The following is a 249948-nucleotide window of genomic DNA, read 5'->3' on the forward strand; positions in this document are numbered from 1 at the left end:
GGCACTGAGGTGCAGGTGCACCGCCTCGCCCCCTCACGCCCCCAAACCCACACGGCCTGTGCCCCTCGCTGCGGTGAGCTGGCTGTCTAGAACCGCTCAGCCCGCAGCTGTTTGGACGACAGGCCAGAGAGAGGCCTAAGCGCCGCACGCCTTCCTTTGAAAAGGCCGCAGGGACAGCAGGAAACAGAGCCTTGCTCGCTCCCCACCAGGGTCCTCCCTTGTTCTGGCCAAGGGCGTCCTACCTTCACAGTGCTGCTCGGGAGGTTTTGCTGGGTATCCAGCTATCTGCGACTTCCCACTTGTCCTTTGTAAGGTTTCTTTGAAGTAGTAGGCGCCAGAGAAAGAAAGACGAGCAGAGCTGAAAGGGATAAGTAAAGAGGCTTTATTGGAGCACTCCCAGGTGGGGGTAACGAGTCCCCGAGAGAGGGACCCGGGCGAGCCTCAGGGGACCCACGGAGTGGTACCAGAGAGGCCGCCCCGCCCAGCAGTCTGAGTGGGTTTATATAGGTTCTTAGGGCTGGGGGATGGGAGCTTCTTGGGCCAGGAGATGTCGGTGTGAGGAGTGAGGAATTTCTTTGTTTCAGCTCTGGGGCGGGTATTGAGGGATAGGAGGGGCTTCTTCTTTTCTCATTAGGGCACGGAGGGGTACCTGCCACCAGCCTTACATCCTTCTCATTCTCCACCCACCCTTCAAGGCCTGCCTGGAGCCGTCCCCTCCATGACGGCCCCTGGGTCCCTCCAGCCCACGTCAGCTCCCAGGCCCCCGCCAGCACAGAGCACTGACCGTCTGCAGCCTGTGTTTCGTTGGGCACTTTTTTACTCTCCGTCTCGGCTTCACTCTGTTTTGCCCTCTAAAAGTTCCTTAGGCATTCTTTTCTCTTTCTAGCAAGATGATCGACTCCTTGAGGGCAGTCCTGTGGGATCTGCTCAGGGCTTCAGTGGCCGGCAGGGAAGCTGGCCTCCATGCCAACTGCCTGTGTGGGTGACAGTGCTGATGACCTAGCACGAATAGCTACTGAACAAATCTGTCACCCGCTGGAGACAACAACGACATTTGCTCCCACAGCTGATGACAGGGTGATGGCAGACATCCCAGTGGGATGGAAGAAGAGACTTCTCCATGGGCAGTGAAGGGGTTAGGCCTGGTGCTTAGGACCCTCAGGGGACCAAGGGAACGTGGAGACGGCTCAGGCAGCCCGGCACTGGGGGTAAGGGGACCAAGGAGGGCAGGCCTGCTTGGGAAGGGTATAGACTTGGGAACTGGGCTAGGAGACAGGCCCAAGAGGCTTCCTATGTCAGACCTGGGCTTTGGAGTCACTGCTTTGCATATAGGACCATGGGGACCCATCATCCGTCCTCATCCCTGCCAGCTCAGCTCAGAGGACAGAGATGAGGAAGGAAGTGGCAGGGTTTGGGGTATGGGGAGGGAAGGAAGGAAGGTGGTCCCAACCAGGGCCTGGAGCTGGGGTCCACAGCCAGGCCCTGGCATGGCTAGAAAGAGGGCACAGCCCAGGAGGCTAGTTAATACAGGCTGAATTGAACTGAATAATGACGGCTTAATAGATCATCCTTAAATTTTTCCTACATCTTGTAGCGGGACAGAACAGAGTAGAGGTGGGGAGAGGAACTCAGATGTGACTTTAGTCGGGGCTCAGGTTAAGCCGGGCTTGTTCTTCTTCTTTGGTAATATTGGTTTGACTCAAGAGCAGCAGGGGCGGCTCCCGGCGGGCGATGGGAGCAGGGTTCCCACCACAGACAAGCCAGACACTGTCCGGAGGGGCCTCCACGGGGGCCTGGCCGGCCAGCTGCTCCCCCCTCCACTCCGGCTCCCCCCTCCACTCCCGCTCCCCCGGGGCCTCTGTGGTGTGCCCACCTCTTTTCCGTGAGACCTTGTGTTCCTCCAACCACAGGAGGTAGAGATGGATTCCCAGAATAGAAACCATCTGGCTGCTCCCGAAACACTTTTTCTTCCTCTGTGCACTGCTGGCTCGTGCTCATGTCTCTAGCAGGGCTTAGATCCCCCTTGGGAAGGTTTTCTCTGAGTTCCCAGAGCTCCAGGGCCCGAGGCCATCCTGTCACGCTGTCCACCCTGTTCTCTTCACAGCGCTCCTCATTATCTGGACTCAGCGAGGCCGTCTGTCTCCCTGCTGCCCGCCTGCCTCTCCTCCCTGGGAGGAAAGCTCCATGTGGGCAGGCTGGGGGTGCTCTTGCCCTCGCTGTCCCCTCAGCTTCTAGAATGTGGCCAACACAGACCGGTGCTCGATGAGTATTTGTTGAATGGATGAATGGGTGGATGACAGCAGATGGAAAAGCCCCAGGGCTTGAGTAGAATGGCTGTCATGGCAAACCTCCCGGACTCTCGTCCCAGGACCCCCCTGGAGGAGCTGCCGGCTAGGGAGAGGGCTTGCTGGTCCCTGGTAGAAAACGCACTGCTGGCCCCCGACAGTCAGCGTGCTAAGAGACTTGTGTTTTGGGGTGCGACTCCAGTCGTATTTGAGCCTGAACCCCTGAGGCAGGGGAAAGGACCACAGGTGTGTAGTCCTGCTTCCCTAACCAGGCACGGCCTGCCTCCAGGGGCCGGACAGCGGAGAGGGGCTCTGAGGGCAGGGGACGGGAAGCATGGCCCCCAGCCTCTGACACAGTGGGACGTGCTGTGCTGCACACAGTGGGCCTACAGGTGTCCCTGCCTTGGGGGACAGTGGCCAGTCTAGTGATGGGCGGGGTGGTCCTGCGTTAGGTGTGAATAGGCAGGGCTGTCCCACTCCCCGCCCGCGCTGGGGGGAGGCCCGGCCCTTTCCAGCACTGCAGGAGCAGCTGCAGCCCTATTTCTTCTCTAGCCAACGGCACCGTCACTGCCACCCCCAACTCAGAGCCCCCACCGCGGCCAGCACAGCAGAGAGGGCGCCTTGAGCTCCCTGCCCCCGGGCCCACAGGCTCCACCACCTCAAAGGTCAGGAAACGTGGGTCATGGAGGCAGGGCTTGGCCAGGGAAGCTCAGGCGAGAACTTACAAAGTTCACCCTGAAGGGGGGATTTTAGAAGAGGCCAGTGATACCTTTATCTCTCTTCTAAGGGGTTCCTTCCCTCTTTCTATACTTGCTAGGGAGTCTGAATCTTTTATTTTTAAGAGAACAAATTCTCTGAGTCTGGGGAAGAGGAGCCCCAAGCCGCCCACTGGGCAGGCTGGGCACACTGGGGCTGGAGCCCTGCTCAGGCAAACGTGTCTGCTGGGCAAAGCCGGGGAGGGTCCCGCGCGGGAAAGAGAGGGTGGGGGCAGACGCCCTTCACCCACCCGTGTCTTCTGGCCTGCCCAGCCTGAGCCAGGCTGCACACCCCCAGTAGAGGGTGCATCGCACTTCCTGGCACCCCCAAAAGCATTTGAGTCTGGGCCTCAGGGACCATCTGGGGCTTGGTGTCTGGGCCTGGCAAGAGGACAGTGCACCATGGCTTGGTCACTGCACCCCTGCCTGTCAGGCTGGGGATTGGCGAGTGCCTGTAGGCTCCCACACTGCTGTCCCCACACAACACGGAGCCCCCGTGGGCATTTCCTCTGCATGGACCCACTGTCCTCGAAGCCTGCCCCCATGTCACCCCAGCTCCCCACCCCACTCACTTCCCAGTCCTTGCCCCCGTCCCCTACATCTGTGACAGGGTTCTTGCCAACTAGACCCCATCCTGCTTTCTGATCGGGGCTCCATTCCCCATGGCTCCCTTTCCTGCTTGGGCCTGGGATATCTCGCCCAGTGTCTGTCCTCTTCCCTTCACAGCCGCAACCACCTACCCTGTCTTCTGAGGTCCCTCCCCTGCCCTCAGCAACGGCTGCTGATGGGAGCTCTGGTGCCCCACTTCCTTGTCACCTCCCAGTCAAGCGTGGAGTCCCTGTCCCCTTTAAATGCTTCTCAGCTAGGAACAGGAAAGGGGGTAACATAGAACATAAGGGCGTTCGAGAGGTTCGTGAAATCTCACGAGGCAACTGCTAAGCATTCTCCTCTGACCAGCCAGAAAGGTCGAGGGCCGGGGGCCTCCCCTCTGGTTGGGTTCCTCTTGGGTCTTCAGGCTCTGTCTGTCTTTACTTTGGATTTTCTTGAGTCTCCCGAAGGTCACCTGGGATCTGGTTTGTCCTGAATATCGCATGTGGATTCACAAGCTGCAGGAAGTCCATGGGGCTGGACGGGGCCAAAAATCCGACAACTTGAGCAGCACACTAGGATCCCACTGAGAGTGGAGCCACCTGTCCCACATGGTGGACGCTGAGGCGGAGAGCTGGGGAGGCATGGAGGCAGGGACAGGGTGCACGCTCTGGTCACCCAGCCTCCCTGGCAGCCCCAGGACTCCCGCAGGTCAGGAAAGACCCACAGTGGGTGACAAGAGGAGGGGCTTTCCAGGCAGGAATACCCACACTAAAGGCCGTCGAAGGAGGGGCCCCCTTGGGACTCCCCTGCCTGATGCTCTGGTTCGTAGGTGTCCCTGAGTGAGGATAATGGAAGCCGAGCTGGGCTATTTGGCTTCCATTCCAAAAGATTTTAGGAATGCTATTTTTGTAAGGATCAGGGATTGGGTTTTCTGAGGTGCAATATCATTGCTCTTCTGGTTTCTGAAGATATGTAGGCTTAGGAGGTTAGAGCAAGGAAAGTTGAGGGGCTGGGGGGCTAAGTGTTATCTCAAAATAGCCCCCAAAGCAGAAACCCGTCCACAGCACTCTGGACCTGGCAGGGAGGAAGGCAGAGGAGTAGCAGCACCCACTTGGGGACCCTATTAGCAGAATGGGCGGCACAGAGAGGGCACGAACTGCTTCCCAAGAGACCGGGTTGGGAGCGGGAGGGGGACGACAGCGCTGTCCCTGGTTGACAAGTGTGGGGGTGTGGAGAAGCTGGCGGCAGGGCTCTGAGTCCACTCACAAGAGCAGAGATGGGTGGTTTGGGGGCATCTTCATGGACTAGGGTGACATCTACCACCACGGTGGGCCAGCCACTTTCCATGTCAAAGGCCATCTGGGAGCAACGGAGCACATCCAGGAAGACAACACCAGAGAGAGTGGGCCTGACATTACAGCTAAGGTTGGAATATGGGAGCACTGTGGTTTGTTCTAGAAAGAATGACAGAGGCAGTGGAGGAGGTTGCTGAATTTTAGTTTCCTTGACCTGTCCTGTTTCCCGCGTGCTGTAGGCAGGACCTAGAAGGGCTGGTTGTCTGGCTATGGAGGCACCAGCGTGGAGGGTCACTCTAGAGTGACCATGAGGATGCGCCACACGGAGCTACAGCCTGCTAGGGGGACAGCAGGAGCAGCGTTCCCGCCAAGAGAAGGAGCCACGAGCCTGCACCCAAGAGACAGGAGCTGGTCACACCTGGAGCCTGGCCTCCTCCCACTACTGAGTGGGACTGAGCTTTAAACCAGACTGGGCATTCGGGCAATGTTCTTTTAAGCTATAGACCAAACAAAGAAACGTCGTTTTGTCTGCCCAGTCGCCGTGTTGGTAAAAGTTGCAGTCCTGCTCCAGCAGCTGCAGCTGTTATGGGGGATGCAGCACTTCCAGCTCCAAGAGGCTTCCTTGGCTGCCAGCATCTCCTGGTCCTTTCCAGGCTATTCACGGGGTCATTAGTGTTGAGAAGCAGGCAGCAAAGTGCTGCTACTGGCCGATCCCACAAACTGGGCCCTTTTTGACCCAGCACCTTCTGCTTATGTCCCATAAGCCAGCACTGCCGCACAGGCCATCGCTGCCCGCAGTCGCTGGTGGTGGCCTGGGAGGAGGAAGGGCCTGCAGTGCCCTGACATAGCTGCCTCCCCTGGCCAGCTTCTCCCCAGCTTCCTCCCCCTTCCCCAAGGGCCCCTCACGTTGAGGGCGGAGTGGTGGCTTCACCAGCCTTCCTGCGGGCACCCAGAGCATTGATTGGCTTCTTACCAGGAATTCAGTGGTGAACAAGGTAGATGGCCTCTGCCCGCTCAAGGGGGTGGCGTGAGCGAGCTTTGGGGTCGGGGCCCACAGGCTGCTGGGAAATGTGGAGGAAAGGAGTGGATCGCAGCCTGGAGGGGCACCGGCAGGGGGGCTTCCAGGAGGTAGAATCATCGAAACTAAGCACTGAAGGGTGGATGGGAGCAAGCCCAGTGAAGGGGCCCAGGAGGGCAGCAAATGGCATGGGGGAGCCGGGGCAGCGCTGCCGGGCTGCTGAGTGGCAGCAGGAGGAGTGGGCAGAGGCAGATCTGGTGCCGGCTGGAGAGAGGCCTGGGCCTGCCGGTGACAACAGGCCGGGCAGAGGCACAGGGCGGTAAGGAGACACTGCGGTTATAAAGCAGGGATGGCGGAGGCCTGAGCTCAGGAAATGGTGACAGACACAGGCAGACCTGGGACACCGATCCTACTAGGCTTGAAGACTGGCGAAGGGGTAGACAGACGCAGGTGGTGAGAGAGACAGACAGACAGACAGACAGAGAGGGAACGTGAGCCCAGAAACCAGGTGCTCGTGGCAGCCCTCGAGGAGGGGAGGGACAAGGGGGAGGAACTGATTCTCGGTTGGGGTGGAGAGGTTGGGTTCAAGGGCCCTGGAGTCCACTGAGGAAGAGGTGGAAGACGTGGGCATCTGGTCCAAAAGCCCAGTGGAGTCCTGGCCTGAAGATCCAGCCTCCTGGTTATGCCACACGTGCAGAGGCCATTGCCAGGGACAAAGCCGTCCTGCCACTGGCAACCAGGAAAACAGGTGAAGGACAAGGGATGTGCAAAATGAGTCTCTACTTTCCTTCCAGCCCTGGCAGCTCAGCCTGGGGTGGGCATCTGGAGCCCTTCCCCTGGTATACCCTGTCCCACCCCACCCCGGCCCCCTGAGCCCCTGCACCCTCCTGCCTCCCAGCCCCACTGCGGCCCTGGCTGCATGTGGGGAGACTCCACACGGGAGGTTTTGAGGGCAGCACGGAGGGAGGTGGTAGAATCTTGGAGCTTTGCAGACTCTTCCCTGTTGGAGGAATGCAAAATGGGTGAGCAGTGCCTGGACCGAGATCGTTTTCCATATGAGTTCAGCCACCCGCAGCGTGAATCCAGAAATCTCTGTCACTGGGTTCCTGCAGAGCTTTATTTCACCAAATGTGCTCCCGTGAGGCTGCCTGGGAAGTTCTGTCTTCCAGAAAATGAGGGACCCTCGAATCACTGGGAGGGGCAGTTAGAGTTTCAGGAGTCCAGCCCCAAGTGTCCCCGATGCCAAGTGAGGAGAGGGGCATGGCTGAGCCAGGCTTTTGAGTGGCTGCTGTCCTTGGTCTGTCCTGAGACACCCCTGGCCTGTCCTGAGACAGACACCACACGACCTGTCCTCAGATCCTCCTTGCCCGTCCTGAGGCACTGCGAGGCCTGGCCCGAGGTAAAGTAACTGCACCAGACCAATCTTGCTCAACTTTTATGTAACAAAGCTGTGAGTTGTTTTTCAGTTGCCGTGGACCCCCAGGGTGAAGCTCTCGTACCCTGAGCGTGCCCAGATGAGCCAAGTGTCCAGCCACGGGAGGAACCCAAGTGCTCACACCAAGGAGTGGGAACTGAAGGAAGGAGTGGACAGCGCATGGCAGGTGCAAGGTCTGTCAGATCTGGCCCTGGACCAGCCCGGGGCAGGCTCCCATCAGATCGCGCCTCCCGGTACCACCGTGTTGCAAGACCCAACCACATCCCGCCTCGTTACCCTGTGCTTATAAACCCAGCCCTAAACTCTTGTCCAGAGACACACTGCTTTGGGAACTCCCCCAGTGTGCCACTTCCTTGTGCCAAGTAATAAAAACCCCTTGCTATCACCAAATGTGTCTACTGACTTGGTATCCGGCAAGTGAATGGCCCCTCCATCTGGGAGGTAAAAATACCACATGGCCTGTCCTGGGAGCATGTGCCACAGGGTTTGTTTTTAAGTAAATTGCCTTTTTTCTTAAACCAACTCTAGGGGCTTTGGGAACCAACCACGCAGGACCCTGGGGAATGTGCAGTGCAAGGACCCCAGCTGCGCCACAGAGGTCACCCAGGGTGGGCAGGGCCTCCCGGGGCTGGGCACAGGCGGAGCCAGGACAGCAGCCCAGGACAGAAAAGAAAGAAGGATGCACCAGGCAGAAGCCAGAAGGCTTGAGGGGCCAGGGAGGGGCTGTTTTAGTTTCCTCACCTATATGATCAGGGTAATAGTCACTCATTTATTCATGCATTCATTCACTGAACAAATATTTTGTGATGCAAATCATGCACCCAAGGCCTTGAGAATACATCTATGAACAAGACAGTTAAGACCTGCCTTTCTAGACCTGATGTTCTGCTGAGAGGGCGGGGGACAAAATAAATGCACCACAAATTAACATCACACCCAAGAGCTGTGGGTGCAGCAAAGGAAACAAAACCAAAGGACAGAGGTGGCAGTTCCTGCTCCCGTGGGGGTCAGGCAGGCCTCCACACAGCCTAGTGGGGCTGTGCTGGACCGCGAGGACAAGGAGCCCCGTGGGCACAGGCCAGCGCAGTCCAGGCAGAGGAGCAGCAAACACTGGCCTGGCTGCCTGGGCTGCTGTGGCCCTTGGGAGGCTGGGGGGGGCGGTGACAGAGTGAGACTTTGGTACAGCCTCCGGTGCCTAGGCGCTCTCGGAGCTGGGAGCAACACTTCTATTAGGAAGGACCTGGGGTGCTCACACGCAGGCGGTAGCAGGCGGCAGTGGGGCGGAGAGGAAGGGGGAGGTGGTGCAGGGAAGTCAGGGCTCCTGTCTGGTAGCTGCACTTTTCTCTGTGAAACAGGAGGTACGGTCTCTGCCGAGAGGACAGAGGGCTCTGAGGACAAGACCTGAGGGCTAAGTAGAGCTAACAAGGAGCCCACAGGCCTGCTGCAGGCAGGATGTGTGATGTGCCCAGCAGCTCAGGGACAGGGGCCCTGGAGGCGCCTCCATAGGTAGCTGCACTACTGATTGGTGAGTGTGGGGCTGTGGCCAAGAGGGTGGAGGATGGGGCAGGCCCAGCATCCCAAGGCACAGAGGACCAATGTGAGGTCAGGAGCTTTAGTCAAGAGAAAGAGGAGGGACCCAGGTGTGGGGGTGGACATGGGTCACTCTTTGGTGGAGCAGAATAAGTGTTGGCAGAGGAGGTTCCCACGGAAGCCTAGCCCGAGAAGAGATTCACCCTGCAACAGCACTCACCCTAACATCACTGCTATGCTTCAGATGCTTGTCCCCTCCGACACTCATGTTGAAACTGAATCCCCAATATGGCAGTATTGGGAGCTGAAGCCTTTAAGAGGTGATTGACCTGTAATCCCAGCACTCTGGGAGGCCGAGGTGGGAGGATCGCCTGAGCTCAGGAGTTCGAGACCAGCCTGAGCAAGAGTGAGACCTCGTCTCTACTAAAAATAGAAATAAATTAGCTGGACAACTAAAAATATATGTAGAAAAAATGAGCTGGGCATGGTGGCGCATGCCTGTAGTCCCAGCTACTCGGGAGGCTGAGGCAGGAGGATCACTTCAGCCCAGGAGTTTGAGGTTGCTGTGAGCTAGGCAGAGGCCACGGCACTCTAGCCCGGGTGACAGAGTGAGACTCTGTCTCAAAAAAAAAAAAAAAAAACAGAGGTGATTGAGTCAGGAGGGCTCAGCCCTCATGAATGGATTAATCCATTTCTGGATTAATGGGTTACTAGATTAATGGGTTATCACCAGAGCGGGACCGGTGGCTTTGTAAGAAGAGGAAGAGAGACCTGAGCTAGCACATGAGCATGCTCAGCCCCTGGCCGTGTGATGCCTGTGCCACCTCAGGACTCCGCAGAGTCCCCACCAGCAAGAAGGCCCTCATCAGATGCAGCCCCTCAACCTTGGACTTCTCAGCCTCCAGAACTATAAGAAATAAGTTCCTTTTCTTTCTAAATTACCCAGTTGCAGGTATTGTTATGAGCAACAGAAAACAGACTCAGTCAATTACCAACCCCAGGTTTTGTTGCATTGTGGGCACCGAGACCCCTCCTGGAGCCCCATAACCATGCATGTAAGCACAGTCCCTGCTAGCACCTAAAAAGGAAATTGGGGAGAAATTAAATTTTTAATTTGTTTAAACTGTCATAAAATGAGAGTCATTGAAAGATTTTTCTGAGTAACCAGAAATTGTCACAAAGCACTTGCGTCGTGCCGGGGAAGAGGAAGGTGGGAAGATTCCCTAGTGTTCCTGCCACGCTACCACGGGCCCCGTCCCCACCAGTGGGCAGCAGCAGCCCACCCCTCCGCACCAGTTCTCAGCCAGACTGAATGAGACGGCTTGGCGGGCCCACGGAGACAGCCCCTGAGCATGCTCTTTGCCCAGAGACACTAGCTATCCCCAGCCGGCGCAGGGGTGAAGGCCCGGCCCTGGCGGCCTCCCCATCTGCCTACTGAGTCCGGGTAGAGGGGCCCAGCCCAGGGAGCAGGAGGAGGCATAGCATCTCATCACCAGGAGCTGGGGGAGGTAAAAAGGCAGTGGGAGGCCAGGGAGCCTGTGTGAGCCCAACCAGTGGACCTAGAGTCACCCACCAGAGCCCCTGCTGCATCCAGCTGCCCTCATCCGTAATTCACCGAGGCCCTGATGCCAGCCGAGGCTATGGAGGGCTGCTGGGGAGGGCAGGGAAGGAGTGCTGGGAAGGCCAGAATGGGGCCTAGAGTGGCCGGGTGGGCCAGGGTGGGTGGGCTGGCTCCTGGATGGATGGTCTTGGGTTCTGCAGAGCTGGGACGCCACCTCAGGGCTACTGGACATCACGCCTTCTAGGGTCCCTCATTGCCCTGCACAGTTCTTTCCACATGGATTATAGGGTGAAGGCCCTTAGCCCCTGTCCAGCCACATCAGTGGCGACTCAGCAGGGGAGAATGGCAGCCCCAGTGGATGGTAGCTGAGGGCCCTGGAAAGCCCTGGGTCCTCCAGCCCTGGTGCCTCCCTGCAAGATGGGGCTAGCTTGTCTCTCCTAGGGTCTTTAGGAGGGAAAAAATGGGATAACACATTTCAGATTCTGAACATGATGCCAGACACATAGCAAGTGCTCAGTAAAAACTGAGCAAGGACGGGAGGACTCAGTCCAGCAAACACAGATGGCCTGAACCTACCCCCTGCCCAGGCTCCCCACCACGCCCCACGCCCTGGTCCCACCACACTGCCCACCTCTCTGCAAACACCCCTGGCCCTTTGTGGTCTCCGGGCTTAGCCTCAAGTCTGTGGGGCCGAAATGCCCTTACCCCTGCTTCATGTCTCCCTCCCACCCTCCTCTCCTCCGTCTGAGGCCCATAGCTACCTCCCTGTGTTCCTCCCTTTCTCCGAACTCAGCCACAGGCTGCCACCCGCCCCTTGCGTCCTCAGCCAGGCACACCTGTGTTGTTGAAAGCAGTTCTCTAACACCCAGGAGAACTGGGTGAGGATGCTGAGTCCCAGCCCTGGAAGGAAGGGGAGAGTCTCAGCGGCCCATTTGAAGGCCACAGTCTGCTCTGCGTCCCCAGGTTCCCAGCTCCTGAGACTCTCCGGTCTCCCCTACAGGCCCTCAGGTTTTAGCCCAGGAAGCATTCAGAGAGTTTCCTGGAGGAATTATAAAGAGGAAAGCAAAGAAGTGGAGAGGGTTTACCAAGCACAGTCTGGCCAGCCGCTAAGGGCGCGAGACCCAGCCCACAGGTAGTGTTGTCCCCTCCCGCACCCCCAGCCCTGGTCAAGTCGAACATTATTCGACACTCCTCCCATGGCGAGACAGCACTGTGGCGCTCCCAGCATCTGGTTGTGTTCCTCGGGGCCTGGCATCGTGCTACAGAGGCCGTGCTCACATGGGAGTGTTTTCTGGGCCACAGGCAGGAAGGCAAACCGCAGCAGTGCACCCCTGGCTGCCCTGCACAGGGCTGGCGGGCGTCCCCTGCCAGTGATGTGCTGCCTTCTTGGGGCAACTGCTGGATCTGGAGCCAAAGGAAGTTCCTCTGTGGGCCCAGGGAGGCCACTGCTCAAGTCCAAGGACAGGACAGCCAGAACAACTGCCACCTGTGGATTTCAGGAAGTGCCTCCAAGGGACGAGCAGCCTCCTCTTCCTGCCCCGTCCTCCTCCCCACTGGAAGGCAGACAGGAGCGATGGCTGCCATCTTGGACCATGAGGTGGAAGCCACGTTGTGAGAATGTCACGACACCACCAGAACCAGCCCTGGGTGTCCTACATCAAGGTGAGAGAGAAACTTGCATCTTACTTGAGCCACTGTGATTTTTGTGCAGCAAACCCGATCCTGCCCCACAGCGCTATGATCCCTCCCTGCTCGTCTCCCTCCCCTCCCCCACGCTGATGAAGAGAGGAGGAGGGATGCAGAATCCACTAGAGGGGACTGGGAAGGGCCAGCATGCCAAGGAAAAAGGCAACAGAGGTGGCGAGGGCAGCGGGGCGAGGACAGAGCCTGGGGAGGACTGTCAGCACAGGGGTGGGGGGCAGAAGCTCCCTGGGGGCAGGGACAGCAGAACATGACAGCCATGGTGTGGGCTTCCCCACAGCCCCCACGGCCACCCAGCTCCCCTGGAGGACTCAGGCCCTCCCTTCCCTTCCCAGCAGGCTCTGGGGCCACTTGCCCATCAAGGCCCAATCCCCTCCCTGACCAGGCAGCTGGTCGGGGTTGGGGTGCTGGTCTGGTGACAGGGGGATCCCTGGAGGCTGAGGCAGGGCTAGGAAGTGTCTGTCCAGACCTGCATTTTGTCCCAAATCAAGACGACAGGTCTAGAAGTGAACACAGCTCCTGCCTCGCCCTGAGCCCCTGTGCTAGCCACCTGCTCGCTTCTCAGACGTGGGCTCCTCCCTGTCCCCGCAGGATTCAGTTCAGTCAACACCGTCTGAGCTCCGACTGTGTGCGCTGTATGCACGAGGGGTCAGGTGCTGAGGACATAAACTCAGACAAGGCTCTGTCCGCAATGCCCTGTCAGGCTGACCCGGCACGGCACAGCCAGTTCTCCGGGGGAAACCTTCGTATGAGGTGTTTCGTGGTCTAAGACGTCCGCCAGGGTCGATTGCAAGCTATAAACGTACAGTCCCTCGAGTCAGCACGGCCCTCGGTGAGCTCGCAGGCCTGGCTCCAGCCACCACTGCCCCGGGCTTCCCATCTCCCGCCCCGGGCGCCTGTCCCATCACGGGCCGTGGCCCTGTACCGCACAGTTGCTGGCCTTACCCTGCCTGGGCCCTGGGTTTGGGTCCAGGGCTGCCAGCCTGTGTGCTGTCCATGGCAGGTAGGCTGTGGCCCCCAGGTAGAGAAGAACCAGAGGACGGTGGTTACAAGAGCACACTGGCCCCACATCTCCAGGTGCTCATTTTCCTTGACTTACCTGACCACCGCCCCACCCTTCCCAGGCCTTTTCCTACTCTCTGATGGCTTCTCCTCACCTTCAAGTTCCCCTCCTCCTCCTCAGAAGCTGCCATCCCCGGCATTTGGAGCCCAGGGCCCCTGCCAGCCCTGAAGCGCTCACCCACGGTCCCCCTCCCAGGCCCCTGGCCGTTCGTCCCTGCTGCCCGCCCCCTGCCTGTCCCAGAGGAGGCCTCCATAGACGCTGGCTGAATGCCACTTTAGGGAGGCTGCGGTTCTCTGGTGGCTGTCACAACTGCAGTCTCTGGCTGGCTGTCACAACTGCAGTCTTCAGGAACAGGAGGGGCAGCCCCCTCAGCCCCGCCTGGTCTCCCTGCCCAGCCCCAGCATCCTGGCATCGTCTGCTCCACCTCCAGGCAGCTCAGAGCCAGGCCTGCCATCTGCCTGGCAGCCTGGGGCACCGAGCCTTTATGGCCCCCGGGTAGGACATGGATCTGGGCCCCCAGCCTCAGGTGCCAAGATGCCAACCCTGCAGGGGAGTTGTTTAATGACCTTCGTGAGCAATAATTACACCCCAGGGCCCGCTCTTAATAACCACGTATTCTCCCTGTCAGTGTGCCTTAATTGAAAATGAGTAGGCGATACATGTTGCTGTGAAGTTGGCTGGCAAGCCCTTAACGTGATATTAATTGTAGTAATTAGTAGTCACTTTGTGTTGTAGTCATCTATAAATAGGGGGTCCATTAGTTTAGCAAAAGAGCACGATTTAAAATGCAAATAAAAGCCCAATTAGACAGATAAATCACTTGTCTTTCCCAGCAAATTATCATCTTCCAGGAGGAAAGCAGCCGCTTCGAGGAGACGCCGGTCAGTTCAGGGGAGCACAACTCTTCACAGCTCCTGTGGGGCCTGTCTCTTTAAACGGGTTGGCCCCTGGCTCCCTCAGGATGCAGGCCCTCTTGGCGGTCCCCAGTACTCTCACTTTACTGGCACAACTGGAGGCCAGGCCCCCAAGCAGCTCCTCCCCCTTCTCCTCATTGGTCCCCTCTAGTGACACAAGGACACGTTTTAAAGGAACAGCAGCACAGTGCATAGCTAGGCCCTGGGAGAATGGGTGGGAGGTCGGAGGGGTCCACTCTTTGAATTTGGCTCTTCACAGTCCAGCCAGAGAGAACCCACCAGTGCCAAGTGTTGTCCTGTGACCCAAACGAGTTAAAAAATAGACCCACAACGTGGTTCCGGGGGCGGACAACTTACTCTCCACTGCCCAGGCCCTTGCACAAAAGCTACTGAGCCCCTGTGGTGGTTGCAAGACTCTCCCTCTCTCTCCCTCTCTCTCTCTCCCTCTCACACACACACACACACACACACACACACACACACACACACACACACACACACAGAATTTCTCACGGGCTTTGGGCAAACATGTGAGGTGGAGATGACAGGAAGTGGAATGTGGCAACTAGGGAGGGGTTAGGAAGGCTGGGCTTCAAGGCCAGAGGGGACATTTCTAGAGCAGCCTTCCTCGTTAGCTTCACTGTCACCCAACACTTTCTCCCAGGTCCCCTTTCAAACCTCACCATTAGGGATGCTGTCGAGATGCGCCTGGGGACGTGGGCATGAGTCCTCCCTGCTCAGCTGGTTGAGCTGCCAGAGACCTGGTGTCCAGGGCCAGCTCTGGGCCTTCCCTCCCCGAGCCCACTACTCCCTCCTGGCTGGCGGAGGCTGGCTCTCAGCATCTGCATTTCACCGAGAGCCAAAACTGTAAGATAAAACTGCCGATCCTGAACACAGGTAAGAAGAGCACCTGTCCATGCTGGCAGTTTCTCCCTTGAACAAGAAATGAGGGGAACACAGGAAATTTAAGAGTCTTATCCTTTACTGTATTAGCCTTTCTTTCATGGTTCAACGCTTGCAACAGGTGGTAGTATTTGCTATTTTTAATGTCCTGTTTGACAAAATAAAATATTGGCAACAAACACTGTTTGTCCTGAAAATGATTTTTGGAAATTGTGCCAGGGTATGAAATTCAAATGTCTGTAGCTGCTGAGCTAAAAGTCTGAGTCAGGGGCCTGAGGGTGGGTGAGTCACAGATGTGTGTGGGGAGTGTGAGTGAGTCTGTGTGAATGTGTGTGAGTGCACACACATGGTGGCGGCCCGTGAAATAGGGACAGTTATCGCTGGAGATTTCCCTCTCTGAAATAGCACGAGAAGACAGCTAGATCGTGGACAAGGAAGTGGAAGGAGGCCCAGGTGCTGTCCCATTCAATCTCCCTCTATTACAGGTAAGGACACAGGCCCAGGCAGGGGAAATGGCCCAAGCCACACAGCAAGTTAGTGGTCTAGGCTCCGGCCATCACACACTGAGGGCACCTCCTGCCATCCCCAGCTGCCCCTTGCCTGTGTGTCGGTCCCTGAGGCAAGCGCCGGATTACACGCAGTAGGACAATGGGGCTGCCTTGGCCTGCTGAGTCTCCAGTTGCTCCACCATGTCCTCACTCCCACGAAAACAGAAGACAGCCCTGCTGACTAGCAGACCAAGAAGTTCCCAAAGGAACAAAGACTACTCAGAACAGCACACAGACAAGGCAACTGCAGGGCCACAAATGACTGGCCAGCCTCTTTGAGTGACCAATGCTTCTCCACCAGTGACAACTCTGGCCACACTAATCCTCCCACCTCCTAGACAAAAATTAAGTTCCCTGTCGCCAAACTGCCCCCTTTCTTGGAAGCACTCCACCCCACGCCAGCTGCTTCCTCCCCGCCTTCTCAAAATCACTCAGCACGGACCCAAACCCTCGAAGGTCCCTGCCATAACCCTCCTTTGTGAGATCCTTGGGAGGCTGGCGGGGTGCGCTCCTCCTTGCTGCAGCAAGCTAAGTAAACCTGGCAGGTGCAGTCCTAGTGGTTTGGGGGTTGGGGCTTCAAACATTCAACAAATACTTGAACCACTGTGTTCCACGCAATGTGGTGATGAAGGAAAGCAACAGTGATCAAAACAGTGTGGTCTACCTTACAGGTCAACGGTAGACATACCGACCAAAGCAATGGAACTGACAGTCCAAAAATAAAACCATGTGTCTATGGTTGGCTGGTTTTCCGCCGACTATTCAATGCGGAAAGCATAGTCTTCAAAAAGTGGAGCTAGGACAACTGGTTAGCCACATGCAAAAGAATGCAGTTGGACCCTTACCTCACATCATCTACAAAAGTTAACTCAAAATGGATCGAAGACCTAAATGAAAGAGCTAAAACTATAAAAATCTTAAAAGAAAACATAGGTGGATATTTTCCTGACCTCAGATTTGGCAATGGATTCTTAGAGAAGACACCAAAAGCACAAGCAACAACAGAAAAAAATAGATAAATTAGGCCGGGCACAGTGGCTCACGCCTGTAATCCTAGCACTTGGGAGGCCGAGACGGGAGGATCTCTTGAGCACAGGAGTTGAGACCAGTCTGAGCAAGAGCAAGACCCCATCTCTACTACAAAAATAGAAAGAAATTAGCTGGACAACTAAAAATATATAGAAAAAATTAGCCGGGCATGCTGGCGCGTGCCTGTTGTCCCAGCTACTTGGGAGGCTGAGGCAGGAGGATTGCGTGAGCCCAGGAGTTTGAGGTTGCTGTGAGCTAGGCAGATGCCACACCACTCTAGTCCTGGCAACAGAGTGAGACTCTGTCTCAAAAAAACAAAAAAAGATAAATTAGACCCTGAAAATTTAAAACTTGTGTTCTTCAAAGAACACTATCAAGAAAGTGAAAAAGAGAACTCACAGAATCGGAAAAAACATTTGTAAATTATATATCTGATAAGGAACTTGTATCTAGAGTAAAAAACTCTTACAACCCAATAATACAAAGGCAAAAAAAAAAAAAACAATTTAAAAATGGGCAAAAGATCTGAATAGACATTTTTCCAAGGAAGATACACAAATGGCCAATAAGCACACGAAAAGGTGCTTGACATCATTAGTTACCAGGGAAATGCAAATCCAAACCACAAGGAGATACCACTTCACACTCACTACGATGGCTAGAATTAAAAAGTCGTATAACAAGTGTTGGTGAGGATGTGGAAGGATTCAAACCCTCATACACTTCTGGTGGGAATGTTAAGTGATACGGCCACTTCGGAAAGTAGTCTGGCAGTTCCTCTACCGATTAAAAGTTAGAGTTACCAGATGAGGCAGCAATTCCACTCCTAGGTGTATACCCAAAAGAAATGAAAACACACGCCTGCGCGAAAACTTATGCATGGATGTTTACAGCAGCATTTGTCATGATAGCCAAAGGGTGGAAACAAGCCCAATCCTAGCGTCTAACTGATGAATTAACAAAATGTGCTATGTCTATACTGCACAGCATTCACATGCAAGTCCTATGTGGACATGTGTTTTCATTTCTCTTGGATAAATTACTAGGAGTGGAATTTTTGGGTCATATGGTGAATTTATGTTTAACTTTTTAAGAAATGGCTCCCTGCTTTCCAGAGTCGTACCATTTTACATTCTCTGGGGAAATTTAAGCTGAGACCCAACAGATGAGAAGGAGCCAGCCAAGCAATGAATGGGGAGAAGTTCCTGGCGGGGCAGACGGGGAGCAGTAGCTTGTATGAAGGCCGAGGCCCAGACAGGGTAAAAGCTTAAGTAGCTGACACTGAGTCCGTTAGAAGAAATTGGTAAGACGTTTTAATACGGAGCCACCTGCAAGAATATGAAAATGAGTCGGTGGAAGAGAACGAGGCCCCAAGGGAAGGACAGTCTGTGTGCTGGGCTGCGTGTGATGGTGAGCGTGAGAGACTAGGAGCGTATACGACAGAAACGGAGGTTGGCATGCAGGGCACAGCGGGACGAGACAGCACTGACTTCAGGGTGAGGCTAGCCTGGGTTCGAATTCTAGTTCCGCTTCTGGGATGTTGGGCCAGTTTCTTATCCTCTCTGAGCCTCAGTCTCCCCAGCTGCAAAGTAGGAACCAACTTCACCCTGTCATAGGAGGCTCTGAGGACTAGCACTAGTGGATGTCATATCAAGACTCTGGCTCGAAGGCCAGTCACAGCAGTCCAACGCAGCTGACGTGAGCAGTGAGGGCCGTGGGAGCCGGGCTCACGGGGCAGGAATGGCGGCAGGTTGGAGCAGGGAGAAGGGGGAGGTGGTGAGGTGGTGTCTGTGGAGAGAGCCCACTGGCCCCACGACAGATTGTCAGAAGAGAGGCCCTGTTGCTGGGAGGACCTAGGGGCTAGACTTGAATGTCCTCAGGAGCAGCCCCTTGGGCTCCTTGCCGCCACAGACCTTAGGAGGGGCCCTCTCCTTCCTCATCTGACTTGTTCCGAGCACAGGACAGAGCCTTTCCTGATCCTCTACCTCCCTGTAACTCCAGCTGTGGCTTTAACAAGTCCTTGAAGGTTTGGGGATAATCTACGTCATGCCCACCCCAAAGGGCCTCTTCTGAAGCCAGCCCCCTGCACTGTGCCCAGCCTTGCCCTCTGCTTCTTCCCACGTGGCCCTGTGCCTCTTGCCCCAGCCTCTCCATACCTTGATACTGGGGACTGATCCCCACACCCAGAAAGCAAGGGCTCCCCTTCCCACAGAGTCTGCTGGTGTCCCCCAGTGTCCACTCTCCTCCATGAACTCCTGATTTGAAGCTAGGTTCACACTCAACCAGACTATTTCCCAGCCTGGCTTGCAGTTGGATGTGATCATATGACCAAGTCTAGCTAATAGGGTATAAATGGAAGTATCATTTCCAAGAATTGTCTTTAAGGGAAGGAAGTGTGGCTTCATCATTCATCATTCCTCTCTCTTGACAGTTGGAAAGCAGATGTGATGGCTGGAGCTCCAGCAGTGACCTTGGATCATGGAGTAGCATGTGACCTTGGAATGGAAGCCATACACAATGGAGCAACAAGACAGAAGAGGCCTGGCATTGCCCCTCCAAGGAGGCACCATTCACATTGTATTATTCTACGGTGTGTTCCCAGAGGTGCCAGTCACAGAATATAATGGGAAGGGCACCCCTGAAGTTTGCAAAGCAACAGCCCTGGAGCCTGGGCCGTGACACCAGTGCTGTATCAGCCTCACTGCCTACCTCTGGACATCGTGCAAGTGAGAGAAAAACATACATTCATTATGAACAGCTGCTGTTTGAGGATTTTCTGTTATTTGCAGATAAATCTAATCCTAGGACCCCTGGTCTAAAGCCTGGTCCCAAGGCCTTCTTTTCTTTGGCTGGATCCCTTTGTGCCAAAAGGATGAGTGACAGTTGACTACCTTCAGGAGAAACCCCACCCAACCCCTGACAGTGGCCCCACAAGAAAACCCACAAAAGTGTCATAGCCACGATTTCCCAAAGTCCAAGCTATTCTGCCTTAAGTCTCACTGGGCTCTGCTTGTATTTGATTATCTATTGCCAACCACCCCCAAAATTAGTGGTTTTCACACAACAATTTCTCTCTCATGGGTTTTCTGGGCTTAACTAGGCATTTCTAACTTGGGGTCTCCCGTGCAATTGCAGTCAGGCGGTGGCTTGGGCAGGAGCCATCTGAAGGCTCCAGCAGGTGGGACTCCAGTGTGGCTTCCTCACACAGCTGCCGGGAGCTCAGCTAGGGCCGTGGCAGGAGCTCTGCCTGGGCTTCTCACAGCGTGAGACCAGAGTTCAAGAAGCCGCGGCCCAGGTGTGAGCATTCCAGGAGAGCCAGGTGGAAGCTGCACGGCTTCTAGTGCCCCAGCCTTCGAAGTCACACAGTATAACTTCTGTCATGTGGCTGGGGCCAGCGCAGGTTCAGAAGCTGGGGACTACACAGGGCATGAGGCCCAGGAGGCATGGCCCACTGGGACCCCTGCTGTCACAGAGAGGAGTCTGGGGCTTGGAGAGCAGCAGGACCAGAGACAGATTTGGGAGTTTTGACTATTTTCACTCACACCACTTAACCAATTCTCTGACACTCCAGACACCAAGCGGATGTCCTACAATTCATTTCAATTCTGACACTAACTACCTGGAGTTAATGCAGACCCCACGGGCGGAGGGCTCAGTCCCACAAGACTGCCCCCACCTCAGCCACCAGTTAGTTGCAAGTCCTAGATCACCAGCTGTACTTCTGACCAACCGGCTATAAATCGAGGGTTCCCACAGTGCCTTCCTCAGTTCGATAATTTGCTGGAATGTCTCACAGAGCTCAGGAAAGCACTTTGTTCACTATTACTGTTACTATTACTATACAAAGGGTATACTCAGGAACAGCCAATGGAAGAGATGCGCAGGGCAGGGGTGGGGCTTCCATGCCCTGTCAGGTGCACCACCCACCTGGCACCTCCCCATGTCCCACCACTTAGAAGCTCCCCAAGTCCCACCATTTGGGGGTGTAAGGGGGTTCCATCAGGTAGGCATGGTGGATTAAATCATTGGCCAATGGTGATTGAATTCAATCTCCAGCCTCTTCTCCCCAGAGTTTGGGGAAATGGGGCTGGAAGTTTCCACTCTAATTCTGCCCTGCTCTTTCTGGTGACCAGGCCCATCCTGGGGATACCCAGGGGTCCCCGCCCCAGTCATCTCGTTAGCTCACGAAAGATACTTTTCACTTTGGAGATTCCAAGGGTTTTAGGAGCTGTGTGCCAGGAACCAGGGACAGAGACTAAACATTTACTTTTATTATCACAAGAGTCATCAGTATTTAGGGGCTAATCACACCCCCAGGAATGGATGAGTTCTGTGTACACGTGTGAGCACTTGAGTGTGTGTGTGCATGCGTGTGTGCTGTGTGGGGTACGTGCAGAGTGCATGTGTGTGTGCTGTGTAGGGTATGTGCAGAGTGCATGTGTGTGTGCTGTGTGGGGTACGTGCAGAGTATGTGCGTGTGTGTGTGCTGTCTGGGGTATGTGCAGGGTGTGTATGTGGGGGGGGTACGTGCAGGGTGTGTATGTGTGGGGGGGGTACGTGCAGGGTGTGTATGTGTGTGTGCAGTGTGGGGTACGTGCAGAGTGCGTGTGTGTGTGTGCTGTGTGGGGTACGTGCAGAGTGCGTGTGCGTGCATGTGTGCAGTGTGGGGTACATGCAGAGTGCGTGTGCGTGCGTGTGTGCAGTGTGGGGTACATGCAGAGTGCGTGCATGTGTGTGTGTGTGTGTGTGTGTGCTGTGTGGGGTACGTGCAGACTGCCTGTGCGTGCGTGTGTGCTGTGTGGGGTACATGCAGAGTGCGTGTGCGTGCGTGTGTGCTGTGTGGGGTACGTGCAGAGTGCGTGTGTGTGCGTGCATGCGTGCAGTGTGGGGTACGTGCAGAGTGCGTGTGTGTGCGTGCATGCGTGCAGTGTGGGGTACGTGCAGAGTGCGTGTGTGTGCATGTGTGCTGTGTGGGGTACGTGCAGAGTGCGTGGGTGGTGCAGGTGCTGCACACGGAGGAGCTGGGGTTGGCAGAGCAGCAGTGGCATTCCAGGGTGGGGTGTGGCTTTAAATTAGAGTCTTCAAGCGTTTGTTTCCCTTCTCTGCTGCCTCCCACTTTCCTCCTTCTGTGTCTCTGCCTCCTTCAGACCCCGGAGGGCCACTTTCAGGCAGGGAGGCAGTTATCAGAGACCACCTCTGAGAGAAGCCAGGAGGGGGTCCAGGGCAGCACCACCATGCTCCCCGTCCCCTGATGGCCGCAGGTCCCTGCGGGGGCCCAGCAGTGACGTGGGCAGGGCTTGCCAAGGCCCCTGCCTCGCTTGTAGCTCCCCCGCAGGATCATGGAGCTATTCTTGTCACATCTGTGCCCATGCCAGGAGGCCCCCGTGGAGGATATGGGGACACTGTCCACCTTCCCAGGACCTGGCATCCAATCTGCAAAGGTCACTCACCACAAGCCATCAGTCCTGGGTTCCACTCCTGCCATGTGACAGTAGGGAGGTCCCTTGCATTCCCTGAACCAAATAAAAAGGCTGAATTAGATCTCTTAGGATTCCATCCCAGAGTCCCATGACCCAGCCTCTCTCTCTCCCCCACCCCCGCCCCCGCATCTCGCCCCCGTGTCCCCCCTGCCCTTCCACAGGTGAAGCCTGAGAGGGCCTGGTGGGGTCAGGAAGGCTCCTAACCTCCAGACCTCCAGAGGTCAGCTCAGCCCCCTGCCTGGGTTCCAGCATCCCTGTCTGAGCCAGGGGCCCTCGTCTGTCAGGCAGGGCCAGCGGCAGGGGCGGGAGCGGAGGGGGAGTTAATCTTCCCTGGAATATTAATGGCCCCGTCAGGAGTGCTGGGGACGAGCTGAGCAGCAATCTGCCTTTATTAACGAGGCGGGCACCGGCTGGAGGGCAGGGCCCCGGAGAGGAGGAGCTGCTGCCGCAGAGGCAGCCGGGAGGAGCCACCTCCTGGCCGGGAGTGCAGGGCAGCAGGCAGACAGCAGAGAGGGCGCCTGGGCGCCCCGTCCCCACCCTCAGACACTCCCCCCCAACCTGCTCCCCTCACCTCTTCTGCCCCATCTGTGCTGGGGGAGGGAGGCGCTCCCCCCCTCCGCCCCGTGTCGATGCAGGCGTGGGGGTGTGGGCGGGTGTGCAGGGCGCGTGCGGGGGTGTGTGCGTGGGGCCTGCAGGCGTGCCCCGAGCCCACCTGGGCACTGGCCCACGCACCATCCCCTGGTCCCCAAGGGTGCCCCGTGCTTGGGAAGAAGAGTGGGCTGACTCCGTGGGCCACTGGCTCCTCTAAGACTAAGACAGTGCGGCCGAGGGAGCATCATTTAGCCTTCGGGCCACTTAATTATTTACGCCACCACCAGCACAGGGTTACGAAGCTGAGATTAACCACTGGCTGGGAGCAATACATATTTCCCCCTTTTTGCCTTTTTTATTCACCAAATTAAATCAATTTATTAAAGTTGCTCACAATCGATTTGTTCTAATTCCCCAATAGTGAGGAAGAGAAATGTGGCCTCAGGGCCCAGAGCCGAATTTCACTCTTTGAAATGAACCCTCACCAGCCAGAGGGGCCCCAGTCAGCCTGGCACCTGCCACCCCCTCCGGCCCCTCACACTGAGCTGCCCTGCCCCCGAAGATGGGGACACACTCACACCCAGCTGCATCCCTGAACCCTGGGGTCCCTCTGTCTGCCCCAAACACCTCAAACTGAAACTAAACCCTGGCCCACCTGCGGCCCCAGGGCAAGCCATCCACACCCGAGTGGGCTGCACTTTCCAAGGCTGAGCCCAAACAGGGAAAGGGGCAGACGCCTCTGATGCCTCTGTCAGAATACTGGATCATCAGGGCAATAAGAGCAGCAGCTAACATTTACTGAGAGTTTCCCATATGTCGGGCACTGTATGAACTCACTGGATGGTATGGAGACCATGATAATCTCAATTTTTCAATGGAGACACTAAGGCTGGAGAGGTTAAGTGACTTGCCCAAGGTCACACCGGCAGTAAGTGGCTGTGGCACACATAGTAAATGAACTATCCAAGAGCCATCATCAAGCCTCCTTTTTTCTTTCCTTTACTCTATGGCTGGAAAGCTGAATGCTCGCCTTCCTAGCTTCCTTTGCTGCTAGGAGTAGCCCTGTGACACAATTTTGGCCAATGGGAACAGGTTCCTTTCCAAATGAAGACAAAGCCTAGCTAAGCAAAAACCCTTTGCCGTTCCTGTTTCCCATTCCTTCTTCCTTCTGATTATTTAAGGGGAACACAGATGTGATGACCAGAGGTGCAGTAGCCACCTTGCGACCATGAGGAAGCTATCCATAAATATGATGGAACCCAGGTCCCCAGTGATGCCTTCGAGCAACTCTATCACCTTCTCCCAAACTCCTTATTGGATGAGCCAAATAAACCCCTCCCTTGTTTTAGGGGCTTTGCCACATTTCCTGCTGCTCACTGCCTGATGCACTCCTAGCTGATGAGATTCAAACACAAGCAGTTCTGCTCCAGAGCCCCTGATCTCAGCAATCTTGTCCTTCCTGTCACTGAGTTTGTAGAGGACAAATTTAGGGGCTCTTTGTGACATGCTTTCTTTTTTATAAGATTATTTTTTAGAGTAGTTTTAGGTTCACATCAAAATTGAGAGGAAGATAAGCAGATTTCCCACATACCCTCTGCCCTCACACATGCACAGCCTCCCCCACTATCAACAGCCCCCAGCAGAGTGGTACATTTGTTACAACTGATGACCTACAATGACACATCATTATCACCCAAAGCCTATAGATCACATAAGGGTCCACTCTTGGTGTTGTACATTGTGTGGGTTTGGGCAAATGTATAAGGACGTGTATCCACCATTGCAGTATTACATGGAGTATTTTTACCTTCCTGAAAATCTGCTGTACTCTGCCTATTCATCCCTCCCTCTCATCCCCCAAATCCTTGGCAACCACTGATCTTTTTATTGTCTCCATAGGTTTGTCATATTTTTGGAATCATACAGTGTGTAGCCTTTTCAGATTAGCTTCTTTCACTTAGTAATATGCATTTACGTTTCCTCCATGTCTTTTTATGGCTTGATAGCGCATTTCTTTTTAGCACTGAATAATATTCCATTGTCTGGATGTGCCACAGCTATTTCTCCATTTGTTTACTGAAGGATATCCTTGGCTGCTTCCAAGTTTGTGCAATTATGAATAAAGCTGCTATAAGCATGGTGTGCAGGCTTTTGTGTGGACATACGCTTTCGACTCCTTTGGATAAACACCAAGGAGCACAATTGCTGGATAGTACGGTAAGAGTATGTTTAGTTTTAGAAGAAACTACCGAGCTGTCTTCCAAAGGGGCGGCACCATTTGCATTCCCACCAGCAATGAATGAGAGTGCCTGCTGCTCCACACCCTCACCAGCACATGGACGCACCCTCTTTCTGGTCCCTCTCATCCCCAACTGAAGGGCTGCTTGTCCCACATAACTTGGCAGCTGCCTGATCGCAGCTCATTGGCTTTCAAGTGAACACCAGACCAAGAGCTGAGTCAATCAGATTCTTTCTTAAGAATGTGACCCAAGCCTGGACTTCGTCTCATGTGGAGGGCATTTGGTGCACTGCCCAGATTCCCTTAGCAATGACAGACATATTCCCCCAGCTGCTGAAAATGCTGCGACACAAGACACTCCCAGCTGTCAGCCCCTCCAGGATTGCTTCAGCTGGAGAGAGCTGCCTTGCCCAAGGCCATTCCCCAGTTCCCGGGCAGCCCACATCCAATGACCAAAGGCCTGGTCCTCTCCCTGTCCCAGGTCCAGAGCTTTCTGTGAGATCATCTGAGGACATTTTGGGGATGTCCCAACTCAGCTTCCTCCTCTGTCCCCTCCTGCATCCTTCCCTTTCCTCCCACAGGCGTTGAGCCTGAGAACATTCCCTAACAAACATCCTGCACAGTAAACTCCAGCTCAGAGTCTGCTTCCCAGGGAACCCAACCCCGGCACAAGAGCTGCAAGGACCTGAGACATGAAGAGACTCCTGTCATCCATGAGCAGAGAAGAGAGGCAGAGACCTGGCGTGTAGTGAGAGGCAGGCGTGAGCGACCACAGGGCCCCAGGAGAGGAAGTGAGATAGAGCACGCGTCCATGCTGGTTTCCGAAAGTCTACTGGCTCCTGGGTCAGCTCCTTGCACAGCCCTGAGCTTCCGTGAGACACCCCTGATTCCTCGTAGTACCCTCCCCTTTGTTGAGCCAGCTTAAGTGGATTTCTATTTATTGTCCTAAAACTATCTTTAAGCAATACATACTTCTACCTGCATTTGATGGAAGAGAAAACTAAAGCCCAGAGGAGAAGTACCCTCCCTAGGGTCACAGCAGGTTAGTGAAAGAGCCAACTCTGTATCCTTTCTTCACGTAGCAAATAGCTACTGTGGCTCTACTATGTGCCATGAATTGTGCTACTTGGGGGCTGTGACTGTTAGCAAGACAAACCCAACCCCTGCTACCATTGCACCCTCCATCCAGCGAGAGAGAAAGACAAGGGAACCGTCACAGTACAGCAAGATAAGTGCTGTGGAGTCACTTAGGAGGACGCTTAGCCCAGGCTTGGGAGCTCACAGAAACTTCCTGGAGGAGGTGACATTTAAGTCAAGGCCTGTAGGAGAGCAGAGCCCTCCAGGAAGAGGGAACAGAATATGAAAATGCTCACAATGGGAAGGGAATGGTGTGCGGGATTCACATGGTGGTTTTTTTCTACTTAACATATTTTCCTTGGGGGAACCACAGCTTTCCTGGCCCCGTGTTGCTTCTGAGAGGTGGCCAGTCACTGGGCCTATACCCCTCAACAGAAGGCTAGGTGCCTGCCTAGTCTGGCCCACTCAGAATCTCTCTCCAGGATCTGAATGTTCAGTGGAGACCCTCGGGAATAGCAGGGTAAGTGCCGAGGTGTCATGTGGCTGTGCTCTGGAGAGACTGCCCAGGCCACTCGGGTCCCAGAGCTGCCCTGGCTCCTGCCGACCTGCAGCCCCGTTGTCTTGCATCCGTCTACTCTGTGACCTGCCTCACTATCTCTTCAGTAAATCCCCTGTTCTCGTTTCACTTTTTCAGAGTAAACTTTTGGTGTCTGTGACCAAATAATCCTGATTCAGAAATTGGTGCCAGGAGTGGGATTCATGCAAAACCCTTGGGGATGTGTGAGCTACTTGGAATTGGTTTTCACAACTCTACGGGGAAAAATCGGTAGGACTCTGGTTCATATTATTGGGTGGGAAAGTGGTTGCCAATGGTATGCAGCGGCAAACAACTAATCATGTTATGCCCTCTGGTCACCTGGGACCACATGCCAACCAGAAGTGAAAGCTGCCATGGACCAATTTATAAAGGATGGGAATGCTGGGACCATAGGCTGGATGGTTGTTCCTAACACTGATAATTTAAGGCAAGAAAATGACAGGCTCAAATTAAAATATTTGCCTCGAGGCACAGAGTAAAATTCAGGGCCATTGTATGACCATGCCGAAGAATCTTTTATTGCATATGGCCATGGAGTTGAAATTGCTGAAGACTGAACTTAGAGATTGATATCGAAGCTACTGAATTACAATGTCAGTTGAATTCACAACCTCACCGGGTCCCTTCTGTGAAATGGAGGGAATTGGTCAGGAAACATTAGTATCCTATGGGAATGGCCATAGCTGGGAGGATTATGAGGACTCAAAGGACCCTAAGCCCCCAAGTACCTCACTCCACCACCCTTGAGCTCCCCTGAGCCCCACCCTCACTGTTGCTCCCAGAATATTCAGGATGTGCATACAACATGGTGCAGGTGATAGCACTCAGAATCAGGGTGGGGAAGAGAAGAGTTATGCCCAGAAAGAACTGCAGAAATCCACTCATTTGCATTCCCAAGGCGCGAGGACTACGTGTGGAAGTGGATCTGAGGGTGCCTGGTCGAGGTGGGAGGGATGGACGTGTGGGCTCAGCCGCATTTATTGATATGGGCGCAGTCACCAGACGCTTTGCACCCGGGCTGTTCTCTCAGGCAGTTGGCAGAAGTTCTGACACTTTGCAGAAGTCAGTAATGCAAACCTGGACCATATGATGATCCACACTAATTGGCAAAAAGGGACCAGAAAATCTTTGGCATAATTAGGAGAATGAAGTCAAAATAGCTAGAGACAGGAATGCTGAAGAGATCTCTCAATTCTCATCAGTTCCAGGAGGCTCTCCCTTCCTCCTTCCCTTAAGGATGCTATCAGTCAAAAAGGATAATAATCTTGTTGTTTTTGTTATCAGAAGATTAGTAATGTATTTCAGATATACAAAAGGTATAAAGAATAATGAAACAAACACCCATGAGCCTCTTATCCAACTTAAGATACGAAATGCGTTAGTTTGAGTCCTCCAGGAAGCAGACACCAAACTGGGATTTGAAAACGTTTGTGAAGAAAGGGGGAGGGAGGCAGAGGCATGGGCAGAGCCTCAGGGCACCACAGGCCTGGCCTCTGGGAAAGACAGGGAGAAGGAAGGAAGGCTGGGTCAGGAGAGCCTCAGACCGCAGGGCAGTTCTGAGAAAGTTTCAGCAAGGCCGATGGGAAGTTGTTGAGCCACCGTCACCCGTAAGAGGAGCCCTGCACCTGACAGGACCAGGCCTGCCTGGCATCCCTGCCAGGCACAGGTGGGCTGGGTGCAGCCTGGGCAATTGTGGCGTTGGCACAAACACGGTGGAGAACTCAGAGTGCGGCCGCTGAAGTCACCGGTCAATTATGTCCACTACAAAAGGCAAAGTGAGAGGCACGTTGTCACAGCCATGCACGAAACATGGCCAGTACCAATAAAACCCCCTACTGACCCCTCCCAATCTGTAAAATGGGCTCAGCTACCCACTCTCTAGGGTCAGAAATGATGGCAGAAGGGCTGCTGTTGCAATGGGACTTCTAATCTTAGAATGGGTGGGAGGACTTCTCATGGCCCAGCCCAGGAGAAGTAATTATGTGAAAATAGTGGGCGTGGTCACTTGGTCATCCCCTAAAGCACGGGGAGTGAGGGGAACCGTCCAGGAGGCAGAGATCCCTGGGTACAAGCAATTGATCAAGACACCCCTTGGGATGAAATGAGCAAGCAGCCCACTGAGGTCTTACTTGGCTCTAGAACCAAAATCTTCTAGGTTTGGCGACTAAGGGGCTCACTTGAATACCTGTAACTGGGATGGAATTCTCAGTCCAGGGGTGGTTCAGACCCAGAGCTTCTCAAGTGCGGGAGCAGACAGTGCCTTTGAACTAGGGCCCGTTACAACAGCACACACGAGGCACAATGACTCTTCTGTCCCACTTCCTGCAAAGGTACCTCTGCCCTTCCTCTGAGTGACTGTGCACTGCAGAGGTGGACGGTTAGATGATTATCTGAGCAACTCTAACTCCTGGGGGCAGGAGTGTCCCTGTGTTCCACAGGGCAGAGAGGCACTTCCAGAGCTATGGGGTAACTGTGTTCCCACTTGAATTCAGCCTACAGTAGGTCAGTGGGACTTCAGCCCCCTGCAGCAGTTACCTCTAAAGTTCCTGGGAGGAAACAGAGGCCTTTGCAGGTGACAGAAAACCCACATCTGTTTCCTGACCAGAAGGGTAAGGCCTATGACAACAGGAAGGGCCAAGAGGAGTGGCTCTACCTATAAATACAGCAAACCAAAAGCAACACTGCAACCCAAGGAGAATGCGAAGCTGAGCGTCACCATCAAACCCCGGGAAGGTGTAGCTGGGACAGTTCTGACCACATCCCATTCTGTCCCACGGACTGGCCAGCGTGGAAACAGCCAGACCCTAGCCAGCAACAGTGGTACACTGTACTCTTCATCGGGTGGTGCTCCCCTTGCAGCTGCTGTTCCACATGTGGTCTCTTTGGTAGAGCAAATTAATTCAGCCTGGGTGCCTGGTGTTCAGATGGTGATCTGGAGAATGGAATGTACTCAGAATGTCTGACAAATGGAGAGCACCAGCAGCCGGCAGGGAGCGGGGTAGGTGTTGCTGCCCTGCCTCAGGGAGCGCTGGCTTTCCGTCTCCTCCCACAGCCCTGGCCATCCCCCCATCCCCAGGGACATCACGCTGCCAATGGGCTTGAGCGCTGCATTGATAGCAAAACACTAATAGGGTCCGACAAGAAGGAAGTCACGGGTGTCCTAGATGTCTCGGCAAGATGCACATGTGACAGAGATGGGGACATAATTCGGGGCCTGACATCTCAGAGACTATCTTTAGGTCCAGTTGTTGGAGACACGTTGGAACGTTCTCTTCAAAGTGAAGGAGGATTTAAAAGGAGGCACAATGTTTGGTGGACCCCTTTGATTTTGAAAGCACCCTCAAGATCAAATCTTTTTACCAACCTGAAAGAGTTTCCTAAGCAACCTGACAACAACCAGCTTTGAGTGGGGCCCCAGGCAAGGGGAGACTCTGCAGGGATCCTGGGCTGTGGCCCAGACCCCTGTGTCCTCAGCCCTTAGCAGTGGTGCTTAGGGTGTCCAGGGCAGGGCACAATGCCAGGTGGCTTTCACCTGGCAAGTGCAGTCTCCAGAGCTTTTGAATAAGTAACTCTTCTTTGAGAAAATACGTTCTTGCTGCGGGCTGTAGGCAGACTGAATGGCTGACCCTGAGTCACCAAGCAATCGACAGCCTTAGATGTCCCTCATGAATTGGATGCCACCGTCAGTCCCCCTGGCCCTGCACGGGGTGTGCCCAGCAGTGCTCTCTCTCCAGTAACCCTGTGTACAACCCTGTGTCGGGGCCTTTCTGCCCCACATGGTGCGACCCTCGATACAGGAGCAGAGACCAGCAGTATCAGGATGGAATATTTCAGTTGCGAGTAACAGGAAATACTGGCTTAAACAGTAGAAGGGATTTATTGGCTCACATACTTTTTAAAAATACAGTTAATGTGCTCCAGGTTAGGCTGGATCCAGCAACCCGGGGATGTCACTAGAAACCCTGTTCCTGTCTCTCTTTGTCTTCCACGGTGTCAGCATTTCCTAATGTTGCCCTCTCTGCCCCCCCACAAGACGCCTCGGATGCCAGCAGCCCCAGAGCCACGTGCACACGGAACCCCCTTCCAGCCTGCGGCAGTGAGCACAGCTCTGCGGTAACCCTTGGGAAGGCAAAAGGGCTCCTTTCCCCGCACCCCCCACCTCCAGCACCAATGTCCTTGTGGCTCACTGGCCAGGATTGGTCACGTGCCCAGTTGTGGAGCACTTCCTGTGGCTGGGGAGCTTCACTGATTGGCTGCAGATATCTAGGCCCCGCCCCTGTGGCTGAGGGGAGCCAATCCTATCCGAGTAGCGTGACCAAGCATGGGGGAGGAGCGTGGCCCCCCGGCTTCCCCCAGGGGGAAGGGCAGGTGGGGGAATCCCATGTGTCCCTCCCCACGTAACTGCAGGATCGTAGTCCCATATTTTGGCTTGAATCTTATAAGCTCTCAGAGTCCAGCCGTGTTGATGCGAGTTGTCCTTGCTGGGTGTGAGGACGGGCAGAGCCGTGGCTGCCGTGGAGGCCGTGGGGAGACCTGAGTGCTCCGCTCCTCTCTGACCCTCCCGCGGCCCCGGGGCAAACACGGTCCCCACCGTGAGGACCGGCGGTCCTGGCCCGGGCTGCGGGCACCTCCTCCGCCCAGTAAGGCTGGGGACCGACCAGGCCTCACGTCCTCACAAAATACAGGCCCCTCTCGTGCTCTTTGGGTGGCGACTTTTCACTGTTGGTCCTTGAAAAGTCACACCATTTTTCAGACAACGATTCCTCCCCTCACCTTTTTTGTAATAAAAACATTTTCACCCTAAAACCTGTTAATTAAATAAAGTCATCCCTCACTATCTGCCGGGGATTGGTTCCACAACCTTCGGATGTCCACGTCCCTGCTATAAAATGGCGTAGTATTTGCATATAACCTACGCACACCCTCCTGTATACTTTAAATCATCTCTAGGTTACTTATAATTCCCAATACAACGTAAACGCTATGTAAATAGTTGCTATTGCTGTATTGTTTAGGGAATAATGACAAGACAAAAGTCTGGGCGTGTTCAGTACAGACGCGGTCGTCGCGGCCTCTGCATTTTCAGTGGCGATTGGGAGGCCGGGTGCAGCCCGCATTTGGACGGAGACACGCTTGCCACTTGTTTACTGGGCTCTGCGGTGTGTGGGCAGAATCATCACGTGGAAGACACCTGAATTGCGTGCCAGGTGTGGGGGGACCAAGCTGCTTTGCTTTATCAGGCACTGAGCAGGAGGCAGGAGCAGCGACATCTTCCACAGCTCCTCCGGCTGTCGCCTGCACGGCCACACCTGTTTGGAAGTGCTCTCTGTTAAGCCTTTATTTTGCCCTGAAGTTATTCTCCTCTGTTATAAGTCTATTTTTCAGTGCAAGAAAACCGTGAGCCCCCAAAGGCCACAGCCTGTAAGCAGCCCCAGCCCTCCACAACCCCTAACCCGTTGGCTCCTCCTTTGCGGGAGAGAAAGCTTCATCGCATTACGGTCTAGTTACAAATGATGGTGCTTAATTTCAGACTGCTGTTTATTACTTACATAAACCTGATTTCCTTGTTCAATTGCTGTTTTTCTATCTGTGAGGAATTGGCTGTCTTGGCATGGGATAAAAACCACAGTAATTTTTTCATTAAAATTAATGAAAATATTTCTTCGTGTAATGGCTTTTCATTTAGGGGCAGGGTTCTCAGGAATTAATGGAAGTCCTTGAATGAGGGATAGGTGCACTTATGCTGGCCTTCCTGAGCTCTGCCTCTGCCTCTTCCCGAAGCTACCAAGGGCTCCACGCCTGCCCTTGGGAAGGCAGGTACTGTCCCCAGGGGCTCCTTGGGTCCTCACATTTACCCCTGATGTCACGAGAGTGTCAGTCATCCCACCTCACCCACCCCACATGGCCTCCAGTGGAGAAGTAAGTGGGCCAGGGTGGGATGAGTTCTCTTCGGCCCAGTCCACCCTCAGGGGGTCTCCAAGATGGCACTGGATTGCCACAGCCCCCTGCAGGAGACTGGACCCACAGCCTGTCCTGCCCAGAGGCAGCCCCGGGGCTTTCTGAGCAGTCCCTCTATATCACAGCACCCTCCCTGCCTGCCTCAGGATTAGAGACCGCAGAGAGAGTCTATCCCAAACCAACTGTGTTTAGGACGAAGCCCTGGCAGCTGGGATGTGAGTGGGCAAGGAGAGGACAGGCCTGCAGGTTGAGAGAGACTGTGAGGGTGCTCACATGAGTTACAGCAGCGGTGGCAGGATGGCAGGAAGTGAGGGACAGCAGGACTGCAGGGGTGGTCCTGAGAGGACTAGGCTGGGAGGAGGGATCGAGCACCATGAAACGGGCAGCAGGCTACGGGGGTGGGGAGATGGGTTTGGCTTTGGATGTGTGGCACACAGCACGTGGGGTGTGTGGGCTGCCAGGCAGAGACGTCCAGGGGGCGCGGGACAGAGCACGAGCTGCAGAGTCCAGAGGGAGGTCTGGGCAGAGACAGAGAGACCTGGGAGCCCGGGGCAAACCGAAGCGAGGGGAATGGAGCCAACGGCGCAGGGCTTGCTGGAGAGGACAGGTCTATTCTACATGTTCTAGTGTTTTCCTTTCACTAGCTTATTCCTTTGGAGTTTAAATGTGCCTCTATCCCAGAGTTCCTTTTATTTAAATTCAATGTCCATGAGGAATGACATCCTAAGCCCTTGTATTAATCAAGTTATAAGTCATAGAAACTGCACTCACACTAAATGAAGAAAAATAAAAAGAGGGGTAGGTTTATTGGCTCCAGTCAATGAAAAGCCTGAGCTTCAGGTACGGCTGGATCTGGGTGCTCAAGCGTTGTCTTCAGGACGGCCTTGATGCTCCTCTGGGCTGGCTCCACTCGCAGGGGTCAGGGATTTCCCTGACTGCCCCAGGGGTTCGTCTACTAGCTCGAAAAAGAGGGCATCTCTCCCACACCCTGATGCTGATGGATCTGTGAGGCTGAGGTCACGCATCTGCCTGGAGCCAGGCGTGAGTAGCCCCACTCAGTCCCATGGACTAGGAATAAGAGGAGGTCTCTGAGTACAAACTGGGGAGCTGGGGTGCCCCTGAGACCTGGACTGGGGCCACACATGGCTGATCAGAAAGAAGAGCCAGGTCCCGGGGGCTGATAGAAGAGCTGCTGTGCTGTCCCCGGGCTCCTTACCCCGGACTGCTACAGCAGAGAGAAATACACTTTCGCCTTGTTTAATTCGTTGATGGTTTGTTTCTCTGTTACACCCAGTCAAACCTAATCCTACTGAATTCTCGCTCTAATCCTGTGACTCCCAACGTGGGCACGATAAGAAGGCCATGGGGGCAGCGGGGCAGTGGGGCTTTCCTGAGAAGGAGTAGTGGCGCTCCAGAGCCCGGAGCCAGGCCCCAGGGACTCAGCTTCCCCCACCTGCCCACCTCCCCTCACACATACCCTCAGTCACCTCCTGTGACTGGAGGGGACCCCAGAAGGCATCACTCCCTTGGCAAACAGACACTGTGCACCTACTCCGTCACGCCGCCGAGACACAGAAATAATAGGACGTGGCTCCTCCAGAAGTCCTCAGTGTGAGGACAGGCAGGGAGGGCCACAGTGGACAGGGTACAAAGGGAAAACCCGACAGTTGAGTCTTCAAGGATGAGCAGGATTCTGCCAGACAGAAAAGAGTGTTCTAGCCTGGCAGAAGAGCAGCATTCGGGGAACACGGGAACAAGGCAGAAGGGCCATCGGGGCCCTGAGTCCCCCACACTCACCGAAGACGCTTGGCTCCCGCTCTGCAAGCAGTGGAGCCACCAGGGGTTCTCCAGAAGGGAACCTGGGTCAGATTTAGGATCCCAGTTTGGCAGATGAGGAAACTGGAAGCTAAAGACAGGAAGTGACTGGCCTGGGGTCTAGTTCTTCACTTATCGGAGGTTCCCAGGACACACGAGCGGGGGCGTGCAGGGTTCTCCTGCTGCCTGCTGGCCCCATGCTGCCCCTCCTCCAGGTGCCTGCCCAGCCTGGGTAGAAATGTGCAGTAACGCCCCCACCTCGCTGGGGCTAAAGGAGGTCACCAGAGGAGCCAAGAGCCTAGGAGGGAAGTGGCAGCCTCTGGGGGCAGTGCCACCTGGGGGAAGGGCCTGACCCAGAGGCCAGTGTTGGTTCCCACTCTGCTTGGGTGTCAGGGTAACAGGGACAAGCTGTGGAACCGGCTCTGTCAGCTCCTCCTTGGTGGCAGATCTTGGCCCGGGACATGAGGGTAAATAAACCCAGCCGCTGCCCTCAGGGAGCTCACAGCCCGAGGACAAGGCGATCTGTAGACGATGCAGACAGAAGGAGCTCAGCTGCCACAGCCATTTCTCTGTACAAATATATGGTCACATCAACCGTTAACCCCTGCGGTTGGTACCTGAAAGCCGCATCTGCTCATGGGGTCCCTCGGCGGCTTCTCACAGTCCCTGCACCATCTGCTCTTGCCTCTCTCCCCACAAGGTCCAAACCCGATCTAAGGCTGAAGAGGGGACAGACCCCATCCCGTTGCTTCTGCTGTTCCCACGCTCTCCCCGTCTTCCCTCCCCACAGAGAAACCCAAGGAGGCCTTACAGGATGGATGGGAGGCGTTTGGGCGGGCGGCAGGCAGTGCAGGAGCAGCTGGGTGGGCCGGCAAAGGCCCAGCAGTGTGGCTGGAGCTGGGGTGTGTCCCCGGAGGCGATGGGAACACTGGGAACCAGGGAGAGACCGGAGGAGTGGCAGAGCCTGCTCCATGCTACAGGGACTTAAATGTAGGATGAGATAGGAAGCCATTGACTGTTCTTCGGGTAAGGGACACTGGCCCCCGGCAGGCCACAGCTGCCCACCACAGCTCCTCCAACCCTAGGCAGCACCCGCAGCTCAGATCTGCCCAGCGCAAAGCTCTCCTGGCTGCCCTGTCTCCAAGCCCAGTGACAGCTTGTCCAGGAGCTGCGAAAGTGTGGGTGTGGGTGGGGACGGCTATTCACCTACAGAGACAGGAGATGGGGCGGGGCACACAGTTGATTGTGAGTGTGCATAGATGACAGAGCCTTCTCTCCCTCCCCTCCCTGCATCCTAAGAAGAGAGTCCTTGCCCCTTTTGCCCCCACAACACCCTGTACAGGCCCCTGTCATTGCTCTAATGTTACTGTCTGGCAACCCTCTAAGGTCTGTCTCCCCTGAAGGACTGCAGTTCCCTGGAGGGCAGTGACAGATCATTGTCATATCGCCAGAAAGTGCAGCACCTGGCACATAGTAGGTGCTCAAGAAATGCCTCTTGAATGGATGAGTGTGCTTAGGAGGGCACAGGAGTGCGTCCGTGGGTCTGTACCTGTGTGTGTGTGTGTGTGCGTGTGCGTGTGTGCGTGTGTGCAATGCCAGCGTGGTCTGGCCCGCATCTTCCCTCACCCGGGGAAGTTCCTAGCAAGGCGGGGCCGGGGGGTGGAAAGGGGCCTGGTTTTCTTTGCTGCTCATTTGCATGACAGGTGTTGGCAGTTTATCTAGCTGTGATAATGGAGGGGATGGGGGGTGCTAATTCCTTCTCACTTTATTGAATCCACCAATCCTTCACAGCCTCGGGGCCCTGAGAGGGGGTGATTAAAAGACACTTCAGCACGCTGGTTATTGTCAATTAACAGACTCCAATATAAACAATTAATAAAGCAGCAGTGGGAGGCAAGGGGGGGATCCAACCCCAGCCTGGGCCAGCCCCGGGCCGCGGGTCCAGCGCACAGACGGCCTGCCGGGCGAGTGGTTAGGGGTGATGGATGTCTGAGGCGGGACAGAGAGGCAGGGAGGAGAAGGGGGCTGCAAGTCCTCCCCGCTGGTGCCAATGAGGACACACCGGGGGGTGAGGACCTGCCCATGGCCCCAGGGACCACCTGGACAGTGCTCTTTGGACATACGGTCCGGGCCTTTCTCCCCCACCTGCCTCAAGGCACTGCCTTCCCCTGCAGGATATGTGCCGCAGCTCGGGCAACCTTCAGGGTCACAGTGTGCGCTTCCAAAAGTACCCACTGAGCCCACCAGCGCCAGGTGTCCCGCAGAGGATCTCATGGACTCCTCAAGCCGACCTTGGGGCAGGTATGATTATAGGTGGGAAAACACACCTCCAGGGGCTAAGGAGCTTGCTTAAGTAGCCAAAATCGCTCTCTAAGGAGTTAGTGGTGCTGCCTGACTTGACTGTGCGTCTGGGCACTGAAGGCCATACGTGCCATAGGCCAAGAGTCCCCAGATCTGTGCTGTAAGGGCGGGGCAGCCATGGTTAAGCTTTGCCGACCCCACAGCCTGCATCGTAACGCCCCAACCTGCCGACGCGGTGCACAAGCAGCCGTAGACAATACGTAAATGAACGTGCGGCTGTGTCCCAAGAAAGCTTTATTTACCGATGCTGAAATTTGCATTTCATATAATTTCATGTCGCAAAATATTATCTTATTTTGCTTCTTTGTCACTCATTTAAAAATGCAAAATGCATTCTTAGCTCAAGGACTATGCAAAAACAGGGGGTGGTGGCCAGATTTGACCCCTGGGCCGCAGTCAGCCAATCTCTGATCTAGGCTTCAGGACTCGGGGACGCCCTGGGCATTCCGAAGGGAACTTCCCTGGGACATGACTCCTCAGGAGAGCGAGGACAGGGAATCGGAAGTCCCCCCATCCAGCTCTGCTGGTAGGGAGGGTGGGAGGGCAAAAAATGGGTGTTAGACCCTGTTTCACCAGAGAACCAAACGGCCACAAAGCCTGGCCCGAACGGGACAGAGCGCCAGGCGGAGAGGCAGGTGTGGGTGGAGGCGAGTGCAGAGGGACAGACACGGCGGCATCGGCAGGCTGTCCCTCTGCCCACTGGAGTGGGGGCAGGGCACCGGCCGTCCAAAACAGCACTAAGCCTTGGCATTTGGACCTGCGATCGTTTCCTGCTCTTACATGGGATCGTGCCTGTGTCTGATGTTCTGGCACTTAAGGGTAAATGAAAGAACAGACTCAGAGGGAGATGAGATGTCTTTCTCTCCCTACCCCCATCCACCTCTTTCACTCAATTAACAAACATTTTTTTAAGCACCTGCTAAAAGTGGCTTATTTTTCAGTTTGAAACAAAGCCTCCCAGTCTTGCAGCTGTCTTTGGAAATGTACGGGAGAAGGGAAGTGTTGTGTTTGGGGTTGCCAAGGAGGTTCCTGAGGCCCCTGGAAAGTGAGAGTAACTGGAGGACATCCCATGTCAACAGAGCCAGGTAGGTTATATCTCTCTCTCTTTTTTTTTTTTTTTTTTTTTTTTTGAGACAGAGTCTCACTCTGTTGTCCAGGCTAGAGTGCTGTGGCATCAGCCTAGCTCACAGCAACCTCAAACTCCTGGGCTCAAGTGATCCTTCTGCCTCAGCCTCCCGAGTAGCTGGAACTACAGGCATGCGCCACCATGCCCGGCTAATTTTTTCTATATATTTTTAGTTGTCCAGCTAATTTCTTTCTGTTTTTCTTTTAGTAGAGACGGGGTCTTGCTCTTGCTCAGGCTGGTCTCGAACTCCTGAGCTCAAACGATCTGCCCGCCTCGGCCTCCCAGAGTGCTAGGATTACAGGCGTGAGCCACCGTGCCTGGCCCAGGTACGTTATCTCTTGAGGGGATTCCTGCGTGTTGCCAAAGCAAGTGATTTAGCAAAGCCAATAGTATGTATGTTAGAGGGAGCAGGAAGGTTTCCTGGCAGGCTTTGTGTAAAAGGCAATAACGGTTGGTGTGAAAGCTGAGACGTGAACTTGCAGTCTGGTCCCTGCTGGAGGCTCCATAGCTGTCCCTGCCTGCTCCTGCCTCTGCCTCCGCAGGGCACCCCTCAGGCCAGGGGCAGGCAGCAGAACCAGACCTCCAGGGTCATGTTGAGAGCAGCGGGGACCGGCCACCCACAGCCAGCGCTGATGTCAGGCCAGGGAGCAGGGCTCGCGCCTTGCCTTTTCTCGCCCGGCGCCTGCAGCCCATCAGCAGTCCCGCTGGCTCACCTTCAGCTGTGGCCGCTGTGGTTCGGAGCTGCCTTTCCGATGGCGGGTGATGTCGAGCTGTTGCGAGTCATTTCACGTACTTGCCGGTCATCTGGGTGTCTTCTTTTAAGAAATGTGTATTCAGGTCTTTTGCTCAGCAAAACCACAGTGAGATATTACCTCACCCTTGCTAGAATGGACAAGAGATAGCAGTGCTGGGAGGATGTGCAGAAAAGGGGAACCTTACCCACGGCCAGTGGGGCGTAAATCAGTGCAGCCATTATGGGGAACAGGATGGAGCGTCCTCAAAATATTAGAAATGAACTATCATGATCCAGCAATCCCACTGCTGGGTACATATCCAAAGAAAATAAATAAAATCAGTGTGTCAAAGAGATTCCTGCACTCCCACGCTCACTGCCGCACTGTTCACAGCAGCCACGAAACCGACTCAGCCTGAGCGTCCTTCAACAGAGGGGACATAGCAAATGTGGCGCGTGTACACAACGGAGCACTATTGGCCATAAAGAGGAACAAAGTCCTGTCATTGCAACCACGTGGATGAACCTGGAAAACATCATGTTAGGTGAAGCAAGGCGGGCACGGGGCACAGGTACCGCGTGACCTCACTCCGTCGTTCCCACGGAGGCAGGGAGTGGAATGGGGTCACAGAGGCGGGTTGGCAGGGGGAGGCAGGGGGGGGTCAAAGGACATATAATCACAGTTAGATGAGACGGGGAACGTCTAGAATGGGAAAATATATAAAGACGAGAAGTAGGTAAGTGATTGCCTGGGGCTGGGGTGGCAGGAAGGGGGGAGGAGAAATTGCGAGCGACTCCTAGTGGTTACGGAGTTTCCTTCCTGGGTGATAAAAACACTCTAAAATTGACTGTGGGTAGTTGCTCAACTCGAAGGACTTACTAAAAACTATTGGATTGTATACTTTAAATGGGAGAATTGTATGATATGTGAGTTATAACTCACAAAAGCCATTTTTTAAAAATGTGCCCCAAATCTGACTGCTGCCACCCTGGCTGGAGCCTGGAGGAATGCGATGCAGTCACCCCTCCCTGGTCCCCCTGCCCCCACTTCCACCCTACGGGCTGTCCGCCAGAAAGGGACCCCCCAAGACCATCAATCAGACCTTGTCCCTCCTCTGGTGTCCATGGCCCCAAGGCTTCCTGTCTCCCTAGAATGTGTCCGAAACTTTAGCCTGGCCAGACAGTCTGCACACTCACTGCCGCCCCTCTGCCCACTCACGCCACCCACCACACCGGCCCTCTCGCCTTCACTCCACCGGCTACTCCTCCCTCCCTCCCCTCCTGCACCTTCCCTGACCTTCTCTTCATGGGTCTTCCCCAAATTTACACCCCCTTTAGTAGCACTGGGGGTCTATGGATCCCCCAAGTCCCTGGACAGAATCTGGGGGGGGGGTCTGTGAATGTGGATGGGGAAAAAAATCACATCTTTATTTTCCCTCCTCTTTGGTTGAACTTTAGCACTTCCTCTCCTTGTGCATGTTAGCAACAAACCACAGTGGCAGTCACGGAACCTGTGACTTTGTCACCCATAGAAAGTACAGATAGTTTCAAATCACATTATAATTGCAGCAGAAAACTTGAAATCTCACTTATCCTGAACCCTACTTCAGGATGATGGTAGTTTTATTAGACCCACTGCTCAAACTTATTATTTAGTACATTAATAAAAGCACACATTTTGCTTCATCACAATTTTTTGTTAATATTTTGATAACTGCATTTTAATATAATTGGTTTCCTTTGAATATTGTCAATTTTGTTTTGCAGATTTAAAAATGTTATTCCGAGAAGGCGTCCATAGGCTTCCTCAGACGCCAGAGGGCTCCGTGGCACAGCGGCAGGGAGGATCCCTGTTCTAACAGGTGAACTGTGAGAGAGGCCCATGAAGGAGGAGCTGGAGAAGTGAGGCGGGAGGAAGGCGGGAGGGAGGAGCCAGTGCAGAGGGAACACAGAGGGTCAGAGCAGAGCCTGAGTCCAGCCACCCTGGGCTTGAACCCGGCTCTTCCACGTACCCAGTGTGGAGCCTTGGGTGCCTCCTGTAACCTCCCAGAGCCTCAGTTTCTTTATCTGTAAGATGGACACAACATACCTGCCTCATTCAGTTACTGTGAAGATAAAACAGTATGCTTGGTTCATGGCCTGAGGCACAGTGGGTGCTCCATCAATTACACATCTTTTGGTCAAAGTCATGGGCTTTTGCCCATGGTCTGGCCCTCGGCTCTCCCTCTGCAGAGTCTGGGGATTCGAAGGCCCCACCCACTCTGGGCAGGCTGGCTAGGGCTGGACCACAGGCAGGGACAAGCCATTAGGAAGGGGCACCTGAGGGCCTGGGGCACGCCTGGCCCCATGTCCACGGTCCAGCCAGCTGCCCTGCCGGCTGGGTTTCCCTGTTTCTGCCCTGAGCCCGATCCTGTTAGGTCCAGAGCCGAGAGGGAGATGCATGAAGCCTCAGGTGTAGCCAAATGCATTTTATTTGGGCGTCTGGGTGCGGATGGGTGGAGGCCGAAAAGAGCATCCCCGTGAGGGAGGGGAGAGGGTTTATAGAGGGTTTTCTGCGGGGAGTGAGCAGCTGAGCCGGAACAGCCTCTGTGACAAATTCTTTTCAAACACTGGTTTCTGGGACCCCCGTGTTGGTCTCATCCTGCAAGTTCCCCTCTCGCACTCCATTCCCTCATCTCCCCAGGGCTCTGGGAAAGGCTGCTGTCTAGTGCACCCCTAGGAAGGGGAGAGGGGTGAGTTTTATAGGAGGTTGGGGTGGAAGTTTGGGGAGGGTGAATTTTTTCTGAGCAGAAACTGGTTCGGCAGCCGGCTGTGGTCGGAGTTAGCGTCACAACCTGACTCTCCGGGCTCTGCGGCTGTTGTGTCACAGGCCTTAGGATCACTGTCTGCGTTTTCCATCAACCACATTCCGTCCTATACACACCCTCGGGTTCCCACCCTGAGCAGGCCCAGCACATCCCGGGGCTCAGCTTGCCGCCCCTCCTGCTCAGGGAGTCGCAGGCTGGTGTCTCTGGTCCCCAGCACCTCTTGCCGAAGACCCTGACTCCCAGCCTTTTGCCCATCACAACACACTCAGAAAATGACAACCACTTGTCACAGAGGACAATGAAGCCCAGGCGACCAGCCTCGCCGGCATGCTGAGGGCAGAAGACGCACCTCTTGGTGCCTCCTTGTTCTCACACAGGCGAGAATGCTCCGGTCTCAGGGCCCTGGCGGGGAACGTGCCCACCTGCCGGTCACCGCCACTTCCTCCCATGCTGGCACGATTCCAGCCTTCTCCGTGCCCGCCGGGGGTCTGAGGTGGTGGAAAGAGCCCAGCTTTGGAGTCTGTTTCCTCACCTATAAATATGACAGTACGCTGGCTTCCTTGGGCGGGCGTGAGGACAGCAGGGTTGTCTGTGTGTCCCTGGGCGGAGCAGGTATGCTGCGACTGGGGCCCTGTGAGGACTGGTGGCCCTGCCCCGCGCTGCCTGGGTTTCCTGCCCGCTGGGAAGAGAAATGCCTGCTGTTCCGGGGTGGGGTGTCCATCCAGCCAGGGCCCACCCTCCTGGACCGCAGGGGACGCAGCCCACACCCCACCTCATCCCCACCGCCTCACAGCCCCCCAGGGAGCTGAGGCAGGTGTGACCATGCCCATTTCACAGAGTGAGAATTCGAGGCTCCAAGAGGTGAGGTGACAGCAGCAGGCCGTTCACTGTGTGCCGAGCTGCAGTCCTCCACGCCGGACCCAGCAATGCGGTGTGGTGTCCACTTGAGCAGACTCACGTCAATTCGGGAGTGCTAGTGGGACCATATTTCCACACCCAGTGAGGGGGGCGGTGTGAATTTGGGGTCGAATCCTCTGCAGGGATGCAGGCTTCGTTCACTGAGTCCCTACCAAGGGTCAGGCATGTGGTTCTGTGACTTGCTAACCCCCACACTGAGGACAGGCACAGTCGTCCCATGCAGAGATGAGGAGCCTGGGCCAGGCATGCGGGCACCAGGAGCCATGCCAGGTCCCCGTGACGGGGAAGTGTGTGGGAGAAGGGAGCAGGGACAAAGAGGAGGCGTGAGAGTAAGGAGAGTGCTGTCTTGAAGAAATGCAAGTTTGGAGAGGCTGGAGGGGTGGGGGGAGACGAGGGTGGGGCTGACTCAGAAGATGCTGTAGCCAGGAAGAGCAAGGGACAGCCACAGGGGAGCCATGCAGTAACAAAGTGCTGGGCAAAAAAATGTTGGTAGAGGAAGAAGGAAGCTGGCAGCCGGGAGCTCAGGTGGCTGCAGCGTGCCCATCTGTACCTCTGGAGCAAAGCCAGGTGAGGAGGGGACCCCTGGGGACCAGGATGATGCTAGGCCATGGGCCCCACCCACTCACTGTCCCTGCCCCACCGGGACCATCCTCCATGCATCTCTTGACATACATGGAGTCCAGAAAAGGACCCTGCAACAATCAGATGCAGTGGGTCCAGGTGAGCTGCTGCCCAGGCCGAAGCTTCTCTGGGCTGTTGCTGGAGCTGGGTAGCCGGGAGAGTACGGGGCAAGTAGGCATCTTGTCGCTGTTGGTGGCTGAGCGTTGTATGTGCTTATACATGTGTGTGTGCAGATGTGTATTCAGTGTGGGGTGTGTGTGCATAAGATGTGTGTTCATGCACGAGCCTGCACTGTGTGCACATGTATCTTGTGTATGCATGTGTATGTGTTGCATATGTGCGTATGCAAGTAAAGTGTGTGGATGCACGTGTGTGTGTGTGTGTTTACTGAAAAGCTCTGCAGGGAGAAATCAGATCAAGTAATGGGGAGATCCCCACTGCCGCCACGGCCCCCCCACTGCTGCGTGGCCCCACTGAGGCTGGCTGCTGCAAGGATACACAGGGAACAAAAGGCCTGGGGATCCCTCCTCTCCCAAAGGTGCCACCACCAGCAGGGGAGGAAGGGAGGAAGCAACACCTTATTTAAATGCAAATGACTGAAATACAACTTTCTTTATTAAAATGCAAATTGCACTTCAGTGTCTGACACCTCCTGAGTGCCAAAGCCACAGAACACAACCAGGGATCAAAGCCGAAGGACCCCCGTGCACCCAGTGTGATGAGGGGCCCATTTCCTGGGTGTATAAAGCAATGGGGGCAGAGGATGGGCCCCAGGTGGGCTTGGCACGCTGAGCCAGGTGCCTGTCCTGCCTCCGGGGCTCCTGGGAGAAGGAAGCAGCCGCTGATGCAGGAAATGGGGCGGGAAGTCTAGGCTGTCACCCCCACCGGGACCAGACTAGAGCTTCACAGGTCATCACCTGCGGGCTCTCTGCCTGACTGGGTCAACATGCTGCACGGTTTCCTGATGACACGGGGCTCCCAGGTCAGCCTGGAGCCTTCAGGTGGCAGACAGCAAGAACTGCTTGTGAGGTTGCCAACATTAAACCAGAACCTGACAGAGCATTGGGTTAACCTGAAGCCGCCCCCAGTTCCAAGATCAGGCCCCAAGGTAGGCCTTACTTCCTCAGCCAGGGCCCTCAGGAGCAGGGCTGCCAGGGTACCAGGAACAGCAGTGCAGGTTGGGTGACCTGGCAAGGGGTCAAGTCCTCTGGAAAAAAGGATGTCTTTCTTTCTTCACACAAAGACACACTTGACTTATGCCTTTTTCTAATTCATCCACCCACAGAGGGCGCCTTTTCCTAATTTGCACAAAGACATTGTTGAGGCTGGGGGCCCCTAAGACCCCTGACTCCTCTTTTTTCTGCTTGACTCCTCCCTTTTAGACCTTACCTCTTTGCTCCTTGGTCCCCCAGGTCTCAACACTGTTTCCTCCACCCCTTCCTTTCTTCCTGTCTTCCAGCCATTATCCTACCCGTATCTGCACCTCTTCCTCTGTGGATCCTTCTGGCTTGTCCCCCTAGAATCAGTGGGCACTGGGTCCTTACCCACTAGAGTCCAAGGCAGGTACAGGCAGCACAGGAAGGGTGGGCCAGGCCCCTGCTGGCTCAGGGTGGTGCTGTCACATCCAGAGCGCCCAGGGCGTGGGGGAAGGTCCCGGCTCCTTCCATCTGCCAAGCTCCTAATATAGGCAGCAGCAGCCGAGGGGGCGAGGCAGCGGGAAGCAGAAGGCAACTTGGAGTTGGAGGGTGACAGGCCTGCTTCCTCCATATAAATAGTCCCGTCTGTCGCCCCGGGGGTGGTGGCTTCCTGGGGCACTTCTGCTGTCATCAGCTTCCCAGGAGAGCTTTGCCAGTGCCCAGCGGGGGCCTGGGATGCAGGCCCGGCAGGCTGGTGGATGCACTGGGGGCTACCCCGATGCGCCCCCTCCCGGCCACCCTCCTGCCGCCGGGACACAGACACCCCCACCCCAGGCTGTGTAGGCCTGGGCTTGAGCCCGGCTTGAGCCCCTCTGAGGTACCTCCAAAGGGACCCTTCCTGGACACCACCCACAAATCAGCCAGGCGCTGTCCTAGCTAGAGGACACGGGAGCCTCATGTAGCTCCCACCTCTCCACGAGACGGGTCCTTGTGTGAGCAATGATGACGATTTGGAGAGCGACGTGCTCGGCTCCCGGCTCTTGCCACACTGGTCTCACCTCCTCAGCCTGGCCCTGCCTAGGTGTCGGGGACCGGCCCCGCGCCCTCCAGGAGCAGAGCACCAGCCTTGCCCCTTCACACCCCTCCCGGCACACCTGGCCCCGGCTCCAGCTTCTGTCTGGTATTTCTGAGTATGGCTGTGGGCTCCTCAGGAAGGTGGAAGACGCAGAGCTGTCCCCAGGGCTGGGGCTGTGTCTCCCCTCGCAGGCTGGGCCTTCCCCGGGGACTCTGCACTTGCCCTGCTCCTCACCTTCTCAGAGGGAGCTCAAACCGGACCTGCGTTGTGGGAAGGACACATGCAACCGTCCTTGTCACTCACCCGCCTCCACTTCCAGTTCTGCTGGAAGAGCCCCTCCTGCCCAGCCTGCCGCACGCACAGGGCGCAGGGCGTAGGGCGCAGGGCGCAGGGCGCAGGGCCCAGGGCGCAGGGCATAGGGCCCAGGGCGCAGGGCACAGGGTGCAGGGCGCAGGGCGCAGGGCGTAGGGCGTAGGGTGCAGGGCGCAGGGTGCAGGGCGTAGGGCGTAGGGCGCAGGGCCCAGGGCGCAGGGCGCAGGGCGCAGGGCCCAGGGCGCAGGCGCTAACTAGTGGGCCTGGGACGGGCCCCAGTGCTGCCCGCGTCCCCTCCACCCCTTCCACTCAGCGCCCACCCACTCGACTTCCAGGCGCCACAGCCCCAGAGTGCGATGACAGGAGCCTGCACTGCCCTCCCACGCGCGACCAGCTGGGAGGGTAACCGTGGGGCCTGTTCTGGCGTCTCCAGCACTGCAGGGCTGAGCTCCACGCTGCCTCCCTCCCGCCTCCCCTCGCTGCCGTTCCTGCCATCACCACCTAGCGTGGATGCAGCGGGGCTGGAAGCCTTATCTCAAGGCCTGCCCGGGGAGCCCCAGCGGAGAGTTCCCGCAGCTGTGAGCTAGCTCTCTGCAGGACCCAGTGACTCGGAGGCAGGACCCGGGGAGGGAGGTCTTCCTTCAGCCGCTCGATGGCTCCAGGGCGTGGCTTTCTGCAGACACTTTGTTATCAGGCTCTGCAGAGCCTCTGCTGCCTATGGTGCTGTGACAGGAGCCGCCTCCTCTCAAGTTCTTGGTCCACATGTCAGGACCTCTTATCAGTCCTTCTGAAAGAGGCTGTGGCAGCATGTGGGTGACAGCAAAATCATGCCCAGTTCTTGGGGAGGTGGGGTCAGAACACTGGAAGATTACTAACGTGCACTGGATGTTTACTGTGCAATATTTTGTTTATTCTCATAACAGCCCTATACACGGGGCTGCCACGTACAGTCAAGCAGGTTGTTTACTGCACAAGGGCATCTGGCCAACAGGACAGCCCATGTTGTTCTTTACAGCGAGCTAGCACATATCTGTGCCCTTGAAGGGGGAGGGGCTTTTCTTCCTACAAAGGCATAGTACTGGCCAGCCACAGCCCTGCTCATGAGGCATATTATTATCTACATTTTAGTGTGGAAACTGAGGCACAGAAAGCTTAAGTAATTTGCCCAGGATTTCTCAGCAGGTAGGAATTGAGCTGACCTCTGAATCTAAGAGCTTTGGCTTCAGACACTGCCGCACACTGCCTTGGCAGGGCTGAGCCCATCGGGAGAGCTGGAAGCCCAGGGCCAGTGAGTCCTAGACACAGGGGACTCCGGAGAAGCAGGGGAAGACAGTCACCTCCCCCTGCTGACCAGGGGTCCGGGGCCCCAAGCCTGAGCCACCTGCCCCAGGAGGATGCAGCTGCAGCTGGGAGGAAGGAGACAAGCCCTGTGATCCTGAGCAAGTCACTTGGCCTCACAGAGCCTCGGTTTCCCCATCTGTAAAATGGATTCAACAGGCCTGCTTCACCGTCCAGGATTAAAGCAGCTGTGTGAAGATTTCAAAGGCAAGGAGGTGTTCTGGAATGCCTAAAATCACGCCTAGAATTGCCTGAGTCAAAGCTTAATACATACTTGTCATCCGCTTAACACAGCTACAATTTCCCTGGTCCGTCCACGGAGACCCCTGCCTTTCCTGCCTGGGAGCCAGTCCTTCCGCGGGCTGCCTGCCTTCTCCAGACGGAACAGCGGAGCCGAACGCCAGGGCGCTCCCTGCTAATGACTCAGCCTCCATAACGAGTCAAACATCTGGCTGACAAAGGGCACGGCGCGCTCCCGAAGCAGCTCCTTCTGCACAAATATGTTCTTAATATTCAATTAGTATGTATCCACCACGAGCAACAATTACGCCATTGACTCTCAATGAAGTGCCTGGTTAATTAATTAACACGGTCTTTAACATGCTGGCAGTGTTTCTCCAAGAGCGCGATGGTTCAAACAATAGCGCAGCGACGCCCGACGAGCCGGGGCTGCCGGGGGTGCCCGGGTGTCCCGGGCTCCAGATGTGATTCCGGAGCGAGCACATGCCACACGAGCCATCTTCTGGAGTCAAAGAACTACCCTGGGCTTTGGGGCAAGTCGCTTGGGCCCTCCAGCAGGTTTCCTCCTCGGTAGGGCTGGGCCAGCTGACCGCCAAGGTCCCGTCCAGTCCCACACGCATGGGTTCTGTAAGTGACATTCGCGTCTGTATCCACGTCCCCCACAGGCTGCCGCACCCCGACTCGGCTCAGCACACCCCTCCCCTCACCCCGCCCCCTTCTCAGCCTCATTTCCCCCCCTGCTCCTTCCTGCAGGTGCCCCCAGCTCGGGTCTGACCCCTGCTTCTGTGTCTGGTCTCACCCCTCTCCCCGTCTCCTCCACCCCCTCATTTGCAGCCTGCGGGTCCTGACCGTCCCCCCTTTCCCTTCTGCCGCCTTCAGAGCCCGCTGAGGACGCAGAGTGTGCACAGCCACGCTGCCTGGGGCGCCCTGGCAAGTCCACTCCCTCGCCGTGTGACCCTGGGCAGGCGAGTCAGCCGCGCCCTGTGCCTCAGCTCCCTACTCCAGAGCAGGGTCGGCCCTGCGGGAAGCAATCACAGCCTCCGCGTGGTAGCCGGGTGGCTGAACTGCCGTGACAGAGCCACGGCGGGACGGCTCAGACTCCGGAGGGCTGATTTCCCACTCACGCAGCAGCCCGGGGCAGCCTACACCTGCAGGTGGGCCCCTGCCACGCAGTGACCGAAGGGGCCAGCCAGGGTGGGGAACCTGCGGCCTTCAGGCCACATGTGACCCCCTAGGTCCTTAAGTGTGGCCTTCTGACCGAATCCAAATTTTACAGAACAAATCCTAGATTTCTTTTAAAAATAAAAGTACAAAAGACAAACAAAAATGCATTAATCTTTAATAAAAATGAAAGGATTTTATTAAAATAGAAGGCAAGTTCAACTTGCCCCACCTTCTCTGGGGACCCTGCCATGGTCCTCATGGTCCCGCTGGGTCTGCACAGCCAGAGTCCTGCTGGGGAAGGGTGAGGAGGAAACTCAGCCACTCTCTGCAAGCCCTGGCGGGATGGGCCCGCATTGCCCCCTCCCAGCCTCCACTGGTGACAAGGGGGTTACACAGACACACCCCGCTGCAAAGGAGGCCAGGAGATGTGGCCGAGTTGTGTGCCCAGGGAGGAGGACAGAGGGGACAGCAATGGACGGGAGCAGCCTCTGCCACATGCCCTCAGAGGGGCCTTAGGAAGACCAAAGGAGCTAACAAATATCGGGCACTGGGCACCTGGCAAGCAGTGACATCACCTAAGCCATTGCTACCCTTATCTGTGTGCCCACGCCAGGTTCTGTGGATACCAAGGTTAACGAGACACATCCCTGTGTGCAAGGAACCCGCGGAGGAGGGCGCTAGAGGACAGAGATGTATAACCTGCCTACCATAGTCCCTCAGGCACGATGCCCTGGGACACGTGGGGACGTGAGGGGCCAGGAGGGGACTGTGGGCTGAGTCTTGAGGAACAGTGGCAGCTAACCAGGTGGGGAGGGGACTCCAGGGCCTGGCTTTGCAGGGGCCTGGCAAGGAATCCAGTGTGGCTACAGCCAGGCCTGTGCTGCAGCCAAATTGCTCTAATTCAATTTCTCCCGGATGTACCGTTACTTGCCCATGGAGGGAAAGAAGCCATTTTTGACTCTGTTAAATATTTATTTGAGTTCCCCTAATTGTTTCAAAATGTTGGGAAGCAAAAGGGTTCGGCCCTTTGAGAAGCTGGGCTGTGACAGAAACTGTTGGCTGCCCACCTAACAGAGGAGATCCCTTTGGAGGGGGAGGCTCAGGGAGGGCCACACGTGATTGTCAAACAGGTCACGGCAAGCCCATTGCTCCCTTTTTTCAGTGATTGGTTTAAAGGTGTTCATATGACCCACTTAGGGCCAATAAATCATAAAAAGAAGACTGCTGGAAGGATTCTGGGAGAGACTTTAATCCTTAAAAGATAAAAAGAGTGCCATATGCTAGGAAAGGAGCCCTCTTTTCCTGCTTTTGGATATTGTGATGTGAGCAAGTGATGTGGCAGCCACTTTGTGATCATGAGGGAAAACATGGCTAATGTGCTGAGAATAGTGGAGTGGAGGAAGGAGCAAAAATGAGGCTCAAGATAACATACTGAGCTGCTGGACCTGCCCTGGAGAAACCCAACCTCCTGACGTCTTGTTAAGCAAATCTGTGACCCGAAACAAACTATTTCAACTTCCTCCTCTGTAAAATGAATAATAGCACCCACCTCACAGGGTTGTATATGCCTGCACATATATCTGGCAATGTTGGTGTTAAATAAATAGAAAAAATAATAAAAACTCCCATTGGTTAAGCCACTTGGAGTTGGCCTTTCTGTTACTTGCAGCCAAAAGCATCGTAGCTGATACTCAGGTGGCTAAGAATGAGCACCTTCAGCAGGTGCAGGGCTGAAAGGCAGCAGAGAGGAGTGTGGACCAGGGGTGGGGGGATATGAAGACCCTGGAAGGATCTGGAGCCTGCAGGAGAGTGTCGTGATGTGCTGGTCTCTAACATACCCCGAGAGGGGACTGTGGGTTCTGCAAGGTCCGGATGGGCAGGGCACACCCGCCCCTCATGTCCACCCGCTGCCTTCCAGCAGTCATGGCTCGAAGGGCCAGACAGATGCCTGCCGCAAAGGGCTACCGGGCCCTGGAGGGGAGTCGGGCGGACGGCTTTTCAGGTTTCCAGGGATGGGAGGAAGATGCGGCTGTGTGTGCCTCAATCTCACCTCCAAACCATTTAAGGGCCAGTTCTGGTTTTAAAATTATTTTTGTTATTTTTATTGTGTTTATTTATTTATTTTTGAGACAAGGTCTCTTTCTGTTGCCCAGGCTGGAGTGCAGTGGCATCACCACAGCTCACTGCAACCTCAAACTCCTGGGCTCAAGCAATCCTCCTGCCTCAGTCTTCCAAGTAGCTGGGACTACAGGCATGCGCCACCACACCTGGCTAATTTTTTCAAATTGTTTTTTGTAGAGATAGGGCTCTCACTGTGTTGCCCACGCTGGTCTTGAACTCCTGGCCTCAAGCTATCCTCCCACCTCAGCCTCCCAAAGTGCTGGGATTACAAGTGTGAGCCACCAGCCCCACTAAGAGCCACTTCTCTAACTAGACATGCCCTCCCCTATTTCTGTAGGGAAGATCTGTGCCTTCCCCCTTGGTAAAAACTCACTTCCTCCAGGAAGCTGACCTTGATTAGCAGTGCCACAGTGGATTGTGTCTTCTCTGCTTAACCAGCTCTGAAGTATTTGCATCTGTAGTATTGCCTGGGGACCTGTTCTCTGTGTGTCCTGTTTCTCCCGTCAGAATGGGAGCTCCCAGGGGCAAGACTGCCTCCCGCTCAGACAAGCGTCCTCCGAAAACAGAGGCTGTCTCTTCCGACAGACCTGCCTGAGCATGGCCCCCATTTAGGTGGGGTTCCGTGAGGGCAGAGCCAGGGAGATCTTGTGCCGCGACCTCAGCTACCAAAAGTACATATGGTACTGTCCCCATATGGTTCCCCAAATCAGATCATGTCATCATGGGCCCAGCTGATCCACTCTGGCTCCATCTACACGGCCAGGCCTTTCTGAATAATTTCCCGCTTACCTGGGTCATGTGAGGGGAGTGGCCCCAGGCTCTGAGCAAAATCCTGCATCTCCCAGAGCCCTGCTGAGAGACTCGGAGGGTTCCCCCACACCTTGGGACTGAACGGTGTCTCCAGCCACCAGGAGCAGGAACCGTTTCCTAGTGGCACTCCTGGCTGGGACCGAGGCACACGCACCCTCCGTCCAGTGAGAGCCTCTCCGTTGCCCCCTTCTCCTCCAGGGCACCCCTCTTCCGCGATCAGGCCCCCCCTTCTCCTGGACTGTGCTCCTCCCTGACCCAACCAGGCCACAGTTGAGCACACGGGCCACCTGAAGGCGGTGGTGGGCGTCATAGGTGGCTGAGTGTCCTGTGAGCGAGGCCAGCTGTCACCGAGGCTGAGAGAATCCCTGACTTTCTTGGACTTTGACTCTTCTGCCTTCCACAGATTCTGGGAACCAAACCGTTCCCTCACCAGGGCCAGTTCCACGACGTGCGACTTTGTGCTTGGTTTAATGCTCTGCTGTCTCCGTCTTGAAATTCTTCTTAATGTTTCAGCCAGGGTCCCCACTGGGCCCACTAATTATGTAGCCAGCCCTGCTCCTCGTCCAGGCTGCCGGGGCTGGGGTCTCTGTTCTTGCCACCACAGACCTGAGCTCATGTGTGTCCTTCGCCTGGTGCCAGCAGGTGCAGCTCTCGGGCACGAACACACCTGGATACCTCCTGCCCTCATCCCCGGCACCTCTCCCCACTGCCACCTCCTGGGCTCAGATGACCCCTCGGCCTTATGGCAGTAACTCCTGACCCTGGTGTCCTGGCTTCCGGGCCACTCCCTCCTCTGTGCATCAGCTACCCAGATCTTTTTAAATTACGTGTCCTTTCGTGTCCCTCACCTGCTTTCACCACTTCAGGTGGCTTAAGTGATAAAGTCCAGGGCTCTGTGGCCCAGGACAGGCACAAAGCACTTCCTGTGTGTGTGACAGACCAGGCCCTGCCTGTGCATCTAGAAACCACCCCAAGCCGTGCCCTCCCCCCTAACACCCACCACTCTGCAGTTTCCAGAAAGAACCTGTTTTGTGCTCAGTGTTTCTGCTCACTTTCTGCCACCGGGTGCCCTTCTCCACCTTCAGCTTGCCGGCTCCTGTCACCTGCAGAACTCAGGCACCCCCCCCCCCCCCGTGGGCCCACAGCCTCTCAGAGCAGGGGCTGGTGGCTCACTGTCGCGGTCTGCCCCGTCTCCTCAGCGGCCAGCACGATGCTGCCTGGGGCAGCAGGGGCATGCCGACTCCCGGGGACACCAAAGTCACTTCCCTCCCTGGACCACAGCTCCGGTTCATTCACCTGGCAGCGCGTGCAGCATTGACTCTGTGCCGGGCTCTGAGCAGGCACCACGCGGCCACCACCCGCCACACAACAGGCCGCCCTCCGGAGCGGGGGCGCGGGGACGGCCAGTACGGAACGCATGAGTACAGAGGAGCGTCCCGTGGTGAGAAGTGCTAAGGAGACGAGCCGGGGCACGTCAGGGACACGGGGACGATGGGGTGCCGCTTCCCGCTGGGTCGTCAGGAGGGCCTCTCTGAGAAGGGGCCGTTGGGCAGAGGCTGGAGGAAGCGAGGAAGGAGCCCCGGTCCGGGCAGCGTGTTCCAAACAGAGGGAGCGGCCAGGGCGAAGCGGGGGGTGCCGGGCGGGCCAGGGAGGCGGGAAGGCCAGTGCTCTGGAGGCAGAAGGCGGCGAGGGCAGGGAGGCTGCAGCAGCTGCTGTGTGCTCTGCCAGGCTCCTGCCCAGCTCCTCCTCTGGGGCTGAGAGCTGCAGCCGAGTGGCTCTCCGGCAGCTGCTCATCCAAGCCACACACCTTCCCGGGGCAGCCCACGCCCCAGGACTGCTCAGTGAGGGGTGAAGGCCCAACTCCCTGGCCTAAGTGGGACAACTCTCAGTGCCACCCCAGTTCCGGAGCTCCTGTGGGTGGGCTGAGGCCATTGTTGGGGCTGCGTCAAAGCCCAAGTCCCCCTGTGCCCAGTCGAGCCTCCTCACTCCTCTCCAGGTAGGGAGAACTGGCCCCATCGTAACCGGGGCTGTTACTATTGCCCAGGTGAGAGAGGATGATGGCTAGGACCAGGCTGGCAGCAGTGGAGGAGGTGAGATTTCGTGAAGGTTGGGACGACAGGATTTGCTAAGAGGGGGAGGCAGGGTGTGCCACATGGTCCCTAGATTCCCCTCCAGCCCCAGACTCACTGCACCCACAGGGTTCATGACAGCCTCCCTGAGTGAGGGCCCCACTCTTCCCAGCCCACCCCCTGCTTCAGGAGGGAGAGGGTTGGGCCCGACTGACCCCAGCTTCTTCTCCAAGCTTCACCTGCTGCAGAGACACAGTCAGGTGGTGAGCTGTCACTGCTCCGGGTTCAAGGTCACCAGCCTCAGCCAGCCTCACCCTGCCCTAAAGCCCACCCGCCTTTCTCTGGCTTCTCTCACGCTACAATGAACAGGTCCATCCAGCCACACTCCCGCCTCTGCCCTTGACCTCTCCCCCACCTTCCCCCACCGTCAGCAGAGCACCTTCCTCCTCCTACCCAGAGCCAGAGAAGCCAAGAGGGGAGCCCCCTCGGCTTCCCAGCTCCCACCCCATGCCTGTAGTAGGTGGTCTGCGCCCTGCTCCACACCTTCTCAGCCCTCCTGAGGTTTCAACTGCAGACTGAAGCACGCCCTCGGGGCCCCCCACTCTCTGCTGGGCAGGAGGGCAGGGGCTGGATGCACGCAGCCTGCAGACGCAGCAGACGGAAGGCGTGGGGGTCATTACCCCAGGGGCAGCCCTCATCCCACGGGAGGTGGGAGTTGGTAGATAGACGGTGCCCCCAAGCTGCCCCATAGGATTGAGCCCCAGTTGCCCACAGTGGCAACCAACCCACTAAGACCACGCCCAGCTGGCTTGTCCTTTCTTTCTCTCATTTGTATTTCCTGAGGTTGCCTCCTAAATAAACTTGTCTCCTAGTTAAACTTGGAGTTTAACTTGTACAGAGCCTCGTCTCACGGTCTGCTTTTGGAGAGCCCAAACCAGGGCCAGCCCTCTTGTCACAAGGGAGGAGGCGCCCTCCCCCCCCCCCCCCCCCCCCCCCCCCCCCCCCCGAGCCTGGGCACGCTGGCCACCGCCCTGCAGCCTGGCTCCTCCCACAGTCTGGAGGACCTGCCCGATCCAGCCGCGCTCTCCTCTGTGTCTTTATTTTGTTTATTTTGCTATTTTTTTCTAGTTTTGTAGTTTCTCAGATGGAATTTGGGTTGATATGTCAATACCTTTCTTTTCTTCCATATAAATTTCTCTTTAAGTACTTACTGCTTTAGCTGCATCTCACAAATTTTGGTTTGTTGTAATTTTATTTTATTTTATTTTATTTTTTATTTTTTGAGACAGGGTCTTGCTCTGTTGGCCAGAGCCCACTCCTCCAGATCATTCCGATTGGAATGGGCTCAAGTCTCTCCCACCAGGGGGGAAAGTAAACATCCTTCAGCTCCACTTCCTTCTGGCTTCTGGACCGCTGCCTATGCCATAAACACTCCTCTGGTTTCCCTCCGCCCTCTTGGGAGCCTCTTCTCAGTCTCCCCTGCCAGATCCTCCTCCCCAGGGGGCTCCTCGGGCAGATCCCTCCACCTTGGCATGGAGTGCTTTCCTCCTGGGGTCTATCCTTGCTGGAGCTTCAGTGCATCCACTTCTGTATCATGTCCACCTCAGACCCCTCCCCCAAGCAAACACCCAGATGTCCAACCACCTGCCTTTCACCTCTGCTCAGGTGCCCAAAGATACCACAAGATCAGCACATCCAACACCTCCCACTACAGCCTCACCTGCTCCTCCGAGTTCCCCATCATGGCAGACGCACCAGTCTCCCCCCAGTGAAGGCACAAGTCACAAACCACTGTGGCATTGTCCTTGACTCCTCTCTTTCTCACCCCAATGTCCAATCTACACTAAATCCTCTAGATTTCGCCTCCTAAATCTTTTCTGAATCTGTCCATGTGTCCCTATCTTATCACCACCTCGCCTCATCCAGCCATCTTCACTCAAGATAGCATCCTAACAAGGGTTATCAGATAACATAAAAGATGTACAGTTAAATTTGAATTTCAGATAAACAATGACTTTTTTAACTATAAGTATTTTACAAATGTTGCATGAGACATACTTATACTAAACAATTATTCTAATTATTCATGGTTTACCTGAAATTCAAATCTAACTGGACATCTATTTTTAATATTCTTTTCTAGTTAGAATTCCATGAAATAATTGAAATATTTCAAGGATCATGCTGTATTTTTGTCTGCTAACACCAGCATTCCTATTTTTAACTGATCTCCCTGCATCGCCATTCTGTGACCTTATAACCTTGTTCAAACAAAATTTGCTAAGTAGACCTTGAAGTTAAGTATGCATATTGTATCATTAGATCCACTACTTTAAAAAAGTATACAAGGAGATACAGTAAAAAACTCAATAAGTAAATTAAAATGGAATACAAAATTAGTCAAATAATCCAAAAGAAAGCAGAAAGGAAGAAACGGGAATGAATAATAGAGGGAAGAAATAGAAACCAAATAATAAAATGAAAGCTCTAAATCCAAACATATCATTAATTACATTAAATGTAAATGACCTAAACATATCAATTAAAAATTAGAAATTATCAGAATGGACAAAAAACAAACAAGACCCAACAATATGCTGTCTATAAGAAACCCACTTTAAGTATAATGATATAGCTAGGTTAATAATTTAAAAAATGCCTTGCAAATAGTAATCAAAAGAGAGATAAAATGACCATTTTAGTATCAAAGAAGTTATATTTCAGAGTTAGAAAAAGTACCAGGGATAAAGAGGGACACTTTACAATGATAAAATGGTCAATTCACTAAGAAGACATAACACTCTTACATGAGCATGCACCTAACCACAGAGCTTCAAAATACCTGAATGAAAAACTGATAGAATTGAACACAAAAAAAGACAAAATCCATAATTACAGTTGGAAACTTCAACACTCTCTTTCAGCAATTGAGAGTAAACATGCTCAAATCAGCAAGGATACAGAAGTATGGAACAAAACTATGAACAAACTGGATCTAATTAACATTTACAGAACACTCCTCCCATCACCAGCAGAATACACGAGCCTTTCAAGTGCACTTAGGACATTCACCATACCCTATGTCATAAAACAAATGTCAACAAATTAAAAAAATTAAAGTCATACAAAGTATAATCTCTGACCATAATGGAATTAAATAAAAAGTCAATAATGAAAAAAAGACTGGTAAATCTCTACACACTAGAAATAAAACAACACACTGATAAATTATCCATGGTTCAAAGAGGATGTCTCAAGGAATATTAGAAGATATTTGAACTGAACAAAAATAAAATTATAGCCGAGCATGGCTCAGCCGGTAATCCTAGCACTCTGGGAGGCCCAGTTGGAAGGATTGCTTGAGCTCAGGAATTCGAGACCAGCCTAAGCAAGAGTGAGATCCTTTTCTTCACTAAAAAACAGAAAAATCAGCTGGTGTGAAGGCTTGTGCCTGTAGTCCCAGCTACGTGGGAGGCTGAGACAAGAGGATCACTTGAGCCCAGGAGTTTGAGGTTGCAGTGAGTTATGTTGACGCCACTGCACTCTAACCTGGCCAACAGAGCAAGACCCTGTCTCAAAAAATAAAAAATAAAATAAAATAAAATTACAACAAACCAAAATTTGTGAGATGCAGCTAAAGCAGTAAGTACTTAAAGAGAAATTTATATGGAAGAAAAGAAAGGTATCGACATATCAACCCAAATTCCATCTCGAGAAACTACAAAACTAGAAAAAAATAGCAAAATAAACCCAAAGCAAGAAGAAGGAAGGAAGGAATTAATAAAAGAACAGAAAGCAATGAAATTGGAAACTGGAAAAACCATAAGGAAAATCAATGAAACTGAAATCTGTTTCTTTGAAAAAATCGATAAGATGGATAGACCTCTAGCCAAATTGACAAAGGAAAACAGAGAGAAGACACAAATTGCCAGCATTTGAAAGAAAGAGGGTGTATCACTACACTGATGTCGGCTCTGACATTAGAAGGATAATGGGAGAATGCTATTACTAACTCTGTACACACAAATTCAACAACTTAGCTGAAATGGACCAACAAATTCCTCGAAAGCCACAAACTACTAAAACTCACCCAAAAAGAAACAGATAACCTAAAGAGTACTATATCTATTATATAGGAATTTCTAATATTAAAGAAATTAAATTTGTAATTTTAAACCTTCCAAAAAAGAAATCTCCCAGCCCATATAGCTTCACTGGCAAATTTAGCCAAATATTTATAGAAGAAATAATGCCAATCTCTTCCAGAATACAGAAGAAGGAATGTTTCCCAATTTATTTTATAAAGCCAACATTACCCTGATACCTAAACCAGACATAAACAGTACAAGAAAAGATAACTGCAGACCAATATCCCTCATGAACATACATAGGAAAATCCTCAGCAAAAAATATTGGCATATAGAATTTAGTGATATATAAATGAATAATACACCAGTACTAAGTGGGGTTTATTGCAGGAATATAAGGTTGATTCAATGTTTGAAATTCAATCAGTGTAATACACCATATTAATATACTAAGGAAGAAAAACCACATGATCATATCGATGGAGGCAGAAAAAGCTCTTGACAAACTTCAACATTCGTTCATAATAACAGCTCTCAGCAAATGAAGCATAGAAAAGAACTTCCTTAATCTGATAAAGGGCATCTACCAAAAAAAAAAAAAACTCCTACAACTCACACCATACTTAACAGGGAAGGACTGAATGCTTTTCTCTAAGATCAGGAGCAAGACAGGGAAGTCCTAGCCAGTGCACTGGGGCAAGAAAACGAAACAAGAGGCATACAGATGGGAAAGGAAGATGTAAAATTGTCCTTCTTCGCAGACAACGTGTTGTCTATGTAGAAAATCTGAGCTGGGCACCATGGCTCAGGCCTGTAATCCCAGCAACTTTGATGGCTGAGGCAGGAGGATCACTTGAGCCCAGGAGTTTGAGGCTACAGTGAACTGTGATCAGCCACTGTACTCTAGCCTGGGTGATAGAGCAAGACCCCCTCTCTAATTAAAGAAAGAAAGAAAGGAAGGAAGGAAGGAAGGAAGGAAGGAAGGAAGGAAGGAAGGAAGGAAGGAAGGAAGGAAGGAAGGAAGGAAGGAAGGAAGAGAAAGAAAGAAAGAAAGAAAGAAAGAAAGAAAGAAAGAAAGAAAGAAAGAAAGAAAGAAAGAAAGAAAGAAAGAAAGAAAGAAAGAAAGAGAAAAGAAAATATGGAATCTACCCAAATAGCTCCTAGAACTAATAAATGAGTTGAGCAAAGTTACAGAATATAAAGTCAACACACAAAAAACAGTCCTATTTCCATACACTAGCAATGAACACTTGGAAACCAAAATTTTAAAAAACAACACCATTTACAATAGTTTCCCCAAATGATATACGTAGGTATTACCATAACAAAACGTGCAAGATCTGTATAGGGAAAACTACAAACGCTGATGTAAGAAATCCAAGACCTAAATAAAATTCTCATACACTGCTGGTGAGAATGCCAATTGGTACAGCCACGCTGGAAAACAGTTTGGCAGTTTCTTATAAAGTTAAATATACAAGTGTCATACGACTCAGCAATCCCACTTCTAGATATTTACCCTATAAAAATGAAAACGCATGTTCACAGGAAAAACTGTAGATGAATGTCTGTAGCAGCTATGTTCATAACCACCAAAAACTGCAAACAATTCAAATGTTCTCCAAGAAGTGAATGGATAAACAAACTGGTCCCTCCATGCTATGGGATTCTACCCAGCAATAAAAAGGCACTATCGATACATGCAACAACTTGGATAAATCTCAAAGGCATTGAGCTGAGTGACAGAAGCCAATCTCAGAAGGTCATATACTGTATAATTCCATTCATGTGACATTCTGGAAAAGGCAAAACTATAGCAATGCAGAACAGACAGCAGTTAGCAGTTGCCAGGGATGGGGGAGGATTACAAAGGGTCAACATAAGGCAGTTTGGGGGCTAATGGAATTGTTCAGTGTCCTCATTGTGGTTACATGAAACTGTACATATGTTAAAACTCATAGAACTGTCAGCACCCCCCAAAGCCAATTTTACTGTTAATTTTACTGTTAATTTTTTAAAACAATTTTTAGGCCGAGTGTGATGTCTCACACCTGTAATCCTAGCACTTTGGGAGGCCGAGGCGGGAGAATTGCCTGAGCCCAGGAGTTCCAGGCTGCAGTGAGCTATGAACGATCACACCACTGAATTCCAGCCTGGGCAATACAGCAAGACCCTGTCTCCAAAAAAATAAAATAAAATACATAAAAAATTAAAAAACAATTTTTAAAAATTTGACTGCGTCACTTTCCTGCTGAAAACCTTAATAGTTTCCCAGTGGCCTTGGGCAGGAGGCGAAGTCTTCATCAGCAGGGTCTCCAGCCCGCGGGCCTCCTCTCCAGGCAGCGGCCCTTCGCTCTGCCCCCAGACACGGCCTTTTCCTGCTTCCCTGAAGGTTCTCTCCTGCCTCAGGGCCTTGGCCCGTTCTAAGCCTTTCCCTTCTGCTCCTTGCAGCCAGCTATGTGAGAGTTTGGGGGAGAGAGTATGCGAAGAGGTGCCCTGGACCTGTTTTCCCCAGAAGCAGGGGGCAGCTCTCCACGGCGCCCACCCCATCCAACTCTCCCCTCCTCCACTCCAACTGCCCCTGAACTTGCCACGGTCCCCAGTACCATGCGCTAATAACCCACATTCTAAAGTAAACCTCAGAACACACCCCTCGCCGGTGGTCTTCAAATTTGTGTGTCTCAAAACCACCAGGGGGTGGGGGTGCCGATGAGTGTACATACAGATCCCCCCCCCAGAGCTGCCCACGCAGGAGGTCTTGGGGCCACCTGCCCGGGCATCTGCATTTCAGCATGACCCCAGCGGCCTCAGTGGTGGGGAAGCCGGCCTTGCGACCACCACTGCGGGGGGCGAGGGGGAAGCGCCCATCCCCCCTTCCCTTCCCACCCCGACCCCTGTGGCAGTTGGCCCGTGGCCCAGACGCCTCAGAACGACACCGCTCTGCGCAGCGAGCGCGAGGCCGAGCCCCTCTTTAGAAGCAATTTGAAAACCTTTCCTTTATTCCTTTGTGCGGAAAAAGGAAAACAGGGCTGATTTCTTTTTGTTTGTTTTTTGGATTTTTTTGTTTTTTTTTGAGACAGAGTCTCGCTTTGTTACCCAGGCTAGAGTGAGTGCCATGGCATCAGCCTAGCTCACAGCAACCTCAAACTCCTGGGCTCAAGCGATCCTACTGCCTCAGCCTCCCAAGTAGCTGGGACTACAGGCATGCGCCACCATGCCCGGCTAATTTTTTCTATATATATTTTTAGTTGTCCAGATAATTTCTTTCTATTTTTAGTAGATACGGGGTCTCGCTCAGGCTGGTCTCGAACTCCTGACCTCCAGCGATCCACCCGCCTCGGCCTCCCAGAGTGCTAGGATTACAGGCGTGAGCCACCGCACCCGGCCGAGGGCTGATTTCTTTTCACATAATTCACTAGGGCTTGGGAGCGCACGGGAAATGGTAGGTCTGAGCGCACGAGGCAATTTGCTGAATTCCAGCGTGGGTGGTGCCAGCCCGATTGTTTGCGGGTCGGCCTGGCCAGCGCGGGCCGGAGAGGGCAACGCAGGCGAGCGGGGGAGGGCCCACCGCGAGCCGGCTGGGTGCGGGGCCGGGCTGGGCCGGGCAGGCGTGTCTGTCCAGGCCGTGGGCAGTCAGGATAGGGCCCGAGTGAAGGTTGGTGGTGGCGAGACTGCAGGGCTCGCAGGGACACCTCCCCACAAGGCCGCGCCTCCTCCTCCTTGCTGTCCCCCACCCCTCCTCAGCTGTAAGGACCTCCCACCCCGGCAGAGATCTCACAGCTGCCCTCCCCCAGCCCCCAGCGGCCTCCAGCGCCAGGGCTGGGCAGGGCCGCGGGGGATGCCTGCCAGAGCTGCTGGGTGGGCGCGGGACAGGACGGAAAGGCCCGGTTGAAGATTCCCACCGCCCACAGCGCTGTTTCCAGAAGGCCCCTGAAGCTTCCCGGAAGGGTCCAGTCATTGCAACAGAGAGCCAAGGCACCAAGGGGTGGGTGTGCGGGATGGAGGACGAGGCTGCCAGGCCTGGGGGCAGTTCTTGGGGAGACCACCCCAGACTCTACCCTCGGTCCCTGTGTCCCAGCCCTTGTACCCTCCAAACATAGCCAGCACCCCAGCCTTGCCTTTCGCACATCTCCACGGTCCCCACCCTGTCGAGGCAGCTTTCCTGCTGGTGCCTGGCTTCCTCACCTGCCCTCTACACCCAGCTTCCCTCAGAAGCCACAGGCTTGTCAGGCCTTGTCACTCTCCTGCTCAGACCCCTCCCCTGCTGCTCACCTCCTGTGAGTGAAACAGGGCACAGGAGACTGCACCCTCACAGCCACCCCTGCCCCCGCGAGCACTGCACTTCCACTTCCTCGGCCTCTTTGCTGCTCCTCAAACAGGCCAGCCTCCCTCCTGCCTCAGGGCCTTTGCACAGGCTGTCCCTCTGCCTGGATGCCCCAGACAGTCACACGGCTCCTTGCTTGTTTCAGGGCTCTGCTCAAATGTCACCTTCTCCTGACCACCCCATACAAGAAGCATAACCCCCTTCCTGCCATCACCCCACTCACTGTCTCCCTTCCCTGTCTGCAGGATTGTCTGTCATCTAAGCCTTGTCTGAGGCCAGCTCCATGAGGACAGGATCTTTGCTATGGTCACTGCTGTGTCCCCAGCACCTGCAGCACCTAGAGCAGTGCCTGACACACAGTAGGCGCTTGGTCCATATTCATTAGATGAACACGGGATCCGCCTCCCACGGCACTCTTTCACCCTCCTCATTCTCAAGCCCCACGCTCAGCAAGGAGGGGGTTGGATCTGGAACAGGGCAGGTGAGGAGGGAGCGGGAGCATGAGCCACTGCCACCAGACGCAAGCCTGGGGCCCAGGCCGGGCTCCTGCCCCAGATCACGTCTCATCTCCTCGGCAGTGGGATTACCCTGGCCTGTGGCTCTCCCCTGGGGTTGCCCTGTAGGGCAGCCGCCTGGCGCCTGGTGGGTGAAACAAGAAGAATCATCATGGCACCCACTACTGTGCCAAAGCTCGGCCATGTCACCTCACGGAGCCTCACGGTAACCCTGTAAAGTTGGTACCCTGTCCCTATTTTATAAGTGAGGAAACTGACGCCCAAGAAGGTAATGGCATGCCCAAGAGCACACAGGGAGCGGGATTCCTACCCAGGACGCTGAACCCGGGTGCCTGTTTCCCTGACGCCACATCCCCGAGTTCCAGTCGGCCCGCAGACCTGTGCACCTTCAGGCCCTGTGAGTCAGGAACTGCCTAGTTTCTGTCCCCCACTGCCCCTTCCACTCCCACCCCCAGCCCCAGCCAAGTGGCCCCTACATTAGCGCACAAGCCGTGATTGCTTGTGAGGGACAGGGAAGGAACTTTGCTGGTTATCCTGCCGAGTGCTGCCCACGCATCACCTCCGTGAGCCTCTCCGTGACCCCATTACACGGATGAGTGGACTAAGGCCAGACAGGTTAAGTCATGTGTCCCAGCCCGCTCCGCTAGTGCGTGGCAGAATGGGGCTTCCAGACAGCCCCGATCCCCTGAGGTCAGCTGCTGGGTTCCTGGGGCTTCCCTGCCCTCCCCCACAAACCCGATGCCCCTGCCCGGGAAGCTGCCCCCGCCGCCCCTTGGTGGGCAAGACAGAGAGAGAAAGGCGGGGGAGGCCGCGTGTTTATTAATTTTCTGCCTCAGTGGGTCTGCAGCCCCGGCCGGAGCCTGCGGAGTTGCCATCCAGTCTATTAAATAATTCTATCTGGGAAGAACCTGGCATGCGAGGGACCGTGCTGATGGGCCTTTAAAATTTAATTGCCGTGCTAAATGAGATTAGACGTGGGGAGGCGGGCGGAGTGAGCCCAGATGAAGGGATGGCTGTGTTTGAGGGGGCTGCGGGCGTAGAAGACAAAATTCTGTCAGCCCCTCTCAGCCCCGGCCTCCCACACCTCCCCGCACCTGGCACAGCCTTGGCTCCCTGTGGCCTCCCTCCTGGCCCCTTCGTGCCCGGCTGCAGACGCCTTGCGTCCGCTCACCAGACTGGACAGCTTCTCCCGAGCGCTGCCTGCATGGCCGCCTCCCAGCCTCTGCTCGCAGGTCTCCCAACTTGGGGTGCTTTGCAGGGATGATTTTCTGAGAAATGGGTGACTTTATTTTTCAGCACAGAAGCCTAGAGGCTTGACTGAGGAAGGAGAAAGGGGCTGGGGAGAGAGGGGAGGGTGGCCGGTGGGCAGAGGCCCTGGTCCGTGCGGGTAGCGGGGGTCCTGGGGTGCATGAGGGTCTAAGGGCTGCTTTGAGGGAAAGCCACATGGAAGGTGGACACATCCGGGTCTCCGTGACGGGAGGTGGACCAGGGGCAGAGGGTGCAGAGAAGGGGAGGGGACAGCACCCTGTCCTTGACAGCTACACAGCTCCAAACCTCTGAGTGCCTCCATTCCCCAAGCATTTGTTGAGGGCCTGCCGTGTGCCAGGCACGGTGCTAGGGGCCACAGACACATCAGTGAACAAGACAGACGAGGTCCCTGTCCTTGTGAAGCTGACATTCAGGTGCGGAGAAACAAAATACTCCAGAGAACAAGAAGTAAGCAAGATAATCGTGGAAAACGTGAGGTGCTACGCAGAAAAGAGAACCCAGGTGATGGAGTGGTGGGTGGTGATGGGGGGTGGCTACGGTGGAGGAGGTGGGCCGGGGAGCTGTCTGGGGAGGTGACACCTGAGCTGAGACCTGGTGCAAAGCTTTGCAGGAAGGAACTTAGTGGGAGCAAATATAGGAATACAGGACTTAGTAGGTGTGAGAGCCCTGAGGTAGCGTGTGCTTGGAGGGTGGGAGAGGCCGGCCTAAGACCAGGGTTGCTGCTGAAGGGTGGGGAGAGGAGCGAATGAGATATGGTTGGCATTTTGACCCGCGGCTCAACCAGGGTCATCCCCAGGGCCTGTCCGGAGAGGGGGCCTTGGACCTCACCAGTCAGGCCAGATGGGCTTGCGCTTGGTGCTGAGGTCAGAGAGTTGACAGGGCAGCCGCATGTGATAGAAGTGAGGCCAGCAGGCATTGTCGTGGCCCCATAAATAGCCCTGGAAGACTAGCAGGCCCCAGAAGGGAATTCTAGAAGGCGAGAGGGTCAGGGGCCAGGGCAGCAGCGCACCTCCTGGGCCTCTGTCGGACCCGCAGGGCAGGAGCTGACACATTTCCCACCCAGACGGAGACCAGCTCCTGGTACTGGGCCCCCGCCCTGGCCGAGGACCTCCCCATCCTGGGTACCTTTCTCTGGCCTGGGGCTGCTGCCCCGCAGCATTTCTGCCTACCCATGGCCTCCTGTGTCAGGCACTGCGCACGCACAGCCTTCTCTGCAGGCCGCCCAGCTCCCCCATCACCCCCGCTGCCTCTTCCCCAGACCTCCCTCCTGGGGAAGCACCAGCCATCCCCGCTCCTCCCCGGCCGCGGCCAAGGGCTGGGGGCCAGGGCCAGGCATGGGTACCGCTGCCAGGGCCAGGGGCCACGCTCCTGGCTGCGGACTGTGTGTAAAGGGGAAGCAGGGGCTGTAGACCCAAAACCCACCCCCTCGCCGCACCCTGCTTAGGAAGGGCCTGGGATTGGTAGCCGTGGTCACTTTGCCATGGAGATGTCCCAGTGTTTTCAATGGCAAAGCTCTTTTCTCAAATGGAATCTAAGTAGAATCACAATGTGTAAACCAGATAAAAGTCATATTCTGTGTTTGATGTATTCACATGTGTGCCATATTCTTATTATAACAAGAGGGAGCAATTATAATAAGATTAGATAAGATGAGAACAAGGCTGTTTTGTTGCATATGAGACAGAAATAAGGGATTATCAGTGACAGTTTCCACCCTGCATCAGCTCAGCCTCCAACTTGTTTCTGCACGGTGTTTGTGTTGTGTGCTATTACTTATTCAAACAGATAAGTAATTGCAAGTTAAAAGAGGGTTTTTCATTTATTATATGATCCCTCATTGCAATGCTCTTCAATTAAATACAGATGTAGGAGAATCTTTAGCCCCAGGTCCACTCAAAGCAACCTTTCTAGTGATTTCAAGTAGGATAAAAGTTGTATAACACTATTGCCAGGCCGTATTTGTTTTAAAATACTGTTTTATCAGTTTATTATAACCATGGCATTGAAAATGAACTTTGAGTCAAATATTTGTTGACTCTGAAGTGCCTCCAGAGTACCCCGGGGGGTCTGCAGACATGGCTTGGAAGCCACCAGCTTCGTGACCGCATCTCACTTGCCATCTTTCCGCTTGGGGCCAGGGGCCCTGCCCTTCAGCCTCTGCTTGAATACCCAGAGTGACGGGGAACTCACCATCTCATGAGGCCACCTGGTCCACTGCATTATCGAGCAGCTCTAATTGTTAAACTTCTCTTCCTCTCTGAACCTGTTTCCTACTGGGATGGATGTAATAATATGATATTTATCAAGCTGGACTCTGTGAAGATCGAATAAGGTGACAGATGCAAATCCCCAGGACACTGAGTTGGCACATCCTACGTATTCAGCAGTGTGTAGTGCCTCGTGCCCTCCCTTGCCCTCCAAAACCCCTCATTTTAGAGTGGTGGACAGCTCTATGCCTGCAGGGACAAGGGCACAGAGTGAGCTGTGCTTTGTGTGGGGGGGATGGGACAGGGCATGTTCTTCCAGGAGGTCCCCAAGGGAAGCCTGTCTGGGGCGGCAGTGCATGGGAGTAAAGAGGGCCTGTGCCCCCGGTGAGCTTCATCAACTCCACACCCCCACACCCCGTCCCTATTCCTAGCCCACCCCCACCCCGACTGGCCTCAGAGCCTCATCTGTCTTCCCTCCTGTCACCTGAGCTGGAGCCTGTGGCGGAGGCAAGGGGATTAAATTCCAGGGCCGGCGGCACCCCCACCCAGGAGCTGGCACTTCATTACCCGCCTGCCCAGCTGTCTGCGGCCATCGATTGGCCCTGGCCCGAGTGACCTCCGATCGATGGGCAGCATGTTATTTACTGGATTCTGTCCTGAGCCAGCGGGGAAGAGAGAAAGGGGCCCGGCCAGAGCGTCCGCAGCCCAGGGCGTGTCTCTGAGGGCCTTGTTCCCGAGGCAGAGAGGTTGCACCACCAGCAAACCCTGGGTGGGAAGGAAAGCAAAGTAGGTGGCAGGGGGCACTGTGCCGGGCGGGAGTCAGGGGTCCTGGGCTCAGCCCAGTGTGGTCGGCGGCATGGCCTTGGCTGAGGTCTCTGGGCTTCCCTCTCCTGGCCTCATTGTCCTCTGTGAAAGGGTGGGGCCATCGGTTATGAAGATGAGTCGGGGGCGGGGAGGGCCAGGGCCCTGTCTGGGGGACCCGCACTCCTGCTCCCGCAGGTTCCCCGGCCGGCACGTGAGTCCAGGGCTGCCCAGAGAGTAGCTGCTCTGCGCAGGGCCAGCCCTCACCACTGCAGGATGGAGCTGGTGGGCACATGTCCCAGCCTCCTCCCTCTGGTGGCCTCCCGGGTCCCCTGCAGGTGGAGACCCGGTGCCCACAGCTGCACCCGCCTCACCTTCACGGCTCCTCCTACCTGTCCCCTGCCCTGCTCCTGCTGCTGGGGCTCCCCTCTCAAACACACAGCCTGTCCTGCCTCAGGCTCCGCTTTGGGGGAACCCACAGCAGCTCGTGTGAAGGACAAGATTTGGATGGGAAATCTCCCATTTTCAGGGGACCCAACAGAACCAGTCTGAGAACTGGTTTTGCCACACAAGCCCTGGGTTTGCAACTAGGTGACGTCAAGTCCCTGACGGGTCAAGCATTCTGTTCATGTCACTTCCTCAACATTTGCTGAGCATGCGTGTATTCCCTGCACAGGTGGGCTGTGAGGAGGCCCAGAGCAACTCAGAGATGGCCCCGCTGGTGTGCACTCCTCCAAGAAGGGGTCCACAGCGCCTGGGGAGGGGCTCCAAGCCGAAGATGCTGACCGCAGGGGTGGGTGGAGGAGGTTGCAGTGGAGATGGGCCTTGGCAGAAGCAGAAGGTATGGAGAGGCGGGCACAGGATTGCTGGAGGTATCCTGCTCCGGCCCCCATGGATGGTCAGCCTGGTGAGGACCACATGATGCCCAAGGCCTGCGCTGATTAGACCAGGACGGACACCTGACTGAGGGCCACCAATCGCTAGTGACAGAGGCTGCCTTGGCCTGTGGCTTGGCCTGGAATCTGCGGAGGAGCTTGGCCTGTCCAGAGTGCTGTGGATGGGGCAGTCATGGTGGATCTGTGGAGCAGGGGCAGAGGAAGTGCCAGGAGCAGGCGCGGGGAGAATCAGGGCCATGTGAGGTCAAAGCCGGGAGGCATGAACAGATAGAAGCCAGCTGGCGGGGACAGGAGTGGAGCATCCTCAGGTGGGGGGACCCTCCCCCGCCGTGTCCCTGGGGGTTGGAGATATGGAAGCTCGGTATACAGAATGGGGGAGGAGGCCAGAGAAGCAGGCTGGGGCCAGATTACAGGAAATGCTCTGGTCAGACAGGTGTGTGCCCTAGACAGACGTGGCCCAGTGCGCAGGACGGACTGCAGCAGCAGAGGGATGTCACGGGCCTCCACCGGGACAGGGGTGAGGGAGAGGCGGGCCCAGCGCCGCCGCTCTGGGGACCATATGGCCTGGGCAGAAGCACAGCACGGATATGGGGACAGAGAGAACGGAGCCTGCTGTTTCCGACTCAGGCAACCAGGAGAACCGTGGAGCTACTTACTGACCTAGGAAGAGAAGCTGTTTTTGGTTGGATGGGTTTGGGCTGCGGTTTGAAGGTAAAACTGGACCAGGCAGCTGGAAGTGCTGGTCCGGAGCCCAGGAGAGAAGCTGCTGGTTCAAACCAACTTAGGAGGCGTCAGTGTCACGGGGCCACAGGGGAAGACGAGCTCTCCAAGAGAAGACCATAGCTAGTTGCCCCCCAGACTTCTCCTTACGTGAGAAACGAAACGCCGTCAGTGAAGCCTTCCTTGCTTGCAGCTGCACACGTTTCCGGAGGACTCAGCCTGCGAGGGTGGTCCCTGGGGCGTTAGACAGCAAGAGGGCAGAGCACCGGCAAGAGCGCCCAAGATGGGGGGCGGCGACGTGGGCAGAGGCCTGGGGAGCCCCGCATTAACGCGCTGAGGCAGGCTCCGCCAGCAGGAGCACTGCACAGGCTGCCCGAGGGCAGGCGCCGGGCCAGAGGCCAGAGGGCACTGGTGACTCCTTAAAGCTACCCAGGTGGGGGCTGAAGGTGGCATGCGGAGGAGGCAAGGAGGGTGGGAGGTGAGGAAGTGGAGGCCAGGACTGTGGAGTCCTGGCTCCCAAAGCGGGGGGGGTCAGAGAGAGGTGAGAGTGTGCTTATCTGACACGGAGACCTCGCTGAATTTCTTCCTGGCGCTGCCCCCGCGCTGGGTTGGCTTGGCATCCTGCTGACGTGCTGGTAACTCAGCTGTCCCCACTGTAGAGGCAGGGAGGCCAGTCTCTGTGCCGAGGCTGCAGGACACAGGGTCTAGGCAGCGCAGGGCCTCCTGCCTCCTGCCCCAGCTGAGGATGGAGGCCCCAGTGACCCAGAGTGATGAAAGGCCTGGCTCCTGTCCCGGCCAAGAATTTCTCCTCCTCCCCTGCCCCTGCCAGCTCACAGCAGCCCAGCCGGCTGCAAACTAGAACGGATAGTCCTGGGGGAAGGGGCCTTGGGAGGAGGGGCAGGCCCTGTGCTGGCCGTAGTGTGAGGCCTGGGGGGGGCGGGACATACAGTCTCAGTGAATGGCCCCCTTCCCCGACTCCAGCCAGAGTGTCTCGCAGGCCTCTCTGCCAGAGGTCAGAGGAGGGAGCCATGCCAAGGGCATCTGGATCTGACCACATTGGGAACTTGTGGACACGGGCCGCCTAGAGTTGGCGGGGGAGGCGTACGTCAGTGCCTGAGCGTCTTTGTCTGGGGTCAACAGCTCAAATCATTGTTCAGATGTTTATGGTTTCAACCTCTCACACGGGTTTCTGGGATCTCCCTGCTGTTTTGGGGATTCCTCATGCCAGCAACCTGGACAATCTCCTGTCAGCCACATTTAGCTGTGTTGTAAGGACACCTCCTCCTGGGAGCCCCCGGGGTTGCTCTCCTGCCTTGTAGCAGGTCCTTCACCTTTCTCCTGCCCTGTACAGACCCGAATTAACTCACCCAGCTGCAAGTACCTGTTCGCTTGTGCCCACCTCACATGTGCTAGACCAGTTGTTAGGCAGACTTTTTGGTGTTAGGATCGCTTGACACTCTTAAAAATTGTTGAGGATCCCAAAAAGTGTTGGTTTATATGGGGTTATTGATATTTGCCATATTAAAAATTAAAACTAAGAATAAATATTCATTTCTTAGCTCACTTGAAATAAAAATAATAAACTCAGTTCATGTTAATTTAAGTTTTATGAACATAACTTTTTTAAAACAAAAGAGAAGAGAAAAATGTATTGCTTTACACTTTTGCAAATCTCTTAAATGTCTGACTTTGTAGAAGACAACTAGACTCTCTTATCTGCTTCTACGTTAAATCTCCTGCAATATGTTATACTGGTTGAAGCAGATAGAGAAAATCTGGCTTCCCCCAGATGTGGAGTTGGAAAAGGGAGGAGAATTCTAATAGCCTTTTCAGTTATTGGGCATTCTTTGATACTACACCAAACCTGAACAAGTGGTATATTCTTGAGGGTCACTTGCAGCCTGGAATCTAAAACCTCATCAACAAACTTTTCATCTTCTGTTATATTAAAACCCATTGGCTTATTTGCATTCTGAATGGATCTTTTACCTAAGCATGAGTTTGTAACCTCACGAGTGTATTGGCCACTTGGAAATAAAAGTCTTTTAAGGCCGGGCGCAGTGGCTCACGCCTATAATCCTAGCACTCTGGGAAGCCGAGGTGGGAGGATCGCTCCAGGTCAGGAGTTCGAGACCAGCCTGAGCAAGAGCAAGACCCCGTCTCTACTAAAAATAGAAAGAAATTAGCTGGACAACTAAAAATATATAGAAAAAATGAGCCGGGCATGGTGGCGCATGCCTGTAGTCCCAGCTACTTGGGAGGCTGAGGCAGGAGGATCGCTTGAGCCCAGGAGTTTGAGGTTGCTGTGAGCTAGGCTGACGCCACGGCACTCACGCTAGCCCGGGCAATAGAGTGAGACTCTGTCTCCAAAAAAAAAAAAAAAGGAAAGAAAAAAGAAAAAAAAGTCTTTTCAGTGTTAGGAAGCCATTAAGCTCATAGTAGCAAATAAAAGTTTTCCAAAATTCAAATTTTTGCTTGAAATATCAAATTTTGTTGTTGGCAACAAATATTGCCAGTTGTTTTCCTTGAAGCAACATGCTCACTTCATTCATTTTCGAGAAAATATATGCCGAGTAACCAGGACTGAATAACTATCGTGGGTCTACAGTTGTTCAGGTAAAAACGGTGTCCGTGGGGGGGGGGGGTGGCAATTTCATCTCACAGCTCAAACAATCGCATAAATGCTGTTCTTTGAGACAAGCATCGCTCTTCAGAAACGTGCTTCCCATTTCGCCACATGTAATATTAAAAAGACATCTACTCAAGGATAGAGATTTAATAAAGTTCATCATTTCGATCGGCTCATCAAGGGCATTCCTTGTAAAACTGGCTTCTCTTTCCCCCCTGCAGGTGTGTGGTGGTTGAAGACCGTGACTGCTAGAGCAGTTGGTGCCGCCGCCCAGAGTCCTGCCAGGCCACCGGCACTTTTAAGCACGCAGCTTTTGTACCATTAGTTGCAACTATCGACTCGGTGAAAATGGCAAATAATGTCTTGGTGCCATTATGAAAACATCTGTGACCTCGAGGCATCCCCCAGAGGATCTTGGGAACTCCCAGGGGTCCTCAGGTCACACCTTGGGGGCTGAGCCCCTGAAGCCGCGGGCCAGGCGCGTAACCTTCCTGTGCCCGCGGAGCAGAGCGCCCGGCGGGCGGGCAGAGCACCAGCCGGCACTGCCAGCGCCCTCGCGGCCACCCTGCGGCCTTTGTTACCACAGCCGTTCCGCACGTGGGGGCTGAAGCGCAAAGCGGTGCCTCACTCTACAGCTTCGCGCTGCAGACAGAGGGAGAAATGGCTGCACAAGTCCAGTCAGCGCTTCCAGTCCCACTAAGCTCGTCCGTGCAGGCCAGGCTGCCACGTGCCCCTGAGGCGGTCAGCAGGGCTCCTCCTCCCGATGGGTGGCCAGAGACAGGGGGTCCGGGGCTCGCCCGGGACGGAGCCCAGGGCTGCAGCAGCAGTTGGAGAACAGCCCCGGCGCTCCTGGTGGCAGGGCCCAGCCTGGCCCTGAGTGCCCGGTGGCTGGACAGCCCCAGCCACTCCCCCCACCCAGAAATGCCTGCTCTCTGTGCTGCTTCTCCCCATCCTGGGACTTGGGCCCTGCGGACAGGTCCCCTTCTGGTTGGGCTGTGTGACCTCCGGGCGGTGACCTCCCCTCTCTGGGCCGTCTCCTCATCTGGACCGCGGGGTGGTGGGTGGCGGTACAGCTTCCCTGACCTCCGTGGCGCCCCCCGCCTTGCCTGCGTCGGGCCCTCCGTGCCGTCCATGAGGCGCCCCCAGACCTGCCGAGCATCACAATCGCCCCCGGGAAGCGGCTGAGCAGCTGACAGATCGGTCAACACATAAGCCTCTCCTCTGTTTGCCAAGGCCCCTTGAGGCCCCGCGCTCATTTCTTCCCCTCTCCCAGAATCGCAGAAAGGTAAATAACCACCCAGAGTTGCTCCGGGAGGTAAACAGGCTGGAGTTTGCTCTTCTAATTGCCACCCACCCTCGGCCCCCAGAGGCTGCTCCCGGGGGCTGACAGGTGCATCTGGCATTCATTTCCCTCGGTTTCTCTATGTGCCCTGCCCAGCCACACCCTCACCCGAGTGCTGTCAGCGCGGGAGGGGGGCTCGAGGTCTGCAGTGCTGGGAAAGCCTTCTGCACGCGCTGCCCGGAGTGCCAGAGTCAGAACCGTGCCAAGAAGGTTCCAGAGGCCTAGAAGGGCAGGGCCCAAGGCTCAGGAGTGGGCAGGCCCAGGGACAGGGGGATTGCAAAATTGGGGACAGATGTGACCTGGAGCCAGCCAGGACCTGGGGACCCTCTGCCAAAGAGTGGCTCACACAGGAGCCACACCCTAAATGTTGTTACCCCCTGGATCTCAGCCTGTTCTCTGGTAGCGTGCCACCGAGCCACTTCCCAAGCCTGCCCCAAGTCCCTCTGCCTGGCTCCAAAACTCCTCCTGGTTCTGCCCCCAATCTCTGTCCCACCCCACCCACCAGTGTCCTCACTCCTCCTTGTTCCCACCTCCCGGTCCCCATCCCCACTTCACCCCAAGGAGCCCCTATTGCACCTTCCCCACTTCTGGGTCCCTCCACGGTGTGTCTAGCAGCAGAAGCACCAGCTGTGAGAGAGACAGGGTCACACCGCAACTTGTCCCTGTGCCCACATACACCCTGCCCACCCTGCAGGTGAGGAAACCAGCGCTGGTGAGTCTCTGAGCCCGACTGAACTCCAGGCCTTTGTTGTGACCTCGGGCAGGACATAGGTGCAGAGCTGCAGGACACTTTGGAGGTAGCCAGATCTGGATTCCACCCCCGTCTGAACTGTGTGATCTCAGAACTGTCTGTTAACATCTCTGAGCCTCAGTTTCCTCATCTGTAAAAGAGGGCCAGACAAGCCCTGCCTCAGAGAGATGCAAGGAGAGCTCCTGTCACCTGGTGGGTATTTAGGAAGCAGTAGCTCTAACTATTACTATTATTACTACTACTGCTACTAAAGTTATTGTTGCTGCCAGTCTAATGGCTGTCCCAAATCCAAGGATGGTTTTTCCTGACAAGCAGCCCCTCTGATGGGCCCCGGACCGCAGAATAAGAGCTTTTAGCCAATGCTCAGACCCCTGCATCTTGGTTGGGAGAGGAGGGAGGAGGGAAAACGGACAGCTGGGGTGGGAGGCAAGAGGCTGAGAGGGCGGCAGGCGTGCGAGTGAGGATGGCCTAAGAAGATTAAGATTTGGCATGTCAATGTCACTGGACATCGGCGAGAGGACAGGATGCTGGGTCAATACCTGCTGCAAGGCTGGATAAGAAAACTTGCCTCCAAATCCCCGAGCCCCAGGAGGGGGACTCTAGAGGCCTGCGGGGTGTATCTGGGGCCAGGGGTGGCAGCATGGAGCCAGGGCACAAGCACAGATCGGAGAGGTGGTCAGCCCCGGGTGGCAGTCCCCCCATGTGGAAGGTTCTGCCTTGGACAGGAGGGGCCCCTGCCCACATTATGGGCAGGTGTCAGAGGGTTCACCACAGTGTGGGCCAAAAGTTTGTTGTTAAAACTAGGTTTGACTGTATTGCAGACTGTCATTGGACAATGGCCAAAAAAAAGGTAGACGTTTATTTGTCTCTCACGTGAGTCTGAGCTAAGCAATCCAGGGCATTTCTGCTCCATGAAGAGTTTAAGGAGTCGGGGTCCTTCCAGCTCACTGCTCCACCATCCCTGGGTATGTCCCCTTCTCCATGGTCCGGGACAGCAGCCATGACAGCTCTGTTCAGGCAACAGGAAGGAGGAGGGAAGATGAAGAAGGTGCCAAGGGCACACCGTTGTCTTTTTTTTTTTTTTTTTTTTTTGAGACAGAGTCTCACTCTGTCACCTGGGCTAGAGTGCTGCGGCGTCAGCCTAGCTCACAGCAACCTCAAACTCCTGGGCTCAAGTGATCCACCCGCCTTGGCCTCCCAGAGTGCTAGGATTCTAGGCATCAGCCACCACGCCTGGCCAACACTAGTTGTCTTTTATGGAAGGTTTTTAGAAGTTGCCGCATGGTAATTCTATTTACACTCTACAGACCAGAACTTAACCACATGACCACACGGAGCTGCAAGGAAGGCTGGCAGGTGTAGTCCTCACCTGGGCAGCCAGGCGCTCAAGCAGGCGTCCTGCCACTACGGAGGAAGCGGAGCAGGGATGTCGGCGAACGTGCGTTGTACAAAAGATGTGCAGTGAAGAGTCCCTAGGCAGAGATTCTCTGGGAGGGGCACAAGAAACTTTCTGGGGTGGTGGTAATGTTCTGTATCTGCATGGGGGTGGGATTACACAGGTTATGCATTTTTCAGAGCTCATAGAATGATCCATTTAAGACTGATACATTTCACTTTGTGTAAATATTATCTCCGAACATCTCTAAACAGACTACAAAAAGGAACTGTACACAAATGCTGAACTCTCGTTAATGATGTGCTCGGTGAAGTGTTCAGGGGTGAAGTGTACTGATGTCTGCAACTTACTTTGAAATGCATCAAAAAATAAGATGAATAGGTGGATGAAGAGCTGTGTGATAAAGTAAATCTAGTGAAGTGTCTGTTGTAGCATCTGGGCGATGGACAAATGGGTGTGTTCTCCGTCCAGCTCTTTCAACCTTTCCGCATGTTTGAAAATTGTCATAACAAAATGTTTGGAGGAAATGTCTCCCTCGCCGCCTCCCATCCTCCAGCCTCCCAAGTCCTCCCGCCAACTTCCTGTGTACCCCTCTGGCAACGCTCTGGACATGTCAAAGTATACACAGCCGTCATTGTCTCACCCAACTCGAGCCTGGTTCACGTGTGGTTTCTCTACTGTCGAGAGAAATCTCCCAATTGGAATCTCGCTGGTTGCTGCTGCCCCAGGCAATCAAAGGAGGCACCTGCTCTGGAGCCTCCCCTCAAGCCCTCAAACGCCCCTCTGCCCATGGGCCCTGACCCTCACCCATTGGATCTGATCCTGCGCCCTCCACAAGCCTTCCTGCCTCCTGGGCCCTATGAGGCTGGCTGCTTCCTGCCCTGCCCTAGGCCTCAGGAGAATGGGCTGGGCGGGCTCCTCTGGGCCCCCAGTCCACGGGCTTCCTCGCCACCCCTTCTAGCCCACCGTCCTGTGACCCACTCCACAGAGGAGAGCCAGGGCTCTGACCGGGTCTGGGAGTGGGTCCTCAGGGAGGGAAGGACTTGGCAGATCTTGCAAGGTGAGCAGGGCTTGGCGGGTGGAGATGGGGACAGCATTCCAAGCTGAGTGAATGGAGAGCCAAAGGCTGGGAAGCAGGAGAGGGCGGAGTCCCTTGGAAATGGTGACTGGGCTGGTGTGGCCAGCCACCCGGTGTCTGCAGGGCAGGGGCTACCATGGGAGGCCAGGCTTATGGGGAGAGTCAGAGTTGGGCTTGAAGAGGACAGAGGAGGCCTCAGGGTCCCCGGCCTCCGTGTCTCCCTCCCCAGTACCCAGGTGTGGGGGATGCCCGCGCTAGGAGGGACAGACATTTGAAATTTTGAAAGGCGTTGCCAAATTCCCCTCTGTGGGGGGTTGTGGCAGCTTCATACTCCCTCTGGCGAGGTTCAGTGGAGAGGCCTGCTTTGTTCACGGCGCTTTTGAACACGGTACCCAGGCGTGGCGCCCGCAGACCCAACCGGGTATTGATTTTCCCCCATGGAGTCTGCAGAGAAGCTTCGCTCAATCCTCAGGCTGCGGAGGGCACGGCTGGCCCAGTCCCTCTGCCTCCCCCTCCCTTCCTGTGCCTTCCTCCTGCCACTCAGCTCCCCCACCCCTCACAGGCCCACAGCGCCTTCCTTCAAGATCCCACCCAGGGACCACCTCCTCCAGGAAGCCCACCTGAGCCCCCAGGTCTCCATCTGGCACACTTAGTCCTGTCTTGTTGCAACTTGACTTACTGGTGGGGCCCCCTTAGCTAGGAGCTCTTTGTGCACAGAGCAAGGGGGGCCTCTTCCTGCTGCTGGGTGGCTCGTCTTTCCTAATCAGGCCCTAAGTTCACTGACAACTACTAAGCCATCAGCGCAGGTTTGCATCCTGCTGGTAAAACACTCAGACCTGTGCTTCCTTTAAAAGAGGACACAGCTGTCACAGCCAAGATGTAGAGCCCTTGGGTGGGACAAGCAGCTGGAGTTCAGTTGCTAGGTGCCAGGTGTGAGGAGAGGGGTGGCAAATCCAGAACTCACAACCCACAGACATGACTGGCCTAGAAGGACTGGCGGTGTATTCCTACCCCGTGTTTCCTTATTGTGAGGAGAAGGAAGACACAGGGAGTCGGAGCTCTGCCCCGAGGGTCTGGGGTTGTTACCAGGGCATGGCTCAGCCTATCCTGACAACTGTAGACACGCTGGCCAGACAGGAGGGCAGCCACTGTGTCCCCTTGTGCAGATGAGGAGACTCGGGTGCAGAGACGCCGGCAGTGCGTCCGGCCTGCAGCGCTCACTAGTCAGTCATCTGGCAAGTATTTATCGAGCACGTGCTACGCTGGACATGTGCTGGGCACGGAGAATACAGTGATGAGCAAGGGCCGACGGCCCTGCCCTCTGTGTGGCGTTCACAGCCTAGTGGGGGACAGATGCATATAATATTTTCATAGCACTTATGAAGAAAAAGCAAAGTCAAGGGCCAGAGGCCTGAGAGTGTTTGCTACTTCCCATGGGGTGGTCAAGGGAGACCTCTCTGAGGAGGTGAGCTTTGGGCAGAGACTAGAAGGAAGTGAAAGGGTGAACCACATGAGTATCTGGTGACAGTGCTCCGGGCAGAAGTGACAGCAAGTGCAAAGTCCCTGAGGGAGGAATCTGCTTGTATCCTGAACGCTGAAGCTGGCACTGAGACCTGGGCCTGCCTCTCTCTCCTTCCCTCTCTCTGTCTCTCCAGCAGCCAGGAAGAAGGACTATGTGGGGATGTTGGGCCAGGCTCACGGGAATGACGCAGGCAGGCTGCCCTGGGGCGTGCAGCCCCACACCCCTGTGCCAGCCCTGGCCACCCTCCCTGGTTACCAGGTAGCTGCATAGCTGCTGCCTGCCAAGAATGCAGAGCACCACCTTATTTGCATGCCAAGTCCCCTGATGTGTTGACTCACAGCCAAACACCATAATGCCCAACTACCTGGATAGAACTGGGCTCTCCAGCCTGGACCCCGTGGGCCGTGAACTGGACCGGGGCAGGCCTTGCTTCTGCTCACCCCGAGGCAGCCACCTTAGTGCCCTGGGGTGGGAGGCAGGAGGAGACTCTGAAGGTAGATGCTCCTCCCCTCCCCGACCCCCTGGGAACCGCTGTTAATGAGGGCTCTGCAGTGAGTTGGAGTATGGCCTAGGGCCAAGCAGAGGGTAACAGGAGGGCAGGCCCCAGGGGCTCCTAAAACGATGCCCCGCGAAGGCCAGCTGCCCGAGGAAGACCTTTCCCAGGCAGGCCACCAGGGCTAGGTTAGCCCCGAGGCTGTGGAGCCAGGCTGCCTGGGTTGGATCCCGGCCCTGTCGCCCACTAGCTGCCCACCGTGGGCAAGCGGATTCCCTACAGGTGCCTCTGCCTTGTAAGATGGCCACAATAATCACAGGTGAGTGTAAAGATTAAATGAGCTAAGATCTGCAAGGTGCTTAGCCCATGACAAGTGCTATAAAAGTATTTTTTAAATAAAAAGGAAGTGCTTAGTAAAGTGTACTTTAAAATCATTCTCTTCCATGTAATTGTATTTAAATGTTCAGTAGGAAAAGGGTTTGCCCCCGTTAAGAATAATCTGGAAAGAAACTGCTTCTGTCAGCAGAAAGTCAGTGATTAGGAAACAAAGCAGGAGTTGCCAAAGATTTAATTAGTTCCTTTAGCACTTAAGGCCCATCTCGGAAGCCTGTGCAGGTGGGGACAGTGACCAGCCTGGCAAGGGCCAGCCTCTGTGGTTTGGGGCTCCAGCCAGCACTGCCCCCCCAGCCCAGCCTGGGCGTGGCCCAGCGGGCAGCACGGTGCTCCCCTTGCCAGGTGGGCTGAGCTGCATGTGGTCCAGAGGGTCAGCATGCAGGCATCTGACCCTCAACAGCCACGGGCAGAGGGACTTGGGGACCAAGGCCTGGAACAGGTGGATGGAATGAAATATAAGGACATGGGAGAATGAAAAGTCCAGTGATAGTAAGAGCAGTTTAAAGTCAGCAAGCCACTTGGGCCAGCCCTCCACTGTCTATTCTGACTTTCTGGACAGATGCTGTCTTTCTTTTTCCATCTTTTTGTTACTAACATGCACATTCAATTTGCCCTTAAAAGGAAAAAGAGTTTGACTGGCAGAGAGCTGGTCATGGGCCTGGCCCTGTCGGGTTCTGTGCCCACACTGGTGGTCTCAGTCTTCCCTTGGGGGCAAAACAAACACACATAGTATTTATTGAGCACTTAATAGGTGTCTTATGATGTACATTCTTCACTCCTCACAACTGCTACAGCATGCTGAGACCACATTCCCATTTCACAGATAGGAAAACTGAAGCTCAGGAAGGTAAATGACTGTTCCGCTAACCTGCTCACTCAGGGATCTCCTCCCACCAAGCAGGCTTTCCTCAGGAGGGATTCTCAGGGGTGCAGACTGTGGATAGGGTCCTGGTTGCCCCTTCCCTCCTTCCATCTTTCTACCTGCCCCCTCCCTCCCTCAGAGCCTGGGTGTCCCCCTGCAGGGCTGCAGCCAGGTAACAAACTCCCTTACAGCCAGGCAGGTATGGAAGTTAATCCCCACCAAGTGCCAGAGCGCAGTGGGGTTCAGAAATGCTTCCTTGAGGGAAATCAAGGAAGACCTTCAGAAAGGAGAGACGTGCCACATTCCTGGACTGGAAGACTCAGTATAGGAGGGTGTCAACTCTCCCCAGGATGACCTATAGATTCATCACAATCATTCACAATCCCAGTCAAAATTCCAGCAGGTTTTCGTGAAAATTGACAAGCCTATTCTAAAATGTATATGAAAATGTAAAGGGCCTAATGTAGTTGAGACAATCAGGAAGGAGAACAAAGATGAGCTACTTAAATTACCTGATTTTAAAACTGTCTATAAAGCTACAGCAATTCAGACAGTGTTATATTGGTTAAAGGTAGACAAACCAATATGAGAGAACACAGAGAATACAAAAATAGACCCACACATACATGGTCAATAGTTTTATAACAAAGACAGCACTGCAGTTCAGCGGAGAAAGGATTATCCTTTTCGATAAATGGTGCTAGACCCGTTGGATCAAAGGGATCATATAGAAAAAAATGAAGCTTGACTGCTACCATACCATCAACAAAAATTAATTCTAAAAGGATCAAGATCTAAACATGAACAGTAGAATAAAGCATCGAGACAAAGGTATAAGAGAATATTTTCATGACCTTGTGGTAGGCAAATATTTCTTAAACATAACACAAACAAAACACTACAGAGGAAACAATTGATACATTGGATTTCATTGAAATTTGAAATATCTGTCCATCAAAAGAGAGTAAAAAGGCAATCCACAAAGTAAGAGACGATATCTACCCATACGTGCATCCAACAAAAAAATTCATAGCCAGAATATACAGAGTTCTTATAAATCAAACAGGAAAGGACAAACAACTCAACTAAGCATGGCCAAAAGACATTAACAGGCCTGTCAAAAAGGAAGATACCCAACGCATTTCACCAGGAAAATGCAAACCAAGACCAAAATAAGATACCACAATACACCCGCCAGAATGGCTGAAATGAAAAAGACTGACACCACCAAACATGGGTGAAGACGTAGAGCAAGTGGAACTCTCATACACTGTTATATTCATTGCTACAACCACTTTGGAAAACCATTTGGCTCTATCTACTAAACCTAAGCATATGTCAAACCTATGACCCAGCAATTCCACTCCTAGGCAAGAGAAATTAAAAAGAGGATTCAAGAGAAATTAAAAAATATGTTTACAATAAGACATATGTAAGAATATTCACAGAAGCTTTATTCAGAACAGCCCCAAACTGGAAAGAACTTGAATGCGTATCGAAGGGAGAAAGAATAAATGAGTTATGGTACAATCATACAGTACAATACTATTTGTCAATAAAAATAAACTACTGATGTATGCAACATGATTGAATCTCACAAATATTATACCAAAATAATCCAGACACAAAATAGTGTATACTATATGATTCAATTTATTTGAAGTTCAAACACAAAAATAACCTATGGAAGTCAGGGCAGTGGTTACCCTATAGGGAGGTTATTTATTAACTAGGAGGGGGCATGAAGGGAAGCCTCTAAAGTTCTGGAAATGTTCTACACCTTGATTTGAATAACAGTTACATGAGTGTAGACATATGAAAAATTCATTGGGCTGTAGACTTAATATATGTGCACTTTACTGTAAGTATGTTATATCTCAATTTTAAAAAATAATAATTAAAAAGAAAGGAGAGAAGCTACGAATGCTAAGGCTAGGTGCTCTCCCCACAGAGCCCCTCAGCTCAGGGAAGCCCAGACAGCGACAGCGTGGGTATGTGCCTTTGATGAGTCCCCAGCCCTGTGGCCCTCTCACCTCTCTCCCATGAAAAATGGTGAAAGACTTTGAAACGGGAGAGAGACTACGTGTTCTGTCCACGGCACAGCTCTGGGTTATCTGATCCTCCAGGGGCCTCTCTCTGCCTTTCATTGTCTCTCAGCCAGTTTGCAACTCTGTAAGTTGTACAAAATGGGTGGCAAAGCAAGGATTCTTGTCCACAGAAATGCAGGTGAATTTTGTCTGATGGGGTGCGAATGATTACTGATCTGTGGCTCTTACCCAATTTTTCATCTGTTTGCAACTTCATTTTCTAGTGGCCTATATGTGGATCTGCTCTTTGGATTCTCCTTTGAACTAATTGTAACATCTTACTGGTTCCCTCATTAAATAATGAGTTAAAGTCTTTGACATGTATTCATTTTATACTTATATGAAAGTCATGATTTCTTTAACATCCTCTTGATTTCCGTCTCCACCACCCTTTCCTCTTGACAGAGCACCTTGGCTTCTCTCTGTCCCCCATGTGAACTCAGGCCAGGGCTCCCTGGAGCCTCTGGGTGTTCAAATCCATTCACGTTATTAAGTACCTGGTGTTTTCTGGGCTCTGCAGACACACTAGGGAGGAGACCAGTTCTGCCCTCCCAGTCCAAGAGGGAAGACCCAGCTGGTTTACAAGAGTTTGCAGGACTTCATTTCATCCTCTCAGTGACCCCTCACGGGCACCATTATTCCTGTTTATGCTGCTTACGTCTCCATTTTACTGGTAGGAAAACCAAGGCCCAGGGAAGTGAACTAGCTTGCCAAGAGTGGACCCAGCACTCAAAGCCAGATCTCCAAATCTGTTAAAAACACTGGGTGTTTCAATGTCCACTTCACATGGGGTCAGTAACTCCCCACCCCCTACTGGGGACTACTGAGAGAGCCCCCATCTCAGCATCTTTGACCCTCCAAACAGCCTGGTCCCATAGTGGGCTCCAGAGGGAAGGAGGGAGGGGGCTGAGAGAGGAGGTGAAAGGGGAAGGGGCAGGGTTGGAGGTGGGACTGCTCCTCCTGTGCAGGCAGGGCCTGGGAACCCACTGCTAGATTCAGAGCCTGGGACAGCCCCAGTGGGCTTGGGAAGACCCTGGGAGCCAAGCACATTCTTGAACCTTCAATGACAGTTTTATCCAGGAGGGCCACTGGGCAGGGCAGTTGCCATGCCAGTCTGAGTTACACAAAATCACAGTGCCTGCTGAGGAGGCCACTGCCACCAGGGGTACTGGCCTGGGCACCCCAGGTCCTTCTGGCTCCAGGCCAAGTCCATCATCCCCCTTCCCGCCCCTGCTGCCCCCAGCCCCACGTGCCTACTGAGGGCCTCTCTGGAGACCAGAGCAAAAGTCAGAGACTCCAGAGGCAGCGAGAGGGCTTGACGGCAGAGCCCAGGGAGCACAGGGGGCTGAGGGCACGACAGTCGGGGAGGCCAGAGAGCGGCTACGGATGGAACAAGAGGTAACGTCCCTGCCCCCACACATGTTCTGTTCCCCGAACACTAGAACACAGAAGGAAACTCCGACGACTTCTGCCCACCTGTGCTTTGGCCAAAGAGAACCTGGAAGGAGAAGCTGCAGGAGGCCAGCACCAGGCTGCTCTCAGGGGAGAGAGGGAAGGGAGAGACAAAGGCTGGGGCCAGGGCCTGTTCCCCTCCCCTAAAACCACATGAAGGTGAGGAATAGGAGCTGACATTCTTGAAGACTCACTGTGTGCCTGCCCTGTTCTCAGCACTTTATATGCTTGAATCATTTAATCCCCACAATGGCACCAAGAGGTCGGTACAATTATTATCTCCGTTTTACAGATGAGATAACTGAAACACAAAGATGTTAATTAACATGCCCCAGATCCCACAGCTAGTAAATGATGGGGACAAGATTCAGACCCAAGTAGCCAGGCTGGCCTAGTTTCCAATGTCTGCCAGGCTGGAACGTGGGGTCCCCCTTTCATCACTGAATATTCAGGCATTTATGCAGGACCCCCTGTCCCCAGAGTCTGGGCCCTAGGACGCGGTGGACAGCAGACAAGTCTCTGGCCTCACCAAGACCACAGTCTTGGGCCTCCCCGGTGCAGGGGGAGCGCGGGGAAGGGGCTGTCACACACGTAAACATGTAAAACTCGTCTCCCCAAGCAGTGCAGCGCTGAAAATCTTTCTCTGCTGTCACAAGCACGGCCCGCCTCAGCCTCCCGCTCACCGGGTCCTGCGGAGAGGAGCCAGTACCTCGTGCCGAGGACGCAGGATGCGTGGGGACCAGAAGGGGGAAGTGACTTGCTCAAGTCTCACGGCGAGGAGGGGGCAGAAGTCCGGATTTGAATCCCGGTCCTCTCAAACCCAAGGGCCAAGCAATTGCCACAGCCGGCTAGGCCGGTGGGCGCCGGCTTTAGATAAAAGCTGAGGTGCGGTTCGGTTGATAAATCAAGCAGCCTCCCGCCGCAGCCCCGGCACGGCGGTGCGCACGCTTGGGGGACGCGGGGGCGCTCACGAGCCCCTGGAAGAGCCCGCGTGCTGGGCGGGGCGGCCCCCGCGGTCTCCATGGCGACGCGGGGGCGGGGCAGAGGCCTCCGCGGATCGATCTTGTTCCGGTCAGATTCAATCCCGAGCGAAAACGGGTTTTTTAATGCGTCTATTAGCCGCTTTGAAAACGCGGGTTGGGTTCAGGGGAGACGCGGGCCGCCGTAGGAAAGCAGCCTGGCGACTGAGGGCCTGGGGCAGGGGCGCCCCGGCGCGGGGTACCCGCGAGCCTGGGCCCGGCCTCCGGGAGTCCCCGGGCTGCACGCCTGCCGGCCCCTCGGGCGCCTGGATTCAGCCGGGGCTCTGGCAGCTCTGCTGCAGAAACGAGCACGTTGCGCCCCAGGGGCAGCCAGTGCCCGTGAGCTCCCCGGAGGCGGGATTCTAGGCGGCCCGGGGCCTCCGTAAAAAACAGTGCCCGGTGAGCGTGAGCCCAGAGCCTTAGTTTGCGAAAGACACTCTCATTCGCCCTTAGTTTAGTCGGCTTAGTGACTACGGGGGCGAGCGTAATTACGAGCCCATTTTACAGATGAGGAAACCGAGGCTGGGCGTCTCCCGGACGGGAGGCGCATTGCCAAGGCCCCGGGCAGGTCCAAGGCTGGAATTCCCAGACCGCGTGCGCCTCGCCTCCCTGTGAGGGGAAGGAGCTGGCGGGGGCGGCTGGGGTTGGGGGCTGGGGAGGCCGAGGAGGGGTCTGGAGAAGGATGGAGGTGGGCGGGAGAGCTAGGTGGCGAGCTAGGAGTGCGGGTCAGATACACAATTACTTCCTTCCGTTGCCATGCTATCTATTTGGAGCCCTCTTTGCATATGCAAATGAGTTCATCCTCCCACAATTACACAGTAATCAGGATCAAATTACCTTCTTGCTGTTTACTTTCAGCGTCCTTAATTAATCCGGTTATTAGACAATTAATGAAGCTTGTTTGGTGAGAAATTCATAGGAAGAATGGAGAAGGGGGTGCGGTCTTTACCCAGAAGTAGAGGTGTCCCTGAGATTCCTCTCAGCGCCCTCCCGTCTCATCCTCTTCCCTGCCCTGCACAATTGCCTGCACACACCCCAGCTCCACCCCACCTTTCCCTATCTGGCCATTTCCAGTTTCCTCTTATGGCCCATCACTGCCTCCAAGCCTTTGTCGTTGGAAAGGTAGCCCTTAGTGCCCTCCGGAGTCGCTTGAGGGCAGTGGCCCCAAGCAAGCCTAGAGGTCCAGAGTCAGCCCCCAGGGCTCACTCCAGGTGGCCGACACAGCCCTCCCCAGACTGTAGCCAGGCAGGGCTGCCCGGCAGCCCTAACTCTTTCCAGGCGGAAGGAACCTCCCCCAGCTCATGGGCCAGAGGTTACTGAGTGCACCCCCACATGCCCATAGTCGCTGGGCAGCGAAACCATCAGGCCTAGCTTGAGAGAATGCTAAGATAATATTTTTTTAATATTTTAATAGCAATAATCTGAGCCTGCTCATGCTGGCAGTAGTCCAGCATTTCTCCCAAGGCCCCCTCCCCTAGGTTATTTCTGGGTATCCCAAGGACAGTGTTCATGTCCCACAGAGCCATCCTGGAGTAACTTGTAATCTGATTTTTTCTATCCAGCTGCATTTAAGATCTTTTTGGGTTTCTGCAGTTTCACAACGATGTTTTTAGGTCTGGGTTTCTCCTTATTTACTCTGCTAAGAATTCTCTATGCTTCCTTCCCAGGATTTGTCTTCTTTATCATTTCTGAAAAAATCCTAGTCAACATATTATTGAATATGGCCTCCCCCAATTCTCTCAGTGATCTCTAGAATTCCTAAATGATATTTTTAAACTCCTCATTCTATATTCCACGTCTTTTTTCGTCTTGTTCATATTTTTCTCTCTGTGCTACATTATAGCTAATGATTTCTTCGTATCTATTTTCCAGTTCACTAACTAGCTCTTCAACTATGTCTAATATGTCTTTAACCCATCCATTGGGTTTTAAATTTCAACATTATCATTTTCATTTCTGAGTCTCTTTGTTCATTTTCATATTTGCCTGGTTCTCCTGATAGCATCTTTATTTCTTTAATCATTTTAAGCATGATTTTTTAAAAATATTCTGGATCTGATAATTTCAATATCCTAAGTCTTGAAGGTCTAATTTTGCCATTTATTGTTTTTACTAACTCACTTGTGATCTGTTGTTTTCTTGTGTGCTTTGTAATTTTGTTTTGTAACTCAAGCTTAGCTAGTCTCTCCATGGGAATCCTGTACAGCAGAAGCTGAAGGTGCACCCGTCTCAGTAAAATTTGCGTTTGCTTCTGCCAGCCAGGTGGCTAGGTGCTACCAGCACATTTGTAGTCAGTACCACCACTTGGAGTTTCCTGGACATACACATAATGCAAATGTTTACCTAAACCTTGTGTGGGCAGGCTTGTGATTACAAATTCAAAGAAGGCTTTTTTCCCTACCTAGAGCACATGCTGAAACAGACAAATTGTTCTTATTTCTCATTGACACTGAGTGGATTTTTTTCTCTCTCTTTATCCTTCCACAAAAATTGTAGCCTTTTGAGAGTTCTGGATTGTTTGTGGCGCTCTCAGTGACAATTCCCCACCACGGCCCACGGCCTGTCTCCTTCCCTGTGGAGCCCTTCACACTCAAGCCTCTAAGGCCGTGGCTCTCCACCTGGACCACTTTGTCCCCCAGGAGATATTTGGCAAGGCCTGGCAACATTTTTGGTTGTCACACTAGAGGAGGGAGGTGCTACCGGCATCTAGTGGGTAGAGGCCAGAGACGCTCTGAACCTCCTGCAGTGCACAGGACAGCCCCTCACAACACAGCAGTCAGGCCCCACATGTCAATCGTGCTGCTGTTGAGTAACTCCCGTCTGGCTCGTGGAGATGAACAGATGACCTGAGATGTCCCTGCAGCTCCAGAGTCCCCAGCACTCAGGCTTCCAGAACCCTCTTTGTGTTTGACACCCTAAAGGTTTTCCTTGCATTCATTCACTCATTCATTCGTTTTACAAACACAGCTGTACATTTAAACGGAATCTTTTTTTTATTCTATGGAGCACTCCTGGGTGTTCCGTTGGAGATCTTTAGGACATCCACCTGACCCCGCCAGCGTCCTCCTCTCTAACGTTTGCTGCTCTGGCTGACCTCTCTTCTCTCTTTGACCCCCTCCCTGCACCAGTGTGCCACTGGAAGCCCAGAGCATGTGTTATTGAAGTTCTGGGGACAATTGAAAGAGGCCTGACAGTATGACATGCCCTCCAGTAGCAGTTGCTCTTGGGGCTCACGGATCCCACAGCCCCATCCTCCTTTTGGGCCCTGACTGATTCCACAAGGCCAAGGCCTGATTCCACAACCTCCTTCCTCCCCAAATCTCCAGGTCTCTTCACCTCCCTGGACTCAGAGAGTATCCTGTCCCCACACCCCCACCTCGCAACCCAAGACCCGAGCAATTTCCTTCCTTTGGGGTCTGTGTCTGCCCTTTCCACTCTGGCATATAGTGCCTGGCCCACACCAGGGGTGTTCAGTGCTGACTTGTTGAATAAATGAATGAATGAATGAATGAGGCCTGGCTCTGGGCCCAGGCGAAGCAATCATAATAACCAAAAATACATTTCCCAGACTCTGGGTTATCAGACTTCAAAGTGCCACCATGTTGAGACAACCACAGTTCAGTCTCAATGTGCACTTAGGGACAAGCATTTCTCTAATGCTTCAAGGACACAGCCAGGCTCGGCTGCTTCCAATTCACATGACTAAACAGCACACTTAACATTGCAGACTGCAGCATCTGCATTCGGGATTGCGGTGACTTTTCAGTTTCCTTCGGAGAACAAAGGGAGTGGGTTTGGCCTTGCTTGTGTGTGGCTAAAGAGCCCGCCTTGGGTGAAGAAAAAGCAAAGGGAGCCTGTTCCAAAGTAGCTCTCCATGTCCAGAAACCCAAGCTGCCAGCAGCCCCTAATTGGCCTCGCGCTCAGTAAAACAAAGTAAGGTCTTTGTCCTGCTAGCAGTGCCTGGAATTCCAAGGTCATTTACTCCATTCATTCATTCATTCATTCAGTATAATATTTACGGAACATCCTCCACGTGCCAGGCACTGTTTCAGGCATTGGAAGTTCAGTAGAAAACAGAGCAAAGTCCCTACTCGCACAGCACTTATGTTCCCCCGGGGGAGAGAGCGCAGTGACTAATGTCAAGGACTGCTGTGATCCAGGAGGAAAAAGGAAGCTTCGTGGCTGCAGCGATGGCAGTGGCTGCGTGTGAGGTGGCCGTCAGGAAGTGCTTTTCTGTGAAGACAACTTAGCTCAGCAAAGCAGCCAGAATCAGGGAGGAGAAGGAGGTGCCAGGTCTGGGCTGAGCGGGGACACGTAAGTGACGGGGTAAGGAAGGGACTGAAGGGAAGGCAAGGAGAATGGAGCAACACGGAGGGCTGGGCCAGGAGTCTGGGGTTTACTCGGAGTGTGATGGGACGCCATGGGTGAGGAGGAATTCAAACCACATTTTCACAGGTTGCTTGGCTGCTGTGGGGGGGTCTCGCTGGGGGGCAAGAGCTGAAGCCAAGGGCCCTCTTGGGAGGGCTTTTGAATAACTTAGGGGAGGGAGGGCGTTGGGCTGTGGAGGCACCTTGAGGCAAGCCGGCAGGAGCTGCTGACACACAGATGGGGAGTGTCAGAAGCGGGGAGTCGAGCCTGACCCCAGGGTTGCTGACCACGAGGATGGTGGGGCCTTTCACTGAGGGGCATCGAAGGGGGAGCGGGCTGAGGGGGTGGTCAGGAGTCTGGATCTGCACACCTTAGGGTGGAGGAGCCTGGCAGAGCTGAGAGGGGCCACATGGGTCAGGTTCAGGTGTGAGGACAGGGCTGGAGACGCACGTTTGGGAGCTGATGAGTCCCCCAGGGAGCAAGCGTAGGAGAGGCAAAGGATTCTGTGGCCTGGGCCCTGAGGCACACAAACACGCCAGAGGTCGTGAAAGGTGCACATCATGACCTGTCCTGCTTGAAGCTTTCCAGTGGCCTCCCAGCTGCATGGTGCTAGGTCCTGGTGACCTCCCAGCCGGCCTGTCCACCCTCATCCGCCAACACTCCCCGCCTCGCCCCCGTCACTCTGGGCCAGCGTCACGGGCCTCCTTCAGCTGCCTCAACTTGCCAGACCGGACCCCTTCCAACCTCAGTGCCTTTGCACCTGCTATTCCCTTTGCCTAAAAAGCTCTTCTCCCACTCTGCCACTGGCTTCTGGTCACATCTTAAAGGCCGCCCTCTCACACAGGCCTTCCCTGACTCCCCGTCCTAATGTAATCTCACACACACACACACACACACACACACACACACACACACACACCATTATTCTGTCTCATGGGACCTGTTCTTGTCTTTCCAAGCACCTGTTACACACCATAATTATCCATATGTGAGTGTGTTGATGTGAGAAATGTCTGTCCCTCTTCCCCCACTTGACCAAAGCTCCATGAGACGAGGAACGGTAACTGCCTGTCCCCGCTGTGCAGGGGAAATACGTACTGAATGATGGACTGAGGAACAGAAACAACACCACTTGCCTGTGCACTGTGTTCTCAGTCCCGTAGCAGACTTTCGCATACCCAGCTGTGGTGGGCACCATCGCTACTAACCAGTAGCCCCAGTCCCCCCAACCCAGGCAGATAGGATTACAGATCCTCATCCCTTTGAAGTTAGATGTGGCTGTAGCACTTGTTTTGACCAATGAACGATGAGCAGAAACGATAGTGTCACTTGCAGGTGTCACATCAGGCATGTGAGAGCTGATGTGCAATTCTCCGTGTTCTCTTGCCCTGCCAAGAAAGCCTTGGGTGGAGGTGGTGACATGACAAGATGGAGGCACCTATGTCATCTGTGGTCCCCAAGTAGCTATGATGAGCACAGCCGCCTCCCCTTACCCACATGGATAGATAGTGTGAGTGAGGGGAAAAGTCCCTTGTGGCTCTAACCTAGCCCACCTGACTAATGCAGTGAGTTCATTTAACTTTCCCAGCAACCCCGTGGCTTGCTCTCCCTGCCCACTGCTCAGAACCGTCCACCTGACACACTGCGTCCCCACCAGAGGTAGGCACTGGCCACACAAAGAGGCATAAGACATGGCCCCCAAGAAGCCGTGGTCTAGGATGCAGACATGGCCAGGAATGCCCAATGCAGGGTAGCGTTGTGGTGGCACAGCAAAAGGATGAGTTCTAGAGGAAGAAATCTTTTTAAAGTAAAATCTTTTTAAAGAATTATTATTATTTTTAGAGACAGGGTCTTGCTTTGTTGCCCAGGCTAGTCTTGAACTTCTGTCCTCAAGCGATCCTCCCGCCTTGGCCCTACGGGTGCGTGCCACTGTGCCTGGCCCAAGTAGAATCTTGGCCTGACAGTATCCGTGGTCAGGGGTAAGCGGGGTTGGAGGTGGCAGAGAGGACGGCACCTCTAGCACAGGATCAGCCCCAGCAAAGCTCACACGGGGGGAGGATCGGTGGCACGTAAGTGCATTGGTTCAAAAATATGCTAAGCTACCGTCACAGACTCCAAAATACTACGGTTCAGCAAGTTAGAAGTTGATTTCTCTCACACATAGCAGTCCAGAGCTATGTCCTTCTAGGCTACAGTGTAGTTCTGCCATCCCTTAAACTTGGCTTCAATCTCTGAGTTGAAAGTGGCCACTCCAGCTCCTCCAGTCACACCTGCATTCCACCAGAGGTAGGGGAGAGGGACTAGTAGAGTGCATGCCATTCTCTTTAAAGATATAACCCAGAAGCACAAGCCCTTGCTCTCGCCTTCCAAGCAGCTCCCCCATCCAGATTTCCTGGCCAGCCTTACCCCTGCATCCACTCGCTTACCCCCGACATCCAGCCCAGCCGCTGATCCCAGGGCCTTGGCTCTCACAGCCCCCGGCACTAGGCGCCTAACAGGTCTCCCAGCCCCCAGGCCAGGCCCTGCCAATCCATCATCCACAGAGTGACCGTCCCAATTTGCAGCTCTGACCAGGTCACTCCCTTCTTAGAAGAAATCCCAGGCCACTGGGTGTAGCCTACAAGCCCTTGCCCCTCGCCCTTGCCCACCTCCAGTTCATCCCTCTCCCTGCAGTGCTCATTGTCATCTTCCCAGTATCTCTCCTTGGCCCCTCTTCCCAAATATGCTGTTTGTCACTTCGTCCTTTGCTCATCCCTGAAATACCCTTCCCTGTCTCCAACTGACAGACCCCTCAGCCCTCGGGGATCAGCTCAGGTGTTACTCCTTCAGGAAGTGGCTGCAGGAGCTCGCTGGGCTCTGCACTGCCCCACAGTTCGCAGGTCCTTCTGCGGCCAATTGTCCCACGTCTCCAGGAACTAGCGGTAGACCTGGGCACACGGAGGCCTCGGAAAACCACTGAATGGAGGAGTGAGTGGTGGAGGCAGAAGCCGACGGGGGTGTCTTAGGCAGTGTGGAGGGAAGGCTAAGAACCAGGACTGGAGCCAGACTGTCTGGGTTCAAATCCCAGCTCCACCACTTCCTGGCTGTGTGCACTTGCACAAGTTATTTGACCTCCTGGAGCCTCAGTGTCTCTATCTGTGAAATGGGAACAAAGAGAGTACTTCCCTCATACAGTTGTAAGGATTGAACAATTCAATACATTCAAAACTTAGAATAGTGCCTGGGGCTGAGTTAGTCCTTCCTGTCATTAGGCCAAGGGCAGTGAGAAAGCTCAGGTGAAACTGAGCAGGGGCCTGTGTCTTAGAAAGACAGGGGGACACTTCCACTTCCAACCAAAACAAAGTAACAGGATGTCTTAGTCAGTCTGGGCTGCTGTAACAAATCACCCTAACTGGGCGGCTGATAAACACCAGGAAGTTGTTTCTCACAGTTCTGGAGGCCAGAATCCGAGTGCCAGCCAGGCTGGGTTCTGGCGAGGGCCCCCTTCCTGGTTGCAGACGACCACTTGTTGTATCCTCGCATGACAGAGAGTGGAGCGAGAGCAAGCTCTCTCGGGGCTCTTGGAAGGGAACTAAGTTCATTCCTGAGGGCTCCGTCCTCATAACCTCATCTAATCCTAATTACCCCCAAAGGACCCACCTTCTAATACCATTGCATTAAGGGACAAGCTTTTAACATAAGAATTTGGGGGGACATAAAGATTCAGTCCCTAACAAGACACCAGATTTACCTTCCTGTGTAAAACAACCCAAAAAAGCCAGATAAAATACATGAAACCATGGTTCTCAAGGCAGTGGACATTAAGCTACAAATGACAATGATCCCTAAGATACGGGAAACAAATGAGGTGAGCCTGCAGTCGTCCCACTGAGTGCTCAGCGAGAGCTCCCAGCTGTGGCACAGGGAGGGGGACGTCGCGGAGGAGACTGAGCTGGAGTCAAGGGAGGCCGAGGAGGCTAGAGTTCACAGGACAGAGTTCAGGGAGGAGAGAACCCCACAGAGAGAGAGCCCCGAGAGGTTCCCCTGGAGCATTCAGCTAAATGCCGATCAGTGCTTCTGGTCCAGTAAGGAAACTACTGGAGGCTGATTAAGGGGAACAGTCAGTCACCGGGGGCTCACATGCCAGAGTGCCAAACCTCGTGATTTACAGGGCATGGGCTGGAGTACTCACAAAGGTTTTGCCTCATACTAGGGCAAAAGTAGCCCTGGACTAAATGCTCTGGTCCTAACAAAGCTTAAAAGCAACACCTGAAAGGATCAAACCATTTCTAAGTAACTTAACCACACTCCAGACAAAGCCCAAGAATCTTCCTCTGTATACAGAAATAATCTCCACCCAATGAAGTCAAATTCAGTGCCTGGCATCCAATAAAAAAGTATTAGGTAGGAAGGAAAATGTGGCCCATAATGAGAAGAAAAATCAATCAATTGAAACCAATCCAGAAATGACACGGATGTTAGAATTAGGAGACAAGAATATTCAAAGTTATTATAATTGTATTCCACATGTTCAAGAAGCTAGCGGGAAATGTACATTTAACTGGAGATGTGGAAGAGATAAAAAAGACCCAATCAAGCTTCTAATGCTGAAAGCAATAATGCTGGTACTTTAAAAATGCACTGGATACAGTTAACAACATGTTGGAGAGCACAGAAGAAAAGGTTAGTGAACTTGAAGACACAGCAATAGAAACTGCACAAAATGAAACACAGAAAAAAAAAGGCCGGAAATAAAATGAACAGAGCATCACTGAGTTGTCGGACAACTTTGAGGCCTAAGGTACACACATGTAATATAATAGAAGTCTCCAAAGGAGAAAAGATGAAAAGGTGGACAGAAACATTTTTGAAGACATAATGGCCAAAAATTTTCCAAATATAATGAAAACTAGGAACCCACAGATCCAAGATGCTCAACAAAACCCAAGTAAAAGAAGCATGAAGAAAACTACACCAAGGCACATTGTAATCAAATTGCTTAAAACCAGTGAGAAAGAGAAAACCATAAAAGTAGCCAGAGGAAAGAGGCATCATACATACAAAGGGACAGAGACAAGGATGAAGGCCAAGATAAGGATGCTCTTTGGGAACGGTGCAATTCCCAAGACAGAGAGCAACACCTTTCAAGGACTGAAATAAAGGCTGGAAGCCGGCAGAGGAGCTGGGAGACGGTGACAGCCGTCCAAGGGGAGAAGTGATGTAGGCTTCAGTCCAGGAGGTGACCCTGGGTGCGGGAGAGAGCAGACGGAATGGTGGGGACTTAGCAACTGATGAGAGGTGGGCGGGGGGTCTAGGAGAAGGTGCAGGTTTCTGGCTTGGGTGGCTGCTGACCACCAAAATGGGGATCACGGGGTACAGGCAGAGGAGTAGCTTTAGGAAAGGACTGTGGGTTCCACCGGGGACAATTCGGAGTAGCCAGTGGAGTGCTCAAAAGGAGCTTTGGAGACTGGGAGAGATATACCAACATGGCACTCCGCTGATGGTACATTAGTTAGGATAAGGAAAGCTAAAACTTAGTAGCAAACCCTGAAATCTCAGCACCTTGGCACAAAGGAAGTTTATTTCTTGTTCACAGACAGTTCCTCATGGGCTGGCAGAGGCTTTCCTCCATCCAGGGATCTCCAATTTATGTGCCACCATCTCAACATGTGACCTCCAAGGTCGGCACAGCAAGAGAGGAGAGGCATGGAGGTACACCTGGCCTCAGTCCAGAGGTGACCGGCATTAGCCACCGCTCACTGGACACAATAGTCACATGGCCTCAACCAACTGCAAAGGAGGTTGGGAAATGTAGGGGGAGGACATGCAGTATTTGGAGATTTTTTTAAATATGAAGTGGTCTGGGGTTGTGAGGAGGGGTGCTCAGTTGCCTTGTTTGTTTTTGTTGAGACAGAATCTCACTCTGCCACCCTGGCTTGAGTGCAGTGGCATCATTGTGGCTCACTGCAACCTCCAACTCGTGGGCTCTAAGTGATCCTCCTGTCTCAGCCTTCTGGGTAGCTGGGACTACAGGCCCATGCCGCAACACCTGGCTGGGTTTTTTTTTTTTTTTTTTCTTTCTTTCTTTCTTTTTGGAAGAGATGGAGTCTCACTCTTGCTCAGGCTGGTCTCGAACTCCTGAGCTCAAGCGATCCACCTCAACCTCCCAGAGTGCTAGGATTACAGGTGTGAGCCATGGCACCCAGCCGTCATGGAGTATTTGGAAAGCACTGAAGCCATGAGTTTAAATGAGAGAGGCCATGGAACTTTTGAAGTGGAAGAAGAGCTCCAGGCCTGGAGCCCTAGGGGGAACCCTAGCATCTGAGGAGCGGGTGGAAGAAACCCAAAACCACAGAGGAGGGAGAGTCTGGGTGGGAGGAGGAACACAGGAGACCGCACAGTCCTGCAAGGTGGGGCAGCAAACTTAAGGGGAGGGGTGGGGGAGGGGCTCTCGTCCTCTCCTCATCTCCTGTGGTCTGACCATGGTTTTGTGATCTTGACATCATTTTCAGCAGATACGATTCTGTTTCACAGATATAGAAACTGAAGTTCACAGAGCTAAGACTCTAAACTGTCTCTGAGTCACAGAGACCTGGCAGAGACCAAAGGCGGAATCTCTAACCCCAGGCCCCTCAAGTGGCCTCATCTGTGTACCTGCCCCTGTCCTGCCTATGCCATCCACCTCCCAGGATCGGATGAGCAAGGTGGATCCTTCCCTCCAAGCTCCTCTCCCTGCTTCTGCAGAAGCGTCTGCCAAGCTCAGAAGGGAGAGTGTTTACTGGGCCCCCCAAAAACCGTGTGCACCCCCCTAACTTTCCAGGTTGAGGGAGGGCAGCCGATCAGGTTGGGGAGAGGGTCTGAGACCTCCCAAATCTTGACAAGCCTCTTGACCCTCTGGGCCTCAGTTTCCTCCTCTGTTAATGTGTGTGATGGGGGCGGTGGTCCTTGGGGCCCCATCCAGCTTAGACACTAGTTCTTTGCTTTCTCCACTGGCAGTGAAGGAGTGGGGGAGTGCAGGCTGGCAGCCCCCCCCTCCACTGGTTCCCTGCACCAGCAACCCCCACGTGTCTCCATCCTACGTCTTCCTCCAATCACAGACAACCTGGGCTGGGGAAGCCAAAGGAAGGGCCTGCTTTGCATACTCAAACCGCTCCCCCTCCCCATTGTGCACATGGTTGCCATAGCAACTGGCCCCAAAAGACTCTTCTCAGCAGTGGCCTCCCCTTTCTGCGCTGCTGGAATGCTGGCTGCTTACCCAGGCTCAGAGCTCAATCCCTCATTTTAAGGATTAGAATGTGAGGCCCAGAAAGGGAAAGTGACTTGCTCAAGGGCACACAGGGAGTTGGTGGCAGAGCCTTACCTAGAATCCAGGTCTGCAAGTAAAGACCTTAGGAAGCTCAAGGGACAAATGTCCCATTGGACTTTGGGCACTAAGTGCAGGGGTGTGGGGATACAGCTAAGTAGGTCCCTCTAAGTATCCAGTTCAGCTCCCTTCCTGAAACATTCATTCAACAAATATTTAGGCTGGGCACTCTGGGAGGCCAGGAGGGAGAATTCCTTGCCCTTAGGAGTTTGAGACCAGCTTGAGCAAAAGTGAGATGCCTTTCTACTAAAAGAAAAATTAGCCGGGTGTCGCGGTGGCGCGCGCCTGTGGCCCCAGCTACTCCAGAGGCTGAGGCAGGAGGTTCTCTGGAGCCCAGGAGTTTGAGGTTGCAGGGAGCTGTGATGGTCACTACAGTCTAGCTAAGGCAACCGAGCAAGACTCTGTCTAAAAAAGAAACAAACAAACAAAAAATCCCAATATTTATTGCATGCCTACTACATGCCAGGTACTGTCCTAGGCCTTGAGATTCAGCTGTGATCAAATAGACAAAAATCCCTTCCCGGGTGGGACGGACATTCCAGTGGGGGGCGCAGATCATGAGCAAACTGACTGAGTGTGACAGGCTGTCTGGGGCTCGGGTGCTGGCCAGGAAGTGGAGGAGGGAATGCTACTTGAGTCAGGGTAATCTGGGAAGTTCTTTCACAACCAGATCTTTCAAAACTTACCTGTCTCCGTCCCACACCTTCCGGGCAGCTGTGTCTTGAGGCCAGATCCCAGTTCGGTTGCCTTCTGGTTGATGTGTTGAGAGAATATGCCTTGCCCAGAAGTCTGAGGCTTTAACCACAGCAATTTAGGCAGCAAAGCTGGCAGTTGGGAAGATGTTTGGGGGCAGCAGGTTCCCTGAAACCATGTGGGCGGCGGCCCTGCCTGTTGCCAGCTGGCCTGCAGCTCGGAACGTGTGACTGCAGATGCCCCAGGAAGGATCACCCTCCAGCGCTCACTGGCACCAAAACAACGATGGAAATGACAACCCTGCACCTCGTGGTCAGAGAGAAGGAACAAGTGCCCTGAGGGCAGACCCCTTCCTGGATGTGGAGTTTATTTACCTTTTTAGTACGGAACTGTCGCAGCCCACACAGAAGGAGCCCAGCATAGAATCCCCGTGTGCCACGCCCGGCTCGGGAGCCATTAACGTGTGGCTCCTCTGGCTTCAGCTCTGCCCCCTTCCTGCCCGCTGGGTTCCACTAAGGGAAGGGCCTGGAAGTTAGGAAGGTCCCGGGGGTGGCTGCACCCAGAATGGGGATGGGGGCCCCAGGCTCTGCGGGTGGAGTGGGCGGGGCTGGCTGAGGGAGCCAAGCCCCACTTCCTGCCCCGACCCCGCCTCTCTTTGTTTTCTCCCCCCCTCCCCCCTTCACCCGCAATAAAAACATAATTATGGGGCTTTATTTAAAAAAAAGGCAAATTATGGTGACATGCTTTAATTATCTGCCAAGCAATGGCGGGCTGAATTACACAGGCAGGGCCTCGGAGGTTACCTAAAAATAAAGCAAGAAGCCTCATTAGATGCTAATTGCTGCTTTTGCCAACTGAAGTGAGATGCTGGTGCCGTGTGCCACTCAGGGCCGGGCCGGCTGGGTGGCGGGGCGAGCCCTGCGGGCATGCAGGAGGGCAGGGAGGAGCCCTCGGTGCCCAGGGGTGCCTTGGTGTCCCCTCCATGTTCAGTGGGCTGATGGAAACCTGGGGCTGGGAGGAGGGGGCATCAGGAAGACCCTCCTCTAGGACCCCTTGGTGGGCCTGGAGGCTGAGGCGCAGCTTTGTGCGTCGGGGGCCTGAGAAGGCGGGCTGAGGGGCAGACCACAGGGCACCAGAGCTCAGCACCAGCCCCTCTGAGCTGGAAGGGACCTGAGGCTCCAGCTTGTCCCCTGCTTGTGGAGCTGACTGCTCCAGGTTCCAAGGAGCTCCACAAAGGCGTCCCGTGTGTCCAGCTGGCCTGGCAGCTCAGCGGGCTCCTGCTCAGGCTGCCACAGCCCGGTTTTGGGTTCGAGCCCTGGGCAAGCTCGTGAGTGGGCGTTATGGTTCCTTCCTGGCTCCATAAACCCCGAGGGCTGGTGCCACACCTGGCCCACTTGGCTACACAGCCGATCCTCTGGGGAGCTTTTAAAATGTGCCCAGACCCACCCGCAGAGATTGAGATGGAGTGTCCTGGAGACGGCCCAGCAGCAGTATTGTCTGAAAGTTCCCATTGGTTAAAAAATAGTGCACTTCGGGGGTAGAGTGTCCACTAGCCAAATCCTTTCCCCCAACCTTGAGGAGGCCGAGGCCCCAGGGGAGGAGTGAGCACACAGTCTGTGGAGACCCCACCAGCCCGTGCACAGAGCGAAGGTCTCTGGGGGCTGCTGGCTCCCTGTCCAGCTGCCAGGAACCATGACAACCCCCATTTTGTTGAAATATGAAATTCTGAAGATACTGAGCAACGTCCATGTTTCTTGGATGTCCCACATAAACCCAGGCATTCATAGCTGAGGATGGAGCCAGCCTGCCAGGAAGGGCCCATGTGTCTTGCCACCACGCTCCTGGGCCCACCTGTGGGACCCCAGCCCTGCCTTCTAGCTGATGGGCCAGGGCCGCAGCAGTGCCCACCTTCCCAGCTGCCGAGCAAGTGCGACTGGCAAAGGCCTGCTGGGACCCGGTCCCTCCTGTCCACCTCAGGCCCACGAGCCCACCCATCCCCGGCACCGCAGGCCCAGCTGCCCCAGATCACACACCCCCAAAGCTTCCCTGCTTAATCCACCTCATTGCCATAATTATTTCACTGTGGGACAGTCTGATGTGGACGCTCCCTCAGGATAGGGCTGTGTCTCTCCCCACTGACAGGGGACCCGGATGCCCTGGGCAGGCCACACTAGGCCCAGCCTTGGGTCTCCCAATGGTCTAAGCCCCACACAGCCTGCTCCCCCTGCAGGAGGCCTTGAAGTCTGACCCTGACCCCCTTCGCAGCCGGGGCAGGAGAGGCCTCCCACCGCTCTCTCCTGGGAGCCGGGGAGCGAGGGGCAGCATCCCCCTCGGAGAGAAGGTGAGTCTCCCCTTGGAACCGGGACGGAGGCCCCACAGACGTGAGGGCAAGTCCTGAGCTGAGCAGCAAACCCTGGCTCCAGGCCCGACCTAGCCGTGGGCGTCGGAGTCGATCGACTCACGAGGGGAGGGGGCCAGAGAAGGGGCAACGTGCCCAGGTCGGTGCTGGCAGAGAAGCAGCCAGGGAGAGAGCTGGCTGCACCCCCTTCTGCATCCAGCCCCCTCCTCCCACACACAGACACTGCCCTGGAAGCTTCTGGCAAACACTCTTGGTCTGGTAACCTAATTTTGCCTGACTGGGCTGGAGCAATTCTGGGTGGTTTAGGGACCACACTGCACAAGTAGGGTGATCAGTGAGAGTCACCCCTTTTCCTCTCTCCTTCCCTTACCCAGTTATTTATTGAGCATGTACTAGGTGCTGCAAACAGACCCCCGGGGAAAAGAGATTTCCTGAGCACAGGTGTGTGGGACCACCCCTCCCCCCAGGAGTAAGGGTGGGCTTACCAAGGGGCACTAACGCCTGGCTCCCTGCCCAGGGTCCCTCCACTCCCTTGGCCACCATGCCCCACACGGTCAGCTAGCTGTGGAGGTGGGGGGGGGTGCAGGACCTGGGGCGGGGAGGCAGCCTGGGCTCTAGCTGCTGCCTGTGGCTTCATTGTGTCGCTGGCCCCATAATTTATCCCTGGCAGAGCCCAGCCCCTGAGCCACTCCCGCGCCCCACCTCCTGACCTGCCAAGGAAGCCTGCTGGCCTGGGACAGGCATGCTCATGACGTGGGTGTGAGGTGGACTCACATTCACCTGGGCTTAGACGGGCAGACAGACACTCACGCAGGACAAACACACATGTATGTGGGGGCATCAGGCGTACACAGACATGCAGCCATAACAGACACTCGCATGCAGGGCTGAGTGTGCCACACACCCCCACGCTATGGCCCGTACTTAGGGACCCACGTGGACACACATGCCACACTCTGATCTCCAGGACAGACAGACATCTTAGCACCCGGATCTGGAGACGAGGCGGAGAGGGCTGCGGGGCTGGCAGCCCCAGAAGCCGGTTTCTCAAGAGGAGGATTTCCTGGTGGGCAGAGGAGAGGCTCAGGCTTGGGCGGGGGGCCCTCCCTCGGGGCTGCAGGGCAGGGGACCACCAGGTATTGATTTCTGGAATGTCCTGCAATGTCCCTGCCCCCACCCTGCCCAAGGCCTCTCCAGGCACGCACGCTAACTCCAGCCCGGGCAGCAGTCTCCATCTCCCAGTCCCTCCTTCCCTCTCGCTCCAGGCCCTCCGGCCACGGGTTGAGCCCACGGTCCCATGGCAGGACCCTCAGCGGATGTGGAGCCCAGGTGCAAAACCATGTGTTTATTTTTATTAGAAATGTTCTTGGTATAAAAACAATCATGCGCTACACATTGTCATCAATAACCATCACCAAACACCCAGGCACTGAACTCCGTGTGGTTGGCAGGAGGGGCAGGCGGGCAGGCGGGCAGGACACACGGCAGACGGGCAGGCTGCGGGCCACGGGGACACACACAGAGGCCACCAGGAAGACGCAGCACTTGGCAACACACTCAAGATTTGTTTTTGTTTGTTTTGGCTTTTTTGTGTTTTGCTTTTTTTTTTTCCTTTTTTTCTCTTTTGCGACATGTAAGATCTGGTGAATTGGAAAGGGTGGCAGGGAGAGGGGAGCGAAGGCTAGACAAAAATGATGTCAAGGAAGACAGGAAAGAAAAAGGCCTGAGCGGAGTGACATGGCTGGAACCAGGAGAAAGCAGGAGGAGCTGGAGACAGAGGACAAGGGAGAGGAGGCAGAGGCGAGAGCCGGGAAGGGAAGACGCAGAAAAGCCGAGAACAGAGGTAACAGAACGTAAAGACAGGGGCCTGGACACAGACTGAGGAGGTCGCCCTTAGCGCAGACAGAGACGGGCGGAGGGAGAGAACCAGCACTGGGCCCACACGACCTGAGCCCCTGGTCTGGAGCCAGGAGGGGCAGTGGTCCAAGACACAGGCTCCTGTGGTGGCCTGTAGCTGCCAGCCCCTCGTCCTCCTCCTGCCGCCCACCTGGCTTGCCGAGGCTGCCCAGCAGTGACAGCCGGGGGCTCTGCTGTCCTCAGCACCACGCCACGTCCGTGGACACCCGCAGGCAGGCAGGACATCAGCTGGGCCCTGGAGAGCGACCCTGGGCCGATGCACCACCCACGAGGGTCGCGGCTCCTCCTGCGCGGCTCCGTGGCCCAGCTAGAGCGCATGGTTGGTGTAGGTGACGTACGTCTGTTTGGTGGCCAGTGCTGGAAGGAGAGAGACAGGGTACCCAGGAGTCAGGGCACCGCCCTGCGCGAGAACCTACCACAGCTCCCCCCACCCACGGCACCCAGCAGTCAGCACCCTGCAAACCAGCGCCAGCCCCCCGCCCCATTCCCAGGCCTTGGCCCAGTCCCACCTCCACGCCTCCTGGGCTGGGCTGCTGGCTGGACCGCCCTCCCTCACCCCACCAGACCCCACTCCGGGGAGGGCCTCCCCACCACGGAGCCCCTGCCGCCTCCTAACTCCACCACCCCGTGAAAGAGTCCTTTTCGTGTGTGATATCATGTAACCTTAAATACCGTCAAAGGGAAGTCTTCCAGAGGTTCACGCGCACATTCCGGAAGAGCACATGCAAAGAAGGCACACTGGACAAACTAGAGTGGCGGCCAAGACGGGGGGACTGGGGACGGGCAGAGTGGCCGTGCAGGGCTGGAAACTGAGGCATGTGATCAGCTCAGCCCTCTGCCCCACGCCCAGAAAAATGCAATCCCCAGACGCCACTGCCCACTGCACACGCACCTCCTATTTCTTGGTCCCCCTGTCTCCCCTCAGCCCTGGGCTCCCTTCCCTGCGCCTGTCTTCCCCACACGGGGACTGGGCCGGCAAGCCTGCCTCGTGGCCTCAGCACTTTCCCTATACTCCACGTCCTCCCCTACATTTCCCAGCCTCCCTTGCATTTGCGTTGAGGCCACATGATTCTCTGTCCAGTGAGCCGTGGCTAGAAATGATGGCAGTCACTCTGGAATAAGGGCAACCCCCCTGGCATACCCAGCCCCCATGGGACCCTTCCCCCACGAGGCCCAGCCCAGTGCCAGTCCCAAAGCCGGCCAGGGTGCGACCCCACAGCAGCCCAGTGAGCGGGCCACAGAAGCCTCACCCCATCTGACAGGTGAGGAACTGAGGCCACAGGGGCGAGGAGCCTGGCCAGCCCCGTGCTTTGTCCTGCCTGCAGGGTGTAGGGTTTCCCTCGGCAGCCCAGGCCAGCCCAGTGGCGAGTGATCAAGGGCAGTATCACCACCTTGGCAGGGGCTGGTCTGCTGGTGGGGACAGAGCAAGCAGATGGGAGAAAATCAGCTGCCCTTTGTCTTAAAGCTGTCCTGACCCTCCGTAGGGGTCCTGTCAGCTCACGATGAGGCGCATCTGCCAGACAGCCAGGGGCATCTGGCCAGGGAGGAGGGAATTGGGGCAGTGTGGGTTCTGCAAGTCGTCCTCCCCATCTTCTCTGCCTTGTTTCTGCTGGGCACATGACTGCCAAGCTTCCCAGCCTCCCTTGCAGCTAAGTAGGGCTTTGCATGTGACCGCATTCTTGCTAAGGAAATATGAGTGGAAGGACTGTGTCTGATTTCCGTGTCATTTGATCAAAATGGAATGTGTGCCCTATACACCCTCTTTTCCCTTCTGTGAGCAGAACAGGCATTGAGGTCAATCAGCCTCAACCCTCTGGGAGCCGACGGAAGGAACCTGGGTCCCAGCTGCTGCCCACCCATCGTGTACTATTATAGCACAGAGAAACAAACACCTGTCTGATTTGAGTGACTCTATTCTGTTCTGGGACCTCTTTGTCATAGCAGCATAACCCAAAGCCCACCAATATAGGCAGGATGGCTGTGTCCAACTGTCAGAGGGCCCATCATGTGTGGAGGAAGCAAACCTGCTGGGCATGGGGTAAGCAGAGGGGTCACCGTGGGGCCAGGGGGCAGGCATGAGGATCAGGGTTCAGTTCCGCTAAAGGGAGAACTTTCTCCTGGCCAGAGCTGAAAGTGGAGTGGGTGAACTCATGTGGTAGTGAGCTTCCTGTCAGCAGAAATATTCAAGAAGAGGATGAAAAATCACTTGGCTGGCTAGTTGACAGGGAAGTTCCAAGGTTTAGGTGCCACCTGGACAGGTGTGAATAGAAGAAAATGGTGCCACAACATGCAGGAAAAGAATAAGAACACAGCACGGTGCCTTGCAGTTTATGAAGACTTCCCATCTTTCTTTCTAAAGTGACCATGTCCCTCCAGGGAGCTGGATGACCAGGAGGGCAGAAGGACCACGGGACAGGTCAGTTTTAGTGGGCAGCATCCAGGGGGCGGTCTGGGCCTGGGCCACCCCAGGATGGCAGGGGGTGCCGAAGGGAGGCAGGGTAGGGGCACACACAGACCAGAGCCCTGGAGACGGGAGCCCAGCTGCTAGTGGCAGGGAGGCCTCCTGCTCCTCAGGTAGCTCCTTCCCTTCCCTGCCGGGCCTCAGTTTCCCTGCCTGAAACATGAGTGGGTGGCCTTCTTCCTGAGGGGCTCCCAACCACCCGGGGGCATTTCCACCCCATTCCACCTCCCAGTCACTAAGCCAGCAGCCAGCTCTGCGGATCTGGATCCCTCGCCGCAGGCCAGGCTGGTGAGAGTCGGCTCCCCAGGGCCCACCCCTCCCTGGCAAACCGCTGAAATGGAATTTCCAAACCTGGCCAACCCATCAGCGCTCCGGCTCAGAGGGGACGGAAGACCCCAGCCACGGCCGCAGCAAAATCCCTCCTGCCTGCGGGGGTGTGCACCTGAGGGCCACTGAGGGCACCAGGGGTCGGTGAGGGGACGGCTGGGTCCCTGTTCTCCCCCAAGACCAGAGCTGTGTCCTAGGAAGTCCAGTTCATGTTTCCAGAGCCTTCAGCCGAGCCTCAGTCTCACCCTCTGGAAAACGGGCTTAGCGAGTCCAGCGGGGCCCCCACGAGCTAACAGTGAGGCTCTGGGCAGCAGCCAGGAGCCCTGGGGTCCGGTTCCGCCCGCACTAGGGGATCTCGGCGCCCGCCACGCGGCCCTTCCAACAAATTGACTTCTCAGAGCCACAGTTCCTTCATCCATAAAATGGGGTGATGATGAACCCCATCTGGGGTCAGCCTGGGGGTGGATGGTGGGTGGAAACACCTTTTAAATCATGCAAAATGCGGGGCAAAAGGGCAGGGCTGAAATGACTACAGTGAGGAGGACAGTGGGGACAGCAGCACCCGGGAGCATCGTCAGTGTGGGGGGCAGGGGTGTGGGCAGAGGTTTCCGCCACTGGAGGCTGGATAACAATTAGCCGGGCAGTGCCAGGCGCACGCTGACAGCCCCATTTGTCGCCCATGTCTCCGCACCCAATCTGCCTGCAATCGGGCCCTGAATTATTTATTCTGTTGTTTAAAGATACGTGGCCTGCCAGTGACAGAGTGAAAAATGTCCCTGCTCCACAGGAGTGACACCTCCCCACTCCTTCTGCTCACAACCCCTCCGTCAGGCTATCCCCAGAATTAATTGCTGGCTCCCGCCAGGCACCTCTGTGGCCCCTGCTGTCACTGAGCGGAGAGACGCTGGGGGCACAGGGTGCTGGCGCTGGCCCTCACGGCAGGGCAGGGCTCTCATCCCGCCCCTGCAGGAAGCGGGGACTGAGGACACTGGGTCTTCCCTCGCGTGTCTCCATGCCTCTCCTTGTCTCCCACGAGTGGGTAATTGTCCCCTGTTCCCAGGTGACTGGCCAGAGCAGAGACAGAGGGGCAATGCCAGTGTGGGGCCAGCAGAGCTCTCCGGGAAGGCCCCCGGCCTCTGTGTGGCCCTCTGGCCTGTGACAGCACTATCAGTGTCACCCTGTAGGGCCAGGGTGTCATCTCCGGAAGAGGGCTGATCCCCACTAGCTCTCAGGCGCTGGGGGGCAAAGCCGGGTTGGCAGACCTGCCCCTGTACCCAGCGGAGACGAGGGTTTGGAGGAACAGGGCCCAGGAAGGCAAGTTTCCCTGGGAAGGAAGAAAAACGGGGCAGGGGGGCACGGGGGCAGGGAGGGGGTCCCTGCCCAGGACAGAAAGGCCTGGTTAGGGCTTCATCTGAGGGGTCTTTGGACATCCGGGTAGACGTGAAAGGCCAAAGGTGGGGTCCCCTGAGGCCCCCTGCCCCTTCCCAGCCCAGCATGGAGGCGAGTGTGGCAGCTGGGGGTGGGGGAGCAGCCAGTGTTCCGGGAGGAGGAGCAGGACTGGAGAGAACCAGAGGTCGCTGGGGGGGGAGGACGCACAGTGTCAGAGCCAGGCATGCCGCTTGGCACAGAGGATGGGGACCCAGAGAACAGGAGGCCACTGAAGTCAGAGCCAAGAGACACCGCGCTGAGGCCGCCCAGCCACCACCTGGCTGCATAATCTCAGGAGGGTCGCCAAAGCCCCACCCTACCCGGGCCTCACAGGACTGCGGTGAAGACTGCTCGGCAGGGAGAGGACTGTGGGGAGTGAAGTCCCCTCACAGGGGAAGGGACTCTTTCCGGCTGATGTTCCCTCACACGTGGGAGTTGAGGATGGAAAGGAAGACGCTCCACCCAGAGCCCCAAGGTGGCCCCGCAAGAGGTGCTGGGGGGAGGGAAGGGCTCTGTTTCTGCTGAGCCATTGGTGGGTGACACAGGGCCTGCTCTCCAGAGCTGTGCTCTGGGCCTTCTGTGGTCCAGCCTGTGCCCCTCCTGCTGCCATCGGAAATGCTCCTTCCTGGCCTTTCGCAGACCGGGGGGGGGAGCAGATCCCACCGGGATCCAAAACTCTCCACCCTCCCCCACCAAGAGAAGCCCCAAGACTTTCAGAGACGGAGGAGGCAGCAGCTGCCATTTAAACCTCTGGGCCACCTCCAGGGTGCTCAGGGAGGAAGCCAAGGCCCACGGCCGGTCTGTGTGACCACAGCGGCCCCTCCGCCCCTCTCCACCCGAGGGCAGCTGAAGGGAGGCCCACGGAGGCCCACCCCGGGGCAGAGGCCGCCCTCTGGCTGAGAGGTGGAGGCAGCAGGAGGCAGCTGTGACCTGGGGGATCCCTGGCCTCTTTCTGCATCTCTCTTTCCTCGTCTGTGTCATGCCGATGACAAAACCACCTGCCCTGCAAGGCTGCGGTGAGGCTGAAAACTGGCACAGGTAGGTCTGCGCCAGAGTAAGGGTCCAAGAACTGGTGACCACTACTGTGGTCCCCTGAGACCTACCCTGTCCTCACATCCCCTGCCCCTCTCCTCCTCTCTGCCTCCCTCCTCAGGCACAGGCGGAAGGGGGCAGTTGGCAAAGTTGGTGGCACTGCTCCTTCACCAGCCTGGGAGGGGCCTTGGGCCTGCCCGGCAGATGCCGAGGACCCCGCCTGCCCCCGCCCTCCCCTTCCTGCCAAAGCGTGACCCTCGGTGCTGAGGTCTCCTCCAACACCCCCACAGCTACTACCAGGGGGCGGCAGTTCTATAGGCCCCTCGGCCCGCCCCACCCCCTCACTTACCTGTCCTGGCCGGCCCACGTCCTGGGTCCCCATTTCTCAGGGCCCTGCTTACGGCGTGGCTGGACAAAGCCAAGCTGGGGGTTACAGCTGCTCTGGCACCAGGGCCGCTCCTCCCAGGTCACCCAAGGGCCAGTGAGCAGGGACCCTCTGAGAAAACCCCACCTCCCAGAGGGACTGAAGGGGCAGGTGGAGATGTGGGCCCCAGGACAGAGTCCCAGAGGCTGACGCCACTCTGCAAGAACCAGGCGCCCCAGGGCCTCACTCCAGGTGGGGCAGAGTCCCCTGCAGAGGGGCGGCCAGGACTGGCATTGGGGAACCCTGGAGGTTCCCTCGAGGCTCCCTGGAGGACGAGGGACAGAACCGGATCCAACCTGGTGCCTCAGGGCTCTGCCTGACATCCCTCTGGGCAAGGCCGCTCAGGTGCGGCCCGGGGTTCTGCCGTGTCCCCTAGAAGACCTGGCTAGGGAGGGGCGTGGCCAGGGAGGGGCGGGGACTGGGCGGGCCCAGGGGAAGAGGGGCGGGGCCAGGCACTCACCTGGGGCCTCGAGGTTCTCGCAGAGCTCGGATTTGGCCTCGCCATTGGGCCGGAAGCTGCCCTTCTGTGTGAACTTGTTGGACATGGTGGCAGCGGTGACAACGGCTTTGAGGCTGCGCTTGCGCTTGGGCACGTTCTGCTCCGGGTGGAAGAGGATGATGTAGACCTTGGGCATGTAGAGCATTCCCAGGGACACCGAGGCGCTCAGACTCACCGACACGGTCAGTGTCGTAGTCTGGATGTACAGCTGGAGGAGGGCGGCAGCGTCAGAGCGGGCTCGCCGGCCTGGGGCCCTGACCGCTTCCCTTTCCCGCCCGGGGACAGCCGCGGCAGGGGCAGACCGGGGACCCCACCCTGCGTCCCACAGGCTTCAGGCACAGGGAGTCGTGGTGTGAGCTGGAACTTTAGACCAGAATTTCTGTATTCAAATCTTGCTCCACAACTTCCAGCTCAAGTCACATCCTTGTGCCTCAGTTTCCTCACTTATAACATGGGCAGGATAATTACAGCGCTTGCGTCCTAGGGCTGCTGTGAGAACTGAATGACTTTATAAATGTTAAAAATGTGGAAACGACGCCGGCACGTGCCCTTGCACGCTATCTGGGGGCGGCTCTCCTGGGGACAGCCTCTCAGGGGACCACAGCGGGCCCTTCCCAGAGCTCACGGTGAGATGACACCTGCTGGTGCCCTGGAACAACTCCCGGTGGACAGGCTACAGCCCCTCGACCAGGCCGCCGTTCGTGACTGCCCCCCACGGTGCCCCTGTGCAGAGCGGGCACAGGAGCCTCAGCGCCCATCGAGACGCGGCGGTGGCAGCGCAGCCAGGGCTCATTTCACGCTCGCTCACCAGCACTAACAGTGACAGATGTTTAGCACAATGAAAGCCCATCAATCTGGTTGCTGGGTAACCCCTTCTTCTATAGCGGGGCCTTCCAGGCAGGACCGGACAGTTCCCACTGCCCCACCTGGGGTTCCCCTCCCCGCCTGCTCCCTCCGTCCGGCCCTCCAGGCATCAGCTGTGCCTCTGGCCCCCTCAGCCAAGGTGGGGCCAGGGCAGACCTGGGCTGTCTCCCAGGTCTGGGCACGAGGGAGGCAGGAAGTACTCTGCCCCCAAATCTGCCATTTCTGAACCTAGACCCTCCGCCAGGACATGGCTGATGTGCCTCCTCCTCCAGGAAGCCTTCCCCGACCTCTCGCTTTCTCTGACCCCCATGACACCCTTCATTTCTCACACCCAGCCCAGCAGTGTGGCACACAGGTCTGGGCTTGCTTCCTGAGGGCACAGGGACCCTGGCCTCATCTGGCATAATAGTAACCTGAGGGTAGGGGCTTGTTCTCATATTCCTCCCATCTCCCGCCTCTCCTTAAATGCCTCATGACCCTGGATTTGAAGGCCTTCATTTCCAGCCACCCCTCCCTGGGTTTCCTACCTTTGGCAGAGGGCCTGGAGAGGAATAGGGTCTAAAAGGAGAGGCCCACCCCTCTGTGGGCCTCAGGTTTTTCACCAGTGTGGTGGGATGACAGCACCTCCCTCACCCAAACCATGAGGTTACCCCAACACAGACTGGGAAGCCATGTGAAACTTGCTTCAGTGTTTGCAGGTGCTGGGCTGAAACTGAGAACAGATGTGGGGGCCTGGCTAGACGGCCAAGATGTCCCAAGCCGAGGAGCTGACACTCCTGTGAGCACAGACTCCAGGCTGGAGTGGCCCAGATCAAGCAGGGCTCAGTGGGCAAGAGGCTGGGAGCATGGAGAGGCGGCCCCATTTGCCAGCGTCCAGGAAACGTCACAGGCTCTGTCCCCCAGTGACGACACACCCCTCCACACACAGACAGACACTCCCCAGTCCTCGCACACACCCACACTCTCACCCTTGGGCACAGAGCTTCTCTATCGGCAGGAAAGGTCATGACAAGCCAGGGGGCGTGTGCGGCCATCTCTCCCGGCCTGAGATGGGCCGGTGGCCAGGGTCAGGAGGGGAGGGACAGGCAGCAGAGCATCAGAACAGACCCTCAGAGAACACACTGGAGTCCTGGGCTAATGGAGAATAAGTTTGTCACGTGGGTCTTCACCGTTGGACTGGGAGTTCCCTGGGACAAGGTGTGTCACCCTCATTAGAACGGGAGCTCCCTGCAGGCAGGGGCTGTCTTTCCTTCCGCACTGGGGGTCTTGGGCACAGGGGCTGTGCTCCAGGTCAGACGCCTACCTTAGATGCTTGCCCCCTTGTTGAGGGGGTAGTGTGCATCTGGGCCCACGCGGAGTTGGGGGGACCACGGGGAGCCCTGCGGCGGACACAGCCCTGCGCTGGGAGTCAGGAGCCTGGGGTCTAGGTTCCACTCTGCCCCGGCCCACTGTGGGATGCTGGGCGAGTTTCCTCCCCCCTCTGGGCGGCAGGGGCCCCCTGCATTAACACAGGCAGGGCAGCTTTCTGGGAGAGCCACCTGTGCAGTCACACAGGGCCTGTGCCCAGAAGGGCCCGTGCTTGGTTTAATGCCCTGCTGCTGCTGGTTCGAACTCTGAATAATTTTTGGACAAGGAGCTCTTCGTTTTCATTTTGCACTGGGCCCTGAAAATTATCGAGCCAACCCTGAGCACAGGCATGAGCGCAGTCATCGATGTTCTGTTTTGTTTTTCAGCCTAGGAGCCTTTCTGCAAACAAAATACAGAGAGGGGTATGAACCGATCAAACTTGAGCAAAGCTGCCCTCCCCCAGTTTGCTGGGGCCCCTCCCTCCCAGCATGGGCGCTGGGGGCTCCTCTAGGCCACCCCCCAGGCGGGGAGGTAGGCCCTGTGCCCAGCAGGAGTGGGGCTGCCCGCCCCAGTTCCTCTCCCTGCCCCAGGGTCTGGAATTCGCATCTACCGCTGGAGGCTGCCTCTGTCTCACACCTCGTTTGCGGAGCCCCTGTGAAAGCAGGCATGGCCGCCAAGAGGTGGGCGGGTCAGCCCTTATCAGAGAGACAGTGGTCCTCCAGAACCCAGCAGGCGCTCCTGCAGGGATGGCACCTGGGCACCAGGAGGGCCCAAAGGCAGGCAGAGCGAGAGGCGGCCTCTGGCTGTGGTCTCCCCTGCTCTCCCAGCCACCCAGCTCCCGGCCCACTGGTGCCGGCACTTCCAGCTTTCTGGTTCCTCCTTGTGAGGATGCCCTTGCTACACTCCCTCCCAGGAGGTAGTCCAAGCTGGTCTGGGAGGCAGGGCGGGGACAGAGGTCACATGGGGTGGGGCAAAGGGCACAGCAAGGAGCAGCTGTGGATGTGGATGGTGAATTTCCTGTTTCCTGTGAGGCCTGGTGGGTACAGGGTGCAAGGGGCCCTGGCGGGGGAGCTGAGGAGCTCCGCCTGGTCTGGGGTTCTGCCTAGGCCAACCCTGGTGGGTACTGAGAGCCTCAGAATCTGTGCACCAGACAAATGAACTTCGCACACCCTGGCCCACCTCCCCAGCCACGTCCTGCCCAGGCCTGGCTAAGCAGGAACCCTGCATAGCGGAGAAAGCCGCCCCGGTGGCTCCGGGCAATTCCACATGGCTGCGGTGCTAAGCCCTGGAAATCCAGGCTAAGCTGGGAAATCCATCCGCCTGCTCGCCAGAGCGGCACAGACAGCTTCACTCTGTGCCAGCACCTGCACCCTGGGGGACCGGGCGCAGCTGAGCACGGGCAAGTGTGTGCGCACACGCCTGGGCACACGCACATGCACATCTGCATTGCACACACCCCTGAGTTCACAGCTACACACTTTACCTGACTCACGCACACCTGGGCTCACACACACACCTGGGTACACACACACATGGACACAGATGTAGTCACAGATATCTACACACATCCACCTGCACACACTCACACCTGCACTCACACATCTGCACACCTGTGTGCACAAACACTCCGGGGTGCACATACTCAATCTGCACACCCAGATGCACACCAGCAGCCATATCCCACTCAGCACACACGGCAGCCCCTCCCCACTCAATCTGCACGCACACACGCACACACTCCCACCCACTGCTAAACACCTACGTGCACAAAAAGGCACACACACACTTCTATACCCATACCACAGCCCCTGACAACAGTCACTCCCCACTCGATGCACACACACGCACACCTGGCAGCCAGGTCTGCAGCTTGCACCGGGGCATTTTGTAGCTCCAGCATGACGTGGCCCAGATATAGCCTCGGGGTCACCGAGCCTCTAAGGTGCCTAGGGAGAAGACCTCAGGGACTTCAGAGCTCAAGCTCAGAGCTCCACCCCTTCCCCATGAAGAGGCCCAGAAAGGGGGAAGGGCATGTCCCGTATCCTAGCCACAGGGAGCAGAGCCAGGTTGTATGGCCACAAATTGGTGTGAGGCCAGCCTGTTGTGTGACCTAGGGCAAGTCCCTGGGCCTCCCTGGGACTCCAAGGAGATCATGGGGGAGGATCCTTTCATGATCAGGGCTGGGGGGACCTTTCACAAAGGGAGAGATCAGAGGCAGGTAGGGTCACCTGGAGAGACTGGAAGGGTCGGAGGGCGAGAGGGGCTAGACCCCAGTATCTGGAGGTGGGAGGGCCTGCTACCTCGGGAGGGCGCTGGCACAGCCAGAGGGAATTATGGCAAGGCGGAGGGGGCTGCTCAGCCACCTGCTGTGGCCCCCCAGCGCATGCCTTTATTCCCCGAGGGACTATGGGAGCATGCGAAGGGGCCCCTGGCATGATCAAGCGTAATTTCCTCTGCTGCCAGCCCCCTGGGGTGCAGAGTGCCCTCCCCTGCTGGCTCCCAGGCCTCGTGGGCACTGAAGGGCGTAGAGCCTCTGCCTGCACCTGTGCCCAGCAGGGGCCTCCCGCAGGCCTGGTGGGGCCCAGCCCAGCTCACAGCACAGCTGGGCGCAGTGGCTGGGTGGCCCCGGCATGCGGGGTGGTGTTCCCCTGCCGAAGCCAGGCCCAGCCTCAGATCTCAGGCCACTCGCTGCCAGCCCCAAGGTCTGCTTCTTAGAACCCTCCAGCCCACACGGCCACCGTTGGAAAATGAGCCACAGGCCTCCCTGGGATTCAGAGTGGAGGACGCGGCTCCTGCCCTCCAGGAGCTGTTAGAAAAGTGGTGGGATCTACCAAGGAAGTCCCAGGGCGGGGGAGGTGGCCCAGAGCTACAGGGGGATAGTGTGGGCTGCGGATGGGGCTCCTGAGTTAGAGCAGAGTCAAGTCCAGCTGTGCCACCCTTGGCTGTGTGACCTTAGGCAAGTCACTTCCCCTCTCTGTGCTCTAGTACCTCGTCTGCAAGTAGGCATGATGAGGCCTACCCTTGCCAGCTGCCATGGGCCTGGTGGCTGTTGGGTGAAGCATCTGACACATGACAAGCACCCATCCGTGGCAGCTTTGGTGGCCGTCTCACTGAAAACCAAGCATCCCTAGGAGCTTGGACCTGGGCTCATGGCTTTAAGTGCCAGGCTCAGGCTAGTTATGTCTCCAGCCCAGAACGTGCCCCTGAACTCCAGATTCCTACAGTCAGCCACTGAGTCGACAGCTACACTTGGATGTCCAGCGGGCACCCCAAACTTAGCACATCCAAAGGACCCCCGTCGCCTGTCCCCCCGCAGGCTCCCCTCGTTGCCTTCTCCTCCTTCAAGTGTGGAACCCCTTCCTTCCCGACCGCCCGGGACAAACCCCTGGCTGCCCCCGACTCTCTCCTGTGTCTCACCCCAAATGCAACCCGTCAGAAACCCCGACGGCCGGTGCCAGACATGCCCAGACTGCCCCACCGCCCACCGCACCTGTGCCAGCACCCTCCCGCCCAGACCACGACCGTCACCTCCTGACAGCTGCCTGCTCCTGGCAGCCAGGGCGTCCCTTCCTCCCCCCCTCAGATCTGGCCCTCCCCTGCTCAGAAGCACAGTGGCTCTCTTCTCACTCACAGGAAAGGCCAAAGTCCTTCCGCAGCCTCCCCAGTCACCTGTCACCTCTCCTCAGGCTTCTTCAGCCCCACCCTCCTTACAGTGTGGTTACTGCTTGTACCCCCCACCCCCGTGTCACGTGGTTACTGCAACACCTGAAGGACTGCAGGGGAAGGGTCACGGCCAGTTTACTGAGGAGGAAACTGAGGCTAGACAGGCCAGCCAGCCAGATCCCACAGTGACACATGGGGCTTGGGCTCTTGGTCCACCGCAATGCCCCTGACATCAGTGACTCCCAGTCCCTCAAGATAAAACTCCCCAGGCACCCAGCGCAGGGCTGGGATGTTGGCAGAGCCCAGAGTTCCCTTGCGGTGCACCCAGATCCTCAGGCCGGGCCAAGGCGCCAAAGAGGCAGCCCCTCTGCAGCTCCAGCCGCGGGAGGGAAGGGCCGCAGCTGGCACTGCCAGGCCCGGCTCCTGGGGCAGCTGCGGCTGGGAGAGAGGGTGGCCGCACCCAGTATGTCCCACACCTCAGGGACCCATGGGGCTCCTGCGAGGGGGTGGGGGAGGTAGCAGAGAGGAGCAGACTAGAAGACTGTGCAGGGAGAGAGGCGAGGGAAAGGAGTCTAGAAAAGAACGAAGAAGGAAAGAGGGCTCAAGGGCGCAGCATCCCAGGCTGACAGGAAGGCAGGGAAGGAGGTGGGAGGGAGACGGATGCAGGGATGGAGAGACAGGGAGAGAAGGGGACAGGGAGGAGAGGAGGAGTAGGGCAGGGAGAGGGAGGGACTGCGGCCAAAGGAGAGAGATGAGACAGAGAGAGAGAAAACAGGGATTGGGCAGGAACAGAGCAAGAGAGGGAGAGAGGATAGAAGGCCCAGAGCCGAGAGAAAAACCTTTCACGGGGAGAGAAGGCAGCACGGCCCGAAAGCAGACATTTCTGGAACGTGCCCCACCGTCCGCCCAGCCCCGCGCGCTGCTCACCTTGTCGGCTGACTGCGAGGTGCCGAAGAAGATGGGGATGAAGGCCAGCCAGACGATGCAGGTGGTGTACATGGTGAAGCCGATGGGCTTGGCCTCGTTGAAGGTCTCGGGCACGCCGCGCGTCTTGATGGCGTACACGGTGCAGGTGACCATGAGCAGCATGCTGTAGCCCAGCAGGCAGATGAGCGACAGGTCTGAGATGTCGCACTTGAGCACGCCCCTGGCGAGGCGGGGGTCCAGCGTCCGCTGGTCCTGGAAGTCCACCACCGAGTGGGAGGGGTCCACCACAAACCACACGCAGATGCCCAGCAGCTGCAGGGAGATGAGGCTGAAGGTGATGGCCAGCTGCGAGGCGGGGCTGATGAAGCGCGGGGCGCTGACCGAGCGCTTGCCCTGCTCGAAGATGCGGTAGATGCGGTTGGTCTTGGTGAGCAGGGCGGCGTAGCTGACGCTCATGCCGAGCCCCAGGAAGATGCGGCGCAGCGAGCAGGTGCCCAGGTCGGGCTCGGCGATCATGAGGAACGTGGTGGCGTAGCACAGGAAGATGCCCGCCAGCAGGACGTAGCTCAGCTCGCGGCCAGAAGCCTTGACGATGGGCGTGTCATTGTAGCGCACAAAGGTGACCACCACAAACAGCGTGGCGGCGATGCCCGCCACAGCCAGGAAGAGGGGCAGCACGGCCCAGGGCGAGTCCCACTCAAGCTTGATGATGGGGATGGGCTGGCAGCCCGTGCGGTTCTCTGTGGGCCGCATGTCGTAGGGACACGTCTTACAGGTGAAGCGGTCCACCTGGTACTGGTACCCCGTGCAGGGCTCACAGTGCCAGCAGCAGGGCATGCCCTTCACTGTCTTCTTCCGCTCGCCCGGCTGGCAGGGCAGGCTGCAGATGGAGCGGGGCAGCTGCCGCCCGCTGCCCGGCCAGTGCATCCGCTCTATCTGGCAACGACAGCACCGTGCCGCAGGCCTCAGGACCTGCCACCCAGCGCCCGGACCACCCCCTGGGTGACGCCCTACAGCCCCACACCTGAATTATCCAGTTAGTTGGCTGGAAGTGCAGGTGCCCAGACTCCGCCAGGACTTACTAAACGTGACAGCTGGGCGTTAACAAGCTCTCCCATAGAACTCACACACTGCTGACCTACAGGGAAACCTGATCGAACCCCAACTCGCACGACTCACATGGAAACACGCGGCCCAGAAAGCGGCAGTGACAACTCAGAGTCTCAAGGAGCACCAGCGGCAGAGTGAAGAGAACTCAGGAGACCGGACTCCCAGCCCCTGAGGCTCGCTCCTCACGGTGGTCCCCTGAGCAGCCCAGGCGCTTGCTGGAAATGCATGTTTCAGCCCCACCCCAGACCCACCCGTACAGAATCTGTGTTTTGATAAGGACCCCCAAGAGATTCATGTGCTGGCCCATGGCTCAGCCCACAGTGCTCCGAGCGGCCCCGAGAGTTGGGGTCGGCAGAGAGAATGAACAAAGGTTTAATCAGAGGACTCTTAACGTGTGCTCAGGGATTAGCATCTCTTTACATCTTTCTCTAAATTAGTGCTACGCACAGTTACATGTCTCTGAAGACACAAGGCTGTGAGCAAAGGAGCCACGGGAGTGTTGTCACACCCAGCTGAATACGTTACAATATTCTGGAAAGTAAGTGAAAGGCCCAAAAGAGCTGTAGGTCCTGGGCAAAGGGAGCCTGGCTACACCTGGGAGCCGTATTCAAAGCATCTGCTCTAAATAAAGTGGCCCTTAGGAAGAGCTCACTGTTAGGGAGCCCGGCCAGACTGGCACCACATTCGTGCTGGGTGCTCCGTCCTGAGAAGGTATCACCAGCTGGTTGGAGGCCGTGGGGAAGGTCTCAGAGCGGAGGAAAGGGGCAGGGTGGGGTGGGCAGAGAATCCAAAGAAGCCTCGTGGCAAAGTGGGAGGAAAACCTCAAGGAAGAAGGTTGTCTGTGGCTCTGGGCATGACAGGGTGTGTATTACCTTAGAAGCCACAGGGCTCAGCAACAAGTGCAACCCTTCTGCGGGGACAGCCAGACAGGACAATCCCTGTGTACTGGAGTTGTAAGGGTGCAGGGGAGAGACCTTTCCCCAGAGGACACAGGGTGATGGCGAGTGTTCTAGAAAACTTTGTGGTTCCAGTGGAGAGAGTAGTGAATGCCGTCAAGTCCTGGGATCACAGTTCTGCTGCTAGCTGGCTGTGTGCCTTGAGCAAATGCTTGACCTCTCTGATCCTTTATTTTCTCATCTGATGCAATGAAAGCAGATATGAAGCCACTCTGCCCTTTGTTACCCTGGGTGACTTCCACTTAGAGGCCTAATGGAGATACCTATTTATATGCACCGGAATGTCAGCTGCACAAGGGCAAGGGCTTTGTCTCTGTTTCCCTGCTGAGGCTCCAGCCCCCAGCACAGGGCTGGCACATGCCGGAGGCCCCGCAACCCTCCGTGGAACCCATGAAAGAATAACCGTGCCCAGGCAATGAGGCCCAGGGCATCAGTGATGAGGCCACCTCACCCCCCAGGCCTGGGGGCAGACAGTGGCCAGGTAGGTGGCTTGCCTGCCACCCAAACCAAGCCACTCAGGGAGAAAGCAGAGCAGGTGTGACGGTTAAAGTCCAGCCCCACCTCACCTCCTGCCACCACCCCAGCTCTGTCCGGGCCTTACGGCCGAGGGTCATGGAGGATGAGGAGGTCATCGTGGGCTGGACTAGGATGGGCCATGAAGACGGTTTGGCTGGGTGGAGGGGCCTCGTACTCCTGGGGAGGGGACCTTCAGGGAGGATCCTACGGCCCCCCACACACACCCAGGCCCTGCCACCTTCAGTTGGGACATCTGTAAAATGGGATAACAGTGCCCTCACGGAGCTGTCCCCTTGCAGCAAGGTGACTTGCTGGAGCAGCAGCTGGGGCGCAGCAGGTGCTCAGTAAGCACTAGCTGCTGCCGCTCTGCCCACGGCACCAACCCAGACGCGCCCCGCTGCCCCCGTCCCGTCCCTTTGCCACTTTGCCAGGCGCCCCCCCCCAACCCCCGCCATCAGTCTCTCCGCTCTGCAATCCAGGGAGCCTCGTTATAAGGATGGGCTCTGCTCCTGCCACAAGCGGGACTTAGGGAAGGGCCTCGGTCTCCCCAGGGTGCGTTCCTGAAACATTTCCTCTGGTTTGAAGGTTGCGGGGCTGAAGGAGATCATGGGTGGACACTGCCATGGAGCGTGAGCCTGAGGGGCCCCTCTGGGAGACACTGTTACCAGAGGAGACAGCAGGGACACAGTGCAACTCTTCCAGGGTCCCAGAACAAGGATAGCTGAGGCCAGACTAGGACCTGGGCCCCGAGTCTCTCTGTCCCTCCACGGTGTCACACTGAGCCCGCACAGCGCAGCTGCCCGCTTCAGCCTTGCAAGGTAGAGACCAAGCCCACAACCGCTTCCTTGGGAAACAAATCACATGTCCTTCCTCTCCAAAAACACTGCTCTATTTTACAACTGGGGACACTGAGGGCCAGAGAGGGAAAGTCACCACATCCCTGGGACATTCTGTGAGCTAGGAAAGCATGGCTAGGAGGGCCCAGAAAAACGACTGCCTTCCAGTGTGCTGTCGCGCGGCTGGGGAGCCAGGGCCAGCAATCCACTGGCCTGCGCCCGCTGCCCTAAGACTCCATGCTCTGCCCAAAGGCAGCCCCCGCCTCACCTTACTTCCCACCCCGCCAGGCCTTTGAGCCATGTCACTCCGGCGTGAACTCTTCTGCCCAGAGTGGCCCCAGCGCTCTGCCAGTGGGCAGCAGGCAGGACGGCCCAGGCTGAGTGAGACCCAGCGGCCAGATGGGCAGAACTCTCGCTGCCCGTCTTCCTTTTGGGTGGGGGCCGCCGGGCAGAAAGCCCCCACCTGGCAGCAGCGATCCCGGCGGTCAGGGCTCGTCAGCGGCTGCCTCCCTCCGGTCCCCCACCCCGGGGGTTAGGACAGTGGGAGCGACTCTCTCCACCGGCTCTGGGGCCCCTCCCCGCCCTCCTGCTTACTCTGAGGTACAAGTGGTCAGTCCAGGAGCCGATGACCTTGTACTCAGCGGAGCCGTTGCGCAGCTGGTACTGGTAGATGTCGTAGCGCCCAGGCGCGTCTCCATTCTCGTTGAAGGTCACAGGGTTCCCTGCGATGCCTGTGGGGGCGAGTGGGTGTCTTTGCGGAGCCTTTGCCCAGAGGCAGGGAGGACGGGAGCTCAGGGCAGAGACGTCTCTGGGGAGGCCCCTCCGTGGAACACCCTGGGAGGTCTCACCCTCAGAAACACGTAAGGAGACCCTCCCATTCCCACCCCACAGAGCCCAGGCCCCCTTCCCCTGGGCACAGCCCATGACGCTCAGGGTCGGGCAGTGCCCCACACCACGCCCCACCTGAGAAGTTGACGTTTCGGATGTACTTAAGCAGCTGAGTGCCGTCGACGGGGTCCATGCGCGGGCAGAGCCCCACGCGGCCGGGACACAGGTCACGGTGCATGGCGTGCAGCGCGTGGCCCATGGCGTACACAGCGTCAATCACGAACTGCACCTTCCCCTCCTGCTCATACGCGGAGTCCTGCCCGATGCGCTCACGGTCTGCAAGGAAACACGGGGGCAGTGGTGCCCATGGAGCCCACCGCCCTCACAGCAGTGCGTGGGAGCCAGAGCGCCCCTGGCACCCAGAGAGGTGGCACGGTCCATCAGTGCCCTGACTCCCAGCCAGTCCCGCTCCTCCCCAGGACATGGTCCCATGGAGGCCCCTGGGGACAGGCCCGAGGGGTGAGGGGAAGGCCCCACTGGCCACATCACTGTACCACTGACACTGTGCCCCCCAAGGCCCAGAACAGCCAGGGTGGGCTTCCTGTCACCTGTCACCCTGAAAGGCAGTTGTCCAGAGGATCTCCCTGTGGTGGTGGCACTGGCTGCCCACGCCCCAGCCTGGCCTGGGGGAATCGTGGGAGCAGCTGCCCCTCGTGGGCTGAGAAATGCCCAGGACGGGGCTGTGTCTGTCGGGGAGGACGTGGTGCCCCTAAAGCAGCTCACCCACGCGCAGCCGCTCCAGCAAAGCACGCTGTCCTCGCCCCAGGGTACTGCTAGGGAAACTGAGGCCCAAAAAGCTTGAAGGATTGGCCTCCTGTGCTTTCAATGGTTTCTAATCATCCCAGACACCAGAAGTCACCATCATCCCCAGCCATCCTTCCCCACCCAGCGATACCCCCAAAAGAGCCAGAGGGAACTTCGCAAACTGGGGAGGCCCCCACCGCCTTCTCACTGCAAACTGCACTGCGGCCTTGGGGATCCGACCTCCCACCCTCATGCCCTCCCCTCTGCCTACCCAGCCACTCTGCGCTGGGGCCCATGCAAGCTCCTGGGCTGCCAGAGGCCTCCGTGCCCTTGTCAGCGAGGAGGGGCTGGTAGTCCTGCCTCCCCGTGGGGCGCCAGGCAGCTGAGGGCGGGAAGCACTGGGCAGAGCGCAGGGCACTGATCCGTGGCGTTGTGTGCTGGGCGGTCAGATGCGGCTTCTGAGGTGGCTACTGAGGTCCCTGGGCTGGAGCAGGCCGGGAAGGCTTTGCGGAGGAGGAGGTGGCTCCTGGCCTGGGCCCCGGGTAATGATGATGTTAAATAACATGAAATAACGACGGCCGCTAACTTCCACCCCACACCTGCTATGTGCTGAGCTCGCCGTGGACAGGAACTCACTGAATGCTCACGACGACGCCATGAAGTGAGCTATTACCCCCATTGCAGAGATGAAGAAATGGAGGCACAAAAAAGCTCAGCAGTGTCCCAGGACCATGCTGGACCTGAGCCCAGGTCCTCCAGCCCCAAGCCTGTGCGCCACACTCTGCCAGACAGGGAGGGGCAGGAGGATGGCAGGAGGCGGAAGGGACAGGATGGGCAGAGCTAGGGAAGCCCGGCTTCCCCTGCCAAGGCCACAGCCCCTGCAGACAGCACGGCCCGCGGCCTCCTTCCTCAAGGCCAGGACAAGGCAATTACCCCTCATAAGCCCCCACGCCCAGCCCCTGGCCCCGCTGGAGGGCACGTGCCACAGCCTGCAGGGCAGCTGCATGCCAGGTTGGGCTGAGTTGGCACTGGGCCCTGATGTCCTGGGAACTCCAGGGGTCACTGTGCCCATCCCTCTGCCTTGGACACCTCGGAAGCAGACCCCGGGTGCGGGGAACCTCACTGTGTCTCCCTGGGGTCTGCTCCACCACCGAATCCCCTCACTCAGTTGACCCTGCTGGCCAGAACCCCACCCCATTCTCAGCCTAGCCCAGCGCAGACACGGACTGTGGGGCAGATGCTAGAAATGACGGACTCAGTGCTGGGAATGGCAGGGCCACAGGGGCCACCTGCTCCCACTGTCACTTTACAGATGAGAAAATGAGGCCAGAGAGAGCAGCCCAGGTCACACGCCAGTGGGCCACAGGGCGGGCACTCTCAGCTTCCAGAGCCCCCCGCCTCCATCCCAGACTGTACTTGACCTGGGCCTTGTCTGTCAGCCTTGCTGACAGGTGACACTCTTTCTAGGCAAAGGCACAAACAGACAGGGACAAACATGAAAGGCAAATGCTCCGGCTTTACCATCCTGCCTTCTTGTCTCTGATCACAGGGTTCTGAGGGCCTGGAGAGAAATGAAAGGGGCAATCCTGTCCCCAGAGGGCACAGAGGGGACTGGGGCAGTCACTTGGAAAGTTCCACCCTGGACCCCCCCTCGCCCCTGCCACCCCCGCCCTGTCCTCTCCTGCCTGAAGAACCACGGAACGGCCCTGTGCAGCTCCCATCCGCCCTCCTCTCACACGGAGGCGAGGCTGAATTATTAACCAGGGATGCAGGGCTGGGCTGTGGCCACTGCAGACAGCAGGCAGCTCTGTCCCGAGGCCAAGGACACACCGCGGCCCTGCAGGCTGGCTGTATCTCTGCTGGAAACACACCTCCCTGCTAAGCCAGGCTCAGCCTCTCCTCCCCCCGGGGTCCCGGGAGGGTCCAGCTGAAGCCTCCAATCCTGGGCCATTCGGGCTCAGGACCACATGCTCCCACGGGGTCCCAAAGCCACCGGGATCGACACTAGTGTGGACCCCACGGAGCATCTGCACCAGGGAAACCCGCCTCTGCCCGGGACAGCTCCGGCGGGAAGGGCTCTGGGGTCCTGTGGGCCCCGGGCAGCCCTGGGCCGCTGCCCGGCCAGGGTGTCCACCCCAGCATCGTCACACAGACTTCCAGAGACTTCTCAACACACTTGCACCTCCTTGACTTTGTCTAAAGTCTAGCCCCAGTTACAGATGAGAAAAGCGGGATACATGAGGCAACCTTTGAAGGGGGTGCGAGGACATGCGTGTGCCCACCACACACACGCACACACACACAGGCCTTCCCCTGTGCCCCACAGTCAGCAGCCATGACAGGGCGGAAGTGCACTCCTGTGGCAGGGTGGCAGGTAGTGCGGGGGTGGGTGGGAGCTTGGGGAATCACAGGAACCACAAACATGTGCTTAACAAGACAAGACACTCTGTCCCAAAAGAAGGGCTGGAGCTGTGCCCGTGCCTGGAGCAGCTCTCTGTGCGACCGCCCTGGCTTCCCAGCACAATCCTGCAGCCGCGGCTCTCGTTCCCCGAGCCTTCCCGTGCCTGGCAGCTCGCCCTCCCCACAGCTTGGGCAGACAGGCTCGGCTGGCCCCTCTTGCGGGAGACGTAACTGAGGTTTGCGGGTGGGAGGGTGGCACACCCAGAGTCCCCAGGAATCCTGGTCCCAGGGAGGTGTTAGGTGCATCCCTGTGGATGGAGCTAGCTGGCAAGTGGTGGAGCTGGGATTTGCACCCAGATCTCTCTGGCTCCAAAATGGTCCTGACCACCCTGACCTGCCTTTTTCCCCCTTCCCCCTTCTCTAGGGCCCAGGCTCTGCCCTCAGTTGTCTGGCCAGGGCTCGCCAGGGGGCAAGGACTCCCCGTCTGCCGGTCTAGAGGAAGCACGTGGCAGTGGAGGGAAGGGGTCAGAATATCCCCTCTCACAGGTGGGCAGGACCCCTAGGCCCAGGCAGGGGCACTGCAGCTCTGGGAGGAAGCAACACATGCATTTCTGAGAGCTACTGGAGGAGATAAATTCCACACACACGGTGGCAGTGACAGCAGCAACAGTTTGAAGATGTCCTAATTGTGTCCCGGGGCACAGTGAGGCAGAGATGCGTTTGGCTCTGCCACGGGTGACAGCCAGCCAGGGAACCATCAGGGAGGATTTTCTCCGTCAAAACCCCGCAGCCGTGGTTACTACGGCGACTGCAGCCTTTGTCTGCAGGTTGTAAATTGTAATTGAAATGAGTTTTCAAGGTTGAAATAATCAGAGTCCTCCTTGTCTCCCCCCTCACCTCTCCACAACTCCCCCCCGCCCAGCCACGCTCCTCCGGAGCCCTGACGCTCGCTCACACACACACACACACACACACACACACACACACACTCCCTCACACCACGGTATACAAAATCAACCCCATAGACATGCATATTTTCACATCTACAAACCTGCATGCATTTACACACGTCCATACACACACGGGCTCCAACACAGGTACACGTATAAACACATACAATATATCTGCACTGCACAGGGAACACGACACCTACACAAACGTGTGGGCATTCAGATTCCCCCACTGAGAGGCTGAGAGGCCCCACGAACAGATGCCAACGAGGACTGGGGTGCAAGCGTGTATTCAGAGAAGGGAGGCCGGTGGGGAAGGGGAGGCAATGCGTGCTGGCGCTGGCGTGTGGGGCTCAGGCCGGCTGGGGACCTCCAGGAGGCGTACAGATCATGCCTCGGGGTTGTCCCGTCTGGGGGGCACGTCCCGGCTCTGCCAGTCCTAGGCCAAGGGCTGCTCCGAGGGGCTTTAACCCATCACACAGGCCTGGCGAGTGCTGAGGGGGTGGCTGAGGCATCAACAGCATCTACACAAACACACATGATCACATGTGTAATCAAGCATGATCTATGTCCATACCACACATCTACACACGTAAACTTGCATTCACATACAAATACGCAAACACACACAGCAGTTTTCGTCCCTTGAGCAAACTTCCAGGGAGCAGGACAAAAGGGTCCCAGGCCCCCTCCAGAGAGCCGGCTGGTGCAGTAGACGAAACACACTCGTCCGGCCCTGACTCCGGCTCGGCCAGGGAGCCACGGTATGCTCCAGGCCAGGTAACCGGGTCTCCTAGAGCCGCAGCCCCCTCAGGTGTGAATGCGGATGGCGATGCTTACCTGGAGGGCTGCTGGGAGGATGCGGGAGACAGAGGCGAACCGCCCGGCAACGTGCCCTGTGCACAGACGTCCTCCCGGACGCTCCTCCGTTGGACACCCCAGCCCTGGAGGCCTCCCTGCTGCCCACCACACACGCGTGGGCCAGGTCAGCTGGGCCCAGCCAGTCACTGTGCCTCCTGGCGGCCTCCCTCCGCCCGGGCATGAGCCACTCTCCCCATCACAGGAGACCGTCGGTCCTCCTGAGGGCCCCTAGAGTCCTGTTCCCAAGGCCGGGCTCACTGTCCCCTGGCCCAGCGCCACATTCCCAGAAGTCGAAAGCCTGGAGTCACACTCCTGCTCTTCAGTGCCACACCACGGCTGCCACCCGCTCCTCCCCTTGAATTTTCCTCCTCAAATCCCGTTTCCCAGGCTGGGGAATCTCTGAGCAACCCGGCCTGGTCTCCCTCCCTGGCCCTGCCCCCTACCGCTCAGCCTTGGCCCTGCAGCGACTACTCCCTGCACCCGGGTGTCCTGGGGGCCGATGCTGGGGTAAATGGCGTCACCAGCTCAGGGCTGAGGAAACTGAGGCTCAGGGTGGCGAAGCAACTTCCCCAGCAGGCCGGGCTCTTCCCTCTTCCCCAGGTGCTCTTTTCCAAGCTCCAGCAGCTCTGTGGTGGCACTGCCCAAGGCTCCTCGACCTTGAACTAGCCACCGCCCCATGTGAAGGAAAACGATTCTTGATTCTTGCAGACCCTCACGAATATGACCCCAGGGTGAAAACACTACTCAGAAGCTGGAATCCTGACTATGACAATGAACCCCAATTGCAAATGATCACAGCAGCGGAGACGCTGTGCTTTGCGATTGGTAGAGACACTTCTGCACAGCCATTAAGATGAAAATGCAAAGTTGAAGAATCCTCGCGGAACGCCTGGGACCCTGAGAGTCTGATCTCAAGAACATGTCCCCAGGTGTTCACGCCTTCGGTCTGAGAAACAGGACTTGAGCACCAGGGTCTGGTGGGAACAGGTGGAAGCCCCCATTCAGCCCCCTGCTAAGCATCTCTGGGCTTCAGGCTGTGACACGAGGTTGCCACCTGGGACCAGGAGAGAACAGTGACACCTGCAGCAGGGGCCACACCTGGCACCTGCACAGCTCTGTGCCTGGGAGAGGCCAGTTCTCAGCCCCTCCCTGGCTCTGAGCCTGGGAGCCTGGGCTCAGCTCTCCGGACAGGGAGGGAAGGGCTGGGGGCTGGGGTCGCAGCCAAACAGCTGAGCTGCCTGTGCCCCTGCTGATAACCCCTCCACGGACACCCGCTCTCTGTCACTCCAGTCTCCTTCCCCTCCCAACAGCATCTAGTTTTCCTTCTGCCCAAGCCTTCCCTTTGACGCAGAAAGGTGCTACAATTTGAACAAACAAAAGCCCTCTCTTGACGGGACTCTCCCCAAGCAGCACCGCTTTCTCTGTTCTCGCTTCCGTCCCAGCTCCTCAGAACAGTTGCCCCTCTGCTCGCTGTCATCCATTCCTCTCCTCTGCTTTTCTCCCGACCAACCCAGCCTGGCTTTTGCACCCACCTCTCCAAGGAGATTGTTCTTGTGAAGGTCGCCAGCGTGCCCCCATTGCTAATTCCAGTGGCCCAGCCCCAGTCCTCATCTCACTTGGCCCCTGGACAGCGTGCAGTGGAGCCGGTCACCCCTCCCCCCTGACGCTCTCTTGCCCTCCGGGACACCATGCTCTGGGCCCTCCTGCCTCCCAGGGGGCCGCCCTGTCTCAGCTCCTGTGCTGGCCCCTCCCCCCCACACTCCAGTGTCCAGGGCCCCCTCTCCTCTAACCGCACTCGGGTGCTGACACTGTCCCCCAACTCCAGCTCCTACGCCACAAGGCCACATGGACACCCAACAGGCATCTCACTCCGCACGTCCTACACCAAACCCTATCCTTCCCCAGCCTGCTCCTCTCCCACCCACCCCGTCTCACCGCGCGGCAATTCTACCCATCTCCCACTTCGGGCAAGGACCTAGGAGCCACCCTTGATTCTCTGTCATCTTTCTCCCACCTTGCATCCTTCAGCAAACTCTACGGCCACACCGCACAGTTTACACAGCATCCAACCCCTTCTCACCACCTCCCCGCTGGCCCCATCGCTCCCACCTGGATTACGGCACCTGCCTCCTAACTGGGCTCCCACTCTGCCCTCGCCCTCAGCAGAGTGAGCCTGTGAGAACGTAAATCAGATCACGCCAATCCTCTCTCAAGCCCTGCGATGGCTTTGTCCCATTCCTCATAAAAGACTAAATCCTCACAAATTGCCTACAAGGCCCACATGATCTGTGCCCTCCCCATCTCCTGCTGTGCTCATCTCCCACCTGTGGCTCTGCATCAGCCACACGGGCCCTCACTGTTCCCCAGACCCGCCAGGCACCTGCCCACCTCAGGGCCTTTGCACATGCTGTGCTCACTGCTCGGCACACGGTTTCCTGGATCTCCACAAGGGTCACTGTCTCACGGGCTCCGGGCCTTTCCTCAAGTCTCAGTGAGGCCTTCTGACTTAAAAGTGGTGCAACCCCCCTAGCCTCCCGGCACTCAGCCTCCCTCCAAGAGGCCTCCTGGGTCTGCCTTCTCTGGCCTCATGGTTAGGTCTTCTCTGGAGCCCAGGGAACTGGCTGCCAGGCCACACCACCCCGCTCCACACCTTGTCCGCAAGGCCATACTGTCTTGCAGGGCAGGTCTGTCCCACTCACAGAGCTTAGCAGGGGGCTTGGCACATAGTGGGCCTCTTAGTAAATGCTGGTTGGCTTCCTGATTGACAAGTGAGGAGCAGCATTGAGGGAGGGGCCCAGGACCTCCGGCCACCGTGTGGCCAATGGTTTGAGCAACTGTCAGTTCCTCTAATGGGGCACAGCCTGGCACATAGTAGGTGCTCCCAAATGTTGGTCTCCCTTCCTTCCCCAGGAGAAAGACTTCCTCGGGTTCCTTTGGGGATGTAGCGGTGGGAAGACCTTTCAAAGGCAGGCTGGGGAAGCCGGGAGGGCCCGGGGGCTGGGACGCCAGTTGGCCTACAGCAGGACATCTCCGGAATCAGATGGTGCGGGCTCAAATCCCAGCTCTGTGGGACTTTAGGCAAGTCCTTAACTTCTCTGTGCCTCAGTTTCCTCATCTGTAAAACAGGTTGCTGTAAAGATTAAATGCAAAACTCTGGGACAGAGCTTGACAATTAATAAACGCTATATAAATATTAGCTGCTGTTATCCTGTTTTTACTACTATTTGCTATGCTGTTAGCACAGGCTGGGTGACTGGCGTCTCCCCACACATTCCCGGCCACCACGTGGCTGCCCTCCCTCTCCGAGCTCCCAGACCCTGGGAGCTGCAGGCAGTAAATTTTTCCTATCTCCTCATAAACCGGGCCTTCCTCCGCTCAGCCATCACCTGGCTGGCAGTGCTGTCAGAAAGACGGATGCCACATCTGCCTTGTTTACGACTTTAATTCCCAAACCCTGCTACGCGGGCTCCCGGGAGGGGCAGGCAGGGGAGGAGAGAGGCAGGCGCCGTGCCCCACTGCCCGGGGCTCGACAGCTGCACAGATGCCCTCCCAGGGGCCCTGGCCTCGCTCAGCTGTGGGGGATCCGCGGGTCATCTGCAAGTGCTCCCTGCGGGTCCTAGGGGCTGCGAGGAAGGTAGCACTCTGCTGGGGACAGGGCTCCTGGGAGGATGGGAGAGGGCAATGATTCCCATCTCATAGACCAAGAGACTGAGGCCTCAGGAGGTATAAGGCGACCTAGCGAAGGTCACGTGGCTAGGAAGCAGCAACACCAGCACTCACACTCAGGTCTGCAGGATTCTAACAGCTGTGCCTGAGAAAGAATGCGAGCCCACCTCACCCCACCCTTCCCCTTCAGCACACACCGCCCAAGCTCCGCTGCCGGCACCTGCCGCCGCCCGGGTCTTCTCCGGCCCAAAGCCCGCTCTGCCAGCCGTGCGTAGGCTGCACTGCCCGCGAGCAGCAGCCCCGCCAGCAACTGACAGGGCACCACATGGCCCGGCTCCCTCCTGCCTTCAGTGCCACAGCTGAGGCCTGTTCCTCACTGTCCCCAGAGTCCCGGGGGGTTAGCCGAAGTTGTTCACAGTGGTGACCTTCCTGATATCACACCCTTTATTGCTGCCTTCTCCCCTCTCTCCTGGGATCCCCTCTCACATACCCTACTTGCTCTCAAATCCTTGTTTCAGGAGAATCCAACTCTAGACAGCCTGGAAGGATGGATCAACTCTTCCCAAGGGTAAGACCACAGGAAGAGATGGTCCTCCTCGCCCTCTTGGAAGTCCACCGGGTCCCTCCTTCAGCTGGGTGGGAGGGAATGGTTTGGCAAAGGACACAGGAGCAGCACTTGCTCACTGCGAGACCGTGAGCAGGGCAGGCGCGGAATGAAGGTTAGCATGGAGGGGAGCAGAGAGGGCCGATCCTGGGGGAGGTGGGTGGGAAGCCAGGAGACTGCAGAGCACGCCTGGGTAGCTGAGGGGGAGAGACAGAGAGACAGACAGACACACAGGGCCTGGAGGAGCCCGGGGAGGAGGGGGGCGGGAGGCGCGGGAGGCAGCAGGGAGCGGCAGGGCAGGCGCAGGCTCCAACGCCAGGCTGCCTGGGTGTGAATCCAGCTCTACTGACTCTAGCACTGTGACGTTCGCAAGTTGCCTCTGTTTCCCCTCCTGTAAAATGGGAGCTGCACCTGTGACAGTCTATGCCACCCACTGTCAGGATGCCACACTCCCCCCCCCCCAGGATCCTACAGCAGACAGACATAACTGGTACCAACAAACTTGGGCCACTAAATTACCCAACTGCCTGTGTGAATCCCAACTCTCCTGCTTCCTCTCTATGGCAACAGCCATTTCGTCAGCACCTATTACACACACGGTTTTCAGCCAGCCACTCCACACACTTCATCGCTAATCCTCAAAACCACCCCTGGGATGGCTGTTGCCTTTCCCGTTCTATAGCTAAGCTTCTGAGGCTCCGAGAGGTTAAACCACTTGTCCAGGGTCACACGGCAGGGAAGAGACAGAGGGGGTTCCAGACCCAGGGGTGAGTCCTTCCCCTGTCCCTCCTCCCAGCCCTCCGTGGGGGTCACTCCCCCCATCCTGGCCTGAGGCCTTGTCCCCAGGGACAGGTTCAGCTCAGACCTGGGTGGGCTGTGGGGGAGCCAGAGCTGCCGTCCCCTCCCCCAGGGTCTCGGGTCCCACAAACATTCCCAGCAGCTCCCCTGCCCCTCACCTCACCCAGAGAGGGACACACAGTGTCACCGCAACCTGACTTGGGGCCACACAAGGACTCTGACCAGTCTGTGCTGGGGCTTCCCATGCAGCAGGGAGGATTCGGGTTAGCCGTGAGGCGCTGTCCTTCCACTGCTCCCCAAGGGTGTGCCCCACGTCCAGGCCTTCCCCGCTGCCAGGGGCGCACGCTGCCCTCCCATCGCTCACCTCTTCCTCTGAGCCAGAGGCTCCCAAACTTCACCGTACAGTAGAACCACCCGGGGCACTTTCAAAAAAATCCTGATGCTCAGGTTGCACACAGTACAAATGAAATCGAAATGTATACAGGCGGGAGTCTGGCATCAGTATTTTTAAGATTCCCAGGTGATTCCATGTGAACAAGGCTTGGAGACCACTGCTGCAGCCCTCAGTACACATTAAAATCACCTAGAGAGCTTTAAAAACATCCACAGCGCGGGCCCCACCCCCGAGGTTCTGGTGCAGTCGGTCTGGGGTGGGGTCCTGGTGTCGCTGTAAGAGCTCCCCAGGTGACTCCCACGCACAGCGAGGCTCAGAGCTACCATTAACATAGTCTCACTTCCTTCTGGAGACGCCCCTGGGCGGCGGACCTTCAATCCCATTTCTCAGATGAGAGAGCAAAGGCCCAGAGAGGTCACAGAACGTGCCTTAGGCTCACAGCAAAGCTCGCTCTTCTGAAACCTGCTCTAGTCCTCCTTCCCTGCTCGCTGTGACTATCAGACCAAACACCTCCCTCAGGACTGCCGAGAGGTTCCTGAGTCCTGGCCTGAGGACTGGAGTCTGGACGAAGCCTGCAGGAACTGACCAAGGCCTCCCCCTCCTCCCGTCCCAAGAGGCGACTCCAGAAAGCCCTTCATCCTTGGCAGCCTGACGCGGGGCCCGGAAGGCTGCGGTCACCCATCTTGCTCCTGCTCCACTTCCAGTCTTACCCATCCTCCCCCACCCCCACCCCTGGGCGGGGTCCGGTGGCCTATAGTCGGCGCCCACACTACTCGTCGTCCCACATGGGCTCTTTTGAGAATAAAAGGGGATGCTCTCAATAGTTATACTGGAACAGGGGTGGACAGGATTCGCGGTCACCCCACCCTTGAGGGCTCAGCCTCCATGCCCAGGCGCGGTTGTACTTTCTACGCCTCTGTTGTGACTGCTGCCTGGTTCAGGCTTCTGCTGTGCAGCCTTGGGCAAGTCGCTTGGTCTCTCTGACTCTCCATACCCTCATCTACAGTGTGGGAATCCTAAGTGCTTCTAGAGGTGTTATGAGAGTGAAATGAGATAACGGCTTTAAGTGTCTGGAACACGGCAGATGCATAGTAAACAGTGGTATTTACGTTTATTAGTTCACCCAGGAACACGTAACCCCCGCAGGAGACATTGTCACACACACTTCTCTCTCAGGCACGCCGACTCAGGCACACACAGGTGTGTGCACACACCGCCACCCGGGCGCCCTCGTACACCGGCACACTGTGCATCGGGCACCGCGGGTTTGGCCTAGCTCCCCAGGGCGAACCCGGGGTCCAGGGACTTCGATGCCCTGTGGGCTCTTGCCACCAGAGGGCAGCATGCTCCCCGCCCAGCCACCTCCTCACACTCCCTTCTCCCCGGCCCTGGCACAACCCTGTCAGACTCCTTGCAGTGTGTCCCTGGCGCACCAGCCCTTTGCCCAGACCGCGCCGGTCAAGTCTGGGAGGACACAGGGGGGAGCTCATCCTCCGCAGTCAGGTCCCACGCAGGCACCCAGAGCCCGGCGTTGCTGAGGCCAGTCCCGCCGCAGAGCTCCCCAGGCCCGGCGGGCACACGGCCCCAGGTCCAGAGGAATCCTGAGTGGACACACCAAGGCGGCACCAGGGGCTGCGGGCCTGGAGCCCAGACCCGGTTCAAGCCACGCTCCACCGTCTTCCGCCTGTGGGTCAGGTCCTCTACTTACCCCCTCTGAGCCCCGTGTTTCCGTCTGTAAAATGGACCGATGATTGCCCCCCGTGTGTGGCTCCCGCTCCTCCTGTTCGGGGCTCAAGTGTCACCTTTGCGGGGGCCGTGCCAGGCCGCTTCACAGATGCGGTTTCCCTCCGCCCCGCACGCCCCGTTCTTTGCTTATCTGTTTAGTTTCTCCTGCACATTTCCCTCCTGACAAGTGCTGTCATTTACTTATCTTGTTTACCGTCTGTCTCGCCATTACAATAAAACTCAAGACTCTTTCGACTCTCTCATTCACTGCTGCGCCCACCATGCCCAGAACAGGGCGAGGCAGTCCTGGGAGCCAAACTGGTGTTTGTTGAGTGACTGAGGGAACTCCCGGGGTCAGAGGTGGTTTCTGTGAAGTGTCCCCACTGGTGTGCGTCAGGACCGGACACAGTTAAGTTCCGTGGGCCCACCCTAGGAACGCACACCCAGGCAGGCAGAGGCCAGACGGCCCTCCCACCCCAGCACTCTCAGTGTCGCACTCTAACTAGGCCGTGGCCCCCCTTCAGTCCCCGCCTCCCAACTCTGCCCTCAGGTGCCAGCCCATCTCCACTCCGGCCACTGCCACTCCCGGACCCTGGAGACGCCCGCCCGGCAGCATTGGCGCCAGGTCTCCTGCCACTCAGGCTCCTCCCCAGAGCTCCGCCCCCAGGCCCCGCCCCCGCCCCGGCCCGGCCCGCGCGTGCTCACTGGTGCACTTCTTGACGTGGCTTCCCTTCTTGAGCGCGTGGCGGCTCAGCTTGCAGTGGAAGTTGTCCTCCCAGAACTCGGCAAACCAGATGTTGCGCCGGTTGTTGTCCAGCGTGCGGCTGGAGAAGTAGCGGTCGAAGCCTGGCGGGACGAACGGGACGTCAGGGCTCACGCTCGCCCTCCCCACTGCCCCAGGCTCAGGCAGCGGCCAGGCTGAGGCGGGGAGGAGGCAGGACCGTGTCTGATCCAGAGCCCAGGCGGAAAACACAAAATGCGGAGCATTTCATTTCACTCAAAATGAAAAGAGCTGTATTACATCCCAGGGGGAGCATGTGTAATCCACAACTGCTGCCTTTATGGAAGAGAAGTACACCGATGAGGATGCTTCCACGGCTAAAGCCACGGAAATGCTGACATCGGGCCTCTGAGTCCTGAGAGTCCTTGCCACCTGGGAGTCCTGAGATTAGAGCAGAGAGGCTGGTGGGTTTGCCCAACCCTGGGAGCACGTGGCCAGAGAAGGCAGGGGATCGCCTAGGTCACACAGCAAGACCAGGACCTGGACCTTCTCCGTTCAAGTCCAGAATGTCCTGCTCACTAACAGAGGCAGCCTGCTTCCTCCACCTGCTCTGCCACACTCAGAAATCTGCTCTCAGCCCAGGAAACCCTGTCCCAGGGTGGGCAGGCTGGCGGGGAACAATGCCCCTCCCTCCTGGGTGCTCCTCCCACAACACTGACCGTTCTGTGCACAGTTAGCTCAGCTGCTTGGGATGGGCCAAAAGGCCTGAGAGCTCAGTGGGGCCACATGAAGCTTCCTGTCCAAGGAAAGGTCCGAGTGGAAGCTAAATGACTGTCAGAGCTGCAGGAGAAATGCTGGCATTGGGCGGGGGGTTGGCCTGCAGCGGGACTTCTCAGCCTGGGCACTGCTGACACTTGGGGCCAGATGCTGCTTTGTCGTGGGGGCCGTCCTGAGCACTGCAGGGCTGAGCAGCATCCCTGAACTCCACCCACCCGACGCCAGCAGCAGCATCCCCCAGTCATGACAACCACACATGACTCCAGACATTGCCGAATGTCCCTTGGGGAGCAAAATCACCCCCAGATGAGGACCACTGTTCTAAAAGCTTCTCTAATGTCCAAGAGAGAAAAGGTATTTGTCAGGCAAGTCCTGGATCTAAATCCCACTCTGCCACTTACTGCACTATATGTCCCTTAATCTCTCGGAGCCCCAGTGTACCGGTCTCCTACGTGTGGGTCAGAACGCATCACAGGGTTGCTGGGAAAATTAAGTGAGATGTCTGTGCAGGGCCTGGCATTTATGGGCACAAATAAGCCATCGTTACTGTTATTTTGTGTTTATTATGGCTTGGGATTTCCTGGGGAGGGATGGAAACTTCTGCAGCCTGTACTCCCTCTGCCTCAGGGTGAAGAGAGGCTGCTGCTGTGTGACCTTGAACAAGTCCTTCCCCTTCTCAGCCCGTCTCTTGGAAAGTTCGTTGGCAAGGCAGATGTCTGCGGTCCCCTCCAGCTCCATCAACGCTGGATTCTATTGAACAGAGGGAGGGCAGGGAAGAAGGGCTGGGGAGCCCGCCTCCCCCTGGTGACGACTGCAAGGTCCCTGCCAATTCGGGCCATTAACAGGAACTTCAAGCCACACTCTCTGTGAGGTTCTGGTCACAGCACTTGGTTCCTGCCCAGGGTGACTGAGGGTCTGCCCCGAGAGGAAGGATTCAGGGCAGGGCAGGCCCAACCCCAGACCCAGGCAGGCTCCGCAGGGAGGCCCCGCCCCGTCCCCACACACAGCACCTCTCCCCGCAGTCTGCTGGCAGCTCCCAGCCTGCGCCAGCAGAGGACTCTCGCCAGGCAGAGTGAGTCCCGCGCACGCCCTGCACCTCCCACACCCAGAATTTTCTGAGCAGGGAGGAAGAAAGGACCCAAATGTGAATTCAAATTCTGCTGTGTCGAGTGCCTGATAGGCCTCCCAGCCCGGAACCTCAGAACACACAAGGCTGGGGGCCAAGGAAGAAGAAAGGAAAGGGCAGGAAGAGGTGCGGGAGAGAAAGGAAGAGGAGGGACACGAGGAGGCGCATTCAGGGCGATGCCAACAGTAGGCGGGTGAGCGTGGTGGTCCTGCGTCCTGTCCTGCCAGGCCTACCTCGCACGGACATCCTCTTGGGGAGAATAGTGACAGCACCCTCAGCCACCTCCTCCAGGTGCAGCACAGGTGCAATCTTGGAGCCCCAGCTGTCCGAGCCCATCCAGAAGAAGTGGCCCGTCTGGTTGGCTCTCCGCGCCGCCTCCAGCACACGCCTGTGGGAACACACGCCAGCCCAGCCCAGCCGTGTCTGTCCACACAACTGCCCCCACCCCTGGCCACACCTGCTGTGGGCCCACCTGTCCCTGACTCTGCCTGGACCCCCCCACCCCTGACTCCCACAAGCCGAGGGCCCACAGCTGCCCCAGCACCCATGCCCGTACCCCCTGCCATGGCTCCCCCACCCCTGGCCCACACCTGCCCATAGGCCCACACCTGTCCCCCCGGGCCCACACTTGCCTACAGGCCCACGGTGATCCCCCAAGTTCTCGCAAACACCACACCTGTCTCCCAGATCCACACCTGAGTTCCATCTAACTCAGGCCTAGAAACTATTAATATGTCTGCCCAGCCCCTGTCCTCTCAGGCTCATGCCTCCCTGGCCCTGAGCCCACACTCACGTCCCTTAGCCTGTCCTCACATTTACTGTCACACACACACACACACACACACACACACACACGTCCCTCTGCCCTCTGACCCCTCTGCACATGTTGCCCCCCGCCAGCAGTGCCCTCTGCATCCAGCCCCTTCTGGGCCAGAAGTTCCGGTCCTTCCAAGAGCTGCCGCCCACACCTTGACGTGGATGGGTGATGGGTGGATGCAGGCGTGGTGCTGCCAGGTGCTCTTGCCCGCCCAAGCCTACTGTGACAGTGGTCCTCATCAAACCAGCACAGGACTGAGGAGCCCTTAGTAGGCACTTAATCAGTGCTTACTGGATGCACGGACTAAGTGGCCCCTCAAAGATATCTCCCTGGAGGGCAAAACAGGGAGGAGAGGACAGAATTCCCCTAACACAGCCCCTCTCACGGGGAGAGGCTGGAGCAGAGAGGGGCAAGGACCTTGCTTGGGGCCACCCAGCAAGTGGGAGACTGTGACACTAGAAACTGTCCAGGCCCTTCCCAGCAGTGAGGACCAGGGCAGACTGCAGGGCTCGGGGGCGGCTGCTGGGCCTGTGCAGGAAGCGGCCGGCTGGGGCACGAGGGCTTGGGGCTTCCAGAGAGAAACAAATGTTTCCAGGCCCCAGAGCCTGCACCTGGCGCTGAGGCTGGCCTGAGCTGGCCTCACTGTCCCTCCTCGCCCCACCCGGCCCTCCTCCATCATCTCCCGAGCCCCCACTCTCCCGGCCCCCTCACCGGTGCAGCCCCCCACCTCAGGTCACCACTAGTGGCAGGTGGGGCTGCTGTCAGCACCCACACGCAGCCCTATCATCACCTGCCTGCACCCAGCCAACCCCCGGTGACCGGGCTCCCAGGCCTCCAGCCCTGCAAAGTCGCCTGAGTTTGCCTTTACTTCTATTTGCTTCTGAGATGCCTGTGGATTTCCAGAAACGACCCCACCTCCCGCCTCACCTTGGGCGGCCCGCTCAGAAAGTCAGTCTAGTCCCATCCCACCCTCCCCTGGGGGCCTCTTCTCTGGGACAAAGGACCCAAGGCTTTTATCCTCCCTTCCAGCAAGTGGGTCCTTCTGAACTGAAGGTGTCCCCAAAAGCAGTAGGCCTGGAGTGGGGTGCACAGCCTGGTGGGAGATGGGAACTGAGTTGGGCCAGCTTTGGGGTAGGAGTAGGGCAGGAGTGGGGGAGCAGGGACTGGTGCCTCAGCGAGGCCCCTCCTGCCCCAGGAGCTGGCTAGCCCTGTGGGCATCGGGGACATTCAGAGCCAGAATTAGGGGACCTGTGTGCCTTAAGGGGGTCAGAAACTGCCTCTGTGCACAGGGTGGAGGCTGTCGGGATGGGGCTCTGAGGAGCTCCCCTCCCTGGCCTCTCGCTGCCTGAGACACCACTATTACGGTTGGTCCTTTTGGCTTTTGATGCCTTAAGGATCTTCTAGAACTCCCTCCTCTGGCCCTCTAGTGACCTGGGAATGTCCCTGGGTGTTTATGTTTTGCTGTGACTCTGGAGTCCAAGATAGGGTCTCCACGAGTAAGAAAAAGGGTTTAAAAGAATGGGACTCAGGGCGAGGCTGCTTAGGAATGGGAGGGAGCCACACAGGGAGGGCAGCCTCAGCTGGGCCAGGAATCTGAGGGAGGAAGCCCAGGGGGCCACATCTGCAGGGGCTCCCCAAGGACAGGGTCGTGTCTCCCCTCATTCTGGGAAGTCTCGGAGGCCTAACCCATCTTGGCCCTGACACCCAATCTCAGGGAGGCGGGAACAAAGGAAAATTAGGGGAAAGGGAAGTTGGTTAGGAGGGGCAGTCAGGGATGGTCTATTAAGGGTTCCCAAGTGTGTGACTTGTGACCTAGGCCCCAGGGGCTGGCCCAGGGTTTCTGCACCGAGTCTGCCTGCTCCTACTCTGCGGATGCGGTGACTGAGGCCCAGGGAGGGGAGGCGTGTGCCCAAGCCAGGACTAGAACCACAGCCGAGATCCATTCCCTGTACTCTGAGCTCACCACGATGAGAGTGAGGGACTGAGAGGTGGCCAATATTTGCTGGACACCTACTTCATGCCAGAGACTACTCTAAGCCTTTTAAGCACATTCCTGCATTCAATTCTCCAACGCTGTCAGGCAGGCTTCATTAGTTCATTTTTTTTTTTAGCAGGAGAGGCCCAGACAGGTTAAGAAACTCACCTGAGGTCACACAGCTAGTAGGTAGAACAGGATTAAAACCTAGGTGGTCTGGCCCCAAGCCATGGCCTTAGCCACTCCACTAAAGCACCTTGCCGGCCATCCCTGGCCCTCTCAGCAGCAGCCTGTGCCCCAGCCTGTGGGGTCTCCCTGCTCACACACTTACCCACCCCCACCCCTCTGGATCCCAGGGTGGGCTCGGGCTGGCCTAGGAGGGTCTCCAACAGGACAGGACCTGTGGCTCTCCCCACGCCCGCCTGGCTCCCTGTCCCGCCCCGCTGCCGCCTGCCCTCACCTGATGTCATCCTCATTGGCAAATATGATGACCGCCCTGGCATTCGAGGTCTCCAGGAGGCGACGGATGATCTTGTCGAACTCACCCGTCTTGGGCTCCCGTGGTATCTTCACCGACTGGGCGATGCACACGCCCCCTGCAGGAGGGCACCAGTTAGCTGGAGCTCCCACCGCACCCTCACCACACACTCCAGGGGACGGGGCTGGGGGTGGCCAAGGTCCCCAGCCAGACTCCTGGCCCTGGGCGCCCAGTCTGTAGATACGGGCTGTGCAGTCAGAATGGCCACAGCACCAGTCTTGGCCCCACTCGCCAACTGGGGACTCTGGAAATGTCACTTAAGTACTCTGTGCCTCAGTTTCCCCATATAGCAGGTAGAGGAGGCAAGAAGCAGTACGGCATCATGCTTAGGAACCAGATTTCCTGGGTTCAAACCTCAGCTCTACCACTTACTGCTATGTGACCTCAGGCTGGTTACTGACCCTCTCTGTGCCACCAATATGTCACCTATAAAGTGGAGATAATAATGCTACGTACTTTATAGGATTGTTATAAAATATTAAATAAGTGAACTAATGCATATAAATACAATAACGTCTGGTACACCGTGCTTAGTAAATGTTGGTTATTTTTATTGTAACCACCTCATGACATTTCTCAGAGGATTAAATCTCAAAATGAAAGCCCACCCTGGGCCATTAGTGCCCCCCGCACCTCCCAGAGCTCATGTCCCTGGGACCCCATGACTTACAGGCCCTCGGTAAGAGCAGTGTGTCTGGCTGCCGGCCACCAGAGACCCAGCAGCACGCTGTACTTCACCCAGCCAGTCCCCAGCCTCAGACGTGTCTCCCAGGTGCTGCAGGGGACAGGCCTCCTTCACGTATTTAAATCCCACCTGACCTCCCGGGACAAAGCACTCATGGGCCACTGCTTGGATCATCCACTGCATCGACACCTGAGGAGCCTGAAGCCCAGGGAAGCGGCTTGCCCAAAGCCACCCAGTTTCCCGCCCTACTGGGGGCCAGGAGCTGGGGATCCCCAGAAGATAAGACCCCTGAGGCCTCTGGTGGCAGAGTCAGGGCTCAGTTGATGGAAAACCTTGAGGGATTAATCTTAATGAAGCCAGACCCTTTATCTGACCGCCACCCTCCTCTGGGTCCCCCTCAAAACAGGATACAGCCAATGCCTCAAACCACCCACCTCGGCTGAGCACCCAGCTGCCACCCCTGGGCCTCCACGTGGCCCCCTGAGCCTTCTACACAGACCTGCCCCAACACCTCAGGCAACTCTGTGCGGGGCCCAGGCTGCCAGGGGCTCACAGTGCGGGGAGGACACCACCCACCACCAGCCCCACAGGGCAAGTGCCAGCACCCAGCTCCACACACAGAGCAGCCCCAACCCCCCCCCCACCGTGGGCAGGGAGGGCGGCCGGGGAAGGCTGCCCAGAGGCAGGAACACCGAGCTGAGTCCTTAGAGGGCGCTAGCAGCCAGGTGGGGCATTCTGGGGAGAACAGGTGTGCCCACTAGAAGGAGAGGCTGCTCTGTGCCAGTGCCTGCCAGGCTTGGGCCACAGGACACACACACACACACACACACACACACACACACAGCCCCTCAGGTCTCTCCTAAGACACCCAAGAAGTCCCAAGCACGAGAGAAGAACATGGTTGCAGGAGCTCACAGGCAGAGAGAAGAACCAAGGGTGCGTCCGCAGGACTGGGCCCTCCCGTTCCGGGTCACGGAGAGCCGCAGCGCTGGCCGGGCGGGCGCTCAGCTCCCGGCTAAACCCCCCGTATGGTTTCTTTCCAGTTAGAAGTGGGCCAATTGCGACATTTCTCCCCCCATCTGGGGAGACAGATGGACAAGAGGAAGAGGCTGGACGGGGAGGGGGAGGGGGAGGCTGAGCCACCTGGCTCCGGGTGGGGGCGGGGCAGGGGATGGGCGCTAACTGCTGTCCAGCAGGGAGAAACTGTTGGGTTAAGTCATATTTTTGAGCAGGGTCCGTGTGACGGTCCTGCCTGGCACCACAGGGCAGAGCCTGAGAGCTTCACTTTGCCGGTGAAGGAGGATCAGGTGGCCGCAGCTCAGTCAGCGAGAACGCGAGTGAGTCACAAGGTGCGTGAGACGCGACTGTGGTCTGAGAACGGCGTGATGTTCTTGCAGCCACAAGACAGGGGGAGACTGGGGGGCCTGCGGGACGTGCAGAGCCCCGGGATACCACGGAACACGTGCGGAGTGTGCAACGCCTGTGAGCACTGGTCTGCCGTTGCACATGGATGCGCTCATCTGGGCTCGGTGCCATCCCCACATCTCCGATTTAGAGATGAGGAAACTGAGGCACAGAGAGGTTACGGTCACGAAGATCGTCAGGGGCAGAGCTGGGGTTTGAACTCAGGTCATCTGGCTCAACGGCCACTTTCCAGCCAGTCATGTGGGGAAGGGGTTGGGTCACGGAGTCAAGGGGGCTCGTGGGCCATGAGCATGTCTGGGCACAGTGCCTGCCCTGTGGGCAGTGCCCACTGGTGTCACTGTCACCAGGATGAGAAACCAGGCACCCACGGGGTCTCTTTCCTTCATGGCCCAACTGTCAGCATGGCTGCTCAGGGGAGTTGGGACCAAGAGGCCAGCTCACTGCCAAGAGCTCTCCTGGGGTGACAAAAGCTCCTGGCAGTGGCATAGCCTCTGCCTCGACTGCTCTCCTGGCCCCTGCCCCAGCCAGAGAGCACTGGAGAGGCCCGAGAGGGACAGCCTTTACTGAGTACCCATTGCATGCCTGGCACCCTGCTAGGCCCCGTCTTGATGAATCTTCACACACCCTGGGGGAAGGTGATAATATTCTCACCTTACAGATAAGGAAACTGAGGCTCGGAGGTGCTAAAAAGCCTGGCCAAGATCACGCAGCCAGTCAGTGGACTGCAATCCTGGTCTGTATCCAGAGCGTCCCCTGGGCAGAGAGGCCCCATCTCCTGCAGCCCCTTCCGGCCCTGGAAAGTCCTCTTTCCTGTCAGCCCTTCGGCTGCAGAACAACTACTGCTCGCCCGCGCCAAAACTAAAGTGCAGTGTTTCAAACGCCAGTGCCTCCTCTGCAGCCTCTGTTGTTTGGGTGGGTCAGTGCACATGCATGCACGTGCGTGTACACACGTTGTCACAGAATTACACACTCGCACGTACCGAGTTCACAGTCTCCACAGCCCACCTTTGCACACCCTAGTGCACGCTGCTACCGACCCTAAGTCATATACAAAGCTCACTGGCCTTCCCTGTGTCCAGCCCCTGCTGCCACCGCGCCGTCACCACAGGAACCCTGGGATGCCCTCTTCCAACCTCCCCACCAGGGAGGGGCCGGTCTCCCACACCCGCCCTTCCCCAGTCTCTCACTGAGTAAAATAAGAACCCATGAGTCCACGCTGAGAGTAAATGAACGCCCACAAAGCCCTCGGGGAACAAGCCCACTGCCTAGCTCAGGGCAGCCCTCCCCCTCCCCTAGGCTCCAGGCATGGCACCATAGGGGAGGGGCTAGGCCCCTAGGCCCCTAGGCCCCTAGCCCCCCTTGGCAAGGCCCCATACACCACTCTCCAGCCGCCCAGGCCCCTGACAAACACCCAGCCACCGGTGACAGTTGCAGGCCCTGACACCCCGGCCAAGCTGCTGCCGCTGCTCGCTGGGCCAGGACAGGAAGCCACAGCCACTTGCCAAGAACATCTGAGCACATCACCGCTGTAGAGACCTGGGACACCTCGTGGCCCAAGTTGCATAGAGAGTGAAGAGACAGAGGCCAGAGAGGGGCAGTTCCTTGCCAGGGGCAGGCACAGCAGGGCCCAGCTCCAGACCAGGCTGGCACCACCACACTGGGAGGCTTAAAGCCAGGCCTTCCCTGACTGCTTCCCTGCAAGAACACAGGAACCGCCACCTCTCCTGGCTCTCACACTCCCACCGCAGCCCACACCCCTGCTGTGGCCCCCAGCCCGCTCCAGCTCCACACCTTCCCCCCTCCCTGTGCGCCCCACCCACCAAAACTGACTTGTTGGCCAGACACAGTGGCTCAGGCCTATAATCCCAGCACTCTGGGAGGCTGAGGTGGGAGGATCGCATGAGCGCATGAGTTTGAGGCTGCAGTGAGCTATGATTTCACCACTGCACTCCAGCCCGGGTGACAGAAGAAGACTGTGTCTCAAAAAAACACACACACACACACACACACACACAAGAAGCTGCCTTGTCCTCGGCCCCATCCATCCGGGCCTGCCTCTGCTACCATAAACCTGGACATCTGATCGAGGCGTGTGGTCAGAGCCCGGGGGAGACGCGCATGGCAGTGTCTAGTGAAGCCAACCGCGCCGGCCGTCCCGAAGCCAGCACTCCCGCTTCCTCGTCCCTTCCCAGGGAGCTGCACGTGGCCACAGGCGACCCACACAAAGACGACCACTGCAGCACTGTTTGAAACTGCAAGAAATGGAAACAGCCTAAATGTTTTACAACAGAAGAATGGATAAACTGTGGTGTACTCGTCCAGTGGGATATTATGTAGTTAAGATTAATAAAACAGCTCTCGTGCCAACATGACAAATCCTGAAAACAAAATTGACTGACAAAAGCAGGTTGCAGTATTATCTGTCCCCTTTATGGAAAATTTAAAGACCACATATAGCATTATTTGTAGAGATGTGTGTATATGTACACTACATGGAGAGACACAAGTCAAGGCTGCATGAAGGCAGATTTTTGTCTCTCGTATTCATCGAGTTCTCCCCGGTGCCTAGAACACTCTTAGCACATAGTAGGTGCTCAGAAATGTTTGCTGAGTAACTAAACGAAGACAGGAAGGGAACCTACTCTTTGGAATCACAGTTCCCTCGCGGGGGAGGACAATAGCAGTAGGGAAGGCTCCAGGGAGCTTCCACTCAACCCACAATGTTTATTTCTTTAAAAAATAATCTGAGTCAAGCGAATATGGCAACATGCAACTACTCAGTCAGTCTGGGCCCCACAGCCCAGGCTGGGCAAAACTGGTAGACGTGGGTGGCGGCCAGGGCTCCAGGCCTGCCGTGCTGCCTGACGGGGACGGGGACACACCGGGGTGTGCCTGGGCCTCCCTTCCTGCCGGCCCTGGGGCTGCCACCGTGCATTGAGGGAGGATGCTCCAGCGCTGCCTTCCTCTGCACGCCCCAGCCCCCGGGGCTGCCCCTCTCCTCCCGGCCAGAGGTCCTGAAATCCTGTCTTCCCTGAGGACAAGGATGAGGGCGAGGACGAGGACAGGCTCTCCCCTGGTGTGAGCCTCCCCCGGGCGTCAGGCACCCCCACCTGAGCGTGACACAGGGAGTCTCCACTGGGAGACTTGAGAGCAGTTTCCCGCTGTACTTGGTAGTCTCCGCCCTTTCCATTTGGGGGTGGAGACCTTTTCCAGTGAAGTCCAGGTGCCGCTGATGTATCTGTGTCCGCGTCCACCTGCAACTGCGCTCCCTAGGGCAGGGTCGGGCCACGTGTCAATTTATTCTTTCTTTCTTTCTTTTGAAAAGTGCCCTGCACAGTTCCTGGCAGAGTCGATCCTTAAGAAACAGCAGTGAGTCCGGCCCTTCCCCGGGGCCCAGTCTAGCTGGGGAAGTGAGACCAGAAGGGGCAGGGGGGCCCCGGGGCCAGGCCCCACTGCACGGCTCCCAAACATGGCTCGTTGAGCGACCCACACTTGTTAAGCGCCTGCAGGCACATCTTCAGGGCCCCTCTCATGTCACCTTCCCACATGGGGCCACTACTGTCCTTTCATTGAGTCCACAAATGTCTACTGAGCAGCTCTTACACACTGGGCACAGTGTTGGGTGCTGGGATGCAGTCTGAGGGGGACAGAGCCCTACAGCTCACATCCCGGGGTGGGAGGGAACACTGGACATCCTGGAAGGGGCACAGAGAAGGAGACCAGCCGCATGCCACGCTGGAGGGAGGGGGGCTGCCCCCCCACCCCACCGGGATGCATCCTGGGCAGGGAGGCTCTGCTGGGCCTAAGCCCTGGTCTGACCTTTCTCTAGGCGCTGCTGCCCCGCCTGAGACCCAAGGAACTGAAAACACTTTGCAACTCGTACATCTACCTCCAAGTGACGCGGGATTTGCTACTGAATGAAGTGGATGTCCCGTCCACTCCCTGGGATTGCCAGTCCCTGAGGCCTGTCCCCAGTGCACCCGGTGGACCTAGGTTACAGGACATACGACTATGGCGCCTGCACTCTGCTTACTCGCCCTCCAGCCTGAGGCAGGTGGGACCCTCCCCTCCCAGCGCTTCCCCATCCCCCATGGCACAGCCCCCTCACTCCACCTGTCTGCATATGTGCTCCCTACGTCCTGTGGGGCCACCCCGTCCAAGCAGCCTCCACATCCCCTGCCTTCAAGGCACACCCCTGCGTGGGACGTGCCCACCTGTGCAGTTGCTCTGGGTGGGCAGAAAGAAATGGCTTCCCACAGGAGGAGCCTGCTGTGCCCGTGTCAGGGGACAGCCAAGGGTCCCCTGAGCTCTCAGCCAAGTCCGCCAGGACCCCCAGAAAGGATCTAGGCTGCCAGCCCTCAGGCGGCCAGAAGGGGTGGGTGAGGGGATGGGACACCGGCTCTCAGTGGGACTCCCAGCCACCCCTTCTTGCTCCAGCGCCCAGGGCCTGGGATCGCACCCCAAAACCCAGGCTGCGCACTCCATCCCAGGCAGCACCCGGACACTGGGCTCCAGACAAGGGAGGAGGGAGACCCTCCTCCAGCGCACAGAGCAACTGCCCTGCCGCCTGGGTCTCGGGCCACCAGTGCAGGGCACAGCAAGGCCTGGCCTCTCTCAGCCCAAGCAGCCCATCCCGGAGGCCAGCACAGCCCTCTCCTCTCTTTCTCTTTTCCTTTTTTGCCCTAATCTTTTTAAATTTAAAAAGAGAGAAAAACAATGAAAAGACAAACTCTAGGAAATCAAGTGGAAAAATCTACATTACGGCAAAATATGAAGGCAGCAAATTGCAACAGGATGGAGGGTGGGGGGGTTACACGACCCAGCAGGCAGGGGAGGGGTCCCCCAGGCACCTCTAGGCTCCCGGCAGAGACAGGGGTGAGGGGAGGCTGGAAGCTCCCCAGGGCCATCATGGCCTCCCACACCATCATGGGCTCACACACACACACACACACACACACACACACGCACACACACACACACACACACACACACATGCGCACACGCAGGTCCTTTCTCTCTCCCTCGCCCTCCCCTCCTTCCCTCCTACCCCAAAGCCAGGCCCTCCCCAAACCAGCTGTCAGGAAAGGGACCAGAAACAGCTCCTTGAGGGGTCAGTGACTATAAGGTGCTACTTTTGTTTTTAGCTGGGAGCAAAGCCTTAACGGAAATCAATGGAGCCGTGGCGGTGGCTGCAGCGCTGGCCAGAGCAGGGTTCGGAGGCAGGGAGGGCTCCCAGGCCCCGAGTGAAGGCCCCTCTGCCTGCGGTGGCCCCAGGGCAAGCTCTGGTGTGGGTGACACGGATGGCAGGGCGGGGCCAGCTCCAGCTGGGTCTGGGACTGCACAAGTCTGGGACGTCCCTGTCACCATCCCTGTCTGCTCCTGCTCCTGGCCCCCCTCCCCAGGCTCCAACCCACCTGCACTCTGCTTACTCCCCCAGAGGCTCTGGGCCACAACGATGATCCAGGCGCAGCGTCTGCCTTCCCAGGGCCGCTCGAGAGCGCGGGGCGCACGCGTGGGGTGGGCATCACGTGCACCCGGACATCTCCCTCGGTCCCGCCTTCTCTTGGGATTCCCCTTTCTCCACCTAGCTACGATTCCTTGCCCTGAGTCTTGGGAGACAGGCGAGCAGAGCATGAACGGGTGCGGGAAAGTGTGAGCGAGCCCTGCAGATTGGCTGGGTCCCAAGGCCCCGCGCTAGACAGCTGGCCCCGCAGGGAAGGGCGTGAGGTGGAACATCCCCCTTCCCTGCTGCGGTGACTCCAGCCCATGGGAGGCAGCGGGCCCGCTGCTCCAGCCCCAGGTGGGAAGGGACTATAAGGGGTCAGTCACCCCAGCTTCCTGCCTGAAGGGTCCCCCTGATGCACCCTGGTGGGCTTGGGTTTGTGCAAAGCATGGATATCATTCATGCATTCAGCTCCCCTCCTGCCCAGCCTGAGCCAGCCCTCCTGGCTGTGTGACTTTGGGCAAGTTACTTAGCCTCTCTGAGTGGCAGGTTGCCCGTCTGTGAAATGGGGAAGGACTTCACCTCCATCTGATAGGGTTGGTATGAGCGTCAAATGCAGTGGCATTTGTGGTCCGGCCCCTGGAGCCAACACCTGGCAGGCCTGCTGGGGTGGCGCTGCTCAGGCAGGAGGCAGGAGCCAGGGGGACAGGACAGGCTGGTCAGGTGCATGGCTCTGGGGACCCGGGGCACCAGGACTGTCCAAGGCGGAGCACACATCCTTTCTCTCCTGAGCGCTCCCAGCACCACGGCCCGCCCAGACACACACACACACACACACACACACACACACGCACACACGGCAACACACGCCCTCACAAAATCCCACAGTACACACCACCACGGCCTCACACAGTCTCACCATCGCAAACATGCACCCGGACACAGCCCACTGCCACCCACAGCCCCCACGACACGTATAAACCCGGGGAGAACCTCATACCGCCTCGCAGCCACGCGACGGACACAAGGCCACACGCAGACACCGACACAGTCCCACCTCCCACAGCCCCACAGCCCCAGAGTCGCCACACACCACACCCAGCCCCCATCTCACCCAGCCCCCATCTCACCCAGCCCCCATCTCACCCACCGCACCCGCTCACAGCCACCGAGCCGGCCACACGCGCACACGAGTCGTGGATGTACCCCCGACACACACGTGCCCCGTTGTACCTCCAGACAGCTGCCCAGCCACACACAGCACACAGCCACACACCTAGCCCACAGGGACACACGCACCACACACACACATGCCCCACAGGGACACACGCACCACACACGCACACACATGCCCCACAGGGACACACGCACCACACACACACACACGCCCCACAGGGACACACGCACCACACACACACCTAGCCCACAGGGACACACGCACCACACACACACACACGCCCCACAGGGACACACGCACCACACACACACCTAGCCCACAGGGACACACGCACCACACACACACACACGCCCCACAGGGACACACGCACCACACACACATGCCCCACAGTGACACACACACCACACACACACACGCCCCACAGGGACACACGCACCACACACACACACACGCCCCACAGGGACACACGCACCACACACACATGCCCCACAGTGACACACAAACCACACACACACACGCCCCACAGGGACACACAAACCACACACACACATGCCCCACAGGGACACACGTACCACACACACACAGCTACCCCACAGTCACATATACACCACACACACATACATATGCCCCACAGTCACACACACCACTCACACACACACACACACACATATGTCATACAGTCACATACACACCACACACACACACAAATATGCCCCACAATCACACACGGACCACACACACACACATGTCGACAGTCACATATACACCATACACACACGCCCCACAGTCACACACACACACACACACATGCCCCACAGTCACACACACACACACACACGCCCCGCAGTCACACACACACACACACACACACGCCCCACAGTCACACACACACACACACACACACACACACACACATGCCCCACAGTCACACACACACACACATGCCCCACAGTCACACACATGCCCCACAGTCACACACATGCCTCATAGTAACACACACACACACACGCCCCACAGTCACACACACACACACACATGCCCCACAGTCACACACACACACACACACACACACGCCCCACAGTCACACACACACGCCCCGCAGTCACACACACACACACACGCCCCACAGTCACACACACACACACACACACACACACACGGCCCACAGTCACACACACACACACATGCCCCACAGTCACACACATGCCCCACAGTCACACACATGCCTCATAGTAACACACACACACACACACGCCCCACAGTCACACACACACACACATGCCCCACAGTCACACACACACACACACGCCCCGCAGTCACACACACACACACACACACACACGCCCCACAGTCACACACACACGCCCCACAGTCTCACACACACACACACACACACACATGCCCCACAGTCACACACACACACACACATGCCCCACAGTCACACACACACATGCCCCACAGTCACACACATGCCCCACAGTCACACACATGCCTCACAGTAACACACACACACACACGCCCCACAGTCACACACACACACACACGCCCCGCAGTCACACACACACACACACACACGCCCCACAGTCACACACACACGCCCCGCAGTCACACACACACACACACGCCCCACAGTCACGCACACACACACACACACACATGCCCCACAGTCACACACACACACACATGCCCCACAGTCACACACACACATGCCCCACAGTCACACACATGCCCCACAGTCACACACATGCCTCACAGTAACACACACACACACACACGCCCCACAGTCACACACACACACACACACGCCCCACAGTCACACACACACACACATGCCCCACAGTCACACACACACACACGCCCCACAGTCACACACACACATGCCCCATAGTCACACACACACACACACACAAGCCCCACAGTCACACACACACACACACACACGCCCCACAGTCACACACACACGCCCCACAGTCACACACACACACACACATGCCCCACAGTCACACACATGCCCCACAGTCACACACATGCCCCACAGTAACACACACACACACGCCCCACAGTCACACACACACACACACGTCCCACAGTCACACACACACATACACACGCCCCACAGTCACACACACACATGCCCCACAGTCACACACACACACACACACACATGCCCCACAGTCACACACACACACGCCCCACAGTCACACACACACACGCCCCACAGTCACACACACACACGCCCCACAGTCACACACATGCCCCACAGTCACACACATGCCCCACAGTCACACACACACACGCCCCACAGTCACACACACGCCCCACAGTCACACACACACACACACGCCCCACAGTCACACACACACACACATGCCCCACAGTCACACACACACACACGCCCCACAGTCACACACACACACACACCCCACAGTCACACACACACACGCCCCACAGTCACACACACATGCCCCACAGTCACACACACACACACACACGCCCCACAGTCACACACACACACACATGCCCCACAGTCACACACACACACGCCCCACAGTCACACACACACACACACACCCCACAGTCACACACACACACGCCCCACAGTCACACACACATGCCCCACAGTCACACACACACACACACACACACATGCCCCACAGTCACACACACACACACACGCCCCACAGTCACACACACACACACACACACGCCCCAGTCACACACACATGCCCCACAGTCACACACACACACACACACACACATGCCCCACAGTCACACACACACACACGCCCCACAGTCACACACACATGCCCCACAGTCACACACACACACGCCCCACAGTCACACACATGCCCCACAGTCACACACATGCCCCACAGTAAGACACACACACACACGCCCCACAGTCACACACACACACACATGCCCCACAGTCACACACACACACACACGCCCCACAGTCACACACACACACACGCCCCACAGTCACACACACACACACACACACGCCCCACAGTCACACACGCACACACACACACGCCCCACAGTCACACACGCACACACACACTCGCCCCACAGTCACACACACACACACACACACACACACATGCCCCACAGTCACACACACACATATACACACACACACATGCCCCACAGTCACACGCACCACACACATTCCCCACAGTCACACACGCACCACACACACACATGCCCCACAGGGACACACGCACCACACACACCCATGCCCCACAGTCACACACACATGCCCCACAGTCACACACACACACACACACGCCCCACAGTCACACACACACACACACACGCACACGCAACCCCACGCAGCGCAGCGCGAGCGGGCAGTGCTACGGCGAGGCACCTGCTCGCCACCACCACGCAGCCTCACGGAGCTCACGCCGTCGCCACGTGTGCACACGGTGGCCCTGAGGCCCATCTTCCTCCGGTCTCCCAGACTTGCCCCAGTTTGCCCCAGTTCACCTGAAATCCTTTCACACGAGGACCCAGGGTCCCCCGGCATCCACAGGCAGAGCTTGCACCTCAGCACCACTAACACCTGCCCCGCTCTGCTGCTCTGCACTGGCTGGGTGGGGCCTGACCGGGGACGGCCAGTGACTGGATCGGGGGTGGAAGACCATTTATGGGGCAGGCTCCGTGGCCCCATGTTGAAGCAAGTCCTCATCTCTCCTCTGAAACCTCCTTCCTCTGACACCAGGCCCTCCCTCCCCACCCAGCCCGACCACTGTAGGGATCTGGGGGTGCAGGCGCAGCTGGTGGGGCAGAGGAGGGGACACCAGCATCAGAGAGCTGGACTGGCGTGACACAGGAGCCCGAGTCTGGGCCCAGTCAGGGCCTGTGTCCCATCTCACTCTCCTGTGCTTCATGATAAAAGCCAGGTTGCCCCCCCCCACCTTCCACTTGCCCATCTGTGCAATGAGATGGTACTAACCTGTCCCCAGACACAGCGGGGCTGTTGTGAGGATTAGAGCGGATCACCTGTGGACAGGCCTGGCCTCTAGGGGGTACCTGGGGACCCAGCCAAGCCAGCCGGGAGGCTCGCCACCTCAGAACTGAGCCCGCTGTCCCGGCCAGGAGGCGCTGGGCGCCCGGCAGGCTGCTGGGAGCTGCATTATTCATGGCGCTAGGCTCGAGCAAGGGAAATTTGCTGAGTGATCGACTTAATATCTTAACACAAACCCATTTAGGCAAAACACCTTTGAAGCGAGAAAGGCGGAAAACATAATGGAAAAGGGAAGTGAGGGCGTTTGGAGGCAGGAGGTGGCAAGAGGGCCTGAGGGGGCCGAGCACAGAGAAATGGCTGGTTCCCGGCCCACCAGCCCTGCCCACCCAGGCCCTTCCCCCCACCCCCCACCAGAGGCCGGGCATTCCTTATGGGGGAGCCCCACCCCTTTCTCAGGTTCAGCTCAGAGAAGGGAACGGGGTCTGCCCAGGGCTCGCACAGCAGGTCAGGGGCCAGCTGCAGCCAGACCCCGGACTGCGGAGTGGAGGTCAGGTCCTCTGCCGAGGTCACCCCGGTCCAACCCACGGGCCGTGCAGTGTGCGGCAGCCAGCAGGGCCCTCAGCCGACTGCACAGCTCTGTCCCTGCCTGGGGCCACGGTCAAGGCCGGGACATTGTGGAACCTGGCTGAGGACACTGGAGGAACCCCTTACAGGACAAGACCCCCAACTCTCTTGTCCTCAGCCCCTGGCTCCGGTGACACACCTGGGGGATGAGGTCACCTTTTTGGTCCCTTCTGCAGCCTCATGGCATCCCCTCTACCACAGCAGGACCACTTGTTGCAGCTCAGCCAGACTGTCCCACCCTCAGGCTTCTGGCCAGTGCTGGTCCCTCTGCCAACAGCCCTTCCTGCTTCTCCATCTGCTCAACCCCAGCCCGCCTAGGGGCACGATTGCTCTGCCTCTTCCCCCAAGAAATAACCCAGCTCCTTCTCGCAGTGGGCGCTCATCGCACCCCTCTGTGCCTCTCCACTGGCGCCTGCCACCCTCTGCCTTGTGCTGTGGTCACCTGTGCAACTGGCATACTCCAGGGCAAGGCCTTGGGCCAGGCTGCCTGGGTTCAAATCCCAGCTCTGCCACTTCTTAGCTGTGTGACTTTGGACAAGTTACTTAACATCTCTGGACTTTGTCTCCTCACAAGGGTATGTGAAGAATAAATGAGTCAATACACATATGGTGCTTTGAACAGCGCCTGGCACATTAATGCTCAGTAAGTGTTTGCTATCATGATATGATATTGTGGGTTTCCTCCACCAGCCCAGGAGCCCATTCAAGGGCAGACTGTGTCTTTCCCGTTCCTGACCCGCCAGCACCCAGCAGAGTGCCGAGCACACAGTAGGTGCTCACTCAGCACTGGTTATATGCGTCTAATTTCCAGCAGTGTCGTCTCCCGGCCTCTTCACCCCAGACACCCTAGGAACAGGAGCCAGCGCTGGGCTGGTGGCAGAGACCTGGGGGTGCGGGGGCACGGAGACGACCTCTGGCCAGCTCCCTCCATAGCAGGAGCCAGGCACAGTCGGGCACGGAGGGGCCGGAGTCGGGGCCAGCAGCTGGGCCTGCGGTTTGGCCAGAGAGGGACAGACGGCTGCAGGCCGGGATGAAATATTTAGGAGCCCACATCCCCGGGAAGTGGAAACTGACAAGTGAAATGAAATGTTGAGATGTAATTACCCAGGCAGGCCAAGCATGTCTCCCCGCCGGCGGCAGGCTCCGTCCCCCCAGCCTGCTACTAGCAGGCACTGGGTAATGAAGTCCTCCCGGACCCCTCTCCCGTGCTAGCCCCTGCCCCTCCTCCTCCGGCCAGCGCAGGGGGAGGGGACCAGGTAGGCAGGGAAAGGGGACTCCAGGCCTGGATCCTGGAAGCAGCCTCAAGTAGGGTCAGGGGGCCTTGGGGAGCAGGGGCAGGGGGTGTGTTGTTCCTGCATGCTGGGGGAGGGGCTGGTAGCACTTGCAGGCTTTTCTCAACAGGCATTTGGGGTGGGACAACTTTTCACAGCATGAGACTGTTCCTTGTTGCAGTATGGGGATGTTCTGGGGACCTGGGAACTCGCTGTGATAATCCAAAGTGACCCACATATTTCTAAGTGCCCCCAGGGTCTGCCCAGAATTAAGAGGGCTTTTCTTATCTAAACCGGGGGCCCAGGGAGGGGCTGTGATTGCCTGTGGCTGACAGCACCTGTCACTCACACACACATGCTGCCCAGGCCCCCCCAGTCCCCATGGGGCGGCCCAGCCCGGCCAGGCAGTGGCCAGCTAACACAGCAAACCCCAGCCCGCCCAGCCCAGCCCCTCCACGGAGACTCCTGTCCCACTGGTCGTTTCCCTCCCCCACACCCTCAGTGGCTCTCTCCTCCCTCAGGACCAAGTCCAAACTCCTCAGCCCCGTCCTGAGGCCCTGCAGGACGGGCCCCCTCCAGCTCCCCAGCCTCACCTCCCCTCTCTCCCCACCGCCACGGCACCCCCAGCTTCCAACACACACCCGGCCCTTTACTCAGACTGTTCGCTCTGCCTTTGATGCCTAATGCGCCTTCCCAGACTCTTTTCTTCAAGTCATTCCCATCCGTTCTTAAGGATTCGGCTCAGGCCCACTTCTCCAGGAAGCCTTCCTGGGAGTTCCCTGGCTCCTCCTCCCCTGGGTGCTCATAACCATGCTGATGTCTCCGTCACTTGCACTTAGCACAGCGAATGGAAGTTATCGGACTAGATGCCTCTGTGCCTCCCAGCCTCTCACTACAGGGAGCGGCCACTGCTGGGCCCCGGATATACACGCTGCCGGTCACAGAGCAGTCACTAATTCAGCAACAATTACTGAGCACCCACAGGGCCAGAGGCTGCCCAGTCAACCCCTGTCCTGGGTATTATAACTATTTTACAAATAAGGAAACTGAGTCCCACCAGCCACAGCCTGGTCCCAGGTGCCTCCACCTTCCCTTTCTGCCCCCATCCTCTCCCTGCCTCCACCTTTCTATCTCGCGCTCACTCTGCTTCCCACCTTCTGGGGTGACCTGGCAAGGTGCCTCTGCTCTCGAAGTCTGTTTCCTGTCTGTAAAACGGGTGGCAGAGAGGCTCTGGGAGGTGGCCAGGGCCCTGCTGCCCCTCCTCCACCCCTCTGCAGCCCCCACCATGCCACACTCAGCTTGTCACTTTGTCCTGCTTCCTCCCCCCATCTCAAGGCCTCCCTGGGCCCCAAGACGTCTGCAAGAGTCGTTAGCTTTCCTTCTGGCTCATTAAAAAGGAGCATTTGCATAGAATATCCATGTGATCATTCTGTCTAAGGCAAAACGGGGCACAGATATTATGCAGCATAGAGGCCGGGAGAAAGGAGGGGACAGCCACAGGGCAGAGAGGGACAGCCCCAACCAGGAAGAGGCCAAGTGCCCACCCTCAGGGTCTGAGGTCTCGGAGGCAGCCCCTCACCCTCCAGCCCTTACTTAGACTTTCTGACAGCTAACTTAGCTGTTTCTGTCATTCTTACAATAACCAGCAGCAATGCCCAGAAATAAACATACTCAACTAAAAAAGAAATTGGTAACAAAATGGAGAAGAAGGAACCTGCCTTTACAGATGAGGTTCTGCTCACCCCCACGGGACTGGCCCAAGAAGGGGCCCTTTGGTGGGCTGGAGCCAACCAGGGCTTCCCGGGACATCCGGCCTTGATGCCACTGTCCGTGGTGCTGAGGCCAGGAGTGCTGGCCTTGCCTGGGCAGTGCCCCATCCCCTGCCCGGTGGCCATATGCAACCAGGAGCAAGCCCTGTGGGCACCAGCTTCAAGCTTCAGATTCACCCCAAAGCTGTCCCTTCTCGCCACTCCCTGGTACAAGCCATTGTCGCCTCTTGCCAGGACCACAGTAGCCTCCTCACTGTCCCAGGCCCCACTCTGTCCCCTATACAACAGCCACAACTATTAAGCCTAAGTCCACTCACGTCCCTCCTCTGCTCACAACCCTTCCTGGCTCCCATCTCACTCAGAGCAAAAGTCAGTGTTCCCGCAGGGGCCCAGAGGCCCCAGGTGACCTGCCCCCTCTTCTACTTCTCTCCACCTCACTCATGCAGCTCCTGCCTCCTGGCCAGGCAGGTGCCACTCAGGGTCTTTGCACTTGCTGGTCCCCCTGCCTGGGGCACCTTCCCACAGGCCCCGCTGGGTTCACGCGTCGCTCAGCTGGGGCTCTGCCAAACGTCACCCCTGCAGAAGGGCAGGGTGAGGGACGAAAGGTGGGTCACCTGGCAGCGAGCCGTCTCCCCTACCTGCGCCCTCTGCGCACTCACACACTTGTTCTTCACCGCAGGGTCTGCCGGCTCCCGCCTGGAGTGACGTGACACAGTAACGTACTGCTTGTTGTCCGGAGGCTGCCCGGCCCCCTCCCCCGGTGTGAGCCCTACCAGGCCAGCACGCGCTCTTCATCTGCTTAGGCCACTGTGGGTCCCCAGTGTCCTGGTCCAATGCCTGGCACACACTTGGTGCTCAATAAATATTCATTAAGCAGAAGAATGCATTACTCTGAGGCCAGGGATGAAAGTGCTGAAGGGCAGAAGAAAGAAATGCCCCGCTCCCTCCTTGCCAGCCCCACTGCTGGGGCCGGTCTGCAGGACCAGGAGGCCCAGGTCAGCCCTCGCGAGTCCCTGAAAGCCCAGGAGCAGGAGGGGAGCCGGTGCCCAAGGAGTGGCAGCGGGGGTGTGGCCCCCCTCAGGCTTGTCCATGCTCACGTGGGAGTCACACGTGACCTGATGACTCCTGACCCACCTCTCTCTCTCACACACACACACAACACACACACACACACACACACACACACACTCTCTCTCCCCCGCAATGCCAGGGTCCTACAGGCCGAGGACCAGGTAGGGAACCTCAGGCCCCTCCGATTGCCCTGCCCGACCCAGGAGCCTCCCCGCCTCTGCCCTCCCCCGTCCGGAGAAGAGCTGCTGGCCTCCGAGGGGCCTCTGTCCATCTGACCGGCCAGGGCTCCCCTGGGAAGGCTGGGCAAAGGGAACCAGACACCCCATCACAAAGCGGCTCACCCTTCCTCCCCTCAAGCTCCAGAGCAAGAGCCAGTTTTGCGTCACACAGACCTGGGGACAAAGCCCAGCTCTGCCTAACAAGCTGTGAGGGCCTGGGCAAGCCCTTGGGCAGCCGGGCCTGTAGTCACCTCCTCTGTAAAGTGGGGACAATTCCCAGGGCTGGGGCTGGGGCCAGGGCCTGGCAGCTTCTGTGACAACGATTAATGAAACACCACCTAGAAATGTGTGCATAAAACACAGGGAGACTCTTACAGGGGTCTTTACACAGGCCGGGCCGGGCTGGCTGAGGGGCTGGCACAGCAGGCAGAGCCTGACCGGGCTTAAGGGCTGTGGGTGAGGGACTGGGTGGGCGGGCACGGGCTGGCGAGGCAGAAAGGCTGCACGCCCCCCTGCGGGACCACGTACATGGGCCCGTGGAGGAAAGCACGCAGCCAGCCCTTCCTGGTCTTACACATGAGAAACTGGAGGACCAGAGAGGGGAAGTGACTTGCATAAGGTCACGTAGTGGTCAGGGATGGGGCTGAGATGGGGAAACAGGCTGCTGGCCCCCCGCCCGCCCCAGGCACTCAGTGGCCCCGGGCTGGCCCGAGCAGGCAACCCCAGTGGAGAAGGTAAGACGAGGAAGGGCGCAGTGGGTTCACACGTGGTTCCCCCCCGAGCCACGCAGAAGGCAGCAAATGGGGCTCAGGGTGCAGGCTGGGGGCGCAGGGGCCCGCCCCCACCAGGAAAGCGGTCTGCAGCAGCCGTCAGCAAACTGCTTCCCGGACGGACGCCAGGGCCCCAGCGCTCCGCCACTCCCCTCAGGCAGGGGAGGAAACCGACGCGTCCCCTGTCCAGTGTGGACCTGGGCATGGAGCCCAGGGTGCTCCAAGGGAAAAGGCTCCGTACAGGGGAGGGGAAAGGAACGACGGCAAGGAAGGAACTGGAGGAAAACGGTTCTCCACAGGGTTAGAGATCTATCAGAAGCGTCAGAGGTAAGGAAACCAAGGAGCCCGAAGGGGCCGAGGGAGCCGTGTGGAAGTGGCTGCCGGCGGACTCAGGTCTGGGCCCGGAACAGCAGACACGCGGGCCGCCGGCCGCCAGCGTGGGACTCGACCTCCGCCTGGCAAGGAGGGCCGGAAGAGCCAAGAGAGGTCGGTGAGGCGTGTGAGGACCTACGCCCTGATGCATTACCTCACGCTGTGGATAAAGCTGGGGCCCAGAGAGGGATGGTTACTGGCCCGGAGTCACACAGCCACCCAGAGACAGAGCCCCAAGCCCCAGCCCAGCGCCACACGCCCACTACTGCAGCGCCTGGCCCGCCTGGCAGGTACTTTACACGTGTGAGCTCGCTCAGCCTCTCAGCAACCTGTAGGGGAGGTATTACATTATTGACATCCCCATTTGACAGGGGTGGAAACTGAGGCGCAGTGCCCTTGAAGGTGGTGCAGTCATGGTAGCAGAGGCAAGATTTGAACCCAGGCCATCTGCCCCAGCATCTGGGCTTCCAGCCACTACGCTGCCCTGCGTCACTGGGAGAAGGACAGGATTCGGAGGGGCAAAGCCACAAAGGGGCTGCAAGCAGCAAAGGGAATTTTTTTAAACCCCAAAGGAATCTTCAAACACGTTCCACAGAGGAGTCCGGTGAAAGAAAACGCGGCTTCCTGTCCGAGAGGGAAGGGATGCAAATTCAGGGCAGAAGGGCTCAGCGTCTGACATCTCCCTCCTGTCGTCCCCGTCAAGCTTAGAGGTGAACGCAGACGGGAGCGTGTCCCCATCATGGTGTGCCAGGGCGAGCACACCAGAGTCGAGGCCGAGAGAGCCAGGAAGGGGGCCGCACTGAAAGAAAAGCAGCAGGCCTGATGACACCCAACCCAGGGGACGCACAAAACCCAGAGCTGTCAGGCCCTGCGCAGGCCAGAGTGCAGAGGAATCCGAGCGGCCCCCGGCGGCCAGGCAAGCACAGGGCTCACCTCACAGCGGGACAGAGACTGGCCTGGCAATCGCAAGCAGCCACACTAATGCAAACACCTTGCCAGTCTCCAAGCCCTGGCAAGGAGGCCCAGCTGGCACGCAGTGGGCCTCGTGGCTTGGAGGGGGCGCCATGCCAGGTCCACTTAATTTCCACCCACGGCAGAGTGACCAGGCAGCAGACAAGGGCAGGGGAAGAACAATGGGTTTCAGGTCAAGAATGGGGGTGACTGGCGGTGTGGCAGGGCCCACCCCTGTCCTAGGAGAATGGTCAGGGGGTACAGCACACTGGGCCTCGGGCTGCAGGGTCCCCAGGTCGTGACTCCAGAAGGCACCCGTGGGAGAGTACAGAGATCTCCCCCAGAAGCTGCTAAAAGCCACCAACACTCAGATATACCAAGCTAAAGCCAGTGGCAGTGCCCCTTCCTGCCTCTCCCCCTCCCCTGGCTGCACCCCCAGCCCTCGGCTCCTGCCAATCACCTGACAGCCTCTGCCACCACGCACAGGGCCCCCTTCATTCCTGAACAAAAACACCAAGTCCTGGAGTGCCACTGTTTGACATCTGCTCCTTTAGGCCTCATGGGATGTCTGTCTTTCCGGCACTCTCAGAGAGACGCACTAAGTAAGTAGTTTTCGGCAAATACCTGAGGGTGTCTCTAGGACGGGCCAGAATAGTGGGGAACATGCCTTTGCTCGTATGAAGGAAGGCTGGAGTGAATGGCCACACAGCCGTCCACGTGGCCTGACCTTGGAGGTAAACTACCCTCCTGCCACAGTGCAAGAAGGAAGTCCCAGAAGGACAGTAACATGCCCCAGGGCATCAGGGTGCTCATCTGTCTACTCAGTCACCAAACATCTACTGAGGCCCTGCCACATGCAGGGAGGGTGGGGGCAGAGCTGAGTGGGACCGTCCCTCCCTGCCCTGGGAGCCCCGAGTCAGGGCAAGAGGCAGAGGGAAGTTTCAGCAGCATGGGGCGCATGGGACCGAGCTTCCCAGGGAGCCCGGGGAAGATGCCCCCAACCCCACCTGCTCCACCAAGGGGGAGGGCAGATGAGGGAGGCCCCGCAGGGAGAAGGGGCTTAGCACTGAGCCTTGCTGGGTGGGGAGGACCCCTCAGGGCCCCGAGCGGGTGGGCGCAACAGGTGGGATATATGGGCATGCACCCATATACTCCCTCAGCCAAGCAGGCACAGCCCCACATGCCAAAAAATTTTTTAAAATACAGGGTTTGTCCTAAAAGAAACTTTCCTCAGCCCCACAGCCACCAGCACCAGGCCAAGCCCCTCCCTGGATGCCATCTGCTTTGTCCATTCCTACGTCCAACAGCTCATGCTGTCCCGCACCCCGCACGCCCTTCCTCCCTTCCCCGCGCCCCGCTGGGCTGCAGCACTGGGCCCTGCAGCGTGTCTCTTCGCCTCAGCCGGTGCGTCATCACAACCCTTTACCTGGTTGCTCAGGCGCAGAGCACCTACTGCATGCAGAGCAGGTGCCGGTCCGGCTGAGCACTGTCCCTCCCACGCCCCCGAGAGGGCCTGACCGCAGGGCCAGCTGGGAGAGCCTCCTGCACGCCTGACCTCCAGGGCACACGCCGCAGGAAGAGGCACCGGGCCGGACCACAGTGAGGACTGAGGGGAGCGAGCCCACATGTCCCCGCAACGTAGCGCTGATGGACCCTGCCTCCCCACTCCCTGCCCTGTGCCTCCAGGAAAGGATTTCTGTCCTCAGTGAGCCACTAGAGGGTGGGAGCAGCCTGGGGGTCCCAGGCAGCCTGAGCCAGCCTCAGTGCCTACGCCCTGCCAGTCGGTTTGCCCTCGTGGCTGGGAGAAGGGCTAAAGAAGCGAGTCGCTGGGGCTGGGTTTTGTGACATTCACAAACAGTTGCTGAGCAGCTGCTGGTGCCAGGGCTGCCCTAGCTGCTAGAGATGCAGCAGAGCACAAAACAGGCAAAAGTCTCTGCCCTCATGGACCATAAACAAATAAAAATTTTCTAGTCTGGTGCATAAAGAAAAATAGAGCAGGGTCCCGGGAACGCAGAGCTTCCCGGGGAAGGGGCTGTTCCCAACAGGGAGGTCAGGGAGGCCTCTCTGAAGAGGGGATGTCCGAGAAGACACCTGAATGCACAGAGGATGTGGGCTGCCCGGACAGGCGGAGAAAGAGCTTCCCCAGCAGAGAGGCCAGCTGGTGCAAAGGCCCTGAGGTGGGCTTGTGCTCGGTGCATTTGAGGAACGGGAGGAGGCTGGTGTGGGGGACAGAGCGAGGGAGGCAACGAGGTCAGGGAGTGAGGGAAAGGCAGCAGAAAGGGCAGTGGGCCCCCCAAGTGCCACCCTGAGGAGTCTCTGGATCCTAGGGGTTCCCTGGGCCAACGTCCCAGAGCCCCTCCGGGTAGCACAGATCCTGCACGGGCGGGTGCCCGTGTGCAGCCAGGGAAGCTGTGCCTGGAGAGCTGCACAGCCCGGCTGCACGCGGAGCCGCCGGCCCGGCCTCGGCCACCCCAGCACCCTCGCCCAGCCGGGCCCTGAGGCATCTAAATGCAGGTCTGGTGCTCAGCCCTGGGAGTCGGAGCTGGAGGTCGGAGCAGCCACAGCTCGACTCACCCGCGCCTCTGGAATACCAATGGGGGACGCAGGGACGACGCAGGCAGGAGGAGAGGCTCCGGAACTTCCCGCGTGGGGATACGACTTCCCCCAAGGACCAGGCCTGAGTCCTTACGCTTCTTTCCGCCACACCCAGAGAGGCCCTCTTGTTCCCACCCTTGGGGCCCAGGCCTGGACGTGCGCAGGCGTGCTGGATTCACTCCCGGGGTGACCCCACGGAGAGGCCTTCCTGCCATGTGCACCGGAGGTGGCACCGCTCAGGGGCTGCAGCAACCATCTGCTAGAGTCAAATCCTGCCCCTGCTCCTTTCTAGCTGTGTGGCCTCAGGAGAGCTACTTAACCTCTCTGAGCCTCAGTCCGCCCATCTGTACGGTGGAGCTGTCATGAGAGTGAAATGAGGTCATATGTATTAACCCAGGCCAGAGGAGGGCTCCATCGCTGTTACCTACTAATATCACCCCCTCGCCAGCTACTCACATGGGAGCCCTGGGCTCTGACACTTGCCACTTTCATGTGACCTTAGCCAAGCCCCTTAACATCCTGAGCTTTGGTTTTCCTCATCTGTGAAATGGGGACATTAGTGCAGGTAAACTGAGGCTCACAATAGCATGCCACAGGTATGGAAAGGTAAAAGGGATATAAAAGTTCATGCTCCAGATCCCAAACCCTAGGAGTACCCAGGATGGTGGGCAGGGGTGCCAGGGGGCACCAGGGGGCACCGCCACATCTGCGCCCACATTTGTGCCACCCCCTCGCCCGCCGCCTGTCTCTCCCCATCCTCAGGTGACTCACCCGCATTATCTCCAGAGCCCAGGCGAGGCCTGCTCTGCATGTCTAATCCTGGCCTGGTTGTGCTGCTAAGGAGGGAAGGGCAGCCTCCTTGCCTTCCCTGGGGCAGCCGCAGCCCTGGCCACAGCCAGCAGGCCCACACGCACACACGTGTCCTGCCCTGGCCACCTCTCACCACCACACCAGCTACCCTGGAAGAACCAGGCTAGCCTGGGCTCCTGCGGTTCTGTCCCTAGCCCTGTCCCTGGACATGCCTGCAGCCTGCTTAGGGCACAGCATGGCCCTTGGGTCTTCCAGTACTCCCTGGGTCTCCCCAGGACTGGCCGGGGACCAGGGAGGGCTGGGACTCTGAGTAATAACCTTCCAGTGTGCATTCCTGAGCTCCCACCTCCATGTGCTCGGAGCACGTTTCACTCTGACAACAACCTGTTTTATCCCCATTTCACAGATGAGAAACCTGAGCCCAGAATGGCTGAGTGACTTTCCCAGACCACATAGCCAGTACGTGGCCAAGCTAGAGTCCACGTCTGACAGAGCCACGCACTGCTGCTTCTGCACGCAGCTGGAGGAGACGAGTGTGTGGGGCACAGGACCAGGTCTGACAGCCCTAACTCCAAGTCCTGCTCCGACACCTCACTGTGCAACCCTGGGCAAGCCATCTCACGTCTCTGAGTCTCAGTTCTCCCATCTGCAAAATGGGGACAGAAACACCTGGCCCACAGAGCTATCAGCAAGGCCCATGATAGTCTGACACGCGGGGCTCAGTCCAGGGCCGCAGGATTGCCCCAAGCATGAGTGGACAGGGTGGGAGTAGCAAACGCCAATGGCCCGGTGGGCGATGGGCCATCTCAAGCACCATCCGGGGGCTCCCTGCCCACAGGACAGAGCTAGGTTACCATCCCAGCTCCTCCACATTCTGGCTGTGTGGCCTTGGGAAAGTGACCTACCCTCTCTGGCCTCACTTTCCTCATCTATAAAATGGGTATAATTGGGCTCCTCTGAAGGACCCCGAGCCCAGCACACAGTAGGCACTCACCACAACTTGGAGGTGCACACCCAGCCTGGCGAGTGTGCCCTTCCCGCCACCCCTCCCCAGCACTCCTCCGAGCAACTCACAGATGATTTATACTTCAGAGGACGAATCAATACAATATACGGCCAAAGACATCTTTAATCTTTCGCAGGGATTAGGCTACAAGGTACAGCGGCCTCTTTCTACCGGCTGCTCAATTCTGATTTCAGTTTGGCCATCTGGAGCTCGGCTCGCTGCCTCCTTTCCTTTCCACCCGCCTAAAGACGTTCTTCCAAATCAAATTTCATTCAGCGGGTGTGGCGAGGACACCTAGCTGCCTGGACCCCGGGCAGGCCCAGCCAGGCCCTAGGGGCTGTCGCACCCTGGCATGGGTGGCTGCGGGAGGGTCTGGGGACTCGGAGGCCCAGCCGAGTGGGAAGCCAGGCCCTGGGCCAGGTGGGGACGGCACGCGGGGGGCGGCGGGTACTGACGGGCCCCTCTGCCAGCACAGGAGCACCAGAGCTACAGGCCCGGCTCAGTGGCGGGTTCTCTTATTTTTCTAGACTGTGAGATCCTTTAAAAAAATCTTGGGTAGATTTTATTTTTTCTAACCACCCGACACCTGATCAGCAGTTTATAAAAATTGCAAACAACAGTCTTACCTGCAGCCAAAACACAGTGCCCTGACCCCATTCCATGCCTCTCCTGACCGTCCAGGCTTTGTGTGTGCCCCTGTCACAACCAGCATTTCCACAGGGGTGGCCCACGTGGGTCTCAGCAAGGGGGCAGAAGACAGAGTAGGTAAGAACACAAAACAGCTGCGACCTCTAGCCCCGGAGCCAGCCTGCTTCGGTTCAAATCCCTTCTCCACCTCTAACTTGCCATGTGACCTGGTGCCCGAGCTGCTTCTGTAAAACGAGGCAAAGCAGCGCCCGCCTCGGAGGGCACGGAGGCCTGCCTGGGACGGCGGTGCTGGGCACAGAGGGAGGGCCACATGAGAGCGGGACTGGCTTCTAGGTCCCTGAGGGCAGGGACTGCACACATTGAACTGTAAGACTCTGGACCCTCGGTCCCTTCCCTCATACTGTGCCTTTGTCCCCAGATCCTGCAGAGGCCATACCATAAACAGAAAAGGCAGGGGGCTTATTTGGAGAAGGGTACAAGCCACTGGAGAGGACAAGAACCAGCAGAGCGGGGTGGGGGCACAGCCCAGAGGGAGGTGCCCGCATCTCGCAAAGGGAGAAAGGACACGTGGGCAGCCAGAGGGCGGGGGCTGGGGCCCTGGCCCTGGGGCTCTGCCAGGGTCAGCCAGTGGCCCAGGGTGCTGCTGCCAGCCGGCCCAGAGTTGGGGGGCTCCTGCTTACCCTGCTTCCCTCTCTGGCCCAGCCGCTGGGGTGGGGGTGGCCTGGAGCCTCGGCCATCAGCCAGCGCTGCCCCACTTCCCGCTACCCGCCACCCCCCCACTGGGTGCAGGCACCCAAGCAGCTTCAGCTGCACAATTAAAGGGGCTTATCCGAGACTTATAGCAGGATTATGCCCGCAGGGTGTTACCAACGCCAGCCTCTGGACACTCTGTGGTCCTTAGGAAAAGCAATTAGAGTCCTGGGGCCATGAGGGTATAAATATACAGACGCCATCACCCAAGGTCGAGGGCGCCAGGCGAGCTGTTTAGAGACAGGGCCTTGGGAGAGGCCAGGCAGGCCAGAGGGGCCCTCTCTGCAGGGAGGCGGGCCTGCAGGAGGGGGAGGGCCTCCCTGCTTCCCCCCAAGACGGGGGACTCAAGACAGGGGCCCAAGAAGCCCACAGCCCTCCATGAGCTGTCCCCTCTCAGCTCCCCCTGACCCAGGTGGAGTCCCCAGCCCAGGGCCCTGCCTGCTGCCCCCCGGATGGCCACAGCCACCGCCCATGCAGGCTGCCTCTGCAGCACCATCAACACGGAGCCCGCCAGCGACCCAGGCCGCGGGGCCCTGCTAGGCTGCTGCTGTCGCCTGCCAAGGTGTTAGCCCTTGTTACCACTCAGCCGCTTATCGCTGGCAGTGCCTGGAAGCTCTGTCACTGGAGTGTCTGAGGACAGCAGTTTCAGGTAATGCAGTGAGTTTAATGGGGGCAAGTGGCATCAAGGAACGTGGGGGAGACCTCGAGGAGAGCGAATCCCCTGCCGGAGCTCCTCAGACCCCACCCACGGGGACACCTCCCTCACTGGGCCCAAACCAGCGCAGGCCCCTGCTAATGGGAGACATACCCGCCCAGCCCCTCAGCCCACCACAGACAGCTCCGCTGCAGGGACTCCAAATTCCCCACTCCTCCAGCACCCTTGCTCCGAGAGCCAGCCTGGCTGGCACCCACCTCCCCTGTCCCTGACACCCCCTCAAACAAGGCCCCTCTGTTAGCACCCCTCCCTTCCTCTATTCTGAGGGGGTGCTGGCCCCTGGCCCCCACGCCAGAGTGTTGACCGTCCCTTCATCTACACAGCCACGTCCACCAAGGCCTCCCGCCCACCGCATATGCCACCTACCCAGCGCCCAGCGAGGCCATGGGCCAAACCCCACTGCTAAAAGAAGAGGCTGAGGCCCACGTGGGGACGGCCAGACCGCTTGGTCACTGTGCTGCGACACCCCCACCCCCACCCTGTGCCCAGCATGACCCTGCAGCCAGGCGCCTGACTCACCATCCTCGCGGGACTTCTGGATGAAGGCCTCCACGCCACTCTCGCCATAGCTGCCCTCCGAGGCCAGCGTGGACACGTAGTTCCATTTGAGGGCACGCACGATGTCCACCATGGCCTGGGCCTGGTACGTGTCCGAGGGCACCACGCGGGAGAAGAAGTCATAGCGGCTGTTGTCACTCAGGTCGGGGGCTGTGGAGGCGTAGCTGATCTGGGGTATCTGGTGGGCGAGAGGGGCTGCTGAGAGGGGCGGCTGGCACCCACCTGCCCAGCCAGCACCACACCCCCACGCGCCAACCTCCCTCAGTCCACACAGCTTGGCACCCCCCCGTGCACCCTCCCCGTGGGCACTGCCTCCTCTCACCCTGCAGCAGACCCCGTGCCATTGACAGCACAGGTCCTAGCCTCACTCAGCAGAGGAGAAAACTGAGGCCCAGACGGGTGGGCAAGTGATTGGTCGGCCCTGCCTCTGGCTCCAGCCAGGGTCCCGATGCCACCTGCCTCCCACTCAGCTCTCCCTGATCCTGTCCCTCCCCAGCAGGGGTGAGGCTGGCATCAGGTCGAGAAGGGACTGGTGTGGCAGCATCAACCCTCCTCCTCCAGGAAGTCTCCCAGCTGGTCCTGCACCCAGTGGTCTCCAGGGACACCCCAATCCCCCACAAACATGTAAACCCATGTACACGCATATAAACACATACACACATATACACATGAATACACACAGACACACCCCAGGAGCCTCTGGGTGCCTCAGTTTACATAAAGAGCTACAAGATCCCAGCCCAGGGAAAATCCCCAGGTGGATGAGATGATTCAGCCCGGGGTTAGGGGTTGCACTCGGGTGTCAAGAGGGGCCCTGAGGGGTCATTTCGTCCTTCCTGCACCCCCAGGCAGCACTTCCTGTCCCCGCCCAGCAGACTCTGTTCCCATAGCTCCCTGCGGGCTCAGGCTCCTTCCTCCTGCTCAACTCAAAGGAGGCAGAGCCCCACTTCCAGCTCCCCGCCCCCCACTCTACCCCTGAGGACGGACGCCCAGGAGGCAGGGGGCAGGGGTGCAGCAAGTCCCTTCTCCCCAGTAGCCTGGGACGCTGGCTCCAGATGGGTACAGGCCTGGGGGTCCCACAGCCTCTCAGCAGCAGAGCAGACCCAGGCCTCCTCCCACCTAGCTCGCCAGCTGCAGAGCACCCTCCTGCCCCCACTGCCCCCACCTGCACCCGCCCCAGGCAGAGGTAGGGCTGCCTTTGAGGTGCCCCTGCCTCCTGTAGTGACACCCAGCCACCCCCAGGGAACAGATGGGCAGTGTGGACCCTCCTCCCCAGCCCCCTCCCCGTCTCCGGCACCACCCGGGCTTCCCAGGGCTGGTCAGTGGCCTGTGCCCTCCACCCGCCCCCTTGTCCCACACGGACTCTCACCCTTCCTGTGTGCCCTCTGCCCTGCCCAGGTGGCCAGGGTGTGGGGGCTGGGGCCGGCGCATATTGATCCAGCTAATCTGAGAGTTTATCCCTCTAAGGAATCATTAGGATTCAGTCCTGGCCAGGACGTCATGCCTGTGGCAACTGACGGCAGGGAATGCCCAGGACAGGAAGGTTGGGGGTGCCCCTGGCAAGAGGTCACCCATGGCCAACGCCTGGGGTCCCCGGGGACCTCCTCCCAGACCAGACAGCACCCCTTCCTCAGGATGGAGGCAGAGGTTTTGCCGACCTAGAAGCCCTACTCCAATACCTAGACAGTCAACTCTATTCATGTCAACAGACTTTTCTGAGCATCTCTTACGTCCTAAGCGCCGAAGACAGCCGTGGACAAGACACGCACGGAGCTTCCTTCTTGTGGGAGGAGCACAGCACAGCAAGCCAGCAAGCGACCGGGACCTTTCCCCATGGCAACGAGGCCCCCAGCTGTGGCCTACGGGGATGGGACGGCCAAGTGGGCAGGTGGGAAGGCTGGGAAAGGCCTCTCTGGGCAGGCGACAGCCAGGCAGAGCCAGCGTGGCAAGGCTGGGCAGGTGTCCGAGCCAGGGAGCAGCAGGTCCCCAGGGAACCAGCTTGGTGTGGGCGGCAGAGCGAAAGGCCAGAGTGGCTGGAGCCAAGTCGGGGAGGGGAGGGTCAACACCCAGTAGGTCTAACAGCCACTGAATACAGGGACAAGTGACCAACGGGAAGACTGACCAGGGGCCATGGGGTCACCCTCCACTAAGGATGCCCATTGCCCAAAGGGCACGGCCAGCTCAGGCCCTGCGATGCCATCCCCACCCAGCCGGGTGGCCCGTCACCTCCTCCCCCCACAGACCCAAATCCCTGGGGCCTTCCGGGGAGAGGATGGGAGTTGGGGGAGCAGTTGATTGGTGTTTTCCGTTTTCTGAGCAACTGAAGGTTAACTCCTCTATAAAATGCAGCCTGTGGTCTCCATGAAAGCGCACGTCCTACATTACTCACTGTGGCACTGCTCGGAACAGTCAAATTTTGGAAACAAGCTACATGTCCGTGGTGGGGGGATGTTAAAGACATCACAGCAGTAAGCGGAACACTACGCAGCTGCGAAAAAGAACGGGGCAGGTTTCCGTGCGGCTCTGGATGGTCTCCGAGTCGTTGCGGGTAAGAACAGCCACAAGGAAGTGGGTGCAGACGGAAGGGGCTGTCGTGGGGGGGGTGGCACTCGCGCTGTCGGGGACACACTGTGGGCTTGTCCGGGGGCAGGGACCCAGGCGGCTGCGGGCAGGGGGGACAGCAGCTCTGCCATTTGTACGTTTCTGGGCAGAGCCACACACGTGGGCCAGCTGTTTGGAAGGCCGACCACCCCGAATGCACACGAGTGCGTGTCCCCTGCTGCTTGGCCAGCAGTGTCCCAAATCAAGCCGGGTCCTCGCTGCCTCGGAGAACACTTAGCATGAAAACAGCACCCTCCGAAATGTGAACTGATGGGCTATTTCATGATTCATTTTAAAATGATTGTTACGTTTGAGGTCTGAGAATGGGATTCGTTGTGGTGGGTTGCTCTGCTTTTAGGAGACCCTATCTTTTAGAGCAGGGTCTCTCGCCCGGCGCCATTCAACTCTGCGGGAGGGGAATCCCGGGACTGGGGCGCTGTCCGGTGCTTCAGAAGGTGTTTACAGCATCGCTGGCCTGTACCACTAATACCAGTCACACCCTCCCTGCCCGCACTTGTGACAACCAAAAAGGTCTCCAGACACTGCCAAATGTCCCCTGGGTGGGAGGCAAAACTGTCCCCAGCTGAGACATGGACAGAAATACTGAGGCATGAAGTCCTATGATAGCGTCCGGGACCTGCTTCAAAGGATCAGGGTGGGGACCTGAGACGTGAGGAAGAAGAAGAAACAAACTGGCCAACAGGTGACAATTGCTGAGTGGAGGGGGCTCATTGCCCTCTTTGTTATATTTTTGTACACGTCTGAAATGTCCATTTTTTTAAAAAGATTTTTAAAATAAAACAAAACAAAATAAATGCCAGCCCCTGGATCATCCCTCCGGACAGAAGTGGCCTGGACTTGGAGCTGGAGCTGGAGCAGGTGGAGGAGGCCGCCAGGACAGGACACGCAGTGGCACAGCCTTCAGACCGGGTCCCGAGGGACAGTGACTTGGTGTCCACCCCTCTGCCCGGGCCTCAGCCGGGAGAGACCGCCACAGGCCTGCCTCCACTCTCCTCCCACCCACTTCTGACGTTTCCTCCCAGCCAGGGTCTGGGGTCACAGGACAGGAGTGGGAGGCCCACTCGGGTTTCTGGACTTGACACAGGCCTCACGGCTGGCCGCAGATGGGGACAGAGCCCCCAAAATAAGGCAGCTCCTTCTCACTCACCGCTTATCCCTCCTCCCAGGTCACCTAAACCTCCCCTTCCATCCGGGCACTCAGTGCGGAGTGGGCAGCAGACGGACACACGGCTGTCCAGGCATCCCCAGCCTGGACACACTGCCCCCAAAGGACGGGCCGAGCACGGGTCCTGCAGGGGGTGCGTGTCTGCCTGCAGGAGGGCCTGGGGCCCTGCTTCCAGAAGTCCCTGAGACGCTGAGGTGGCAGTGGAGGATGACAGGCCCCCAGCCTCCTCCTGCGGTCCTACCTCCCAGCCCCCACCCGGCCTCCTCCTGGCCTCCCTCCTCAGCCCCGGGTCCTCCCGGGCTTCCCGGGGAGATTTCAAGCGGAGACTTAGGAGCTAAACGGCTTTAGTTCAAATCCCAGCTCTGCCACCCAGCAGCTGGGAGAACTTGGGAAAGTGACTTCACCTCCCCAGACCTCAGTTGCTCCAGCTACAAAATGGGAGTAATTACAATAACCATGTCATAAGGTTATGGAGGTCGCAGGGTCGCACGAGGGAATTCATGCAAGGTCCTCAGAGCAGCGCCTGGCAGGGCGCTGTCCCCCCGGAAGGCGAGCCCTCCCGCTAAACCTTCTCTGACAGCTCTCTCCTCTTCCTCTCTGACTTGTTTTTTTACCTCCTAGGACTGTCTGCCTCCCCACTCCCATCCCGAGCTCTCTCCATAGTCACACCGTTGTCATTGTCATGGGGACGTCCTGGGAATGCTGACAGGCTCTCCAGGGCTCTCCTGCTCTGTCCCAGAAAGGAGGGGCTGAGGTGGGGTAGGGGCCAGGGACCCCCATGGGGACGCCACAGGCAGGGCAGGAGGCCATGTCTGCATCTAAGCAGGTGACCGTGACAACCTGGCCCAAGGGGGCTCTGACATCCCTTGGCTCTCACTGTCCCCCAGACCGGCTGGAGCGGGAGGGGGTGCTCCATTTACATTCCCCTCCCAGCAGCGCCAAGAGGGGAGGGAGGCTGCAGTGCCCGCCCCGTGCCAGCTGCTCCGCCTGTCCGCCTCCTGCCTTCCCTCACCCGACAGCCTGGGCACCTCCTGTGTGCGGAGCACTGTTCTAGGTGCACCACACCTTGTGTCACATCCCTGTGGGGCAAGAGCCAGCAAGAACCCAGATTCCAGCAGAACCTGCCCAACCACAGGCATCCTGCTCTAGGCCCGCCTGTCGGTCTTTCCCCTCTGCCTGTCTTCTGCTCCCAGAGCCCATGGTCTCTTCTCACACCAAAACCTCCCTGTTCAAGGCCCAGCTCAGATGTCGCCTCCTCCAGGCAGCCCTCCCAGACCCTGCGTCCTCCAGAGAGTCTGCTCAGCCTCCCACAGCCCCGAGTGCAGCTGCTCCAGGAGCACCAGGCACAGCCTCCTGGTGCCGCACTTCTCTGTCTGCTTGTCAATTCAACACCCCTCCGAGCCCCCCTCATCCTGCTGTGTTGGGCAGATGTGGATCCCACCCCAAACACCAGTCAAGAACCACCGCATCTGGAGGCAGCCGCAGAGAAGGCAGAAAACGTGTGGACAGTGCTCAGCTGGCTGGGCGCCCTGGGGAGGAAAGGGCCTCATGCCTGCCCGGGTGACACACAGTGTGCCTGCAGCTGGCACCCAGGAAGCCTCAGCTTACGCAAGGAGTGAGAGACTGAGGGGGAGTGCGTGAACAGGCCTTCTCCCTCCCCCTCTCTCTGGCTTCTGAAGTGACAAGAAGGTCCATGCCACGTGGGGAAAGACAAAAGCTGCTTCCGGGCTCGAGCAACAGTGAAGATGGATTCCAAGTACGTCCGTGTGTGAGTGTGCACATGCGGTGCCCCGAGCACGTTCATTCAGTGATTCCTCCTGCAAACGCGCCAAGCACCAACGGCCTGCCAGGAGCAGTCCCTCGTGTGGGGACAGAGCATGGACTCCTGCCCTCGAGGGGGTCCGGTGTAGACAGAGGCAGGCCGTGGAGAGGGGAGTCGTAAAGCTGCGGAGTCTGCTAGACGTGGACGAGGAGCCGGGAGCAGAAAGAAAGGGGGAGACACGGAGGGGTGTTAGAGAGGGGCTGGGGAGACCTCTCTCTCCCAGGTGACGTTTGCGGGAGACCCGGGAGGGAGGGGTGTTTGAGGGGGGGTGTTTCAGGCAGAGGAAACAGCCGATGCAGAGGCCATATGGGCACGTGTGTGCGTGTGCGTGTGCATGTGTGTCTGCAAACGCACGCGTGCTTAGACCCCGGATACGCCCTTGGGCCATCCCAGGCCTGGCCAGCGGCCCCACGCGCCCGGCGCAGGCACGGCAGCACTGGGTGACACACGGGCAGCGTCCCAGACGGCCCACAGCTCAGGCTCTGGGTCACCAGCTCCCAGGCCAGAACACCCGAAGATCCCGAGCGCAGTGGTCCCCCTGCGCCACCCAGAGGAGGGGTGGGAGGTGGGGAGTCTGCCCACTCTCAGAGCTGCCCCAGGGCACGGTGCTCAGGGACTCTGGAGGTGTTCAAGACTGCTCAGAGCTGTCAGCCGTGAAGTACCCACCCTGACCCCTACGAGGCCGGGGGTGCCCCAAGCCAAGCGACCAGACATCCAGGGCCATCTCCATGGATACCCCAGGGGCTACCTGGCACACACCACAATCCTCTCTCCTGGCTCCTGCCCTGCATCTGACGGGCTCGGTAGCTCACTACCACCCCCACCTGCCTCTGCCTACACTGCAGCCCCTCCAGGGCAGGAGTCAGTCCACCTCCCTTTCCTGCTCCGCCCTGACGCTTGGTACTACACATGCGTTTCCAGCACGCTGTGGACCAGCCTGCCAGGGCTGTGACCCAGCCTTGCTCTCCAACTGTGCAGCCCTTCGGCAATCAAGTGAGCTCTCTGGGCCTCAGTTTCTCCCCTATAATCACAACAAGAACAGAGAGGACTGCATCAGTGAATACACAAACAGTGCTTAGGGCAGCGCCTGACACACGGGGTCCCTGGGCCAATGCTAGATATTCTTATTAGAGAAAAAGGCAGGCCTGGAACCATTGTGCCCATTTTGCAGGTAAGGAAACTGAGGCTTGTTTAGAGGATAGTGCCCTCTGAGTATCATAGCCGGGAGCTACCAGAAACCGGGTGCTGATGGAGCTGCCCTGCGCCCAGTCCCCACCTCCCGGCACGTCCTCCCGGCCCGGCCTTGGGCTCTGCCCACCCTCCCTGCTGACTCTGCTCTCTCCGCCCCACCCACGGCCGGGCCAGGCAGCCACAGACTGAGGCTGGGACCCTGCAGCCACCTCTAGCCACCAGCCCAGCCAGGCCAGGACCCGGGCAGACCTGGAGACCCCCTCCCACCTGGCACAGCCCCTCACTCAAGAGCAGGGGACCCGAGCCCAGGCTCAGGTGCCCACTCCTTATCCCTCTGACCCCGGCTGCCGCAGGCCCTCGGCCGCCCGGCTCTCAGTGTCAGCTGTTTTCTTCACAGATGAAAGCAGCGATGCTTTTAGGTACATGAAAGCTGCGGTGGGCAGGAGTGTGTGGTTCAGAGACAGCCGGCCAGAAGGGAGCGAGCCGGCTGCCCAAGGCCCTGCCGGCCCCGTCCCCCACCTGACACGCCTCACCCACCGGAGCCCCGCACCCTCCCCCAAGGGCCTCTGCTGCGGCCAGGAGCACCTGCACACCTGCTCCGCCCAGGTGCTGAGGACGTGGCTTAATGCCCTCCAGACAACTAGCCTGGCAGGAGCCAGACTCGGGGCAGAGAGAAGGAAGAGCCCGCCACGGGCAAGCGGCAGAGGGAGGACGGTCACGGGGGGGTGGGTACGGGGAAGGAGCTGGGGGCCAGGCGGGCTGCTGACAGAGGTCCAGCCAGGAGGGCAGGACTTTCCAGGGAGCCCGGGGGCACTGTGGAGGGCTCCTGAGCAGGGGCACAGCGGCCAGGAGGTCCTCGGCCTGCTGGGGAGTTTGGAGAGGGCAAGCTCGGGAAGCCCAGTAAGAGGCAGCAGCCCAGGCCAGACAGTGGCTGGTGGTGCCTGGACCAGGGCAGGGGAGCGAGGGTGAGGGGGGCGGGTCAGCGGGCACCTAGGGGAGACTCGGGCACCAATTCTGTGTGGGAGGGGCTGAGACAATCTGGTCTGGCCTTGGCCACGAAGACAATGGAGACAGAGCTGAGATGGGGGCCCAGGAGAAGGGCAAGGCAGGGCGGGGGCATGAGTGGGCTCCCAGGGTGAGTTTGAGGTGGCCGGGCAGCCAGCAAGGTGACCTGGGGGCAGGGGGAGCGCAGGTCTGGGGCGAGTGGAGCAAAGGACAGTGGATGTGGGAGGCCATCGTGCTCAGAAGCTGGGAGCCAAGGCCGTGGCACGGTGACACTGCCCAGGGAGACCAAACAGGGCAGAAAGGAGGTCAAGGCCCAGGCCCTGGAGAACACTCAGGGCTCAGATTCAGGGCGTGGGCAGCAGGGAGGGGTCCTGGGAGTGAAGTCCTGGAGGCTGGAGAGGGCAGGGCTGGGGGCACAGGGCAGGCCCCCGCGGGGTGGGGAGAGTCGGGCTGCTGGGGCGCTAAGGAGAGAATGGAAGGAGGCGGCATAGACGGGCTGGGGCTCAAAGGGAACAGAGGGTGGTGCAGAGGGATACGCAGGGCCGGGGTTGGGGCTGCTGGGAAGGGCAGCCACAGAGAGTGGGGACACGGTGGGGGATGCAGGGAGACCCCAGAAGGTAGCAGGGTGGGTGTAGAACACGGTGAGGGCACCGATGGCCCTCAGCTGTCACCAGGCCCATCACTGACATGGACTCCAGGTCCAAGAGCAGAAGCCAAGAGTGACCCGTACAGCTTGGGACAGCCCCCGGGAGGCCCCCCACACCCACACCCTCCACAGCACCCCCTCCCAGTACCACAGGGGAGTCTCAGGGGACAGGGTGGGGCACCTGGGCAGGGGTGGGGCTGGCACAGCTGGGTGGTCTTCGGGAGGACCAGGACAGGCCCCAGTGGGGAGACCGTCTGCCCCCACCCCAGGGCCTCCTCTGGGGCCACACGCTGGGGCCCTTCCCCTTCCGCAGCCGCCTCCCCCACACCCACCTGAGCCATCTGGGAGCACCAGCCGCTTCCCCACAGACCCTCCGGGAATTCAAGTCAGGCCGGCCTGGGACGCGAAACCTCATTAACCAGATCGTATTACTCCACTCTGCAGACAGGCCAGCCGCCGACTCCTGACTCCTGGCCGAAGCAGCAGTCACTCTGGGGTCTGGCCACATGCCCCTGTCTGGCCTCCACTGGCCGGCCCAAGCCCCAGTGCCCTCCATCAGCCTGCAGGGCCCAGCCTGGGCCAGCCCTCACTGGGCCTTCCTGGGAGCTGAGCCGGCCAGAGTCACAGCCTCGAGTGACCACCCCAGGACCCCCAGCTTCCGCGGGCCTGGAGGCTGGCCTCCCTTCAGCCGGCCCTCGCCTGCCCCATCGCACGGGCCGCTTCCCTCCACGGGGCCTGCAGAGCTCCCGCTGCGAGGAGAGAGCAGTCTGACAGTGTCCCAGGCTTCAGACACTGTCATCAGAAACAAGGCCAACACGGTCCCTTTGCCTCCGCTATTCCTGCCGCCACCAGCCGCACCCCTTGCACGCTCAGCACCCACCCACGCGCCTCAGAAACTGTCGACTCCTTCATTAATTCTCTCACGCAGTGCCATGTGCTCAGCTCCCACTACGTGCTCTGCACAGTCTCGGGCACAGGGCTGAACGCAGCAGAGACAAGTCCCTGCCCTCGTGGGGCTGACGTTCCAGAGGGAGAGACCATGGATACTGGATGGACACACACGTCACTAACGTTGCGTGCTGGTCTCAAGAGCCATTGGCCAGGCGTTCCCAGTGCTCGGCCTTCCTGACCAGTGGTGAAATCTCAAGTCCCTGCCCTTGAGGCTGGCCAGGGCCATGGACAAGCTCTGGCCAATGATCCAGGAGCAGAAATACACCCCACTTCTGGGCCGCAGCATCTCGCCACAGGTGTGAGACCCTGCGGGGTGCACGTGGCCTCTGCTGCTGTGACCGGCAGCGCTCGCGCCCAGCCTGGGGCCCTGAGGGACGGGGCAGGGCACCCCGCCAGCCCGCGCAGACACGCCTCGGCCAGTGCGAAGTGTGTGCTACTGTAAGCCCCAGAGACCTGAGGGTGTCTATTGCTGCAGCATCGCCTCACCTGTGCCGGCTGACACAGCAACAAACGTCACACTGGAGCTTGGCAGAGCCAGGAGGGATCCTCGTTTATCTCCCCCAAAGGCCTGGTGTGCCAGGTTCACACTCATCACAGGCTGGCGATGGGCTGAGTTGGATTGAATCAAATCACACAGGCACACACAATCATCACCACGTAAGAGCCAGCGCCCACTGGGTGCTTACTGCGTGCCGGAACTCCCCAGGGGTTTCCCACACCTCATCTCCTTCAATCTTAGAATAACCCCACGCAGCAGGCCTCCGATTCTCCGCATTTTTCTAAAACCGAGATACAGAGTATCTTGCCGACGCTACTTGCAAGTAACCTGCCCAAGGTGACACAGCTGGTGAGTGGCTGAGTCAGGATTCGAACCCAAGGAACCAGCTGCAGAGCCCATGCCACTCACTGTCACGTAAAGCCTCAGTCTGTCTCCTTACATGGTGGGCCTACACGTACACATGCGTGTACACACACACCGCACACACGCAGAATCTGAGGGTGGTGCACACAGCCTCCAGTTCCAAGGCCGCCTGCATCCCCTGCAGGGCAGGACCCTGGGGCGGCAGCGGAGACAGCCAGCCCTGCTCCTCTGTTTGCTCAGCCCCCACCTCCGCGCTGGGCTGTCGCACTACGGCTGACGTGGCCGTCTGTCTCCAACACAAAGGATCGGGCAGGGGTGGGGGCCAGGGACCCTGGAGGATTGTATAAAATGGCTCTTCTTTGAGCAACAGCTAATTTCTAAACATAATTATTAATTTCATGCTTATCATATGCAAACCTGTCTCCCAGACGAGATGAAATTGATTTAATTAGAAATTCCATCATCAAGCCTTTTGGATCCGAGCTTTTAATTAGGATCACCAACCCCACCTGAGGCTGCCAGAGAGTGGGCTACGGCCCCTGACTTCTCTCCCTGTGGCCACAGGCACAGCCAGGGTGTATGGGCACCTCCACTGCCACCAGTGTCCCACTGGCCAGGATCCTTACCTGTCCCCTGCCTACACAGCAAGGCCTTGAAGTCACAGGCAGCCTCTTTTTTCTCTTGGCACCATAATGGGGAAATAGCTCAGGAAGAGTTTGCATGGTCGTACGGCCGGAAGGACTGGAGCATTTAAGGTACGCAGGGGATGGGAGCGATAACAGGCCTCCCTCTCCCTGCAAAATTCACATACCAGCCTGCCTTTGGGAGCCCCTGCCAGGTGCTAATGAAATGCCCTTTACAGCTCAGCTCAGGGCAGTCTGTCAAAATTACCAACAACACTTGACATTTTCACCAAGCATTTTCACGCACATTACCTCTGACCTCATCTCTAACCACTCTCATCTTAGCCTCACTGCGTCGGCTCCAGCCACACCAGCCTCCTTGCTGGACCTTGGGCACACCAGGCACAGTCAGCCTCAGGGCCTTTGCACCTGCCGCTCTGCCGCCAGGATGCTCTTCCCCGGAAATGCATGTAGTTGGCTTCCTCTCGTCCTTCCCTTCCTGACTTTACACAAACATCCCCTTCTCAGGGAGGCCTTCCCTGACCACGACCACCCTATTTAATACCAATCTCACCTCCCTCCCCTGCGGCCCGTCTCCACCTCCCCTGATTGGATTTTCACCACAACGATCCGCTTCCAACACACTGCATTTACTTTCTTATTCCATTTATTGCCCGCTTCCCTCTAAATGTCAGCTCAGGGATTCGTGTTATTCCCCATTTGTCCTCACATGCCTGGCACGGCATTCGGCACGGAGGGGTGCTCAATGAGCCAAGGGGGCACTCATTCCCTCCACACGGCCAGGGGTAAGACAAGCTCCACAGTGCTGCAAGGACCTTGAACAAGCGAGGAAACCGAGGCTCAGAGCCTCGGGCCTCACCAAGGCCACAGAGCCAGCCGGCAGCCCAGTTCTGATTCTCACGTGGTCTGACATTTGGCCTGGGCAAGGCCTGGGGGTCTGTAGTAAGTGGGCCACCTCATGGCAGTGCCCGGCACGGGGGACGTGCTCTGAGGTCTCATTCCTCCTCCCCAGGTCTAGCAGGACCCTCCCTCTGGCATCCCTCACCTCCTGGGGCCCGTGGCACCCTGTCTCCCTGATTGGACACTGACACCCCAGAAGGCAATCGCTGGGGAGCTGTCCCCGCTCCCGGGGCCCACCCGGCCTCTTAGGAGGACAACAAGCAGACACTTGGATGAATTTCCAGGTCTGTTCTGAATTATGTTTTCCAGGAGAGAACCAGACAGACGCAGGCAACAGGGCTTTGAACAAATATTTCCCCAGAAAGCGCTTTATTCAGTCCCTTGTCTCACCCTTTTAAACATTATATGTTTTCATAGGAGCCTAGGAGGAAAGGGGGGCTGATAAGGCAGGCGGGAGAAGAATGGAGGGTGTGCGTGGAGAGCGCTGCTGACAGCGCAGGCGGCTCCGACGACAGCGGGCTCAGAGGCAGGCGGCAGATAAGAGCTGGGGGAGGCGGCGGGGAGTGGCCAGGGCCAGAGCAAACAAGATCCTCAAATCAGCACTTGTCCTATTTCATAAGCCAAATGTAGATCAATACATTACACTCACTGGTGCAGGTTTTACATGCTGACTCCGGAACCTTGTCAAGATTGATACATGTAGGGGGAGGCTGGGGGCGCCCCAGGGCCTGGGCAGGAGGGGCCGGGGCCAAGGCAGAGCCCCACGGGCCACAGCCCCTGACTCCTTCCTCCAAGGAGGGCTCCAAGTGCGAGTTCCCAGATATGAGAAGCCGCCTCACTGTGTGACCTAGGGCAAGTCACCTCCTCTGTGAGCCTCCGTGTCCTCATCTGTCGAGAGGGCCCCGTGGTGAGAACTCCGGCTTTGTCAAGCTCGCTCTGAGAGTCACACGGGAGAACGGCGGTACAGAAGCTTGGGGACAGGGAAGGACATAGCCAGGATGCTGGGCGCCATCGCTGTACTGTTCACACGTGCCAGGGGCAGCGGTTGGCTCCTCGTTCATCCTCATCACAGCCCCGACAGGGGACGCCGGGGCCTGGATTTGCAGATGAGAAGCTGCCCCTCGGAGAGCTGAGGGACTTGCCCGGGGTCACACACGGGCCAGGAGGCACACGCAGCCCATCTGAGGTCAGAGCTGGGCTCTCCCTGCGCCACAGTGCTGCCCGTGGCCAGGGAGCTGGGTAGTGCTGGGCACTAGGCTGTGCCCAAATGTCCAAGGGGCAGGCAGAGCTGGGGACCAGCCCAGGGCGGCTGCAGTGCCCAAGGGGGCCAAGCTGGGGGGGCAGGGCAGGAAGTACAGGCTGACCTGGGCGGGGCCAGGGCCAGGAATCCTTGTGAGTCGGGGGGAGGTAGCAGCAGGCAAGAGCCTGCTCAGAGGTCAGTGGTAATCATAACAGCACTAGCAGCTGTTGTTTAATGAGCACCTACTCTATGCCAAGCACCTCACATGGATTATTTCATTCATTCCTCACACAGTAACCCCAGGAAGTAAACACCATTTGTTACTTTCATTTTTCAGATGAAAAAACTGAGGCACAATGGAATATGAAAACAAGATTACACAGCAAGTGGCAAAGCAGGATTTGAACCCAGGTCCACCTGGCTGCAGCACCCAAGTGCTCTCACCCCCTATTCCCCAGCTGGCACACGCTGCATGTTCACGCCACTCCTGCCCTGTGCCCACAGCCCCCCTGCACCCGGGAAGCAGCCAGGAGGGGGAGTCAAGAATGCTCCCTCCAGGCCGTTCCCCGCCACATCCCTGGGGCAAGCCACTTCGCCTCCCAGCCTCGGTCTCTGCATCTGTTCCACGGGGACTTAACGACAGGACCCTGCCCTGCTCACAGGTAAGGACAGAGGGAGCTGCCTCCACTAGGTGGAAGTGATGTCCAAAAGCCTCTTCCACAGGCTGTGGGAGGCAGGGGCAGAGCTGGAGGACTGGGGAGCGTGGCGCCTAGGGGATCTGCAATTGCACCGTGTCCCGGCCAGCGCTGAGTGCCAGCGATGGGGCGTGGCTGGGCTGGGAGAAAATTAACCGTGGTGTCTGCTCAGCGCTCTCCTAAGTCAAGTTAATGTGCTGCGCCATGTGTAATATATTGCGCTGTATTAATATAATATGATATAATGGGATGTATTACCATTATTGAACACATGAGCCGATAAAAGTCACATCACCATCACTCCACATAATTTATATCACAGCCAGGCCAGAGCCAGGCTGGCAGACCCAGGCTGGCAGAGAGGAGGGCCCACAGCAGCTCTGGGGCTGCCACCAGGGAGAGGGGGCCTGAGCCCTGGGAGGAAAGCCAAAACCCAGCTCGGAAGGCGGCTGCAGGCAAGGCTAGGTGACCCCGGGGCCAGGGGTGCGAGCTGTGGTTTGGGGGCTCTCAGCCCCTAACCCCCCAGCCAGTCCTCATTGTACCTGACCCCACAGTAGCATTTGACCCCTGTGGTCCCTTCCTCCCTTGGCAGTTGGGATCCTGGTCCCCTCCCACCTCGCAGGCAGCTCCTCCTTGACCTCCTTTGCGGGTCCTGCCTCCTCTCCCTGACTGAACCCTGGCAGCCCCAGGGCTCAGCGCTCCATCCCCTCGCTCCCTGGGACATGGGACACCACCCACAGCCCGGATGCTCACGTGGCACCCGCTTGACAGACGAGGAGACTGAGGATGCACCCTGAACTCCAGGCTCCCATCCGACTGGCCACCTAGTGGGAGACTCAAACCCGGCGGTCCAGACGCGAGCTCCTGCCCCCAGATCCCCCAGCCAGGCCACCGCTGCTCCGTGCTTCCACCTGCTCAGGCCAAAGCGCTGCACATGTCCTTGAGTCCTTGTCTCGCACGCCCCAAACCTGACTTACCAGCAAACATTGTTGGCTCTACCGTGAAGACAGACCCAGGATCCAACCACGACTCCCCTCCTCCACCAGCGCCACCCGGGCCCACAGCTCCCGGGTCTCTGGCTGGACGTCATGACAGGCTCCACGGCCACCAGCTGGCCTCCTGCCTCCCACACTCACCAGGCCCCCACCCCGCACACACGCACATTGCATGCCCGCCTGGCAGCCAGAGGAACTCGATTAAAACCCGCGTTAGACCCCATTGCTCCTCTCTCCGAGAGGCTCCCATTGCATACAGAGTAAAAGCCAAGGCCTTTAGTGGCTCACCAGGCCTGACGTGATCAGCCCGTAGCCCCCGACCTCTCCTCCTACCCTCTCCCCCTCACTCACTCTGCTCCTGCCACTGTCACCTGCACGCTGTCCCCCCAGCAGACCAGGCCGGAGCCCACCTCAGGGCCTTTGCACTGGCTGCTCCCCGTACCACCACCTGTGACACATGCATTTCATCCATGTGCGCTCCTGGGGATTGTCTGCCTCCCGCTGGCATGTCCGTCCCACGAGGACAGGGGTCTGTCTGCCTTGCACACCGCTAGGGCACCAGCACGTCCCCCTGCAGGTAAACATGAATGACAACTATGGATGGGCGAGCCTGAGATGCTGGCTGCTTTGACCTGATTCTCTCGACAAGATTCTGTTGGGGGAAGAAACCCCCTGGCCTGGCCCGGACGCGGCAGCTGATGAATGGCTCGGCCAGGCGGCAGCACTGTAGCCAAGACCCGGGGCAGGTGGGAGGCTGGCGGCTCCTGGACTCCACAGCCTGCCAGCCAGCCCAGCCTGCAGGGGGGCCTGCACCCCCAGAGCCAGGGCAAGGAGGAACCCAAAAGGCCCTCTCTCGACTCTTGGCTGCCCCCACCGCCATGCCTCATGCCTGCGTACTGACAGACAGCTGCTCTGACCCAATCTGTCAGCGCCCTCCAGCGGGAGGGGGGGCGCACTCCAGCCCTCTCTGCGGTTGCTGCTGCGAAGCCCCATCTCTGTGACATGAGGGCTTCCGGGCCCTGGCTAGGGTGGAGATGATGTGCCCCCCACCCCTGGCCCATCCTGCACACATTCAAAACATACTCCTGAGCACTCTCTATACGTCTGGCGCCACGGCAGGCACCGGGATGCCACAGTGAGCAGCAGCAGACAAATCCCTGCCCTCGGGGAACCGAGTCCTGTCAGGCACGGGAGAGCCAGCCTCAACCAGGTCCTCACACCAACATGTCCCTAATCACAGCGTCCAAGAGGCGCTGGGGCTGGGAGGGCTCCCCCGGGAGGGGAGCCGAGCTGACACCCGAAGGTAGGTGGGCAACACCCAGGCAGAGAGAGAGAGAAAGAGCATCCCAGACAGAAGGAGCAGTAGGTGCAAAGGCCCTGGGGCCAAGAGCCTGTGGCAGGTTCAAGAAACTGAAAGGCCGAACTAGAGAGGATGGGTGAGCACAGCATGAGAAAATAGATTTGGGCAAGGCGGGCACGGGAGACCAGCGGGAGGCCGCTGCAGTGGACCAGGCGAGAGGGACGGTGGCCTGGACCAGGGGTGTCTGTGGAGGAGAGAAGTGCGACCCTCCCACAAGCCCTCTGGCTCCCAAGTGTCTCTCCTTCTGTGACAAACACTTGGCAAGTCCTTCCCTAAACTCTGAGCCCACCAAAAACACGGGAAGTCTGCCACTAACTCGCTGTGTGGCCTCAAACCAGACCCTCCTCCTTCCCACGCCCGGCTTTCTCATCTAATAATCATAATGACAGCTATAACAATAGTTGACATTTACTGAGCACCTACTATGTGCCAGGCTCTGCCCTCAGCACTGCATATGTATTCATTTATTCAGGCCTCACCAGAAACCTGTCACTGCAGAGGGACTAGAATCCAGCCCAGCGTACAGGCGGGGGGACTTGCCGAAAGATACTCTCTGGTAAGTGGCTGCGCCGGGGCTCGAACCCTTGCAGGGCTCTGCCTGCCGTCACGCCATGCTGCCTCCACACAGAAGCAAGGATCGGACTGGATCACCTCTGACAGCCACTGGCCCAGAAGGCCCCAGCTTCTCCCGAAAGGTGACAGACACGGTTTGGGGCAAACTTCTCTCCAGGCCCTCTACTCTCCGCCTTCTGCGGAGACCCCCAAAGGCCCCTCCAGTTCAGCGAGCACATTCCACGTGTCCACAGTGTGCCAGGGCAGGCCCTGCCCAGCACTGAGGATCTGCTCTGCATGGTCTCTGCCCCCCAGGTGACCGGCTCCTTCCCCTCTGCCCCTCACCTCTCCTCCCCAGGGCACATCAGGGTCCCCTCCCAGGTCAAGTGCCTGCAACCGGCATTCAGGCCTACTGCAGGGGACCCTGCCTGCCAGTGCTTCCCACCCTCACCTCGCTTCCCTGGACCCTCGCAGCGGCCTCCGCAGGACTTACCACCGCCCACAAGCAGGGGTGCGGACTCAGGACTCGGAGGGACGTTGCCCTCCTCAGCCACGCAGCTGCTGTCGCAAGCCCGGGCCCACCGAGGCCAAAGGCGGAACCGCCCCCCCCAGCTGGCTGGCCACCCTACCAGCCTGCGGCAAGAGCCACCAGCACATCTGGATCCTGTCCAGACGATGAGGGCACAGGCAGGAGACGCCACAGGCTCTCCCTGTCCAGGCCCAGTGTGTCCAGTTCCCAGCAACTGGGGATTCCAGCTGACTCGTCTCTCTGAGAGGGAAGCCCCGCGCGACCTTGGCCCCTCCCGCCCTGTCCCACCTGGCGGCCCCAAGGTCTCCATAAGAGCCGGGTGGGCCGGCACGGCTCCGCCCGACGGGGACCAGAGCCTGGAGAGGGGCCCGCCACCCATTCAGCAGGCATCCCTGACAGGGGCTCCGGCCTCCACTTGCCTGCCTCCTACGATGGGCAGCTCACCACTTCATGCAGTAGCCAATGCCAGTGCTGCTGACTGCTGGGCTGTCAGGAATCTGAGCTGAAATCTGCCTCCCTGTCACTTTCACGTGGTTCTAGGTCTGTTCTCCCGAGCCACGGGGACCCAGGCTATGCCCTCTGCTGAAGCACTCGAGGCCCCTTGACTCTCTGCTCCACCTACAGCCTGGCTCCAGCCTGTTCCCCTCCCTGTGTGGCCTAGGCCCACACGTGCACACGCTGACACGGGGTCGCATGCCCACATGCCCAGGCAGGACCGCCACTTAGAACAAGGTGGTCCCGAGCCCTCCCTACCTCGAAAGAAAGCCCTGGCCCTGCGTCAGCCCCACTGCCTCGCTGACTCTGCTCTTACCAACCCCTCCGCCCCGCCCCCACCACACTGGCCCCTGCCACCGTCCCAGGCACCCTAAGCACAGCCGGGCCTCAAAGCCTTTGCACCTGCTGTGCCCTCTGCCAACACGGCTCTTCCACAGGGCTTCCTCCTCACTCCATCCACGTCTCTGCCAAGTTCACCTTCTCAAGAGGTTGTCACCGAGCATCTCGGCTAAAGCAGCCCCGCTCCCTGCCCCTGACCACAGCCCTTTTCTGCCTGACTTCACAGGGCATGGCTCCCCTGGAGCAGCATCTGCCCGGCCTCTCAGCCACGCCTGGGTGCCCCGTTGGCAGCCCCCGAAGCCTGAGTCCCCAGGGCGTTAGAGGTCGCGGTGGCGCCCCTCCCCCCACCATGCTGCGGGCCACCTGTCCTGCCTGGCAGCTCTCCTCCACCCGGCCTTCCTCCAGCTCCGGCCTGGAGGTACAGAGACGGCAGAAAGGTCCCTCCAGGGCAGGCTCGGGGCGTGGAGAGCCAGGAGGGCCAGGAGCTGAGCACACTGTCGCCAGCAGGGCCGAGGACCTGGGCGGGCTGGTGCCTGGGAGAGGGGCAGGGCTGCCAGCTCCAGCTCGCCCAGCGCCCCAGCCCTCCTGCAGCCCCACTGCCACCTGGCCGCTGCCTGTTCTGACCCCTTTCCCGCCATCAGCTCTTGCCCACCTTGAGCTCTGCCCCAGCCAGGCTGGTTCTGCACTGGCTGGATCCAGCCCTGCAGAAAAACTGTCCCCTGCTGGAGTGTTGATGGGGGATGGCACGTCAGCACTGTCCTGCTGCCCTGGGCAGTTGAGAGTGCCACCTGCCTGGTGGGCAGGGAGGTGAGATCTGGGGTTTCGAACACTCCTGTGCTCCTCAAAACACTCTGTTAGTGCGGCCCCTGCCAGTCGTGCACACGCGTGCACAGAGTTGGGTGCGCTCATCACTGGGGCCCCGTGGGGGTGTGTCCAGGAGAGGCTGTGTGGCCCCTCCCGCGTGTGCAGGCCTGTGGGAGCCGTGCTCCTGACTGTGTAGGGTGGCAGTGCCCAGGAATGCCGTGTACTGTACACCTGAGTGTCCGTGCCTGCCTCTGAGCATGCTGTGTGTGTCGCTGCTGCACTGTGTGTGGGACGCACACTGTGTTCTTCTGTGTGTGTGGCTGCACCTGGCTGTGCGTGGAGTGGGCGTCAGCGAGCCCTTGTGTGTGTTTGCGTGTGAACCTTTCGGGGGTCCTCGCCATGGTGCACGTGTGACAGGGCTGGGTCCTGGCGTGTGCGTCTGTGTGTGTGTCCCCTCTTCCCTGGCCCCTGCCAGCACCATCGGATACCTGGAACCATGAGGCTGGATCGTCCGGAGCCGTCCACCTGGCCTTGGCCGTCTGAGGGTGCCTGTGGGGAGAGCCGTCTCTGCATGTCCTTGCAGCCTGCGGGCGCAGGCTTCCCCGGAGAGAGGCTGCTCCCTGCTCCATTTCCTGGTTGTCCAGATCCTCCGTGAGGCCTCAGGGACACAAGAATCCTCAGAGGACCCTCAGCAAGAATCAGGGACCTTGTCCGGAGACTGAAATGAGGAAGCCTCCTCCTTCATCCCAAGCGGCACCTAAATAACTGTGGTGTGGGGGCAGGATCACTCCCCGAGAGCCCCGCTCCAGCCCAGGGAGGAGAGAGCAGTGTCTGTAATTTGTTTTAATAATCCTGCTGAACTGGGAGAAAATTAACAAATGAGAAACCAGCTTGAAATTAATCAAACTTCTCCCTGTCTATCCCCCCACCTTCCATCTTAATGAAGGTTATTTATCCGATGAGCGATAAAACACGGAATTAAATTAAACAGGCCCTTTCTCTTCCTCCTCTCCCCCGCCCTGGGGAGGCGGCGTCTCCCTGCTTACAGCTCTATAAGCCGCGGGCTGGCGGCCACGGATTCCCAGGCGCCAATCAGAGAGGTTTCCCCGAAGGCCCCCTCAATTAGTGCGTTCCCCTTTGGGTCTCACTGCCAGCTCTCTGCCAAAAATAGGGAAGGCAGTTAACCACCCCCTCAAGGTGGGACAGAGGAGGGCCCTTATCTGATGCCGGTGGGGGCCCACCAGTTTCTCCATGGTGGGGGAGAAGGGCCTGGGTGTGGGAAGTATGAGCCTCCCCTCAAATGAGGACACTTCGGTGCCTGTGGCAGGTTCCAGCAGGAAACGCTATCCTGGCCCCAACTTCTTGGTGGGAAGGGGCTGGAGGGAGCAGGGAAGACGGGGAAAGACCCCCTGCGAGAAGAGGGCTCAGTCCCCAGGGCCCCCCCACGCAGGGCATGAGGCACTGAGGGTGGCAGTGGCATGGACGTCCCCACTGCACACCCTCTCTGCCACGGATGCACCCACACCCCTAACTTCTCGGGCAGGTCACTGGACATCCGCTTGCCCAAGTTTCTCTTCCCTGCAGCTTTTGAATCCATTTATGTTTTCGGCCAGGGCCACCTTCTGGGCTCCCAGGTTCCTAAATAACTGCTGTCAGGGTCTGTTCTAAACCATTCCCTCTGGTCATTCCCTCTGGCTGTGAAAATTGTAATAAGGATTGCCTTCCATTTACAGCTTTTGCATATACTCTGCCATTTAAACCTGACATTAACCTGGAGAGGGAGATATTTGTCACGATGCCCACTTTTGGGTGCGGGCCCTGGGCAGGGTCTGTCTAGCAGCAGCTGGAGGTCCCAGCGTGGGTGGGCTGGGGCTTGGGGACTAAGAGGCAGGGCCAGGGGACTCTGCAGACTGGCCAGGCCCCCTGCAAGCCTCCTCAGGGGCTCTCTGTGCATCGGGGCCGGGGGCTGACGACCCCGGGAGGGAGGTATCACAGATAACTCCTCCATACCGCCGAAGGCTCTCACAGTGCTACGCATCGGTCCTCACACAGCAGCCAGAGTGCCTTTTAAGACATAATCTGATCACGTCACTCTCTGCTTGAAACCCTCAAAGGCTACCCATTGCACCTGGAGTAAAAGTCAAATTGCCTCAGAGCCCACAGGCCCTGCTGACTCAGCCCCTGCCACCTCCTCCCCTCCTCTCTGAGCAGCCTCCTCTGGTTCTCAGACGGGCCAGGAACACTCGTGCGTCACGGGCTTTGCGCTGGCTGTGCCTGTCACCCAAAAGCCCGTCAGCCACCAGCTCCCTCCCTCACTTGCCCAGGCCCGTGTTCCAGTGTCCCCTCCGCAGCTCTTCCCTGCCCGCCTCATGCACAAGAGCCCCCCGCTCCAGCCCTGGCCCTGGGCAAGTCCCCTCCACGCCACCTGCCCCCACTCCAGTTATCACTCCTCCTGTTTGCTGTCTCTCTCCACCTCTAGAAGGTCAGCTCCATGTGGACAAGGACTGTATGTGTTTTTGTTCGCTGCTGTATTCTCAACCTAGTTCAATGTCTGGCTCATAAAAGATACTCACCAATTACTTGATTGGTGAATGAATGACTGTCACTATGCATAAAGCCATCATTCGGGCCACTGTCACCCCCAGTCTGGACTGTTCCATCAGTCTCCCGATCCCTCTGTCAGCTCCAGGCCTTGCCCTGCAACCGACCTTCTAGTCCACACCCAAAGAATACTTCTAACTCCCAAATCCAACCAGGCACCAGCCTGCAGGATCAAGTTCACACGCTTGGCCTATGTCCCCCAACCTGCCCCAGCCCTTCTCCTCTCATCGCCCACCCAGTCCTCCCGCGCGCCACGGCCCCGTTGCATCCCTGCCAGACATACAGGAGGTCCCACCCAGCCCCACCCTCTCCTGGGGAACACAACCCTGGCTGCATCTTCACCTGCAGGACACCGGCCACCTCCACCAGAGGGCCACCCCTCTCATGCCTTGTCAGACTGCCCGTGACTGCCTCTGAGCCCCCAGACCTTGCCTGCACCTCCCCCCGAGCGCTCCCATGCCCCAACCTGAGCTATGACTAATCGTGTGACTGTCACACCTCCCCATCCCGGAAGAACCCAGATTTAGCCACCCAGGCACTCTCTCCCATCTCCACCACCTGCTCCAGTATCTTGCTCAAACCTGGAGCTCCACAAATATTTGCTGAATCAAATGGAATCCATTCAGATACAGCCCAGGAAGAGTGCCCATTAAGAGGGGCCTTTCCTCCAGATCCCTGGCATTGCAGGCTGGTCTGAGGACAAATGGACCTTTAAGTGCCACTTAATCACGGCACACAGGAGCAGTTGGCCCCACATTCTGCTAACCTCTCCTCAGGGGTTGCCTGGGATGAAACGGATTCACGGGGCTTCAGAGGAGGCCAGGGTCCTCTTGAAGGGGCTATGCGCCACCTCCAGCCCAGCCACTACCCAGAACAGCAGCTCCTGGGCCACCCGGCTGCGCGTGCGTGTGTGTGTGTGTGTGTGTGTGTGTGTGCACGTGTGGCCACCCCCATGAGTAAGGACAGCAGGCACAACACAGCCACCGCTGAATTATTTATTCCGTACATTGTTAGCACAGTAGAGAGAGCAACCGTGTCTCCAGGCTTCAATTAAAATATCAAGACACCCGCACCGTCTGCCTGGCCACATGCCTCACTCCCACCAAAACTGGCAGGAGAGCACCTCCTAGGAAGGCGTGTGCACCGCAACCCCGTGCCGCTGCCCCTTCTCTGCCTCCCGTGGGCAAAGTCCTGCTTCAGGACCATGGACAGCAGCCACCTCTGCCTGCCCGGCCCAGGGTTCAGGGGTCCCTGTGAACTTAAACCCAGAGGCTGCCCCAAGACACCAGCACCTGGCAAACCTTTCAGGCCTCTAAAAGACCATTCAGTAAATTGATGGCCTGGAAGAGTCTTTCCTGCTTCCCAAAGGGACCCTGAGGAAAGCCTTGCTGGGTTTTGGACCTGACTAACTCCTCTCCTCTGCCTGCTCCCAGCCCTCCCTAAAACACTTCACAGCAGGAGGCTGGAAGGAGGAGTTCAAGGTTCTCACCCCAGCTCTTCAGGCTCCAGGAGAACTCTGAACACATCACACCACCTCCCTGGGCTCTGTTTCTTTCACACAGAAAATGCAAATAACAGTGGCCAGGCTGTGACCTCCATGGACAGTCAACCAATGGAAAGGGATGTTGAAAAGGTAAAAGTGAGATACAAATGTTGGTCATGCCAGAGGAGGGCTTCAGTTATGCACAGGTGGGTTTCTGCAGCCTCACCCCCCTACCCACCCTGGAAATCCCTGACTCTGGAGCACGGGCTGAGGATGAAGAAAGAGCTGACGGATCCTTCAGGAGCTGGCTGGGTCACAAGCTAACTGGGTCACCCACAAGATTCAATTCAACATCCCCCAGACTAGAATGTGAGGCCGAGTGAAATCAAAGTGGGCGAGCTGAAAAAGAGCAAGAAATTTCAAACACATGCTGCCTAGAACTGTAGAATGAGCACAGGCTTCAGGGACAGGCAGCGCTGCAGGCCTCCACTGCTTTCCAGACAAGTCTCAGTTTGCTCACCTGTGAAATGGGGCCAGTGACTTACACCAGATAACCTATGTAAAAACTTCTAGCACATGCCAGGCACAGAAACACAACGATTCATTTTATTAAGTACCTACTATGTTCCAGGGACTGAAGACTAGAGCACAGAAGAAGAGAGACATGACCCTGTGACCCTGCCTTATACAGCTGAGCCCCTGGTGACCAGTAGTGTTATCCTTAGGATGGAGGAAGACGGGTCATTGGAGACGGGCCTGAAAGCACAGGTGGAATTTCCAAAGCAAAGAAAGGTGGCAAGAAGTTACAGTCTTGGGGAAAATCACTGGCAGCGCCTCCTAAAGCGAATAATTCATGCGGCCTATGAGCCAGCACTTCCACTGAAAACATATAAACGAGAAGCAAGCGCGTACGTCCACTAAGACACAGACATAGACGTTCAGAGCAGCTCTCTTCATAACAGCCAAACAATGGATTCAGCCCAAACGTCCCGCAGCAGCAGAGCAGGTAAATAAATTATGAATTATCCAAACAATGACACAATGAAATAGCACAGAGCAATATGGAAGAACGAACCACCAAATACCCAACCCCGGGGAGGAGCCACAGACAGCGGGAGAGAACGAGGCTGGACCCAGAGACCCTGTACGATTCCGTTTACGTGAGGCTCAAAACCAGGCAAGGCCAGCGACGCCGCTGGGAGTCGGCTACGGTCACCCGTGGGGAGGGAAGGACACTGACTAGGAGGGGCTCAAGGGCTCTTTCTGGGCACTGAAAATGCCGAGATCCTGATGGTCATACCAGTACGTCATTTATAAAAGCTCAAGTAGTACACCTGAAATTTGTGTCTTTTACTGCGTATACCTCAATTTTTAAAGAAAATGGAAAGGAATGAAAAGGCAGACGGTGCATCCTTCAGGGCCAGAGGGCCCGTCAGGAGCAGAGGCCAGATGGGCAGTTGGGGGGATTCAGAAAGTGGCCCGGGGAGCCAGAGCAGAAGGTGGCAGGGCGGAGGGGGGGAGTGAAGGCGAGGCGGGCGAGGCGGGCGAGGCGGGCTGGGCGGCCTGAAGGGCTTCCGCGGCCATGCCAACCCAGGCGCCCCAGGGGCTTCCGCCCCCTTCTCCCAGGCCCCCTGCAAGCATCCCACCTGTCCACAGTGAAGGGGACTTGTGAGCCCATCTCCGCTCCCCGCCAGCCTGGCCCCCACCTACCCCTCCCTCAGCCGCCACACTCGATTTAAACCCCTGAGCTTAATTTCTCGGCCTTCGGGGGCTTTCATCCTGAGCAGGCACAAGGTGAAGCCACGGTCCCCGGCCCCCATGCCTGCAGTTCAGCTGAGCATGTCTCTCCAGGCCCCCGCGTCCCACGCCCACGGCATAGCCAGGGACACCTGGTTCTGCCTCCTACACTCCACCTGCCACGTCCATCTCCCCACCCGCCCTCACGGGGAGCTCACCTGAGCACCTGTCTTTGCCAGGATAACTGCTCCAATTAGGTAGGGCCTCCCACCTCCCGCTCCCCACCACCCAGCACCCGAGCTGCACCGTCATGTCTCCTGATAGAGAGAGGGACCCCTGGAAACACACAGACACTGCCGGGGAAGCAGCCCCAAGACTTCAGGTCCAACCAGCCTCCAGGGGGACAGGGTACATAAAAGATGCCAAGGCCCCCCAGGGTGATTACATAGCCATTAAACACCATGTTTCAAAGACTATTTAAGGGTGTTGGAAATTGGTCACCACTGTGGTCTGGTGGACAGAAGCTGGCTACAGAACCATATAGATGTTGTGATCGCAGCTTGGTAAATTATATGGAAGAAGGGCTGGAAGGAAATACACAAACGCATCAAGGCTGCCATCCTGCACAGTGAGGGAAATAAGCAACTTTAATTTGCTTCTTTATGCTTTTCTGTTTTCTTCAACAAACACGCTGGCTTTCATAACTGCAACAACAGGAAGGAGTCGGGGACATCAAGCCATGCTTGCGGGACCCGCGGCTGCCTGCCCTATGCTCAGGAACCGAGGGAGGCCCGACCTGATTCCAGCCTGCAAAGCACCTTTGACAGCCAGCGACAGGCTCCTGCAGTAAGAGCTGCTGGACTAAGAGGACACGACAGGCTCATGACCCAGGTGCGCATAGGGCCATAGCCCTGGCCTGGAGGGCTAGGACCCCGAGCCCAAGCCCAGCTCTGATTCCTTTTTTTTTTTCCCCTTTAAAGATAAGGTCTCACTATGTTGCCCAGGCTGGACTCAAATTCCTGGGCTCAAGGTCATCCCACCTCAGCCTCCCAAGTAGCTTGGACCGTAGTCACACGCCACGGCTGTGATTCTACCTGGCTGGGTGGCCACCCACACATTAACTTCTCTGGGCCTCGGTTTCCTCACCTGTAAAATAGGGCAGCTGCCCTGACTGCTTTGTAATATTGGTGTGAGATGACCAAGAAGTGACTGTGAGTCTGGGCGCGGTGGCTCACACCTTAATCCTAGCACTCTGGGAGGCCGAGGCGGGAGGATCGCTTGAGCTCAGACATTCGAGACCAGCCTGAACAAGAGCGAGACCCTGTCTCTACTAAAAATAGAAAAATTAGCCGGGGGGGGGGGGGGGGGGGTGGCGCTACTTGGGAGGCTGAGGCAGGAGGATCGCTGGAGCCCAGGAGTCTGAGGTTGCTGTGAGCCAGGCTGACGCCATGGCACTCTAGCCCAGGTGACAGGGCAAGACTCTGTCTACAAAAAAAAAATAAAAAATAAGTGACCGTGAAGCTTGTAAATTGTGAACTATTGGGATTGATTCCAGAGTTCCCTGCTCCCAGACTCTGCAGGCCCTACCTCCCACTGCCGACTCTCGGGAACGCCCGGCAGCCGTCCCGGCAGCCGTCTACGGCAGGCATCCGAAAGTCCTGAAAGCTGTGGACCATCCTTACATGCTGAACCCAAGATGTACTTAAAATATACATTTTTTAATTTGAACTGGAACCCAAACAAAAGCCAAGGAAAAACCTGCCTCCTTGTTCAACTGCAAAATCGGGGGCCTGTGGAAGATCCTCACATTCACCAAGTGAATAGCCCTGTACAAACGGGAACAAAGCCCCATCATTTGATCCCTCAGGAAAGGAGGAAATGTTCCTGCTTGAGTCAGGTACCTGCTGCCTAATCTCCAGTCGGCTCTGCGCCTGGCTTCTCTTAGGAACAGAGATTTGTTTTTCTCACATTGACACCTCTCTGTTAAAAAAAAAAAATCGTGACTCATCCCCTAGATTCTGTGGGGATCCACAAAAGAAGCAGGTGACGTAGGCTCTGACCCGCTCCCCGAGGCCAGGTCAGGCCAGCCATGGGGCCTCCCCAGGCCCTGCCTGGCTGCAAGCAGAGGCGCAGGCCCCGCCGCTGGCACCACTGAGTCCGGCCCGCGCTGGCAGGGGGGCAAGGCAGCGGCCTGTGGGGGGGCTGCAAACAGCGCACTCGGCCTGCCCTGTGTGGGGAGGGTCTGCCCTGCAGAGACGGGCAAGGCACGCCTCGCTGCCCTGCTCACAAAAGCGCTAGCCTGGAAGCCGCCTCCTGTGCTCTGCGAGGCCGGAAGCAGGAGCACTGTGCGCCACATGAGGGGAAAGGCCCCCAAGCTCTGCCAGAGCCGTCCCCAGGAATGCCACCAGGTCAGCCAGCAGGGGCCGCTTGTGAGGAGGACACACATGTGCCTGCAGTCCCCCTGGGGCCACTGAGGGCATGCGGCAGGCAGGCCTGGGAGCTCTCTGGAAGGTGCGCGGGGAACATCGCTGCCCCCGGCCCGGCTAGGGCTGGGGCACAGCCTTTGGTGCCTTGAATGCCGGGCCCTGGGCACGCACTGTGCTTTCAAACAGTAATACTGTGAGGTTTTGAAATGCTGGGCCCCGGGGGGCCATGGGATGAAGGCTTCTCAGGACACAGAAGCACCTTTAAGAGACCCTCTCAGCACAGGGGCTGGGGCTCCCTGGCCTGAAGCCGAGAGGTGAGAGAGGGTCCTGGCCCCGGCCTGCCAGGCACGGGGACGGCAGGTGAGCGTATTACTTTCCTCCTTTGGGCTTGCTGTACTTTCCTAATTGATTTTGTGTCTGTGTCCCCAGGATACTTAGGACCATCTTAGCAAACCACTTAAGCAATTTAAAATAATCAAAGTACTTACAGGGCACTTAACATTTCCTCACACTTCAGGCTTCCCATAAACCCCCTTCCAGCTGCAACCCGAGATCTCAGCTGTCAGGAGCCACTACTTCAGGGGAGGCAGGTGCCTCCGACATGTCCCCACCTCCTGCCACATCACCCTGGGCCCCCGCAGCCTCCCGGGGACAGAACGGCCAGCCTCCACAGAGCACTTCACCCCTCTCCTTTGCCCCAGGCCTCCGCACCGGCCCTCCCTGCCCGGGAATGTCCCCCCAGCCGTGTCCTGTCCTAGGCGCTGAGTCTCAGCACTCACTGTCCTCCTACAGGAAGCCTTCCCTGACACCCCCATTTTGGAGGTGAGGACACCCAGGCCCACAGATCCAGCGGTTCACCCAGGATCCCACAGCGAGCAGCGAGCGAGCGGCAGAGCCAGAAGGGGCTCTAGCGCCCAGGTCTACTGCCGGACTGTGGTGCCTCCAAACGCAAGTCCAGAAACCACCAGGGAGCCTGATGCCACACAGACTGCACTCCCCGAGTGCCGCTTCGCAGGGCTGGCATCGCCACCCTGTGACACCTGTGATTAACCAGTCCCGGGAAACCGTGCCCTGCAGACCGTGGGGAGCAGCAGGGCAGCACCTGGAAAGACCCGGAGGCTTAATCCCCGCGGGCCTGCAATGCCACTCCCGGCACGGGGTGGACAAGCATGTGCTCGGGGCACGGTCACGCAGGCGAGCACAACACGGCAAAGAAAACAAGTGAAGCAAACCACAGAACGACAAGATACGGAGGCAGAAAAGCAAGCCGAATGCACACAATACCGTCCCGTCTTACCACGCCTAAACACACAAAACCAAACTAAGTATCATTTATGGATACGCACTTTAAGTGCACAGGAGTTAAGAGAATTAAGAATGGCACATCTGGTACAGGGCAGTGGCTGCCTCCGAGGAGGAAGAGGAGGGTGAGGGACAAGGAGGCAGGTGCAGGCCCTTTGATCACACTGGCAAAGTTTTCTTTCTTAAAATGAAAACAAGTGTTGACGCTGTTATGGCAACATATCAATAGGTGGCCAGGTGTTGGGTACGGGTGGTTCATTATATTATTCTCTGTAATTTTCCGTATGTTTGAAATCACCCATTAAAACAATATGCCTGGCTGTGAAAGAAAAAGCCTTCTGTGTCAGATCCACCTTGAAGATGCCACTCATCTTCCACGAGATAAAAGGCGCTGGGGAAAGCTGTGCACAGGCGCCTCCTGCTGACATCTGCCCCCAGACCTGCCCCTGCAAGCCACACCCCGCCCCCGGCCCCCTTCCTAAACCTGCGTCTCCCACTAGGGGCTCCCACCTGGAGTTCATTCCTCAGGGCTAAGCACTGCCCTCTTCCAGCGGCTCTGGCGCTCTGGCGTGGGGACCACGCTGGATCCCCTGACGGCTGCCAACCTGAGCTGGGAGGAGGCCACGCTGCACACAAACTCCCCTCCCGCAGGCCCTGACCCAGGTGAGTGCTGCCCCATCCCCTCCGGAACCACAGCCCCAGGGCACAGAGAAGAGGTAGGTCAGCCTGTCCTCACTCCCATCACAGCCCCTGTCCACTCAGCCAGGGGTGCTCAGCCGGCCCCGCACTCCAGGGTACTTCAGCTGCGGGAAGAGTTTAAATTCCCCTCGGCCCTGGGGACGCCCTGGGGACGGATGGCCGGAGCACAGGCAGGGCTGAGGCCCGGCTCCCCTCACTGCTGCACCTGCGCTGAGCCCAGCGGGTTGAGCAGAGCACTGTTCCTCCTCAGCAGACCCCAGGGAGAAACTGAGGCCTGGGGGAGACTGAGGCCCAGGAATGAAGGAATGAAAGGAGGGTCGGGAAGAATCCAGCCTCCCCTTCACACACGAGCACACTTCACAAAAGCTACTGTTTTCTGAGTGCTACCAAGTGCCAGGCACGGTGCTAGTCACTTTGCGCTGCTGCACTGAACACAGCCACCCTACCCATCATACAGATCTGGAAACTGGGTTCAGAGAGGACGTTTGACTTGCCCAAGGTCACAGTCAGTAGGTGGCAGTGCTGGGATTCGACCCCAGACTACAATTTCCCTCTTTGCAGCAGGTTCACAGCCGGGCCACTAGCCTGGTCTCCCCGCACCTCCGGGAAGTACACAGAGCAGGAGAGCAGAGCCCAGAGCAGCGCCAAGATTGCCCCACGCCAGGCACGCCCCAGTCTCACGTCACCCCAGCTACCCGCACGCCTGCCCACCTGCCTCCCTCCTTGATGTGGCCTTGGGCATCTCAGGACTGAGAAATTCCTGGCAGGCACCCAACCTGGCAGGGAACAGGTGGGCCTGTCACCCGTTCTTCCTCCTGCCCTTACCCGCATCTGCCAGGGATGAGACTGTCCCCTGCCCCCAAAGACAAAGACAGAGGAGTCCAAAAAGGGCCAGGAAAAAGGGAGAGATGGGGGGAGGGCACAAGAGGGAAACAGAGAGCCAGAGTCAGGCGGAATGAGGGGAGCTGGGGACAGAGAGACAAATCAGGGATAAACTCGGGGTGTCCCTGCTCCCCTCCCCCAGCAGAGCTTCAGGCCAGGACTCCCCATGGCCAAGGAAGAGGCCCCGCGGGCCCCAGAGGGCGGAGAGCAAAGGTCAATGGAATACAGAGCAGAATTTGCCTTTTCGTTTCCAACCTGCCTGGGTCATAAAAATGCTAGTTTAGTTAAGTTGGGAGAAAAATGAAAAGCACAAGCTCACCAGGGAGGGCAGGGGAGGGCAGGGGGCTCAACCCTGAGACCGAGTGAGCCCCACCGGCCGCAGGCACAGTTCCCTCACTCGGTTCCACACCTGGCCCCAGGGCTGTCGGCACCCTGCTCTGTCTGTCCGTCTGTCTCTGAGCCAGGGTCTGGGCCAGGGCGCGGTGGCCAAGAGTGGCCCAGCCGAGTCCCGCTGTGGACTGTGGGAGAGACGCGAGTGCCACACAGGGGACCCACGTGCCCTTGGACAGTCGGGACTTTGAAGCAGGCCTGGAAGGAGGAATCCGACTCTACCCGTCAGACCTCGAGAAGGGCATTCCAGGAGGGCACAGCCCGGCAAAGCCAGGCGGCAGGTTCCAGAAGGCCCAGAGCAGGCCAGGTAAGGAGTGGGCTCACTGCCTGCCTCGCCCAGTGCCCTCACTGTACGGAGAGGGCAGCCGATGTACCAGGGTCACACGGTGAGTGGGCAGCAGAGCCAGCCCCAAACCGAGGTCCCTGGGCTGTGGGAGGCCTCACTGGCAGGGGGACCCACAGCCCTCCCCCAAGTGGGGACCGGGATGACGCCATCCCCCACAGCAGGGCCCCTCACAGCACAAAGGACAGGAGGCCCCAGGTGAGCAGGACACCCACCCGTCATCCCTGCGCCAAATGCCAGCAACCCGCCCCTCCCTGTGGCCGTGCCCCGGGCCCTCGTGGCTCAGACACACACCCCCTGGGGGCCCCTGGGTGCTGTGTCAGCAGGAGACGAAGACTGACATCGCCCGGCCCCTGTGGGCCCACCACACTGCCAGCTCCCCGCGCTTTCTGCCCCGCACCCTGAAAGGGGCATGTGAGTCTGCCCATTTTACAGCTGCCATCAGCGAGGTCTAGTGAACCTCAATGATCTGGGACCGGGATCTGAGCTACCTACCATGTGGCTGTCTCCAAAGCCGGTGCTCCGGGCTGCACTTGGCCGATATCCTCACCTCTGTGCCAGGCACTGCCCTGAGCACTTTCTACACACTCCTCATTTAATCCCCATGATGCCTTGTGAGGTGGGTGCCACAGGCACCCCCACTGTACAAACAAGGAAACTGAGGCTCAGAGCGCTTCCTCCCAGATAATAAATGGAAGAGCAGGGGTGTGACCCGGCCCCAGGGCCCATGCTGTAACCACACACACGTTACTGCCCTCGGGGCTCGGCATCCGGCTGTCCTGCCTCTCCCTGGTCCCCAGCACCCAGCTCTGCCCATCCTCGGGCAGCGGCAGCTGGGCAGGGAACTAAGGGGGAGGGGTCTGAGGAGGCACAGGAGGGTCTGGGGGTGGGAGCCAGCCAGGTCGGGGCCAAGGGGAGGAACAAGCCCGTCACACGGCTCTGCCCTTACATCTCCCCATCACCCTGTGGCTTCATAGGGGCTGCTCAGAGACCACTTGCACACTTTACAGGTGAGGAAACTGAGGCACTGCAGAAACCGAGGAAACCAAGCTGGTCCAAGGTCTCAAGAGTGGCCTTCCTGCCACAACACCCTCTGCAGCAAGAAGGAGCAGGATGTGGGTTTTGGAGTCCGCTCAGTCCCCCTATCACTACTCCCAGGGCTGTCCTGGTCCCCCACTAGAGCTCCTTGGTCAAATCAATAGCCAAGCACAATCCTGCCCCAGGGCCTTTGCACTTGCTCTGCCTCTACCTAAAACACTCATCCTCAGATATCCGTTAGGCAACCAGCTCCACTCCATTCAGGTTTCTGCACAAATATCCCCTCTTCAAAAAGGCCACTCCCCACCACCCTGTCTAAGTCATCATCCCCTTCCCTCACAGCTCCCTAGTACATCCTTGCTTTGTTCTTCTGCAGGGCACTGGAGTAAGTATTATGTAAATGTTGTAATTATTCCACCTCAGCCACCTGTTAAGGAGGGATCCTCATTCGCCCCCCAACATTTACTGAGCATGCCCTGTTGGGACGAATCTCTGGTAACGGCCTACAATGGCACACAGCGATACGCTTTAACAGGGAACAAAGCTTTAGGTGAAGGGAATCCATGAGTCAGCAAGGACCTGGAAAAGGCATTTTGGGGGAGTGAAAACATCCAGTTGTCCCTGGTGCAGATGGGCACTGGTTTGACCCAGGAGTGAGGTGGGCCCAGCTACACCACCCCACAGCCGGGAGCTCACGCAGCTGTTGCTGCAGGGGGGGGTCGCAGCTGCCTCGCTCCCAGCCCCATCCCTGCGTGAGCCCCTTCCGCTAAGACTTCCTGAGGGCCTACCGTGGGCCTGCCACCTCTGGGAGTCCCGTGGGTGGAGCTGCGAGTCTAGCAGGGGCCGGCTCTGTCTCCCTGTCTCATCTCCTTGGTTCTGGGTTTGTAGCAGGACAGCAGCCCTGGACAAAACACAAGTGAATGGGCGTGGCTTTGTTCCCATAAAACTTTATTTGTGGACACTGAAATTTGAATTTCATATGCTTTTCCCATGTTGTGACATTATTTTTCTTCTGATATTTTTACTCAATCATTTAAAACATAAAGACCTTTCTGTCTGGGCTTGGTGGCTCACACCTGTAATTCTAGCTCTCTGGGAGGCGGGCAGATCGTTTGAGCTCAGGAACTCGAGATCAGCCCGAGCAAGAGCAAGACCCCGTCTCTACTAAAAAAAATAGAAAGAAATTATCTGGACAACTAAAAACATATAGAAAAAATTAGCCGGGCATGGTGGCACATGCCTGTAGTCCCAGCTACTCGGGAGGCTGAGGCAGGAGGATCACTTGAGCCCAGGAGTCTGAGGTTGCTGTGAGCTAGGCTGACGCCCCGGCAACAGAGTGAGACTCTGTCTCAAAAAAAAACACCTTTCTTAGCTCTCAAACTGTATAAAAACAGGCAACAGACCAAATTTGGCTCCTGGAGTATAATTTGCTAACCCTGATCTAGAGGAGAAGCCAACAGCAAATGGGAAAACAAACAAATGTGCACATGACTGCAATGGTGATGAGTGCCACCAAGGAAAAGAACAGGGACATGAGATAGAATCACCAGGGGTGGGGGGATTCTCTGAAGAGAAAGGAGAGGCCATTTAACAAGCTTAAGGCTGAATGAGAAAGATCCAGATTCCAAGAGTGGGAGGAGGAGATTCCAGCGAGGACAGCAGGTGCAAAGGCCCTGAGGTTGGAAAACAGCATGGTGTCTTTGAGGAACACAGAACAGTGTGGGGTGCACGAGGAACACAGAACAGTGTGGGGTGCACCCGGAGAGACCAAGGGATGTGGTGGGAGCATCAGGTAGCACCAGGCCTCTCGGACAGGCACGGAGCTCGCATTTTAATCTAGGGGCAACAGGAAGCCAATAAAAGGTTTGGAGGGTGGGGGTGAGTAGATTCCACGCAGATTTTAGAAGGATCATGCCGGCTGCTGAGTGAAGGTTTGCCTGTGGTGAGACTGACTGGAAGCAGGGGGAGGGGTTCCGCAAGGGCCAGGGGAGAGGCCACGGGGGCAGAGCAGGGAAGGACGGTCAGGTCAGGATGAGTTCCGAAAGCAGAGCCTGCAGGGCTTGCTAAGGGGCAGAAGGATGGTGGCCAAAGGTGCCTCCAAGTTTTTGGCCTGGCGCTGGGAGGACAGAGCCGCCTTCCAGATGGGTGGGCTACGGAGGGTGGGTGGCTCTCTCTAGAGTTCCTCCTGGTCATGCAACGAAAACACTTTGAAGGCAAAATAGCCACATGCTGGACAGAGCATCTTGTGAGATCTAAGCCACAAACCTTCCCCAGCGCCAGACCCCGGGACCCCGCTTTAGAAGCAGCCGCGAGCCCTTATGGCACTTACAGCCCACAGGGGACGAGAACTCACACCGCCAGGCTGGGAGTGGCACAGAGCATGCCCTCCCTCCACTCCCGCTTCCCGCGCCCCGTGTGCGACAGCAAGAACTCCTTCTCTGGAAGCTAAGCTGGTTGCTCAGTCCCAACACCGAGCGTGGGGCTCGTGGCAGAAAAACACAGAGGCCCAGCAGATGGTGGGGAACTCTCCCGGATCAGCCGTAAAGGTCACCGTCTGTCACTGCCTGCCCGCTCCATCCTCTTCCGCATGGGCAGAGTCTCCCATGCTGACTTAGGCCCAGCTCCAAGCTGTGCGATGACATTTCCTGCAGGCTGACTATGTGCCAGGGCCCATGCTAGGCCCTCCTTGTACCTTAACTCTTAATTCCCACACTGGCCTACGGGGCTGGCACCATCATCATCCCCGCTTTATAAATGCGGAAAGTGAGGCAGAGAAGGTTAAACAGTTTGACAAGGTGATCAGGTCCCGGGCTGTCTGGTTCCAGAGTCAAAATTCTTCACCACCACACTGCCGTGTGGCCTCTCCCTCTCTGAGCCTCTACTTTCTCCACTGCAAATTGAATTAGGGACTCAGAGAAATGATCTCTGGATCCCTCTGGGCTCTTACAGGTCCAGAATTTGGAAACCACTTCCTTTTGGGGGCCTTCAGTCTGCTCCTTCTCCCCCCAGCAATGGCTGTTCTCAGGAAAAGATGGTATTGGCTCATTCACACTATGGTGTAAATGACTGATATGGTGGGTGGGGGTGAGCTAACTGTGGTGAAGCAGGGATTCAAAACCCAGGCCTGACTGGCTGCAGAACCTGGGCTGTCTCCACCACATACCATCGTGCAGGCTACAACCTTTGGGCTTAGGATCCCCTTTAAAAGGTATTCTCCACAGCCATCAGTACTCCCTGTCCTGGGAGAAGGCGGACAAGATGCGGATGAAGGAAGAGGGTGGGAGCAGGGAACTTGGGGACCTAAGTGTCAGACCGATGAATTCCCAGAGTCAGGACTTCTGTCCCCGAAGTAGACCTGGGTTCAAGTCCCACTTCCAATTCAGTCCATCTGAGCAGGCATTCTGGAAGCAGCCAGGCCTGGAAGCAGGGGACCTGGCTTCCAGCCCTACCCTGTCACTTCCTCAGGGCTCATTCTCCACGTCTGTAGGGCAGGGAGTTGGCCCCTTCCAGCTCTGACGCTGGTCAGTTTTGCTCGCAGCCCGGCCCTGACTGCACCCCATTATCATTCTCCAGGCAGGCAATCATCCAGGCGCCCCCAAAGCCAGAGCTGCTCTCTGAGCTGGGCACTGGAAAGCCACCCCTTGGAGGAAGGAGAGCAGCAATCACAGCCTCTGGTGCCAAGCACCCAGCAGGCGGCACTGATCTGTTGTCAGGAGCGGGTAGGGGCTGCAGCGGTGCCCTTTGAAATAGACACCTGACAGCACAGGGCCCCTCCCCCGGGCTCCCCCACACTCTCCTTCCCCAAAGCTCAATTTTTTGCTTCTGTAAACAGCTTTTAAGTTTCTCGCCTAGCCTCTCATTGCTATCAGTTTAATTATTGAGAGGGCCTCTTGTCGCCAGCCTGGAACATTAATGCCACCGTTAAAAGGGACCCAGGGAATGCAAACCACAGCTGGCTGGCTCCTCCCTCCGTCCCCCTTCCTTCTCCACTCCCCAGGACTCCACCTTCCAGTCCTATCTCGCCCTCTTGCAGGTTGGGGGGGCTCCTGACCCCACCCCCACGCACTCCACCTCGTGACCTGAGACCAAACTGAAACGGCCCGTGTTCGTTGTATCTGACCACACAGACAGAGACTAAGGAGCACCACAGTAAGGCACCTTGGCCCAGGCCCCTCATGCCACCCGGCCCTTCTCCATCCAGGGAGAGGTTAGCACAGAAATCGCAGCCCCCTCTCCTGTCCAGGGCCCTGGGTGCCTCAGCTCAAAATATCTGTGTCCCCAAGAACACACGTTAAGACCTAACTGCTGAGAGTGGCTATTCTGTGAGCTTCTGTCATGTGCCAAGCGGTGGGCACCTCAAAGCTCCCTCTAAAGGGGGCACTCTCCTCTCTGGAAGATGGTGAAGGGACCCTCGCTGATGTCACAGTTCCAAGGGTGGAACCAGGCTGAAGGTGTTTAATAAAAAGCTCAGATACAGAGAATGCAGCAGCCTCCCCTGCGGCGAGGCCTCCCCAGAGGCTGCGGGTCTGCGCCCCACCCTTACAGGCTGACGAGGAGTCCAGGGCTTGTCCCCTCCTGCTGGACGGCCCAGGCTGCCCCCGCTCCCAGGCCTGGGCCAGGCAGGCTGAAGTGAGGACTCAGCTGGCCCAAGCCATCACCAGCCCTGGCCTGTGCCAGGCAGGCCCAAGTCTTGCCCTCTGGCCTCCACTCCACTGCAAAATCGGGTAGGGTGGGAGGCCTGGCTACCCATTCCCAAACCATCCTGCCAAGGAACCCTGAAATATGACCAGGAGCAACACGGCCCCCGGGGATTGTTCAAATTGTCTACTGCAAAGGCAAAATGTTCTTCAAGTCTCCTGCTTCATCTTAAAACTACGCACAAATTTTGCATTCTTTGTAATGCATCCATTTGTTTTAAAATTAAAATTGTGTTTTCATCCAGATCATCCAGTAAAACCAACATTGCAGGAAAGGCCCACGTTCGAGGCCCACATGGCCTACCAGGGACACTGGGATGGCTGTGTATGCAGGTGGGGCACACACGTTCTCAGTCTAAGTCCCGCCCCACCAGACACTGTGACAGCACAAGTCTAGCCTCCTTCCTTTCCCGCCCCCACCAGCTTCCTCACCCCACCCCCACACTGGGCCTTCCTCTCCGTTCATCCCCCCTTCTCTCCCGCCCGGGAGATGGGCTACTGGCTTCCGGACAGGTGCCAGGGAGAGGGAGGCCTCAGCTCTTCCCACCCTGCACGGTGCCAAACAGCCTCCCTCGGCCCACTCCCTGACTCTGGAGACTGAGACCGGGTCAGCCTCAGACGCTGAGAATGTGATACCAGGGTGAGAGAGGGACCAGGGGCTTCCTCTCAGCCCCTTCCTCTTCCCTCTCCCCATTCTCCACACACACACACACACACACACACACACACACACACACACACGCACACGCACGGACACACAAACATGCACAAACACACGCACACAGAGCAAACAAGGCAGGCTCCAAGAGAGAAGCGGGCACATAATTATTGGTAAAATGCTTGTAATGTTTTTCTCTCTACCCGGTTGTTTTAGCAGCTTAGCGAAGCACTTGGCTCCAATTGAATTGCAAATCAGCAGCTCTTGCCCCAGGAAGAGAGGAAGGGAGGCGGCAAGGAGGGGGCAGGGAGGGATTCCAGAAGAAAAGGGAGAAAGGTGTGTGAGGGAGAAGGGCAGAGGAAGGAAACAGAGGGGAGCTTGGTGCAGGGCCCAGGACACGAGGGAAGAAACGGGGGCTGCCACTCCTTCGGCGCCTCGGTTTTCCTGCCCTCACCTGCATTCCCTGCAGGCTCAGTGCCCCACCCCCATCCAAAAAATGAGGACACCTTCTCTAACCACAACCTTGGGTGGGGCAGGAGGGCCACGGCTTCCTCAACCAACCAGAAGAAAAACATATATTTCTTGGGAATTGCAATTATTTGAAAACAATGTCAAAACAAGTCTTGCTTTTTCTCCTTGGCAATCTCCAACTCTCATATGTGCATTCTTTTTATCTTTCTGTCTGCCTTTCTGTCTGTCCAGCTGTCCCTCTTTTTATGTCTGTCTGCCCGTCTCCTCCCTCTGTCATTCTCCAGCCCTTCCTCTTCCCTCCCGGCTCAGCTCAGAATTCCCGGAGAGAGGGGAGCGGCTCCACAGCTCCCGGAGGCAGGTGCTGTCTCAGCTCCACAGTCAGCACCAGCGCGTGGGGGTCCCTCCCGACGCCTTCGCTCTGCTGTGCCCACGCTGGGACCACAGGGCAGCCAGAGGACTCGAAGGAGAAAAGCCGCCCTTGGAGTCAGGAAGGGAAGAGGGGAAGGGGCTGGCCGGCCAGGCCTGGCACCGGGGTGTGGAGGGCTGGGGCTGGTGAGGGAAGAGCACCCTGGGGGCCAACGGGCCGGGCACTGACCTTGAAGAGGCGGAGGATGTTAGCCACCATGATGGAGACCGAGCTCCCTGAAGCACCGATGACACCCACCACGCGCTCGGGTTTGGTAATGATGGGTGGGCCGCCGCTGCCACAGCGGACCTCCGTGCCATCCTTCTCGATGAGCGCCTGCACAAAGGTCAGCGACTGCTCAAGGGCATGGGTGTCCCTGGAGCAGGTGTCCAGAATGCGGGCGCCCAGCGTGATGTTGGGCAGCAGGTCCGGGTCGTTGTTGATGCGATCCAGAGCAAAGAGCATGGCCTCCAGCCGGTGGATGCCCTTTTCCTTCTTGAGTTCTCCGCAGGCCTTGCCCTCGGAGCCCCGGCCATGCACCGGGAACAGGCCTCCCAGCGTGATGTCCCCATCTATGCGGATGGAATTCATGTGGGGGTGGCCCTTGGGCTTCCCCAGGGAGGAAGGCACCCAGGGGCTGCAGAGGCTAAGGAGCAGGCAGAGGGGCAGCCGGGCCCACCACCAGCCCAAGCCTGTCTTCTCAGGCATCTCGGAAATCCCTAGAGACCCATGAATGGCAGGCCCCACTCCTAGCCCTGGCAGGCCCCTGGCCCCACGGCCTGGGTACGCATGGGCAGGGCGGCTTCAGCAGCAGGGTGGCTGAGGGCGGGCGGTGGCGTGGACCATGCTGCTGCTGTCTCCCGCCTCCTCGACAGCGGCCTGCACGGCGCAGGCCCACGGCAGCAGGCAGCGGCCGGGGCTGCAGGCAAGCTCCGATCCTCGTCCCCTCCTGCAGGCCTGTCCTCGGCGGATGGCTGTGGAAAGGGAAGAGTGCTCCTAGCTTGGCGTATCTTGGCATCAAGGAGAAAACAGCTCCAATCCTCTCCTCCTACCAACCTTAGAAAGGGGGAGAGAGAGAGAGAGTATCAAACAGAAGCCCAGGGAAGACATTAGCTATTCTGATCTCTCATCGGGAGCCCGAGAGAGGGAGATGCTGGAGGCTATGGCCAAGACTCCATAAATCTCCCAAACTTGGTTTCCTCCCGGCTGTTGCTCAACTCCGGTTTAGATGGGAGAGTATAAGGCAGAAATTGGGTCATTCTTGAAGCTTCCTAAGGCCTGTGCCCACTGCCATCAGCCCAGGCATCATCGAGCACCGCCCGGCAGGAAGAGGGGCCTTCCTCAACGCACCCACGGACGGCAGAGAAAGCAACCAGTCCTACAGGCCCAGGCCCACTGCAGAGATGAGCAAACCGAGGCCCAGCGTGGGACAGCATTTCGCCCGCATCACACGGGGAGTGCTCAGCAGACGGCCTGACAGAGCCACGCTTCCAGCGCCCGGCTCGCAAACCAGAGACACTGGGGTCTTCAGGGACTCAGAGACGCCAGGCAAACGAGGCCCGTGGAGAAGACCCTCGCTGCGCAGCGGTTCCTGCTGTGCGCCAGGGCGGGAGCTGCTCCTCTGAAGGCCAGGCGGCTGGGCTGCCAGGTTCTCACTGTCCTGAATCCGGGCGCCAGGTGGACCCTCCGCTTCCACACTCCCACCACAGCTGCACAGCCACCCAGGCCGACAGGGTAAAGCCGTGTCCCCTGCATGAGCAGCAGGCCTCCCCCGGCCTCCCTCCTCCACCTTCTGACCGTCTTTGTCTCCCAATTTCTCGATTTCTCTTTCCCTCCCCCCTCCACTTCCTCCCTCTGAGAGTGGGGCTCGGGTTACGGCCTGAGCTAGTGCACATTATTAAGATCATCATCATTATTATTGTTGTTGTGATTAAATATTTATCTGCAAGGGTAGAGGAGAGAACACCAGCTCTTCCTCATTCTCACTGCTAATTTGGGCTAATTTCCCCTGGGGTTCCCTCCCTCGCCCTGGCCTCCCTGCTCAAAGCCAGCAACCTCCCTCCCCACCACTTAGGGGGCCGCGGGGAGAAGGGCTGGAAGCTGAGTCAGGGCCTGGCTGGGTGGCAGACCCCAAAGCCCCCTTCCTCTGAGGTTTATTATGAAGACCAGCAAGCCACTTGTCCATTCTGTGCCTCGGTTTCCCCAGGCAGTTAGAAGAGGAGCTTGTGCTCGTGTTGGGAGATTTTCCCAGAGATGTGGTGATTCCACCAAGGCCAAGGTTGGTCTCAGGGCCACCACTCCAGCACTGTCATTCCCGCCACAGAGGCCCTGACCGCTCCAGCTCCGGGCAGGGAGAGGGACCGGGAGGGTGCCGTAGCCCAGAGTCTAGTCTCAGCTCCTCGCCTTCTCTGGCCTCTGGACCCTCACTGCACACCTCACCCTTCATCAGAGCGCTCTCTGCACGTCAGCTCCTCAGAAACCGAGAATATGGCCCCATTCTGCAGGTGACCCGGTAGCCCAGAGGCATCACAGAACCCTCCCAACGCCACAGCAAGTCAAGGTGCCTGCAGGACTAGAAGCCGGCACCAGTCACACTGACGGAGCCCCAAGGAAGCCCACGGAAAGTTTCATAAGACCACCCTCTCCCCTGAAGCCAGAATCCAGCGACCTGGGGCTGGGGTCAGCGCCAGCGCTTTGGGGAAGGCTTCAGAGCAGTTAAAATACGAGGGAGGAGCTGTGGCTTACGGAGCTGGGTCGCTTCTCACAGCTCCCTATGAGTTGATCAGTCCCTGTCCCAGCTGGCCGTGGGGAGTGAGAGGACTTGGCGGGGTGCGTTGCTGATACCAGGGCCAGGAAATGCTGAAAAGAGAAACTGGAGCAATCACAGACAAATCTCACAGCCCCGCTACTGCCTTGCTGGAGGTGAGGCATGTCCCCTCTATTCCTCAGTAAAATCTGTAAAATGGGTGGGCTGGAGTAGAACCCAGTCTGGGGTCACACAGGAAATACGCCCCTGCGAGCACATGTTCAATTGTGGCAACGATGGGGGAGAGTCGCCTCCCAGGCTGAGTGCAGGCAGGGGTCCTGCGTGGCAGGAGAGCCTGCGCTGACATGCTGTCCTGTCTGAATGCCCACAGTGCCCCGTGGAGCAGTAACAGCAGGCGACACCACCGCGAGGTGCCAGCCAGTGTCCCGAGTGCTCTGCTTACATTCCTCGCACAGCCCTCCTGCTATTTGTATCCCTGTCCCACAGACGAAGACGCCGAGGCACCAGGTGCTTACGGGACACAGAGCCGGGGGCAGAGAGCTTGGGCAGGCTGCCCATGCCCCTGGCCGCGCCGCCGGGCGAGACCATCTCTCAGGCCCGGCCAGTTCTAGCATCCTGTGGGGTTGTGATTGGCTCCCATGAATTTCAAACGCAGGGATTTTTGGCATCGTGACAGGCTGTGTGCCGAGGCTACAGCAGGGCCGATTCGGGCTGGGAGATCAATGCACAGCAGCTTTTGACAGTCAGGCCCTGCTCAGCCTTCCAGAGCCTTCGTGAGGTCTCAACGTGGCTTCTCCTTGAGGCCTGAGCACGTCTGTGCTGAGCAGTGTGCACACGCAGACACACACACACACACACACACACACACACACAGGGGGACGGACAGGGCCGGGGAAGGAGGCCTCAGAGGAGAATGGCAAACCCCGCAGGTTAGGATCAAGGCCCCAGCCTGCGGCAGGCCACATCCCCCCAGGCCTCCCTCCCCCAGACTGGTCCCAGCCCCTGACCACAGGTCCCTCTCCACCCCTCAGTCCTGCCAGGCCTGCTTTTTCTGAGCTTCTCAAAGAGCTGGGAAAACCACTGTCTCTTTTACCCTCCTCTCCTTCCTTTGATCATGGCACAGGAACAAGGGAAAGGTAAAAATACCCCGAGTGAAAGGAGCCGCCCAGAGCAGAGGCCGGGGGTGGGTGGGGTGGGAGCCGGCCGAGGCTGCCTTCCCCCACAGGGCCTGCCTCCATCTGCAGAGCAAGGGGCTGGGGGGACTTGGAGGAGGTCCTTCTTTGAAGTCCTTTCCCCAGTGCTCTGAAACCCCCCAATTCCAAAACAGCCAAGAAATCTCAAACCTGGGACGGTTAGGAGCATCCCTCCCAGGGAGTCACCAGGAAGGCTGCAGGTCCAAGCCCGTGCCCAACCTAGCCCCAGGCCGGCCTCTCTCCCACTGCCTCCCTCCACCCTCCCTGCCCCGCTCCTCTCTTCTGGGAACCTGCATCCCTTCCCTCTTCTCCCTTCCCTCTCGTCCCTTCCCTCTCAGGCCCCTGCTGGATTCCTTGGCTCCAGGGGAGGACAGAGACAGCCACAGAGGGATGAGGACCAGGAGGAGCAGGGATGAGTGGCAGAGGGGAGGGGTCATCTCCACCCAGCAAAAGCTCACAGGCAACAGCACTTTCCAGAACATTCTCTCCAGTGAACAGGGATGTGACGGGAGCTGGAGTACCACTGCAGGCCACATTTACCCCACACGCAGTCAGCATGGGGCCCCAGGAGGACTCCCTACCCATCCCAGCTGAGGCCTCTCTGATCGCTGAGGGCCTGCGTGGAGGGGCCCCCGGAACTCCCCCTGGGACCCTCCGAAGTCTTAACAAGCAGGACTTTCACACTTGCCTAACTCCAGCCCTTCCCTCTGCAATGGTGGCCCAAGCTGGAAAGAACCACAAACCACAAACAGCAACCAGATCCGAAGAGAACAACTGTGACTTACTAAACCCCCCATTATTTTTCACTGAGCTTTTCATTCTCCCCAAACTAAGAAAATAGAACAAAACCCAAGCACAAGAATAAAAGGCAAATGGATCGAGGGACCAGCCTCGTGCTTGGTTCCCGGGGGCGGGGCCGTAGGAGCCCGGGCCCTTCGAGGGTCAGAGGGTCAGTTGCACAGGAGATGCCTGGTGGCTCCCAGGCCTCGCCCCTCGACAGCTAGACCCTTGGGGTCCAGCGAGGGGAGCCAGGCGAGAGCCCCCTCCTCTCAGCCCACAGCCTCACCGTGTTCCCACCACCTTTTCATCTCTGTCCACCTCTGCCCCCTCGGGGCCAAGCCGCCCGCAGACATGCTGGGTGATCTCCTGAGCTGTTTAGGAGCCTCACCAGCCACGTCTCCCATCTCCCTGGAAGGCAGCGCCACTCCCCCAAAGAGGAGATGCGGAAGGACTGGTGGCCCCTCTGCGTAGGTATGGTTTGTGGGACAGACTCCTCGCAAGTGGCCAGGGCCCGGACCCAGGAAGCAGGTCGTCGAAGGCCACCCGTCCCAGCTGCACCAGCAGGAAAGCCCACAGTCCGGTCTCCACTGGCACCAGGACTCCGGTCCATGGGAAGGGGGTCGGCCCGTCAGCTCCTCCCAGCACAGCCATCCCCCCAGGTGGCCACAACTGCCGCAGGGATCGTGCCCTATGCTGCACGCCGGGCCACAGCCAGCCTAGCACCACGCCCGGCACCCCCAGCAGGTTTTGTGGAAGCGCGTGAGTGACATTCAAGTAACCTATCTCTGTATTTACAGGGCCCCTCTGTAGACAATTCTTTAACTCACAGGACTGATTCTAACGGTGGGATTTGGGGCATGGTTTCAAGCAAGGATTAATTGGGCAATGAGGCAGCCTCTTGGAACCTTTCCCCGACCCCAGGCTGGCCGGGGCTTATTCTGCCTAAGGAGCAGCCCTGCTCCCAGGCACCACCCAGCAGGGCACGGAGAGCTCAGGGCGCTGGCCCCAGCCCAGCCCTCTGCCTAGCCGCACTGCTCCCGCTCACCTGGACCAGGAAGCCGCCAACTCAGAAACCCCAGGCCCCAACTCACAAGCCATGCCCTCCCTGTTCTGCCCAAACAACAAAACAAGGCCCGATTGAGAGGTGAGCGGCTTCCGCCGGGCGGCTGCATGCTAGGCCGTGGTGGATGCCCTAGAGAAGTGTGTGTGGAAGAAAGAAGGGAGGGAGGACGGGAGGGGCAGAGGAAGCAATCCCTTAGCTTAATGCCAAGGGACACTAAAGAGGGGAAAACTTTCAATCGATTGCCCCTGCCTTCCCTCAGCCTATGATTCCTTCCAGACTTCTCTCGGTGAAGCTCACCCTTAAGAGTGAGCCTTCCTCCTCCAGGAAGCCTGCCCTGATTATTCCAACTCCCATTACCTCCTTCCTCTGCAGTTAATGACACAGAGCCTCTCTCACTTTGCTATTTAATTCTCACAAGCCTGGGAGCACGTTAAAGGCCTGCACAGACAGCACCACCTTCATCTCGATACCCCCATGCCTAGTCCAAGGTTCGGAACACAGGACAGGCTCAATAAATGACCAAAGCCAGGGCCCTGCCCAGAGCCAGCACGGCAGCCCCACTGAGGCAAAGCCCAGGACAGGGTCTGAAGCAGCATTCTCAGTCCACGGAGCGGGGCTCAGACCTTGCCTGAATTCTTACAGCCGTGCTGTGTGGTCAAGCATAGAGTATGATCCCTCCCTCCTTCCACACCATTCAGTCCTTCAACGTGGCACTCAAAATGTGTGGGCACCTGCTGTGTGCCAGGCCCTGCTCTGGGCACTGAGGAAGCTGCTGGGAGTGAAACGGACACCAGCCCTGTGCAGCCAGCAGTCCAGTGGGGGAGTGGGCACAGGAGAGACAATGAATACATCAACACATAGGTGTGCGGTGCTTCAGGAAACCAGGAGCTATGAAAGGAAATAAGGCAGGAGAGGGGCAGGGAGTGACCCCAAGGGGCTTTTTTAGAAAAGGTTAATCAGGGAAGGCTTCTCTGAGGAGGTGGCATTTGATCAGAGTAAAAGCAGTAAAGGCATGAGCCATGTGGTCATCTGGAAGAAGAGCATCCCAGGTGGAGAGAATAGCAAGTGCAAAGGCCCTGAGGTGGGCATGGGCTTAGCCTTCAGAGTTCACGGAATAGCAAGGAGGCCAACAACAAGAGGGCAGTGGGAAGGGGACAGGATTGATGAAGAGACATGGCCAGAGAGGACGCCAAGCACAAGATCAAGCAGGACCTTAAAGGCCATGGTGTGAATGGAGAAATGAGGGGCTACCAGAGGATTTGAACACAGCAATAGGCAGGGACGTGTGACAAGAGGAACCTGAGACCCAGAAGGGCACGCACTGTGAGGGTCTCAGCGGCTCACATCAGCAAGCCCCAGCGATTTGCTCCGTCCCTGGAGCACAGGAAGGCTGGCACAGCTTGTCAGCCCTCAGTCCCATCAGGTCAGCCCAGAAAATGCCCAGTCCTGACCTTCCTCCTCTCCCAGAGCCAGGGGACCAGCCACCAAGCTCACACTTGCCCAGGTCTCCAACCAGCAGGCTCCCATGACCATACATGCCACCACCATCTCTAGTTTTCCAGCACAAGACCCAAGTGGGCAAGTCTCTGGTAGCAGCTGGTACTACTGTGGGCTTTGCAGCTAATGTTGCTTCTCCCTCTCTCCTCCCTCTTCCTGTCCCCCCTCCTTAAATCAGGGCTCCCCCAACCCCAGCACTGCCTTGGAAAGCTGGGGCCACTGGCCCAATACAATCATCATCCAAGCTCTGCCGTCTTGCACAGCGTGAACATAACCATGGCTGTGGGAGAGACTTCCGTCCCTAGGCCACACTGAGGCCAGGCACCGAGAAGGGGCAGTGAGTGATATCTGAGGAGCGATCAGCTGCCAGAAGCTTAAGAATCCAGGTCAAGTCCCCAATCTCTACTTCTATACTTAAAACTAAAAATAACCCTGTAACAATGACAGAGGTTTTACTAGAAGTCATGGCCCCAACCAGGAAACAGGTCCAGGGGCTAGTTTCTGTCACCCTAAGGAGCAGAGGGGCAGCTGGGAGGGCTGAATGTGGGGGACTGGGCAGAACCCAGACCTCCTGGTCCCCATGTGGGTGGCCCGGCCCTGGGAGGGCAGCCCGCTGAACTTTCCTGGGACACGCTGTCATCACAGCCCGTCACAGCTGGTGGGTGGCCAGTGTCTGTCCCAGGAAAACTGAGAGGCTTAACGAGACACCATGGCCTGCTCCCAGAATGGCATGGGCTGTCATTATGGTCTGGTATTTCCCAATTACTGCAGATTATATCTACCTTAATTGAATGGGGTCCAGATAATGTCATTATGCACTCTGCGTTCCCCAATTTATTCAATATACATGTGTACACGTATATTTATGCCTCACTGCTGCCACGAGATTGCTAAATGGTGAGGTTAATCATAAAACATTTCGACGGGAGTCATCAGCTTTAATTTAAGGGGTGATTTTTACTATCCTTGTGGTGCTTGTTTTTCCAAGGAGCCAAGAGAAGCACAGCCAGACAGGAAGTCTCCTCGGGCCTGTGGGCTAGGGGCGGGCGGCAGCGCAGGGTGGGCTAGCTGCTGGCGGGCTTCCCCTCCCCTAAGCAAGCTCCATTTGTACTCCCCCTTTCAGGGGCAGGCTCGGACAAGGCAAGCTGGGTCGGGGGAGTAGCAGGGAAGCCAGACAGAAGCCCCCAGAGCTGTGACTCGGGGGGCAGGGGAAGGACCTGGTGGGGAGGGCGGAGCTACCAGCCTCAGGTTTGGCTGGGAGGCAGCAGAGACAGTGAACAGAGGAGAAACAGCCCCCAGGATCGGAGAAAAAGCAGCCTGCACTCTGCCAGCGCCAAAGGCAGAGAAACCTCCAACTTAATTTTTGCTGGTCGTCTGCTAACTAGGGCAGAGGTGACACTCAAGAAAATGAGCCCTCCTCGCTCTGTCCAGGAGCCATCAGGCTGGGTGGGAGGGATAGAAAGGTGGTGTCCACCGGTCCAGGCCTGCTGCCGGCCAGGGCGACCCCCTTGGCCGCCCCCTCAGGTGGGCCTCGACAGCCAGCAGCTTGTCGGCAGCCCTAGGAGCCGCCGGAGCCCAGACGCCAGCACCCTGCACTCCTTCTCCAGGCAGCAAAGGCGGAAGTGAGATAACCTCGCAGCCAGCAGCCGGCAGGCCCAGCTGCCCGGGCTGCCAGAGGGGCCCACTGGAAAGTTGCGTTCTAGGCCGAGCAGAGGAGGACAGCAGGGGTGGGAAGCTGTCTCGGGGTGGGTGGCATATAATTAGGGGCTGCTGGCTCCACACTTGTCTAGGGGAGAGGACGTGTCTATCGGCTGTAATTACAAAGCTCAGGAGCCTGTGGATCCTGCTCCCATCTTTTCCTGCCAGCTGGCCCCCTGCCACGGGGGCTGGGGGAAGCCACGGGGGTGGCCAAGCATCCTGGAGGCTGGACTGTGGCCCCTCAGAAGGGGATGGGGCTGTAGAAGCCTTCCAGGCCCGGGAGGGCCCCTGACCCTTCTGGCTAGCACACGCTCACTGGCCCGCTCTCACCTACCTGGGACTGCCCGCGCTGTGCCAGGCGCTCCCTCCCAGAGACGTCACAGAATGAAGCCACCCAGACGCAGAGGGAGGAGGGAGGAGGGATGATGGAGGGAGGGATGAACGGCCTACGCAAGGCCATTGAGGCCAAGAAAGCAGCACAACTCCTAACATGCCCCCACCTCCCCTCCACCTGCTCAGGCCCTCCCTATTCTTAGTGACAGACTGCACCCCCCCCCAATGTCTCGCTCCTGAAAATGCCTGAAAATCCATTAGGAGAGTATTCCTTTGGGTTACACAAGCATAGCCATCTTCCTCTGGAACACAAATACCCCTGGGGGGGGTAGCCTATGAAGTGACTAAGACCTCAGTGGGGGTAACTTTTTGGGTATTTTTGTCCCTAGAGGTGTGTAGGTGTTGGCAGGTAGGCAAAAGCTGATGTGGAAAAAGACTAAAGTTGGAGGAGGTGAAGACAGTGGTCACCTAATTCACGAGTGGGCAGGCACACCCATCCCAGGGCTAAGCAGAGGCTCAGCGACACCACCCTCAAAGGCCCTAGCCCCACCCCCACCCCAGGACAGGATTTTGGCTTAAGTGCTGTGGATTTTGACCAAGTGGTCTTCTGGGGGCCAGGGAGCAGGGACAAGGGCTCAGACTGTCACTCTCCTCTGTAGGAACTCTCAGGAAAGGCTCCTCCGAGCCCTCCCAAGCTCTTCCCAGAAGCTCTCTCTCTACCTAGGCCCCGAGGAGCTGGGCTGCAGACCCACAGCCTGGCAGAGCATCCCGCTTGGATGCAGAGGGAAAGTGGGGCAAGCCCAGGTCACATCCTGGGAGAGTGGGCAGGTGGGGATGAGGACATTCTTCACTTCCACCAGGGCCGGCCCAGGATGTGGCTGGGTGCTGCAGAGTGGCAGGCCGTGGGGCCGCGGTGCTCACTGGCCGCCCTGCCTGCCCCAAGCCCCATTCCTACCTGGGCAGGGGCAGGGGGAGGGGTTAGGGGAACACACACACACTCTGCCTGCCCATCACACCTGGCTTTCTGCCAGACTTACAGAGGGGCAAGCCACCACTCTCACAGACACGTGGCTACGGGTGCCCCAGCCAGGCAAGCCCAGCGCAGTCGGTGTCCCGAAAAGCCAGCTTTCTCCCGCGCCAGGGGCAGGCATGGTGCGGAGAGGGTAGGAGGAAAACAGCAAGGCGCCTCATCCGAAAGGACTTGAAGTGTGAGGGCGGGGATGTCACTCGGGCCGAGGCGCAGGGGGCGCTCGTAGGTTCGGGCCTCAGGGCTCCCCGCCGCCGCCGCTGCTGCCCCGTCTCCGCGCAAACAGCCTCAGACCGCCCCGGTGCGGGGGCGCCGCTCGCAGTCGGCGCCTCCACCTCCCGGCCCCGCCCCCGCGCGGGGAGGGCGCCTCCACCTGCGAGCGCCGGGGAAGACCGACCCCGGAGCGGGGACCCCCTCAACGCACACACACACGCACGCACACACAAGCACACACATGCGTGCACACGCGCGCGCACACACACACACACACACACACACACACGGCCGGTCCGTTCAGTAGGGTCCCGGTGAGGGACGGTCCCGAGTGTCCGCAGAGAGCCTGACCCTGAAGTCTCGGGGCCGCGGGGAGACCCCAAACCCAGGGGCGCCGCCCAACCCGCCGCGGCCTCGGGCAAGCTCTTGCCCGGCGCCGGCCGGTGGCGAAGGCGGCGCTGGGCGGGCACGGGAGCCGGACGCGGTGCCTGGGAAAGAAGCCGAGGCGCGCGAGGCTGGTGCTGTCCTCCCGCCGGGAGACGGCGGCGAAGAGGAGCAAATAATGCCCCGCGCCCCCGCCTGTCCTGCCTCTCCGCAGAGGGGGCACGCTAATGTCGCCGCCCCCACCTGAAAGCTGGCACGACCCTCCATCCGGTGGAATCTCCCATACACAGACACTACTTTCTCCCCCCACCCCCCGCAAAAAAGCCGCTGTCCCGTTCCCTCCCTCCGGGCATCCGGAAAGCCTACCCTAGCCCCGAGGGGAGACCCTCTAGTCCAGTCCGCGCGCTCCGGCCCCTGGGGCTCCGGTGCACCGGCCCTCCTCCGGCGCCCCAAGCGCGGGAGCTCGCCAGAGGCCACCTCCCCGTGCCCCCATATGCCCGCCGCAGCCTGCGCCCCAGGAGGCCGGAGGGCACGGTCCCCTCTGCCTGTCCCCTCAGGCCACAACTCACCACGCGCCGCCAGCAAGGTTTAAGCCGCGGCGAGGGGTCGGCTGCCTGCCCCGGGGGCGCAGGGAGGCGGCGGCTGGAGGAGGCTCGGTTCTCGCGGAGCCCGGAGCCCCGGCCGCGGCCGGCGGCGCTGACGCTGCGGACCGAGCCCGGTGCGGAGCCGCCTGGAGTCCCGGACGCAGCGGGAATGAGCTGGCGGCCACCCGGCCAGAGCCTCCACTAAGCGCGCGGCGTTCGGCTGCTCCGGCGAGAGCGAGCAAACGAGCTGGGGGTCGGCGGCAAGCCCTGCTCCTGCTGCCGCGAAGCCCGGCGTCCGGGCCGGAGGGGGCTGGCGAGGGGCTCCGAGAGCCGGGTCCGGCCGAGGGCTCCGGGCTGGGCTGGGCAGGGAGCGGAGCGGGAGCCGACGAGCGAGCGCAGCCGGCCGAGGTGCGGGCGCCTGGCGGCGCCGGCGGCAGCAGCAGAGAAAAAATGAGAGCGAGCTGGAGAGCGCGCTGGAGAGCGAGCGAAAGAGGGAGCGAGACGGGAGAGCGAGGAAGACGCGAAGAGGGGAGGCTGCGGGAGGGGCGGGAGCGCCGGGAAGCGCAGGGGCGAGGGGCCCGCAGCTGCCGGCCGGGCGCCCACAGCCGCTGCCGCACCCGAGGCGAGACGAGAGCCCAGCCCCGCAAGTTTGCGCTCAAAGTGCGGGCCGAGCGCGCGGCGCTTCCGCCGGCCTTTTAAAGACAGAGCACCCGGCGCCCACCCCGCAGCCCACACCTCCACCTCCGGAAGGCCAGCGCTCTGGACGTCCTGCTGCCCCTCCAAGCCGCCCCCCTGCCCGCTCCCCTTCCACCACACCTCGCCGGCGTCCTCTCCCGGAAGCCCCCCCTTCCCCCTCCTCCCTGTGCGCGTGCAAGCTCACCAACCCGGAGGACGTGGGGGGACCCCTCCTCACCCCAGAGGTCGAGGTTCAGGGAACATAGCCTCCCGGCCACACACCTTGAAAAGCACAGCCAAAGCACAGGACCAAAGAGGGGCACGCTACTGCCACCCCGGTGCGTCACCAGAACCCTCACCCGCAGGGCCGTTTCTCACACATCCGCGCGCACGTGGCGTATGCCCCCGTGTGGCATGTTCATCTGCACACCCTACTGCTCCTGATTCAAGTATATAACAAGAGAGGAAACTGAGGCCCAGCGAGACGACTCCACTTGCCCCAGGTCTCAACAGCCTGTGTGAGGGGACAGTTTCCACTGAGCCCCCTACCACCCCAGAACCCCACCAGGCTAGGGGAACACCCCACCCGCTGGCTCCCTGCAGCACCGGTTTGCAAAGTGTAACAGGTGGCCTGGTCGGCGGGCTGCAGTGAGCCTTGGGAAGAATCCCTCAGCCCCTGGTGGGCCCAGCTCGCCTGCCCAGAGGGGGCTTGAAATATCCCAGGAGAGGGTTAGCCTTAAGGGCTGGCAGGGAGAAAGCTACGGGACCATGCAGCCCTCTTAGGATTGCGAGAGCATCTGGCCCCAGACTGCAGAAGTGGCTTCAAGTAGAGCCATAATATGTGACTGTCTTTGTCCTGGGGAGGGTGCACGACACTGTACCAGGGAGCTTGGGGAAGACGGTGGCTGGTGGCAGAGCTGGCGAGGCTGTCCAAAGGTCCTCCTGGCTGACCTGCAGAGTGCCACCCTATGCTTGATTATGCCTAGGCCTGGGAGAACTCAGCCACCCTCACAGCTCAACCCCTAATTTCCATGGATAACCTGCTTACAGGCCAGGGGAATGTCTGAGAGGGTCTGGGAATAACAGGGACTAAGCCCCCACCACCACCTGAATTGTCCCTTTCCCTCCATGCCCCTTATCCAAAGTGCTTGCCCCTTCCTGAAGACCTGCTCAGGCACCAGAACGCCAGACTACAGCAGCCCAGAACCACATCTTGTTCACCATCGTTCATCCAGTGCCTGGCACCGTACCTGAACCATAGTGTGAGCTCAAGAAATGTTTGGTGAATGAATAAATGTTGGTAAAGCATGTATTCTCTCTGCTGTCACATATGATTGCCCAAATACATATCTCATTTACCCAGTGAGTCTGAAGTCTCTCATGTAAGAGCCCAGATTGCTCATTCATTCATTCATTCATGCCTTTTTTTTTTAATGCAACCAACACTGACCAAGATTCTGCGCCATTCTCAGCCCTGGGAATACACACATGATTGAACATGATTCTGCCCTTGAGGAGCGCACCCTGTGGCCATTCGGACCTCAGCACGTCGCACTTTATAGAGATATAAGCGAAGGCCATGAAAGTTCCTGCTGCCCAGCAGCTCTGCCCAGCCAAGTGTGCACTGCTCTGGGCTTGCAGACAACTCAAGTTATTCCTGGAGAGGCCACGTCCTTGGGAACAGCCTGGCTGGGTTCAAACCAGATTGTGTGTGTGCCTGGGCCATCCCCCGCAAGGTCCTCAATTTCTTATCTGTAGAACAAGGATTATGACACTGACCTCAAAGCAGGACCGCAGGTATAGGGCGCAGATTGTTCACTGCAAGAGGCCACCCAGTTGAGGGGGCGCAGAGGGGCTCAAATTCAGCCTGCCTTGGTCTTGACAAGTGACACATCCTGCCTTGAGGCTGTCTGCCCAGAAGCTGGGGTTCCTTTCTCTGATTCACTCGGAAGTGCCATATGGGCTAGTGGCTGGGCCCTACTTGAAAGGTGGTCATGGAAAGGGAATGAAACAATGTATGCACACATCCAGTCCTGTATGTAGGTGCCCATACGCAGGAGCCACTGCAATTTTTAACGCAGAACATGATCCTCAATATAGTTTTGTTGAATGAATGAATGAATGAATGAATGAAACTGAAAATAACATGGGCCATGGTTTATTGAGAGCCAAAACTGCCCGAGCCACTCCCCCCATGCCCTGCCCCTCAGTGTTGCCTTCACTCTGGCCATAATTATCCCGCCCCCCGCCCCCCACCAGCTGTGTCGCAGAAGGCTGGGCAGGCTATATTTTTCAGGGGTTAAAAAAAGAAACGCTGTTGGCTGGCAGATGGCTGGGTTTGTGCACTCGTCCAGTTTGCAGGTTCCCAGCCTGAGGCCTAGCTCTTCCGGGCAACCATCCTGTGCCGCCCCAGGCCTCCAGACCTGCGCAGTCTGTAGCCCTCAGCCGTCGGCCCCCACCTGTGGGCCACCGCTTGTCCAGCTGGGACACACTCTTCTCCCTCGTGCTCTCTGCTGGGTCATGGCTGACGTGCCACAGAGACAGACTCAGAGACACATAAAGACAACCAGACTTAGACAGACAGACACACACACACACAGAAACTACCTTCAGATCCACAGACACAGACACACACACATACACCCTCAAAGAACTTCCATTGGTGTCCCCCGCCCTGGGGGAGCTAAGGGCCCACAACTGTGGGAGAACAGTGATCAGAAGTGACCTGAAGGAGTCACACAGCAAGGGCCCAGCCTGGACAGCTGCTCCAAGGCCTGAATTCCTAACCACTCTCTTCAGCAAGCAGACCGCCCCTCAGAGCCAGGATGTGACTGGGAAGGGCTGGGATGGGGGAGGAGGGCACGGGGCTGGAACCCAGGAAGACCAGACCTCTGCGCTGAGAACTGTGTGGCCTGGGGTAGCCCCCAGCCTCTCTGAGCCTGGTTTCCCCATAAGTGAGACCAGAGGCTGGGCTCTCAGGGGCTCACCTCTCTAAGGATGCTGGGATTCAGGGTTAGGTCTCATTCTGAAACCTTTAAAGGAGGCTGGCCTGATGCTGGCAAAGTAGGTGGCGATTCTAACACACTGACCGTCTGTATGCCAGTCTCATGTGCACGGGCTTACCCAGGGAAAAGGAGACGCCTCTGCATTGGAGGGGGAGGGTTGAGAGGGGAGAGGAAGAGCCAGGTAGTGCTAGAGAAAATAACAATACAGAGTCCTGAGCCTGTTCTTCATACCTCTGTGGCCTGGAAGTTCTTTCTGAGGCCTAATCTAACTCTCTCCTGCTGCATCAGATTCTTTCTTCTTGCTCCGGTCTCCCTGGGGAGGGACAACTTCCCTTCCCCTTCCCACCCACTGCTTCTCCAACTTCTCCATTTCAAAAGAATCCAATAGGAGAGAGCAATTGTCTTTGAAAAATCCTAAAGTTTAGGATTTGTTGAAATAAATCAAAGTGAGTTTGAAGGTGCAGGGGCCCTGGGAGAAGCTAGCAGACCTGGAACACTTGATAAATGGTCCCCCCGTGTTGGGATGACCCAGCCATCACCCCAGCCTCCGAGTCTGAGGGGGTTCAATTTTGGTTTCCCTAAACCAGGGCATTAGATGGAAATGTCTCTGATGTGGGAGTTTGTTTAAACAATAACTGTCCCTTGGCAGGACATTATCAGGATGAAGAGCTGACTAGGAAGAGAATGCAATGGCCCCAGGCTCCCCAGAGAGTCATAAGTCACCCGGCAGGCACCCAGGAGGAGGGGTTGTGGGCTGAGGTCAAGGCTGAGGCCCTGGGCTAAGAATCCTGGGGTAAGTCAGTCCTGTTCTGCCTCCCGGTTCCTCAGCCGCTTTCCTTCACCCCACAGGAGACATTGAGTCTCTAGGGCAAGGGCACTGGGAAACTCCCCCAGCCCAGGCTCAGGGACAGGCTGGGACAGTTATGAGTGACACCCCTGAAGGGTGACAGACAAGGATCTCAAGAACCTGCTCTTCCCTTAGGCCAGTAGGAATCTAGCCTCCAGGAATCCTCCTACCCCTCTGGAACTTTCTCAAGCTTTGCAATCCCCTTTCCAAAATGCCAAAATCCAAAATGCTCTGAAAACCACAAGTTTGTCCATAAGTTTTCAGCAAACTTATCTGGCAACAAAATTTGACATGAAAGCTATTCACTGTCGCTATCCAGATCCTTTGGTGGGAGATACTCTGCCACTGCAGGAATGCCAGGGACAGTATTTGTTTTCAGGATACTGTCCCAGGCCTCCTGGGGATATTGCATTCTATATGGTATTTGCACCCTATCTTTCTAAATTCCAAAAAGACCTGGTCCCAAGGGTATCTGATAAGGGTCTGTGCACCTGCAATCATCCCATGTGGACACAGGGCTTTGCAGGGTACGCAGCACATTCGTGTCTTCACCCTCCTCCTGCCCTGGCGGCTGAAAGAGGAGGGAGACTGGCCGAGGCTGTGCCAGCTAAGAGCAGGAGGAGAGGGATCTGAATACAGCTCTGCTAAACCCGTTCACCCAGCACCAGGACATAAACTGGACCAGGTGGTGAGGATTCAGGGTAGAGTACGTCTGGCACCAGCACGCTGGAGGGGCCTTAACACATGCTGCAGGGCACCCACGAAACACCTCACTGTCTCTTCCCACTTGCATGGAGGTCAAGGCAGCTGGGAAGGAGGAAGAGAAGGGGTCCAAGGTCAACTTCAGCTTCTTCCACATCTGCTCCAGAGCTCCTGAAAGATGATGCTTCCCCTTCCCTTCCTCAGCCTCAGTTTCCCCGCTATAGGGCTGAAGAGGGAGGGGTTATGAGGAAGGAAAAGCCGGGCAGGAGTCAAGAGAAGCCAGAGGGAAATTCCTCCTGCTGACAGGCAGAGAGGAGGAAGCCCGTCATTCCAGGAGAAGGGACGAATGAGGGTGGCGGGAAGTGGCAGGTCGGGCACTCAGGCGGCGCCTGTCAAGCACAGGTCCTGACTGAGCCCCGCCTCCCCTCCTATGGCGGTCAGCACCTGCTGCTGCCTCAAGCTTAAGGGTGGCCTGGAAGGGAGGGGCGGCTGAGGCCAGGAGGTCAGCGGAGGCCTCGGGAGGGGGCGGTTAACCCCTGACTCAGACCCTGAAAGATGAGTAGGATTCAGCAGAGCCGAGAGAACTAGGCAGGGGGAAGTGGGCTGTGCAGCAAGACGGAACACCTGGACCCTCCATGGGGCTTAGACTGTGCCGAGTATGCAGTAGGTGCCCAATAAATGTTCAATTGTTAAGTGAATGAATGGATGACCCACCTAGAAAGGAAGACTCTTCTTGATTTCCACTTTCTCCTCGTCTTTCCCTCTCCCCCTCCTCTGCCTCTCTTTTTTTTAAGACTCGGGATTTTCCAGGCTCTTTGCCTCTCTGCAATTTGAAACGACTTATCATCTCTCTCTCTCCACAAGTCTGGGGGCTGTCAGCGAAAGCCAAATGTCATCAGGATGGATGTCACAAGCAGGGATGTCAAAATACAATTAACATCTAAAAGCCCCTCCTGCTCGCACCTGCAGCCTTATGGCCAGCCTGCTTCTTTGGCTGAGTGGCAGGGCTCCTGGTGCCGGGGGGGGGGGGGGGGGGGCAGCCAGGTGACAGGCGCAGGAGGGGACGCAGTCCAGCTGGCCCTGAGAGGGGGCCTGCAGGAGGCGAGCCTGCCCTGGAAAGCGAAGGCCCTTGCTTCACTGCACCCCTCCTGGAGCGCCGTCCCTGGGCTTCCTCAGACGGACCTCCAGCATCTCAGCGCCCACTGTCCCAGCAGGTGTGTGTCCTGTGCCCTCCCCTACTTTGAGCCTCCACGTCCTCAACTGTCAAATGTGAATCACAATGATGCTGGTCCCTGGGGAACTGTTGGGAGATGAAAGGAAAGAACAGGAGTAAGAAAGGCTTTTAAAGTATAAGGGTCCTGTGATTGGGGCCCTAGGCCATGTCTGGTGGCTCTTGTCCTCCAACCAGGCTCCAGGCCCTTGGAACAGGGCAAGGGCCACACAGCCTAGATGGCTGACTGACAGAGGGACGGGAAGCCCTAGTGGGCCCCTCTGTCAATGTCCCCCCACCACATTCCAGTCTTGGGCCTGCTTAGGAAGCTCCCGGACAGCGTTTGCTCCCTTCCCGAGGGACCCACACGGTCAACAGGACAGACAGCCGGAACAGGCCTGACCTCCCACTGGTGGAGCCTCAAGGAGCATGGGTCCCGCTCAGACCGTCTCCAGGGTTCGCTGCTCAGGGATCTCCAGTACCCACCACAGAAGTCAGGGGGCTGGCCCAGAAAAAGTCCAGTCAAGGCAGAGGAGGAGAAGGAGTGTCCCGGTCTTGTCCTGGGGCGGAGGTCACAGCTGCACTGCCCCCAAACCTCCCCATACACACAGGCATCATGGGGAAACCTGAGCCATGCGGGAGACTCTGCCACCTGAGGCAGGGCATTTATGCAGACACCCCTTGCCCTCCTCCTCCTCCCCAGCTTCTCCCTCTTCCTGTACCCACCTCCCAACAACCAGCTGTCACCCAGACCCTCCAAAGAGGACAAAGCAGTGCTGGGGAAGGAAAGCCCACACACCAGCTCCTACTCTCGTTGGCTGCATTATAATGGCGTTTGATTGGCTCCAATGTGCTTTTAATTCCCTCCTGGGACATCAGAAGGAGGGTAGAGAAGAATCTTTAATTCATCAAACTGAAATATTAATAGAATTCCAACCAGCTGGAGTGGGGCAGGAGGCCCCCATGATGGAAGACAGGCTCACAGGCAGGAGCAAGGTGGGGAGGCAGCAGGGCTGGGGCCTGGAGAGCCCGGGGCCGGGCTGGGCGTAGGTTTCACATCGAGCACTCGCTACCTGCCAGGTGCCCTTCTAAGTAACCGTGCAAGTACATCCAGTCTCCTCAGCAGCCTGGGATGGAGGGACCAGAGCTATGGTTCCATTCTGCAAAGGGGGAAGCTGAGAGGCACAGAGGCTGAGCCCAAAGTCACACAGATGGTGAGGGAGGGCCCAGGTGTGAGCCACTGCAGCGTGACCCTGGAGACCTCCTCACCCGCTGAGACTTGCAGACTTCACCCTGGAGAGGCAGCAGGAGGGGAGCTGGGCAGAGGACCCAGGGCTCCCTGACCTGTGCACCCAGCTCATCCCGGCATCCCACACCGGAGTCTCTTCCTCAGCCCTCCCCACCCCAAGGATCGGCACCACCCTCAAGGGACAGATGTGCACCTGGGGCCCAGAGAGGCCAGAGCCGCACGGCCATCTAACACAGAGCTCAATCTCTGGCCTCGGTCCCTGCCCCAGATTCTGGCCAGCCCCGCTCCAACCCCTACCCCTGACCCATGGTGTCCGTGCCCTTGGCTCCCCGGGGGTTACGGGAGTTTTGGGCACTCTGAGGCAGCAGCCTGGCTTGGCTCCAAGTGTTTCCGCCTGCTGGCAAAGCCGATGGCCTTCCCAGGGGCAAAGGCTTCCCGGCGCGCTGCAGAAGTCCTGGCTGATGGCAGAGCCTCTCCCAAGATCGGGGTGTGAGTGGGGACGTGAGCAGAGCAAGAGGAGCCACAGAGGCATGAAAGACCCCGTGTACTCTTGGGAGGCCAGCGCCAGGCCCAGGACCAGGCCGAGGTGTTTGGGACTGCTAGGGGACAGACACAGGCTGGCTCTGGCACCAGCACTCCCCAGGGAAACACAGTCGGTGTTAGAGGCTAGGCCCTCTCTCCACCTGGAGCCAACTACACCCGCATGCACCCCAGCTTGACTGTCACCACTGGGCAGCCACCTGACGTCTCCAGCCGAGGTTTCCTAGTTGATAAGGAGGGGACCCACAGCTCGGGGCTGCTCTGGTGGCCTCAGCTCCTGGCACACAGTTGTCCTGCACTCGCTGCTCCCCTGCCCCCAGCCCCAGCCTCTGTGCCCTCCTTTCCCCCTCTCACCTCTGTGGCTGAATCACCTCCTCTCCACCCAAAGACCCCCCCCAACCTTACGGCCCAGCTCAAGCATCACCCCTGGTCCAGAATTCTGGAGACTACCGTTCACTGGTCTGGCTCCCCCAGACTGGGAGGGATAACGTCCCCTCACCCCCATTCCATTGGTCCCGCTGTTTCACAGTCAGTGGGCAACAAATGATACTTGGGTAGACGGACGGATGGACAGACAGATGACTGGCTAGATGTGTGGATGGTCCTGACTCGCCCCCACCCCCAGCCCCACCCCCACCACACACATGTTTAGACCTCAAGAATCACATAGGAAATGCGGGGCAGAAAGCGGCGGCAGGAGGGCGGTTGCTGGGACGCTGAGGGAGTCCGCACCCCGGTCCCAGCTCACTTTCTGCCTCCGCCTGCAGAACGGGGTATGCACTGGCCTGCGCAGGATGAAGGGCCCATTCGGCCACCCCCAGAATGCAGGGGGATCACCTCGCGGAGCCGCAGGCTGAGAAGGGGCGCGAGGACCTCCCTTCCGGAGAGCCCGGCACGGGCCCGCTCCCGCCCCCCGGTTTCCTCCCCGCCAGCGGGGCTCCCCTTCGCGGGCCGGCAGCGCCGCCCGGTGGCCGAGCGCCCCCACTGCAGCACCGGCCCGGCCCCGGTCCGTGGATCCGAGCGGGACCCAGGCCCCGGCCCTCCTCCCTGCACCGCCGCGCCGGGGGAGACACCGAGACTGAGAGGGTTGTTTTTCGCCTGAGCAGATTCCGGGAGGAGGCAGCGGGGGCGGCGGGGGGTCTATTTCGGGGCGGTTTCCCAGCTGGGCAGCCGCCCCCTCGGATTCCTGCGCTCACCTGCTCTGGCGGCGGGGTGAGGGGAGCCTTCTGATGCACCCACAGGCACATTGGCAAAACCCAAGGGTACCCGGGGCGGGGGGCGGCAGGTGAGGGATGTCCTGGTTTCCTCAGTGGGAGGAAGGTGGGGCACGGGGGTGGGGTGCGATGTGGAGGCGCGTAAGGGAGCAAGAAGGGGCGCACCAGCTGCAGGAAGTTGCAAACTCCAGCCTCAAAACCAGCCGGGACCTCTCTCTCCAAATCTCAGCATTTACTGCGCGCCTGCTGTGCGCCAGGCCCGTGGTTCTCAACCTTGCTGCACATGAGAGTTACCTGGAAGCTTTTAAAACTCCCCATGTCCAAGCTGCATCCCACGCCAATGAAATCAGATTCTGTGCAGGACACAGGCTTCAGCTGTCGCAGGTGAGGCAAAGCGCAGCAGCTTCAGAGACCAGGCACTACAGGCACAGGCTTGTTGCGGGGGAGCCCCCTCTCATCCTCATTACAGCCCCAGAGGCACATAGGATGGTCCCCACCTTTACAGAGGGTGGGGGAGCTTAGCAGTGATCTGGGCTCCGACCCCCGTGCCATGTCTGTCCAACCAAACCCCCACACATCTGAAGGACACATTACTCCTGCAATACTTTTACTAATAGTGCAACCATGTCCTCCCAGAGGCCCAAGCACTGGGGACAAGGGGACAGAGTGGAGAGCTGGGGCAGGCAGGCACTCCAGGATAAGAGCTATTTCAAAATTTAGAAATGCAAATAGCAAGGGGTCTGCGGACAAGGAGAGGTGCGTGTGTTTCACCCACTCCTAGGCAGAGGGAGGGAGAGGGCTCCCCGGGCCTCTGCTCTATTCCAGGCCCTTCACGGAGCCCAGTGTGGGAACTGCAACACCCACAGCTGGGTATTGTCACCATCAGCCCCATTGTACAGACAAAGGGATTGAATCTGAGACATGAAATGGTGTTTCCCACAGCACTGGGTAAATACACAAGTCCTATCAGTTTCACCTCCAAAATATTTACCTAAATCTACACAGCATTGGCGAGACTCACAGCAGTAACACTGAACAAAAGAAGCCGGACTCAGGCACACATACTGTGCCATCTTGTGCGATCCCATGTGTACCAAGTATGAAGACATGTCAAACTGGCCTTTCGTGAGAAAAGTCAAACCATTGGTTACCTCTGAGGGGGGTGGAGACCAAAAGGGACTTGAGGAGGCCTCTGGGGGCTCATGTGTTCTGTCCTTCATCTGGGTGCTGATGACGTGGCTGTGTTACCTTTGTGAAAGTGTGTTTTGTTCCAATAAATATGTGGAATTCTGGAGCTGTCCAGTCCCCAGAAATGCCCTTGGGCCCAGGATGACGTGAAACAAGGGCTCCAAAACGCCACCTCTCTGTGTAGCTCTCCCTGCCTTGCCCTGCAATCCAGCTTCATCCAGGCGGCAGGAAACATGATGTCACAGCTGAGATTCTCCACTTGCAAGCAACAGGATGCCTCTGGCCAATTTAAGCAAAAATTGTAAAAATTACAAAATAAAATAACAGGAACTGACTTGACAACTCATGTATAACTTGCTGATAGTCACCGCCAGTGCACTAAGAGGACATGAGCTGGCTGCCAGATTCCTTTGGGATAATGGCAGCCACCAAAATCCAAACCGCTCCATGCAGCCTCCAAAAGCCATATATGTATATTTAGAGACAGAGTCTCACTATGTTGCCCAGGCTGGCCTCAAACTCCTGGCCTCAGGCAACCCCCCTGCCTCAGCCTCCTGAATAGCAGGGACTACATTCATGCCACTCCACCCAGCATCAGGCAAATACAGATTGTAGGATATTCTACAAGACAACCGGCCTCTTAAAAATGGTGATGTTATGAAAGACAAAATACATGGGGAGTGTTCTAGGATACTAAAGATTTCTGATAACTAAATGTAGTGCAAGTCCTTCATAAGATACTGGATTTTAAGAAATAGTTATAAAAGAGTGTGCTTATAGTCCCAGCTACTCAAGAGGCCAAGGTAGGAGGATCACTTGAGCCCAGAAATTGGAGGCTGCAGTGAGCTATGATCGTGCCTGTGAGTAGTCACAGCACTCCAGCTTGGGCAACTTAATGTGACCCCATCTCTACTTAGAAAAAAAAAAGAAATAATTATAAAAGACATTGTTGGGATAAATTTAAATATGGACTATGTTTTAGATAATATAGTATCAACATTAAATTAATGGTGTGTGATAGTTTTAAAATATAGCCTCCAAATTCTTTGACACTCCTCCAATCAAGAGATGGGGCTGTGTCCCTAAATCTGGGCTCTGTGACTGCTTGACTGATAGAATAGGACAGAAGTGAAGCTGTGCCAGAGTTTGGGACCAGGCCTAAAGAACCAGCATCTTCCACTTTCTGCCTCTTTCTTGGACCTTGACTCTTGGAACCCAGCTACCATGCTGCGAGGAAGTCCAGGCCACATGGAGAGGCCACTCATAGGTGTTCTAGTCAACAGCCCAGCTGAAGTCCAGTCAGCAGGCAGTGTCAACCATCAGACATATCAGTGAAGGAAACTTTGAGGTGGCTCCAGCCACAGCCACCATTGGACTACACCCAGAAGAGAGATCGTGGGTGAGAGCCACTGGGCTGAACCCAGTCAACCCATAGAACCAACACTGATAATACTGTAATTGTTGTTGTTTGTAGCCACTAAGTTAGTTTTGAGGTGACTCATTATGCAACAATAGATAATTGGATAATGTGACAGTGGTATTATGGTTATGGAAGAGTAAGTCCTTACTCTCAAGAGAATTTGCTGAAGGACTTAGGGATGAAGTATTACAAACAATTCAGAAAAAAAGTTTGAGTGTGTGTATTTAAGCAAATGTGGCAAAATGTTAGCAGGCAGTGAATCTAAGAGAATAAGAATGTTCACTGCACTATTCCTTCAGCCTTACAACTTCAGCAACTGCAGGTAGCTGAGCCCCAACCACCTTATCTCTCTGTGTATTTCTGCACAGGCTCCAAACTCCCAGGAGAGAATCTGATTGGTCCAACAGAGCTGATGGGCCCACCCCTGTCAGACCACAGAGAAGGGATAGAGGGGCACTTCCCAAAAGAAAATCAGGAGGATATCACTTGAAGATGAGGGAAGAAGACACAGATGTCCTACTCACATGGCCTCCAAGAGCGTCTGAGCTTTAATTCTTGCTGCATTCCACATGAGAAAGGCATTGGCCACTACTCCTTGAATCCCAGTTTCAAAAGAATCTACAGGGGAGGGATTTATTCTCTTATCCTGAACCAATCAACTGGCCAGAAAGTGGCTGCTATATATGTTACGGGGGGTGGATTCTAGGAGAAGGAGGATTCTGAACAGACATTGTCCACTAGGCAGGGAGAACCCAGGGGAACCTGGGAACCCAGAGAAGCACCAGGCTCAGACCTGGGTGAAGTCAGGGAAGCTGCATGGCAGGGATGGGTGGAGCTGCCCAGGCCGACACCAGAGGCTCGGGCGATCGAGACCTCGGTCATTCCTGCGGTGGGGTGGTGGGCACCCCTGGGTTTTCTCTCCTGCCCTGCCCCACATGACAATGGGCTCACACCAGGCTGACATTCTCTCCCAGAAACTTGGATGAGAGAAAGAGACAGATTGACTCTCATGGCGAGCCTGAACCTATAATTCATGAACTGGGACGTTCACTGCGCTGTGGCCAGAGAGAGAAGGAAAATCTGCCCATACCCAGGGATGGAGGGAAAAATGAGCTTGCTCCCGAGGCCTGGCCGTGTCCCTCCCCACCCCTAATCATGGTCCCCTTTGCACCGCCAGCTAAAAGGGACCTCTGTTCCTTCCATCCCAAGTCCTCACACTTTTGCAAAGCAAAGAGGGCAAAAGCCCAAAGCCTGCAGCTGGGAAGAGTACCTCAGCCAAAGTCCAGGGTGGGCAGTGGCAAAAGGTCCCCTCTGTCAGGGGAAGGAGTTGGGACTTACCAAAAGGCAATGGAGCTGGTGACAATGCTTTTTAGGAAAATGATCTGCGATGTGGAGAGGGGGATGGCCCCGAGGGGCCAAGGCGGGGTGAGGCTGTGGGGTAATGCAAACGGCTGAGTCAGGCTGGGCCCAGGCGCAGGAGCAGGGGAGAAGGAAGACATTGCTGAGACAACAGAGGGAGAAGCAGCCCGACGTGGGGTGACAGGGCGGGCTCAGGGTGAACCCCAGTCTAGACAGTGTGGGGCTGAGCTGCTGACGCCATGTTGGTCGATGTTGGGAACACAGAGGAAGGAGCAGGGTTGGGGCTCTGCGGGGAAAGACTCAGGGATCCCCAACAAATACCTTCAAACATCCCAGGTGGCAGGTTGAATAGTCTCATTCCACAGCACAAGGGGGAGAACTCAGCCCCGTGGGGGGAGCCACAGACAGGGAGATGCATCTTCCACATGGTGAACCCAAGACCAGGAGTCTGAAGCCGTTGGCCACAGCAGGAATGGCTGCCTCAGGGGCAGTGAGGTCCCTGCCACCCAGAGTGTGCACTGGAGGCCCAGCGTCACTGCATGGCCACTTGCTGTCACAGGCGCTGCAGGGTGACTCAAGCACCAGATAACAAGGAATCAAATTTCTACGATCCCATAAGAGGCAACGTGAAGGACACATGGGACTTGGAGCCCTGGGTCTGAGACAAGCACAAAGCCTGGCCTTGGCCAAGTCCCTTAACCTCTCTGAAAAGTAGCTGTCAGGAGGAAATGGAAATCTCTCTCTCCTGGGCTGCCGTGGGCTGCGAGTGAGCGGCTGAAGGTGACCCACTCTATGATGGTGAAGAACTGTCTGGGAGGGCAGCTACCCGATGGGGGGCGGGGAGGCGGGTCGAGGCTGGAGGGGGAATCACAGGCTTGAGATCAGGTGACATGGTCTCTCCACACTCCAGGCCTGCGCTGAGCCTCCCCGGCGCCTCCCACGCCCCTCCCCCCAGGCACAGCTGCCACAAGTGTTGGCAGCCAGGAGACACAGTGCAAGGGTGTCAGGGGGGCTGCCATAGCAGATGTGCACTGTGGCTACTGACACCCTCCCCCGCAGGGACAGAAGCTGCTCCCTCCTCCCGGGGAGACAGTGATCTCAGGAACGGGGACGGGACAGCGCTGTCCTCAGCTGGGCTGGGCCCTGGAGGACTAGGAGAATCAGCGCGGCCTCAGCCTTGACCACGGCCGGCCGGCAGAGGGCGCTCCGACACCCCTTTTGGCCGTCTCGGGCCAGTTTCCTCCTTCCGACCTGTCGCCGCTCTCTCTCTCCAGGAAGGGACCTTCGTGCGGATGCCCGCGTGGAGGGGGAGGGCAAGAACAACCTACGTTACCGGGCACCTACTGTGCCAGGCACTGCCAGGCCCTGCACACTATTCGCTCACCCCCGCGACCGCCCCTCCGGTCAGCGTTCCGCCCCATTCGCGTACGGGGAACCGCGGCTCGGGAAGTTTGTCGCCGGCCAGCGCACGCGGCCCGGGCAGGCCCACCTCCTGCACTCAGCAAGCCGGAGCCTTCGATTAAAAGACCTGACGCCATCGTCGCAAGTGAAAGAGCTCAGAAACAGCCAAACCGCATGTTCTCACTTCCGCGCGGGAGCTAGGCAGTACGCACGCGTGGACGAAGGGTGGCATGAGGGACAGTGGGGACTCGGCAGGCTGGGGGGTGCCGAGAGGTTACGTAATGGCGACAGTGTACACTGTTTGCGGGATGGATGCACCAAAAGCCCAGGCTTCACCACTACGCCCTATATCCACATAACTAAACTGCACTTGTACCCCTTAAATGTATACAAATAGAAAAAATAAATAAAAGGCCTCACAAAAGCGGCGATAGGTACGATGTACCCAGAGAGAGAGCTGTCCGCTGCCTGAGGCAGCATCCCAGGGGCAGGCCGGGTGGCGCCCTGGCGGGCCCAGCCCCGGACACCGGGCTTTGGCAGGAACTCCGGGGGACCCTGCCCCTTGACTCTGACCTGGTTTCCTCAGCAGGTCTCAGGCGTGGGCTGTCCCTGGCCCACCCAGCGTGCCTTCTCTGGGGCCCTGTTGCCTGCGGTGGCCCACACTGCTGCCCGCTGATCCTGTGCCCTCCGTCGGGCCGGGGCTGAGACCCACCAGGGGACCATCTCTCTGCCCTAGGCTGGGCCTCCTGCTGCTGCTCTAAGTCATGGGCTTTGTCCCCATGGGTCTCCAAGGACCTTTTGCTGTCAGCTGACCCTGGCCTGAGCCTAACCGCTAGGGAGGGTGGGTATCTGGCCCATGCCCAGCTGATTCAGTTCAACAGCCTTACCCTCCCCCTTGGCCTCCAGGGTGGGCTTCCTGGGTGGCGCTGCCATAAACCTGGCTCCTGTGGGGTTGTCAGCCCAGGAGAGAGCCTCCTGAGCCGCAGTGTCACTGGTATTCTGCCTGGCAAGGGCAGGGGGCTTAGCGTCACTTCAGGGGTCGTTCACCTTGAATTCCTTGTGCCACTAAAGCCCCATGCCAAGCTGGACACTTGGGGGAGACGGGGTGGGAGGGGGGTCAAAATCAGTGTGAGGAGAGACCACCTGCCCAGCCCTCAGGGGCCCTGTGCTGGTGACTTGTCCCTGAGGACCATGTCAGCTCAGCAGGGCTTAAACACAAAACTCCTTGATTTGTTTCCCCTGGAATCCAGCCTTCAACCTCTTCCTGTCTCTTAACACAGTCTCTAACAGGTCCCGTGGCATTCTGGCGACTGTCAGATACGAAAAGCCCAGTCCCAGCTAGTGCCAACTTAAACTCCACCTCACATCTGATCAAATGCTCCCCTCCTCCTTCCTTGGCCCACAGCCATGCCCAGGGCCCTGCCTCCCCCTGCAGGAGCTGGGGCGGGAAGGAGGGAGAGGGAGAGAGGGGGCCCGTTTCACCGGCCCCTGCCTCCTGTGCGGGGGTGTGCGTGGTGGGCTGGCGGGGTCCTGGCTGGGTCCCTGCCTATTCAGCAGCCTGACAGGGACCCCTGTGCAGGCCCCACCCCTCAGCTGCCACCTGGGTCCACCCCAACTCCTGCTGCTGAGGGTCCCTTGCCCAGTGGCCAGCCCTCCCGGAGGACACAAGCAAAATGGCTCCAACACTCGCAGAGTCCACTTGGCCACGGGAGATCGTGCACCCTGACAGAGCAGTGGCCGCGTAAGCAGCCCCTGTCCTCCCGCCCCACTCGCCTTCTGTCACTCTTCTTTCCCTCTCAGGTGGGCCTGAGGAAGACCAGCCCGACCGCTGAGGAAGCAGATGTCCTTCCGGCTCCCCTTTCTACAGGGGCCCCATCCTCTAAGAGAAGGGTCCTTTAGTGTCCCCCCCCAATAGCTGGCTTGACAAGGGGGAGGAAAGAGCCACCGCCCTCTCCCCTGAGATTTCTCTAGCTTTCCTAAGCTCCTGCTCATACAGACCCAGGTGAGAGTTAGGAGCAGGTGGGAATCGGGGTTCTATCAACAGTAACAGTGGACGCAGTATCACTTCCAGGTCCTGGTCACTGTTCTTTACATATAGTGCCTCAGTTAATCCTCATAGCAACCTTAGGAGAGGGGCACTATTATTATCCCCATTTTACAGACGAGGCACCTGAGACACAGGGAAATTAGGTGACTCCACCAGTTACTTGGTTTAGTAAAGCACCACCCCTGCTGGTGACTGGCAGGATGTTCAGGAGAAGCAGAACTGGTTCAGCCACTTTTTAGTAGGCCCTGGAGGGCAGTCTGCCACCCAGTAATGTCCTTGTCTCTAGACTGTGAGACCTAATGCTTCTTTGTTCCAACTTTGATTCCTAAGTGACAACAGGAAAAGCCTCGTTTAAAATCTTTTTCACTTTCATTGAATGTGGGCTCTGTACATCGTGTTTAATCCTTACAACCACCCTGCAGAGGACCAATTTTTTTTTTTTTTAGAGACAGGGTCTCGCTCTGTCTGGGGTACAGTGGCACAATCACAGCTTACTGCAGCCTCAAACTCCTGGCCTCAAGCCATCCTCCTGCCTCAGCCTCCTGAGTAGCTGGGACTACAGGCACATGCCACCATGTCCAGCTTGGCATTTTTTGTAGAGCCAGGGTCTCATCATGTTGCCCAGGCTGGTCTTAAACTCCTGGACTTAAGCGATCCTCCCACCTCAGCCTCCCAAAGTGCTGGAATTACAGGCACGAGCCACTGCACCTAGCCAGAAGACATTTTACGGAAGAGGAAACTGAGACTCAGAGAAGCCAAGTGATTTGCTCAAGACCACACAGCTTGGTAGTATCAGAACCAATCAGAAAAGGATATTGGGTGTCTGACTCAAAATGTGAGATCTGGACCGGGCGCGGTGGCTCACGCCTGTAATCCTAGCACTCTGGGAGGCCGAGGCGGGTGGATTGCTTGAGGTCAGGAGTTCAAGACCAGCCTGAGCAAGAGCAAGACCCCGTCTCTACTAAAAATAGAAAGAAATTATCTGGCCAACTAAAATATATATATAGAAAAAAATTAGCCGGGCATGGTGGTGGCATGCCTGTAGTCCCAGCTACTAGGGAGGCTGAGGCAGGAGGATTGCTTGAGCCCAGGAGTTTGAGGTTGCTGTGAGCTAGGCTGACGCCACGGCACTCACTCTAGCCCAGGTAACAAAGCGAGACTCTGTCTCAAAAAAAAAATAAAAAAAGAAAAGAAAAGAACAGACCTAAAATACAGGACAAAACTAACCAGCCAGGCAGGAGAATGCAGCCAGCATCAAAGTGTTCTGAGGTCTGCCTTGTATTATTTGGGGAAGGGGCGAATATACTGTTTGGCTACACATTGTTAAGCTATATATGCATTTTTTAAAAATCTGTTTACAAAGGCATAAAACACAGAAAGTTTGAAAGTAAAAGGAGGGGAAAAGACAGAGCAGGGAAATATTGGCATATAACTCACCACCTCTTCACGCAGCTCAGATCTCCCTCCTGGGGCCTCCTTGCTTCCTCCTGCAGCCCAGCCTGGACAGGCAGGTCTGACTGTGGCGAGTGCTCTCAGTGTCTTTTTTCGGGAACTTTTCAACAATTGTAAAATATGACACACATAGAAAAATGTACAAGACAAAAGTGGACAGAATAATTATAAAATGAACACGAGAAGCCCCCATGTGTTTTATCATGCCTCAGTAACCATCCTTTTATGTTACTCATGTCCTTGCATTTCGTTACAGTTCCATATACTTATGCATCTGAAATACTAGAAATTAGTTTTGTCTGTTTTTGAACTTTCTACAGAACGAATCATTCTGCATATATTTTTTTGCCTCTGGCTCTTTCTCTCAGCATCGTTAGTAAGGTTCATCCAGGTGGTTTCATGCAGTTGCCATTCACTTATTTTTATTACTGTATTATATTTTGTTGTATTACTATGCCATAATGTATTTATCTATGGCCCTGCTAATGGGTGTATGGATTGTTTACAGTGGGGCTGTCATGAGCAAGGCTGCTGTGAGCATTTTCAGTATGCCTCCTGTGTGCGTGTGCGTGTGTGCATGTGGGTGCATTTCTCCAGTCCAGTGTATGTACCCAGGAGTGGAATTGCTGGGTTATAGGTCAGGCATATTTTCAATTTCACTAGATAATGCTCATGCATCCATTTACACTCCCACCACATCCTTGATGATACTTGGTCTTGTCAGATTGTAAAACTCTCTCTGTCTTTGTTTATATGTAAATAAATTTATTTCATCTTGGTTTTTGAAAGATAGTTTTGTGGGGCAAAGACAATTAGGAATAAACAGATGGATTTTTAAATGGAACTTTAAAAAATATAAAACTTGAAATTTAAAACCTTATTGAAGGCCAGGAGTGGTGGCTCACGCCTGTAATCCTAGCACTCTGGGAGGCCGAGGCAGGAGGATCACTCAAGGTCGGGAGTTCAAGACCAGCCCGAGCAAGAGCAAGACTCCATCTCTACTAAAAATATAAAGAAATTAGCCAAACAACTAAAAATATATATAGAAAAAATTAGCTGGGCATGGTGGCGCATGCCTGTAGTCCCAGCTACTTGGGAGGCTGAGGCAGGAGGATTGCTTGAGCCCAGGAGTTTGAGGTTGCTGTGAACTAGGCTGACGCCATGGCACTCTAGCCTGGGCAACAGAGCCAGACTCTGTCTAAAAAAAAAACCATATTGAAGGCATATTAGATACAGCTGAAGAGAGAATTAGTGAGCTGAAAATAAATTCAAAGAAATTGCCTAGAAAATAGCACAGTGAAACAAGAAAAGAGTTTGAAAAGATTTTAAGAGCTGTGGAAGGTAGAAGAAGAAGATCTAACAAATATTTGATCAGCATCTCAGAAAAAGAGAACAGAGAAAGAGGAGGAGATGAAATAAATTTAAAGAGATAATGACTATGATACCTCCAGAAGTGATAAGCAACATAAATCCACAAAGAAAGCACATATCCCGAGCAGCAAAATAAAGATAAACCCAGGCCTGGATAACTTGTAATAAAAACACAGAACACCAAAGACAAAGAGATGTTTGTTTTGTTTTGTTTTTGCTGTTGTTTTTTTGTGACAGAGTCTCACTCTGTCATCCCTGCTAGAGTGCAGTGGCATCTAGCAACTCACAGCATAGCTCACAGCAACCTCAAACTCCTGGGCTCAAGCAATCCTCCTGCCTCAGCTCCTGAGTAGCTGGGACTACAGGCACTTGCCACTGCACCCAGCTAATTTTTCTACTTCTAGTACAGACGAGGTATCACTCTTGCTCCTCAGGCTGGTCTTGAACTCCTGAGCTCAAACAGTTGTCCCACCTTGGCTTCCCAGAGTGCTAGGATTACAGGTGTGAGCCACTGCACCCAGCCCAAAGTGATCTTAAAAGCACCCAGAAGAAAAGGATAGATCCACCTAGACTCAGAACTCACAAGAGATGCAAGAGACAATAAATGCTGTCTTCAAAATGTTCAGGAAAAATGTCAGGCTAGAATTCTGTGCCCCACAAAAATTAGCATATCTTTATTAATATTAGATAAAAACAGTTTTAAGATTTCAAAAAACATTAACAATAAAGTCTGTACCTAAGGATAGACATCAAATCAGTTCAAAGATTCAACTACTCTAAACACGTCATTAAAGACTCCCAAATATACGAAGCAGAAATGCACAGAACCGCAGGGAGGAATCAAAAGGTCCAACAGGGTAGTAAACATTTTAACAAAACTCCTCCGAATTTAATATGTCAAGGAGACAAAAGTCAGCAGAGATATAGAAGATGTGAATGATGAAATGAACAAACGTTATCTACTGTGTAGAAGTCTGCACCAAACAATTAGAGAATTCACATTGTTCTCAAGCACACATGGAATATTCACCAAAAATGATCACACCTTCGTCAGAGAGCAAGTCTCAAGAAACGCAGACCCCGGTCTATAACCACAATGCAATTATGTTATTAGTCATGAACAAAAAAAGTTAAATAAAAATTTTCCATACATTTGATAATTTAAAACACAATCTTTCAAAATAAGCCAGGTTTGGAAGTTGGAGGAATATGTGGGAATATAGATTTTAAAAAGACTGGCCATACATTAATAATTACTGCTGAACCTGGCTGACGGGTGCTGAGGAGTTCATTATGCGTATTTAATTTTTTCTCTTTTACATATTTAAATTTTACATATTTAAATTATATATTACATATATTAAATTACACATATTTAAATTTTTTCTCTTTTACATATTTAAATTTTTTCCATAATAAAATGTTTTTTTTAAAAATATTCCGGTCAAATAATTAAAAGTAATTTAATAATATTTAGACATAAACATTAGTGAAAGTATTTTACATCAAGACTTCAGGGGCCAGGCATGGTGGTTCACCCTTGTAATCCTAGCACCCTGGGAGGCCGAGGCGGGAGGATCGCTTGAGATCAGGAGTTCGAGACCAGCCTGAGCAAGAGTGAGACCCTGTCTCTACTGAAAATAGAAAGAAATTATATGGACAGCTAAAAATATATATAGAAAAAAATTAGCCGGGCATGGTGGCGCATTCCTGTAGTCCCAGCTACTCGGGAGGCTGAGGCAGGAGGATTGCTTGAGCCCAGGAGTCTGAGGTTGCTGTGAGCTAGGCTGATGCCACAGCACTCTAGCCCGGGCAACAGAGTGAGACTCTGCCTCAAAAAATAATAAATAAATTAATAAATAAAAAGACTTCAGGGATACAGTGAGAACAATGGTGGTGGGAAATACATAGCCTTAAAAGCTTAGAGAAGAAGAAAAGCTAAACGTCAACACACTAACGGTCCACGTTAGGGAAAGAACTGTTGCATAAATAACAAGAAAGGGGCTGTCAGGAAGTGACAAAGAGCAGAAATTAATAGGTAGGAAACGTGGGAGACGATCAATAAGGTCAAAAGTTGATTCTGTGAAAATACCAATTAAACTGGCAAACCTCTGGTGAGGCTGACCAAGGGAAAAAACACAAGAGGGAGAAGTCATAAACAATTAGGAATGTGACAATTATGAAACCTTGCCGCTGATGCAGTGGAGATTAAAGGACGCAGGATGTGAGGGCAGTTGTGGGACCAGAAAGCGCAGGCTGGCTCATGTGCCCAAGGTCACTCCACCGGCCCCGCATCCCTGGGGGCCAGAGCCCAGCTCGCCACCATCCTCCTGGGACAGACCTCAAGCAGCTCCTCGTCCTCACGCTGCTCAGCGGCTCTCGGCACCCTGTCGACTGGTGAGCCTCGGAAAGTGTGTTTCTGCCGTCTTCCTTGGAGAGACAGGCCTCTCCAAACTTAGAAGTGTGGTCAAAAGAGGCTGGAAATGGTTAAGATGGTAAATTTTATATAATGTCTTTTTTACCAAAATTAAAAAAAAAAAAAAAAAAAAAAAAACAACCAGATGCTGGAGCAGCCACAAGACATTTCAAAGGGCCACTACAGAGAGCAGGGATGAGGAGTCCCCAAAAGCTTGAAGTCTGGGGTTTTGCCCTCCTTGCAAGCTAACGGGTCAGCCTGCTGAGGTTTCATGGGTGGTAGCCGAAGACGCAAGACTCTGGGGTCACAGACAAAGGACTTTATTACTCAAGGCACAGCTGGCACATAAGGGTTTCAGGTTTCTGATGGTTCCTCCTGCCCCACAGTCCCATGGAGCGAGGTGAAGCCCCCACATGGATCCTGGGTGCACAGTGGGCTTGCGTCACACCTGAGGAGCCCCAAGCTTCAGGAACTTAAGTCATTTTTAAGAAATGACAAGCAAATCTGCCTGACCTTTGCTCTGGAAGGAGACGTCCTTAAACAAACCTCTGTTCAGGAGCGAGACTTTGTCTCTATCTTCCAGGACTGTCAGATATACAAACATCCTTGAAAAGACAGCCCAGAACAAAGGTATGCGTGTCATGGAATTCAAGCGCAGGACGGGTGCTGGCATGGAAAGCAGAGGGCCCCGGCTGCACAGTCGAGCCAGGCCCGTGGGGGCCTCTCAGAGGAGCAGTGCTGACGGACAGCCCAGACCAGCCCCCACTGCAGTCATGGACAAGGAGAGGACCAGGGAACCCAGATCCTCGCAGGAGCCGATGTAACGGGGAGAAGACACGCTAATGGCTAGTCATCCTGCCAGCCAGGCAGGTGGGAGCTCCAAGCTAATCTTAAATCTATTTTGAAAAATACAGAAATATGACACATCTCAGCTCCAAGTGTTTTAGAGAGAGGTGCCATTGCTGCAGAAGGGTCTGTCTCCCCCGTCCTTTGAGGCCCCCTCAGTGGCCCACCCCTCACCCACCCTTGGCTCCAGCCCCCTTCCAAGCCCCTGGCTGCCTTCTACCCCAAAAGAGCTCTGGCAGAGTGAAAGGGATATTATTCGTTTTTACCCCATCTCACCCCAAAAGAATTCTAAGTCACCTCCCCAAAATACGTAGAGAACAAGATTTTTTAAATCAAGAGGCAAAATTGAGGTAAAATAAAAATAAAGGCAGAAAAGACAAAGCAAAACCAGGAATAAGTTTAGCACCCACTGGCCGGGCAAGGTGGCTAAGTGTCCACCAGGCAGATGAGTGGATAAAGAGAACGTGTCGGTGGGAGTAGCAGCTCACCCTGTAATCCCAGCACTTTGGGAGGCTGAGGCAGGAGGATCGCTTGAGGCCAGGAGTTTGAGACCAGCCTGAGCAACATAGTGAGACCCCATCTCTACATAAAACAGAAAAATTATCCAGATGTTGTGGTGCACACCTGTAGTGCCAGCTACTCAGGAGGCTGAGGAAAGAGGATCACTTGAGCCCAGGCATTTGAGGTCGCAGTGAGCTTTGATGATGCCACTGCACTCTAGTCTGGGCAACAGAGTAAGACCCCGTTTCAAAAAAAAAAAGGTTAGCACCCAAAACATGGCCTTAATCATGCACCCTGTTAATCCAAGTCTCCTTGGATTGGGCTCTGAGTTTCCCAGCAGCCAGAACAGAAATGGAAGTTACATTGTCACAGGGTCCAAAACATAAACACAAGACAGTCAATCAGGAGAAATCTGGCCATTCAAGTACTACCGTGGGAGAGAGGTACCTTCCCTGGTCCCCTTCGAGAGAATACCAGGTGACACGTAGTAAAAGCATCCTCAATGCTGTCCCTTCCGCAAACTCAGCAGCACATCTGCTGTGACACTTTCCTACAGCATCCCTTACTGAAGGTACACACAGCCCACACTTTGAATCAGTCACAAAAATTCTAGGGGGGCCAAAACCCCCATGGACTTCTCAAAGGTCTCTCAGAAAGAGTTATAGGGCTGACTTGGTACCAGGGCCCCACCTGCTAACCTGACCTGCTTAGACCTGCTCTGACCTCATCGCTGGCCTCCCGCCGCCCTCACAGACCCGTCTCACAATGGGGCCTCCACGCTGTACCCGGGCCCAGTCCCTTCTCGCTTCCCTCCCACCACTGTGGCAGATGTCACTAACTCACCCAGCACTGGGCCTCAGGCCCTGCCCAGGCTTACAAGGGAAGAGGGCTGCGACAACGTTGCAACCCATGTAACTGACAAGAGATACCCAGGACTCTACCTCAGCAAGAAAAATATAAACAACCTAAAAGGAAAAGAGGCAAAGGATCTGAAAGGGCCTTTCAAAAAAGAGAAGCCACTTGTGTCCAATATACACGAGAAGCTGTTTAGTCTCACTAGTCATTAGAGAAATGCAAATTAAAACAAGAATGAAATACCATTTTACACCCAACAGATTGGCGAAAATTAATATGCCCAACAAGAGCAAGCGAAGAAATGGGAGTTGCACAGTCTGTCGGCGGGAGTGTAAACTGGTGCACCCACCTTGGAGGACAATTTGACAAATCTTAGTCACGCTGAAGACTCACAAGCATTATGACCCACAATTTCCATTTCCAGTCGGCACTGCAGAGAAACCCTTCTGTTTCTCTTCCAAGGAGATGTGTTCAAGAAAGTTCTCTGAGGCACTGATCACAATCATGAAATATTATAAGCAACATATTCTCAACAGGAGAGTAGATAAACTGCATTATCATAAAATAAAAGATACAGAGATTACAATGAGTGGATTAGATTTACATAGATCAGCACTGATAGATCTCAAAAGCATAAGGTTGAGATAAAGTAATTTGCAAAATGATACGTAATATTATACCATTCATGTAAAATTTTAGAACACAAAACAATATCATATATTGTTTATGGATATATGCCTATTTGGTAAAAGTTTTGTTTTTTTTTTTTGAGACAGAGTCTCGCTCTGTTGCCCGGGCTAGAGTGCCATGGCGTCAGCCTAGCTCACAGCAACCTCAAACTCCTGGGCTCAAGCAATCCTCCTGCCTCAGCCTCCCTAGTAGCTGGGACTATAGGCATGCGCCACCATGCCCGGCTAATTTTTTCTATATATATTTTTAGTTGGCCAGATCATTTCTTTCTATTTTTAGTAGAGACAGGGGTCTCCCTCTTGCTCAGGCTGGTCTCGAACTCCTGACCTTGAGCGATCCACCCGCCTCGGCCTCCCAGAGTGCTAGGATTACAGGCGTGAGCCACCGCGCCGAGCCTGATGAAAGTTTTAAAACATGTTTGGGAATGAAAAATACTTCAGAGAAGGGAGAAGGAAGGAGGCCAAGGATGGGCTTTAGTTCTTTCTGTGACACATTTTCTTTTCAAAAAGAAAACAACAAACTGAGGCAGGAGGATCCTTGAGGCCAGGAGTTCAAGACCAGCCTGACCAACATAGCAAGAGCCCGTCTCTACCAAAAATAGAAAAATCAGCCAGTGTGGTTATGTACCTGTAGTCCCAGCTACTCGGGAGGCTGAGGCAGGAGGATTCCGCAAGCCCAGGAGTTTGAGGCTGCTGTGAGCTATGATGGTGCCACTGCACTCTAGCCCTGTATGACAGAGTGAGACCCTGTCTCAAAAAAAGAAAAAAACAGATAAGCCAAAAAATAATTTTTTTTTTGCCTTTCTTATCTGGGCCATGGGATGGGAAGGCGAAAATATTAAAAACAAAATAACCTGTTGGAGGATATATGGGTGTTTTATATCATTTTGTGTACTTTTCTTCATGCATCAAATCTTTCAAATTTTGTAATAAAAGCAAAACAAACAGAAAGAGTGCTGTGACCCCTAGCGACTGGTGCGGGCGGGGCAGGGGAACAGGCAGGAGCAGTCACTGTCCTCCACACCTGCCTGGAATCCCAGCTTCTCTGACCTCCCCGAGCCCCTGTCCACGTCCCAAAGATTCGGCACCCCCACCTGACAGTAGGCCTTGCTGGCACCACCCAGCTCCCCGGAGGCTGCCCGCACCCTGGCCAGAGGTGGTCACCAGGATCTGAGACGCTGCTTCACACAGCTCCCCGGCCCCCAGACCTGGCCTCATGGGAGACCTGCAGGGAGCCCCCAGTTTTCAGGACTCATCCTCGGCCTCACCCACCAACTCCTCCAGAAGGGGCTCTGTCCCCTCTCAGGGCAGCTGAAGGCTGATTGTGACCAGAGGCTCTGTCCAGGGGACCTTCCCCAAGGAGACGACACACCCTTCTCATTCACAGCCGGGCCTGTGCTTCTACCCAGTTTTTATATTGACCACTTTTTCAGCCATTTATGAGCAAATCCTTCCTGATGAAAGTTTTTAGGTTTTTCTCTTGGTTGAAGAAGAAAGTAAAGAGTGGGGAGGAGAGCAGGAAAGTGTGCCCCAGAGGGTGAAGTGACAGGCGCCAGCCAGTGTGCAGACGGAAACGGAAAGTTTGAGGCAGAAGCTGCAGGGGGTCAAGCCAGCGAGGTGGGCCACGGGGCATCACCTCTGGACCCCAGGGGCCTTCTGGGCAGGCTGAGGGCTGGGGCCTTAACCTGCAGACCGACAGGTGCCCACACCTTCTCCTGAGGGTCATTCCCACTGCCCCCTCTCCCCAGGCACTGCTGATAAGGGCCCGGGGGTCCTGGGGAACCTGAGGGACCCGGCGTCCCCCACACTGCTGCCCGGCCACCCTGGCTACCTTAACCATGGTGCTGGCCTGGAAGTGTCCCGGGGCAACAGACAGACACTTGCTACTGGCACCTAAGCGGCCAGGGAGATGGCAGCCCGCCAGTGAGGAGGGCTGGCCTGGGCAACTCGTCTGAGTTCCAAAGTCACGCTCAGGGTTCCTGGTCCCGGGCAGGAGTTAAGGCCACAGGCCCAGCTTCCGTGTCTTCAACGATCAGGAGCGAGGACGATGCCTCCAGCCTTATCCCCAGCAGGGTACCTCACCGGGCCACCGATGTAAGACGGGCAAGTCGCGCGATGGCAGGAGTGGTACATGGAGAAATGGAGCCGAATGCGGATTCTCCTCCCGAGCTCCCGGAGGGTCCTCACCCCATTCCTGTCTCACCTGGGCTGGACCCCTCGGGCCTCCTTCCCTGCCTGTACAGCTCCCTGGAGGCCGCAGAGGGCCTCGGAGCCTAAGTTTTCCTGTGAAAGACAGGCTGGGAGTGCCCGGCAATGTCACAGCCCAAGAGACCCCGGCCCCGCCGCCGTCCCGGCCCCGCCGCAGCCCCCTGGTCAGAGCAGGCGCGGCGACGCCGGCCACCGCCACGAGGTGGCGCCAGGAAACCGCGCTGAGACTCCAAACCCAGCGCGTCCCAGCCGCGGGCCACGCTCCTCCTCCCTCCAAATCGGGACCCCGAGGCTCCCAGGGCCTCCAGGCCACCGGCTGCCGCGGGTCCCGTCGCTCCCAAACCCGCACTGGGGCCCCAGTTCACAGGGGAGCCGGCTGGCGGCACCTCCGTGTGGTCCCAAGGACATCTCGTTGAAGGAGCCCATCAGGGGTGCAGCACACCCTCCCTGCTGGGCCTTGGAGTCCACCTTGCTCCTCCGGATTGTGAAAGGGGCAGAGAGAGAACAGAACGTGGAAGCGAAATAACAAGGCATTGCCACCGGCAGGGCTCGCGCTGTGCCCTGCTGGGGCCGGTGCCTTACGCCAGAGCTCCCCAGCCTACGGTGAGTTGTATAATTATTTCATTATATTAATATATTACAGCGTATTAATAATAGAAACAAAGTGCACAATAAATGTAATGCACTTGAATCATTCGGAGACCATTCCCCACTTCCCGGTCTGTGGAAAAATTGTCTTCCATGAGAACAGTCCCTGGTGCCAAAATGGCTGGGGGCCGCTGCAATACAATACAGTATTGCTAACCTTTATGGGGATGCTCCTGCTGCTCCCCATTCTGTGGACTGAACAACCAAAGCCTGGAGGGACTGGTGCCCTGCCAGGCTGCGCAGCCACACCTGGGCCCCTCAACCCCATGGAAGGGCAGAGGTGCTGACCACTGCGCGTGGCCAGGAGTCACCCAGGCTCCTGCAGCCTGAGCATGCCGGGTCCCAAGCACAGGCCACCTTGGTCTCACCCCAGAGACGGAGCCCTCTGCACCCCCACACCTCCTGTGCGGGGAAGCAACGTGAAGTCATAGGAAGAACAGGGGCTTTGGAGCCCGGAGATCTGGGCTATAGCTTAGTCCGCAGGTACCGCTGTGTGATCTTGGGCAAGTCATTCAACTGTACTCACGCCCAGCCCGGGGAGTTCTAACCATTAGAAACTAGATACATGAAATAAAATACCTGGTGTGTAGCGGGTGCTCAATAAATTATTATTAATACAGGAGTGTTGACTGACTCCTAGTTTGTGCCAGGTCCTCTGCTGGGGTTCCAGGGACCCCAGAGACGAATGAGATGTGACTGCTGCCCTCCAGGAGGGACTGCTGAGCAAGATGAGATTCCCACTCTTTCCCAGAGATCCAGGAGAGCGAGATGTGGTGTGACTGAAGGGAACCTGGAAGGCTGCAAGAAGAAGTGGCACTTTGCTGACCTTGAATGTGGTGGCCTATTTCTTACATTGCAGATTATACATGTGCTGCAGATTATAGTAATTGTTACTACCTGTACTGAGGCTGGTTCTTCACCCACATTCATTCACCGAATGCGTATTGAGGGCCTTCTGGGTGCCAGGTTCCCTGCCAGGAGCTGGGCACAGCCCTGAACAGCAGTGACTGCCCACCTGGGGGAGAATGGACTTCAAAGAAGTTGCAACACAAACACGCTCTGAACTCCTGTTAAGGTGAGTGCCTCACAGGGAACGTCGGCAGGCAGAGCCCGGGCGGGCATACCAAGAGTGGCGTGGCAGGGGCGTCCTCCCTGACGCAGGCAGTAAGAGGGGCTGTCCTCAGCAACAACTTTTAAAACAGTAAGAACGACTAGAAGCCAGTCTGCTCTTCATTATCTCTAAGCACAGCAATTCTAAACAATGTCCTCCCCCCAAATTCTTTTGGTGGTTTAAGACCTCAACAATTGCTTTAGTTACTGTTGACTTTTCCCAATACATATGTAAGTCTCAAATTAACACATTTTTATTACTTATGCTTTAATAAACATTGCATGCTACTTGAAAATTAATTGGGAGAATTCCCAGTTATTTAGCCACTCCCCAACGCTGGGAGACAGCTTCCCATGTTCAGCGGATTCAGAATTGTTTACACTCGCTGCAAAGTTGTCTGGAATCCCTGTTGTACTATATTGTCCCGTGGTTAAACATTGGGTTTGAAATAAACATTGGTAGCATAATTTTATGTGACCCCTAGAGTTTTTATGTGTTTAAAATTTTTCAGCTGGGAAGATATTTGAAAGCCACTACAATCAATCCCCCCCCCAAAAAAAAACACAGATATTGACATTACTGTAATTTCTGGAATTTATTGTGAAATGAATTTTTTCTGAATTTCTGCCAAACTTATCCTTATGTTTAAGGCTTTCCCTAATTATTTGTGTATCTATTGCTTCATGTGAAAAGAAATGTTTCCAAATAAAAATATTAAAAAAGTTTTTTGGTCAATTATGATTGAAGATAGAGTGACAAAACTGCCTATACTATTTTTAGAACATGAATATCAGAAGATCGATTTTGACAAAGTCTTGACAAATTTTCAGAGGTCTGGAAAACAAGGTATAATGTTATTCATTACTGCAACACATGTAGATATACATTTTCCCTCTTGTCAAAAAAATGAATTAATGTAATTAAAAAGTAATAACCCACTACTTTTTTTGTTCTGTCATATTTGTATTATTTTTTACTAGGATGATTATATATATGAAATTCACTAAAAGAAAAATCTAACTGTATTTTTATTGGTGGTTCTTATTAGTCATGTCACGATTATCTCTGGAAATAATGTTGTATAGAGGAGAGGTGTTAAAAAAGTTACCTGCTCTGGTGTGGAACACTCCAGGTGTGACACTGCAGTGAGGGAAGGCATCCTGGAGTGAGCGACATGCTGAAGGGTGAGGGAAAGAGGGTTGAGGGTACTCCAGGCAGAGGGGGGAGTGAAGCCCCAAGTCAAGGAGAAGCTTGGTGTGCAGGAGAAGCACCACCACCACTGTGGCTACACAGAGTAAGCAAAGTGAAAGCCCAGCAGGGACCATGTGATTCAGGCAGCTCTTGATTCAGGTGTGAGAAAACCCAAAATAGTAACTTAAATTAGATCCCATAACAGCATCCAATAACCAAAGCCCCAATGTAGGCAGGCGATCTAGGGCTAGTGTGTATCCCAGTGTCAGGGACCAGGCTTCTTCTGTATTAGTATTCAGCCTCAGCACTGCCTTCCTCCTCATGGCCCAAGGTGGCTGCTAGAGTGTCAGCCATCATGTCCACATTCTTGTCAGCAGGAAAGACGAAGGGGCAAAGGAAGCCCCACCCCATCCTCACATGACACCAGGACATGCTGCCTGTATCCAATTGGCCAGTTTAGTCATGTGGCCCCACCTAGCCACAAGGGAAGTTGGAAAGTGGGTTCTTTAAATGGTTGTGCCCAGCTACAGATAGGAAGTTCACTTTGTAATGAAAAAAAAGGATGAATAATGGGGAAGGGGCAACCATTCTGCTGCATCATGAAAAGAATGTTGGTTTTTATCTTAAAAGCAATGGTGAGCCACTGAAGATTTTAAGACCAAGAATAGCCCGGTATGGTAGCATGCTCCTGTAGTCCCAGCTACTTGGGAGGCTGACTCAGGAGGATCGTCTGAGGCCAGGAATTTGAGGCTACAATGAGCTATGATTGTGCATGTGAATAGCCACCACACTCCAGACTGGGCCATCACTAATTTAAACAGAAAAAGAGGAGGAAGAGGAGAAAGAGAAGAAGAGTATGATCATCCTTGCATGTTAAGAAGAGAACAAGGAATGGATCGGCAAGCCAGGACAGCTTCAGGGGAACAGGTTAGGAGGCTACAGCAATAATCCAGTACGGGGGGATTGGATGTGGAAGGAGAGGTAGAGGACGGTAGCCAAGACTGCTTGCTGGAGGGTGGAAGCAGTTACGGAGTTTAGCAAGAGTGGAAAAGAAGCAAGTTTGTCGGAGATGACATAGTTCATTGTAAACTTTTGACACCCAAATGGGGGTGTCAGGTGGGCAGTGGATACACAAGTCCAGAGCACAAAGAGAGGCCTGACAGGCAGGTAGGAGCGTGGGGGTCATGGGGAGGACATGATATTTAACGCCAGGGACCAGTGAACACAGGTGCAAGTGAGAAGGCCGAGCCTGGGACGTCTGGCAGAGAAAGGCTAGAAAGAGAAGAAAGTGGAGAAGGAGCCTGAGAAAGAGGCCGAAGACTGCAAGAGCAGCAGGAGGGGACACGTGGAGGCTAAGGGAACTGAGTGTTTTGATTACGGAGGGGAGTGGAAGGCTTCCCCTGCCCATGGCCTAACCTGGACCAGACTGCTGTAGAGGTAGGAAAACGGTGGGAAAACCTAAAGTCAGCAGTCAGCGACCTGGGTTGCAGACCTGGCTCCAACACTGCCCTCTCTGGAACTCAGTTCCTCATCTATAAAATGGGACATGGCACCAACTACCATGGCAGATACTGTTACTGCCTCTCCACACCATGCTTCCTGACTCCCTAACAGAACCCCAGTTTTATTGGGGTAACTGTGACAGAAACTACCAATTGACCCAATATCCATTCTCCTTTCTTCCCAAAAAATAGAAGTTCTAGCTGAACACATGACTGCCTAGCTAAAGACTACGTTTCCCAGCCTCCCTTGCAGTGAGGTGTGGTCATGTGACTGCAGTGGATTGTTATAGGAGAGGAACCCTGAGCTTTGGGAATCTGAATCTTTTATAATGGGACCTGAACAAACTTGCCCTTTGATCTGGAGGAAAACACTATCTTCCAAAGCTGTTCGGCACACAAACCTCCTTGAAAAGACAGAACAAAAGGCAATGAGAATATATACAACTATTATATATCAACTTAAAAATACAAGGAAAGGCCAGGCACGGTCACTCACGCCTGTAATCCTCGCACTCTGGGAAGCCAAGGCAGGAGGATTGTTTGAGCTCAGGAATTCGAGACCAGCCTGAGCAAGAGCGAGACCCTGTCTATACTAAAAAATAGAAAGAAATTAACGGGACAACTAAAAATATATAGAAAAAATTAGCTGGGCATGGTGGCACATGCCTGTAGTCCCAGCTACTCGGGAGGCTGAGGCAGGAGGATTGCTTGAGCCCAGGAGTTTGAGGTTGCTATGAGCTAGGCTGACGCCACGGCACTCACTCTAGCCCGGGCAACAAAGTGAGACTCTGTCTCAAAATATATGTGTGTATATATATATATATATATATATATATATAAAAAATGAAAAAAAGGTAATCAGTGCCTCTGCTCAAATGATATATAGAAACATGAGAACATGGAGAATTAATTGTCTCCCAACATTCCACTAATATTGGATTATGAATGAATAATGGTGTAATTATGGCCACTAAAACATGAGGACAAATTGTTGGCAGCTGCTGGGAAAGCTTCTCTTCTTCTTTCACTGTATGTTGTCATGTCTAGACAAAATGCTTGGTGACAGGCGGCCATCCTGTGACCATGAGAGAAAACATGGCCAGCACCCTGGCAGTAGGAGAGATGAAGGTTGAAAACAATCTTGGTCCATGATGAAGCTGTTGAGCCGCTCAGTTAACCAGCACTGGAACTGCCTCACTCTGGCCACCTTATTACAAGAGAACATGCATTTCCTCACTGCATTTGAGTCAGGGTGTTCAGGTAGACGCAGCCTGAGTCTTGCTCACCAGTACAGCAAGCCTCCCTCCCTCCTGGAAGGCTATGGGGCAGCGCAAAAGCCCCAGGCGAGAAGCCCGGGGTGCTTCCCCGTGGGAGACAGAGCTGGTGCCATCAGGGCGCATGGGGTGAAGTAGCTCATCTAAAACCCTGGGTATCGGTTGCTGCCTAACAGTAGGGGACTGGGCCAAGTGACTCCTGGGGATCCCTTCCAGCTCTGAGCTCTACAGCTATGTGACCCCACCTACTCTACCCAGCACAGCTGCACCTACATTCCAGGGCAAAGGCTCAGGGGAGGCCCTGCACATCTCCTGGGGGGGTGGATGCGGACAGGGGTGCAGGCAGGGGAGGTTCCCACTCGGTGCTCCGAAGGGGAGCTCACTCCGCCTGCGTTACCACCGTTACCACCGCAGGAAGCCCCAGCAGGGCACTGGGACAGCACTCTGCCCTCACCCTGGAGCAGCAGGCTGCAGAGCCAAGGCTCTGGAGGGGAGCAGACTTTGGGGATGGGGACATTCAGAGGGGAGTCTGGACCAGGACGGGGAGGACCCTGAGGAAGAGTGAAGGCTGGTGACACATGCAGTTTCACAGTGTGGCTTAGGGCTGTGGGTGACAGATGGTTTATCAGATCGGTTAATCAGGACTCATGGGCCCTTTGTTATCCTCCCACGGAGCGTGCTGGTGCAGGTTGGCAGGGGAGATTTCTGGGGATGCTGGCTTTTATAAGCTGAACGTGATTCTAACAGAGATTTCAGGACCCTGAGCCAGCTGGTGGGGGAGGGGCACGGGGGTCGGTATCTGGGGGAAAGGAAGGTATTTTATCACTCTTCAAATCCTTAAATTACTCTCCTCCCAATTAAACTCAAAATTGAGGCCAGGTGTGGTGATTCACATCTGTAATCTCAGCACTTTGGGAGGTTGAGGAGGGAAGATCACTTGAGGCCAGGAGTTTGAGAACAGCCTGGGCAACTAGTGAGACCTCCATCTCTACAAAAAATTTTTTAAAAAAATAGCTGAGCATGGTGGCACATGCCTATAGTCCCAGCTACTCGGGAGGCTGAGGCAGGAGAACCGCTTGAGTCTGGGAGTCTGAGGCTGCAGTAAGCTACGATGACCCCACAACTGCACTCTAGCCCAGGCGACAGAGCCAGACCCCGTCTAAAAGAAAATCTAATTTAACTATTGAGCACCTAAAAGGTGCAAAGACACGATTTCCACCCTCTGCTGGCTGGACATGCTGGAGGGGGCAGATGGAACAGGCAACATCACTGATCGTTCAGCTTGCTTCCTCCAGGTGGCCTTCCGGGAGCAGCACGCTCCCCCAGCCCCCCGCCCCCCACTGCTCCTCCTCTCAGCCAGGTTACCCTCCTGCTCCCCAGTCTGCCCCGTAGCCCCCCTGGTGGCCCTCCGTCTTAGCTCAGTCAGCACCTCCACCAAAACTGGCCCTGTGTGGACTCCACCCACCAGGCTTGTGTCCGGCACGTCGCCAGGCCAAAGGAGCAAGGCGGGCGAGATGCTCTGAGTGGCTCAGCCTGCTCCAGGGTGAAAAGGAGACGAAGCCCCCTCTGGGAGACCTGGGGGGAGACTTGGGGAAGAGACGAACAGAAGGAAGGGGCTGGGCACGGGGCTGACCTGTCAGGCGGAGGGAACGGGTGGCAGACGTGGAGGGCAGGAGGACAGGCGCAGGCTGGATGGAGGGAGGCTGTGCCTGGCCTTGGTGCTGCAGGCCACGGGAAGCGGCGAGAGAACGCTGAGCAGGGAAACTAACCATCGTAAAACTGAACCGGAGCAGTCGTGATGTGCCCAGCACCAGTACAGGCATTTGACATGGACTCACTCTTTTGATCCTCACTGCAACCCTGCAAGATGCATATTAGCGTCCCCATTTAATGGCTAAGGCCCTGCAAAGACCAAGTGGCAAAGCAGGACTTGAACCTCAGTCTCTCCTCACCAGGAGCTGACATTTATTGAGCACCAACTGTGGGCCGCGTGCCTTACAGACACCATCTCTCTTAATCATCACAACTGCCCTGGCTGGAACTCATCAGGGGTCACTTAGGCTTCAAAGGCCCTGCCTGCATGTCTAACCACTATGTGACAGTGTCACTCCCCCTCACCTGCGGAAGTGTCATCCATCTTTACCCCCGTGAAGCTTTCAGCACAGGGTGGGCACAGGGTAAGTCCCCAGCGCAGGTCAGCTCCTGTCTCCTGCCTTGCAGACCTGCCTCCATGAAGCAGTCCTGGCCCTGTGTGGCAGCTACCTCCAAGGTGATGCCCAAAGCGCCACACCTCCTGGCACCGATACCCAGGTGTGGCTCCTCCCACATTTCGTAGGGTGACTTGTGTAACTGACAGAATATTGCAGAACTGACAACGTGGGGCTTCCAAGGAGGCACAAAAGGCATCGCAGCACCTGCCCTGCTCTCAGCCTGGGTCACTTACTCTGGGAAAGCCGACCACCAAGTCATGAGGGTACTGAAGCAGCTCTACGGAGAGCCCACAGGGTGGGGACTAAGACCCCCTGCCAGCAGCCAAGTGAGTGAGCCACCATGGAAGTGGCTCCTCCAGCCCCTGTCAGCTTCAGACAACTGCAGCCCTGGCCAGCATCTCCACTGCAGTCTCACAAGAGACCCCAAGCCAAACCACTCAACCAAGCAGCTCCCAAATCCCCGAGCCCCACTCGCTAAGTTGTGGAATAATTTGTTACTCATTAATAGACAACTAATAGACACTCCATTCAGAGTCCCGCCCGGAGTGCGGGCATCTTCACCTCTGTGAGCATATCTCCTCAGACTTCCCGCTGAACTTCAGAGCTGTGCCATCGGCAGCCCTCAGGAAGGTCCCTCAGGTGCTGGGAACTTGGCAGGGCCCCGACATGTGTCTCTTAAATCCACTCCCTACCGTGGTCCAGGCCCTCTTGGTCTCTCCCCTGGATTACTGTAATAGTTTCCTCACAATCGTCCTGCCTTGCATAAAAGGCTGCAAAGAACAAAGTCTCAAAATACCAGAGGGTTACATGAGAGAGTGTATTTCTCTCTCTCATTCAAGAGTGCCAGAGGCAGGCAGTCCAGGGCTGGCACTCCGAGCAGTGGCACCAACATCCCAGGCTCCTTCTGCCTGGCTGCTCTGCCTCAAGCTTTCCTCGAGGTCTAAAAGAGCTGCTCGTACTCCAGCCATCATATCCAAATCCTAGCCATTAGAAAGAAGTTAACTAGAGAAAAAGAAAAGATCCCTTCCCTTTAAAAACATATTGTTCATTTCCCACTGACCATATCTAGCAAGGGAAGAAAGGAAACACAGTCTATTTTGAGGGTCAAAATGTGTCATGTGCTCAGCTAAAAATACAGAGGTTTAGTAGGCAGGAAGAAGGGGAGACCAGGCATGTGGGACAGTCTTTGCAGCACCCTCCACACTGTTACCCAGTAACAGGGTTTTATTATTACTTGTGTTTGTTTATTCTTCATTATAAAGTATTACAGCTTAGAAAGCTGAGTCCCAGAGAGGAATCACAGAGTTGGTGGCTGTACCATAAGTAGACCCCCACCCACCGCAGTCCCTCCCCCTCTGGCCTGCTTCCTCAGCGGGGATTATTTTATAATCCGAGAGATAAAACACACAAACATACAACAAAAGAGCATTCCACTTTGACCTAAGTTACAAAAGAAATTGAGAACAAGTATTCACAGTTACATCTTTTAAAATTAAAAAAAAAGGAGGTGACCCCACGTTTCAAGGAGGCAAACTCTTTCCTGGCCCAATTCTTGGAATCGGGAAAAATTATTACACTTTACTTTCTTTTCACCTCAGGTTCTCTGCTTTGAATTTGTAGAACAAAAGCCATTTTCTCCCTTTACATAAAACTTATTGTTGGGTGACGCTAGTAATGGGAAACAAAGACGAAATACGTTGGAGCTGCTTAATTATTTTTAAATTTAATTTTACTTTCTTAAATTGACAAAAATTGTATATAAGAGCTGCTTAGTTATTATTAACATCATTATTATTTTGAGACAAGGTCTTTCTCTGTGCCCCCCACCAGAGTGCAGTGGCCTCATCATAGCTCACTGCAACCAACTCCTGGGCTCAAGTGATCCTCCCATCTCAGCCTCCCCAGTAGCTGGGACTACAGGTGTGAGCCACCATGCCCAGCTAATTTTTCTATTTTTTGTAGAGACAGGGTCTCGCTCTTGCTCAGGCTGGTCTCGAACTCCTAACCTCAAACAATCCTCCTGCCTCAGCTTCCCAAGGTGCTAAGATTACAGGCATAAGCCACCGTGCCAAGCCTAAGAGCTGCTTTGTTTTTAACAGATGGCATAATATAAAAGAAATGAACCTGAATTTCACATTTAGCATGTAGTATATACACGGAATGTTAACAGTGTTGAGAGTGAGTACAAGGGACTTTCCCTTTGGGGATTATATATTTCTGTACCATTTGAACCTTACAATAAGCATGCATTGCACATATAAGTTAGAAAAAAGACATAAAATACATAAAATATAGTTTATACTCTTGCTAAATAACATATGCTTGTGATAGAAAATACAGAAATATACAAAAAGAAAATTATAATTACCCACATTTTCACCCTTTAAGGAGATCACCACTGTTAATATGTTGGTAGGGGCCGGGCGCGGTGGCTCACGCCTGTAATCCTAGCACTCTGGGAGGCCGAGGTGGGTGGATCACTCGAGGTCAGGAGTTCGAGACCAGCCTGAGCAAGAGCGAGACCCCGTCTCTACTAAAAATAGAAAGAAATTAGTGGCCCAACTAAAAACATATAGAAAAAATCAGCCGGGCATGGTGGCGCATGCCTGTAGTCCCAGCTACTCAGGAGGCTGAGGCAGGAGGATCGCTTGAGCCCAGGAGTTTGAGGTTGCTGTGAGCTAGGCTGATGCCACGACACTCTAGTCTGGGCAACAGAGTGAGACTCTGTCCCAAAAAAAAAAAAAATACGTTGGTAGGATGCCTTCACTCTTTTTCCCCACACATATATGTGTAGAGAAACAAATAGACGATAATAGATTTTTAAAACAAACTCGGGCCATTCTGGATATAGTTTTATTCAACATTTTGTTACGAAATTTTTCCGACAGCAAAACTAGAAGGATTATTCACTGAACACTCATACTCCCCACCCGTATTCTCCCATTAATACCATACTATGCTTGCTTTATCACACAGTTATCCAGCTGGACATAATTTTTTTTTTAATTATCATACAGTAATACTGACCTCTTTCGGCATACAGTTCTATAAATTTTACATGTGCAGATACATGTAACCACCTTGCCAATCAAGATTCTAAACAGTTCCTTCAACCCCCAAAACTCCCACATGCCATCCCCTTACGGCCACACCTTCCCTCGCCACGAAACCCTGGGAACCACTGATCTTTCCTCACCATTGTTTTGTCTTTTCTAGAATGTCATGTAAATTGAATCATACAGCATGTAACCTTTTGAGACTGGCTTCTTCCATCCATGCTGTTATACACACCAATAGTTCTTTCCTTTTATTTCTGAGCAATATTCCATGCTATGGACGTACCACAGTTTATTTATCCACACACTCAATTTGGGTTGCCTCCG

At 56.7% G+C, this 249948-nt stretch overlaps 1 protein-coding gene and 1 long non-coding RNA gene across 4 annotated transcripts; both read right to left on the reverse strand.

Moving 5' to 3' along the window:
- Window positions 1-210: 210 nt before the first annotated feature.
- On the reverse strand, window positions 211-37700 carry LOC123631965. The gene is made up of 3 exons (XR_006733271.1): window positions 37664-37700; window positions 22079-22141; window positions 211-358 (listed from the first exon to the last, which is right to left on the reverse strand). It is a non-coding gene; the product is annotated as an uncharacterized LOC123631965 (long non-coding RNA).
- Window positions 37701-99159: 61459 nt separating this feature from the next.
- Window positions 99160-212399, reverse strand: GRM4 (glutamate metabotropic receptor 4). 3 transcript variants are annotated; one of them, XM_045543512.1, is made up of 11 exons: window positions 212319-212399; window positions 200085-200951; window positions 161907-162123; window positions 135037-135172; window positions 132018-132172; window positions 129866-130006; window positions 117094-117294; window positions 116725-116861; window positions 112713-113648; window positions 105873-106119; window positions 99160-100097 (listed from the first exon to the last, which is right to left on the reverse strand). In XM_045543512.1, exons 2-11 carry the CDS (start codon window positions 200601-200603, stop codon window positions 100048-100050), a joined length of 2739 nt encoding a protein of 912 aa, XP_045399468.1. In that variant the 5' UTR covers window positions 200604-200951; window positions 212319-212399; the 3' UTR covers window positions 99160-100047. The 3 variants fall into 3 exon arrangements, with proteins under 3 accessions (XP_045399468.1, XP_045399470.1, XP_045399469.1); XM_045543514.1 differs by lacking the exons at window positions 200085-200951; window positions 212319-212399 and adding an exon at window positions 172836-172955; XM_045543513.1 differs by lacking the exons at window positions 129866-130006; window positions 212319-212399 and having other exon boundaries at window positions 200085-200763.
- Between the last annotated feature and the right edge of the window lie 37549 nt (window positions 212400-249948).

This window comes from Lemur catta, chromosome 2 (genome assembly GCF_020740605.2).
Source record: "Lemur catta isolate mLemCat1 chromosome 2, mLemCat1.pri, whole genome shotgun sequence".
NCBI classification, from domain to species: Eukaryota; Metazoa; Chordata; class Mammalia; order Primates; family Lemuridae; genus Lemur; species Lemur catta.

What these genes read in the sequence shown, in the direction of transcription:
- GRM4 (XM_045543512.1), bottom strand. Translation starts at nt 200,603, where the DNA reads ATGCCTGAGAAGACAGGCTTGGGCTGGTGGTGGGCCCGGCTGCCCCTC. An exon ending in CCAGAAGTCCCGCGAGGATG is followed by an intron (nt 135,173 to 161,906) that starts GTGAGTCAGGCG and finishes GCCCTCCTGCAG; the next exon opens with GGGGCGTGTGCATCGCCCAG. An exon ending in CCTCGCAGTCAGCCGACAAG is followed by an intron (nt 106,120 to 112,712) that starts GTGAGCAGCGCG and finishes GCCCTCCTCCAG; the next exon opens with CTGTACATCCAGACTACGAC.